Raw genomic sequence first — 255233 nt, forward strand, 5'->3', positions numbered from 1 at the left:
TACCTTCCATGGGCAACATCAAGTGGGAATGGAGGTTCCAGGCAAATGAGTTGAGTTCCCCAGAATAAAGAAGCTTCCTCTCTCCATCCTGGAGAAGTGCATTTCAAACTCCTCCCACTTTGGAAGCTTGGGTAATGAGATCACCTGAAGGAACCCAGCGTTCCCAGCGACCGGGTTTTTCTCTTTAGCTCAGACCACCAGGAAAACGTGACTCTGGCTCTTCTACAAGGGGAAAAAACAGTGTTAGATGTAACCTTTTGAACTCTGGAGGAATTCTTCTTCAGTATGAAAGTACTATGTGGAAGCCTTATTCTCAGTAGCCAAAAGTTCATTTTCTACTTTCTAGATCGTAGTTTTTTTTGATTTTCAGGAGCCTTAAAGTCCACACCCATCTTTGTCTTTATTTTGTAGCCAGTGTCTGACAACACATTTATTTCTTGGGCTTTCCTTTTTTTTTTTTCTAAACCCCCCTCTAAAGATTAGACTGCAGTCACATTAGTAAACAAAACAAACAAAAGCTTTCAAATAAGATGTGTTTCGAAAGCAACTAACTGGGACGCCTGAGTGGCTCAGTCCGTTAAGCGCCTGCCTTTGGCTCAGTTCATGATCTCAGGGTCCTGGGGTCAAGTCCGATGCCGGGCCCCTTGCTCAGCGGGGAAACTGCTTCCCCCTCTGCCTGCTGCTCCCCTGCTTGTGTTCATTCTGACTCTGACATATAAATAAATTACTTAAAAAAACAAAAGTAACGAACTTTGCCTCTTCTGAGTCCATGGTAATGAATGTGTATGAATATAAGTAGAAACTTTCTTGAAATAGGGAAGAAGAGTAGTCAAAATAAGGCAGACAGGGGTCCAAGCTTACTTCTTCCCTCCCCAGCAGTGTGACCTTGGGGAAGGCAGTAACTGTCTGAAGCTCAATTTCCTTCATCTGTAAAATGGGAATAATACCAGTATGTCTCTTAAGGGTCTGCCCTGAGGATTAAAGATGTGTGTCCCTGGCTTAGCCCCGTGCCACGCACCCTAGTGAGCCATGGAGAAACATTTGTTGATACTATTGTCATTTTTATGACTCTTCTTTTTTGTGTCTGTCAAAATCCACGTTGGAACACCAGAAGTTGACCTGACGATTAAACAGGATTAGTTGGAAGAGATCATGGAGAGTACTGAAAAATTAACGTTGCAGTATGATATTCTATAATGGCAACACAGAAAGATAAAAATCGGTAAAAGACACTTATTATGTAAATTAACTGAAATATATTTTAAAGTATTTTCTCTGTATTTTAATGTGTTTTTCTTTCTTCTTTTTTTTTTTTTAAAGATTTTATTTATTTATTTGACAGACAGAGATTACAAGTAGGCAGAGAGGCAGGCAGAGAGAGAGAGAGGAGGAAGCAGGCTCCTTGCCGAGCAGAGAGCCTGATACGGGACTCGATCCCAGGACCCTGAGATCATGACCTGAGCCGAAGGCAGAGGCCCCAACCCACTGAGCCACCCAGGTGCCCTTAATGTGTTTTTCTTATTGAAAAATACCTTTATATCTAGTAAAGAAATAAACCAAGGTTTGTAAGGTTTGTGAGAAAAAGCTAGTTTGCAACATTTAAAAAAATATTGTGGTGTAATGTACATAACAAAATTTATCATTTTATCCATTTTTAAGTGTATAGTTCTGTGGCTTTAGGCACATTCACAATGTTTCATAACCCACTGCCACCACCCGTTTCCAGAACTTTTTCAGCACTCCAAACAGAACCTCTGTGTCCATTATACAGTAATTCCCCTTTCTGCCTCCCCCCAGCCCTTGGTAATCTCTAATCTACTGTCTTTGTGAATTTGCTTATTCTAGGTAGCTCATATAAGTGGCATAATATAATATTTGTCTTTCTGTGTCTGGTTTATTTCCCTTACCATAATGTCCTCGAGGTTTGTCCCCATGAGAGCAGGTATCAGAACTTCATTCCTTTTCAAGGCTGAATAATACTCCATTTCATGGATGTAACCGTATTTTGTTTACCCATTCATTCTGGGATAACATTTGGGTTATTCCCACCTTTTGGCTATTGTGAATAATTCTATGAACATTGGTGTTCAATTTTTTTTAAAGACCCTTTTCATTCCTTTGGGTAGACACCTAAAATTGGAATTACTGGATCATACGCTAAATCTATGTTACTTTTTTAGAAACCGCCACATTGTTTTCCACAGTGGGTGCACCAATTTACATTCCTGCCAGCGGTCTCATGTTTGCTCATTTCTCCACATCTTTACCGACACTTGTTATTATGGTTTATGATAGCCATCCCTGTGGACATGAAGCGGTATATACTGTGGTTTTGATTAGCATTTCCTGATGATTAGTGATGCTGAGCATCTTTTCATGCGCTCATTGGTCATTTGTGATTCTTCCTTTAAGAAATGTCTGTCTGTTCAAGGGATGCCTGGGTGGCTTGGTGCAATAAACATTTGCCTTCAGCTCAGGTCATGATCCCAGGATCCTGGGATTGAGTCCCTGAGGCTCCTTGCTTAGCAAGTTGACATCTCCCTCTGCCTGCCACTTCCCTTGCTTATGCTCCCACGCACTCTCTCTCTCTGACAAGTAAAATCTTTAAAAAAAAAAAAAAAAGTCTGTTCAAGTCTTTGCCCATTTTTGAATTGGTCTGAGTTTTTGGTTTGTTTTTTGTAACATTAAAACGTTTTAAATAATTCACATGCTGGGGGGCAATGGGTTTGATATTTTAAAATACAGGGTGTGAAATTGAGGTGAAAAATAATTTTTTGGCTCTGAGGATGCTTTTTTTTTTTTTTTAAAGATTTTATTTATTTATTTGACAGAGAGAGATCACAAGTAGGCAGAGAGGCAGGCAGAGAGAGAGAGGAGGAAGCAGGCTCCCCGCTGAGCAGAGAGCCCGATGTGGGACTCGATCCCAGGACCCTGAGACCATGACCTGAGCAGAAGGCAGCGGCTTAACCCACTGAGCCACCCAGGCGCCCAAGATGCTTCTTTTTAAACACTCTCCAAACAAGAAGAGTGAAGTGGAATTCCTAAAGTAATCCCACTCATGTTAGACAAGAAAATGGACAAGTGATAGGAAAAAAACCAGCTCACTTTTTGTGGTTTCTGGGTGAGAAGAGAGGGCCACTCAGAACCAATGATCATCTGTGAAATAAGGAAGCAAAAATTCTTTAGTTACGGTCAGTTACAGTTTATGCCTAAGAAACAAAATCACCTGCTAGCCTGGGGGTGGGCGGGTCCTATGTGTCCTAGGCCCCATGACCTTGAGGCCACACTGCTGAGGAGAGGAGGGCCCTGACAATGTTTGTGACGATTTGGGGTCGCCAGAAGATGGAGACAACGGGGTGGGCACGTCTGGTAGTTTTTCCGAGGGAACCACGGACCCAAGGGCCGTGTAGCTGGACTGGCCTATTCAGGCCGTGTGATAAACAGCATCTTAGTTACTGAGCTAGTGGGTGTGAAATGCCGCCCCCCACCCCGCCCCCCGCGCTGCCATCACCGTGGGAGGTCTTCCATCATGTTTTAAAACCTTACTGTTTGACGATGAAACAATCATCAGGAGTCAAGCGCCCCCCCCCCCCCAGGCCGGCCGTACTTGCCACATCTGGGTACACTTTAGCAAAGGCACAGTGAGCACCTCTTCCCAGCTACCGGCCGGAGCAGGAGTTTGGAAACTGTTAATAGACGGACAGGCCTGGAGCAGCTAACTCCCTTCAGGATGCGGCTCCGCGGCCCTTTCTCCGGCCTCCAGGCCTCACCTGAGGTGATCTTGGCTCGGCGGGGTGTAATGCTTAGCCTGGACGCAGGAGGCCCAACGGAGCGTCCCGTCTCCCAGAATGGCCATGCCTGCGGCCTGCAGAGGCCGGACCTCACACCCCTTACTCATGCCTTTCCTGCTCAACATCTCAATCCAGTTCGTAACGTCTCAATATAGTTTTAAAACATCGACACCGGGGGCTCCTGGACGGCGAGCGGCGACCTTGGGGAAGTGAGAGGAGTTGGAGGGGCTCTGGGGCGCCGGGGGAGGAGCCCTCCCAGTCCTTAGCCGCTGGCTCCCTCCGCAAACAGAGCTCCAACGCCGCAGGTCACGGGCACTGAATTCAATCTAGGTGCGGCCGGCGCGCGGCCTGACCCCTAGCTTTCGTGTCCACACTCTAAGCTCGCCGCGTCGGGGCGCGGCGCAAGCCCAGGACCCCCACTCTCGGGCCCCCCAGGCCGCCGCGCGTTTCCGTCCCGCGAGGCCGGGAGCTCCCACCCAAAGCAAGGCTTTAAAAATAGCCGCGGCGAGATCCAGGCAACAGGAAGGAACATTTTTTTTTTTTTTTAATGTGTAAAAAATGTTTTGCTTCTTGTAGGGAACACACCGCTGCAAGTTCCAGCACACAGGGCCCCTCCCGCGCACCCACAGCCACCGCCGCCTCTCCGGCAAGGCGCGGGCACCGTCTCCCGGATCCGGATTTGGGGAGCGCAAGTGCCCCCTGTGGCCGGCCCGCGCCTGACCCCGCGGGCCTGAGAAGGCAGAAGCAGCCGGCGCGGGGCCCAGGAGGAAGTTGGAGCCGCGGGGCCGGGAAGGGGGCAGGTCGGCGCCGCGGGCCAGGCGGGGGCCCGATGGGGCCAGAGCCACCCCGGGGCGCTGCGCCCAGGCCGGCCTGGGCTCGCGTCCCCCCACGTGGCCGGCCGCCCGGGGCCCCACGTGGAAGGGGCGGAGGAGGAAGGGGAGCGGAGGGAGGGCCCGACTCCCGGCCGCTGTAGCAGGACCCCCGCCCCCGCCGCCGAGGCCCCAGCGCTTCGCTAGGGCCTCCCGGGCGGGGCCGGGCCAGGGAGTGCCCGCCGCGCCCGGCCCCCTCGCCCGCCAGCCGCGCCTGTGTGCACTTTCGCGGAGCCACTAATCCCCCGAGAGAGCCGATTTGTAGTGAGGAGTATCTGTAGGGGGCGAGGCCGGCCCATGTGGGGTTGTGTCATTGGTTTGCAAAGAAAGACCCCGCCTTTACCCAAAAAAAAAAAAAAAAAAAAGAGCGAGGAGTGAGCGAGCGGCGACCCTCACCTCGCCTCCCGCCTCGCTCCTGCGCAGCCGGCGGGCACCGAGCGTCGCGGCCAGCGCCGCTTCTTTCCCTTTCCCTTTCTCTCCGTTTTCCGCCTCCTTCCCCGGAGGAGAAAACAAATAAAGAAGAGCAAATAGCCGGGAGGCGCAAGGCATCCAGGACGCTCCCTCCCCCGATCCAAGTTGGAATTAGCATCCTCTTGCGGGTGAGCGCGGCGCGGGGCGAGTGCGGGCCGGAGACCCCCAGCGCAGCCCCCTCCCGGCGAGCGGGCGCGGGGCTGGGACCGGGGTGGGGAGGATCGGGAGCCGGGTGGGCGGAGGAAGGGGGTGGGGTGGGTGGGGAAGTAGGAAGAGGCTCGGCGGCGAGGGGAGGAGGAGGAAGGGAAGGGGAGGGGTAGGGTGGGGAGGGGAGGGGGGGAGGGGAGAGACCGGGAGAGGAGGGGAGGGGAGGGGAGGGCGGGAGGGGGAGGGGCGGGGAGCTGGAGAGATTAAGTTTTTGTGTGTGTGTCCCTGTGTGCGTGTGTCATTTTAAGGTGGCCCGGGAGCGGCCCAGAGGAGCCGGCGGCGGCCCGAGGAGCGAGGGACCGAGCCGGGAGCCATGCCGCGCTGAGGGGGGGCCGCACAGCCGCCGCCACCGCCACCGCCGCCGGGTGGGGTGGGAGGGGCGGGAGCCGCCGCCGCCGCCACCGCCTCCCGGGTGGGCGCCCTTCGCCGTGGACGCCGGCGGCCCGGGACGAGGTAAGAGGGGCCCCGGGGAAGGGCTGGGGCCGCTGCCGCCCCCGCCTCACCTGCGGCCGCGGGCTGGGGGCGCCGCGCCCGCGCCTCACTGCGCCACTCGGCAAGGGGGGGAGGAGGAGGGCGAAGGACACGGAGCCGGCATCCGAGGACATCTTTGGTCTGCGCCCCCGTGTCCCCGCTCGGCGCCCGGGGGTGGGAGCCGGCCTGGAGGTCCCTGCCTGCCGCCTCCCGCCGCCGATCGCGCCCGCCGGCTGCCGTTTGTGCCAGGATTTTTGTTGTTGTGATGAGAGTTGATGAATGCGAAGTAGGCGGTCACCTTCCTTCCCATCAGGATTGGCAAAAAAAAAAAAAAAAAAAAGAAAAAAGAAATCCCGAGCGCGGCGGCGTCCGGAGGGCAGCGGCGGCGGCGGCGTCTCGGCGACGGTTTCCTAGGCGCCCCCGGCTCCTGCTCCCCGAGGCCGGTGGGTGCGCGCGCGGGGGCCGCCCGCGACCCAGGCCGAGCGCGCGGCGCGCCGCGGGGACAATACGGCCGGATCCCCCGGGACTGGGAGTCCGAGCGCGCGGGGCCTTAGGCGTACGGGGCGGGGGCGGGGGGAGCGCGGGGGTCCGCTGGGAAACCGGGGCGCGCGCTGCTCAGGGCCCCCAGGGGAGCGGCCCCTGCTGGTCGGGGATCCCGCGCGGCGCCCCGGGAGCGCAAGTGAAAGAAGGGAAAGGAGGCGAAGTGGAACCCTTTTGTTTTGCCGGCCCCGCATTGTTGGCTCCTCCGGGCAGCCGGGCCACATCTGCCGCCGCCGCCACCACTGCCGCGCCGGGCTCGGCCCGCCAAAGTCGCAGCGGGGCGGGGGCCCGGGGCTGGCCGGGCGGCGGGCGCGGGCGGGGACCGAGCGGGCCGGGCATTTCCTCTGCCCGTCCGCGCTCCCGCGGGCACCACTTCCTCCTCGCCCGCCGCCGCCGCCACCGCGGCGAACCCGGTCTGCCCGCCTCCCCCTCCCGGGCTGCACTTTTCGGGTGGGGCGAACCGAAAAGAAAAAGTTTCGCAGGAGGGGCTGGCGAGGGCGCGCCCGGGGCGGCGGGGACCCGGCGCGCGGCGCAGCGACAGCCGGGCCGCCGCGGTCGCCTCTTTCTCCTCTTCCTCCGCGGCGCAGGACTGACCCGCGAGGCCGAGGGGAAGCGCCTTTCTTTCTCTCTCTCCCGCTCTGCCCAGCGCTCCGGGGCAAGTTGGGCAGAGGCGCGCGGGAGCCGGGGCGCGCCGGGGCCTTTCTCCGGCGGGAGGCCCCGCGGCGTAGCTGCTTCGCCCGCAGCCCACGCAGCGTCCTGGCGCTGGGAGGCCGCGGGCCCGGGAGCTCGGCGCGGTCACCGCCGGCCGCGGCGAGACACACACGCGCGCACACACCCTCCCGTGGCTCGCTCTCGGCCGCGGCGGATGGTCGCGGACCCTGAGTGTGCGTGTGCGCGCGGGTGTGTGGGGTGCCCCCCCTCCGGACCCCGAGTACTTTTTCCGGAGGCGGCCCCCCACAGCGGTTGGCTCCAGGGGTCCCCCTGTTTAGTATTTTATAGGGGGAAGGAGGAATTTTTCGTAGGAATCCCGCTCGCTCTGCGTTCTTGCGGTGGAGGCTGCTGGCAGTGGCCTACGTCGTCCTGCCGGGCTCACTTGCCCTATCCAGGGTAAACAGATCTTTCTGGGTTTTTTTCCACCTTTTTTTCTTTAAAGATTGGAGATCAGGTTAAGTTCTTAGAGAGTCAGATGTGAGTGGCTTGAAGGGTAGACAAGAGAATTGTATTCTATAAATATGCATTGGGAATTTAAAATGCTAAGTGCCTTATTTGCAATTCTGTTGGATATTCTAGAGACTGGTATATTTTTATCTGACATGGATAATTTGGAGGGGACGTATATTTTGGTTAGTTTACAAAGTGATTCTGCCTCCCGACTTTGGCGAAATGTATTAAACTCTCCGACTACTCTTTCAAAGAAGAGTCTCTACTAGGTGCTTGGGTTCAAAGACAGTTTTAAAATTACCTCGTGTTCAGTACCTAAGACTGCTGTTCCGCCTCTAGGGTTCTCACAGTGGAACTAGTTTTCTTGTACTTCGGAGAATTTCAGCGTTTGGAAAAAATGTTTAAATAAATCCTTTACGTTTTGAAGTACTGGTGCTTTCAAGGATCTTGTTTTTGTAATCATTTGATTTCAAAGAGTACTTCTTACAGCAATTATAAAGTGAGATTCAAAATGCTAATTAAATACTTTAAGTCAGAGCAGCTTTAATATTGAAACAATCAATCTTTCTTTCTTTCTTTCTTTCTTTCTTTCTTTCTTTCATAACAGGACTGTATCCTAGAGTTGAAACACTAAGAATCCTTTTGTCTGCCATCAGATCTCTGAACTGCTGTGACACTCTCCTGTAAAAACACACACACACAGACACACACACAAACCCCCCACAAAAAACCTGGTGCCCTTTTTATTGCCCCCAAAAGAAAAGTTAATGAGATGGTAGGTTTCAAGCAAAAAAGCAGGCCCTCCTTCTTGCAAAATATGCTTACAGTTGCCATTGAAGTTGTATGTTAACCGTGAATGCACTTGCCTTTAATGAAGCCGGTTTAATCGTTCACACTTGATCAAGTATAACAGGACCAAACAAAGGAAATAAGCCAGCATATTTCTGTATAGCGTTGAGGGGTTTAGTTTAAGTGTTGATGTCAGGTCACCCCCTCCCCCTACTGTGCCCCCAGTGCGAGGGAGTGAGGGTTGAAGGCTAAGGGAATTTATGGCGCTGATTGGTTTTTCTGTGCCCCAGGGGTAGGGGACCCCAGTTTGTCTCTGTAGAAAGCAGTTATGAGAGGGAATTTTAAAAAATCTTGGCTTTAGAGCTTGTTTTGAACCTGAGAATAGGATTTTTTGGTTTAATCCTTTTTCCTGCTTGGGAAGGTAAGGCTGGGGCGGGTGGGCATGTTGTCTCCCTCATTTCTGATTGTACCTTAATAAGGCTGAGTGGATGGAGGGTGTGTTGCTCTGCAGTTGGAGTTCCAAGCCCTGTGTTATTTACGACTTCACTTGGGATCTTTTGAAACTGGCCCTTGAAAGGGTGTTCTCCTGGGGGAAGGGCAGCGTGAATTACCTTTTCTTAACTGCTCTTTTTCCAAAAAACTTCTTTGTCCCTAAAATGTATTTCTCTGCTAGGCACAAGTTGCGACTTACTCTGGGACTTAGTCATCAACTCAAAGAAGAAATATTTGCAAAGTGTGTCTTCTTAAGGTTAGGAAAGTAAAAAAAGTTTCGCTACTTAAAAACAAACACTACTAGCATTGTAAAAAATACACCAGTGACATACTTTGTGAGATATTTTGGCCTTTTAAGACCCAGGGCACACCTGTTCCTGTCCCTGCAGGGTCGAGTTTGCTTTCCTTGGCATTGTTAATAAGGTCGTGTACACAGGATGAAACAGGAAAACTTGCTATCTGTATAATCATTAACTAGCCAATCAGTTATCCTTTCAGGGAATAATCGATAACTTTACTCTTGACTTTTAACACAACCACCCCCCCCCACCCCCCGTCCGCCAAAGAAATTGTCTGAGTCTGGCAAGTGTTTGAATTCAGAGAGTCGATGAAGCACGGCCCTAACAACAAACGAACAAAACTACAGATGATCCGGCAGCTTTTGCAGTGTTCAGCGTAGCTAGCTAGCCACAGGGTCAGTAAATGATGAGTGCATAAAATCAGAACTGAACAAGCAGTGCCCAGGGTTTGAAAAGGATATTGTTGGCAACTGTTTGAAATACTAAAGCAAAGGGAGCTCAGGATGGCTTGCAGCACTTGAAATCCTTGAGATTCGAGGATTAAAAACAACGAGGGCCTGCAAAGAAGGGCACACCCCTTCTTTGAGATCCAGCTCCACTGTGCCATTTACCAAAAGTCCTTTTCCTTCGTGAATCACTTTTGAATGCAAAGTTACACCCTCCGCATTTAACCGCTTTCCCTAAATGGAACAAATTTAAAGTGGAATGGCCATTCCCGTTGTCATTTTCTTTTCTTTTCTTTTCTTTTTTTTTTTTACCGCTGTCATTTCAATAGAGAAGGGCTGTCATCATGTCGTATGTGAGTGCAGCCTGGGTCCCTCTGTGAATAATCTTTCTATCAGTGACAAGCAGCAGGTTAAGTGTCCTGTGTCCCTGATAGACTTAGATTCATAAAGTGCATGATCAGGGGAGGGAATTTTATCTGTTGGGCAGGGCACAACTCAGGTAATCTTTCCAGTGGCTGACTGGTAATTCCATCACAGAGGCCGGAACACAGTGCTGCAGTAATTAAAAAATGGGAGTGCATTTTGCCTGACGCTTTGAAGAGAAGTACTTGTGCTTAGCAGAACCGTCTCGGTATAGTGAAATATCGGGGTGCCTTTTCTCCATGATCGTCTGTGCATCGCTAGCTTAGGAGTGCTCGCGTGGACTACTGAACAACTTCTAGGAGGCATATGAAAATGCTGGAATGGGCACATTCTGAGGCTACACTGCCTGGATAGATATCCATTTTCTCTTACAGCTGGCGAGCATGTCCGTGCAGCCGTTAAGGTTACAGCACACTGGGAAAGGAGGGAAAACTCAAGTCTTCTCCCCACGGATGAGCTCGAGAAGTTCATTTTTTCTTCAAGTCTATGTTTGACAGAATATGTATCAAAGACCTATAGAAAGGGTTTTTTTGTTTGTTTTATTTTATTTTATTTTAAGCCCCATCTCTGGATTTAGAAAATTATACTTACTCATTGCTAAAAACTTCAGAACCATTTTCAAGGTGTTCCGTGTTTCTTTTGATCATGATTTAATGGATGGCATCCAGAAGCCATCGGTGTGACTTGCGTGACACTCACAAATTATTGTTGGGGCAGATTCTACCGTGTGTGTTTAGTTCTCATTATCGATGTTTTAAAGCCTAGATTTATGGCTGCACTTGGGCATTCAGGACTTCTCCGGTGAAAAGAAGGACTTTGCACATTGTGCAAAAAAAAGGGGGGGGTGGGAGATTCACAAATGAATACAGAATGTACAGTAGGGAGAGAGCCAGGCCATTGTTTGTGTGGAATGTTGACAATGGGAGCCAAGGGGCAGTTTGGCCTTCATTCTTCCAACTGCTCCAGAACACAGAAACTTCGGGAGCTGCGGACGAGATGGGAACCAGAGGCAGACTGGCATACTCATCTGCCTTTTGCCTGGCATGGCAATGTGGGCCACTGGTCTACTCCTTTCCATAGTTTTCTTAGAAGGTGGTCTTTTTTGGACTGCTGGGGACCGTTGTGTGCTCTTCTCAGTAATCTGCTTTTTGGAGTAAAGATTCTCAAGGCAGAGAGAAGGGTTCTTCAAAAAGAAGTGTAAAAGGCAGACTCCTCCTGCCTCCCCGCCCCCCTCAAAACGCAATTTTAAAGAAATCCTATTCAACCTTTACCAGAAATTGAGGCATTTTAAGTCACAGGAAACTGTCATGTTTATTTTTATTATTCCTCATGTTGAAGTAGTTTTTAATCTGTAGTGTTGGGGAAAGTAGAGCTAAAGTGAGTATCTGTTGGGTTTTCCTGTTTGGTTGGACAGCTGCTGTCATTCCTGAAAACACTCCTATATGCACTTTTCCCCCCCCATGCACGGAGCCCTCCTGCTTCCACGTGGGAGCTGGGGTTCCAGAGCTCTGTTCCAGCTCCGCAGTTCAAGTGGCAGTTATTATTGTGGCCTTTCTCTTTTGTCCCTCTGCCCTAAGTGGAATCAGCATAGACATCGACTACCATTGGGGGCTGATGCTTGTTCTGATTTTATCGAGGTGCACTTGGTTGAGAACTTGGGGGCCAGGTGACCTTTCCCATCTCTATCAAGACGATCCCTCCTTGAGTCAGTGTTTTAGGGATGATCTGCTTTAACTGTTTCCATAACTAAATTTAACAGATGGTGGCCAAAAGTTGGCTTACTGTTCACAAAAATGCAGATAAAATGGTTGGGTTCTTATTTGTGGGGCAAGTGATGCTTTTGATTTTATGGGGAATTGTGATTCTATCCTAGATAATGACAGAGACTTCATTTTCCCCAGTGGTATTTAGAAGGATGTTAATCCCCAAGAGCTTTTGTTGTCTGAACTTGGTGGGCTGGTCTTTGGTGGTTGTTTTCTGGGAGTCCAAAAAAAGTCAGGGGAGGGGGGTGTTGTGGTTGTGAAGCTGAGGGAGGGCAATGCTTTTCATTCATTTGGCTCTTAAAGTCTTTCCCACTTGTAAAATGCAAAAAAAAAAAAAAGAAAAAAATGCACCTTCCTTTGTGTTGTTGCTTTAACCGCCTTCAGAAGCAACCTATTGATCAGCAGAAATGTGCTTTTTGCATTAAAATAAGCCCTTAATTACGACTTGAAAGACAGTGTTCCTGGCTTGAAGATTGATTGGAAATAGTGGCCATATTTCTGTCTCATTCCAGCCTACGTAGTGGCAGGCACGGGAAGGGCCTTTTTAAAAGACGTGTAACTTAGGTGGCCAGCGGGTCTCTCTGCAGCGTTGGGACTAGCCAAGGGGTTGTAAACTCACTGCTGTGCTCCAGCCAGGCCTGAAATCTGGCCTCCAGCAATCTGTCCAAGTCCAGGACAGACAAAAACTTCATTATGGAGTCAAGGAGTCCCAGGAAGTTTTTTGGGAAGGAACAGTAGACCAAGACCACAGAGGTCAACTCTTCTGGCCTAATGGCACACCCCCCCCCCCCCCAGTAAAAAGCCTTCCTAATGTTGAGGCCTCGCAGAGAGCCAGTAGCAAGGTGGAAAGGGCCCAATCAATGGGAAAGTGCTAGTAGTGTACCCGCCCCAGGTGTGTGGGCGGGGACAGAGGAACTGCAGGTGAAATTCTTTGGCTGTAGGGGGTGTGAGGCAGGGAAAAAGTTTGTGCAGCTTTCCTGTTGAATGAGCTCTGTCTGGGACTTGATTATTTCCCTGATGGATGTCTCTAGTGCAGTAGGCCTGGAAGCACAAAGTCACACTGTATCTTCTGCGTGTTCAGGCCCAGTGGGCCTGGGGAAGGGGTGGAGGCGGTGTCCCCAGGCTCTTCTGGGTGGTGCAGAGCCAGCCGTGGATTGCAGCTCCCAGGTTGAGCCAGACGTGAGCCAGCCTAGAGAGCTAGGCTAGAGAGAGCCCTCTAGAGCGCTTGACACCCTGTCCTGGAATGGTTGAGGGGACTGGGAATGTTCCCCCTGGAGGGGAACGGCCTCACTTGGTCACATGGGCTTGCTTTGCTGGGAGGGACGGAGCTGTGGTGACACCAGGGAAGCTTTGCTGGACAAGCTGCCAAGCCAGATGGTTGCAGGGGCTCCTAGCATGGGCTGAGCTTGGCTGACTGCTGTGTGAGGTGTGGATAGGTCAGACAAAGCTTTCCACACACCAGAGACCACCAGGGTAGCCCTCACTTGGGGACACTTGCCCAGTGAACTGTGTGGGGTTGGGGAGAAACGCTACATCTTCCCAATGGGGGTGACATATTTTCAAAGTTTTTTTCTGTCCCTTCCCCAGAGTTGGAACTGTGGTCTGTGGCGCTGGCCGATTGCTCCCTCCGCCCTTCAGGGACTCGATGGAGCAGGAGGCCCAGCGTGGATACCAAGTGGGAATGGTATTTCTACCGGAGCACTCAAGAGATGTACCTTATCCTTTTTCTCAGCGATTTCTGGTTATGAGCTAGAAGTCACTCTAGGAGGGCAGTGAATAGAGTATATTTTCCTGTACAGATACCAGTATGCACATATAAGTGCCTACAAGTAAAATCTTAGAATGTTTTTGATCTTAAAACCATTTCGCAGCCATTAATCTTCGCGAAGCTCCTGCGGGCTAGGTAAACAGCAATTGCTATTTTGCCCGACGCAGAAAGAGTGAAATCACCTCCCCCAACTCCTGGAGAGGCTGGTGTCCGCCTCTGGTTTCCGTAGCGCGCTGGGGTGCGGGGGCCCCGGGAAGCCCCACGGTCCGCCCTGAGGGACCACGGGGCGACTTCCGGTCTCCTGCTTGACCTTCGGATGCGGGGAGGGCGAAGTTGGGCCTGGGAGAAGCCTGGCCGCCGCACCTGGCCGGGCCCTACCTGGAGGGGGCGGGGTCTGGCCGCGCTTCCCCGCGCGCCGGGACTGCCGGGGTGCGCGGCCTTGCTGGGGGTGCTGAGGGGACAGGCGTCTGCGGCGCCCGGGGTGCGGGACCCTCTGACCTCTGGGGCCCGCGAACCCGCCGGCTCCCGCCCTCCCCTCCGGGCCCGGGAACCTCGGACCGGGTTACCTGGCGGCCCCGCCCCTCCCCCTCCAGGGCTCGCGTACCTGTGCCCCCCCCCACCTGACACCGCCGGAAGCGCCCCTCCCCCGGCGGTGTCCCTTTCACTTGTAAATAGCAGCCGTTTCTCGCCGGGGGGAAGTCATCTAGAGGTGATAGAAATGGCCCCTGCCCCCCCCCCACCCCCCCGGGCCCACTTCCTCCTTCCTGCGCAGGCATTTGTGCGGGGTCCGACCCCGGGCGGCGGGGTTCCGGCTGGACGAAGCCCACACCTGCGGAGACCTTCGCGGCCCTCCCGGTCCCGCGGCGGGACAGGGAAGGGACCGCCAGACGACTCAGGACTCAGGTGGGTCCCGAACCCGCCCCCGAGGCCCGGAGCTGAACCAGGTCTGGACAGTGCCCCAGTCACCCCACCCTGCAGCGGCCGTAGGCTCCTGAGACCCCAGCTTGGGGGTCGCCTTGTTCTTGTCTGGACCCCTCCATCCCCAGCCACCAAGGGGACAGGGAGTTCGGCTGATTCGGTCGGCAGAAACGCACAACTTGGGCGGCTTGGCATCCCGTCCCCTGGGCGGTGTCGCTGCCGCCGCTCCTCCTGCCACCTTCCAGCTGGGGTGTTTCACCGGTGCTAGCGATGGCGCCGTCCTAGTTGCTGCGGAAGCTGCGGCGGCTACCCAGGCCTCACTCCGCTGGTCACGCTGCGGGTCCTGATGGGCCTGTGGCTCCTGATGGCCTGTGGCTAAAGCCAGGATGGTCTTGGGCTTCTCCGCTTTGCACCCCTCTTCTCCCTGCTGGAAGAATTTCTGTGTGTTTGATTCTTCCTATCCTGGCCCACTTCATTTGAAACTCAATTCCACCCAGGCCTTTTAAGTACTACTGTTAGTTTTGTGAGGGTAACGTCTAACTACTGTTTATTGAGCATTTACTTAGTATCTTTATCACATGAACGTTTGGTGTATGTTGTATTTGATCTTCACAGTAAGGGGGGGGTGATGTCAGGCGCAGGAGGCACTGGGGTGACTTGCCTGTCACCCCCTGCCCCAACGGGCTGAGCTGGGATTCAAACCAGGCTGTTGGCAGTGGGGTTCCAGCAAGATTCCTTGGCAGAGGAGGAACTCCTGCGTTGGGAACCTGTCCCGTGACCCTGAGAGCAGAACAGAAGTGAGAATTGCAGGCTTACCCCAAATCTGGCATGTTCTCCCCAGGATTCAGATGGGCTTCTCAGAAACAAGTCTTTCTCGGGCCGGGTTGGTTTCCAGATCACATGGGGCCCTGAGAAGTTGGCTTGTTTTAATTTCCGTCTTCGATTAGTGATCTTTTGTTAGCATCTCACAATCTAACGCCAGGGAGGAATTTCTAGATAGTTTCCTGGACAAGGCCTGTTTTAAATTCCTTACAGTTTTTGGGTTAATGAACAGCATGGCTCCTGAGAGAAGCCTCGGGCAGGCTTAGCAGGCAGGGGCCCTCTTGGATGCACGGGGATAGTTCTGCCCCCCTGGATCCCAGACTCACTGTCCAGGCAGAGCACAGACATGCCGAAGGAGCTCAGTAGCCTGGCCTGGTGCTGTTGTTCCAGCCATGTTCCTTCATTTACCCTCAGATCCTCTCCGAGGTAGAAGTGATGGTGTTTCACCAGTGAAGAAACCAAGGGTCAGAAAGGTTAGAGTAACCAAGGGAGCCAGAAGTTTAGTTGGTTCCCAGTCCATCTCGAGCTGGTTTCTCTGTAATTGATTGAGACTTTGTGCTTTTAATTGCAACTTGGGTACAATTGGGGATGGCCAAATTAGACCCCTTCCGTGCTCTTGATCTCATTTCTCCCTTGCTTTCCACCTGGGTGTCTGATGCAACTACCTCCCACACACACACACACACACACACACACACACACACACACACACACACACACAGATTATGTGGATAGCTTTTACAGTGCTTAGGGTTTTTGGTGGTAAAATTGTATTTGGTGGTCAGAGTACCATTTTATCAGACTCAGATTTCGAAGTTTGTGGTCTAGGTTAGTGATCTCAGAGTTCTTCAAAGCTAGCCCCCCTGCTTGCTGGTGTGTGCCCCTTTCTTGGGGGGAGGCTGGAGGTGCTGGGTGGGGTGCTCCCTCCCCTCCCTCTGGCTGCCGCTCACTTTCCAACAGGATTCATGCTGCGCTTCTTCCAACAGGAGTTGCTTCCTGTGTTCTACATGGGGAGATCTGGGAGAGGGGACAGGGAAGGTGGGGAGGATTTCATCTAATTGGAAGAGTCTGTTTGCACCATTCCTGTAAAAACCGGCCAGAAATTTGATTCCGCTGGGTAAACCTCCTTTGGGTGGCTGCCCTGCGTTTGTGTTGGCCTTAGAAAGGAATTCGAAATCATACTCGGAACAAAAGCAGCAGCCTTCTTTTCAAAGAGTCTATCAGAGAACTGAAAGGGAAGGGCACGAAGTTGGGTGTGTCCTGAAATCTGGAGAGGAGCCTGCTTGGGTGATGAACTCACCTGAATGGCAGCTGCAGCTGGAGAAGGTGACGTGAGAGCTCTCCCTGACCTTGGCTTCCTTTAGGGTAAGGTCCCCACAAGGTGGAGATTTTCCTGAAAAACAGGCTTTCCTTCACTGACAAGATTACCTTCCCGCCCTGCCTTGCTGCTCTCCCTTTTGTGAACACGTGTGTGCTTGGGAAGTGCCTGCCGGCTTTGCTGGTGTCCAAGCATAACCCCCTCCCCTGCCATGGTTGGGGGGTGGGGGAGGGGGGGCTCCGCAGACACCCCATCTCACTCAGTCTTTGGGTTCTTCCTGCTCTGGAGGGCTGAGGGGAAAGGCCCTGAAGGGGGGGTGTCTTTTGGCCAGCTGGTCCCATCAGCCCCGGTGGGCTGGCTTGGCTCTAGCTTAGGTAATGATTGTATTCTTTCCGTTTTAAGACCCCCATGCAGGTTTCAGACAGGTCTCCATGCTGCTTCCGTCCCCACAGGAGAGGGGCTCGGGGCGGGGGGCGGACAGGAGAAGGGGGAAGCTTCTTTGGGCCACACCGCCTGGAGAGGGAACCGGGGCTCCGTCCCGAGGCGTCTCCACCTAGACGATCCCCCGATGTCCCTGGTTGGCCTCACCATGCAGGCTCTCCATGGGAGCCGGGGGTCGTGGGTGCCCACAGAACCCGCCTTTGGATCTGTGGTGTAGAAAATGTGTGTCCCTGTCCTGTTCCATGTTTTGGGGTTCCCTGGCTCTGTAGAAAGGCCCCTGAGCTTGGCATCCTGGCCCCTCCAGCAGGACACGGGCCATCTGATTAGTGTCCCACATGTCTGTGTTAGTGCCACACTGAGTACACCAGGTTTCCCAAGCCCTGATTTTTCTCTGCCTCAGCCCCTGTGCAGGTTCTGTTTCTTCTGCTGCTCTTCCAAGGTGTGGGTTGCTTTTCAGTCAGGGTGGAGGATTTTTCTTTCTTTCTTCTTTTTTTTTTAAACACACATCCTTTCTTCTCATTTCTCAACTAAGCCTGGGATTAAGACTGCGGCTTCAACTGACAAAAGCCAGGAGATTTCAGAATTAAAGTTGGAATTCTATCTGTAATGATGTCTTCCTGAGTATTTAAGGAGGACTTGGAACCGTGGGTAATTTTTTTTCCTTCCTGAACTGGCCAGATGTGCTCCGAGATGTGGGCAAAGGAAGCAGCTCCGCGTGACCGGAGTTTTCTTTGTGATGATTGTGACCTTGCCTTAGTGGAGTCCCCTGTGTCCCAGGGGCGCGAAAGGGAAGAGGCTTGTAGGGGCCGCTGGTCGGGTTGTTCTTACTGTGTGTTTCACACGGGCCCGAGAGCTTCGAAGCTGTGCCCCTCCCCAGCTCAGCGAAACCACTTGAAACGCACTTTGCAAGTATAACTCTAGTTCTTTAAAATGTTTCTCCACCAGAGAGATTAAAAAGTTGGGTTTTGTTTTGTTGTGTTGTGATTCCTTTCATCATCTGGAGCAGCTGTGGCGGGCCGAGGGCACCCAGAGGGTGCCGAGGCAGAGGGACGGTGGGAGGCCCGTCTGGGGCCCGTCTGTGTTCTCTTGTTGGGGGGGTGTCTTGCAAGATCCACTTTTTGGCCTCGCCTGGAGTGGGGAGTTTCGCAAGCGGGTGATCACTTGACAGGGCAGATCCAGAAGCTTTGCCCTGGGCCATCATCCGAGCAGCCCACCTGGGAAACTGGGGTGATCTGCCTGTGCACTTGGGTGAGGGAGAGGAGAGGTCGCACAGAAAGGTTGTGAATGTCACTCTTCCCAGACTGATGCCTGGGCCCAAGGAGAGTCGCCCCTGTCCTCAATACCCTAGCAGAGGCAACAAGATAAATATGGACTGACCAGCTGGGGAAGAGGCATCAGATGGGACAGACGGTTTGAGAAAGTGTATGTGGCAGAGGAGGCAGGGAAAGCTGCTTGCCTGCATTGGGGATTCAGGGCGGCCTCGGAGAGGACTTCATCTGAATCTAAAATGAGGGTCAGAATTTTCAACTACTTGGAACAGGCCTGACACATCATAGGTATTTGTTAAATTTTTTTAAAAATGCAAAATGCAGGCAAATAGATCAGCCTCTTCTGCCCGAGGTGCCGTGTGCCCGTTGGAACAGGTTTCCGTGTCCCTCACACCACCACAGTGGAGATCAGAGAATCCTGACCTTGGCAGTGAAAAGAGGGGTTCCCCTTGAGTGTTGGGGACAGGACAGAAGGCTCCCTGGGCTTTGAGATGGGGCTTGCTATGCACAGATGGTGGGCCAGGTCCTCCTCAGTGGGTTAAGCCGCTGCCTTCATCTCAGGTCATGATCTCAGGGTCCTGGGATGGAGTCCCACATCAGGCTCTCTGCTCAGTGGGGAGCCTGCTTCCTTCTCTCTCTCTGCCTGCCTCTCTGCCTACTTGTGATCTCTCTCTGTCAAATAAATAAATTAATTAATTAAAAAAAAAAAAAACCAGGGATATAGAGGTGGTGGCTGGTTAGGCTAGGGAGCAGCCCATCTTCTCGATTTCTGGGGCCTAGTGATAATCCGAAATTCATATTGTTTTTAGACTGGAATGTTACTCCGTATTAGGTCACTCTGAGACCTCATTTACTGAGAAATGCCCAGTAAACTATTTACTTTCTCTTTAAGACCTATTTTCCCTTACTTTGGAGAGAAGGAAGAAAGAGGAGTGTTGGGTGCTGCCTGCCTCTGCCTCAGGACGGCCCACGTCGGGGCTCCAGCTGCCGCTGCCCTGGACAGGTGGGGTCCCCTGGAGAGCCAGCCCCATGCTCCCCGCCCCTTCTCTACAGTTGATCAAACGCAGTGCAGGGACCCTGGCTGGCCACATCCCTAGGGGAACTTACGCCGAAGGCACTATGGCAGCCCCCTTTCCTGCCAGCTTTTGCCTTCACATGCTCCTGTCCCATCTCCAGGCCCCGAGCAGGCAGTCGGAGGGCTGGGGCCTGTCCCGGAGAATGGCTTGTGGGGGTTGCCCTCCCGGCACGTGGTGGCCCCTTGGCCAGCAGCAGCTCTGGTGATTGGCCTGGGCCCAGCTGGGTGGCCAGTTTGCTGCATGTGTTCCCGTCCCCGGCCCTGGAGATAGGAGGGAACTTGCTCATCTCCTCCCAGGACAGTCCTCCACTCAGGGGGACTGACAGGGTGCCCACTGGGGCCAGGCACTGTGTGGGTGTGTACATGACCACCCTGGGCAGAGCTCTCGCCCTGCATTTCCTGTTGGGCTACAGGTTCGAGTAGTAGGGTCCTGTGAGTATGAAATGACGAGGCAGGGGTGCCGGGGAGGGGGGGGTGGGCTGGAGGGGAGCTGTGTTCTAGAAGATGTCCTACTGGGGTCCATGGAAGGGACAGTTTGTTGCCTTCAGGGTGAGCTGCTCATTTCATGGACCAGCAATTTCTTTGGGCTCAGTTCATGCCTTGAAAAAAAATCTCCCTTGGAAAGCAAGATGATCCTTGAAAATGCCCTTGGGAGGCAGCTGGCACTGGAATGTGAGGGCATCTCTGGGGTCAGGGGCCAAAATGTCATATTTCCCCACTTGAAAATCCCAGGGAGAGGTGTACAGTGACTAAAGGCTGATACATGTGGGAAGGGCTCCGGTGTTAGCTGGCTGTCTTTCCTCATCGTCATTCTCGGTGATGGGGCTGGTGGTCTAAGAGGAGTGGGAACCATGGGTGGTACCTGGGGCTGCACTGGGTGGTCAGATACCAGGGACTAAGTCCCCTTCTGTCTCGGCCTTTTCCAAGCTACCTGCTACATGGCTTGCTACATCCCTCTAAAATACCACATTGGAGTTAGAGTCCCCGATCCAAAGGGTCCTTTGTGCCCTGCTGGGTCAGCGAGAGTGCCAGCACCCCTCTGCCCGCTCCTGCCCCAGGCCCTGCTCTGGCCTGGCCCACGAGTGGAGCCCACGGGTTCAGTGCGTGTATCAAGCGTAAGAAGCTGGCTGTGGGCTTGGTGGTTTTCCGCATGGGTGATTCTTGCTGTCCCCAGGGAGGGCCTCACCAGGTGGTTTGAGAGGGTGGCCTTGGGAGCAGGGCTTGTCCGGAGCCTCCGCTGGCCAGGAGTGGAGTCAGTCTCCTGGAGCTGCACCCCACCTGCTGTGGGAGGAGCTCCAGGTGGGGCCAGAACAGCTCTATTTTTAGCAAACTCCTCCCCGTGGCTCCTGGTGCAGCCGGCCCAGAACCTGCCAGCTGCATGCGCGACTGTCCTTCTCGAGCAACAAACCGCTCCCCAGCACACATCCATACTCTCGAGTCTAGTTATTGAACATTTGGCACGACAAATGATTGAAAGATTTTCCATGTCTTGAATAACCCCCTCCTCCTCAAAATCTGAATGAATAGATTTGGAAACGGGAATATGGATTTCTGCCTGAACTAGTCTGATTTTTTTTTTTTTTTTTTTTTTTTTTTTAGTTTAGGAGGGATTCTCCACCCCGTAGAACAGCACCAGGCTTTCCTGGGGATGGGAGGGAAATTCTGCGTGTGTCCGTTCACAGTGGAGCTGGATCTGTACTCAGATGCTCTTGCCACGGAACTTTCTGCTGACCAGACAGCGGTGTTCACCGAGGGGGCCTGGGCTGAGCGTCACAGCATGCTGGCAAGGGGGGAAGTTGGTTTTACAAATTAGATTTTAGTACAAGGTGAGTCACTTGAGGGAGGCACACTTTGGAAATCTGCACACACATGGCAAGGGTGGGTGTAGCAAGCCAGCACCGACAAGGTCAACGTCAGGCCTGTCCGCTTCGTTTCGCAAGTGAGCCATGAACCTCTGGTAGGAAACTCTTGTAAGCCGGCGGCGTTCCTTCCCTGTGTTTCCAAACACGGATTTGGGGACAACACCTTCTGTTTTTGAAGTGTACGTAAACACATTTTGTGGCAGACCTTTGTATCTTAATCAGTAGATTTATTAATTAGTAGGCTTCGCTGAGGCTGATAGCTTGTGTTTCCGCAGAGATCACAGCTTACCTTTATTCTGTGTTTAGAAACACTTTGTGAGACACAAAGTGTACTTTGTTTTGTTTTCTAGTAACAACCCTGACCTGAGGCAGTGAGGGGGTGGGGTTATCGCCCCCCACTTAGGGAGTCGGTGGAGGGGGTCTCACCAGCCACGTGGATGGGCTTCCAGTTCGAAAATGATGGAGCTGGTTCTGACCTGCCTCTTCTCTGCCCATACCAAGCTGTCTGAAGAGCAGCTTTGTATTCAGATAAGCCAATTTTTTTTAAGGATTTATTTATTTGAGAGAGTGTGTGCACGCGTGTCTGCACTCACACCTGCGCGTGAGTGGGGGGGGGAGAGGGAGAGGGACAAGCAGACTCCCCACTGATTTGGGAGCCCAAACTGGGGCTCGATCTGGGGACCCTAAGGTTATGACCTGAGCTGAAGGCAGAAGCTGACAGAGCAACGCCCCCAGGTGCCCCTCAGATAGCCCAATTCTGAGGATGAGGGTGTGTGTACAGATTGGAAGGCAGGGGTGGGGTGTGGGGAAGTCCATCTGGTTTGGAAGAATCTGGAGTCTTTGGCCTGAGTTCCAGGTGGTAGGGTCAAGGTGAGCTTGGGGGAGGGATATGCATGGTGTCCTCAGGTGAGTGATTTAAGGGGCCTCTTACTCCTTGATCTGAGGTTGTTAACTGTGGTCTTGAGGTTTTTTTGCCCTTTCTGGTTTGGGTAGCTGCTTTCTGGAGGAAGATTGGGATACCTTTTGACTTACAGACGAAGACATATACTGTGAGAGAAATTCCAGCCATTAACCTTAACCATGACCTGGCCAAGTGGCACAGGGACAGATGTCTGGGGTTATGACTCTTCTTGAGTATGAGAAGTTGACGTCTTCGGATGCTAGCAGTTTCTTTGGGGGCTGCTTTTGGACTTGGGTTAGGAATGAAATGACTTTATGATTTATGATGTTTATGAAGACTAGGGTACCTATCTGTTTTCATATAGAGATCTTAATAGAGATTAAATACAAAATAAAGAAGAACGCATGAACGAAGATATTCCCATAAGCAATATTGTAGTGTTAGGCGGTGTAATTATGTTTTGTACACTTCCCAATTAAGCAGTTATGCATTACTGGAAAAACCACCTTTAAGAGATTTAGGAAAGCTTTATAATTTTGTAGATCAAATAAAAACAGATGCATCATATTTTATGCATAAGGTTTAAAATTTTTACATTCTATGATAAAGTAACTCAGTGTGGATTGATTTGTGGAAATTGATGCAGTGACACTGAGATGCATTTGCTTTTTCTGAAAATGACCTGTTGAACAAAAATCTGCTTCTTCAGCAAATCGAGCTCCTGCTGTGCGCCAGCTTCCAGGCGAGAGCAAGGGGCGTTTATCCTGAACTTCAGCAACATAGTGGTGACCTTTCAAGAACTGGAATGGGCACAGGGGGCTTCTCCACGGCGTGGGTGGGCAGTAAGTGATGCGGACCTGCTGGAGGGATTGACACTCGCAGTGTTCTCTCCCCTGTGACAGTGGATGTGCTGTACAGAGGTTAAGAACATAACCTCAGGCGGGCCCTTGGGTCCGGGACACCTGCCCCCTGGTGAAGTTCTTCGGAAGTGACCCCACTTCCTTGTGCCCGAGGGTCTTCACGGTGGGGTGATAGGAGCTAAGGGAATCTGGGCGGGAGAAGTGAATGAATGCGTGGCAAGCCCTTGACCTACACCTTGAGGAAGATCTCCAGTGTGGGCATTACTGTTACTCCTACTAATTATTACTGATGTTATTATTATTACTGGTTTAGTAGTAGTTAATGTTGGAGTGCAGAGAATGAGGTGTGGGGGTGGGAAGGACCCTGTGTCTGAAGAGGCAAAGAGGGGGCCAGAGGGTTGTGGGGTGGCCCTGAGTTCAGATCACCACAGCCAGACATGGGTTTTTTTTTTTTTTTTTAAGATTTTCTGTACTTATTTGCATACATACGCGAGAGAGAGAGAGAGAGAGAGAGAGAGAGAGAGAGAGAGAAACAGACTCCCCGCTGAGCAGAAACCCCGATCTGGGGCTTGATACTCACCCTGAGATCATGACCTGAGCCGAAGGCAGATGCTTCACCGACCGAGCCACCCAGGGCTCCAAGACATGGCATTTTAGTGATGGCTGTGGGGCCTGGGGCACTGGACCCGCTGTGGCCTCGGTGGGCAACGTGGGGATTGGAGGAGCTGTCGGAAGAGTCTTTGGCGCTCAGACTGACTGGCCTGGCGGGTGGTGGTGCTTGGGCTGCGTGCCTGGTGGGTCGTGCGTGGGGGCTTCTGCTCAAGCCCTTGGGCTGCAGGGTGGCTCGGTTGTCCTCTTCAGCCAGCTCATTTCACACCAGAGCTTGACTGTCTGTGCATTCTGGGCTCCCGGACATGACCCTGTTACGTTCCTCTGCAGAGAAGTCCGGGTGCCAAGATAGGGCTGAAGGCTGTTTTGTCACGGTCACTTTATCCTCTGTGCCTCCCCCCGCCCCTGTTGGTCATCTTCAGGGACAGGCGTGGTGGTGATCCTCTGAAAAAGGGGCCAGCAAGTGAAGGCTCAAGTCTTGTCCTGGCTCTGCCCTCAGCTTGCTTGCTGTGTGACCTTGGGTGAACTCCAGCACTGCCCCTCTGTTTCTCCCTCAGTGGGAGTCCCTGAGTTCTTTGGATTGGGGCACACCTTGGGGTCTCTCCCTATGGGGACTCCTCTGGTTAGGGGGACCTCCAGGGGCTCTCGAGGGCTACTGACTGGCTCTTGCATGCGTGTCCCACACTTCCTTAGGATGACAGTGGCAGTCCTGAGCAAGGGTAGACCCAACCCCACTGGGGATCTTCCTGAAGGGAGCAGGGAGGGGCTGGGAGAGCCTGTCCATTCCTGACTGGACCGGATGCCTTTGCACTTAGATTCAAGGGACCTCCTCTGAGGATGGAGGAGACTTTGGGGATAAGGTCAGTCGAGGCACAGTGCTTGAGGGGGGGTCTCGGTTCTCCTTTCCCCCTTGGCGGCAGTGAAGTGTCTTCCCTGATAAGATTGTTCCAAAGCACCGCTGAGTTTCTTGGGGACACGGCCAGCGTGTGTGCAGCGGAGTCCTTCCTGCCCGTGTGGAGACCCTTCTGGGGGTGGGGATTGGGGCGGAGGTGATTTCCCCAGGGAGCTGGAGGTTGGGGTCACCGTTCTGGGACTGCAGTTGACTGCCCAGGGGAGGATGTCTATTTTATTACTTGTTTTGGTCTTTCGTGGGGGTGCACTTTGAGAACCTTTCACACAGGTGTGATTTTCCTGTGGTCAGTTTCACCCCTCCCACTTGCTGTTCTGCAAGTTTGGCCAAAGATGGGTACAGCACGTGGCTGCAGAACCAGTTCCAGCACCGAGGAAAGTTGTCCTGTGTTCACGGCTCCCCCCTGCCGGCCTGCCCCTGCCGGCCACGGAGGAAATTGCCCCTTTTTGTCAGTAGAAAGGCCAAGTCTCGAAAGTTGGGCGAGGTAGCTAGATGTGGCCCGTGAGGCACATCTTTGATGCCCAGGGGTCTTACTTGGCTCAAGGGGCTCTCCAGTCACAGCGGATAGACCTCCCTGAGGAGCAGGCACCAGTGCCATCCCAAGGATGTTCGAGACTCAGGCATTTGGCCCAGGCTGGATAAGGTGGACCCAGGGTCAGTCCCTGCAGTTGGAATCTTCTCTGCCCCAAGAAACCCCAAAGGTCTTCTTTTCTCTCCCCAGAGGGGTGAGTTCCAGACCCATACATATAGGCCAGGGTGCTTCTCAGGCCATTGTCCCCGGGACAGCTGCTCACCCTCCTCCACACAATGTCCTGCCAGCCCCTCTTGGAAGGTGCCCAGAGACGGGTGCTCCTCTGTCCACCCCGGCTGCCAGCTGCTGGCTCCAGGGCCAGAGGGATCAGGAGCGACCACCACGTCACTGCTGGCAGCTTTCTCCTTCCTCTTCCTTGGGGGAAGTGGCTTTGGAGCAGGCAGGCAGCGTACTTACTGGGTGCTGTGGCCATTCGTGTTCTGTGACTCCTGGGGGCATGGGGCAGTGGGAGACACGCGCGTCCCCTTTTGCCTTCTTGCAGTGGTTTGGGGGAGAGTCTGGAGGGGCTGGAGGACTTCCCTGTGGGAAGGTCAGCGGCTGCCAGATCCAGCGGTGGGCTGCCCGCTCAGCCTCCCAACCCCAGTACCTCTGCTCCAGGTAGGGTCAGGGTCTCTGAGGAGGGGTATTTAAAGAGGCAGTGGGGACATGCAGGAGAGCATGCCCCCGTCACACCACGTGGGGGGCCAAATCCACTGGCTCTCTCCATGGTATTTAATATTCTCCTATTTCCGTTCAGTTGGGAGGAATTTTATGAAATGAGTCTGGGAATTTTTTTAAATTGCTAGCTGAGGATTGCTACATTTATTGATTTTCCGGTTGCTGCTGGAAATGTCTTCAGTCTTGGTTTTTGCTTCCCCACTAGGGCCCCAGCACTTAGGGTGGGTGAGAGCATTTCTCCTGCTGGAGGAGCTCACGGTGCATCGTGTGTGTGTCTGTGAGTGTGTGTATGTGTGTTTTAGGAAGCCCTTTGATGCCTGCGAGCTCTGACTCAAACTGACCTTGGTCCTAGCCTGAAATTCACATCTAAGCATCCTTGGCCTCTGGGGGGTGGTTGTCTGTGGGCTGCCATCCAGTGAGTAGTTGGAGATGCAGACACATGCATATTGGACTTGGGGAGCTTCTCAGTACAAGGACACTGGAGCCTGGGGTTAGTGGCAGGAAGGTTGGCATCCCCTGTCCTGGGGGCTTCAGAGGACAGTGCTGTCCCAGGCTGGAGAGCCTGCAGGGCGTGGTTACAGTACAGTCTCCTGGGCACACCCTGCTGTGACAGCCTTGTAGCTGCGGTTCCCTGCCCCACCCTTGGGGAGGGGTGGGAAGACTTCACCTGCTCAGAGGCTGGAGTTTTATGGGAAAAGTTGAATGTCTGCAGGTAACAGAGAAAAGTGTTTGATGTTCTGAAGGGTGTCAGTAAGCCAGACGGCACCATCCATGGCAGTCCGAGCTCTCAGTGGGTCTTGGCCCGTGGCGGTGGCGTACAGCTGTGAGCGCACAGTAGGACGGCGGTTCCAGGCCGTCCCTCTCCCCTGCCGTGGGCTCCACGGCTGTGTCCACAGGGTAAATTCTAGGTGAGAAGCCACTCCCTTGGGTGGATCCTGCCATTCCAGCGGCCTGGGAGGGAAGGGAACGGGCAGCCGCTGTGCTTGGCCGGCGGGGTGAGCCCAGAGCTGCCCTGTACGCCCCGGCCCAGCTGGAGGACGGGAACATCCCGAGGTGTGCACGTTGTCAAATGACTGTTTCAAAGGGAGCCCGTTAAGAAAGGCCTTGGCGTGTGTTCGGGAATACTGAGAATACATTCCTCGGGTAGATAAGTAATGGGACAGCTGGGTTTTCTGGAGTACCGGGAGTGTACCGAGGAGGAGGATATAAAAATAAAGGTACTTGGTGCGTCCGTAGTAAGGGCAGCGAAATGCCGCTCACGGGCTGACTGTTCTCTGTGTGTTTGGCTCAGGGCAACTCGGTGGCTCGCTGGGACAAGGGTGTTCAGGGACGGCTGATGCGCGGGAACCACAGGGGGGCCGGACGCAAAAGTGCACCTCCGCAGAGCTGACCATCCGAGCGAGCCTGTGCACGGGCACGCCGGTGCGTTTGGGTTCCCCGAGTTGTACGTGCAGCTCACACCCGGGAGCTGTGAAGCTTCGAGGCTCTGGGAGCAGACGGGCGCGTCAGGGCCGTGCTCTCTGAGGGCAGTTTCCTTACCGTTTACATCTGGGGAGTGGTTTGCTGGTCTCTCTCTCTCTTTTTTTTTTTTTTTAAGCCTTTTGGCTTGGAGAAATTTTCCCTCCGGTTATGGTAATTTTCCTTTCCTAATATGTAAATTGATTACAGCAGCTCTTTCAAGTCTTGCTCATTTGATTATCCATGAACCTCCTTCTGCCTCTTATTTAAAACTTATTTTTAGCACAGTCCTTGAAACCTCAGTGTGAGACTGTCCATCTTCTGCTCTCTGAGCTGCCGAAGGTCGTTTTAATCAGCCCCATCCACCAGTTGCCTTGCGAGTCAGGCTACCGTGGGAGGGACAGGGCCGAGGGACAGGGCCTCCTGGATGAGCCTGGTCTGCTCGGAGTGCAAGCCTTCCGCTCCCGGCGGGACAGGGACAGGCGCACTTGACCGGACCAGTGGCCGCCCGGATCCGGGCAGCTCCATTGACGCCGGGGTTCTAGGGCGGGGAACAGACACACTGTTGTCACCAGCCAGCCCGCAGGTGGGCCAACCCCTGGCAACCTGCCATCAGTCTGAGCAGGACCTTGTGTCATTAGGTGTCTGTCTGCCGCCTGGCCAGGGGTGTGCTTTCGATGCACGCTGATTTACCAGGATCTGGGAAATCGGGGGTAGGGGAGAGTGTGTCTGCGTTCGGGGGTGCAGAGGTATCCCTCGGCCCATCCCCGGGGGCCGTCTCCACCGTGGATTTTCACAGGGCCGCCTTCGTCAGCCGCCAGTGACACCCGGGTGTTTTTTGGAGTGTCACCTCGATAAGAATAAAAATGGTTTTTTTGGTGCTTGATTGGATTTGTTTGCTAGAAGATTAGTACAAAAGCAGGAAGGAAAAAGAGTGTGTGGTGGAGGTGATTGCAGAGACGGGCAGAAGGTTATTTACGGGTTTCTGCTGACAGTCCTTGTTTAAAGGACTTCCCTGCGAGATTTATGAAGCCTTTCCAATTTATTGTCTTTCCAAGTAAGGTAAGCAAATAAATAGGTAATTCTCTTTTATTATAAACCTCGCCAATGTTAGATTAAAAATAAGAGGAAACTGGGCTCCGTTTTTCCAGCCCAGTGTGTTTTTGGAATTTGGAAAGCATCTTGGAAAGCCTTTTTGTTTTGTTTTTGGCCCAGGCACACTGTGCATTTAAAAGATAAAGTCTGACCCTTGATATGTCGTGTGTGTTGTTCACCATCCTTGAAGGGAACCAGCTGCTGGCTGCCTGGTGGGGGACGGGGGCTGGATGTTGAGCCAGGGGTCCCCAAGACCCTGATCTGGGTTGGGTCCCTGTGGCTGCGCCCAGAAGGGGGACCCACATCTCTTGAGGCCTGGATCATAGTCCTCCGTAAAACACAGAACCCGTTCTGATCAGACTGGAGCTTTTCTTCCTAGACCTTCATCTGTCACCTTGATTTCCCTGTCCCTTTTTCTTTTGAGACCCTTCTCTGAAATTCTTGGTGCTTTCCACGCGTTCGTGAAGTGTGATTTGGGCACCATTGGTGTGTGAAGGACCCAGTTGGGGAACTTAGGTTTTTAGGTAAGCAGGAACATACTATTTTGTAAAAAATAAACATCTCATCTTGGAGATGATGTCACTGCTGAAGATTTGGGCGGGGAGAGTTTGGTGACCTGGACCCTCCTAACCCTACCCCCCACCCCCAACCTCCGCCGACCCAGAGCCCGCTGGAAATCGCTCTGGCCTCTCTCAAGGCTACAGGCAGTACATCTGGGGAGACATCCTGTTAGCCTCTGGGGAGAACGTGTTGTATGTGTCTGTCCCTAGATGTCCATGGCTGAGTGGAGCCATTTTGGAGGGAGTCCTAGTTAGTGTTCGTAACAGACTGTGGGGTCCTCAATCTGTAGCCCCTGGCTTGCGGTGGGCGACGTCTCTGCGGGGTGGTTTCAGGAGTAAAATCGCACCCGAATAGGGGGTCTGGAAGGTGCTGAGAAGGGTCATCCCGAGAGAGTGGGCTATGTGGGGTGGCTTTGCTTTCCTTGTGGCCTCTTCCTTCTCTGGGCACACGGAGGAGAAGTGGACCTTTCCTCCTTCCAGGGCCCCTGAGCTGTTGGGGGGGGGCGAGGCACAAAGTGTGGCCGAGGCAGAGCCAGGCCTGGGGTCGGCAGCCTGATAAAGCCTCACGTGGGCCGGCCGCAGGGAGCGGATCTCCCCACCAGAGGACAGTGAGCAGGGTGGGGAGCCAGGCAGGGCTGGGGTGTGGGGGGGCGCAGGACCCAGGCTCCTGCCCACATGCACTGAGGTCAGGGAAGGCGTCTTGAAGGGAGTGGCCTGTGGACTGTGAGTTGCAGGTGGCGGTGAGGAGGGACTGCTGAGTTCCCTCCAGCTTGTCTGTCCCGGAGGCTGCCCTGCCCTCCACCTGGCCCCCTCCGGCCCCATCTTCCTCATCCCTGTCTGGACCTGACATCACCTGGGAGCTTTGACAGAAGGTCTGAGCCTAGCCCCCACCTTCAGGTTCCGAGTCCCTGGTCTTGGGGTGGGACCTGCCTTGGGTCGTTTGAAAAGCTCCCAGATGATTCTAATGGGCAGCCAGACAGAGAGCCACCGCCCAGCTTACCTGCCCTCAGCTGGGGCCGCTCGCCCCTCCCCTTTCTGCCCGTGGCCACAACGGCGGAGGGGGGAGGGGGCCGGGCCGAGATAGCCTTCCCGGGAACACAGCTTCTCAGACACGCATCTGATGTGACAGGTACACCTGTCCTGCAGGGACAGATGCCAGGGGACCCAGAGCCGCTCACCACCCAGTGTCAGAAGCGGGAGCCACCGGCCAGTTTCCCACCAACAGGTGAGGGTCTTTGGGGCTGTGCCATTTCCTCTGCAAGGCCCTCGTGGAGCCAGAGTGGGGTCAGGTTTGCGGACAGGTGGCCGTGAGCACGAAAGGGGGCAGGGGGGCGGGGGGAGGCCTAGCTGCTGGGATTCCAGCTGCCTCAGGGCCCCTCCTGCTTATAGGAAAGGAAAGCTGCGCCTCCTGCCTTCCGGGAGCGTCCAGATCTTCCTGCCCGGGTCAGTGGTCAGTGGGCAGGAAAGTGGGCTCCTGCCTCGGGAACAAAGCTGGAGGCAGGGCTCAGGCCGGTGGACCTCTCAGGGCTCCATCCCTGGGGGTGGGTGTGAGCCCCAGAAATGGCTCTAGCCAAAGGGATGGGGTGGGGAGGGATTTATATGCATTTTTTAGGAAAAGAACCCAACTATCAGTAGTTCTTGCAGGAGCCTGGGACCTAATGTTTAGAGCCCCTGCGTGGGGTTCTGTGTCGGTGGGGGTGGGGTGGGGAGATGTGGGACGGGAGGGGGAGGCAGCGAAGGTTGTGGGGTGGGTGCTGAAGGGGGAGCAGGGGAAGCCCTGAGGAGCTGCCAGGAATTGTCTGCTTGCAGGACACTGGGCTTTGGTTTTGGTGAAGGCCCTGGGGTGGGGGAGGGTTGAGGGGAACTGGGGCCCCCACAGAGCTGGAAGTGTGATTCCAGGACCAAGGAGAGGCTCTTCTAGCTGGGCTGAGTGGGTGGCCGTGTCCCATGGCCCCCTGTGGGATGTGATCTGGCTGCCTCCCCTTTATTAGGAAAGGGAAAGGGTTTGAGATTCTAATAATCCCAAGATCCTGGATGAAGCTCTGGTGTGGTGGGGCAGGGGCAGGGGCAGCCAGGGGGCTGGGCTGAGAGGACGCAGCTGGGGACCCCCCTTGGGCCACCTGGGTGGGGGGGAGGGGTGGCGGGAAGCGGAAGTCCGTGGGGATCTTGAAGCCTGATCGCATTTCACCGTATTCCTCCTGCCCTGCTGGCCTTTGCCGGGCAGGTCACGAGTGGCCTTCCACTGGGTGCTCTGGAGTTGAGCTCAGTTTGAATCTCTGCTTTTGCTGCCGTGGACTGTGGCACGAGGCTCCGAGCCCCCGTCTCCGGTCCGTGAGTCGGGCGTCCTGACCGTGACCCGCGGAGGGGCCGCCGGACTAGAGGACGTGATGGCTGTGAGGGCTGCAGCTGTGTGGGGCTGCCCGGCGGGGCTGCCTAGATCCTGTGGGCCCACAGCAAGTAGAAAACACCGTGCCTGTGGCTTTCAGATGCTTGTGTTTGTTCCTGCTGCCGACATGCGTTTCAAATCTGATCTTGTTTCGCGCTTAAAATCATACCAGTGAAGGTCTTAAATGCTTTTTATTTGCCTTTTTGGAACCAAACTTCACTGTCCACGCAAAAGAAAAAAACAGACACAAATGAACTCCTGTAATCTTGGGGCTACGGCCAGGAAGTCTCTGTCAGGCGCAGAATTCAGTTAATGTGTGGATTCCCACACGTTAGGTTCCAGGAGGAACACAGTAAGAAGCAGCCACTTTCTTGTCCACACGGAGCTCCCAGTCTGGAGAGATGGCTTTGCTTGTTTTTTTTTTTTTTTTTTTTTAAGGAAGCCCTTAGACTTCGGGGTACCTTTTTGTAAAAACAATTCTGAATTTGTTAACTGTCTGAGGTAAAAACGTCATTTCCAAAGACCAGTCCAGTCTTTTTTATGGTGGTTTGTAGTCGACAGTTGTGTTCAGATGTGTTCTAAGGACAGCCTACCAACCATGGCCCCTGTTTCCAGATGGAGAAGATGAAGGGTGAGGAAGGCTACCCAGATGCTCTCAGAAGAGCTGCCTCTGTGTGTGTCCATGCTACCCCCCACCCCTGCCCCGTCCCCTGCTCACTGCACTCTGGCACTATAGAAAGTGCTCGTGGAGTCACTGCTGAGGTTTAAGGCACACGGGATTCGGACACCGCGTAGAGGGTGGGCAGGCAGCTGAGTGGGGCCCTGGGGGAGTCTGGGCCCATCTGGGCCCGTGTCCCATTCGTATCCTCAGACACTTCCTGCACTTGGGGACCCTGCCGAGATGGATCGAGAGGCAAGAGCCTGCCTCTGGCCAAGAGGTTGACCAGAAATCTGTGCAGCGTCTTTTGACGGCTGGCCCACCTGCTGTACACACATTTGCACACGCCAGGCACCTGCTATCAGATTGAGCCATTTGGGCAGGATCCAGGGGGCTAGAGCTCCTCCACTGGCTTCCCTCACAGTCCAGGGAGCTGTATGTGGGCAGCGTGCCCAGGGCCAAGTTCAGACCCGCCTGCCGTAAGGGAACCCTTTGAAAGGAGTCATCCATTCTGATTTTTCTTTTGGGGCATCTGTCACTTGCTGAAAAGAGTTCACTCTCTGGGGCTGTCATTCAAAGCATCATTTTGTGCTGTACCATTAGAATTTTCAGAGTGTTTGCTGATTTGCGTTTATTGAAACTAAATTCATTAGGATGATGTGAAAATAGCGCTCAACTGTTTACCAGATCGGATCCTTGTTTTTGATGTTTCCGTACATCATCTGTTCTCACTCGAATGTTGCAGAATTGGTTGATAAAGTGTTATGCAGATGAAAATCCATATTTTAGTGGAGTGTTTTTTTTTTTTTTTAATTCAAGTGAGTTTATAAGAATATTCTATCCAAGGTGCTTGATTTGCCATTTGAAGCGGAGCCTGTATGGGTGTGAGGATACTGGAGGGCTGGAGGGTGGCTTGGTCTGGGAGAATTGGCAGATGGGCTGGGTCTCCACACAGGTGCAGGTGCTAAGTCAGGCTGGTTGGAACCCCCCCCCGCACCCCCCCGTAAGCTCTGGCAGGTTACCCAACCCAGCACAGGGGCTGGGGCCCCCAGTCTATGAGATGGTGATGTCTGTCCTCCTTCCTGGGTTGTTGGAAGACTTCAACAGAAACAACATTGTTATTTCCTTGGTGTTCACCGTTCTAACATCTCCCGGATTGAACAGTCACGAAATGGATTGTGTCCTTAGTTGAATGGACGGTATCTTTTCTTTCTTTCTTTCGTTTTTTTTTTTTTTTTTTTTTTTTTTTTTTTTTTCTTTCCTAGTGGTTTATGAAATAATGCTGGGTATCAGGTTTGATGGTATCTTAGACTTGATGAACATGAAAGCATTTCGCAAACTTGAAAGTGTTAGGGTTGGGCCTTTTCCAATAAAACTTAGAACTTTTTAAGTTGATCAGTGAAAGTCAAGCTGCGACCAGATTTCCACTTCGATGCTGTGGTTGCATGGCCCCAGGAAAATGGAAGAGCTGTGTTTCTAGAGTGGGCATCTCTTTTCAGGTCTGGTCCCATGGTCCAGTATCCTTGGATTCTAATGTTCACAGAACCAGAGGCCTGTATTGCTCCCCAAATAAGCCTGTCCTGAGGCCAACTTAGCAGGTGTGTGTAGAGGAGATGACCAGATGTCCACTGGAGTCCCACGCTTCCCTTCGCTGGTGGGGACTGAAGGCTGGGGTGGCTGCCTGGTGGCCACCTGGGCATCTCCCTGAAGGCCCAGGACCATACCTGCCAGTGGAGTCCTGGTCAAAATAGGTGTCCCGTCCCGGCAGAAGTAATTCAGAAACAAGTGTGCTTTACCCACTTTTTCGGTTTCTGCCTTGACTGTTTAGCAGATCGCCTAGCATCCTGAGTCCCTGTGAAGAGCTGCTGGTGGTCAGGAACACTGGTCCTTGTGTGACACGGAAATAAGCTCGTGTTGTGCTGAGCAAACCCTCGGATCTGGGTTGGTGGAAGCAGTGTGAACGTAACTGGTAACAGGTAACACCCTAGTTCAGGAAGTTGATGACCTTGATAGTTCATCCAAGCCAACCCTGCGTCACACTCTGCCTCTGTGAGAAGGTGGCTCCTTCTCCCGATCGCAGCCACCTCGTGTCCATTGACGGGCTTTGTCCTGGAGAGTCCCGTCTCCCACCCCATCTTGTTTGCTGTTGGGCTGGGGGGCCCTCCTGCTAGGCTGTGAGTCCCGGAGGGTGGGCATCCTTGCAAGGCTCCCTGCCTCACACCTGCCAGATGCCAGCTACCCCTGTGCTGTGGGATGCAGCCAGGTGGCCCTGAGAGTGGATGGTCAGTGTGTGGAGCGTTCCAGATGAAGTCTCTGGTGGTAAAACTGTAGCGGGGTCGTGGTATGGGTGGCAGCCATGAAAAGGTGCCTCTGACAGCTTCTGGGAATGGAATCCACTGGGGGGCCATCTGGAGTGTGGCTTGGCATTCAGAGCCTCGGCTCCCATGGGCTGCCCCCAGCAGGGGGCCTAGCATGGAGGTGATGCCAGCCCTCTGTCCGTCCGTCCCTCCCTCCGTCCCTCCATCCATCCTTCCATCCTTCCTTCCGTCCGTCCTTCCTTCCGTCCGTCCGTCCTTCCCTCCGTCCGTCCGTCTGTCCCTCCGTCCGTCTGTCCCTCCGTCCGTCCGTCCCTCCGTCCCTCTGTCCGTCCGTCCTTCCCTCCGTCCGTCCCTCTGTTCGTCCTTCCCTCCGTCCATCCTTCTTTCCTTTTTTAAAGATTTATTCATTTGAGATGGGGGTTGGGGGAGACCCTCAAGCAGAGTTCCTGCTGAGGCTGGAGCCCGAACATGACCTGAGCCAAAATGACCAGTTGGACCCCCAGCTGACTCCGGCCCCCCAGGCCTTCCCTGTCAGACCGGGAGCCTACCAGCTCTGCCCCAGCGGTCCCCTCTGGCCTGGAGCTGCACAGCCGGTGGAGGTTGCTCCTGCCTGGACTCCTTCCTCCCGTGTGTCCTCTGCAGGAGCCCGACCCGAATCTCCCTCTGACTCCCTTCCCCAGGAGTCTTGCGTAGCTCGTCTGTCTGGCCTTGTATGTGGAGGATCCACCCTCAACGCACATCAGACTTTGTAAAGTAGGTCAGAGGGATCGTGCCCAGGAATTTCTTCTAGTTTGGGCAGCAAGCCATGCTTCTCTCCCAGTGCAGCTTGCCTGACTCAAAATGCGGGGCCTGTGCTTGGGGATTCCAGGTGCAGCCCAAGTCCAATTCCATCAGGGTTCGGCTCCTTGCCCTTGCTTCACGGTTCCCGCCTCTCACACGTGCTTTTATTGTCCTTTGCCCGTCGTCCAGATGAAGCATCTGGAAGTACAGTGCAGGGGGCGGCCTTTGGAGGGTCTGCGCGCCCTGTTTCGCTCAGGAACTCACATGCATTTTCTAGGCTTAATCCTTTAAAAGCCTCTTGAGTGATACAAGAAGCTGGTATGTCAAGCCCACATGTGACCTGTCCTGGGGACACACCTTGAGACGGAGGAGTCCCGACTTTGACAGGACATGGCCCTTCCGACGGCTGGGTGACAGCAGGTGGCATTCACGAGTGTTCCAAATGGGCCCTGGTCATCGCTTGGCTCCTTGGGAGCTATTTATGCCCACAAGTGTGTGCCGCCCCCGAAGAGGCTTGGAGAAGGGACCCAAAACCCTGCCGGCTGCCCTTGGGCTTCCCCTTGCCTGCCTGGAGCCATAGGAACCCACACTACAGGGGCACGCCTTTGACCCTGTACTCAGACAGTGGCTCTTTTCCTGGGTGGGGGCCTCCGGGTTTATTAGCCCGCACTGGCACACAGTCCGAAGCAAGCCCCCAGCCTCGCCTTCTGGGACTCAGAAGTCTGCTTGTGGACTGCGTGGATGACTGCGTGACGTTATGTGGTTCCCACACTTGAATTTGGGTGGACGTTCTACCTGGGCTGCCCAGATTCCTGCTCTTGATGGGGAAATGGCCCCTGCCCCTCAGGGTTCCTGTGTGCCTCATTCCAGAGACAGGACTTTTGTGGACAGACCTGCATGAAAGGCTCCCCGAGTGGACACGATTCTGCTGTGAGCATGCGTGCCCACCCCAACCCGAGGGCTCAGATGCTCCCGCCCTCTGCCTAGCAGCGTGGCTTTTCCTTGGCTACATTTCTTGGCTGCCTTTCCGGATCCTGCTCACCTTTACCTGGGCGTGCATCTCCTTACCTGACAGGGACCTGCTTGTGGTTCTTCTTTGTTTTATTTATCTTTGAGGTGAAACATTGGGGGGGGCATGTGCTAAAAGGAAATTCATAGATCCCAAGGATGCCGATTGCTTCATTGGCAAATGCACACACCTGTGCCCTTTCGAGATCCAGAACATGGTGTTGCTCCAGAAATTTCCCTCCTGGCCCTTCCCAGGCAGTCCGCACTCCCGTCTCTCCGATCACCTCGGGCAACCCCAACCGCCCCCATGATTAATTTTGCTTGTTTGTGAAACCAATACGATGTAACATACATGTAATTCGTGTATATCATACCACATGTCCCTTTTTTGCAAAAGCCTTTTCTACAGCAACATAGTATTTTTGAGCTACTTGAATGTTTCATCTGGGGCAGTCACCTGCCCCTTCTTAGTGGCTGAGTGGGATTCCCTGGTGGGAATCTGCCACCCTGTTTGCTCATGTGCCTGTTTATGGATACTTGGGCTGTTTCCAGCTTTGGGCTCTCCTGACTAAAGCTGCTAGGGGTCGTTCTTGCACATGTCTTTTTATGGACCTACATTTTCATTTCTCTTGGGTAAATTCCTGGAAATGGGATTACTGGTCACAGAATAGGTACATTGTTTAGTTTTCTAAAGCAGTTATGAAATTTTATAACCCTACCTATCATGTAGGGAAATGGAGCTGTTTTTTAAGCTGTTTAACAGAAGGCCAGCCTTCTGCTGGAGGCTGGTGCAGTGGGTGGGGGGCATCCGCCTTGCCCTTGGCCCTTCCATTAACAAGATAGATGCAGAGTCTACCCCATTTGCACCGCTTGGGGTGGGCTGTGGGGTTCACTGCTCTGGAGAAAGTAGCTGTGCCGTCTGTGTTCAGAGGGGGCTGGCTTGTCTTGGCTTTCCCTGGATATTCGGAATGATCATTGATGGCCCCCCCTTGTGCTCTCCCTTGCCTTGTGGTCTCCCCTCCCTGCCAGATGGTGTGTTCTTCAATGAAGCGTGAGGGTCAAGGTCTTCTTTAGTTCCTGGTTCTTAACATCTGTGCCTACCTGTTGGCATTTCTGGATTCCCACACTTGATTTCTGGAACCCACTGATAATTCACGTAGTAACATATGCATTTTTAGTTATTTTCAGTGTGAAGATACTGGTTAAGGTGGTGGTCTGGACCCCTCCATGCAGATCTGCTCCCCTGTGAGCCGAGCACTGTAAAACCCAGCAATCTGTGTGTGTTGGCTTCTCGGGCGTTGGGGAAGCTTCTCCCAAGTTTCCCTGGGACCAGTACGTTTGAAGACCTGGTTTATAATAAAGGGGTACTAATGAGTCCTTGAGTGGATTCCAGTTACTTATTTATATCCTACCCATTTCGAGAAAGTACTTTGAGGACTCAGGAAAATAGACTCTGCTGTAAGAGGGGATGAAATTGGGGAAGGACCAGAGTTGATAAAAAATGCAAATACAACAAACATAAATTTCAGGACAGTTGGCCCATGAACAGCTCTCTGAGTTTAGGGAGAAAACTTGTGCCCTTGAGCTGATCACAGAGAAATGCTCTGGTACAGGGGATGGAGAGTTACCATCAACCAAAGTCGGGTAGCACAGGTCAGGCTGCAGCTTGTGCCTGGGTCCACTGGAAAATCACAAGCATGTAGAGGAACAGTTTAGAGGAAGCCGATCTGTGAGGAGCCCTCGTTCTAAGGTGGTCATTTAATTTGGAATGAAATTTAAAATGCTTCAAGGACAAGGCCAGTTGATATTGACCAGTTGAATTGGATGAGGTTCATGCTCTCTTCCAAAAACTCATTCTGCTGGCCTCTTGATAGATGTTTTAGAGATGATGGTTAGGAGTTTTAACTTCCTGCCCCGGGACTGGCATATAGGGGTAACGTGGGGATTACTCGCTGATCTGTCAGACAGAGAGGTGGACACATGTAGACGCTGGCCTGGTTAGAGTCCGGAACTCCCAAGTGGTAGGGCCGGGCCGTCATGGGGGTGAGCTGAGTTTGAGGGCGGGTGGGCAGGTGAGGTGCATGCGAGCTCCTGGGGGAGACTGGCCAAAGGAAATGGACTTGGGAGCATCCAAATGGGAATTCAGACGGAGGGGCCGTCTCTCCTTCCAGCGCTGGCCTTCTGTTCTTGTTCCTTGTTCAAACTCCTTGAAGGCAAGGTTAGGTTTCATTTATCTTCAAATCTGGCTCTCTTAATAGTACCTGCTTCTCAGTTGGTACAGGATCTGGGTGCATAGGGTAGAGAGTCAACGTATGGCGGGGAGGGGTATGTCTACCAGCCAGGGAGCTAGATGACAGCTGAAAAAGGGCTGTTAGTTTTGACCATCAGGAGTCCACACCAGCTTTTTTTAATGTGTGTGTGTATATATATATATAGTGTGTGTGTGTGAGTTTGTGAGAGAGAGAAAGAGGAGAATAAATTTATGGCAGTGGGGGAGGTGATAGGAAGGAAAGCTTGGCAGCAAGGCTCATAAAGGATTAGGGTTAGTGAAGCCCCAGACAGGACCGGCAGGAACTGGGCTGATCACTTCTGTGGGCAAGGCCTGGGGAGATGGGAACGACAGTGGTGTTAACTGGGAAGGCTCCTCTGAGGAGGAGGCTAGGGGAGCAGGAACCTTGCAGAAGGATCGGTGTAGCCAAAGGGTACAAAAACATTTTACTGAAAGACTGCCCCACTGAGCATTTCAGCCCATCCGTGTTTTCCATCTTCCCCGTTGGTGTCATGGGTCAGGTTGAAGAGTCTGGCCTCATGAGTCGTGTTTCTTGGCCCTTTTCCTCTCTGCCGTGGGGCTGGAGTTTGCTGCCCATTGAAGGGAGCTTTACCTGAGTCCAAAGAAAAGGAGAAAGCCCTTTTGCAGTAACTCTTCCTCTTCCACACTCTTGATTTCTGTCAAGCAATGGTCACTTGAGGATTGGGGATTGGCTTTAATGTTCGTGATCGCCTATTTTTAAGTGGAACTAAAACTTGAGTTAGGAAAAAAAGAACTTGAGTTAAAAGGTCTTGGTGTATGTGGGTGGCATTCCTCTCCCATACCTGTGAGAAGATGCTTTTCTGAGGGGCAAGGTGCCTTGCCACACACAGTTGGACAGGGCAGGAAGGTGCCACAGGAAGGATTCCTGGGTTTCGACCGTGGTTGTCAAGTGTGTCCGGTCCCCCTGGTTCTCTCCTCCCCCGCTGCACTGCAGTCTGTTTGGAAGGCTCCCTGGGCTTCTTGCTTACTGAACCCCGCCCCCGTCACCAGCAGCTTTCCCTTCCCAGAATGGAGGCACCTGTTGAGGTGTTGGGCTGATTGGTTTTCTGTTTGGCTTTCTGTTTGGCTGTTTCTTCTGATTGGTTTTCTGTTTGGCTTTCAAACCCTCTACCTTGATGCCTTCTTTTTTTTTTTTTTTTTTTTTTTTAATTTAAGATTTTATTTATTGTTTGGACAGAGAGTGAGAGAGGGAACATAAGCATGGGGGGTAGGAGAGGGAGACTAGGCTTCCTGCAGAGCAGGGAGCCCAGTGTGGGCTCCATCCCAGGACCTTGGGATCATAACCTGAGCTGAAGGCAGACGCCGGACAGCTGAGCCCCCCAGGGGCCTCTCCCTGGGTGCTTCCTATCCTCTTGCAGCATCGGCTATGGGGGCTTGACTTGCCCATGCCTCCTTGTATTTGGCTGACCTGCCAAGAGCTTCTGTGAGCTCTCTGCTCCTTCTGCTGTCATCCCTGTTGACTGCAAGATTATCTGGGTGTCAGGGTTCAACAGGGGGCATTTGCATCCCCTTTGGACACTTGGTATGCAACATGCTTGTTACCCACGCTGAAGTGACTTGAAGTCATTATTCCTTTTCTTTCTGAGCGTCTAGCTGTTTGCCAGGTACTGGGGAGACAGGGGTGAACCAGGCTTCATTTTACTTACGTTCCAGTGGAGATGCTGCTCACACTTGGCTTTTTACAAAAATGACACTTGCTACCTTACTAAAATAACGGAGACACGAGCCACGCTTGTCCCTTCAGAGTTCCACAGTTGATCTTAACGAGGGTTACAGTCTTTAACTTGAGGAGAGGAGGGCTCGAGTAGAATGCTTGTCTGTATCCTAACGTTTCAGAAGAAAGCTATATCTGTGCTCTATGTTTAAATATAGCACGGTGTTTGCTACTGAGTTGGAGAATAAGCAATTGGATATGTAGGTCATTGACTTGGGAGAATGAGTTCGGGGTTTTCTTTGCATCTGATTTAACACTGTTTTACAGTTGGGCTGTTGATGCCATGCCAAAATTGGGTAACACAGAGTTCAGCGACATATCTGGGAGGAAAACTGTAGGAATCACAGGAAGATACCTTTGCGCCCCCCCTTAAGGCTTTAGGGGCGAGACTTGGTGCTGGGCCCTGTGGTTTGCAGCCAGCCACGGGGCACTAACCTGAGTAGTATGGGGAGGGGAGTGGGCAGGGTGGGGGAGACAGGCCAGGGCCCAAGCAAGTCCATCAGGAATGGGGCACGGAGGCTAAACTTAATCAGGGTAAATGCCAGCAGTGTGTTTTAATACGTGCTTGATTCGGAGCGCACTGCTTGGGATTGCATATTTAAAAGGAAACCGCCATCCCCTTTCGAAGGTATGTGACATTTAAGAGATCTGTAGCCGAAGGTGGGTTTGACAGCTTCGAATTATATTTGAAAGAGTTTTTCTTTTAAGAACGAAAATGATTGCTTCTATTTTAAATGTCATCACAAAGACATAAACATGTTTAATCAAATTATATATTTAATTTGCGTCGAATGTAATTTTTATTTCCGTGGAGGAGTTACTGGTTATTTCCTTTGCAGCTTTGAAGCTGGGCAGTGTTGGGCGATTTGAAAACATTCAGCTTTTTGAGTTAGTGGCTATTTAAAGGTTTCTAGAAGCAGAAAAAAATAGCAGTATTATTGAAATCCTTCTCCGCTGTACTCTGTATCTAATGGTACATTTTGGGGAGAGGGAGATGTTTTTGTACTTTCTCCGGGAGACATTAAGGATAAACTCCCATTGAAAGAATTGAAAAAAACTATGGCCCCGAAGACAATAAAGGCAGAAACAGTAAAGACGCTCCCATAATTTGCTTCCTTGGGTTCTTTGAATCAGCAGGGAGTTACCCGCAAGCGGGAGGAGTGAGTATGCCAGCTCTCCTTAAAAGGGAGGCAACAGGGGATCTCTGGAGGACGGACAGAATGCCACAAAAGACCTTTAGATTGATACAGTGTGATCAGGTTTCGTCCTAGAAGACTGCTGGTAAAGCAGGACTGTCGCCGTGGGTCCACTCAGACAGGTGGCTCGGCTGACCCCGGTGATCTGCTGGGACACTTCAGTTCCAGAACTTTCTTTGAGTGAGCTGGGTGTTGGAAAGTGGCCAGCCCAGTGTATAGCCGAGTGTATCAGCCAGGGACAGTCTTGGCCTGTTCCAGCCTGCGGGCTGTAGTTTCGATTCAGCCAGGCTGGGTCAGTGAGGCCTGGATTTAGTTCCCCACCAGAATGCCCACTCGCCAGCACAGACCAGCTCCCAGGGCTAGATAAACCAGTGACTTTTGCCTGTTCCCAGGAAAGAATTCACATAACAAGGCATCTTTGCGGACTGTGGTGGAGAAGGTCAGGGTTCAGGGGCTGGAACCTCTGGCTCTTGAGAGGCAGGCTTGCTCGTGGGCCCTAGACAGTGTGTAAGTCCTGTTCCCAGTGTTGGCTCCTCGTGGCTCCTTTTTGTAAACAGGGCAGTCCACAAAAGAAAGGACTTACCCTATCTATGGTCAACATAAGCCCCACTAAACAAAACAAGACCAAAAAACCAGGACAAAGCTGGTTATTTTTGTAATTAAACTTATTTTGAAGTACTCCTCGGATCCCATTTAGTTTAATAATACCCTATCTAGTCTTCCCCAGTGTAACATCTTGCAAAATAATAGTAGCATTTAACACAACCAGGAAATTGATACCGATGGATCCCAGATAGCCTGTAGATTCCCCAGTGCTCACGTGTTCTTTCGGGGGTGGGTTTACTTCTATGTCATCGTCCACAAAGTGTTGGGTCCAGCGTTCCCTTCTGTGGTCAAGGTACAGAACAGTGCCGGGGCACCTGGGTGGCTCAGTCGTTAAGCGTCTGCCTTCGGCTCAGGTCATGATCTCAGGGTTCTGGGATCAAGCCCCACGTCGGGCTCCCTGCTGAGTGGGGCATCTGCTTTTCCCTCTCCCTCTCCTGCCTCTTGTGCTCAATCTCCATCTCTCACTCTGCCAAATAAATGAATTTCTTAAAAAAGAAAAATTTCAGAACAGTTCCATGGCCCCAAGGACCTCCCATGTTTTGTCCACTTACAGCCACACTCTGTCCCGGTGGCCAAGACCTGGCTTGCTCAGAGCACGTTCAAGGATTGGAGTGTCCTGCTTTCTTCTCAGTTTCTCACCCTGAGAACCACAAATCTGTTTTTTCATCTAATTTTGTCACATGAGGATGTTACATACACGGAGTCAGATAATGCGTGGCTTTTGGGGATTGAATTTTTTCGTGGCACGATTCCCTTGGAGGGTCATTCAACTTCCCACTGGTGTGTTCTCTTATTGATGAGGAATATTCCATCCCCAAGATTTCTGACCCAGTCTTAGACCAGAAATGGGTAAGAAGAAACCCATTGTGGGGTCCCGAGTGCTGAAGCCCCCGCCCATCTCCCCTCCACCCAGCTGCTTGATGTCCAGAGGAACTGGGCATCACCAGCCTCCCCTTTGTGTGCCCCCCCCACCCCGTGACCACCTCGCAGTGACACGTGAGTCACTTCTGCCGCATTGCCTTGGCTGGATCGGGTAACCCCAGAAGGAGCTGCCATCCCCCTGGGAGTTTTGTTCATCTGTGTTGAGTGCCTTTGCGTCGTGCTCGTTGGCTGCGGGATGTGAAGACACCCAACTTGGGGTCTCGGATCATGGAATATTGAGGTTTTATTTCCTTAGCAGTCACATGGTGATAATAGTGACATGTGGGGTTCAGACTTGATGCACAAAGGAGGGGAAGGCAGCATCCATGGGCTTTCGGGAGTCCACACCCCCCCCCGCCCCCCCGGGTGGCTTTGGCGTGCCTTCATGACTACTGTAAACACACATGTCCTGGGAACCTAATTCCAGAGGGACGCTGAGCAGCCATCCCTCCGGGAAGCCCAGGTGTACAGTGTTGTGCACACACAGGTGTGTGTGTGTGTGTACGTGTGTGTGTACACGGTCATCCTGTGAGAGAGGACAGCCCTGAGCAGTTACTGGCCTTGTGACCATCCGTGCTAAAAGGTGGTCTGTACTTTGAGAATTAATGAAACACAGCTGAGTAACGAGGTGTGTGTGAAGGGAGTTGGGGATTCCCAGGGTTATTTACCTGATACGTATGAATCAATAGGTGATATTTACATGCTCCTTAGGGACTTCTCTGTTCCTTTTCCTAGATGAGGCTATTGGGCCGGCCTTGCTGCTGGTTGTAGGTTGATCATGCACCTGGAAGGCACCTGCGCTGAAAAAAACCCCACCTGGCTCTTAGGATGGGGTCCTGCAGTTGGGGAAGGGACCCCTGGGCTAGGCTGGCATTTGGTTTTTCTCTCCTGACCCTGGATTCCTCTGGATTAAGAGGGTCTGGCATCTGGATCAGGGATCAGGGATCATGAGGCTGCGTAGTCTGAGCCGGGGTTGCAGGTGAAGAGGCTGTCTGGTCTGTTTCGGGGCTTTTGTGTTCTGCCGGTGTGTCGGGGCAGGGAGTGGAAAGGACCAAGGCAAGCTCCGTTTTGCCTTGGTCTCTGATGGGGCAGGGGATCTGGGTTTCGGTTTTTTTCTTCAAGAAGATCTTCTCTCACTCTGACTTATTCTTTTTTTTTTTTTTTTTTTTTTTTTTATGATTTGATTTATTAGAGAGAATGAGAGAGAGCATGAGAGGGGAGAGGTCAGAGGGAGAAGCAGACTCCCCCTGCCAAGCAGGGAGCCCGATGCGGGGCTCGATCTCAGGACTCCAGGATCATGACCTGAGCCGAAGGCAGTCGCTTAACCAACTGAGCCACCCAAACACCCCTAATTTATTCTATTTTTTTTTTTAAAGATTTTATTTATTTATTTGACAGAGAGAGAGATCACAAATAGGCAGAGAGACAGACAGAGAGAGAGATGAGGAGAAGCAGGCCCCCTGCTGAGCAGAGAGCCCCATGTGGGACTCGATCCCAGGCCCCTGGGATCATGACCTGAGCCGAAGGTAGAGGCTCAACCCACTGAGCCACCCAGGCGCCCCACCCCTAATTTATTCTTAAAAATAAAGCTTGTTGCTTCTAAAGGAAGTATACTCTGGATGCCCAAGTCAGTCCTCAGTTCGCCCTCTGGGGCCTCACTCGGGTCTGTATTGCAGAGTTTCCCCACGTGCGGTTCTCTGCCAAGCGCCCAACCTCGTACGTGGATTTTAAAGAGTAAAGTCTTCCCTCTGTTGCAGGTACCACAGCTGCTCCATTTGATGGCAGCGATGTTCTTCATTTTACACTTAAATCCTCTCTGAACCTTGAGGTTTGGGTATGAATAAGTTTGCTTTGAAATAAAAACGGAACCCAATTTCCTGTGGGGCTTTTTTTTTTTTCCTTCTTTACTTCCTTCTAGGAGTTTGGATTCTTGCATTTACACAGTCTTGTCGGTAAAGCAAGTATCCGTTAAATGATAGGGCTTCCTGGTGTGCCTTGCAGCCAGCCTGAGGGCTTCACCTGCCATGTCCCAGGAACCCCACAAACGAGGAACCGACGGTCACCCCCTGGGCTCAGTGGAGGAAGGTGTCCAGGACCGCACACAGCCTCCTGCCAAGGCTCTTGACTGTGGGTTGGAGTCCCAGTTCTCCAACATAAAAATCGGATTGTGTCCGTGCTGGTATGGCTGTGATTGGCTTCTATAGTACATAGAGAGTTGGGGTGAGGGCCCGAGGTGGGAGAGAGCAGGGGTTACCCGTCTGCCTAAATTTTACCCAGCTTTGCTGCCCTGCTCTGATTTCCGCGTGGAGCCAGTTGGTGGATTGTGTGGATGTTGAAAGCCGATCACTCTTCATGTAAGTCATTCTTGAGGGATTGAGGACTCTGCTCTCTGTCGTGTAGTACCTCCCGGTGCTTGTTCCTCTGCAGTCTGATCCATGGCCAGGAACTTGGCCAAGACTGCTGAGAAGTCTGCTCTGTTCCCTGCCGCTGGTGCGGTGTCGTTCTCCAGCAGCCCAGGAATGCATGGGGTGGCAAGCTCCCCATCGGGGCCCAGGGAATCACTGTTGGTGTCCCCACCGCCCCCCAATTCTTCCAGGTGGCTGGGCCACTGCAGTTCAAACTAGGCATCAGCATCCACCAGAGGGACACCGTGTTACAGATCGAACTTGCTCAGGGATGTGGCGGATACCTGACTTGCTTCAAACCCCCCCGAGGGAGCGGGCTGCAGTGACCTGGGGACCCCCCTTTTGTCCTCCCAGCTTCAGCTTCCTTCCTCCTGACGGAAGCGCCCACCGCGTCTTCACTGTGCATTTTCCAGATTGTGGGACGTCTGCTCTTTGTAGGGCATGGAGAAATATAGGCGAGTATGAAGAAAATTAAATGATTTTCATGATCTAAAAGACCTTTAAAAAACCATCTTTAATCTTAGCATAGAGAAAGAACCTTTGGATGTAATTTTTGTCTCTTATATAGAAGTATACATGCAGAAAATGAAAACCATTTAAGGAATATTTTAAAATTACAATTGGATTATTCTGCATTTTTCATATTTTTCCGCTTAACCTATAAGTATTTTTCCTATGTTAAGTATTTATTTTTTTCTAAAAGTATATAAGCTGTTGGTACAGGTCTTGTACTGTCAGATGCACAGGTACAGCAAATACAGGTTGTTTACCAGGAGTGAGACTTACCTAACTATGGAGGGGGCATCTTAGATGGTTTCTTATTTTATGTAAATGCTGGTCTCTCCTCTGACCCTACCTGGGGGTAGAGTGGGGTGAAGGATGAAATCTCACTTTCCAGAAAAGGAGCCCTGCCATTCCCACCGCTGTGTGTAGTGGTTTATCTCGCTGACCCTTCAGAGTTCCACCTTGTCTTCGGTTGATTTTATTTTAAAGACCATCAGCCTGCAGGTTTGATGTTGCGATGGGACCAAGCATCAGGAGACCCCTTCCTGCTTCCCACCGGACCCTTGTCACTTGGGGTTAGATGGGGTGCCTGTGGGAAAGGAGCTTAGATTCCTCTGTGGGGCTTGCCACTCTACCAGTGAGAACACCCGGGCCAGGGCCTGCCTTCCAGATGGCCGGGAAGGTTCCACCAGTTGGGATCTGCCCTCAGGGAGCCCGTCTCTGCTTGCCTTTCTGGCAGGTTCCAGGCCCTCTTACACAGAAGGCTGTGTGCCTCGGCCTGTAGGTTTCCTCTTCAGTTACCGTTCGGAACCGTGAAAAGCCAGCTCCAGGTGTCTGATTGGCCGTGTGGGATTATCCAAGGTCCTCCTGTGCTGGAAAGTGGGTCCTGGGACGTTCCACAGAGGCCTCCGAGGCGGGGCTTTCCTGAGAGCCAGGCTGATTTGGAGGGGGTCTCGGCCCCCTGCGAGAGGGATTCTGGTCTTTTCAGAGTTAACAAGGCAGCTTCATGGTGTCTTCTGACTTCTCCGACGGGCTTCTGTGAGCCGAGGGTCAGACAGCTCAGGCCAGCTGCCTTCCCTCCCTTGGCCAGCTGGGCAGTTTGGGGTGTGGGAACGCAGCTTGACTACACAAAATGACGTCATTGCGTGTGTGGGTTGATGCTTATGGATCTTTATTTTCCCCCCCAAAACCGTGGCCTCTGCCAGGCCTGAGCAGCCGCACCCATTGATCGATTGGCTTTCCGTGGTCATTTTTGCAGTTGTCCCCAGGCTTCCTGCCACCTGGCTGCCCGTGTCCTTGTTTATTTCCCCGGTGGACCCGCCGTTCGGGACGGGGCGTTCCCGCCACACCTGCCCAGCGCTACAAGGCTTCGCTCCCCTGGTCACCTGGCCTGTTTCAGATACGCGGGCTTCTAGGGCACAGAAGGAAAAATCTGGGAACAGAGCAGAGAAAGGGACAAATTAATTGACTACATCTGAGACAACACGGAGAAAATATCCTATTTTGTTTTCGTTAAAAAAATGGCAGCGTTCCAAGTCTCCCCTTACAGTTTTCCACTGGCTGCCCTTCTTGTGAAGACAAGGGCTCTAAAATCTTGGCTGTTGGGCCTTTACTTTCTTAAAACTTAAAACCAGCTGAACGTATTTAATATTACAAAATTTCCATAAACATTCGCCACAAAGACTGTGTATGTAAAGTTCCTGCCTGGAGGGCATTTTTCTTATTGAAGTTGAAACTCTGGGACATCGAGGGGATTATAACAAAGTGTTGATTTGACCCTAAGTGTCTCGATGCCAGTGTGGGCCGGAGAGGGACCTAGAAAGAATTAGCTTGCAGGATTGTCGGGGTGTTTTTTTCCTTCCCCTGAATAAAGGCTAATTGTTTCAAAGCTGATTAATATGGTTTATTTATTATTAGGCAGTCGTAAGTAGAACTGAGTCCTGGGGAGGCGTAACCTGGCTGGACTGGGGTGGCGGCATCTCCGATCGCATCGTGTCCCCTCTGTCCTGTCCGACGTGCACGGAACATTCTGCTTTCCGGGGGACATTGTCCTGCGCTTGCTCTTTACCCCATGTAATGGCCAAACCGGAATTCTGTACTGATCTGGGCGGGATGAGCTGGACTTTCCCAGGGAGAGTAGACAATTAAAGTCTGGGCGGCAGAGGGGTGGGGGGACGCCGTTCTGGGCCCCTGGGGCTTGCACACTGCAGTGTTGGCCTGGCATCCCGACACAGGGTAGGTCCCCCCCGGGGGCCCCCCGTGCTCCGAGGCGGAAGGCTGCAGCACTGGCACCCCACCCCTGCTGGCCCTCCAGCTCCCCACCTTGCTCCCCAGGCACATAGATCGCCTGGCTCTTCCCAGTCTGTGGGGGGACCCTGCTGCCCTCTCCATAGTCTTGTGGGTTGCTTTGTCCCACACATCGGCAGAGGGACCCTGAAGAGTGAGGGTCCTAGCTGGGGGTGGTAGGTCTCACCCTCCCAGTGGAGAGACCAGTCGAGGTGGCCAGAGTGTGAAGCGGGGGCTGGTACAGAGGACCAGGTGTGGACACAGAACCAACCGCCCTGCCCTTGTCGTTCTGGAACAGGGGCCCAGGGTGCTCGTGGCATGTGACCTCTGTGGGCGTGTGTCCGTCCGCCCGGCTGGGAGGACTTGTGATCCAGGCAGGTCCATTTTATGAGGCAGGAGTTTGGTTTTTCCATGAACTTTCAGGCTCCATGCCTGCCTGAGGCCTTTCCCTCTCTGTTGCCTTTGAACTTGAGATGTTAAGAGGACACACTGTGGATATCACGGAAAGCCCTGGCACCCCCTTTCCATGCCCTCACATCCCTCTTGTGGTCCCGTGACTAAGGGTCACTGCCCTCTCAGACTCATGCTCCCCAGCAGTGACAGAGGCCTGGGTGTCCAGCGGGAGGGGAGAACAGACTGAGACAGGTCTGCCTGGGGTTGAACCCACCGACCTTCAGGTCCTGATGGGCTCCCTGGGGATGTCACCCAAGGCCCTTGAGAGCTGGGGCGAGCTTTCTCTGAAGCTTTGGCTTGAGTTTCGTTTTTGTGGGCCAGTCTTGTGGGCTGGGTGCCCTACCCTGGGGCTCAGACGGGCAGCAGGATGGGGGGGTGCCTGGGGGCCGTGGAGAGGTGGGCAGGCCCCGGGGTGCCGACCTGTCCTGTTAGCATGGCTCTGTCGTCAGTGTGCTTAGGACAGGCACCCTCCAGAGAGCTCTGGTTGGCGGCATCTGTGTCAGAGGAGCACTGCCAAGAGGGAAGGCCGGGGTTCTAGATGCTTTCCCTGGTCTCCTGTTCCTTTTCTGAGCACAGCCTGGGCACAGGGTGCACTGAGGTGAGGGCCAGGCAGGATGGGGGCGTGTGGGGCTCAGGGACCCAGTTAGGAGTATCGCATGCCTGTGTCAAATGGGAACCATTTATCTCGGGATGTGGGCAGAGGTGAGTTTGGTTTGGAAGATGCTGATGACCATGACCTTGTCCCGGAGCCGAGTGCTGAATCGAATGATGTCTCGCGTTGGCCGAGTGGTTGACGGACACTGGCCCTGGGCTGGGCTTCCTTATCTCTTTGGAAGGCCCCTGTCCCTTGAAGCCGGTGGGGTCTTCTCCGTCTCCGGCTAGGGCAGAGGCTTAGGAAGCAGGCTGGTCATCCTCACCCACGGAGCCTGGGATTCTCCAGTGTGGTGTCCTGCCCGTGCTCCGTGCTCTTCCCCGTGGCCCTGCCCAGTGGCCCTTTAGTTGCCTAAGGGGTGATCTTGCTGGACTGCTTTCAGGTTTTCTGTTTAAGTGGTAATTGTTGACACCTGGGCCACCGGCTCTGTCCACATATGCCCTCGAGGGTCTTTTCCCTTCTAAGAATGGCCCAAGCTGAGCTGTGCTGTACCAGGGGACCATGACAGTGAGGGGGACAACGTGGGGAGGAGCTCCACTTCGATCCAGCAGGTAAAGCAGCCCCCACCGCTCATGGCGGGGCAGTAGGTGGGAGTCTTAAAGCCTGGATGGACCCACGTGTGAGTCAGCACAGAAGCCAGGTGGGGTTCAGACAGGCTCCAAGCGGTGGAGGGAGCCGGCGGGTCAGGTGAGAAGTAGCAGGAGAACTCAACGGAGCAAGTGCGAGTCGCTGGGCATTGTGTTCCGTGAGGGATGCCGCCGCAGCGGAGAGCGTGGGAAAGCCCAGGCAGAGCCTCCCGGGGGCCCTCCCCACCCTGCCGTCTGGGTGCTGGACAGCCTTCGGCGCCACGCGGGGCACGAGAGCCGTGGGGAAGGACGGTTGAAGTTTAGGCACGACAGGTCCTGCTAGAGTGAGCCAGGACAGACGCGTCAGTCCGCCCGCCAGCCCCCACCGCTTGGCCTTGCTCCGGTACATTGCGGATTTCCTTGGTGACCCTCTTACTCCATTTCAGGAAGGTGGTCTTACTCACTGTATACCTAACAGTGACTTTCATCTGCCTGGCTTCACTTGAGAAGGAACTAGAAATCTGGGAGGAGAAGATCCTTCTAGGCAAGGTGTCCTAAATGTTCTGTTTCCTGTCTGTTTCCTGTGTGTAGAAAGCCCCACGGGGGACACGGCGTGGCTGGCATTCCTCCAGGGTTTGGGTGCTGTGGCTTCTCCCCAGCACGGGCTCAGTGCTTGAGTGCATGCCCCTGGCTACCCCAAAATATGGGCGGAACACTCTTGCCAAATGCTGTTTAATAGCTTTACCCAGGTTGATGGTACAGGCCAAAAAAGGAAGCCTTTCTCTCTGGCCAGACATGGGAGCCGCCTGGCCTTCGCCCACTGTGGCCAGGACACTGGGTGGGACAGGCCTGCTCGGGCTCCTGAGTGAGCTTGTGAAGGAGCCGCGCTTCCGTGTCCCGGTGCTCCTGGGAGTTCTCCAGCCCTGGCGGGGCTTCACGGCCCTCCTGTCCGTGGTGCAGCCCTCAGGGATCTGCCGAAACAAGGGCTTGCGGAGTTCTGGCCTTTTCTGCGGCCCTAGTTTTTAAAGCACTTCTCACCACCTTCAAGTAACGGTGGGCGCTGGCTTTCAAGATTCTGGCAGGTTTCCAAGCCTTTTTGGTGTTCTTAATCTCCTCCGTAAGCCGACCCTCTTGGCTCGGCAGTCTGCAGGCTCTCCTGTCACCTCCTCTGTGAAGCCTTCTAAAGGGAACAGTTGTCCTTTTCCTATTGAATTAGTTTCAGTTGGAAGCATCATGTCAAAGTAAGGCTCTGTACCCACCAAGGCTAAGTGGGAATGTGTTAGTGTGTTTCTCCTTAAGCTTAGTTTAACTACAAGAAGTAACTTTGCACACCCTGTCAGTTTCACTTCCCCAATAACTTCCTTCCCTCCCTCCTTTCCAAAAGGGACCCCTTCCTATTACAGAACCGACCCTTGAACAGCATGAGGGTTAGGGAGCAAGTCAGAATCCTCGTAGAACTTCAGACTCCCCTACACCTTAACTTCCAGTAACCGGTGATTGACTAGAAGCCTTCACGACCATGTACACAGTGGATGGATGCGTTTTGCCTGTTACTTTGTATTAGAAGCTGTATTCTCAAAATGAAGCAAGCTAGAAAAAAAGAAATTGTTAAGAAAATCACCAGAGGGACGCCTGGGTGGCTCAGTGGGTTGAGCCGCTGCCTTCGGCTCAGGTCATGATCTCAGGGTCCTGGGATCGAGTCCCACATCGGGCTCTCTGCTCAGCAGGGAGCCTGCTTCCTCCTCTCTCTCTGCCTGCCTCTCTGCCTACTTGTGAGCTCTGTCTGTCAAATAAATAAATAAAATCTTTAAATATATATATATATAGGACGGAGGGAAGAGCATATTAGGAAACTCTAGCTTCCTAAGATTCAAATGGTTTGAAAAGTAGAGTGTAGTCAGGAAACTGGTTTCCGTAAATCATGCCCTTTTCAAAATATTAATCAACCACATGAATCCTGATTGATTATAAGACAGGCCCGGGAGTGGTCTGGGTTGGCTGCACCGGTTCATTTCCGGGACGCATACCTCTCCTTTCTCACGGGCCTTGAGAACTACTGCCTTGCAGTGTGGACAGTCTGGTTGCGTGGTAGGGGCAGTGTTGCAATCCTGTCTGTTCTTCATGGGAACGTCCTTGAAAAGGCCTTCGGACATGCTTGCACGGGTGCTTGCCTGTTCTGTCTGCCCCAGCAGCCCCTTCCCCACCTGCCCCTCCAACGACTCTGTGCCTAAAGGAAGTGGTTCAGATAAGTGATGACACCACAATAGATTTCCTCTTCATCCCTTATATAGTAGAAGAAATGTGAGTGCTGTTTAATGCATCACCTCCTTTCATAGTGCATTTGCCAAGAAAGTGCAATTTTATTGAACATTAGGATTGAATTCTTAACTGAGTAATCAATTTCAGTAGTAAGTTAAAATGCCTTCTATTAATGGACAACTGCAACCGTTAATCAGAGTTACAGCAGATTAACAGTTGTCAGCATTTATGCTAATAGCACTTATAAACCAGGGGCTCGTGAATTGCACTTCATACTTCCATATTTCTCCAACAGTTGGTAATACTTTCTGCTTGGAGGTATTGATTATGTTGTCCCTGTGCTGGCTACTTGGAGACGTAAAGAGATGTAAATGACATTTTCACGGTGATGACACAATATCACCTTCTGGTCTTGCACACTTGGCTCTGTGTCAGAATAGATGGAAAGGGTTCATTTGTTCTGGTGCTCTACTGTTTAATTTGATCTGGTGTGTGACTAAAGCAAGACAAATAGTATTTTTAATGAAACCATTTAATAACCTCTGGTAGCTTAGAATCGAACGCATTGGAAAAATGCAATTAAGGAATGGCTAGATGTAAACAACAGAGGGGAAGAAAAAAATCACTGCTCCGGAACCACTGACCCAATTCATTGTACTTTCAGACTTTCATCGCCTTAAATGGTTTTGAACCAATGAAGCTGGATTCCCTTCAAAAGACGGACAGTCCATCGTGTGAACTATAGTTTGTGGACAGATTTATACTGGTGAGTTACTGTAAAATATCTCCAGGTAAAAGCTCAGGTTTTTTTAAAACCCCTCTGGAATGCGTTTTCAATTAGTTGATGGCTATGGATTGCCAGCAGGCTCAGGGTGTTTCATTGGGATGTCTAATAACAGGATCCTATGGATTGTCTTTCAATTAATTGCATCTGGTATTTTCATTTATCAAAAGCAAAATACATGTAATTAACTCTGAAGCAATATAGTTCAGTGTAAAGTGATTGTTTCTGCTGTCGCTGCTGCTACAGAGATAAGTCAACGGAAATTATACTACTAGGAAACTCAAGGCAGAATGGAAGTCGTGTTTAGGACTTCTTGACGTATTAATTACAAAGAATAAAAATGAATTGGGGAGATAGTCTCATGCCACCCCAAGTGAAAAGGTAGACGGACGCCTTTAGAAAGAAAGCCGCTTGCTGATGAGCTTGGATTTTAAGAGCTGCCAGCCTCTAGGATGTCTTGAGCAGCAAACGATTTTTTTCTGGTGGCGTTGATTGGGGATGTGGGTGTGCTCCGAGGAGAGCATTCAATTTTGCCTGCACTCCCTCGGAGTGTGGCTGAGAAAATCCTCGATCGATGTAGTTCAATCCTTTACCCAGAGCAATGTTTGGAGGTCCAGAGTCTAGTCGCAACACGCCGCTTGCCATTTTTCACAAAACCCGCATCTTAACTCAAAGTCTCAAAATGGCAACTTCTCGGGAGTGATTGATGTTGACCCTGCTGGGAAAAAAATGTTTTCTCCTTGAGCTAACAGCATCGTTTAAAAGCAAGACAAAGAGCGTGAGAGCGAATTTTCTCAGTGTCCTTTCTGTCAAACCCCTGGGCATGTTGCCCGAAGTGTTGGATAGCGTGTAGCCTCTGGTTTGGAGATTGGGCAGGTGCACCCCTGTGGGCTTGGGCCCAGCTTTCTCGGACCTGGGCACCATTAGAGACCTGCGTGCTGTGTTCCTCTGTGAGCTCCAGTGGGCGGGAGACTGAGCACAGCCACAGCCCGACCCTAACCAGCAGACAGACTTGGGGCGCAGGGAGGGGTCTCACTGTGCATTCCCCCCGCCCCTCCCCATGGGGTAGGAGCAGTTGCAGATCCTGATGGAAAACTACCTGGGACCTCAGTCTCTTCTAGGGATTTGGAAGTCTTACGTGGGAATTCAGTAGTTGGGCTCTGATGGTCCCCGAAATCCCCTGCCTTTTTAAAGATTAAATTTGGTGTCATAGTCCCGAAGCTTCTCCTGGGAGTGACCCGAGAGGGCTTGACCTACCAAAGGCCACAATGGAGTATGTGGTTCAGAAAGGCGCCATGTTCTTGAAACAATTCTAGGAACCTTAGCACTGGGGAGGGCGGGAGACTAGAAATACTGAACATCCTTTGCGGGGAGATGGGTGTATTTATTAGTAAGTCACGATGGCTACGCTCAGCCATAGACCTTCAGTTTTGCCCTTAAAGACCAATATTAATTCTTTTCTTTCACGCATCCTTCTCAAAGAAACTTTCCTTGAAGACTCCATGTGCTGGAGTCTAATCCAGGTTCCTCAGGCAGAGAGATGTTTTTACAGAATCTTTGTGGACCTGCTGGTTTCAGTATTGGGTGCCGGGGCTGAAGATGGTTTCAGTGGCTCATGGCCATGGTGATGGCAAACCAGCAGACTCCCTCCCACAGGCATCCAGTTCTGTGTCCAGACACTGGTGGTGGCTTGTGTCCAGTACTTCACTGAAAGGTGCTTGAGGCTCACCGCTGGCCAGGGGAACATCTCCACTGGATATCCAGAACTGGAGAGTAATGCTTGGTACATTTTATAGAAACCACAGGATTGGAAAACTCTTCTCCGAAGTTAGGAATGTGAGAATTCATAGTAAAAGATGAAATAGATGAAATGGGCTTTAAAAAAAAAAAAAAATATATATATATATATATATATATATATATATGGTTGAGGAACCATGTTTTCACTGGACTCAACCTGATAATTGAACCATGCAGGCTCCATTTTTCGATTGTTTCGATCTCAGAGAAGAACGTTCACTTTCCAGAAATGCATCTGTATCAGAATGTGGTTACAACACGGCTCCTGAGAACAAATTTTTCCCCAGAACTGAAGCGCTCAGATACTTGGCCTGATACACTTGTTCCCACTTCTGTGTTTGGGGCATCATTTGGGTAAACAGCACCTTGGAGGAGCTCAAGGTGTTCGGGACCACCCCGGAGTCGTCCACAGTCAAAGCATTGCCATTGTGCCGGGAGGCCACTCTGTCTAGGACCAAACCCTGTTGGCCTGTAGCCCCCCGTGCCCCGCATCCTGTCAGGAAGTTCCCTTTGCCCCAACCACCCTCACAAGTACGGGGGGCTGGGGTTCCCACATGTCCCTGGACACGTGTGTTGGCTCTCAGAGCTCTTGTCTGTGGCTCGTCACTGTGTCCGATAGGTTGTACCCCTGTTTTTGGCAGCTGCTGAGTCTGGTTGATACACAACAGCCTAAGAGGGACAGCTGGCATTGGCGCCTGAGGAGGGACCCATGTGTTGATTTCAACTCGGTCACTCACCTGCTGAGGTCTCCAGTCTAGACAAATCTTGTTTAATGTGGGCAGAGGAGAAGGAAATAGATGTTTTGCACAAAACTCATGAAAAGCCACAGCTTCAGGATGGCAAACCTTCGAGGCTCTAGAACTGTTTCTACGGCCTTTCTGACCTTGGTATTTTTGAGGACATCCTCATTGAAGAGCGTCGTGTGCCTGTTACTCTAGACTTTATTATTTTGGTTTATAGCCTTTTTAAAAATAAATTTCACATGAAATAGTTGAGTTTTCTTCCTGCAAAGAGGCTCATTTTGTCATCATGAATGAATCATGACATGGAAGTTTACATTTTGGCGTTTTTTGGGTAGTTCCATTCTTCGTTCTGTATGTTGCTACTTGTTAAAATGGAAACCCCAAATGCCCTCTGGTTTGCTGGTTTCTCCTGGAACCAGAATCTGTTCTGCATCAGTTCAGATGGGCTGTTGTTGTTCTAGGACTGCTGTAGGACTGCTGTTACTGACAGTGATCGCAACAGAAGCGGTAGGAGGAAGCGCTTTTTTTGTTAACCGTCTGCAGATACGTGGAAGTGCAAATCGAAGCTCTCGGCCTTTATTCTGGAAAATGATGACGGGGTCGCACTGGCTGTGGTTTGGCCAGGACATGGCTGCGAATCCGGCTGCTCGCACCCTGAGAAGCTTGGGCACCAAGTTACTCTTACAGGTCGTAATAAGGATGTGCAAGCCCAGTCCACTTCACAAGCCCCCCCGTTGCACAAGGAAAGGTGGAAGCGAGGGGTCCCCAGGGCCCCCGTGATGTCTGTGCCTGCTGGGTGGGCGGGGAGAGCCTCACCCGGCCTTCCGTGGGTGCCAGGCTGAGCTGACCGTCGCAGTGCGGCTTGCGTGGGCCAGCAGGGTTCCACGGAGCCCTCTGCCTGGCCATTGGGGCCTCTGCCCTGTTTCTTCCAAGACAGATTTCTTTACCGATAAACAGAAGGGCAGTGTTGCCCTACTCTAGAAGCCGATAGCTACACCGTGGGGTGAGTGTGTTGGTCCTGGCTCCGTGGCCTCCAGGGTCCTCCTGAGCTCTTGGCGTGCACGAGGGATGTGGGATCGCGCTCCAGCTTTTCGGCCAGAGACAAGACTGCCAACATTGGAAACCATAAACCAGAGACAGACTCGCAGGACCTTCTCTCTGTGGCAGGGGGAATCTCTGGATGAGGAACAGTCAGGAGGCTGAGATGAGGGTGGGCGACGCTGGTGGGGCTTCAGCTCTGCAGAGACGGGAGGAGGCCCCAGCTGGGCTCTGGGTGCTTCGGTCTTGTTTGGATTTTATTTCCTGAGCCACAGATCCAAGCTCCCATGGGAGTCCTTCTCTGGGAGGTGTTGATTCAGCCTGTGTTCCTTCCTCCCGAGAATCTCCGAATCCTGCCGCGGCTTTGGCTGAGATCATCCAGCCAAGGCGCCCCCTTGTTCTTGTTCTCAAGAGTTCCTCTTTGTCCATGCTGTACGGGCCCAGCCTCCAGACTCGTCCTGGTGGGTTTGTTTTATGCTGTTGATGTTTGTCCGTGTCCCACTCCTCGAGACCATGGTCCTTGTCACAGCCGCTTAACCAGCCAGGGAGGCGCGGAATGGAACAGAGGGTTTTAAATTTTCACTCTGTCCTTCATGTGTCCGCAATAAGCAAGCCTGTTGGTACTTCCGGAATGCCAGTCCAGGCCGGGTCTCTGCCGAATTGCGCTCCTGCTGGTGGGCCCGGCTGGGGAATGGTGGTGCAGGTGGAGCTCCTGCGGGCAGGAGCTGCGGCCTTGTGCAGCGTCCACCCACGGGTCATGCTGGGAAACATGGACGTGTGGACCGTCTCCCTCTCCCGGAAAAGGGAGGAACTTGGCGGTCAGATCTCTTTGCTGGCACGTGGGACCTGTGAGATAACATTGCTGGAGACCCTGATTGTAGCCCAGGCTCAGGCTTCCCCTTGTCCTCTGCCCAAACACCGCAGTACCATTACAGGCTGTGCCAGCATCATCACAGGACGCCTTTACAGTTGGTGAGGACTCCTGGGGTCACTGCTCTCTGGTATGTTCCTAATGTCAAGTGTGCCATGAATCTGTCTTTCTCCCTTGCACTTGGTCCATGTGAAGTGGGGGCTGACCATGGATGGCTGCTTGCCCCCAAGGGTGTGGCCATGATGCACAGAGCCAGCTCCCGGAAGGCCAGCTGTCACGGTTGCCCAAACAAGCCCCCGATAGAGGTTGTCCTACCCCTGGCCCCCCCAGTGGCCTGGGGAACAGCAGCCCATGTTCTGGGACATGGGAGGTGATTGTCAGTGGACAGAGCCTTGTCCTTTTCCCCTGAGGCTTGAGGTGTGGGTGTTAGGAGAATAGGGAGGAGCAGGAGGTGATGCCTGAGGGTTAGGCCTCTGCTGGAGGAAGGAAATGGTACTTTGTTTACAGTTAACTACGTAATGAGGATTAGGTATGTTGGTAATAAGGATTATGTATGTTGGTATGTGCGTGGGCAAGCAAGTGATCTATCTCCAGGGAAAATGTTGGCAGCTCTGATCAGGCATTCTCAGAGTGATCAGCAGGAAAGGAAAAGGTAGTTTTATCCTGTGAATATTTTTGGGTAGGGCTTGTGTGTTGCCACTGTTAACTATGACTTCTAAAATGCCTAGACCAGGAACTTTCTTTGAGCCTGGTGGATTGTAAGCAATTCCTGTTGTTCCCCCATCAAGCTTTGTTAACGGAGGACACACGCCGCCTCCCTAGGTTCAAGTGTCATCTGGCATTACCTTAAATGTAGCCTCCCCTCCCTCTGCTGCAGATGCTAAAGAAATACTCCATGTACTGCCCATGTGACATGGGGAGAGCACTGGTATTTTCAGTCCTTCATCATCCAGTTTCTGGATCCACGTTTAAGCATTTTCTGAATCCCACCTTTGGGAAATTTCTGAGAATCCAGCTGTCCCCAGGTGGACGTGGGATCCCGTGCCTGTTTGCCTGGAGCTCCCAACTAGCTCCAGCAGAGCACATTTGCTTGGCTGACTGATTGATCATTGATCGATTCCTTTATTTTTGGCAAACTCGGTCACTCCCACCTGGCCCCAAGCTGTTAAAAATGAAGTCTTGGTTAACCGAGTGCATTTGCGATTCATTCTTTCCACATAGCAATTAAGATAATTCCCTTAGACTCGTACCAGTTAAGGATAAATAGGAGGTTTTTAAAGAAAATGCAATGTAATTCACTGGTTTTTGTGTGGGGGTCTGTGAGTAATCCATGAGGATATGTGCCACAAGTGGACCCCTGTGCAGGGCGGTGGAAGGAGCGCCTTCTTGGACTCGATCCTCAGAAGCAGCCCGACCAGTGACATTTATACATATTTCATTATGTGGGTTCTTTAGGCACAGGGAGCCAACAAATCAATTTCTCAGCAGTGTACTGTTTAAAAGAGAACCGGCACCAGCCTATGGGATAAGTTGGAGATGGCTGGTAAAATTAATTATATATGGCAAAAAGATAGAACATTATTATGGGGAACAGTTAACGTGCGGGGGGTGAAAACTTGAACCGTGCGTGAGGAGCAGTTCGGAGCATCTGATCCCGGTGTGTGTTTCTGTTTCTTCATAAATGTGCACTAACGATGGTGGCTCCCACAAAGGACCCCAGTCCCCAGCCCTGGTCTTTCTCCAGGAGGACAGGATCGGGTGTCCCCGCACCATCCCCTGATTGGATGCGTTTGAGGTGGGCTTTGATTTATGGGACCGTGTCGTGCTGCCTTTTCATAGGGGCGATTTGCAGAAAACAAGTCGTGGTGGTAAAGCGATCTGGTTCCTGTGCCTTGTAACCCAGCACCTTTTCTGTGGTCGCCTTCCCTCTTCCGGTTCAACTATACATTGTTTAACTCAAAGGAAACCTTTGTTGGCCTGGACTGGGTGTAACCTGCAACTCCTTGAAAAATTCAGCTGGAACACGGCAGGAGGGGCTATCGGTTTCCATCGGGCGCGGGGTGAGGCTGTTCAGATGGCTGGTGCTTTTGCTCCCTCTTCCCAGGGCAGCTTGGGATGAGGGCATGGCGGGTCAGGTTCTCGGGCGTGCCCTTCGGGTCCCCGCCAGGCCCGGCAGCTTCTGCAGGCCGAAAACTCGCGTCTGCCTTCCCATTTCAGAAATGCAAGACTGGGAGGTCTAGACTCCATCAAGCTGCCCTTGGCCTCTTGGTCTCCTCTGCATCTCCCTATATGATCGTCTGTGGGGACCAGCTCTGCTGGGTCCTCGCACGGATGAGTGCAGGAGGCGGCCCGTGGTGTGCTGTGAGCCCTTTTAGTCCTTCAGGGCAGCTTCTCCCTGGGATTTTACTCCCTGGTGATGCCACGCCTTGAGACTATCAGGTGAAATTGGATGATAAAGGTTAAGGAGCTTTGCTCTAAGTCCATGGAAACTTCCAGAGTGATAACCACCAGCAAGCTTCCTGAGGTAGAAACCATGCCCGCCGCTTCCATCACCTCCTTCATTTTTCTGTACCTGGTCCCCCTGTTCTGGGTTCCACAGGACTGTTCCTTGAATGAGTGGATCCCAGGCTGCGGTGGGGCTGGGGAAGGGTGGGGTGGCCGGGCCCAGGCAGGGGGCAGTAGCTTCAGAGTGTCTTCTGCAGTAGCAAGGCAGTAGCTTCAGAGTGTCTTCTGCAGACTGAAGGCAAACCAGCATGGTACAGTCCCTGTCTGGGGAGGGGGGGGGGAGATATATGTGTTCCTGAGCTTTCAGAGGCGGGAAGGCAAAGGCACTCCTGGCTTCCCCTTGATGCAGGGAGGGTGGCGAGTTTGAATTCTGGGTGGCTCACTGTCGCCTCATGGGCAAGGGCGCTTGCGGATCTGGCTACCGTGACCACATCTGAACAGGGACTGTGAGGATGGCGAGAAGGCCCAACGGGCTCCCAGAGCCTCATGGCCCCAGGTCCCTTGGGGCTGGAGGACAGATGGCCTGTGTATCAAATTCCTTCATGGACCCAGCGTGCTGGCTGCCTGCTTTGCCTGCCTTTGGCGATTTGGAAGCCGGCATTTCCTGCATGTGGAACTGACAAGCCCCAACCCCACATTTGTTGAAAACCTTAAGTTTGAGAGCCCTGGCTTTTCATAATTCAGTCGAAACTCCCTGCTACTTCCTAATTACAGCAGAAGATGACCTCTAAACCGCGAGGTAGGGTTGCAACTTCCTCCAGGAAGGAGGATTCGTATTGATTTGTACTCTGATCTCCCACGGGCTTAAGTGGCAGCACCGCAGAGGCCTGTTTAAGGCCGGAAAGCCTTCTGCCTGTGTGTTTAAACAGCGGATTGATGCAGCGTTCGGCTTGGCTGGGAAGCGGCCCAGCTCTTCAGCGTGGAATCCATCCCAGCAGCCGCTCCCTCCGGCAGCCCCACGGCTTTGGCACGTTTTCCGCGTGTTTGCACGGGGAAGGTAAAGAAAGGCTCCAGTTGCAGAGGCAAAAAGACTTGGCCCGGGCCCTGGGGATGGGTGGGGGGGCAGGGTCCTGAGGGCGGGGCCAGGAAATGCCTGTGGCGCAACCTGGGTTACCCCTGATGACGTTGACCTTGGGCAGATTGGAGCCTCCTGTGCTTAGTGCGTCAGGCTCCCCCTCTGTCAGATGGGGATGAACAGGAGTGGTTAATCTCAGGTTGGGTGTTCAGTGACGCCCTGGCTTAGCTGGTACCTGGCCCCTAGAAGGGGCTTCCTGAGGAGGACTACTGCTGTCCTCCATTATTAGCAGCTTCAGTAAATGAGCTGGCCACTCCTTTGGCTTGGGGGGCAGCCCTGGTGACCTGCCCACAGCCGACAACACACACCTGAGGTCAAGGTTACGTGAACATTGAGATGAAAGGGGGCTAGAATGCGAGACTTCCTGCTCAGGACAGTTCTGTTGTGGTTTCCTCCTGGGACTTTGGAAGTCTGGCATCCCCCCGCCCCCCAACCCCAGTCAACCTCACAGTGACCTTTCTTCATCAAGGGACAAAGGATGAATCTTTCTCACATATGCACATTGGATTTGAGTTCTGGCTTTTGTGAGGGCGATCTGACCTGAGCCACATGGAGCTGGGAGGTGCTGGAGTCAAGGTCCTGTGCCTGGATGTGACTGGCAACCTGGGGACCCATTTAGCAATGTGGTCTTTCACTGGGAACGCATCATCACTGTCTTATCAGTGGCCCGAGGTCCCTGTGCTTTTCCCAGATGACCAAACATTAAGTGTGAGGCCTACAGTGGGTCAGCCGTGGAGAGGGTCAGCACCCAGGACCGTGCAGGGACAGGCTGGTGGTCAGGGCTACTTTCCGCAAAAGTCTGTTCCTTTCAGGTCACTTGGTTTGGACTCCTGCGTTTTAAGGCAAAGTCTGAAAATGCAGATTTGTAGCAAACAATGTTAATGGATTCAGACTGTTTGAATTTCACACTGAATAATGGCTGGAATTATCAGAGCCGGGGGGCTTATCAGATCCTTGGATCGCTGTAATCTTTTCTCAAGATTCAATTGATAGCATGATGTAATATCACATTACTTTTATTAACAGTCCTGGTCATAAAAGAAACACACCTATTAGGATAGGAGAATTGAGTAAAAATAGTGGTAATAACAAGACAATTTGGAATATGTAATATATTCAGTAAATTTCAAAATGCCGCATCTCATTTGAAATGCAATGTTGTGCATGTAGATATTGAACGCAATACCTCTGTACCCTAGGGCTTCCTCTTTTCTACGTTAAAAATATTCTATTTAAATGCAGATTTTGATTTGCAATCTAGGAAGAACATTCGGGAAGTATGGGAAGAAGGACAACTCTGCACCTGTCACCAATTTCAGTTCCATATCCCTCTTGCTCTTAGGCTGCCTGTGCGTTTCTCCCTCCACCTCGCCTCCCCCCTGAAGGTGGTTTCTAAAGGCACAAGTAAGAAAAAGGCACAAAGTTTCAGAGGATGATCGTGTTGTTACACTTCGGTCTGTCCGAGAATTCTCGACTACCTGCACCCTCCCTGGCCAAGCTGAAGAAACACAAAGGCCCCCAGATTTCTTCACACAGGCAGGAGCCGAGAATTTCTCCCTCTAAACTGAGCTAATTGCCGCAGGAGGGGATGAATATGTTTCCTGGGAGTCTGTTAATACTTACCTGCATTTGTAGCACTGAAGCTGTTTTCATTTCAGATTCTGTTCCTGCTACTGTGTGTGTGTGTGTGTGCATGCGCACATGCACACGCAAGTATATTTATTTCTGTTGTTTTTCCACATAGAGTCTAAATACCTTCCCTGGAAAACCCACGAGACAGCCCTCTTGCTGGATGCGAATGTCGGGACGATGTTAGGGCTGCCCTTCTCAGCGCGGAAGTGACTTGTTTGATGTTGAGCTTCGGTTACCAAAGAAATGGATTTATAGCTTTTGACATTCTACTCTTAGAATTAATTAGGTGGCTAATCATTATAAATACCATTTACTTTTCCTGTTGTCTGCATTTAATAGAGCATCTTCTGCTATACGCACTTGTCAGTTTCAAACTGAGTGTTGTGTTTGGGCTTTTATGATCTGCCAAGGGAAAATGAAAGTAAATTCTTTATAATATGCTAATTGATCTATTTGGGAATTTTTAGATATAGACCACATCTGTGCTTGCCGGTAACACGGTTAATAGCTTCTGTTCCTCAACATAGGAGAAGGTTTTCACGGTCTGTATGTGACCTTGCTGAGACATCCTATGTCTGCCCCAGGGCTTTGTTGCTGTGGAATTGGGGGGAGGGGGGAACTTTTCCTAGTGCCTTGGAATTAGCCCCTGAGCTACAGCCCTGAGCCCCTATAGAATCTTGTTTTGGGGATGCCTCTGGCCAGAGAGGCTGGCTCTGGGAAGAATCCAGGATGGCTGGACCTGGTCTTGGCCCCCGTAAGCCTTGTCCAGCCTAGAACAGACTGGATTGATGGTTTCAGAGCAAGTGACAGTGGGGCTTGGGCACTCCTCAGAACGGTCTCTCCTCCTAGGTGGTCCTCTTAGGTGATGCTGCCTCACCTGGTTTTGCTTCCCCTCAGGCAGTGGTTTGGGTAACTCTAGAGCCTCCCCACTTTATTTCTTTATACACAAACTTGTTGGTGGTTTGTGGAGCCAAGAAGTCCCGACTTGGCCTGTTGGAGAGGAAGGAGCTGCACCCTTCTGTGCTGCCTGGAGGAGGAGGAGGAGTCTTCCTGCTTGGGGGCTGAGTTGGGGGAGGCAGGTTTTTTCCCCAGTGAAGCCCAAGTGTTGGGGCTTGTAGCTTATGTCGAAGGCTTTCCCTTGCTGTGGAAAGCAGAGTTGAAAGTGACTTTATTTGGAGGGCAGAGAGGCCCGGCAGTAACGACAACGGAAAAGGAAGCCTGGGGAGCTGAGTGTTCCACGCGTGCCGGTCACTCCCAAGCATGTGGCCTCGTCGGGTCCCATCTGTGTGGCTGGGCCTGTGAGGGTTGTGGAGGGAGCTGACCTTACTTATTCCTAGGATGTTAATGGATAATGGAGGTTAACTGACTTCTCTTGGGACGTGGAGGAGCAGATGTGGGATTTGAACCTGGGTCCAGGGTGGAGCTATACCCTAGCATGTTCTGTGCCATCACTGCCCCCTACCCACGGTGACCCCCCCCAGACAGCTCAGACATTGGGTATGGAAAGGTTTGAAACTGGATGTTCCTGATCAGCTATTGGTTTGATAACCATTCTGTCATCTCTGTACATCCCCAGGTTTGGGTACAAAGAAACCATCTCTAGGACGGGGCATCCCCCTGGCCTAAGTGCACACGGTCAGGTGAGCTTGATGAGTTTTGTTTCTTTTGTGGGGCTCAGTGCTCCTTTCCCCCCCCCAGACTAAGCTCACCTGCAGGGCTGGCCCCAGCTGAGGACAGGCCCCACGGACATGGCAGTAGCAAGGTCCCCAGGCTGGACCGGTGTCAGCCTGGAACCTCAAGCCTCCAGGTCCGTCTGTGTCTGTTCAGCAGAAGCACACCCCCAGCTGTCTCACCGGCACTGGGAGGGCGCAGCTGGGGTGTGGGCCAAGTCAGGGGAGAGGCTGAACAGGAGGCTCTTCTCGCCCCTCCCCCTGCCCCACTCACTCCCTGGCTTTCCTACCGGCTGTTAACACACGATTCCAACTAAATGACGTGTTAAGGGCCAACCCCATCCCACCGCTCTGCTCAGTGCTGTGTGGTCTCCCGTCACCGCGAAGCGTCCTTACCAGTGTAGGCGAGGATCAGGCTTTGCTTTTGGAGGGATCTGCCCAAGCTCCCATTGCCAGCACCTCCTTCCCCGCAGGCCAGTGACGATGGCTGAGAAGGTCTCGGTGCAGATTAATTTAAAGACCCTTGCATGGCGGGTCCTTTGGGTGGTGGTGGTTGACTGCTGCCCCTGCACTGTCATTTTTGGCCTCTTTTCCCTTTTGTCTGCACTTAGATCCTTAATCCCCACAAAGGGCCTGCTATCAGGTCCCATCCTTGAGTTGTCCGCACGTCCAACCTATTCTGTCTCTGGCTGGACTTGAACCCTGGAGTGCACATATGTCGGCACACCTGGGAATGTGGACCCCACAGGTGGCATGTATGCCCCAGGGGGTGCCTGCAGCTAGACGAGGTAAGAGAGTCCTTGGACCCCGTCCTCATCTGGGCGATTACCCTCGCTGCGTCTCGGAATCCGCTTTCACAAGTGCAGCCTCGCTCTAGCCTCCATGGTAGAGAGCTTGGTCTTAGACAAACAGCCATCCATCTTCGCTGTTGGCTGAAATGTTTATAGAAGTGGAGCTGGGGGATCATCACACTGCACTGCTGCCTTCTCCTTTCCTGCAGGTTGATGCGTGGGGGCATTTTAATTTGAGACGAGTAAATTTTGTAATTGGATTTAAAAGAGGAAAACGAGTTGTCCCAGTTTACACGTTACCTTTACCACGGGCAGCGGGGGCCACGCTCGTCAGGTATGGATCAGATTATTTTGTTATGCCAACATTAATATTGGGAGCACACACATAATCTAGAGTCAGCAGGCTCACCCACTACTATCTCATTAAATTTTCAGGCAAAAGCTGCAAAAATTAATTGGAGGCGTGTAATAGTTTAGAATGTGAGCCGGCTTATGGTAATATAAATTATATGAAGAGAAGACAGTTTTATATACTGAGAGAGAGAAAACTGGTTTACTTTAATGAGAAGAGGCAGAAATGTAGAGCTATTTTTTCATTACAGATGCACTCTAAAGTGTTTGGACTTCGTTGATGAATAGAGTTAATTCGCTGCTGTAGTCCCTATAATTCATGTTGCACAGTTTAATGACTTCTAGATAAAAACAGGATTGAAATGTTAATTTCTCTGAAGAAATTGGGGCACTCTTGTATATCAGGCTTTCCCCCCTATTAAACCACTAGTTAATTTCACCAAACAAGTCTCTTGGAGATATTTCATGCTACATAGACTTCTGTATTTTTTACCTGGGTTAGCTTCTTTCCTTTTTCCCTTCTTTTCCTTTTTTAAACCTTCATGTATATGACGAGAGGATTTTGTCAGACGGAACTGTGTCTGGTAACTTGACCGCCGCGTAGAGGAGTCTGTCCACATAGAGTTCAGTAAACAACCGTGTGCCTTAATCTAATGGCTTCATCTCGTGGCTAATAATTGTCTCTCTTGGTTCTGTAGTTGGCCTGTGGGTTTGGGCGTGCGATCTGTTGTCCCTGTGTTTGATTTGGGAAGTACGCAGTATTGATCAGTCACTACTGGATTCCTGAGGCTTCAGTCCCAATCACACAGGAAATTTTCATTACTCTAGTATTTTATTTCACATTTGTGTTTGCTTTTCCACTTTTCCTAACTGGGTGGTCCCCCCCCCCCCCAATAGAGCAGGTTCAAGTCTGGGTTTAGTGTCTTCCTCTTTAACCTACTCTCAGGAAAAACAAAACAAAACAAACTGAGCAGGAAATATTAACTGTAATGATGAAAAGTTAATTAATAGTGGTGCTGTGTAGTGAAGGAATATTCAAATGTTGTTACTTATTCCCGGATTATTTGTTGGGATAACCATGGTGTGGGGTTTTTGTTTCTACAATGAGGACAAAGAACAAAGTCACAAGTATTTACAAGGGGGAGGAAAGAAGTGACCCCCACCACCCTTCTCTGTTCTCCTGGTTCATCTCCGGGCGTGCTGTACAAAGGGCTTCCAGGAGAGACTCCAGGAGCACCAGGGTCCTGGGGACCTGACAAGACTGACTTGGAACTTCTAGGACCCTAGAAGGACCCTCCTTCCCCCACCTGGTTATCCTGACCATTGGGCCCAGAGAAGACTATGTCCTGAGAGTTGGGACATGGGACTGGTGGATGCTGGTTACTGAGCGGTTTTAGGGTCTTATCCATTGAACTTGGCTTTTCTGGGACCCTCCATCCCTCTCTGCCTTTGTCAGTTAGGAATGGTCTTACGTGGAGCGATTGGATACTTACTCTGAAATCTGTCTGTAGGCGTGCAGCTGGTATGAAGCAGTTGGGTGGCCTGGATGGGAATTGTAACGTGGACCGAGTGTGCACAGAGAACTGCCCCCCCCCCCCCGCCCCATGCCCATCCAGGCTACTTGCCTCCTCAGGTCGCCAGATGAACTCTGGGAGCCTCATGTCTGCATCAGCTACACTGGGCTGTGGGCCGGACTGGGTCTGATTTGTCTCCTGGCTGGGAACACGAGCACCGTGGTTACTGAGCTCTTCCTGGTGGGGGGGGGGGCTCACTCTTGTTCATCTTTTCTGCTCCCTTGATGCACTTAGTTGACCCCAGCTGTCCCTTTCACAGCCATGAAGTCTCTTCTGTCCCGCGTTGGTGATAGGCTAGTGTGTGTGTACTTGACTCCAGCTCATTTCTTAGCTTTCTCAGTCCTTTGAATTCCAGACGCTTTAATTTAGGATTCCCTTAAGGGAGTGTGTCAGCCTGGCTGTGCTGATGCTTTAGATCAGGTCATTCCTCATTGGAAGGCCATCCTGTGCTTTGTAGGAGCTTCTCAGCTCCCCTGGCCTCTGTCCACCCGCCCTTCTTGCCCCGTGTGACCACCAGAAATGAGTCCCGATGTCATGACATGTGCCTGGGGTGGCAAGTGCCCCCTGGTTGAGGTCACCACCCGAAGGGGCAGATGTTTGCTCCATGCCTGTTGTGTCGTGCCTGAGCCGCGTGGACGGAGCCTGCAGTGGCACTGATCTGTCTCCCCTAGCGCCCTGCCGGGCGGGTTCTACAGCCTTCCCGCAACACAAGCCTTCCGTACCTGGGCCCGCACGCGCGCCCCCCCCTCGATCCCATCCAGGGGGGCCGGGAGGCCGCGGCTTTGGCAGACGGAAGGGAACTGACATGGAGAGGTGGGCTCTTGCCTTTCCCTCAGCTCCATTAGACTCCACGGGCGTTCGTGACCGTGCCTCTGACGCACGTTCACGTGTCACCTGGTCACAGCTGCGTGCGGGGACGGCTTCCCTGCTCGTGTGCCGTGGAGGCTGGGCTGCTGAGAATCGGGCAAAGCCGCCCTCTCCGTCTGCACCGACTAAGCCTTATAGGCACGAGGCATAACTTACCGCCTGCTTTTCTCTGTTTCTTTAACTTTTAATTGAAACCATTTAGTTACCACCCCTGCTGCTAGGAATCTGGGGACAATTAGGAAAGTCCCATCTGTCCTTTGAACCACATTATATTGCCTTCTCTCTTGCTATCTCCAGAAGTCGGCGGATTTTAACGGCACTGTCTCTGTTTCCCACTGGATGGCTGCTCTCTCCCTTGAATGAGATACAGCAACTGTTTAATTCAATTATTTTCTGCAGTGCCGGCTTCGAGATGATTGAGTTGCATCAGAGGCCCGGACTTCCTGGTGCAAAGCCGTGCCTCCGCGCCGGCTGTAGGATTGTCAAGTTTTCCCGGAGAGTGAGGGGTGCACCCCGTCCCCACCCCCCAGCTTCCTGGCACAAGCCCCTGGTCACCATCTCAAAACATAGATTGGAAATGGCAGATGCCATGGGCTTTGCCAGTCTTTCCCCCAGGCAAGGAATTATCTGTCCGGTGCTATTAGGTCAGTGAATTCCTACCAGCTGTGGCTGCAAGAAGGGGGAGGGGGCAGGGCGGCCCGGGTGCCGGTCAGAAAGGCCATTTATAAATCTATAAATGTGCTACACGGCCCACTCTCCTGCTTTGCTATTTACTTTGAATTAAACAAAGTGTCATGAGGGGAGGTGTATCTTACAATGATTTTAACCAATTTGCTTCCTAATGTGGAAAATCTGCCTAAAATAGGACGTGCTGAAGTGGTTGTCCCATATACGGGAGGGGGGTTGACAGGCCCTCGGAGGGGGTGAGGAGGGGTGGTTGGGGGCATGTGCCTTTCTGGGGAGCATGGGGATACCGAGCCTGCCTTCTGTTTTCTTGGTGGGCCTGTGTTCTGGTGGGTGCACCACCCCCACCCCCATCCCTACCCCCCGGCTCCTAGGACATGGGCAGTGAAGACCTGTCTCCGAAACACGGGGGTGTCTTGAACCCTGTTAGAAGGACTCCGGTGCTTGCTGAGAAGGCAGGCCAGGGGATAGATGGCTCGGGTCCTGGCAGGCCGTCAGCTGCATGTAGGGCTGAGGGAAAGGCAGGAGCAGAGACACAGAGATACCCGGTCCCAGGGGTCCCCTGCCCCGGGTGCCGTTCCTGAACTGCCTGGCGGTCAGGCGGGGCTGGGCCATGCTGGACACTGCCTTTAAACAGCCACCTGTCTCTCCAGAAGGTGGACTGTGATCCTGGTGCTGCCACCAGCGCCCCTGGTGTGAGCATCTCACTGAAGGAAGTTCTCGTTGGAAACACGAGGTTTTTTTTAAGTGCGTTGGCTCATCTCGCAGGACATCACTGGGCTCTGGCGCTGGTAGGAAAAGCAGCAGTCTGTTCCCCCGTGGGCTTGTCCAGAGGCTGGGCACCTGTCCCTGGAGAGGCCGCCACCCCTGCTCCACTCCAAGGCCGTCCAGAGGCCTGACTCCACTACAGAACCAAACCCGGTAGACAGAGAGTGCCGTGCGCGCGTGTGCATCGGGGTGTCCCTGGGAGGAAGGTTAATAGGTTAGTGTCAGAGGAACGTGGAAACCAGCGTCAGTCCTTCCAAACTAGCACGCGTGCCCTTTGACCTAGTAATCTCCCTTCCCCACCTGGTGCCAAAAAAAGCTTTACTCCCTCAAGATGCTTTATCGTGGTGGTATTTAATGGCATAAAAGATACCTCAAGCATCCAACAGGGGGGAAAGTAGCTAATTCTTTAAAAAAACGATGCCTTCACAGTTTGAAATAACATAGATAGAAGGCTTGTCTCAGAGTAGAAAGATACAATATTGAATGTACATTTACAAATTAGAAAACCGTAGAAAATACTCATGTGAAACCTGATGAGTATTTCATAGTGGTTATCTTTAGTTGGTAGAATTTGGTGATTTTTTTTTTCCTCTTTTCCCCATTCCTCATCCCAGTGTTCTGTAATGAATATATGGCTTTTTTTTTTTTTTTTTTAATTTTTTAAAGCAGGGTAAAAAAAGTGCTGGTCATCTGTTTCCAGGGGGTCATATGCTTGGGGAGGAGGGGCAGTGCAGTGTGAGATTTATAAAGGTGGAGCCAACAGCCGACAGTCCTGCTCCCTGATTCTCAGGATGCCTTCCGTGTTCTTTCTCCTTGTATTTCTTAGAATATGCAGGCGTGTATGAACATACAGAGGGTTTGTGTTGTCTTTTTTTTTTTTTTTAAGATTTTATTTATTTGATAGAGAGAAATCACAAGTAGACGGAGAGGCAGACAGAGAGAGAGAGGGGAAGCAGGCTCCCTGCTGAGCAGAGAGCCCGATGCGGGACTCGACCCCAGGACCCTGAGATCATGACCTGAGCCGAAGGCAGCGGCTTAACCCACTGAGCCACCCAGGTGCCCCGGGTTTGTGTTGTCTTAACCAAGAAAGAATCCTGCCGTGCTTCTAGCCCCGTTTGATATGACAGGTCTCCGTCTGGCATTGCCCTCTGTCTGAGGGTATGTGTGCAGATGCAGGATTTTGTGGGCGGGGTCTGTGTACCTGTTAGGTGTTGGGTTTTTGTCAGTTGGCCCTACCCCTTTTTAAATTGTCTTTCATGCTAGCTGTGTGGCCTTGGGGAAATGGCTGACCCTCAGTGCCTGTTTTCCCATTAAACACAGGGCCAGCACTCCGGTTTTGTAGGCTTTTTAAGGAGCAGTGAGTGACTGCTTGTAAACAGGGTAAACCAGCACGTGCAGACCCCACTTCCTGTGTGTGTTGGTTTCACCCGTTGTTATTCACATCTTGGTGGGTTTTGTCACCACCAGTGTCCGTCTCCATCCCCTCCATGTTGGTAATCACAATTGTGAATTCTAATGCTTCAGCGTATCTTTTGGTTCATGTTGCATATTTTTTGCATTTAGCTGTCCTAGTACTTCATCCATCCATAGCCTAACCCTCCAATACATGCCTTTGAGGAATTTCTGTTTTTAAAGGAAAACTGTGTTCAGTTTGTACCCCCCCCCCCCAGCAGATGTTGTCTCTCTGTAGCATGGTTTGGGTTGGGTCTTCAAGGCCTCTGCATTGGAGGGGCCTCCTGGGATAGGTTCATTAATGAGGCTGTGACGCCCCCAGGGTCCCCCAGCAGAGCAAGTGCAGAGACAGGGCCCAGTGTTCATGGGGGCCCAGTGTTCATGCTGTGGGGGGGGGGGTTCTGATTTGCAGGGGGCTCATGAAAAGCAGACCAATGGGCCAAGATAATTATCCTCTGATTTGACCTCACCTAGTACGAGGTTCCCCTGAGCAGCCAGACTGCAAGTAGGGGTTTCTTTTCTTGACAGGGCATTTATTAAGTGCCTGCTGTATGTAGGGGTGGGCCTGGGACTCCGTGCAAGTCAGTCTGGGAGGCTGCCAGGCTCCAGGCTGCTTTGAGCCGCGTTCTTCACTGTTCTGTCTCCTGAGGTTCTTGGAGCTTCCATCTGCTCCCTCTGGGCATGGTGCACACACTTTGCACACTTTACACGGATCCGGGAGGGGGAAACCGACGAATCAGTGGCCAGAATAGTTTCAGGCCGTCTGTCGGTGGATGGCAGGCTCTGCATTGATGAAACTGTCATTTACTTACTCCCTGCTGGTGCTGGGCCCTCCCTGGGCCAGGCCCCTAGGCCTCCAGTTCACCGGTCCTCCACCGTGGTCAGCCTTTAAAGAATAATTTCACTGATTCTATTGGCATTTTTGGTACCCTGAATTGAATTTTTTTGCTTCAACCTCTGATTTGTCAGAAACTCGAAATGCTTAAAAACAAAAATCCCATTAGTATTATTTGTTTTCCTTTCCAGTACTCTGGTTTAAAAAAAAAAAAATCAATTTTTATTCTGGTTCTCAAGTTTGTTGTCAAGAGCAAATATTTTTAAAGTTAAAAAAAAAAAATGTTGTGCAGCATAGTATCAGGCTCAGAAATATTACATGTAGTTCCCTGCCTCTTTGAGGTTTCCATGATAAATTCGCTTTGTGGGAGCCCTTACTCCTGTTGTATTGAATGTTTGGGGAGGGCACTAGGGCCCCACTCTCCTGGCTGCACTACCAGCCTCACGTGTTAGCACACACCATCCCAGCCCAGAGTTAGAGGTGTATTTGAAAGCCTGTGAAACTAAAATGGCTTATGTGAGATTTTATCCCGTCTTGATCATTTTGCTTGGTGGAGCCGACCACGACCTCTAAGGTTCCCCCCTTCCAACTGAGGCTCCTTGTTTGGGACCTTTCTTGAAGGTAGATGGGCTTATCCAGCAGCAGGAAGTGGGAATTAGGATGGGTGCTGCCTGCTTCCTAATTTTTTGTGATTTTCAAGAAACTCATCATAGCTGGGCCTGGCAGAGGACACTTGATTTCTAGCCTTCGAAAACTGTAATGGCGCCTGGGTGGCTCAGTTGGTCAAGCAACTGCCTTCGGCTTGGGTCATGATCCTGGAGTCCCGGGATCGAGACCCACATCAGGTTCCGTGCTTAGCAGGGAGTCTGCTTTTCCCTCTGACCTCTCCTCTCACGCTCTCTCTCTCAAATAAATAAAGTCTTTTAAAAAAAAAAAAAACCCAAAACCAACAACTGTAATTTTGAGGGGAGAGACCCTTTTCAGATGCTTTGCCTCATTCTGTGCAGTTGAGAACGGAGTGGGCAGCAGAGACTGAGTCCTGAGGTTATCTGGGCGGTTTAGGCTCATTCCCGTGTGGCCTGATGAGCCGCGCTCCGACCTGGCCCGCTCCCGGAGCAGGTTGAGCGGCAGAGGAGGAGCTGAACTGGTTACCCCGGACACCGGACGGGTCTTTGCTGAGTGGCAAAGACACATGGTTGGCGTATTTTAACTCTTCCTTCTGGGTCCTGGATTTTAATCTGCCACCACTCACCGAGGCAAGCCCACCCTCCCCCTTTCCTTACCCATCCCCCCTTTTCGGTAACCCACCGCAGCAGCCCCACCTTCACCAACTTGCGGTTCCTTTGTTACTCCTCCTGACGGATGCTCCCCCGTCCTGGGAACTTCCTGAGCCCCGCGGCAGGTGCAGATCATGTTTGGACAGGAGTTCGTGCCGCCCGTCGGGCAGAAGGTGAACGGGCCGTGGGTTCAGTGAGCTCTGTAGCCTGCGTGAGGGCTCACGTTCCAGAGCCAGGGGTCAGCTGTGCTTCGACCTCTCGAGAGCCCCCAGAAGCCCAGTTGGGGGGGGGGGCCTCTGGGGGCCCGGGGCTGCTGAGTGGAGCACCATCTTGGCAAAGGAGGGAGGCAGGTCGTTCCAGGGGGCAGAACTGGGAGGGGAGATGGACGCACATAGTTCTCTTTAAACCTAAAGAATTTTAAGAATAACCCGATTTGCCCAACCGTGAGTCAGACCACCTGTGTCCTGGAGAGCTGCCCCACGGGCCGCCTGGCCTGGCCTGCAGGGCTCCTGCGAGGTGCGGGAGTCTGAGGGAAGCGGCCTGAGGTCTCCTGGACCCCAACCCCTCTGTTGTCTGAGACCTGCCTAGACGCGGGCTCTCCCTGGTGGGTCAGACAAACACTTCAGAGGAAAATAGGAGGATTGGATGCGGGGTGTCCGGCAGGGGCTGATACAGTTACGTCACGACGTGGCTTGGGCTCCTCTTGCAGACAGACGGCTGCTTTGTGGGCCCGACAGCACGGCCCCTGTCATGAATGGAGGCTCCATGGCTGGGGGTTTCTTATTTCTTTTGATCTGTGTTGGAAGGGCCCACGGGCCCTCACAGATGCTTCTGACCTCAAAAAGGAACTGCCTGGGCCCACCTTCTCGGGGTTGAGGTGAGGGCTGGCCCACCTGCTCTCATTAGACTCCGTCGTTCACTCATTGAAAAAGTGTGTGTGTGTGTGTGTGTGTGTGTGCGCGCGCGCGCACGCACGCGTGCACTCAGGGATGGGGGTGGCCAGCCGGGAGGACTAGGCCGAGGGAGTGGCTCCTGCAGAGCCCCCGGACCCCCCAGAGTCCCAGCCAGAGTGGCCGGGCTGCGGCCGGGGAAGCAGGGGCTGCGAGCCCTTGGCCGTCCTGCTGCCTCCTGCCTTTAACCATCAAGGCAATGGGAGCCATTTGAAGAGACTCAAGGACCGATGTGATAGGGTCAGATTTCAGCTCTAGAAAAAGAGCCCAGCCTAGTGCTTAGGTGTGTCTGCAAAACGGCTCAGAAAGGGGCAGCCAGAAACCAGGAGACCGCTGGGGGGACCCACGTAGTAGAGTTTCCTCTGTTGCCACTGTGGCCCAGCAGATCTGTGCTGTAGGTCGGGGAGGTAGCCGCTTTGAAGCCACCAGGAGCTGATGTGCACCCCGGAGTCCGTCGGAGGCTCTTGGCCCCGAGGTTTGGAGGGAGAGCTACCAGCTCTGCCTGGACTCTGAGATGAAATGGTCTCTGGTTATTGGGATCTTGAAAAGGTCGAAATCCTCCACCGAGCACTTTCTTGTCCCATCGGTGCACACGGGGGTAGCCCCCCCCTCGCCATATTGTCTCTGCCGTTGTCATTAGAGAGAGGCAGGCACATGTGGGAAGAGCCAGGCTCGGGCCGGAATGACTTCGTCTGCCATCTTTCCAGCAGCTGAAATCGCTGTCGGGGCAGCGTGGGAATCTTAGAGGAGCGAGCTTTCCCTGATATAATTATGCTGTTAGTAAAAATGTTGGCGCCTTTTCTCCACTTTCTCCCTTAGCCGCTAAAATAAAACTTTATCTTGGAGCTCGACAGCTGTTTGCAGTCTGCCTCGTGTTTGCTCCCGATGACTTGGCATCGCAGGCTGGGCAGTGGGGGTGGGGCTAGCAGGTCTTAGCTACCGTGGTCCGGGGGTTGGGGGGTGGGCTCCTGAGCAGAGACCCAGGATGCTGGAGCAGCTCCAGGCTGGGTTGTCTTTGCGTTTGCCCGGTGAGCTGTTGCTAAGGAGAGGGCTTTGTTTGCATAGAGCTGGGGGAATGTTCAAGGGAAGTGCACTTTGGCAAAGATTTGCTGACGTGGCGGAGGCAGAACTCTCCGGGCTGGTGTGTCCAGCACGGGCAGTAACAGGTGGAAAAGTCAGCACCTGCAGGGGTGTGCTGAGGGCAGCCTCGAGGAGATGTTTCTCGGGATCACGAGGCACCTTGGAAGGAAGAAACCCTGGTCTGGCAACAAGGCAAGGAAGGGAGGGGGGGTGACAGGTGGGAGGGGGGCGTGATGGGGCTGCTTCCTAGGTGGGGCCAGGGCCTGGCCTGGGTCTGCAGGAAGACAGAGGATGGCAGGGAGAGGGTAGTGGGCACTTTCGAGAACGTCATTGGCCAAGAAAATTCTGCATGGGCTGAGCCACTGTCAAGAATTTGTGCAGGTCTTGGGGCTGGGGAGGTGCCCTCAGGAACCACTCCCAGCAGTCTCCTTCCTTGGAGAGGAGAGGCTGTGGGGTCGGTGCCAACAGGACAGGAGGACCTCCACCAAGAGGGGGGTGGCCTACCTGGGGTGGGCAGTGGCCTCCAGAGCATCTTGCTCTCGGCCAAGTCTTACTCGCGAGTCCCCTTTCCTCGTGGATGCTGTGGGCTCCAAACAGAAGGATGGCTGGACTGGCCTCCCCTGTGGTGCCCTGGGCCAGGGGACCCGCAGAGAAAGGGTATGCTCACAAGTCACCTCTGGTGGGCTGGGCTCCTTGTTCAGTGCAGGATACAGGGCAGAGGACCTTGAGTGCCCTGTCGTCTTTTGCCACCCAAGTGGTGGTTTTGTTGGGGTGGGCTTGGTGAAGTGTGTCTTGTCGTCGTCTTCCGCACATGGGGAAACTGAGCTTCAGAGAGAAACTGAGAGGGAAACTGAGCTCTAGAGAGCTGGTCCTCACTCAAGGGTCAGAGCGTGAGGCCAGATGTGTGGCCTGTGACCACCTGCTGGCATCCCTGGCTCAGGACCCAGGGCTTCGCGGTGCAGCCAAAGTTCCCACCGGCACGTTGGGGAAACTCATTGGATCCCAAAGCTGCATTGTGAGGGTTTTCTGAGCAATGTGGCTGTGCTGTCTTCAGTTTGGGAAGGTATGTTGGGAATGTGTGCCAACACCCCTAGTCTTCCATCCCTGGATTTGGTGTCAGAGGGACACCTTTAGTTTCGGGGTAGGATAGTCATCCAGCCGTATTCAGTGCTACCTGTAGCTATCCAGTGAGCATCTAACGGTGTTCAGCTTCAAGTGGTGGGATGCAGAGATGATGGAGGGACCCCTGCCCTCTGGTAAGTCTTTACAGCAGAGATATCTCGTTCCTTCCCTCCCCCGTGTCCCAGGCAGACACCACCCTGTCTGGCTCAGGGGAAGGAACCCTCAGATCTGACTTTCTGGAAGCCCTGTCTTTGGAGAAATAGCTTTGGAGCCAGACTTTCTAGCAGCAAGAACCTGACGAGTGGAAGGTAATGCTGAAGCCGGCTGGCCTTGTCCCTTTGAAAACTGGTGAAGAATTGGGCTAGAGTGCCCAGAATTGCCTCGCCTAGCCACTGCTGTTTGGTCACAAGGAGGGAGAGGCACAATTAGCTGAAAATGTTACCTGAGGCAAGAGGTGTATAAAATTTTTAAAAGGATCAATTGAATAATGGAACACTGAGGTTAGTTACAGAAAACGTTTTTTGGGGAATCTACAGTCTTCTCTCTTCGCCGGAGAATGAGCATTTGGGCTGCGTTGGGGAGGGGGAGGCTGTCAGTTGCCTCTGAGGAACTTGGGAGTTTTAAAAGGTATGATTGCCCTGGACCTATGAGCTGATGCCCTGGGGAGAGAGGGAGACCCTTGGGCCACTGGTGGGGGAGGGCCTGCTCAGCTTTGGGACCTGAGTGCTACTGGCATTCCCTGGGGGCCCCGTGGAAATGTCGGCGGGAAGTGGTGTTTGAGCGGAGAGTTGGTGACGTCTTGAGTGTTCCATCCTCTGCATGCCCACTCTCTGTCCGGCCCACGCTCCAGCAGCCCGAAGGCCACGGCCTCCCATGCCACCTTCACGCCAGAGACGTGGCCCGGGGTTCAGCTGTTTCTCCGTCTGCGTGGGGGATGGGCCAGCTCCCAGCTCAGACCGAAGGAAGGGAGACGCTCAGGAGATGGGGAGCCCTTTCTGGCTAATGATGTCTTCAGGCCTTTCTCAGAACACCGCGGCTCATTTGGGGCTGCTGGACCCCAGTCTACAGATGGCAGAGCAAGGAGGCCTCTCTTGGCTTTGTGTTCACTCATCACCCAAACTGGGGGGTCCTGGTTCTCTGTCCGCACCTGTCCTTCTGCCTAAAGCCCCAGACGTGCTGCGAATCCTTCTTTATTTTTGGTAGTTTGTCTTCGACAGCAGTAAAATCACATCGCGGTGATTTAGGTCCTGTGGGGAAAACATTGATGTAAACTTTTTTTTTTTTTAAGATTTTATTTATTTATTAGACAGAGATCACAAGTAGGCAGAGAGGCAGGCAGAGAGAGGGGAAGCAGGCTCCCTGCTGAGCAGAGAGCTGGATGAGGGGCCCGATCCCAGGACCTTGGGATTATGACCTGAGCCAAAGGCAGAGGCTTAACCCACTGAGCCAGCCAGGCGGCGCCCCTGATGTAAACTTTTTATTGGATGTAATTTCCAGGCTTCCAGAAAAGTGGTAAGAATGGGTGTCCAAGAATTTCCAATTACCCATCCCCCAACCCCCCTGAATACTTTCCCACGTCTGCTGTGTTCTCTCACACAGACACACTGTCACTGGAGTTTTGGTTTTTTTTTTTGGTTTTTTCCCCCTAAACCCTATGAGAATGACTTGCAAATATGCAAACAGGGAAGTATTTAATGGTTTAAAAAAGTTTTTCCTAAGTATCAGCACAGGTGTCCGAATGGGGGAATTCCCGTGGGTAATCGTACTGTCTCGTTGCTAGATCTTGCCCGCTGTCCCAATAGCCTCTGTCATCGCCAGAGTGCCCCGTGTCCTTGGTCCTCTGCCCCTGGCGGCGCCATGCACCTGCCATCGTCCATGGAGAACCGACTAGTTAGTTTATAGACGGAGCCCTCCACGCGGGTTTGCTTCAGGTTTTCTCCTGATGAGATTCAAGCGATGCGCGCCTGGCAGGCGTTCTTGGCAGTGGGCACCTTTCCTCCATGCTTCCTGGTGGGGGCCCCAAGTGACGCCAGTCTCTCTCGCTGCTGGCTATGGGAACTTGACTCACTGGGTCTGCCCGCGTCTCTGTTTGCCGGGCCGTAATTAACGAGAGTGCGGGGGGGGGGGGGTGCTGGAAACCATGTAAAGGTGCTGCTGGTTTTAAAACTCTGCCACCCCCCGTCCTGACATCCGCTCCTAACTCTCGCCTGAGTCCGTCATTACCATGGCGGCCAGTTGGCCATTCCCCGTCTCCATCACTTCTGCCGCGCGCATTTGTTCATGCGTTTCCCACTGTTCACGAGAAGCTTCCCCTTTCCCTTGGTGTATCACATGCAAGTCTTTATGAAGACGCCAGGCCCTTCTTTCTTTCCGTGGGTTAGACCCCGTTACCGTCACTACACGCGTGGATACCCAGATTGCTGCTGCTTCGGCCAGCAGGTGCCTCTGCAGACTGGCTGCTCTGTCTTGTGCCTCTTGGACCTGTCTCTCTCATTGAGCATGCCCATCCTTAAGGGCCCAATCTCCTTTCCTTCCCCTAAGTCATCTTGTACGTCGTTCTGTGTATCTCCCTAATACCCCGTGTCTGGATATGGACCTGGGCGTCGCCAGTGTTGGGGATTTATCTGTGGGTGGGATACATTTGTGAATAGTCTTCACACAGAAGTGTGCTCCCATGTCCCAGAATCCGGAGGCCGTTGCTTTTGGCTTCTCCCTGGCCAGCAGAGCCTCCCCTATGTCGACCTTTGGGGCACGGCATGAGACCCAAGTCTGGCCTTTCCAGATGGCCCATGGCTAGGGTTCCCTCGATCCAGTAAATAATTTATGACTTCAGCTGCTATGGGCATGGATTTCTTCTTTTTCCCACTGTGGTTTTTTTGTTTTTTTTTTTTTTTTTTTTTTTTTTTTTAAATGTGTGCATCTGGAGACCTTTTTGGCATTGGAGAAGAGTTCATTTTAGGAAAGATCATAGGAGATCGAGTTTCTAATGAGGACAGTCAACATAGCACAGATGTCGGCTCCTGTGGTGTTAGCAGTGTTCCCAAGTCAACAGTGGTCAGTCCCTGTCCTTGCAGAGAGGTCGGGGGAGCAGGGACCAGGGGCAGGGAGGGAGCCAGTCACTTCCCCACACCAGCCCTGGCACAGATGTGCTGTTGGCTTGCCCGTCCCTGGTCAGAGAGTGGGGAGGCAGGTGCCGGGGGTGGGGGGGCACTTCTTGGTTGAGAGTGTAGGTGGATGTGTTCTATCTCCGAAGCCAACCAGCCTTGGGGTCTGTGGCGGGGGGATTTCTCTTTGGAAGTTTGACTGCTGTTCACATAAGTAGAGCTATGTAGAAACTTGATTTATCTGCTCCAAAAAATACAGGCCCCTTTGAGAAGTTAAGCAGAGTATAAAATGCCTTCATGGTAGTTAAATTCACACTCTGTTAAAATGATTCGTGTGCTTTGCAGTAAGCTGTGATATTAAATGCATAAGTACACAGCAGAGTTAACTTGGAAGAACATTATATTTGACAGGATCACTCAGACGCTCAGGTACAGTATCAGGGAAGCATTTAACCATGGTTATAGGAATTTCTGTCCCAAATATTGAAAATCAAAGGGAAGGACTAGAAGCAAGTACTTCTCCACGGAGTGCTTAATACTGGAAGTGGTTTCCATCACAGGATGGCCTGTGGTTTCTAAGTCGGTCTCCCTGCCCTCCGTCTGAGAAAATGCCTTGTCAATAAACTCCCCATTGAAATAGCTGTCCTAATTTTGGAACTGATTCTATTCAAATTAACGACCATTATAAATATTTTGGTCGTCTTTTGTCATGAGAATAAGTTTTCCTCTGGGAATGGGCCATTTGGTTCTTATTGGGACATTACAGGAGATTTAATAATTAATGGCATATGCTAGTATGGGGTCCGCCCTTCTGTTTGGAGCCAGGACTTGATCTGATTTTCTAAATATAATGGCCCGTTGCAAAATGGTCTTTCCCCATTGTTTCTTCAGATCTTACTGAAACCAGCCCACTCTTTTGTTTGTCTTCAGCTATCCGAGGAGGGTCTGAAGGGCACCATGTCCTTGACCCTGAAGGGCTGCACCCCAGGTTTGGAAGGGGGTCCAGCAGGCAGATCAGCTGATCAGTTAAGAATATTCTCCAGTGCTCCTCCTCCTAGATGTGGGAGGAGTGCCGTGTGCTGAGTGACGGCTGGCCGCACACGCTGCGGTGGCCAGTCCTGTGCACGCAGGTCCTCTGCCCACTAGCGACCAGGCCACCCAGCCAACCCCACCCCCAGCTTTCAAACTCCCTGTGGACGGCGGAGAAACTCAGACTCACCAAGGGCTAGGGCTTGGGGTGCTTTTTCCCCCAGTTTGTTGATTGGCCTAGAAGGAATGTTCTGGCCGTGATCCATGGTGGGGAAAACAGAGTTCGAGAGAAAAAGAACATTCTCATTGGGAGGGGTCAAATTAAGTTGTGGGGGAGACACCAGTCCCCCAGGGTATCTGAAGAAATGCTCCTGGGTTCTCCCTCCTGGATGAACACTAGTGCTGCCCCCAGGAGGAACGCACTGCCTGCCGCCTGTCCTGCCTTCATGTCTCCTGAGCACTTTCCCGGGTTCTTGGAATCGACCCTGCTAGAGCTCGTCAGGACCTGGCCAGGATAGGGTTAATGTAGTTGTGGAAGTGGGAAATGTCTTAGGGTGGCCACAGAACATCTAGCTCCGGGCAATGGGGTGTCCTCAGGAACACATCAGGGTTCTGCAAATAATTGATAAGACCTGGCCACGGGCAGACCAAGGACCACTCCCCCTCGTGCCCCTCCCCCCAAATCTTGGGCAGTATTTGGGTCCAATTATTATTGCAGTAAGAAATGATTTCTAGGGGCACCTGGGTGGCTCAGTCATTGGGCATCTGCCTTCAGCTCAGTTTGTGATCCCAGAGTCCTGGGATTGAGCTCCTTGGGCTCCTTGCTCGGCAGGAAGCCTGCTTCTCTCTCTCCCACTCCCCCTGCTCGTGTTTCCTCTCTCGCCGTGTCTCTGTCAAATAAATAAATAAAATATTGAAAGAAAGAGAGAGAAAAAGAAAAATGATTTCTAGAAGCTTCCTTGACTGCTCTTAATACCCAAGCCCACACGTGGCCTCCCACAAGGAAGCTTGTTTCTTTTTCTCTTGTGGGAGTTGTGCTGAGGTCTGAGCGTGTCTTCCCCTGTGGGCTGGGGAACACGTGGCATCAGGGCCGCCGTCCCTCTCACTGCAACCCATCCACTCCGGGCTGGCCCCTGGGTCCAGGTGTAGACTTGGCCCTGGAAACGGTCACTCAAGGAAACCTTGATGCCAAGTGTTGAGGACCCAGAAGAGGCTCCAGGTGGTGGCCCCCCTGGGACTGAGGGTGACCAGGGCGGGACACAGGGTGCAGAGGAATGGAAGCCTAGGATGTCTGCAGCGAGCCCAGGTCTCCTCCCGTTGGTCCCCGGAGAGCCGCCCTTGTCGGAAATCCTAAGCACAGAACTTGACTCCCCATGTGTCGCGGGACACACCTCAATTCTTCGAACCCTTCTGAAAATTCAGGGTGCCCACAGTGTTGCCCGCTGGGTCTTGTGAAGGGGACGAGGAACTGTCCTGCGGTCCCGTGGAGCTCGGAGCCCCCGGCAGGTGGTGCTTCCTACACCGGCTCCACGTCTGTCCCTCTCCTTTCCCACTGTCCTGCAGTCACCCGCGGGTGCCTCGGTATCCCCGCAGAGGCCAGAAACAACCAGTTCCAACCTCAACTCGGCCTGCACGTGCTGGAAACACTGGGTATACTTTACGCCCTCCAGCTCATTAACGTGCGTCTTGAAAATGTGGTTTTTCTTTATGCATAATAAACCTACGCTCAGAGCCTTTTCACCATTGATGGCTTGTTTTCCCCCTTACAATAGCTACATTTTGGTGGTAGCAGGGCCTGACACACACTTTATTTTTATTTAGCTTATAAAACCTTTGGGGTGAGTGCTCTGTAAACATTGAAGGCTTTCGTAGACTGCAACAGCCCTGGGTTGTGGGTTTTTGTTTTTTTTTTTTTTTTTTTTCTTTCCAAAATGGAGCCGTGACGCAGCTGGCCTCAGCCGCTGGGCTGACCTGTTATTCGTTCACTAGAGGAAGTAAAAGTTTGGGTGACATCACCGCGGGGTTATTTCTTGTTATTGTAATTAATGGAGCAGCAGGAAGCAGCAAGACCGATGATTCTTGGCAGAAGTGGCAGTTTAAAGGGGAACGGATGAAGAGAGGGTCTGGGAAGGAAGAAACCTTTCTGGACGGTTCTGACTCTCCTGGGAAGAAATCTGGAAATCCGTAGGCAGTTCCTGAGAAATGAGCAGCCTCTGGCCAGCGTGGATGCAAAACTCGTAACCCTGGCTACAGCCCCGTTTCTCTTTTTCCTCGCTGGCTCGAGGCAGGGCTGACCTGGCTGGCTTTCGGTTTGGGGAGGTTCCTCTGTGCCAGATGGGTCGTTGAGGTCCCATGGGCGGGAGGGCCTGTGGAGGTGAGCTCGTGCCCTGTGTGGTCAGGCTCTGCCTCTCCGCTCCAGGTGTTTCTTCTGCGGAGGTTTAGAAGGTGCTGGAAGGAGGGGTGAGTGGAGGGGCAAGGAAGGGCAAGGAAGGGCAGCGTGTCGAGTTCCCAGGAAGAGGAGCAGAGAGAGGGGTGGCCATCTGGCTCAGAACTGAGCCTTCCAGACCTTCCATACCAGGAAGAGGGGCCGACTCTCAGGCTGGGCGAAGCTGTTCTTGCTGGAACCCACGAGTGCTGCTCTCTGGACCGTGTTCCCCAGAGGCTACCCGCACACTGTGGGCCCTCAGGAGCGGGCATGGCATGGCCTGGCCTGTCATGTTGGAGTCTAGGACACACGTGCTCAGGTTCCTTGTAGGTCTGGGCTGGCGTGGGGGTGAGGGGGTGGGACGTGGCCCGGCAGTGGGTGCCGCCTCCAGTGTTGGGGGATGGGGACTAGAGGACGGGGGAGCTGGAGCTCGGAAGGAGGGAGTCGCTGGGATGAGGGCGCAGAGACTTGGACTGCTTTATCGTCTTTTAAAATTTTAATGAAAATCAGGCGCCTGGGTGGCTCAGTGGGTTAAAGCTTCTGCCTTCGGCTCAGGTCGTGATCCCAGCGTCCTGGGATCGAGTCCCGCGTCGGGCTCTCTGCTCAGCGGGGAGCCTGCTTCCTCCTCTCTCTGCCTACTTGTGATCTCTGTCTGTCAAATAAATAAATAAAAATCTTTACATAAATTTTTTAATGAAAATAGAATATACAGCCAGAACAGCGCACAGCACGATGAGTTCACGCAGCAAGTACGCTGTGGGTCCCCCCAGGGCAGGCTTGGACCCTCCCGCCCTCCATCCCCCTCCTCAAAGCTACAATTTGGACTTACCTTAGGTTACCTTTGCCTGTTTTTCACTTAAAAACGGAACCCTCCTGTTTGTGACTTTTGTGTCTGGCGCTGGGTGGAGTCATCTGTGTTCTGTGTGAACGTGGTTGAGTGTTTTCCACTGCTCTGTAATGTCCCGTTGTCTGGATCTGCTTCAGTTTGCCCATCCTCCTGCTGAAGAGCATTTGGGACTCCGTCACCTTGGACCACCCCCGGCTGAGAGGCATGTCCAGTTGGGGCAGCACCGCGAGTGTGGCTGTGACAGCCCACCTGGTGACGCCCCTGCCTGGGCTCCGAGCAGCCGACGGGGAAGAGCCACTGGCTGACAGACGCACGAGCCAGTCCGTACCTGAAAGGGCCAGGGCTGGGGGCTGTGCCCCTGCTTCGAGGAGTGGGAGTTCCCCGGAAGGGACAACTGCCGTGTTTCACTGTGCACATTCGGTTGGTCCTACTGCATGGGTGTCCAGAGGGCAGTGCTCACCGTGGGCTTTAGGCCACTTGCTGGGTCATTGTTAGCAAGACCCCAAATCGCCTCTGGCTGATGGTTTGTATGGATGGAGCCCCTTGTCTTCTTGGTGGTTCTGCCACGTTCCGCGCGGGAACACCATGTTTGGAGCGGAACCACGCGGCTCCACTGGCCTGTGGTGTGTTTGTGGGGTCCGCTGCTTCGGTCTGTGACAATTACAGCCTTAAAACTGCAAAACTCTTCCCTACGCCACCCTCCCCTCCCCCAAGAAGAGCAACTTTTGACTCTGAGTTACACAGAATATTATCTCAAGAAATTGTCTGGAAATAAAAAGAAATGGTGCCTTAAGCTTGTTCTTCTAGCTCTTGGTGTATTTCTCTAAGATTCAGAACTATGACGTGGCCCTCAGGCTTGAAAGGTCGCAACGTGAGGTTGGAAGGAAGCTTCTGGAAGCCCCTGGTTGTTTTCTAGGTGAGAAAACTAAAGCCTGAGGTGTGTGCCTTATTTTCAGGGATAGAAAAGCATCTAAACCATGAGGTACATGGATTTAAACTATTGGCCAAATGGCCCTTTTCCTTAAGATTCGTAGTGACCCGCCATGAGGGGAAATGTTTGGGGGGAGCTGTTACATTCCTAGCTCCCTTTTGCAGGATTCACAGGTGGCCCCTGTGAATCGAGGCTTGGTCTCCCAAATGGTGGACATGGCCTTAAGACCGTACCCCAGACACCAGCTCCCAGCTCCTTGCCCACTGTCCCATGACAGCGGACACAGGCTGACCCCAGGATGCTTACAGGCTCCAGAATCACCAGCAGAAGAGATGTCCTTTTCCTCAGTCTGGGACAAAGCAGGATCTCACAGACTGTATGAACAGTGCTGAACTTGTTTTCCAGTAACTATTGGAAAGAAAGCTCATCACCTCGGTGAAAAGTTTGGCAGAATAGTAGACGTCACTAGACCATTGACATTTAAAATACACGTGGATTTTTATGTAATGCATTTTAAGGCCAAATGATGATCAGGCCAAAATTTTCTGTAGCCTAAAAACAGTGATAATTAGGAGAAGGTCCCTTATTTCTAGCCGGGTGCCATCCTGGCCCAACATCCCCACCAGTCTCATGCCAAGGGCCTGTGGTTGGTGGTGCCTTGCACATCCATGGTCCTAAGAGGTTCTCAGACCCAAGGGGGCTCATTCCACCTTGTCCTGAGAGGTCCTGGCTGAAAGGACTAGACCAGACTTCTGCTTGGTGGGAAAGTCTGGTCCTTCTGGCTACATGTGAACTGAGCGTCAGGCATCAGTCTCCACGTTGCCTGCTAACTGTTGTCCTATGCCCTGGTGAAAAGGACTGGTGCCAGGGTCTCTGGCAGCTCTCCACCCAGGATTTTGCAGACAACCGCCCCCACCACCACCAACCCCGAGTCATGGGAATTGTGGAAGGCCTGGAGACATTTTTTACATTTGGGTGGGGGGTGCTGCTGGAATCTAATGGGCGGAGGCCAGGGACGCTGTGTAGCCCATGAGGCACAGATCAGTAACCACCCCCCCCAAAGAATTCCCCGGCCAAATGCCCACAGTGCCAGCCTTGAGGAAGCCTCAAGTAGCTCGTGGGGTCCTCAGCATCCTGGGGTATTGGACAAGTTTGAGGACTGGGGTCCAGGAGACTCCGGCTGGAATCCTGATCCCTCAGGCAGGTCCCTGAAAGCTCCAGAGGCTGTTTCTACATGTAAACCATGGGGGTGTGAGCACAGCCTCCAGCGCGGTACCCAGCTCTGGCTACACAGAGTTGACCTCAGCTCACCTCCATGTCCCCGCCACCTGAGGACCCCTGTGCCACAGCAGCAAGTGCAGAGGCTTAGCCCTTGTGTAGGACAAACCGCAGTGGATCTGTATTCTCAAAGAAACGTGATTTTTATTTTTCTTCTAGGAAAACCTACCTTAGCCATAATGTTGAGGAGCCAATGTATGGATCGAGGTAGCTGATTTACCACAGAAAATTGTTTGCCACATAAAATATGGTTCCTGATCCCATTAATAGGTTCATTTTATGTAAAGAGCCTGTCTGAAAGAGGTGTGGGAGCTGTTGAAGAATCAGATGCTTCTGAGCTGCTCCGTGGACACCACCAGCATAGAGGTTAGGAAGAAAAACTCACCAGGAAATTTACACGGTGGCCCCTGGAATCACAGAACCCGGAAGGAAGCCTCAGGATGGTTTCTGTGTCAGGGTTTGCATGTGAGGACTGGGCCAGCCCCTCTGGAACCGCCAGGGCTGCGTTCTCTTTCTGACGCAGTGTTCTCGGGCTCTGGAGGTGGGATCTCAGCTGCTTGCCATTCTGTCGTATCTCTCTAGTGCATCCGGCAGTCTAAGTAGTGGCTTAAGGAATGATTGCCAAAACTGTAATCAATGTTTTTGTTAATGATTTGGGGCCTTGCTTGTGAGATAATTAGCCCCAGAGCACATGTCCAGGAGGACCTACCGAATCCAGGACTGGCTTTTTTTTTTTTTTTTAAATTGATTTGCATTCTCAGACCCTGGAAGTCCAGGTGGGAGCGACCCCTGCCACCCAGTGGTCTGCTCTGTTGTGTCCCCTCCAGAGACATCCAGACAGTCACTTGGGGTACCAGCAGCTCCCTTTGGCAGCCGGAGGGGGTTGGAATGGGGGGACGGCTCTCCCTTACATACCACAAGGAGTGGAATTGGAAGGCTGGTGTGCAGTGGATTTGGAAATTCGTATCTGACTTTGCTTTAGACATCTTCCCAGCCCCCACCCCGGGCCAGTTGACTTCTGTCCTGGGGTCGCATATCTGGCCAGGCCTTGAGGAGGGTGGACATTTCAGGCCCCAGCCCACCACCCTCCGAGTGTGGAGGGGCGGTGCCTGTCCTGACCTCTTGTCTCCTGCCAAATGCGCCGACTTCTGCATCTGTATGCAGCCGACCGCTTTGGCTCGTCTTCCTCCGTAAACATTGCCAGACTCCGCTTCCTGCTCGCTCTCTGTGTTTCTGAAGGCACAGCATTTGGTAGACATCTTTGCAAAGGTGTGGTGTCTATCTGTTTGGGAAGCATTTGGCAGCGGGCTATCCATTTCTGGGTATCTACGAAGTAGATTTTTGCTAATTGTTTTGTTGTTGAAGGAAAAGTTATTGGAAAAATATTGGACTGTTCGCTCTGGTTTCGGAGATTTATCGTGTAATCTGTCACAGATTTTATTTGCCATTCTTTGCCTCCTGGCTCTAGTGAGCCTTGCTTCTCGAAAGAGCTCTTTAGAGCCTGGCTGCTGGCTCCGTCCTCGGCTCCCTGGCCGGCGGTCCTGGCCATTAGCTCTGTTTTAATTTGAGTCTCGTGAGTTTTTACTGCCCTATTTCTGGTCTTACTTCACTTCTGGGGTGGGTTCCCCCCTGCCTGGTTCCAAGAATCGGACTGCGACTCTTGAGCATGCTGGATTAATTTCCTGTTCCACATCAGCTCACGCTCACTGCACAAATGACCGATTTGTTCGCGGCCTTTACCACTTCCTCCGTCCGTGCTGTTCTGCGCTTAGATCCTTGTGTTTCCATTCATGCCCCGAAGCCTTGGTTGGCCCGCTCGTCTGGTGGCCGCCTTCAGCAAGCCCCCAGGTTTATGGAGGGCCCCTCACCCCAGGCCCCCTCACCTGGGCTTCATGAGCCTGACCGCTGCTGTGTGGCCTGTCCACCCCTCAGCGGAGGCGGGTGCCATCCTGGGCGTAGGCTGACGCAGGCCCAGGCCTACAGAAGCCTCTCGATGCTGATGGAAGATGGCTCAAACACAGAGCAAGGGGTGGGACCAGCCCCTTACCAGCATCAGGGGACCTGTTCTTTACGGGAACGCAGCTTTGGGAACAGCGGGTCGCGTTTACCCTAGCATTTACATTTTTTCCTTATATTTTACATTCACATTTTAGAACAGGTTTCAAATTACTAAAGAATTGAGAAGATAATACAAAGGTTCATTCTGGTATGCTCTGTACCCAGTTTTTATATTGCGTATATCCTCCATGAATATATTTGTTACAGTTAATGAATCAATATTATACCTTATTGTCCCCTAAAGTCCACATAGTTTTATTTAGAGAGGGTAACTTTCCATCATTCTGTGTTATGCAGTTCCTTCGTGTGTGTGCATGCGTGTGTGTGTGCGTGTGTGCGCGCGCACGCTGTAATAAAGGAGATACTCTGCCTCTGGTTTATATGCAGCTGGGCTGGGGGTTGTCAGAAGAAGGCAAGTGACAAAGGATTCTCTTCTGAGAACCTCTGTCAAAAAAGGGATTTGGTCCACAGAGTCTCCCATTTCCTGATTAAATAGCAAAACAAACAGAAAGGGACCATGTCCGGGCTTAGGAATTTTGTGCTGGAAAATAAACTTACCTAAATGGAAACTTTGAGCACGGGCATGCTGGGCAAAGCTCATTGTTCAGGGTGTTGTATAGATTAGACTTTCCCCATTCTGATTTCGGAGTTTAATGCCGCCCAGCACCTCGGTGTTGCTGCCGCGCAGTGTGGGTGTTGTCGGCAGAAGGGCCTGGATGGCTGGGAGCTGGTGGCTGGTCACGGCCCCACTGGGCTGGGAGGGCCTGATCCTGGGGCTGTTTTGTTGGGAGGACGGCAGGCACCTGCTCTGTCTGGACCCTTCGTGGCCATCCCTGCATTTCATTCTGGGGGCTGGTCTCCCTGATCAGGAGTTGGGGGATCAGAGAGACAGAATTGAGTTCTGTAGGGTCAAGCAGTGGGGTCCACAGGGGACCATAGGCCTCATGCAGAGGGAGACAGTGTTTTTGCTGGTGTTTGCCAAGGAGGGCCTGGATGTCGCAGGGACCACCAAAGCAGCCCCATTGGAGATGCCTGGGCCACGTGAGCCTGGCCTCCAAGGTGTGAGGGAGTTGGGGGTGCAGTAAACACCTTCTAAACCTTCCTAGTCCCACATTGCCTCTTCAGGGCCCAGCACTCGGGGTCCAACAGCAGCGGCTCAGAAACCCCTCTCTGTGGCAGCTGCTGGTAATAATCCAGCTCAGCCTCTGTGTGCGAGGAACCAGGACAGTAATCGGCCAGGGCGTCGACGCTATCAGGGCCTGTCCTCCGCATATCCCCAGTGCTGCCTGCAGGGGCATTACAGACCCTTCCGTGGCTTGGCTGCTCCCTGTGCTTCATGCTCCATGGAAACCTGTAGCCTGTCTTTTAGGAGGAAATACTCGGCTTTTCATCAGTCGCTAAACCTTAGTTATCCAAAACGTAGATAACATTTTCTTGGCGTCTTAGATTTTTACAACTTACTCTTTTGAGGGAAATGGGTTTAGGGTTATAATAAAGTGCAAAATAACTTCGCCTTTGGTATATGCTATTCCCTCTGTATATAACTGCTGTTCTTTTAGTGCAGATGAAATTTCAGATCCTTGAATTTGGGGACAGTGTCCTTCTGTGCTTTTTGTCTATATCCATCAGGGGCTCAGTGGACATTTGTGGACAGGACAGATTTGTCATCCACATGCCACAGGAGTGGCAGGATCCTGCCTCTGCCCTAAAGCTTTTCAGATCCCCTGCAGTTGGATGGATGGGAGCTGCTGCCATGTGATAGGACTGACCTTGAGACCGTCATCATCCTCATTTGGCTTTCTAGTTTCTTGTTGGACCCTCCAGCCTGGGGGAGGAGATACACCTGGTTGTTCGTAGTAGCAGGACTGATGCCTACGGAGGAAGTGGGCAGTGACGCATGCCAAGGAGTTTGGGGGCCCCAGCTGGGCACCAATCAGACCCTTCTGGGGTCTGTAACTCAGTGGCTCCCAGGGGCTGACCCTGCCCTTGGCGGCTAGAGGTGGGGCCCCAGAGCCTAGGGCCAGGGAAAGCAACTTGGCACCCCTCCCTGGAGCACATCGTGTTTTAGGACACGTACACCATCTTTTGGTAGCTACAAGGGGCTGAGTGTGGAAGTGGCAAGAAGTTTGAGAAATGGCACTTAGCGAAGCAATTCTTCTTTCTAAATAGATTGATTGGTTGACTTTAGAACACTTTCAGATGTACGGGTAAGCTGAGAAAGTAGCATGGACTTCCAGTTATTCTGTGCCCAGGTTCCCTGTTCCTAGCATTTTACATTCGCGTGGTACATCAGTTGCAATCAGTGAACCAATATTAACGTTATTGTCCACCTCTTACACAGATCATCCGATGCTTTTTTTTTTTTTTCTCCTGTCCCCGGATTCCCTCCAGATACCACATTACGTATACTCGGCCTGTCTGCACCAGTCCTTCGTGCCTTTGACATCTGCACACATTCGTGGGTTTTGTGGAGCCATCCCTCTGTTGGTCGCATGGTTTTCTCATGATTAAACCAGGTTATGGGTTACACGGAAGCCATCGTCTGTGGTCTCTAAGTGACGAAGGGCAAGACTCTTGCCAGCCCTGAGGAGTGGCCCCATTTCGTTGCTGGACCGAGGCTGTGAGGTTCTCTCCCTCAGACCTTGGCGTGGACTCACCCCTGCCCTGGGGCTGGGGACTCCGGGAGTCAGTGGGGCTGCTTATGTTCCGTTACTGCAGACGTCTCCGGGGGAGCTGGCAAGACCGTGGAGGCAAGTCCCTGCTTCTCCACCGCAGGCGCTGTCCCCAGGCACCACCAGCCTCCTCTGGGCGTTGTGCAGTCTCTTTGGGTCCCCCTGAGTTGTATTGTGAGCCGTTACTAAGGGTGACCGTATGCCGGACCCTTCTTATATTTTAGAAATCCTGGTAGTTCCTTTATGGATAAGGAACCAAGGTGTGGAGGGCTGAGGTGGCAGGTTGCACCGCGCTCCGGCTCAGTGGCCGAGCTGGAATTTTACATTCCGCGTCTGCGCTCCGTCCTCCCAGCACGCACGCGGCACTCAGACCTTGCATCGCGGGACAGAGGGATGCGGGCTGGGGACAGAAGCCGTGCGGCCCGAGATTGTCTGCATTTCCTGGCCGCTTTCTAGTGCCTGTCCATGCATCTGCCTCCCCTGTGAAAACTGCACCCCAAAGGCAGGGAGCCCTGCCTGCCCCTCCGTTCATCTCCTGATCCCACGCAGCACCGGGTGTGCACTGAGCAATTGGGAAGGCAGAGGAGCATTCTGGCCTGAAGGTTTTTATCCTGCGCTGTGGGTCCTGCCATCCAGTAGCTCGCTTGCCTCCAGAGCCTGACCTCACCTGCTGTGGTTCAGCTGTTGGCCGATGGCACGCTAGAGGGCAGCTCACTCCACACCGCTGGACAGCCCAGTGCTCAGAGTCAGGTGCATGACAGAACATCCCCCACTCCGTTTTGTTTCGTTTTTTTACAACCTTCTGTAACAAGCCGGGTGGGTCCAAACACCTAGAAGAGGGAAATGAACATCCCTGTTCTCAAATGGAGACTGAACGCTTGTTAACTGAGTCTTAGACCTTGGGAGGATTCGGTTTCCCTCGGGGCTGGCCAGATCCAGCCAGCCTGGCTGTGGACTCCTCCTCCAGCTGTCTCTGGGTCCCCCACTTAGTTCCCAGCTCAGAGACCCATAGAAGTAAAGCCGGGGTGAGGGCGGCTGGCTGCGCAGGGGTGTGGACTCACCGTTTCGCTGCTCCCACATCCTTGAACCAGATCCATGCCACCACCCTCTCCGCAGCCCTGCCCCACATCTCCCAGCCCCCAGGGGCATTCTGGAGAACAGTGACACCAGTGGCCTCGTGGCCGAGGTTCCTCTCCTGTCGTTTGCTGGAGTTACTTAATAGCCAGGCATAAGTTGAATTAAACTGTTGACCCTCCCCTGGGTTGTTAAAAAACTTAAAAAGAAAAGGTGTTCTTATGCCCGCAGAGAAGCGTATAAGCTCTGAATATATAGCATAGTGCGTTGTCATGCCAATGGGGCTCGTCGCCCTTACTGGGTTTTGAGCTCAGGCAGAGTCCCACAGTCGTGGGACTTCCCTTTGGGTTCTGATGCTGGCATGGCCTTTCTGGAAGGGTCAGAACCTTGAGTCTAAGAACATTCCAGATCCTAGCTCATGGTGGGGAGAGTGGCTTTCCATGTGAGTTTTCTTTGTGTTAACAGGAGCTGGATTCCCACCCCCACCCCCAGCCCCAGCCCCAGCAGCTAAACTGGTGAGCTCTCTGGGTGTTCTGTGAAGCCGCGTCCTGAGTGAACCACAGCTCACATGGAGGCTGGGTTCCTGTCCCAGCAGTGGGGACGGGCTAGCTGCGAATGCCGGTGCCGGACATTTGCTTGCCAGCTCAGGCTGCTTTCCGTTGGCCCTGAAGCCAGAGAACTTACCTGGGGGCGGTCCTTCAGATAATCATTGGAGAATGGCTCTGCTTCATTAAGGAGTAAAACTAGCGAGGTAGGGACACTCTGGTGAAACTCAAACCCGAAGTATGCAGAACTTGGCTAAGAAAGAAGAAGAGAACAAAACTGGCTTTGAACTAAGTAACCAAACCAGAAAGGTTTCGTTCTTCTGTCTTTCTGTGACCTTGACCGCAGACCTCAGGCTGCATCCCCACTTCCTCACTCCTGGGGCAGGGAGGGGTCCAAGGTGACAAAAGACACATTGGAGTGGCCGGAAATGAGGAGAAATCAGCCAGCTGGATATACTAATACCCTCTCTGGTTTTCAAGAAACTGGTTTCTGTCTTTTTGTTTCAGGTTCTCCGTTTACGTTGGGGTGCTCCTCCCTTGAGGGTTGGAGCTCTACCTTTTTTTGAAGATTTTGTTTATTTGGGAGAGAGAGGGAGCACACATGTGCATCCGCCTGAATGTGTAGTGTGGGGCGGGCCACAGGCAGAGGGAGCAAGAGATTCTCAAGCAGACTTCTCCGCTGAACACATGGTGGGGCTGGATCCCACCACCCTGAGATTGTGACCTGAGCCAAACCCAGCAGTCGAAACTGAAAGTCAGACACTCAGCCGCCTGAGCCACCCAGGTGCCCCTGAGCTCCCATGCTTTGAAGAAGGATCCGTGACCCTCCAGTGCTTACTTCGAGCATGGGGGTGGGGGGAGCGCTTCTCTCCCAAGCATGCCCCCAAAGTTGGTTTCCCTCCCAAAGCCTGAATTTGGGGAGTTTGGAAGAAGTACTTGCCTGTTCCCCTGATGGATAGACCGGAAGGAAACTTACCTGTCCGTGCCCCACCCATTGCAAGTTCAGCAAACACCAGCCCACCACTGTCCCAGCCACACAGGATGAGGGTCAGGAAAACCAAAGCAGCCAACTGAGCGGTGAGGATCCCAGGCAAAGTCTTCCGCTCGCACAAGGTGTCTTCTGCCCTTGAACGTGTGGCAGGGCCTGCCCTTGGTCGATAACGTGTGGCTTTCACAGAGTTGGGCTCCATCTAATTGCTGGACCATGCAAGTTGTTGATAAATTCATGGCTCTGGATGGAAATAAAAAAGCAGTCGACGGTGATTTTTTTTTTTTTTTAATGCATTTTAAATCACTGGGTTCCTACGGGGAGGTGGAGATGGATATTAAATTACAGCGAGCTCTAAAGTTTGGGGTGTCTGAGGGCAGCACTGCACAGTGATGCTATAGGAGTGGGGTGTGTGACTCTGCTGCAGGTGCACATCCCAGGGCCCCACCCCAGGCCAGGGTTAGGGACACTTTGTCCTCCACCCACTGTCCGGCCTTGAGAACTGGGGTGACAGACCTGGGGGCCTGCAGTGGGTCCGCGTGCTGCCTTGGTTTACTCGGGAAGTTTGTGCTCCATGAATGAATTTGCAGAACTTCCATTCCCAGTAAAGCTGTCACCGATGCCAAACATGGCAATAACTCAGGTGACAGACTTAAACCGCTATTGAGTTTGTGCCGTCCTCGAGTTGATAAATCGTAGAGCTTCATTTGGTAGGAATCAGCAATTTTATGTGGCAATTAATTGTTAACTCTTGGCGGGGAGCCAGAGGCCTAGAATTTCACCCTGGTTTTGTGCACGTCGAGAGGAGTGTGGTAGTTTTGCCGCAGCAAGAGCGGAGTGGGGAAGGCCCACAGGGGATGTGGGGGGTCTGGTGCTGGCTCGCACAGCCTGTCCTCTCTCGCTGCTTCCTCCCGGGCCAAAACCAGGCTGGGAACAGACGTTTGCACCCCATCGGCACGTGAAGAGCCTCGTGGGGTATGTGTAACGTGCAGACTTGTGGCCTCCGGATTAACAAATTCTCCGAGTTTTCTTTTCTTTTCTTTTCTTTTTTTTTTTTTTTTAAAGATTTTATTTATTTGACAGAGAGAGATCACAAGTAGGCAGAGAGGCAGGCAGAGAGAGAGAGGGAAGGAGGCTCCCCGCTGAGCAGAGAGCCCGACGTGGGACTCGATCCCAGGACCCTGGGATCATGACCTGAGCCGAAGGCAGCGGCTTAACCCACTGAGCCACCCAGGCCCCCCCGAGTTTTCTGAGTATGATGTTGTCCCCACTTTCCGGATCTCTTTGAAAGGAGGAGGAGGATGTGATCACTTGCTCATTGTTTTTTTCTTGCTTCAGCCACCATGGGTTTGTGCGGGGCCGGTGGTGGGCCCAGTGCTGCTATGGGAGGCCACCTTTGAGCCCCTGTCCTCCTTGTAGGGACCCCGGCCCATGGTGTGGGACCCCAGAACCATCACCTGAGCACAGCTGTGCTCATGCAGCCTCCCTCCGGGCCTCCCCGGGAAGCTGCAGGGGGCCCAGTGCTCCCCATCAGGGATGATGCCCCCTACAGCCCCCCGTGTATGGGGAGCCGGCCTCTGCCTGTGATGCCCGCGGCAGCTCTGCCGAGGAGAGGACACCGTCCCCATTTTACAGAAGGGGAGCTTAAAACACATACACACACACACACACTTCAAAATCTGCAAAAGCAGAGAAAACTGTGTCCTGAACGCCCACGTCGCCGTCAGCCAGCTCGGCCACTCAGCGACGGCCGCTCTCATTGCGTGTGCACCCCCCGCACGGCCCGCCGGGCTGTCCTAAAGCGAATCCTAGCCGTCATTTCGTTGCCTTGGTAAACACTGCGGTTTATATTCCTGAAAGATCAGGACTCCGTGTAGAAATATCATGCCTAAAGAAAGTGCAACAATTTGTGACCTTTATAAGCCACTCCGGTGCCCCCTCCCCACCCCGGTCCAGGGTGGCCTTTCTAATTCTCTAGAGGTGAGGGGTGTGGACTCGGGGCCTCAGCGGCCCCCTCCCCAACCTGCTTTGCAGACAGCATTACAAATGTACTCGGTCCTGTGCTTGCAATGAGCCCCCGCAGAGGTGCTGTCCCAGATGCTGGTGACTGTCCACACACACCACCGCCGTCGCCTTGAGTGGGTTTTGCTCTGCTCTGGGCCTCAGCTTTGTCATTCTGAGTTGGGGCCGATAGCCTGGCAGTGATGTGTGCAGGGACCCAGGTGGGCCCATCACGGCTCTCTGCCTCCCTGCCCCAACTTGGGGCCTCCCTGCTTGGCTCTTCAAGGCCTGTGCTCTGTCACCTGGTGGCCGAGTTCTGGGTCCTTCCAGTAAGGACTGGGTGTGTCATTTCCAGCAGAGCTGAAGACAGTGGTGGTTGGTGTCAAACCTTGCCTGTGCCTTGGAGCTGGCAGCGGGGAGGAGAAGGAAAGGCCCCCACACCCCACTTTCCCTCCTTCCTGAAGCAGAAACCACCCCAGGGACCGTGTGGGTGCCCCACCCCCGTGTGCAGAGGGAGAGCCTTCTCCCTGGCCCGCGTGGCCGCAGCAGCTGGGTCCACCAGAGGGGGCAGTTCCGCTGGAAGTCCTGTCGGGGAAATGTCGCTACAGTGCTTGGCTGGCCTAGCAGATAAAAATAAGATGTTTGCTTTAGCAATTTGCTTAGTCCTGAAAACATTCCTAGACAATGCCAGGGCCTTAGTTAGAAAATAGTCCGCTCAGCTCCCTGGGATGGTCCCAGGAAGGATGTTTTGAGTGAAAATAAAATGATACATACCACGGCTGTTCGCCTCCGCGGGAATCCCGCGAGAGCTCAGGATTGTCAGGGCCAAGGGGAATGTGGAGGAAATGGGGGCTGGCTGCAGGTCCCCTAGGGCACACCTCCTGGACAGGCCAGAAGTTTCTAGAACAGGGATGAAAGCCCCTACAGATGGGAGGCTGCACGTCCTTCCCCGTCCCCTTTCACCTTGGCACCCTGCCCGTGAGGGAGTGTCCTTACGAAGCCGCAGCCCAGGATGACCCTCGCAAGTCCGCAAGTCCGAGGTTGGGGTGGGGACCTCCTCTCCAGGGGGCCTGGCTCACACCGGGGGATCAGCCTTTTCATGACTGTGAGGAACTTCTTGATCCGTCCGCGCGCTCCTTTTGGCCTCCTGCCCTCCAACGTGCTGGCTCTGCCCCCACGGATGCACTCTGTCCCCCTCCTGCAGGACTGCCCTGCACATCACCACAGCCCGGATCGGCTCCGGAACTTGCCGTGCCAGGCCGTGAGCTCGGAGTTGCTCGCTCTCTAAGAACAAGGTTGCCGGTGAGCTGTGACATGCACACACGCACGCACGTACACGGTAGTGGGGAGTAAGAACGGGGCGTTTGCAGTTAAAAGCCACTTGTGACCTTTTTAAGAAAAAAAAAAAACACAACACAAAAGTGCTGGTATCCTTTGCAATGACTTCATTTATGACCCCTGCCTCGGAGTCCGGGTAGCTGGCGGGGTGCGGGGACAGCCCGTCTCATACACGCGGAGGCCCGCGTTGCCGAGGGCCGCCGCGGACTTGTTTTTCTTCGTGGACTCCCTTGGCAGTGTTTCGGGGGAGTATAAACATAGCACACGATGCCTTAAAAATAAGAGGCTGCGCGCTGCCACATATGTTCAGACCCTCCAGTCGCTCCCTCTGCAGGAGGATGACTTGGAAAAGTGGTTCACGGCGCCCGGCACATCGCGGCTCGGGGATTATGTGGACGAGACCTCCGTGCCTCTCTGGGTGACGGAGACAATCACGGGGTGCTGGCCCCCCGTGGGGTTCATCAGGGGAGGGCCTGGGGAAGCCCCTGTCTGTCCCGAACTCCATCTCACCCGCAGCAAAACGGGATCCACACGGGATCCTAGATGCGCCCTTTCCTGGCTCTGCCACCCTCCGGCTCCTGGGGAGCCCCGCCCGGGGCTGGCACCACCTTCTCTGACCCCTGGCAGTCCCTGCAGGCGGCAGGCAGGGCCCACTCCAGCCCTCGGAACGTCGCTCCCAAAGGCAGTGGTAGAAATGATGGGAGATGCTCTCTGCAGGCATCGGGCTTCATCCTGCTCCGGGTCCAGAAGGGCGATGCTGTCGGGGCAGGTCAGGGTGGCGTGTGTCGGGTACAGATGAAATTTTCTCTCCATCCTGTTGGGTTTTTTTTTTCTTACTTGTTTTTAAAAGATTTTAATTTATTTACTCTGAGAGCAACTAGAGGGAGGGGCAGAGAGTGGGGGAGAGAGAACCCCGACCAGACCCTGCAGAGCCCGATCCCACAACCCTGAAATCAAGAGTCGGATGCGCAACTGGCTGAGCCACCCAGGCGCCTCAAACCCTGCTATCTTTTGAAGTTACATGTTAGGTTTCTTCCCTATTTTTACTACAGTTGTCCCCAAAGCCGAAACGGGAGTTCAAATTCTTCACTTCTTCGATGAGAACACACGCGCCTTACTCTGCACCTAACAATGGCTGATTTTTCTCCTCCGTCAGCAACCCAAAACTCAGCAGAATGCTGCAACAACTTAGCACTTTCTCCTTACGCATGGACCTCTATTTTTTTTTTTTTTTAATTCCCCTTTGGGTCGCGAGCAACTGCATAGAGAAATTACTTACTATGGCATAGAGTTGTGTGTGTTTAATCTCTACATCCTACATTCAGTGTGGGGCTCCAACTCACAATCCTGAAATCCAGAGTCGCACGCTCCGCCGACTGGGCCAGCCAGAGATCCCCTGGAGTAAGTACAGGGTGTTTGGGGCCGGCTATATAAACCTCCTTGTGCCGTCCCTGGTGGTAAAGAAACCTTTTTAGGGTCCTAGAAGACCGATAGGCCTGGGGAAATGGAGTTAGGTAAACACAGAGTCTGTGGGCACGGGGCTGACTTGATTGTCCGATCTCCCTGTGTCTGCATTGTGTGGTTTCATGTTTTAACAAGGGGTAATTATGAAACACATTCACGCTTTGCTGTGCTAACTCGTCCGTCCTCGTGCTCGGTGGTTAGTAAGGAAAGGCAAAAATTAGCTGGGGCGGAGGTGGGCCTGGTCTTTGGGGCAAGGACGGGCGAACGGGATGGTGTGTGCAGGAGGCCTCCTGTGGACACGTGTCATGTGTGCAAATGCAAGTTCAAGTGCAGGAGTAGCGCTTGACTGCCGAAAGGGATGAACTTTCTGGGTCACCTCTTTGGAAGTTTCCTTGTGTCTGTGACTCTCGAACGTTGGACACCTCTGGGAAAAATGGAAACAGTAAATTCCTGGCCTCCTTCCAGCCTGATCTTGAGAAAGAGGCTCATTCTTTTGGACGAGGATGAAGCCAGGGACCCAGTTTTGGCCACTGCCTAGGGGTGGTTGAGTTCAGGGAATAGCCCAGAGTTTCGGCTCAACAGTCAGGACGTCTGTAAAGCTCTGTTAACTGTCCATAAGGAACAAACAGCATGAATTCCAGGCCTCCACGTTGTACGTGATTCCAAAGAGAAGCCCAAAGTGGGTCCCCAGTTTACAGAAGGCCCCAGGCCTGACTCCTGCAGTGGCCGCGCCAGCTTCCCCTGAGCCTGTCCACGGGGCTTGTGGACAGGAAGCGGGCCGGTCAGGCCCGGCTCCAGCTCTGTGACCTGTGTCAGATCCGTAACAAAGACCAGGCCAGCCTGTCGCCCGAGGGAACAGGATGGGCTCCTCGAAGAGGGATTAAAAGGTAAGTTGGATCGTGGACAAATCAGGCCAACAGGCTTAGGAGGCTGAGGTTTTGTCAACAAATGAACTTGGCTCTATTTTAAGCCATGTTATGTACCAGCACTTCCTGTTTTTCCAAAGAAACCTCTTGTTTTGGTTTTTGTAATGATGGATTTATTGAGACGCTTGCTGTTCAAGGGCCCCTGCGTTGTTTCCCAGCCAGAAAGTCGCACTGGAGATTCTGTGGTGGGGAGAGGCGACCCAGACCCACAGCAAGAGCATGATTTCCCCCCCAAATAGTTTAGCCTCGGTGGCTGGTCAGTGAAGGAACAAAGAACTAATTGCCAGTCAGGGTCCTGGACGGATTTCGTAGCTCAGAGTTTGGCCTCTGGTTTAGAGGGCGGCGGAGGCTGGTCAGAGGACAATTGAAAGGGGTTTTTTGTTGTTTCTCTGGGCTAAGTCGAGCCATGTGTGTGTCTCTTTCTAGGAGCACTGGCCTGGCCAATCAGGCCGGCGTAGATCCCACTCACTTCCTGCCAACCTTTCGACACCGACAGATGTGTTTTCTTACAAGTGTCACGAGGGCTCTCCGCTCGCTGACCTCACTGCATTTTAGTGGAGCCATTTTCCCAAGTTTGGTTTCTCAAATTCCTTTCACCCCATACTGAGTTCCCGTGTAAGAATCAGATCACCTCGCCTGCATTTTGTGCCCCTTTCCGTTCTGCTTCTTGGACCCGGCGGGGGGATCGCAGCCCACGCCGGGCCCCCTCAGCCTGAAGCCTCCGGTGCCCCGTGACCTGAGGGAAGTTGTGGCTTGAAGAAAAGGTCTAATGGAGACACACAAGCCAGGATTGCGACAACGACCCATCATGTCCCCGTGAGAGAGAACCTCCCAGGATCTCTAGGTGTTGCACGTGGACGTGTGCCATGACTGGGGCTCATCAAACACTGGGAGCCCATGGCTGTGACCGCGAGCTGGGTCCCTGGTCAGTGACGTCATGGCAGCTGTGTGACCTGGACAAGTCACTGCCCATGGCAGGGGTGGGAGGACCATGTCAGAGGTCCTAAACCCCTGAAAGTTTCTGAAGCGGACACCCTCATGCAAGAGCAGACGCAGGAGCTGTCCTGGAGGCCGGAAGGCGGTGTTGGTGTTCTAGCCTTTTCCTGGAACTCAAACACAGCAAGCACTGCTAGGAGACTAGTGAGTTACTGGGGCGCCCGGGTCTGACCCTTGATTTCTGCTTAGGTCGTGACCTCGGGGTCCTGAGCTTGAGCCCTGTGTCGGGCTCCTTCCTCGCCCTGCAGGGAGTCTGCTTGAGAGTCTCACCCCGTCCCCACTTCCCCTTCTGTCATGTGCTTTCGCACGTGCGCGCTCTAAAATAAATAAATCTTGAAAAAACAACAGACCAGCCAGTTACAGGAGGGGGTGAGTCTGGAGCCACAGGCCCTGACCCCTCAGGCCCTGATCTGGGCTTCCTCTGGGCTCACTCTTCTGAAAGCGTCTGGGCTGGAGGAACACCTGGGTTCGGTGATCACCTGCGACGTGGGGACTTGCCTGAGGTTAACCAGAGCAGGTTTGACAACTGAGGTGGTGCTGGGTATGTTTGCAGTGTAGACTGCAGAATTATTTCTCGACCTGAGCAGAGTGGAACTTGCCAGCGGGTGACGTCATGCCCGAAAGCACCTAGCGCAGCGCCTGTCGCACATGAAGCACCCTGCGAGTGTTGGCCCTTGCTGAAGTGCCAAACCTCCCAGGCACTCCGGGCTGGACAGTGCAAGCTCCTTGCTCCAAAGGCCGGGTGTGCTGGTACCTGGACGCTGTTTTCCTACTCAGTTTACAAACGGGCAGTCTTTGTTTCTGCGGATATTTCGGCAGACTGCATGTGGGCCCTCCCTCTGGGGTCTGGATAATTCCAGATTGGCCGGGGGCAGGGGCAGGTGTTAGTTGTGTTTTAGGGACGGTGGGTTTAGCTCAATGGCATGTAGCTGTCACACACATTTTCAGCCTGGCTTGTGTGGCCCAGGCTGGCTCCTGGGCTTCCAGACTCTTGCACCTGCATAGCTGCTGGGTGGGGAGTTTCTTGGGGACCCTGGGGGCTGAGCAGAAACAAGGTCTATAAAGGCTGGGAGTGACCCAGCATCCTTGGGTCTCTTGTTCTTCATCTGTGAAGGCAGCAGTTTGGATTTGGTAACTTCTCAAGTCTCAGAATATTCCAGAAATGCCATGGTTCCAAGAAAATATCAAGGCCCACACAAGTGTGTGACTGTGTGTGTATGAATGCACACGTGCACGTGCACACTTCTACACCACGGCCCCACTCCCTGCCTTTTTCTGCCCTTTGGGCTCTGGGTGAGGCTCGCTGATCATCTCCGAGCTCCCATCTGTCGTTCACGGTGCGGGAGTGGCCGGGTGTGCGCTCTGGCGCTCCGTGCAACCTGCCTTTCCTGTACCTGTGCTCTCCTCGGGCTGGGAGAGCTCAGCAGTAGCGAGGGCTGCAGGGGACCAGTTCTGAGCCCAGGAAAGCAGGAGCGCCTGTTTGTCCAGGGACGCGCCATGCCGAGGGTGGCCTCGAAGGCTGCATTCTCAGTGTGGGGCCAAGCCCCTGGTAGATCTTGTTTAGTGTCCCCAGATTTATAGGTGAGCATGACTCAGAGTGGAAACCCTGGGTCCCTCCATGAACTGTGTGCACACAGAATGCAGCCCACAAGCGTACTCGAGCATTAGCCATCTGGGGTAAGGGAACACCGCCACCGGCTCTCTGTTCTCCAGGCCTGTGGGCCTTGCCCACACGAGGAGGGCGTCGTGTACCCCGGAGCTCACAGAAGCAGGTAGATCACAGTCCTCGTTTCGGCGTGGGCAGCTGAGGAGTGACAGCCTCCTGGCGGCTTTCTCTGAGCATTCGCTGTCCTGTGGGTAGCACAGATCTGGTGCTGGTGCTCTACAAGGGCGTCATTGTTTTTTTGGTTTTTTTTATCTCTTCTGTTGGACTCCCGTATCCGTGACCACAGTGTGTTGGAAACTGTGCATTCTCAGCTTGGGGAGCAGAACACAGTTTAAAGGGAAGGTTAGGGCATTTTTCTGTTTGTGTCGCTCCCTGAAAACAGAGGTCTCTTTCAGGAGGCATGGGCTAGGGTATTAAAGGTATCAGAGGAGGGGTGGGTAGGCTGGCAGCCCACCCTCACCAGCCCAGCCCAGTCCATTCTGCTTGCCTGGCATCGCACCTGGGCCTGCTGTTGAGTTTGGGGGGCCCAGCACCTGTGGCCAGGATTCTTTTTTTTTTTTTTTTTTTTTTTTTTTTTTTTTTTTTTTTTTTTTAAAGATTTTATTCATCTATTTGTCAGAGAGAGAGTGAGTGAGAGCGAGCACAGGCAGACAGAGTGGAAGGAAGAGTCAGAGGGAGAAGCAGGCTCCCTGTGGAGCAAGGAGCCCGATGCGGGACCCGATCCCAGGACGCCGGGACCATGACCTGAGCCGTGTTGAGCCACCCAGGCGTCCCCAAAGCCAGGATTCTTGACGGGCCCCCCACCAAGGTGGTCCTGTGCTTCCCTGAGCATCACTGGTGCAAGGTCCGATGGGATGTCTTGGGCCAACCATCCCCAGTATCCTCAGTAGACGTGGATCAGTCTGCTCTGGCCACTGTAGCCAAGTGCCAGCTGCCGGGTGTGTGGTCACGTGGCTCTGGAGCCTGACTGTGTGAGCGCAGAATGTCAGCAGGGTTGGTTTCTAATGCAGGCTGGGAAGGAAGGACCTCTTCCAGGCCTTTTGTCTTGCTTGTAGATGGTCCTGTCCCCCCTGTGTCATCATATGCAGTCCCCGTGTCCAAATTTCCCGTTCTTAGATGGACTAGAGGGACTTAGAGGGACTCTGGCCCTATTGGACGAGGGTCCACCCCAATGACCTTAGTGTAACTAGATTATCTCTGTAAAGACTGTATCCCCCAAGTAAAGCCACATTCTGAGGTGCTGGGACATCTGACTTGAATGTCATTTTTGTGAGGGACGGTGCATAACTCAGTCCATATACCATGGCACTTACCCTGCGTGTGACCGAGGGCACTTAGCTGAAAATGTGTGTTAAGCTTTGGGGTGTTCTGATACCAACAGTGAGACCACAGATACGCAGTTTGGGCAGCAAGGAAGGGCATTTGAGAAGCTGCCTTCCCTTAGAATGACATCTTGTGCCATTTGCACATTTTGTTGGTCCGGGGACAGAACATCATGTCCTGATATCCCACCTTCTCCAAGCCTCGCTTCCTCTGCCTGTTCTTCTGCTGGCTGGGGCTCCAGAGCCTGCAGCGCCCCCCCAAAATCAGCTCAGAACGGAGTTCTCAATGGTGATCACCTTGTCAGGAGTTCTTTGATAGGGTTTCTTGTAAAATTAATATCTCTGGGCAGTAGCACAAGGGCGAGCTGTAATTGTCCATACAGGTGACTGTATGCACGTGACCTGTCCCGTGGTAGCCCTGTGTGTGAAGAACCCAGTTTATTAGGACAAGGGTTCACACCTCTGGAACGTTCTCATGGGGAATGTTGCCACCTGCTTCCCTTGTTCAAGCAACCTCTCTGCAGCCATCATTAGAAACGTTCTGGGCTATAATAAATGTAAGGATTGTATTGCTCACCCACCAAAGACTCGGAGAACAGAACTGGAGGTTCCCTGTTTTAACACCGGGAAAGTACTCCAGGAATATTCCATTACAGAAAAGCGGAAGGCGCTCTCTAGAGGCTCCCCTTCTTGAATTTGATCAGCAAAGATGAATCTGTGTGACGTGTGAGTGTCCTCCCCCATCTGACGGACAGCCAGCTGCCCTCCTTTGGTTGCCATCATGGATACAGACCCTCCCCACCCCGCTGGGCTTCCAGTCCTCCTCCCCACCCCCAACCTCCACATTGAAACCTTGTCAGACAAAATGAACAGTGGCCCAGGGTTTTATTTCATTTTGTTAAATAGCGACATCGAAGATGAAGATTTTCCTTTTTGTGACTCAGCTTGAAAAGATAAGGTCCGGGCAAAAAGCATTTCAGTCAGAAGACCTTCTGGAGTTAGGGATGTCTGATTTTCGGAACCTGCCGCCTGAGATGGGGCACCCTGTGAGCCCACAGATGCCCCCACGACGATAGCCAGTGGGTTTTCTCATAGGGAAATGTGGCGATGGGCTTCGGTTGTTTGTAAAGATCCATTGTCAGAAAACAAACCCACGACTCTGTCCCTGAGCTCTGAGTCAACTTTCCTGACTTCTGTCTTTGTGACTCCTCATTAGACTCTGCCCTGGCATGTGCCCTGAAGCACCGGCCCCTCCTTCCCGGACGCCGAGCACTTTCTCCCCAGGCTGGGCTGGCCCGGGCCGGGTTGCAGGGTTGCTCAGGAGTGTCTCTGGTTTGGTCCTCGACTGACTACTGTAACCCATTTGGCACCAGACTGGGCAGGCTGGAGCTCCCTGCTCCGTCAGGCAGGTGGGCCGGTTCAGAGTAAACTCCTCGAGCTGTTCCTCAGAGATCACCTTTCCAGACACCAGCTTCTTGGAAGCAAACAAGCCATCGTTTGGATGGCTAACTTCATCTCCAGTAGACCAACTCCATTCCGCTCTCCTGGCAGCCTTGGACCTGGTGAGCCATGCCTGGCAGCCTTCTTCTGTTTCTCCTGGGTTGTCTGGTGGCCCACATGCCATGCTGGGTCATCTCCCCAAAGGGGGCAGTACAGGACCATTGTGTCCAATGCAGAGAGCAAAGATGAGGGGACTCGTGGAACGCTCCCCAGAGAAGGCTGAGTTGGGGGTCAGGTGGGACACTGTGGCATCTCGGTGTGGGGTTCTTCAAAGACCTGGCCTGCCAAGTCGGGGCCAAGAGGCCGCTGTGCTGCCCAGTGGCGTCCTGTTGCATGCCAACGCTGGCTTTGAAATGGTGCTAGGAAAGGAGGCTGGTCTTGGGGAGCTGTGGATCGGAGGAGGCAAGTGCCTTACCCCTACTTCAGTGTCTGTGGATGAAGCCAGGCGCGCTCACTCACTCGCTCTGTCTCTCTCCCTCCCACAACCTGCACCACCCAGGTGCCCGCAAGTGTGGAGAAGGGAGCTGATTTACTGCATCCCTGTGTTGGCTTCTTAGAACCTGGTGGTCAGAGAAGACTGGGGAGGTCCGCGCGCTCTCTGCTGTGCTCACGGAAGGGGTTCGGGGAGAAGGCCCTGCCTCCAGGCCCCCACCCGCTGGTCAGAATTCACTCCCAGCTGTGGTTGGAAACATTCACTTTTTTCACCTCCCTCTCTCGGTTCATGTCTCCCGAAAAGTTGGCGTATTCTCAGGTCGTCTGTGGTTCACAACACACTGAGGCTGGGGGTCACGGAGAATTGCGCAGTTACCAGCTGACCAGGCGTGGGGAGCGCAGAGCCTCGTGGGGGGGCACCTTTGCTCCGTTCCCACCTCACCTTCCCTCCCCAGAAACGGCACCCCTGCCAAGTTTCTTTTATTTTTCATCACTGTGGCTCATTCCTCATTGATGTGTCCTTAAGCGAGGAGCATGGGCGTCATGGAAAACCCGTCCTTGAGGGGGGCTGTGCCCTTCCTGGATCAGGGGAGCCTCTGCTCCGTGACCCACGTCATCGGCTCACTCAGCCCCAAAGGGGCAAATCTCGGCCACCAGCCCAGGCCAAAGATGCGGGGGTGCGGGGGTGCCTGGGTTCCCTTTCCCGCAGCTGGTCATGTCATGGTCCTGAATCTAAACATATCCGTGGTTTTAAGTGTTCGTTTTGCATCGGAGATTGAGGGAAGATGCAGTGCGCCACCCTGAAAGCAGCTCGGGCCTTTCCTTCTGGAAGCATCTGGTTTCATTTTCTCCGGGTTCTTGGTAGAGTCCAAGTTGGGGTTGAAATGAACAAGGTGAGTCCCAGAGTCTCGTTGGGCTCTGGGGCCTGGGAAGGCCACGCCGGGCATGCAGTGCCCTCTGCCGGCCAAAGGGCCCCATCGCTGGCCTCCAGGCCTGCTCCTGGGAACGCTTAGCCTGAGAAGGTCCGCCCCACACCGGTGGTTTCCCAGGAGCTTTGCATAAGAGCCAAGCCTGCAGAGAGCATTCCCCTCACACAGGGATTCCAGACTGCTCACTGTCAAGAGACAAGCAGTCTGGGCTCTTCACAGAGGTAGCAAGACAGTGGTGTTCCCTGAGGAAGGCAGACACTCCAGGAGGGCAGCTGACAATTTGGGGCCTCCCACTGGCAAGAAATTAGGAGGCAGAGGTCTTCAAAATCTAATGTTAAGACTTTTTTTTTAAAGATCTTGGCGATTTGTTTGCGAACAAACTAATTCCTATAAAATGGTCCTTATTAGGCATTGAAATACAAGTGCAATTCATGTTAGAATAAGCAAATGATCCAAACTGCCTTAAAAGTGTTAAATCTTTCCTCTCCTCCCGTTCCTCCCCCATCCCACCCCGCATCCCTTAGACTATTTTAAAGTCGGTTTATTGGGGCATCTGGGTGGCTCAGTCGGTTCAGCATCTACCTTGGGCTCAGGCCGTGATCCCAGGGACCTGCTTGGCGGGGAGCCTACTACTTCCTCTCCCCCTACTCATGCTTGCTCTCGCTCAAATAAAAAAAAATTTTAAATTTTTTTTTAAATTTATGTTTTAAGTAATCTCTACACACAGTATAGGGCTCCAACCCCCAACCCCAGGATCAAGAGTCACGCGCTACTCCCCCTGAGCCAACCTGGCACCCTCTGTTGACTGTTTCTAAGTTCAGCACAGCGTCCCCTGGTGGCTCCTGCCTTGCATGCCCGCCAGGTCCCGGCCCTCAGTGGCTGTTCATTCTCCGTGCTTTTACTCTGCCCTGGACCACAGCAGGTGCAGACATCACCTTCAGGTGACCTTTGGGGCCCTGGAATAGCCACCCCAAAAGCCTCCCATTGCTCACAAGCCCTGCAGGGGCCAGGAGAACTTTCCGATGTCCCGAGGTTTCCTCTGTACGGTGTTCACGTCCGTTCACTCAGATCTACAGTAATTTCGTACTCTTGGTAGGTAACGAAAGAGGAATTACCTGGTCACGATGGAACTTGAGGCTGCTCCTCCCTTCACTCTGTCCTGGCAGACTTCTCCTCTCCAGGTCGGGACTGTCATGCCGGAGGAGGGAAGGGTCAGAAAACTGGGGAAGGAAGCATCCATCTGTTCCCATGATTCCTCGGTCTCAACACCATGGAAAAAAGGGGGTATTTTACATTTCTTTCATTAAATGAAAATTTGTTTATTACCCTTTATCTTTTTTGTTGTTTGCTTTTGTTTCTTAAAGACCATTTCATTATAAAAATGAATATTAATTTTTGCTGCATACTTGTAAGTGAAGTGCCTTGGAAATGTGTGGAAATCCTGAGTAGGGAAGAGCCTCGTTTCCTGCAGCACGGGGAAACCAGCACTCCGTTTTCATTATGACACAAAACAACCAGTCGGGAGAATCACGAAGCGGTGCTGTTCACATCCTCTGTTCTTGGTGATGGTTGCTAGCAAGTGAAAATACTGAGAATTCTTGAATTTCTGCATTTAACGCCGGGAAAGGAATGTCATGTACTAAGAATCGTAGACGGCGCAGGAGGGCTCACTTGGCGCTGTTGGCCCAGGAGCTGGTCTCAGCACAAGGGAGGCTTTGATATCCGCTCCTTCCTGGTGGTGGCCTCTAGCCTCACGGGACTGACGCCCTGCGCTGGGCTTCCTCGTGCTAGAAGTCTTGCTTTCTGGGTTGGTGACCTTACAGGCTGTCCACTCTTCACCTCTCTCCTTCCCTCAGAGCTCCAGCGAGTATTTTGCAGGGGGACTGGAAGGAAAGCCTTAAATTCCAGGCCCACAATTCTTAACCTCACATCCAAACTGTAGAAAGTTCTGGAACCTTTGATTCTTTGGTAACCCATTTTGGCAGCAGAGCTTTGACCGGGCCTGCACTGCTGAGGGTGGTCGCTGGGTCCTATAGTTCGTCCAGTAGGGTGAGCACATTCTTCTGTCCTGGTGCAGGAGTTTTAATGATTGATTTTGGGCTCTACCACAATACAGTGTAAGAACTCTGGCCTCTTAAAATCCAAACACATTTGACTTTGGAAGCTCACCTGGCCCCTGGGTGCTGGAGGAGTACAGTGGGTCTGTGCTAAAGGCACTTGACACTGGCCATGCACTTTGATTATCAGAGGGTGGGGCCCATGGAATGGATGGAGGGCGTGTGACCAGGGTGCCCTTGGCTTGGGCTACCGGGAGCTCCTGGGGAAAGGTGAGGAGCCTTACGAAATGGTGTACGGGTCTGGTCCAGGAGCCAGAGTGAGGCTTCACTTATGGAAGGGGCCTGCTGCTTACCTCTGTCTGGGATCAGGACTGGGAGTCCCCTCTGCACCTTATGCTAGGCCACTTGTCCAAACCATGGGGGTTTCCCCTTTCAAAAAAAAACCCTAAATACGCCCAGAAGTTCCTGAAGAAATAAGGAGCAGTAGCAGCTTTGAAACATTTACAAAACTGACTTCAGTGAGCTTATTTCCCACAACTGATCTTGCCCCAAAGCATCCTTTTCTTCCTTAAAATGCAGTTTTAATAATTTTGTTGTTCATTGTGCCGTGATGTCAGCCACTTCCTGAAGGCTAAGCCAGTGTTTTTCCCAGTGATCCTGACCCTGTCGCATATTTCTAAAAAAAAAAAAAAACAAACACAAAAAAACCCACAGGCCCTGTTCAGAAACTTCTACCCAGCTGTCTCCCCAAGAAAGGAATCTGTTGTTCCATTTCGGCTTCTGAAAATGCTGGAACAGGTCCTTTTGGGGGTAGCCTGAAGACCAGCGACTCTGCTGAGTCTCAGCAGAGTCAGAGTGTCCTGGACAGTTGGCCTTGGTGGGCCCGCAGTGTCAAGGCACTGAGTATGCTGACCTTGTGTGACACGGCAGGTGCCTGGCCTGCCGCCCTGCTGGGTCACTCACAGGTTGGCGAACAGGCCTGTGGTCCTTACTAGAGCCTTGTAGGGTGGGGTGAAGGGACCTGAGGAGGGGTGCCCTCGTCCCCTTAGGATCCCAGCTCGGAAGGGAGGGAGCCGTTGTTGTGCCCATGCTGCTGGGGGGCCCTGGGGGCCTTCTCTCCTTGCACTGGATCGTTTCAGCCTCTCAAGTGGGAACTAGCCCACTTGTGGGTATAACAGTGCGATAGATTGAGGACTCAGAGGGTTTACTCAGAATTGAGCGGCACCTGCTTAATTGTGATTCTGTTAGTTTGTCCGCACGTCACACAACTTGATCTCTCTTTATGAACGTGGTGTGTTTACATAGATTTCCTTAAAAAGAATTGAAGGTGATTGCCATGGTTTCAGAAGACTTTTCCTTTGGAAAGACATCAGTTACTTGGTGTGACTTCTTATCATCTGCCCAGTGTTTACGAAGACAAGGAATTAGAATAAAGAAACTGAGGGCATTTTTAAAATTTGGGATTTTATTAATGTAAATGAGCAAGGACTCGGGGTTTCTGTGCCTTGTGGAGTTTTGGTCCAGGCAGGCGGGCTTTTCATGGTCATATTTAGTAAAATCAGTCCCCCGGATTTTAGACCCCCTCAGTCGTTGGATGAGGGGAACAACCCATTTCTCCTGTACTCCCTTTGGGGTGTTTGTTTTGTGTTTGATGATGCGAGCGAGCAGTCGGAAGATGAAGCGTCCTTCCTGTTGGCCGCCCTGCTTCAGTCTCCAGTTTCTCTCGGAAACCCACGTGGAGCAAATATCCCACCCTTGCGGCTGCTTTCTGGTGGAGACCGGAACCTTAAGTATCTTTCCCACGCAGGCATCTTTCTCCTTCTGCAGTGAACCAGATTCCCTGACCCCAAACCTTTCAGCCCGGGATCACCCCTCTCATCTCACGCTCCTAGAAGGTCAGGTAGGGCCTTCTGGGGTGGTTTGCTCTGCAGTTCTGGGATCTCCGTTTTGGAGGAGAAGACAGTGCTGGTTTTTCTGTAAGATTTGGCATTGAGGATCCTCCTCCTGAAAAGACCTGACTTTCCTTCTGACCCTTTTCGAGTTCCACTGAGGTCACCCCCCCCCCCCCAGCCTCAGCTAGAGGGAACGTGGTCTACAGGTGGCTCCCGTGGGCAAGGAACGTAAAACATCCCTATTTTCTACAACCATGGAGCCTGCTTCCCCTTGGTCATCATGCAGGTGATTGTAGAATTTACAACTCCCTTGCGACAACACCACGATCATGGTTCAGAGTTGTACGGCTTGAGCCAAAGAGGGACAGTGGGACACCTCCCCCACCCCTTCTCCTCTTCTACGTGTACTCGATTTGTTGTTAAACACGGATCGTAGGGTCAGCCGATGATAGCAGTGATCAGTTCGGGGCCAGAAAAGGGCCTGATCTGTGAGTGAAGGCAGAGGGTGGCTTTCGCAGCAGGAGCTGTCCGGGAGCCCGGGGCCGGCATAGAGGCTGCGGGGTGCTGGCCGTCCCCGCGTGGACACCAGCGAGAGACGGTAGCTCGTGGTTTCGCTCTGAGAAGGGCCTGTCCCTGTCATGGGGAAGAGGGTTATGCTAATTAAGTCCTCATAAATAGCTTGTTCCCTGGGAGACCCAAGGAGGAAAATGTCACATTTCATACCTTCTTGCTTCAGAAGAGAGAACGGAGGGAACAGGGACGGGTCTCCACAGATCGGTGGTCACTGCCACAGGGTCCTGATCGGACTCTGCCTGGGGGCCTTGTGAGTCTGAATTCACTGTCTGCGTGGGTGGGTGCCACAGCCAGAGGGGCCAGCCACAGAGGGACAGCATAGAGCCAGCCCCCCACACACACACCCAGCCCCAAAAAATACCCAGTGGGAGTCCATGGCCATTTTTCTTTTTTTTTTTTTAAATAATAGGATGCAGACTATTTGTGTAAGCCGATGCCTGATCTTTCCTTTGATTGCATAATCGAGATTCTACTTATCAATTTTTCAGGACGCCATCTAATTATACAAATTAAAATTCAAAGGAAAGCAAAAAGAATGATTAGGCCTCACTTGGGGAATTGGAGGAGGAGGGTGTGAAAGCCAGCTTGCCTGGGATGATAATGCTGTCATTTTTCATCTCTAAGGCACTTCACAAATATTAACTAATTAATTCTCTCACCCCTCGGCTAACACGAGGCTCTGACTTTACGCCAGTGTGGCAGAGAGGGGCCACACTGCCGCTTGACCATCAGAACTCGGGACCCAAGCAGATGGAAATCGCCGGGGCCCGGGGCTGCCCCGTCGGTGTCTCAGGAACACCAGCGCTCACATTCGGGGAGAGGCCCTGCCATGCCCCTCTGTCTGGGACTCTTGGCCTCAGTTTGCTCGAGTTAGGCACCCCCTTGGCTCCTTTGTGTTGTTGCCTTTCCTAAAGTTCAGCAAAAGCAAAACCAGAATTTTCTAGAATGTGTCCATCACATCTGCACCAGGGACCTCCCAGGTGTTGACCTGCTTGCTTTCAGACAAGCATCAGTTCCTCCCTAGTCTGGTGTGGCCAGTGCAGGTTTGGGGAACTCCCCGGGTTTGGAGAGGGTGTCGTATGTTGCATTAATTATTTATGTGATTGGAAATTGTGCTTTTTCCCTAGCTCTTAAAAAAAAAAAATCGTGTAATTATTGCCATAAATCTTTGGGGTGCGTCTCGTTGCTGGGAAATTAGCCATTAACTACCAGGAAGTCTGCCTTCTCCTAGTCAGACCCGTATTCTGACCTTTGATAAAGTAAGTCCCAGCGTTTTGCATAATTGATGACGGCACGTGATCGTCATTATTAGCCCTGGAACCTCGCTTTCGTCTCCTGTCCCCCCGTCTCATTTGCCGGTTGACCAAGGACAACTTTCTCTGTGCATGTACATGTTGTTAAAATAAGACCACAGCCATGAGTCAAAAAGCTCGGACATTGTGGGTACAGACGGTGATTTGTGGCCTCAGTTGGTATGTTCCGTGAGCAGGAAGTGAGGGTCAGAGCCTTCCAGCCCCCTGCCCCCGCCTCCCTCCGTCCACAGACGAGCTGGGCAGCAGCCCAGCTCCGCATTCCTCAGGTGGCCTGTGGCTTTCCCTCCGGAGTCCCGCAGCCCTCGACCGAGACACGAGCCACCCCTCCTCAGCCTCCTTTCTGCCTGCAGGCGCGCTGGGACAGGCGTGGGCCCGGCCGCAGCTCCCCGGTGCCGAGGCCAGCAGCCCGGACCCTGCTGTCACGATACCATCTGTGGCTCCCTTGAGATGCCAGGGAGGCCCAGGAAGGTGGCAGTGGACACACTTGGCTTAAGTGGTTAGGTGGTATGTGGCTTCCTGCCCCATTCTCTTACAGTGGGGTCAGGGGCTCCCGTGCTGAGCAGTGGCTTTCCGGGGACTGGGCTGGGGGGAGTTTTGTAAACTGCTTGATGGAAGGCCTGGAGGGCACCTGTCCTGTCGCCCCAGCTGGGTGTCTGTATCTCAGTGCCAGTGGGCCTGGGACCTGCTCCCCTGATGGTCCAGCGTGGTCTGGCGTCTGCCTCTGCCTCTCGGGGCTCAGCACAGGACGGGCCCGGCGGGCCCCTGAGCTGGTGTCTGGCCTTGGAGAACAAATGACGAACAATTCAGGCTGTCGCAGTTGGTGTGGACAGCCCTGAAGCGAAAAGCAAGAGTTCTAGATGCTGTCTTCTGCTTGCAGAAACAAGTGACAATTGTCTTGGGCATGTGCTCCCTTCCTGACCCAGACGGAGGGTGGGAGCCCGGGACCGCGGACGAACAGCCTCCCTCTCCGGTGTTGGAGGAGAGTGAGCGCTGCCGGCAGGTGCCCGTGTAGGAAGTGGCAGTTCAGTCCCGAATGACCTGTTGTCCTTGCCCCAGGGTGTCCAGAGAGTAAGGATTCTTTTCTCCTTGTTTCAGGGTTCATAGTGGTGTAATGCCCGCAGACTCCTGCGCGTTCCCCTAAGTTCTTAGAGGACCGCTTTGCCTTTTGAATCAGAGAGTTGCAAAGTTCGATAAAGAATGGCCCTTGTGGATAAGCACAAAGTCAAGCGACAGCGATTGGACAGAATTTGTGAAGGTAAGAGCCAGCGTGATTGGCGGTTTGTCACCCGAGGTGCATAGCCCCACCCCCCTCTGACCCGCGGGGACCTGGTTTGTGGTTCGGACCGAAATCCATTACAGCCAGAAAGCCCCGGCCCGAGCACCCCGCGCCTGGGTCCTGGGCTGCGTGGTCAGCAGCCCTGCCCTGCGCGCAGGGGTGCCCGGCTCCCGGGGGAGGGGTGGGCGTAGGAGGATGGCCGGGGAGGGAGTGGCCCTGGGCCTGTTTCTTGCGCACACCCGGGTCACCCTGCAGATGGAGGACACCGTGTGAGAGGGCCACCTTTTTTCACTTTCTAAGGTTTCCGGACTTTTATCTGTTTCCGATTAAGATATTTACAGTGATGAATTCCAAGATATTCCTGAAGAGCCCAGTGTTGCCCCCTCATTATGTGTTCACATCCCTAGTATCTTTGAAAATGTCTGGAAGTGTTTTATTCATGAAAGGAAAAATAAACATAATTAAAATCTAATGGAAACCTGGGGACGAACCTCTGAGATGTTGATTAAACACCATCCCCTCCTAATTAGGGAGCAGTAAGAAAGCCAGAGCACGCGGCCCCGGGCGTGGGGTTGAGCGCTCCAGGCGGCCACGGCCACACTGCCCACTGGGTCAGCCCGGCCTGGTGATCGGTGACTTGGCAGCGGGTCTGTGATGGGGGCCATGGAGGGGAGCTCCCCCGCCGCACTGCCATGCGCTCACAGTCTGCTCGGCCCCCCAGCTGGCCACATGGGACTGTTGGCCCGGCCTCACGAGGTGGAGACATCAAAGATGTGTTGTACTGTGTGACTGTGTGTCTGGCAAGAGGTCTGTGGTCACTGGCCCCCTACAGCCCTGGGGTTCCCCTGCCATGTCGGGGGTTTGGGATTGAAAGGTTTTGATAAACAGAACAGAACTTTGAAACCTGCAGAAAGATCGATGAACTAGAACGGACACAGAGACTCCCTTCAACAACACTCACTAGTTGAGAACATTTGCTGTCACTTACTTTCCTATAGATGTACAGACAGCGATTGTGTGTGTGTGTGAGTGTGAATGATGGGCAGGCTTTCCAGAACCATTGAAAAGGAAGTTGTAGATACAGCCATTCCCTCTGAAGGATGACCTGTGGCATGTGTCTCCTTTTAAGACCTCTCCTGATGTAAACACAGCTCCATAAACTCCCCTACCCTGGGGACTGAACCTCGCTGCAGCATCTCTAATCCAGACTGCCTGTCCTCACTGTCCCGCACACCTGTTCCAGCTGCTTGGTTTGTGCAGAAACTCAGCAAGGGGACCGGTTAGTTGTCATGTCTCCTTGGTCCCCTTCGTCTGAACCTTTTTCCTTGGCCTTTTTGAGTTTCAGAAGCATGAACACTCCTTGAAGAGCTTGGACCAGCTGGTTGGTCACATCCCACCCTCTGGGTTCACCTGATTGTGTGGGGATTTCTTAAATTTAAATTTACCTTTGACCTCCAGTGGAGAGGTGCTTCGTTTTGGGTGACTGGGGCCTCTGTTTGGAAAACTTAGTGAATCAACTCTCCGAGGCTCATGGCGGAATGCCTGTGGTGCTGATTCTGACCCCTCTTCCCCAGGATCCCAGGATTTACCTAGATGTACACCATCGGGGTACATTGGAGAGCCGGTGGCCATTCCCCCTCTGTATCATTAGGGCTGTCAGCAAGGGCAAGACGACTGACAGCTCTTCAGACCCCACCCTCCCAAGCATGGGCCGCCAACCTCCCACCCACTTTTTATAACCGAAATGTCAGAATCTGCTTCATCCGTGAACGGCAGTCCTCAGCTGGTTGCGGCCACAATTTTTTAAAATTTCTTGGTAGGCGCCATCAAGACAGACTTGGGAGTTCTCTGTGTTCCTCGTAATCCCCGATCCCAGACATTGGCTTGCTGTCCCGTTGCGTGTCAGCTGTTGGAAGACGCTTTGTTGGTGACCCTCACATAGAGACCGACTCAGCATCTTCTTTGGGGTCCGGGACCGGCGGCGCTCCTTTCCCAGCTGAGACCAGTGAGACACAGAGCAGCCAGTGTGTGTGCGCAGGAGCCCAGGCAGTGTGCTGTTCCTTATCTGGCTTTTCCCTCCCATCAGTGCTGTGGATTCGGTTCTTTCTCCTTCCTGAAGGCCTCATGTGTCTGCACCCCTAGCTTTGGACTATCCCCAGGGTCTGTTCTATAAACCTGAACTAACTGCTTTTCAGTATTCTTCTAGAAAGTCCACCTAGCCCCGCAAGCTGTTGTCTCCTTCCCTCTGCCGGTGCTTCCTTCCCCCGCCCCCCAGGACTTCCTATAGCTCATTGTTTTTTATTTTTATGATTAAAAGCATGAAAGCTGCCTTGCTTTGTTGTAGCCACTCTGGGCTCCTAGGAACTTTATCATCTCGGCTCTTGGTCTCGGGAAACAAATCTCCAGAATTCTGTCCTTCCAGCTACCTTAAGACCCCAGGGCATACCCCGGCTGTGGGATCCCACACCAGACAGGCCCTCCTGGGTCCCTCTCCTCACAGCCCCTGCCCCCCCGGCCCCGAACACTTCTGCTCTAGCTGAGCCAGTCTGGAGAAATCTGGGCATCATCCCTGCACAGATGCTGCTTCCAGGATTCTTACCTGCCTTCCAAGGCCCAGCCTCTTCCTCCTGGAAACCTCAAGGTCTCCTCCTGAACCCCACTCCCCTGTGGCCACTCCTAGCCACTCTCCCCTGTGTGGCTCGACTCAAAGTCCAGGGAAGATGGGGTAGAGGGCAGGATCTGACTCGGCTGCACCTGTCAGCCCCCAGTCCCACCCCACCCCCACTCCCACCCCAGGATGTTTCTGTCGTGATCTAAGCACAGTGCAGAGCAAAGCTTAGCTTCTCACCAGCCAGTCTTTGGGACGCCATCCAAATCAGCTGGAATAATGGTCTTTTGAGCTGACTTAAAAGCCAGATTTTAACTTTTCTTTTTAAAGTGACCACTCTCTTCTGATGTTTATCATTTGTTCTCTGCTCTTTCAGATGCCTGGTATCAAACAGTCCTGGAGTGCTGTTGTGTAAGCACGGTGGAGCAGGGTGTGATAATGGGCACTGGTCAGGGCCAGGCTGCCATCCCCCCTTTTGGGTGTATAATTTAGGTCTTGGTTTCCCACACTGTTAAGTTTGTGGCAGAAGTGATACATTGCATTTGCGAATTACACCGTCCGAGTTTTGCTCTGTTGCTGCATCACGGCCGAGCTGGTACGACCTGCCCCAGACACCTGTCGGTCAGCTGGAGGGCTTTCTGTCACTCCGTGCCACACAAGTTGTCCAAAAAGCTTTTTTGGAAAGCATTTGCTGGGTTTGTAGAAGGGTGGTATACCAGAATGGCTTTGCTGATGACTTTTTGTCTGAACAGCTCATTGTGGGTTATGGTAGAACATCATTAAACACCATCCTTTCCTGTGGCTGTGGAGAATGTGATTTGGAAAAGGTAGATACTTCATTTTACTTTGTTTTGTTGAAATGTCTTACACATGTGGAAAATGGTCTTGGTGATGGTATCAGTTGAGCTGTGATGGGCATCCGCTTTATAACGTAACTCAGGACGGGACTCTCCCTAGCCAACAGGTCTTGCCTCCGGGATGTTCTCACGAGCACAGAGGTAAAAAGAGGTGAGAAGATGGGCTGCTTAAATGGACGTGGGAAAAAGAGAACCCAACGATATCTGTTGAACGCATGAGTAGTTACAAAATCTGGGAATCTTTCTGTGTCCATTTTGTCACCAAGGAAGACAAGAGGAGTCAGAAAATGTCGCAGGGGTGAGGTTAAAAGATGTTCCTCGAGTTAAACGCTCTTCTCAGGGGGATGAGCCTGTCACTGTGAGAGTCCATCTCCATGCAACGTTCCCCCAAGAAAGTTTATTCATGGTTCCAGAGTTTTCTTGAAGGAAAGAGGTCTCCAAGCCCCCACGTTTGCCAGATAGCTGATGTGGTCCAGGGAGGCATTGGGTCGACTGGGGGGGGGGGGTCTTCCCTCATCAGGGCTTCATGGCACAGCTCACAGCCACCAGAGCCCACAGAGCAAGACTGGCCAGGATTTCCCCGTAGGTATACCCGAGAGGAGTGGACAGTCCCAAGTCAAAATCGCTTTGTCTTTCATTCATACGCAATTTCGTTTTACCTGTTTTGGTCTTGAAAGCACTTAACAGCACTTTGTACAGAAACTGTGTTGACGCTGGCCATCTCTAGGTAGTCCACAATCGTTTCTAATAAATATCCTTAAATAGCCCCAAAATGTGGATTTTAAAAGGGGGATTCATAATGTTACTATACATTATAATTATATGTTTGGCTTAGGCAATTATGCATATTTCCAGTAATTATGTGATTAGCGATAATTACATTAGCTATGTAAATATACAATAGTCAACTAGACATGACTTTAAACTCCAAGCATAAATGAATATATTGCCACAATGAGCCCCATGTAAAGGACTGGTAAAGGAAGGGGGTGTGGTCAAGTGGAAGCTTAGTGGAAGTTACTTGCAAGGAATAGAAATCCACCTTTTCCCCTATCTGGTCCTCGCTCCTCTCCTGGGGAGCCCGGCAGTCTGTCAGCTAGGGATGGGGTTCCTAGAATTGCCCACCTTCAGGCAGGCCCCCAGGTTCTGCACATGAGAGTCAGGTTCAAGGTTCAGTGTTTGCTTCTCTCATGGGTAAAATGCAAACTTCAGCTTCTCTTTGCACTTGTCGGTGCCACCGAGTGGGCTCTCGCTGCAGCTGGCGGATTTGTTTTCACTCCCCCTGTTTACAGGAGCAGCGTGTCAGGGCCGCCCGCTTCCACCTGGGGTGTCGGGGTCTGCTGTGTTTAGCCAACGGCTGCTCCTTCTGCGCTCTCCCCAGCACAGTGGATCTTGCCCTCCCTCAGGCTGGCCGCACCCTGTCTCGGTCCTGTTTTGGCCTCAAACCTCCCGAGTGCCCGAGAGCCAGCTAGCTGGTCTCCCAGACTGCTTTGCTTTGAGGCATTTCATCTGGTCGTGGCACTTTGGAGGAAAGTGAGCCTTTCGGGCTCAGTCAGCACCTCACAGGAACCAGGCTTAGTCTCCTTCATCAGAGTAGATCCAAGGGCAGCAGAGCCATCAGAGACCTGCACACTGTGCCCCCCATGCAAATGTGGAGGATGTCCCTGGGCCTGGGTAGGTCCCAACACAGCTCAACTAATAACAGGTATTTGGGAGACCGTGAAACCAGAACCCCAGGATACACTTGGCTGCCAGCGCTTTGCACCATGACTCCTTTTTCAGAACTTACGAGGGACACACTGAAATGAGGCCCCTGCTTCTGACTGATTTATACTCGGGCCACCAAAACTGTGATTTTTTTATGAACATCCTGATGTTAGTGGGGCTCTTGCTCTAACCAAGCTCAGGGTCCCTGGCATGTCTCTGTCTCCAGGGAGCCCTCAGGTGCCCAGCTGGGTCCAGGCAAGAATTTGTCTCAGCACCGCCAGCTGGGCTATGAGGTCGTGGGAGGAGGGGGGCGGGTTCGGGCTAGCACGTGCGCCTGGTCACAGGGATCTCCATTCCTCCCTGTACCCCTTGCCATGTGACTCCCTCGTTGGGAGGGACTGGTCTCATTTCCCAGGTCCTGGTTGGAAAGGTGTGTGTACCAAGAGGGCCCTTCCCATGCACCCTGGAGTGGGTGAAGCAGGGTGGGGAGTCGATCTTTTCATCTCCTGCAGAAGGTCTTGGCAGCCCATCTCCTGACGGCCACCGGGGCCCGTGTGCTGACGCCATGCACGGCAGGCTGTGCCAGTCTGGGCTGTTGCCAGGCAACATTGGTGGGCGGGGCCCACTTAGCTCAGTGCCTGCTGTGCATGGACACTTGCAGGACCCTCGAAGATGGTGTCTGTGCTTCAGCATGGGCATGGGTTCAGAGGCCAGAGTAGTCATGGGTAGGGTCCCCCTGGTGACCACGTACACCTGTCATTTTTTCCCATCACCCGGTATGTGCCTTGAGGGCCTTAAGGACTGACTGTCCCCATCGCGTCCTGTGCCCTGTGCTGGCACACTGGTGTGTTCACTGTGTCAAAGGAACAAGCATGTGACAGAGAAAAGGGCATGTCAGGAAAAATAGGGCTCTGTCACCTTAAGTGAGAGACCATGGGCTGTCTCTAGCAATTGATGTATTCCCTGGATTATTTCGGTGGTGTTCTCCTCTTAATAGGTATCGATTTCTTTGGACTTAGGGACAAAGTGACAAAGAGGGAATTAAAGAAGGTTCCTGGAGGTAGGTTATTTGAGCTGGACCCTGGTGAATGGAAGTGATGAGGGCATCTCAAAGGTGAGAGGAAGGAATTCGAGAATATTCTGAACCCAGTGCAGGGGAAGGGACATAAAACACAGTGTGATGGAGTGAGGGGTGTCAGCGTTGGGGTTGGTTGGGGATTACCCGAGATTCTGATTCTGTGGGATTTTTTGCTGTTATTGGAGGTTTATTGTAGAAAAGAAGGAAGGAAGCAAGTGGTTGTCACTGAGCACCTGCCGGAGCAGACCTTGCGTGGGGAATTGTCGGCTTTTCCTGGTCGAATTTTGTCCTGTGGCTTTATGCCCAGACCCGCATCCCAGCCTGGGGTTCCAGCACACACCTCCCGCCCCCCACGCTCACCCCAAAAACATGCCCTAAAAGAGGAGCTGACTTTCTGCCCCATCACGAGTGGCAAACAAAGCTAATTCTCGTAATAACAGCTGTCATCGTATTTATGATCTAGTTAGGAAATCAAGTCAGGAGCAGTGTGCAAGCCTTTGCTTTCACTTTTCAAAGTGGCTACGTCTTCAGGGGTGCACTGGCTGGGACCGTTGGGAGGACGCTGCTCCGGAAGGCTTGGTTTGGTTCCAGGGTTGGTTACTGGGCTCCATGTCCGGCCTGGGGCGCCCTGATGGTCTAAAGCTTCCGTCTTCCTTTTTTATTTATTTATTTGACAGAGATCTCAAGCAGGCAGAGCAGCAGGCACAGAGAGATGGGAAAGCAGGCTCCCTGCTGAGCAGAGAGCCTGATGTGGGGCTCGATCCCAGGACCCTGGGATCATGACCTGAGCAGAGGCTTTAACCCACTGAGCCACCCCTTCAGCTTCTGTCTTTCTACTGAGAGATGGGAACACGCGCTCTGCTTCCCAGGATAGGCGTTGCTGTCCTTCCTTCCGTTGAAATGGTGTCCGGACGTTCTGATTTTCTCCTGGCATTTGTGAAAATGTAGATGCAGGCTGTCTTAAAACACTGCTACGACGTCCTGTCCGCTGTTTGACCGGTGCGCTTGGGTCCCCCAGCCCCTCTGATCGTGACGAGCCCAGTGAGCTCTTTGATCGAGGCACTGGGGGAGCAGAAAGGCAGGAAGCTGTTTCCAAACATAAATTCTAAAACACTCGACAGAAACAACCAACCAACACGGCCTATACACATTGAAAAGTAGGAAGCAGGATGTCCTAGGCCGATTTCTGGCGCTGGTTCTGCCAGAAAAGAGCGCGCAACCCACTAACCTCTGCAGTGTCCCCCAGGAGATGTCGCCTGTGGAAGGCAGAGGTGCGGGCGCTGCTGAGGCTCCGTCCAGGGATCCAGCCAGCACAGGGAAGCATCTCAGGGGCTCTCGTGTCCACTTTCGCTGGCGGAGCCTCCATGGTCTTGCGGCCTTGAGGGCCAGAAGACCAAGAGCTGGAAGGCCGGCCAGAAGCGCCGCAGAGCTGGGCCTGGCCGCCTCCCGAGAAGGAACCAGCGTTGGTGGCCACCAGGCGGGCGGGGAAACGACACAGCTGTCAAGGGACAGGCGGGCAGACCCAGCGCCCTTCACGTGAGCCCGGACTTCAGACCGCCCGCCTCCGCCCCGTCCTTGATATTTACGGAACCCGCTTCTGGGCGAGTGTGAGGCGTTCGGTCTCTCGTGCTTTTCGAGCAGTTTCCTAGGTCACCGTCGTGGTTAGAACGTGAAATGCTTGTTGGTGGTTTGCCCAAGCACTGCTCCGTGGAAGGGCGGGCGGGCTGGCTGGCTGGCTGGTTGTCCCCTCCTTGGTTTTCTTCCCTCTTTTTCTGGAACCTTCTAGATCCTCTCTCAGTGTTTTCTGGTCTGCCTTCCGCACAGGGACGTGAAGCATGGGCTCAGGGAGGTGCCGCCTGGAGCCCCGGGCTTGCCATCGGGTTACTCTGTTCCTGCAGCTTTCGCTTGGGTTCGTTTTATTGGCAAGAGAATGTAGCTTGTGTCTCTGGCAGTTTCCAGAAGATGGCTTTTTTACTCGATGCTGTTTTCTGTAGTGAAACTCTGCAGGATTAAAGAGTTAAGTCTGTGAGGCTCATTGCTCTTTCAGAAATTGGTCCCATCTTGCTTTATTTAGTCAACATGAGATTTTCAGAAAAGCGGCTCTCTCCAAAAGACGGCAGTGTGCTTTAAAAAACAGAGCTGCCGGAGTATTTAGGAAAGCGGGAGTCCAGTTCCAGGTGTTTTTACCTCACACAGGAAACATCTGTCATAATATTTGGCAGCTTGTGGAGCTGGGGCTGCATGAGTTTGGGTGGCTTCCAAGCACGATGTGTTGGGTGACGGAGGGAGACCCAGGCCGCCTCATTCTGGCGTTGGGGGGTGGCGCCCACCTGGCAGCTTCTCCCTGCACCGGCTGCCCCACGCCTGGCATGACCCCTTCCACTCCTTCTCAAAAACTCGTTCGTGGTTTCTTAGGAGCTGCGGGGTCCACCTTCTAGACAGTCCTGCTTCCGTTGGGGAACTTGAACTGTGAACGTGATGTGCGCAAGCCAGGCGGGTCTCCCGAGCCACCCCCGCTGCAGAGGTCCTGCCCAGGCAGCTCTCGGGGTCCCTCGCCTGCCTCTGAAGGGATGCGCCTGCATCACGAATGGGGCCCCTGAGCCCTAGAGCCACACGATGTTATGTTTTTTTTTCTTTTCCTTTTATAATTTATTTTTAAATTTTTTAAAATTTTTCTTTTTTTTTTTTTAGCATATAATGTATTCTTAGTCCCAGGGGTACAGGTCTGTGAATCACCAGGTTTACACAGTTCCCAGCATTCCCCATAGCACGCACCCTCCCTAACGTCCATCACCCCGCCACACCCCCCCACCCCCGGCAACCCTCAGTTTGTTTCGTGAGATTAAGAGCCTCTTTCGGTCCCGATCCCATCTCGTTTTATGTTTTCTTTATTATAAGATGGGGAGAACAGGAAATGGGTGGATGGGCTTCACCCAACCCCAGGCTTCGGGCAGTTTCTCTCCTCAGCTCTCGGCAGGGGTCCCCAGCTCCAGCAGCAGCCCCATGCGCTGAGTCCAAGTTCAGGAGTACTTTCTGATACTCAAGTAGTTAATTTTATAGGTGACCTCGTCAATACTTGGGAGTTTGGGAAACTCTTAAGCAAGTAATAGGATTACTGTGTTAAACAGGTTTCCTTTTCCAGCAGCGGGGCAGAGCCTACCCAGGGTCCGTGCAGGGGATTCTGGAATATAGAGCATTAGCTTTGGCTGAAGTTGGAGTTGGACCTGTGTCCCACACCCTGTGGGCCTGTATAGAGTCGCGTATGGGCAGAGCACCTAGAACGGCGCCTGCCTGGTACAGACATTGGCAGGTGTGGACATCCTCTGATAAGGAAACTGTAAGAAAGACAGGATACCAAAGATGCCTCGTTTCTGGTCACCTCTGCAGGATAAGGACTACGGTTGTCCATCCGCCCAGCCAGTGGGGGAGGAAAAGGTGACAGTGGGGTGTGGTCCTCCCTGAGAGGCCTAGCAGGCCCCTTTTGGCCCAAAACCCCAGGACCGGAAGGGGAAGAGGTGAGGAGGTAGAGGTGGGCAGAGGCGTCTCGAGCATATCTGGTTTTCGGTGTCTTCTCTGAGACACAGAGTGAGAGTGAGACATACTCTGAGGTGTGTCTCGCCCAACCCACAGGCTGTGTCCACACCAGCCTGTCCCTCCTTCTGAGAAGGGTCCCCGGTGCGGTGCCCCATCCTCCCTGGCCTGCTCCTTTCCAGAGGGAAGGATGCTTCAAGCTGCGCCCAGCGGAGGGGACAGCACGCACGAGGTGGGCTGGCCCAGCTGCACCCGGAGATGATCTGCCGTAACCAGATAGCGCTGTTTCCATTTGGTTCGGGCTCTGTAATGTGCGCCTGTCCTTTCTGGTGGATCTTCTAAAGGAACACGTCTTCCGGCTGCTGGTGAGACGCATAGATGCCATCTCGGTGTGGCCGGGCCTGTTTCCTCAGGCCCCTGCCCAGCCAGGCCTTTCAGCCCCTGGTGCCGACTGTGCCAACAGTAGAATTACGGAAATTGGCGCCAGCAGCTCCCTTTTCCACACAGAAACCCAGCGTTGGCACTGCGGCTTGTTAATTTTTTTTTTCCTTCCCATGCATCCCGGGAGGTGGAGGGGATTGGAGGGGGATTTAGGTCTCCTCTCCACCTGCCGGGGAGTTTTTCCAGATAACTTGAGGCTTTGTTGGTATTTTGGGGTCAGAAATGGGGGCGGCGGTGTTCGGGTAACAGCCTGCGTCCTGGGCTGGGCTGCTTCCCCACCAGTTCTCCAACAGTCAGTGGGTGGACACCGAGCTTGTCCCAGAGTTGAGTTCGTGTGTGCCTCAGGACGCAGGGAGATTGGGGGGGGCACTGCGCCCCTGAAACTGCCTTGCAGTACCGTGTACCTCCAGCTCCTGGAAACGGACTTGGACCTACTTTCCTCTCCCACAGTAAAATCTCAGTACTCGTTCAAAAAGCAATTTTTCTTTTAACAACTGGATTTTTAAGTGTAAGATTCTAACTGAATCCGGCGCTGAGAGATGCGGGTGAAGACACCATTCGTGGGTGTCAGGGCTGCAGGGAGGCTCATGATCTCGGTTTCAGATGTTCTCACCGGATCCCACAGTCGTGAGCTTTGGTTCCGGTGTGAGTTCGTGCCTCGGGGCTCCCCTCGGTCGGAGGAGCAGACCCTGCGACTTTGTCCACGGTGCTGCTTCTCGGACCCTTCGGGGTTCATGATTAGGAAGTGTCATAATGCTCCTGGTGGGGAGGTCTTTTATCTCGATTAAAAAACTGGTGCTGCTCGTGTTCCTGCACCCAGAGTCCCCAGTGAGGGATGCAGAAATCGTAATCCGTGGGCATACTGGAAAATCGCCTGCAGAATCTCAGAGCGGCCAGCCTGCTGGCATGCTGCTTCCCCGCGGACAGACGTAGAGGCAGGCTCACCTCCGTTGCCGCTGCTCCCCGGTTCTCCTTCGTAACGTGGGGGCTTAGTCGCTGACCTGTGGAGGCAGTCTTAAAATGGTGAATTCTAGATGACCCACAGAGGTGTTTTTTGGTTTGTTTATCCCTGGCAGCATGAAGGGATCTGTATTTTCCGATAATAAAGTAAAAAATGCGTTTGGACTTGAGTGATGTAACTCATTTGACCGGTAACCAGTCCTCGGAGCCAGATTTCGACGTCGCCCGGAGGATCCAGCGGCAGACCTGGCCCATTTCTCAGGGCGCCTCGTGTTCTAGAATGTGTGTGAGACTGCGCACCGCCCCTTTCTTATCCCGCCTGCCTGTTCCCATTTAATTTGTTCCTAGCCGGTGCAGTGGATTAACATTTCATCAGGGTGGATTAAGATCGAATCAGCATTAAAGCGGTCTTTTCCTGTTTTCCTTCTGTCACTTTTAGGTGATCGCGGGCAGGGGTGGGGGAGGCATCGGGAGGAGGGGGAGGCAGTGCTCATCCCAAAAGTACCCCGGTGAGGACCACGGAGATAAGCCAGAGCTTCCGTGTGAAAGTAATTGGCAGTTGCAGGTTGGCAGGCCTGGCTGGAGCCCTCTGCCGTGTTCCTCCATCTAACGAGATGTCACATGGAACAAAAGCTTTAGGGGTTTTATTTAGCTCCTAATCCCCACGCTGAGAGAGCTGAGGTCCATGTGAGCTCACCCCCTGGAAGGGAGGGGGGCCGGCAAGCCTGGCGCAGCCTCCTTTCTGGGACTGGAGCTGCCGCTGGGGAGTGAGGCGAAGTTACCGTGAGTGTTGTGTTTTGTCTACTGTTTCGGAGGATTAATAATTCAGACCGTGCTTTGAAATAGAAAACCCCCAGTAGGTCTTTCCTGGCCGTCTGGGAAGGGCTAGAAGGCAGCGGGCCTGTTGGGATGCGTGTAACCGAAGATTAACAGAGACCGGCGTCCTGCCCTGCCTCGGCCTCCGTCCCTCCTTCCCGATGCCGGTCCCCAGCCGCCAGGTCCACATCGGCCGCTCCCAGAGCTGGGATGCCGCCGGCTGGTACGAGGGCCCCTGGGACGTGGCCGAGGCCCCAGCGAGGAGCAGTTCCGTGGCGGACGGCGCGGCTGCAGGACCCTGGTACGAGCCACGGGGCGCCGCCGAGCCCTACGTCTACCGGGAGGCCTTCTTCAACTCTGTTGCTGGAGGGAAGAGCCCAGTCACCGACTTCACCTTCTATGACAGCAGACAGGCGGTGATGTCTGGGCGAGGTGGCCTGCTGCCGCGGGATCACTACGGCGACGCGGCAGGAGCCGCTCGGGCACCCAGGGAGGCTCGCCACCCCCGTGACCCGGGACTCGGCCGGTCGCTGCCTGGTTACAGCGTGACAGGCGGCAGGATGTCATGGGATCCGGTGCCAGGCCGAGTCCCTGCCCTGCAGGAGGCCGGCCACCTGTACCAGGACCCCGCGGGCAAAGGGGTGGCTCAGGGGCAGCGGACGCAGAGCCGGGCCCCGTCGCCCACGCGGTGTGGGGGGGAGCTGGCCGACGGCAGGTATGCCCCGGAGGTCCCCACCCACCTTGCCAGCCAGCTCTACAATGACACCGGCGAGAGGCCTGTGGATTCTGTCCCCGCCAGGCAGGCAGCCCCTACCTGCCTGGTCGTGGACCCCGCCGCAGCCAGCGCCTCTGACGGCGGCACGGGGGTGGCCCCAGGAGCGCTGCACCGTGGCTACGGGCCTGCCCGGGGTGGGGACCCCTCCAGGATGGCCGATGAGAACTATGAGGCGGACCCGTCCTCCTTCCAGGGGGTCGGGGGCAGGAGGAGCGCGCTGCCCGAGTTCCTGGCGCTCCTGCGGGCAGAGGGGGTGGCGGAGGCCACGCTGGTGGCTCTGCTGCAGCAGGGCTTCGACTCACCGGCCGTCCTGGCCACCATGGAGGACACAGACATCAAGTGCGTCGCACCCAACCTGGGCCAGGCCCGAGTGTTGAGCCGCCTGGCTGGTACCTGCAGGACCGAGATGCAGCTGCGCCGGCAGGGCCGGGGGGCGCCCTCCCCCCGGGTGCGCTCCAGCAGCTTCAGCCACCGCGGCGAGCTCCACGGTGACCTGTCTACGCTGGGCGCCTCGGCCTTGCAGCCTCAGCCTGCGGGACCCCTGCAGGCGGGGCACCTGGCTCGCCGCCCCTCCAGCGCACCGTCCCAGCACCTCCTGGAGGCGGCAGCTGCCTACTCTGCCCCTGGAGTGGGCACCCAGGCCCCCCACTTCCCCTCCAGCTCTGGGTACAGCTCTCCCACCCCCTGCGCCCTGACGGCCCGGCTGGGCCCCACATACCCCCCGCAGGCCGGGGTGGCCTTAACTCACCCGGGCCCCGCTGCCCCCCTTCACCCGGGCCCCAGAACCGCGTACTCCACAGCGTACACGGTGCCCATGGAGCTGCTGAAGCGGGAGCGCAGCGTGGCCGCGTCTCCCCTGCCCAGCCCCCACGGCAGCCCCCAGCTCCTGCGGAAGCCCAGTGTCCCTGTGGAGCTGTCCCCACTGCCGCCAGCCAGCCAGAGCCTCCACACGCCTCAGCCGCCCTACCAGAAGGTGGCCCGGCGGACGGGGGCCCCCATCATCGTGTCCACCATGCTTGCTCCGGAGCCAAGTAATGAACCCTCCCTGCCCTTCCTCGCCGGGGACGGTGGTGAGGGGTGGTGCGGGCGGAGATGTGAGCACGGGACTGTGGGTCCTCCCATTTTTGTTGCTCTCCTGCCACGCCTGGGGAGACCAGACCCTACACCCAGGTGCACGCATCTGCTCCCATGCGGCCAGCTAGCCGAGGGGGACGGGTACTCTTGAGTGAGACGGGTTTACGGTTCAGGCTGACCCACAGGAACAGTGGCACGGCCTTCCCGTTCTTGGGTTCGGCCCCAGGTCCGTAAGTGACACTCTCTGTGCTGATGCGACACAAGTGTGTTTCTGGGAAAAACCCAGAAGCCACTCAGAACAGAATGAAGCCCTCGGCTCACGGGGGTGGCCTTCTCTCCATCTCACACCTTCGGTGGCTCTGGGGAAGGTGGGGGTATCTGTGCAGGGCCTCCCACAAATTGGGTGACCCTCACTTGCCATGAGGAGTGTACTGTGGCGTGGAGACGCACCTGTGAATGTCCTGTGCGCAGTATCTGAGGTAGGAAGCACCGGAGAGTTCAAACCGGGTGTGTTTTCCTGGCCTGTGTGTTACCCAAAGCAAGATGACGACATCCCTTAGAACACCCTGTTTCAAAGACAGATGTCGTCTCGTTTTGGAAAACGCAGTTGGGGGATTCTGTTTACTTGCAGGGAACGATACATTTTCAAGTTGAAGACGGAAAGCGCTGTCCTCGGTGGTTCTCTTCAAAGACCGGAGACACGTGTAATTTATTAGATGTGTTTCCTTGGGTTTTGTGGATGAGATTCCCGGTGGACGTTCTCTGAACACCACTCCACCTTGTGTTTTCGCCGCAGACCCGTTACTGGTGATTCATGCTCCACATCAGGTGTTTCTTCTTGCCACCCCTTTTTAGAAAACTGAATCCCATTCAAATGAATTTTTTTTCTGAATAACTCAAGTCCTCAGGTGGAGGGACTGGTGTTTAAAATAAGACGTACCGGTTTGAAAATGCCCCCATCAGCTGTGGGAACCTGATCCTGAAAACCTGAGGGGCTGGGTTGGCTCTCGTGTCCCTTCTGGAGCGGGGGACAGTGACCTCGCGGCTAGCGGAGGCTGAAACGGCTCCTGTGGCTTTTAAGTTTGATGATACAATATATTTGACTTTTTTCTTCCCCCTCTCCCTCTAATCAACGTGTGGCAGGAGAAATTCAGATGGGCTCGCGGAGAACGTATGCACCTTCTCCCTCGCAAACATTCCTTCTTTGCAACCAACTAATTTGCATGGCGATGACATTTGTTGCTGCAGTAATTTCATCTGATAATGGCCGGGCTTGCAAAGCGGATCTGAAAACATATTCCTTAATTATGTGTTGCTAAGCAACGGGAGGGTTTGGTCATAATCACAGAAAGATTATCTCCTCATTGAAGTCCTGGAAAGGTTTTGCTGAAGGAGGACCTGTAAAATTGCCTTATTTTCTTCTTTCTTCTGTTTATCTTGCGCTGTCTTCTAACAGAAACATTCCCCGTTATTTGGGCGAGGGGTCGGGGGATATTATTTAAGTTGTTTGGAGTAGGATCGTTAACACACTGTTTTGCAGACCAAAGGATATTGATTTTTTGTTTCATTTCTGTGGCAGCCAGCCAGTGGCAAGGAAGCCTGCAGTCGGAAGTCTGCCAGCAAATAAATTTCTCTGTCAGATGATCTGTCCCGGAGCGGTCGTTCTCCTCCTAGATCCTTCTGCTACATTCAGTGTGTCTTTACGACCCTCCCCTGAACATGGTGTGTCAGGGACCCGGGCAGGAAATGGGCTTCTCCTGGGCAGAACTGGCATTGTTGGGGGACAGCCTTCACAGTGTCCACGGCCAGATTCGGATCTCTTGGTTCCTACTGCCAAGCCCCAGTGGTCGCTTTGCCCCCGAGAGGACAGCATGCACACTTAAGGGAAGCACTCCAGCCCTAAAGTCTGGGAACCCAGCATTCCCATGGAGCAGCCCCAGCTAGCCTGTGCGGCCAGGCTGAGCAGGGGGTGGCCGTCCTCAGATCCGGCTTTGGCCGCTGTGGCCATTGACTGCACAGCCAGCACGAGTAAATGTTCATTTTGGTCTTCTCCTAACCCAAAAGGTTTCCCTCTGATCCGGAGAGACAGGGAATGCTCGGGAAGGCGACTCTCTTCACTGTCTTGGGGGAGGCAGTCTGTAGGTTCCCAGTGGGCTGTGTGTTTGGTTCTAAGTGCCTGGTTTGACTTAGACATGCTTTGCGTGTTCTAACACCTCCTTGCTTTCTTCAGTCTGTGAACTACCTGCTTCACCGTGGTTGGCTTTGGGGGTGGGGTAATGGACTCTTTGCTAGTCTGTGGAGCAGGCACTCCGGGGCGCCAGCCCCATGTGATGGGGTATTAGTGCACGTCAGACCTGGACGAGCCTTGGCATCTGGTGGGTCTGCTGTCACGTATACGCTGACCGGGTTGACAGTGGCCCAAGCTGCAGACCCCCAGCTCTGGCTGCCGCCCAGCATCATCCCCTCCCCCACATCACAAGGTGTCACGCAGCCCTCTCTGCGACCGTGCATCGGGGCGCATCCTGCCAGCAGCGGCGCTGCGGCCACAGTCGGGTTTCTGTCTCCCCCAGAGACTGCAGGGCACGCCGCCCACAGAGGGCTCTCCGAGAGCACCGCCAGCGCTCACAGACTCCCACGAGCAATGCGGTGTGGCCCTCACGGCCTGAGGGTTTGTCTCCTTCCAGGCATGTGACCGCGTGCAGTTGGATTTGTTAAGTGTTGTGACCCCCATCTAGTGCCAGGGCCGCTGCCCAAGGGCACATCCAAGGTCTGTTGGCGCCAGGGCCATGGGGAGACGGGTGGTCGCCACCGTGTTCCGGGTCGCCAGAGCTGGTCACGTGTGTGTTTGATGCAGTGCCGACACGCGGTGTGGGCCCCTGGCCTCCTGGCTGGGAAGGCCGCGGGAGCAAAGGCTAGTTTCAGAATCCGAATAGAGGGTTGGGTGCGTGCACACTTGGGGATCCCTTCCCTGTCCTTGGCTTTCTTGGAGGGACCCTCTGCACGCGACGGGCGGTGCTGGTAGGACGGAGGGGCAAGGCGCAGGGCTGGAGAGGGAGGACTCTCAAACCGCGAGGCAGGAGGGCGGCCACCACTAGACCCCAGAGGCTTCCAGAGCCAGCGGGTCACACCCATCCCCTACCTATATATAGGTAGAGCCAGCCTGGTAGGGCGTGGGATGGGGATCTGGGGACCGTGCCCCTGAGCTGGCACTGCGGGGAATCGGGGTGATGAGATCAGCCCCTTCTGCCAAAGAGCCTTACTTTGGCAAGATCTCACAGTCTGACTAAAGAGACGTGTAGGGCAAATAGGGCAATACCTAGGCCCCCCGACATGGAGCACAGACTTGAGTAAGGCCGCCTGGGAGCTTGGTTCTGGCTAATTGATTCTTCAGGTGTGTGTGGGCCCCAGGTCAGCTGTGTGACGCCCATAGCGTGTAACACCGAGTCTGGTCTTGGGATGCTGTGCCACCTGGGGTATCGTCATCGGATGTGAGGCGCTGCCTTCTGAAACAAGGGACACGCACAGGCCCTCCGGGAGCCTGGGGTGGTCTGCGGACTTGGTGTGTGCCGGAGGGAAAGGCAGGGCTGAGCACAAACCCCAGAGCAGCCATCAGACGGCAGGCATCGTGGGCAGTCCCAGGGCGAGGACGCGGCCCCCGCAGCATGAGGGTGCCAAGACCTGTGCACAAGAGTCACCACCGGAATGTCCCGGCTCTGCTCGGTAACTTCCCGGGGCATCTCTGGGGGTTTTTTTTCTGGCAGAGGGATTTGCACCTTTGTGGCCGAGGAACTCCAGCCTGAGGGAGCAGGAAGGGGGCTCGTCTGAGGCTGCTTAGCCGAACTCCTCCCTCTTCCCTACAGTGCCCTTCCTCACACATCAAGCCTCGCGGGGAGCCGTGCGCTTCAGAGCTGCTGACAGCCCTTCCTTTCCCAGCAAGGAAAACACGGGAAACGTATCCCGTGCCCATAAGATGAATGGGCCAGCTCTCGTCTTGCTTTCACACTCGATCCATCTCTCAGGGCAGCCCCGGTGCACAATCAAGTGGGACTCCTCGGTTCCTGTTTCTCCCTTGCACGGTGGCCCCCTCAGCAGTCATCTGCTCCTGGTCTCAGCATTCAAGATCCCCTGCCAGGGCCCCCATGAGCCCCACCCTCTGTTGGAGGTCACTGGACTCACCTGTCACCCCTGCCCTTCACTGACCCTGTTTTCCCGGAGTGGGAATGGTCATCTCCTACCTGTCCTTGTCTGGGAGAATTTGGACCCTGGTCATTTTCTCCTCACCGGACTAACCTCGGAGCCGGAACTTGATATCGCCCCTTGTTCTTGTAGCTGTTTTCACTGGACAGAGTCTGTGTTTCTCGGTTCTGCTGGGTTCCTAGAGAAACCATGCATGCCAGGGAACAGGACTTCAGCCCCGGAACAGAAGGTAGTTGAACACGGGGTGTGTGTCTTGGTGAACATATTGGGTTCTCTTTCTACTCCCCTTGTCTGTCAAAGGAAGGTGGGAACTGAACCTGCCTTGTGGGCATGGGGGGGGGGGGACACAGCCTGCGTAGGAAGTAACTTGAATGTTGAGATCATTAGACCTGCGTGGCCTTGGCTGGAGCCTGGGCCTGCTTCAGGAATGGTGCTTTGCTCGTCGTCTTAGTTTCTTGGTCACTTAGGAGGCTGGACGCAGGGCTCTGGGCCGAGGGGTGCTGCAGAGCTCCGAGGCCAGGCCTGTCCCCCAGCTCCGGGTTTCTCAGGAGCCTCCTCTGACCTTCCAACTGTGACCTGGTGCTTCTGTCTGTGGAGGACCACATCCAAGTGGACTGTGGTTGGGCAGCCTGGAGAAGAACCTGCCGCTGGCTGCTCTAGAATGCGAGGGCCATGCCACCAGGCCTGGGTCCTGTGCAAGATTAGTGGGCCTTTCACAAAACCGGGTGTTTGGGAATTTTTGTCACCTTCTGTGCAGTGTGCCCTCCAGCCCGCACAGTGATGGCTCAGACCCCCTCCACGGGGGGGAAGGGGGGTTGTCAGTGATCGTTCAAGGAGTGTGGCCTGGGAATTTGGTTTTGACTAACTCCACTCCTCTGCCTCGCGGGGCAGGAAGCCCGTACCCCTATGGGTAAAGTGGGCTCCCTCGGTCTTCTTGGAGGGCTTACGGGGTCACCACGGGGTTTCTCCCTGGAGTACAGGACACAGAAGGTGGTTACTGCGGCCAGTCCTGGCTATGCTTTTCTCGGAGTTAGTCTGAAGGAGCTGGCTCGTGTTCTCACAGGGAGGGGGTGCAGCCTCGTCGACCCTGGGACTGGCCACGTCTGCCTGAGCTCCTGTCGCCAGATCTTGTTTCGTGTGGCCTGAGCAGGGGCCATCCAGGAAGTTGCCCGGGACAGGTCGTGCCCTCTCTCTCTAGATGGGCGTTCTGTCTTCCTGTTGGAGAAAGATGGGGCCTCGCCCACACTCACGGGGTCCCGCCTTCGGGGAGGGACCTGGCAGGCTTGGCTTTGGCTTCCAGAGAATAGTTTGTGTTTTTCTATCTCTTCCCCCAGGGATGCCTGCCTCCCCAAAATCTTTAAAAGAGGTGGCAGTCCCAACCACCCCACAGCGTGGGCCAAATTTTTCTGGAGGATTTCCAGAGTTGGGGCACAGGGGACTGAGCTGAATGCACAGTGTGGGTGAGTATTGGTAGGATCATCTGCCCAAGAAAAGGGGACGCTGACTGAGCCTTTACCGTGGTACTTTCTCACCTGACCTTTATTCTTTAACTGTGTTATATTTAACACGTGACAGTGTTTAAGGTGTACACCATGCTGTTTTGATTGATTTGTGTACGGCAACACGATTGCGGACGAGGCAGCATCCATTGTGTTACGTAACTATCATCTGACATCGTCTGTGTTCATTACCCTGCACATCGGGTCTCTAGATGACACGTGTCCCCCGTTGGCATCCTGAAGCACTGTCCCTCTTGGGCATGGCTCCGCCACCATTCCTTGGTATCAGCCAGTTCACTCTAGTTTTTACAGATTCACCCTTTTTAGATTCTATGTACAGGTGACGTTGTACGTACATGTCTTTCTCTGTCCGATCTCTCCGGCATAGTGTGATGTGTTCACGGCCCCACCCGTGTTTTTGCAAATGGGAGACTGTCTTACTTCCTCATGGCTGAGTAATACTTGTACGTCTACATCTTCCCTTCTTTAGCCATTCATCTGTTGATGGGTGTTGGGGTTGTTCCCAGATCTTGGCTGTTGGGAGGAATGCTTTGATAACCACAAGGGTGTGTAGATCTGTTGAGATCCTGTGTTCATTTCCTTTGCATATATACCCAGAAGTGGAATGGCTGGTTGTATGATAGATCTTCTTTTAGTTTTTTTGAAGAACATCCATACTGTTTTCCACGGTGGTTGGACCAACTGACATTCCCATTAACAGTGACTGTGATTTCCTTTTTTTTTTTTTTTAAGATTTTATTTATTTATTTGACAGAGAGAGATCACAAGTAGGCAGAGAGCAGGCAGAGAGAGAGGAAGAAGCAGGCTCCCTGCTGGGCAGAGACCCCGATGCGGGGCTCGATCCCAGGATCCCAAGATCATGACCTGGGAGAAGGCAGAGGCTCAACCCACGGAGCCACCCAGGTGCCCCAGCACCTATTGTCTCTTGTCTTCTTGATGATGCCATTCTAACAGGTGTGAGTTGGTATCTCATGGAGGTGTTGATTGCATTTCCCTGATGAGTAGTGGTACTGAACGTCTTTCCGTGTATCCCTTACCATTCCGATCCCCTACGTGTCCTTTGCCCTACACTGTAGTTCTCTAACTTCCATTTGGCTTCATCAATCTCAGGGCTCACTCGACCTGGGTCTCACATGGCGCATGCAGCCAGGAGCAGACAAGAAGTCCTCACTAGCTTTTGTATAAGATACGTGCTTTGCAAGTACTGTCTTCCATTTTGGGGCTGTCTTTTCATGTTCTTGGTACTGTCTTTGAAAGACAGGTTTTGACTTAATTTCGTTGAAGCTCAGTTTATGTACCTGTTTACTTCTCTTGCCTTGTACTTTGGTATCATAATCCAAGGTCATAAAAACACATGCCTATGTTTACTTTCTTAAGAGTTTGACCATGTTCACTCTAACATTACGTGTTTGAACCATTTTGAGTCCAGTTCGCACATGGGTGTGAGGTAGGGGTCCAGCACATTCTTCTGCATCTGGCGGTCCCGTCGTTTCAGGACCCATTTGCTCTTGCTTTCAGGGGAGCCGAGCTAGGGGAGGGAGCCCAGGCCGGGCAGTGCTGGAACCTCATACTGTATGTACTGCATCTGGCAATGAATCATCCAAAGAAAATAGACATTTTTAAAAGAAAACCAACATATATTAAAAGGGAAGACTTTCAGACATTTGGAGCTAATTTCTTGTCCCCAAGATATGAAGCAAGAATTTTTTTTTTTTTTTTAAAGATTTATTTGACAGAGATCTCAAGTAGACAGAGAGGTAGGCAGAGAGAGAGGGGGAAGTAGGGTCCCAACTGAGCAGAGAGTCCAATATGGGGCTCGATCTCAGGACCCTGGGATCATGACCTGAGTGGAAGGCAGAGGCTTTAATAAACCACTTGAGCCACCCAGGCCAGGCGCCCCTGAAGCAGGAATTCTAAAGCTGTTTCATAGGAGCCTAGCTGGTACATAGGTGTTTTTGGTTTTTTTGTTTGTTTGTTTCTTAAGATTTATGAAATAGAAATAATGCATGTCGTCTGTAATTGATCAGCCAGTGTTAGCCTAAATGTAATCAAACTGTTGCTGTTGGGTGTTTTCCCCATTTTGGTGCTGGCTTGCACAAAGAACTTTTTAGTTGCTTTTCGTGTAAAGGAAAAAAACAAGTCTGTTCACTTTTTCTTGCTCCCTCCATTGCTCAAGGAACAGGAAGGTACACTGCAGTTAAATTTAGCCAAATAGCGGTACGCAGTGTATGAATAAAACAACTTTTTTGGCAAATTGTTAGGAGAGCATAAAATCAAACCTGTAAACGCCCATCCCCACTGAGAAGGTGGGCGGCTCTGGGGACATGTTCTCCTGAGAGCAGTTGAGAATTGATCCCAGGAAGGGTTTGCCAAGTGTGAGTGGAACAACTTGTTGTTTAAGCAAGGTTGCTGTGGGAGGATGCATCCTGGGAGGCTGAGTTTGTGGGAAGAAATGAAGGTTCCTGACGGGAACTCTGACTGCTGGGTCCCAGGTGCGGGTACCTAGACAGCTGGGGGGGCGGTGGGGGGGGGGCTGTCTTCCCAGCACTGACAATATGAAAACGTCGCTTCCACAGGACTGCGGGTCTGGGGTAGGGGGTGAATGGGGCGGTGCTTTACCAGCATCGAGAGAATCCAAGTCTGAATCAGTCCCGTAAGTAATAGTGTGATGGTCATGGTTCTGGAGCATGTGAATTCCCGAGAAGGCTCTGAGTAATTCCCTATGAAGATGGCAGTCTTGGGGCACCTGGGTGGCTCAGTGGGTTAAAGCCTCTGCCTTCAGCTCAGGTCATGGTCTCAGGGTCCTGGGATTGAGCCCCGCATCAGGCTCTCTGCTCTGCCTGCCTCTCTGCCTGCCTCTCTGCCTACTTATGATCTCTGTCTGTCAAATAAATAAATAAAATCTTTAAAAAAAAAAAAGATGGTAGTCTTGAGGCTTAGAGAGGTTAATACTCTTCCCCAGGTCACACAGCAGGGCCAGGACTTGAAACCAGCCTGTCTGATTTCAGACACGTGACTGGCCACTGTGCCATGAGGAGCCACCGAGCACAGGGCTTCGGGGTCACGTGGGATTCAGCAGTGGTATTGAGCGGGGCATGGAGACCTGCCCAGGCCAGAAGCTGAGGTCTGTGTCCGCAAGAACAGTAGAGGGGGTGATTCCAGAGGAGTCCCATGGTGCTCCGAGGCTCATTTCCGCAAGTGTGACATCGGGGTGACGGGCTCCACTCGTCCCCAGAGACCCGAGTGAGGAGCATGTCACACCATGCACTAGCCCAGGCTTTGCTCCTGGCCAGACCCACTGCTCTGTGGCAGAGCCAAATCTCCTTCCTCCTACAGTGCTGCCTTTCAGGAGAGCCAAGGGAAGGAATTCTTCTGTCTTCAATGGAGTGTAAATGTTCTTTTGTCCTAAGAGGATTAAGCCTGGCTCTGGGAAATGGCTCTAAAACAGGACAGAGTTGAGTAGAGGGACAGGCAAGCATGTAAGGGAATTGGAAGCTGGGTGGGCGACCAGAAGGCAGAGCTTTCCCCGCGGTCTTATGCACAAGGAGGGGCCTGTCTCTCCGGGCTTCCCACCAACCCTAGTGAAGAGGGAAAGAAGATCATTCACAGTCCGCCCCTTGCAAAATGTCCTTCCCACCTGTCCAGAGAACCCACACTGGCTCCAGACGCGCCGCTGGCATTCTTATGTTCCCGCCACATCATGTCCCAGCCTGTCTCTCTCCGTTCAAGGGCTCTGGACTCGTGACCGCATCCTGTGCATTGTCTTCTAATTTTTATAAAACGTTATAGTTAAAATTTTCAGTGGGCCTCACCCGGTCACGACTGCTAAGCTCCCATGTGCAGGTTTGGGGCCGGGGGAGGGGGGCGCGGTGCAGGGGCTGCTGCTGTTCTGCAGCTGACCTCTGATTCCCTCTCCAGGCTGCCTGCCTCTTCCCGGCCGGCCGCAGCGGGCATGGCCAAGGCCAAGGGGATGTGGCCATTTTCCTCAGTTGAAGGGGGCTGTGCCTGGAGAGGTGGCCACTGTTGCCAGCCACACACAAAGCGTGGGCCTGGCCGCGCTCCCTCGTACGGTCAGCTCAAAGCTGACCTCTCATGAGCTGACCTCTCAACCTAACCAACTTCCCCACTGGGGGTTTCTCTATTAGGTGCTTTTTATTTGATGGAATAAATATGACTTTGTGATGGGTTCTCGTGTTTCCCCGTGAACTGGGCTTTGAGCCTGGAGCACTTTAGAAGTCATTAGGCTTTAAGAAAAAAAAGTTATTGAGTTATTGAGTGGGGAGGGGAGACCCCACCAGCTGTTGTGCTTGGGAAAATCAGCTCCCGGGCCACTCCAGGGCCTGAGGGCGGCCTGCCCGATGCCCATAGCAAGGCTCAAGGCTGTTAAAGGGTCTTTAGAATCACTTCCCCTTTTGGTTTTAGGGCCGCAGGAAACCAAAGTCGGCTGAAAGCCTTGGGCTTCTTCCCTCCCCCATCCTGGCCTTGGTGGCTGTCATAGCTAAGAAACGGGGCACTGCTGTGTTTTCATGGGCTCAGGGCCTGCGCAGTATGGTCAGAAGAGGAACCCCTGGGTCCGCCAGGCTCTTCCAGGGGCCTTTCAGGAGGAAAGCACAGTGTCTGCTCCTCAGGGGCACCGAAGGAGTCGGGCAGGAGCCGGCAACCGCCGTGGTGAGCAGGAAACCCCAGGGCGGCCGGCTCGTGGGGGCAGCCCGAGCTCCAAGCCAGCTGTGGCCGCAGCAGGACCAGGGGGTGAGGCGAGCCCGTGGGGGCTGTGCCGTTCATGGCTTTTCTGCGTTCATGGGTCACCTGAGCACCTTCCTTGCTGCTTCCTGTTCTTTGGAAAGAAAGGCCCCTCCAGGCACCAAAAGGCAATGTGGGGTGTCCTCAGCCTGGTCGGGGGCCCAGCCCTCCGGGGGCTTCCCTCCCCTGTTGTATCCCCATCCCTGACTTGCCATGTTCCAGACCATTCTGCCCCCCTCCTCATCCATCCCCTGTGCATCCCCTAAACTGCCATAGCCCCCTGCTGGGTGCAAGGCCCTGTAAGTGCTCCCGGGAGGAGCGGCTGGGGCAGGAGAGTTCTGCAGCGCCCTGTCAGCCCACGTGAGCTGCTGACACACACCGACGGCACACAGACCAGCAAGTGGGCGTGCAAAGCTTGCCTCTGCCAGACTCTTCTGGCAACCGTCCCTTCTTTTCTCATCTTTATTTCATTTTATTTTTCTCAAACATCCCCTTCTGTTGTTGCCATGGGCACATTTTTAGAACTTGAGAAGTGCTCGCATGAAACACACACCACGGGCAGGTAGGGCCTTTTCCGGGAGTCCTGGAGGGACAGCTCTTCCCTTCTCGCCCCTCCCCAGGGCTGGCGCAGGATGCCCAGGAAGGCCCCGGGGCTAGGCCCGCATCACACAGCCCCACGTTCTGGTGGCCGGGAGCTCGGTCAGACAGGAGCATGGTTTCCGATGTCTGACCACTCAGGAAAAGGCTGTGTAGCGGAGAACTGCCTCCGTGTGCCTGGCTTCTTGGAGCCTTTGAGGTGACGGCTGGTGTTTGCACTACACGAACCCCAGCAGCTCCCTCCCTCTCTGGGACGTGGCTCTCCTGGAGGCAAAGCCCACGTCCTAGGGAAGCAGTGACCTTGTGAGTGCCGCGTGGGTTGTTTGCCGTTTTGCATCGGTCGCACCACTTGTGAGAGCGGTTTCACACTTGGCCGACTTGTCCGGGCCCGTCAGGGAGCGGAGTGAGACCAGAGCCCCAGCGCAGGGGTGGGAGAAGGCGAGCGAGGAGGGTTCTCAGGGGCCTCTCTGCGGCGCCGCTCCAGGCTCAGGGAGGTTGCCCAGCGCTCCTGCCAAAGGATGTGGGACACCCCCCCCCCCAGGCTAATTGAAAGCCCCAGGAAACAGACATATGGTAAATGGTAAACACCCTCCACACTCAGTAGTTTCTAGGAAAAATAGTTGGTGTGGGGAGCTCTGGGCGGCGAATACTCGCTTTTCCCTCCTCCATCCTCGGTCGATGAGTCCTGATGACTTGGTCGTCTCCCCAGTTACAGTTGAGAAGGGGCAGAACTGTGTTGTCTCCCCCCACACACACAACCTGCCCCCCGATCTGTCCAAGGCGGGTGGTGACTGGCTGTGAGAGACCCAGCACTCTGAACAGCCGTGTCAGCCACTGGCTCCTGCGCTGGTCGAAGCTCGCTCCCAGGGCCTTGGGGGAGGCACTTCCTCCGTCCGAGCCTGCACCTCTGGGACCTGTGTGGGAGGTCCCCAGTAGGTTGCTTCCTGTCCTGATGGTCTTGGAAATCATGTGTTGGGGGAGTGGCGATGTTAATGCTTTCAGGGGCAGAGGTCAAAAGCCAAGGCTGCCATTTCCGGGACTAGGATGTATGTTGGCCCATGATTGTATGCTTGGTCTTAGGGCACTGAGAGTGGCCTGAGGGATAGGGACCAGGAGCTTGCAGCGTGCTCACCATTCTCTGGTGTTCTGACAGGTGAATGCATCCTTTTAGTCTCCATGGTTCTGAGGCTCTAGGGCCAACCAGCAGAAAGACGGACTTGGGTGGGCTGCAGAAGAGGCCCCAGCTTGGAAGGTAGCAAAGAGAGGGAGGTGTGGTTCTTCTTCTGGTGCCACAAGATCATGTTGGAAGACACTTACTGAGATTCATCTCTTGAGCCACAAAATCCAGACCCGCCCCAAAAGGAAGGGTCCGTCCCTGCTGTGACAAACCCCAGATCAGGATTCTTGATTTGGTGGCTGTGTGTAATTGACAAATGGCCAGTGTTGCTGTGGAGAGAGGAACTTGAAGGCCTGCCCATCTCCTGAGCTGGGATTACCTGTCTCATCAGACTAGATGACGCCTGGGCCAGGGGTCTGTGGCTCTGTCCAGTGCCCAAGGCATGCTGGGAAGTTTGGGAGGTGAATTTTGACCTTGTCCTTGAACATGGGTGTCCTCGGCTGTTCCCAAGCCCAGTGTCCGCCCAGGCCACGTCCCTCCTCCCCTCCTCCCTCCTCGCGTGCTCCAGGACCACCTTTTGGGGAGATCCAGAACAGGAATCACATTTCACCACAGTCAGAAGCAGAGCCTGGGGGCACCGGGTGGCTCAGTGGGTTAAAGCCTCTGCCTTCTGCTCAGGTCATGATATCAGGGTCCTGGGATCGAGCCCCGCATCGGGTTCTCTGCTCAGCAGGGAGCCTGCTTCCCCCTCTCTCTCTGCCTGCTTCTCTGCCTACTTGTGATCTCTGTCTGTCAAATACATAAATAAAATCTTTAAAAAAAAAAGAAAGAAAGAAAGAAAGAAAAACGGGAAGCAAAGCCTGGCTTCGTAGGCTGCTTTGCTGTGAAAATGTGTCCCACAGCAGCCAGCTTGGTTTTCCATCTTGTCCCTGTGGCCCTGAGCCAGTCGAACCTCAGTCCTCTGAGCCTGTCCCTTCCCCGTGACCTTGGGGGAAGTACTTCCTCCTCTGTGTGTTTCAGCCGGTCAGGCAGGAGGTGCTCAGGGCTGGTGCTCAGCCCACCCCAGTGAAAAGCACCTGTTTCAGGAGCTTCTTCGGGGCAGAGGGATTCACCAGAAACACGAGGCCCCCTGGAGACTGGTGAGGATCATGGGCATAAACACTCCAAGCCAGGAGCCACTCTGGGAAGGGTGCGTACAGGTGGCTGGTCAACCCCCACCGGGCCACGTGTGACTATCCAAGGGGCTGATTGCAAGCAAGTCATCAATGGTTCTTGGTTTTGTTTTGAGGCTCTGCTGGAGAAAGCAGTTTCTGACCCTTTTCTCCGTTTAGGGTCTGCAGTGTGGTGTGGACACTGTATAGTTCATCAGACTGGTGACTCAGTTTCCCTGGGTGCTCTGAGGAACCAGTTAAAGCAGCAACAAATGCTTGTCTTTCTGGAGGTACAGAAGTTCTCCTTTTCTCTGAACAGGGTGTTGTAGACACCCACTTCTAATCCTGAATTGGGCACGCACATGTGCACTGGTTTGGCCGCGATCGCCCAGTAAGCCTCGGTGGGGAGAAGGCAGTGGCCAAGGCTCCTGGGAGCCTCCCGCTTGGCCGGCTTTCTGTCCAGCTGTTACCTGAGCTGCAGAGGGGGTGGCCTGAAACCATCTCACTGCGAGGGCCACGACTCATTAAGATCCACCTTTTATTTAAGAAGCTGATCTCCTTATCCCGTGGCCATCTCTCAAGCTTACTTCAGAGAACACTAAAATCAGAGCCAAGGAGTGACTTGAAACCCGGTTGGTCTGTGGGACACAGCCAGCCCTGTGAGCGGTTGCCTTGGAGTTGCCTTGGGGTGGGGTGCTATCACCCCCAGCATCCCGGCCGACCTGTGCCCGTCGGCCCGGTGATGGGTACGATGTGGCGGTTATGAGTGTGTTCGTGGCCCCGTGGAAGATCAGTGTCTCGGGATCTGACTGCCCCCGAGGTGCTGTGCTCCCAGAGCACGGTGTCTGCTCAGAGTCACCCTCCTACCTAGTCAAGCTTCTCATCCCCAGGGGCACTTGGGGCAGCACCTAGAGGGGCTGAGGGTCTTCACGGGATGGCACGGCCATTGCCATGTTCTTTTCCTTTTTATTGCCCAGTGGCTGTTGTGTTCCTGACTCCTGCAGTTTTTCCAGCACTGGCCTGGGGCTAGCCCTTGCTCAGGGTTGAGTTAAGTAATTTTCTGCCATGCAAGGTCCTTGATGGCCTGGTGCAGGGAAACTGTGGAGCTCGGGGCCGCTGGGCTGGTGCTCTGCCCGCAGGCCTCTGCTCGCCCACCAGGCACCTCCTGCGGCCTGGCGCCATCTGGGTTCCCAGCGTCCGTGGAGCAAAAGGTTGAACAACTTCCTTCCAGACCGGGGAGCGACCTGATGATGCAAGGCTCCTAGGGCCCTGGCCGTAAGGCTTAGTTAGCATCAGGTGGAGGTTCTGGGGTGTGCCGAGGGAGGAGTCCAAGAGCTGGGGGCTCCTCCAGATAGTGAGGAGACAGGGGTGCTGTTTCAAAGGCCATGGGAGGGTCTCCACTCCCAGTGGCGGCCTCAGGGCAGGGTGGGGGGAGCTCGGAGTCTCCCGTAGGGTGGAGCAGCCTGGCCCTCAGGGGCGCCTGTGATTATGAATCCTGTGACTGACATGCCCACAGCTCAGCCCTGCTTGGGGCGCCAACCCTGCACACGTCTCCTCGGCCTTACACAGACATGATCCATCCTGGTGACACTTGGGGACCAGCTTCCCCGAGGCTTCTGCAGCATCGGCGTGGGTCGTGTCCATGCTGCTGTCTTTATCAGGTCGCAGGTGCAAGTGCGTGCACGCGCGTGCACACACACACCCGATGGGACAGTCTGCAGTGCCCCCCGCGCACCCTTGCTGGCTCCAGTGTGAGTGTGGATGGCCCGATGCCCTTGCCTTGGACTTTACATGTCCATTCTGCTATGGGACGTTGTTTAGAGCAAAGTTCGAGGCCAGTCTGTTTCCGGGCCGGGGAAGTATCCCAGCTCGGGAGGGCAAGGTCATGTTGGGAGAGGGCTGCCTTCCACATGGAAGGCGGGTGACCCAGCCAGTCATGAAGGTTGACGGAAGCGACAAACCACGGTCCCCACTGTAGAGCCCAGCAGAGCAGAGGGCAGTCCTGAAGTGATGGAGGAGGTCACGGGACCCCTGGTCACAGGCCTGGCGGGGGTGGCATAGGAGGTCCCACTGCACACTGAGGCACTGAGGCCTGAGCCTGGGCCGCGGGCCTGTCCCACTGCACACTGAGGCCTGAGCCTGGGCCGCGGGCCTGTCCCACTGCACACTGAGGCCTGAGCCTGGGCCGCGGGCCTGTCCCACTGCACACTGAGGCACTGAGGTCTGAGCCTGGGCCGCGGGCCTGCCCTCCCTCCTTCTGGGGCCTCCGTCCATCTCCCGGCTCCCTTCTGACCTTCACCTTCCTTTTCCGGTTTCGAGAGGGGATCGGGCTCACTCAAGAGTGGCAGACACACGTCCCCCCAACCTTGCACGGGCACTCACTGGGGCATCATGACCAACAGGGACTCGGAGGCTAAAAGGGCTGAGATCCGTTAGTGAGGTCTGCCGTGGGTGCAGAAAAGGCACGCGTGTGTTTGCGTCCCTGCGGCGGGTGTGCTGTCCTTCCTTCTCTTAGGGGCTGACGCACCTCCGCGGTGCCTAAGGGCGGCTCCCTTCCAGCCTGAGCTGCATTTTTGAGGTGTGCTCCTCTAATCTCTGTGCTAGAAAAGTTGGCCCTCCCACAGTTGGCCCTGATTAAAACCCACTTTGTGTTCCCGGTTGTGAAGCCACCCAGGGAAAAGCTGTTTACTCCACTAGCCGATTCCCGGTGCCTTTGGAGCTGCTGAGGGGAGCGGGTGCCCAGAACCATGCCCGCCCCGCGTGCCAGAGCCCGTCGGAGAGGAGTGAGGCCAGACCCCACTCTGGGGAGTCCGCGTCGGAGAGGCGCTGCTGCCAAGCGGGGTGGGAGCTGCGAGCTGCTATTGGTCTCCGGAACCGACCCAACTTAGGTGTCGGCTGGGACACGTGCTGTGTGTGGGATGTGCACCTGCTCTCGGCCCTTGACCCTTAGACTGAGAGCGTCCGTTCCTCCACCATCACCTCCAGCCAGGCCAAGCCAGCCTCCCCCGTCAGAACCGTCCAGCTGTAAGACGAGACCGCCCGAGAAAAAATCGAGTTCTCCATTCGCGGTGGGGGACACATACGTGTGTGTGTCAAGTTCTCCACATGATCCCGTGGTCTGGGCAGGGTGGCCACCGAGAAACGCGTGTTTGCCTGAGGAGAACACAGACAGCGACGTGGACCCAGAGATGAGGTTTCTAAGAGGAGCTGTGTTTTTTAAGCCCGAAAACAGTGCCATGCTTACCAACACACATTCTGTTACAGTCGTGGCCTTGAAGACTCACCCTCGTCTTGCTCATGTTCCTTCTCATGAAAGGCAAGGGTGGCTGCCGTGGGCATGGGTGCCCAGGCCTCCGGACACAGGGACAGTTACTGTGCCTTTGCCGGCTTAACAGACCCACCTTCTGAACAAGCAGGATAGTTTTGGCTGAGACCCCGTGGCTGACTGTGTAGGACCATTTTTACTACGTGGATAAACCATATTTACAAGCAAGGAAGACCTCTCTCCTGGACATGAGGCTTCTGGAACCCCGTGCACTGGGGTAGAGGCTGGGACCCCCACCCAACACAGCCATGTCTGCAGGTCGAATGCCAAATGTTGGATGCAGGTGTATTTACGACCCGAGGTCAGCGTCAGCTCCCCAGTTTGACCGAAGTCATGAGCTTCAGCTCCAGACTGTGGAAATGCAGGTCTGCAAAATTGGCCCTTTATCAGGCCTTTGATCTGAGTCTGTGTCTGGCCTTCTGGAAATCGGGACTGCTGAGCCCAGCGAGGAGGGTTGGTTGGTGCAGGGGTGCGGGAAGTGACTTTGGTTGAGGGGCACCTGCATTTAAACTTTTTTTTTTTTTTTAAGATTTTATTTGTCAGAGAGAGAGAGAACACAGGCAGGCAGAGTGGCAGGCAGAGGCAGAGAGAGAAGCAGGCTCCCCACTGAGCAAGGAGCCCGATGCGGGACTTGATTCCAGGAGCCTGGGATCATGACCTGAGCCGAAGGCAGCGGCTTGACCCACTGAGCCACCCAGGCGTCCCGAGGAGCACCTGCATCTGAGGGGAGGCCGTTCATGGGTGCGGGGACACCAGGATCGGATCCCCATGAAGCGGTCATGGCTGGGGAGGCTCCAAATGCAGACCTGAGTGTCCTTTCCCACCCGTGAGGATGGGAGCCCCACGTGCTGCCCTCTGCTTTCCAAACCGCCTTGCGGGTTCTGGGAACTGAGGATCCATTCGATGGGCTCTGGGGTCTCTGGCTAAGCATGTCACACGGTGCATTTTATCTCCGATCTTTCTCAGGGCTCCGTGGATCTCGTGGTTCTTTCCAGGTGCTCATTCCAGTGTCCACTGCCCGAACAGCTGGTGCTGGCCCTGCGAGGCCTGGCCTGTGTTTTTTGGCCCCGGAGCAGCAGAGAAGGCCTTGGTGCAAATCCATGCTGCTTGTGGCAGGTCTTCCACCCCCCAACCCATCGTCAAAGCGTACTTGGCCAGTTCCTTGGCCAGGCGAGCAGGGGGTGACCCCGCACCGGTGGAGCGGTCACTTGTGACTGTCATTCTGGCCGACCCAGCACAGATGTTGGAGGGCTGCGGTCTGGGGATGGTCAGCAAGATCCGGTCAGTTGTCAGGCCTCTGCCTGCTGGCCAAACATGTTTACTGGGGCCACTTCGCTCTGGGCTAAAACGGCTTCGTTTCTGAAATCTTGAAACAGCAAAATCAAAAAAGCCTCCGGGTTGACAAGCAACAGAGATCAACTCAGATCTTCAAAACCGAGGCAGAGTTCTGTTGGGAGCGCATCCGTGGCATCTCACACAATGTCTGGAAAGGCAGAAAATGGGTCTCGGACCCCACAAGGTGATGTCGTTGTGGGGTATCGTTTTCCTCCTCACTCACTCTGCTTAGGGAAACCTGTCCCGTTCAGCCAGCTGCAGCCCACTCAGACTGTGTCGTCTGGCAAAGAAGCAGCTCCTGGGAAACCTGCTATTCAGATAAGGTGGCTTTGAGGTTGGTTGACCAAAGAGCTGCCAGGGTCCTCCCTGGGGACCTCCCTTTCCTCCTTCCGGATCCATGGGGCCCACGGACTTGTTTTGCCCTGGACCATCAGCCACTTGTTGCAGAACGCCAGCAACACGGCCTGGTGCCATCTGTGTTTTCCACTGAATGTGTCTGATTTCACCACGTCTCACGTGCAGCTGCAGCTGTAGGTAACACCGGGCCCAAGGACAGCCGTCAGAGCTGGCCTAGAGCTGGGGCACCGGTCCCTGATGGGGAGCACATCTCTGCTTGTGCAGAGGCGAGCCTGAAACCAGCAAGTAATTGACACCAGGGGAGCCAGCGTTGCCCTGCAGAGTTAATGCTGGACAAGTTGTTGAAAGGAATGTGCTGATAGGGGTTTTGTGTGTGTGTGTGTGTATGTGTGATGTGTCTAACGGCACTGGAATTATTCTGAAATAGAAGGCGAGATTGCAGAAAGGGAGTAGTCGCTTTGATTCGGGAGCCACCAGGACCCCCGGCTCCTCATCAGATATTTCCTCGGGCTCTGTTGGGTCCCTGGGACTGTGTGAGGTGGCTGGTGGTTTTCCTCGGTGTGGCCCATGGTTATGCTTGGCTCTGTCTCCCTGGCCATAAAATGGGAAGAAGAGTAACACAGTGGGCTTCTGAATGTCAGTCTTGGGGTTTGAGCCATGTCTGGTGATTGCTACTCTAGCTTTTGGGCACAGCCCTCCATTTTTAGTTCATTCTCATTAAAGATTCATCATGCCCTGGCTTTCCTCCCCAAGTTTCTCTAGATTCCCCTGGCTGCAGAGGAGATGGGGCACTCCCCCCAGGCCCCCCATTTCCCATAGTCCCTTGAAAGGTTATCTTCAGTAACACATCAGTTGCATCCTAGTAGACAAAAAATGACTCCAGTTGTTAGAAGCACTGAGAGATGCGTCGGTTAACGTGAGGCAAGATGGAAAATCTGCTGACAGCTTCACCTGGCTGGCATTTCCAAGGCTCTTGTGGGAACCTCTGCCCCAACTTCTGTGAGGCTGTAGCGACAACAGGTGCTGTGTGGGGTGTGGCTTGAATTTCGCTGGGTTCTCCGGTGTGCAGGTAGATGGGAGCTTCGCGCTAGCATGGCACGGTCCTTTTGTCCATAGAATGAACTTCAGCAATGCCTTGGCTAAGCTTTCTCTCATCCTCTGTACTGGGGTTTCGTGCAGCCCCTATACCTCGTGCCGACACACGGGAGTCTTGCCCGTTCCCACCACGCATGCAGCCACCCCCCGCTCAGCATCCATCCCCAGCACAACCCCGTGGGCCTCTCCCTTGCCATCTTTCCCATACAGGGCTTACAGCCCATACCTGAGCCCGGGGCCTCATCTGGGAGCCCCTGGCTCTTGGACAAGCCTCAGCTGCATTCTGCCTGCCCAGCCTGAATGAGGGCAAAGGGTGCATCTCGCCCAAGAGGAGGCGACCCAAGCCAGGGAGGGGGGGCGATCGCTAGGCAACCTGGAGCTTGTTGCCCAGGTAACGGGATCCATGCACTGATGCTGTGGACGGACATTTCTGTGATGAGGCCCCTCAGCCTCTCCAGATGTCTTGGATGGCTCTAGAAGCCTGCCTTGTGCCTGCCCGTCAATTTCCTCTGTGGCTGCTTTTTAATTAACAACTTGGATTTCTTACCATGATCACGAACTCCGTGAACGCGGTCTGATGAACACCCTTGCCGGCACCTCTGGAGTCCGGTCAGGGTGTTCTGCACCCTGTGGGAGGAGTAGCCTGGGACAGGCCGGTGAATCTGGCCCATAGTCCAAGACCATCAGTCCCGTGGGAGTCCGACCTGGGCTTGGCAGCAGCTGTGGGAAGTGAAAGAACCTGATGGAAGAATCCTTTCAGGATTTGGTCAAAATCTCACCCTTTTCTTGGCCAAAAGGAAGGGCAGAGGTAGGACCTTTAAATGTGTGCACATCAAGTTCACACGAGCTGCGCCCCCCACTTCAGCTGCTTATTCCAGGGGCCACTTCCCGTGCTGTGCCCCGGGGTCCTCCTTCTACTAAAGGGGCTAGGGATGAGACGAGAGGCTGTAGGCCACCATGCGAATTACTGCCCCTCACTGCCCTCTGCAGAGTTGGGGGTAAAAGCTGGTCTCCAGGGGTCCTGATTCACAATGGCACCCTTGGTCTTTGGGGAAACCTCCATTCGTACACACCCACCTTGACCTCTTGTGGAGCCCGCCTGCCAGTTAGGCCAAGAAGAACACTAGCCAAGGGCTTATCAGTCCCCCAGCAAACAGCTTTGGTGCCCCAACCCCCACCTGCCGTGGGGGACAGAGGCTGGTGAGGATATGGGGGAGGGGAGCCCCCGTTTTCCCACCAGTACAGAGGACGTGGGGGCTCAGCTTCACGTGGATGTCCTGCTTCGGGGCCCCAGGCTCTGGGTTAGGCGGTAGTTTGGTTACCACTCAGGCTCGGAGGGACTGATCCCTCGCGAGTCCCAGCTTGGGACTAGAGGAAGACACTCCCATGGGGTGCGGGAGCCACGACCTGTCCATCTGGTTTCATTTTGTACCCCCTCATGTTTGTTTGGAAGGTGTTGGAGTGGTAAGGGTTTGGGGGGAGCCCCTGCGGGTCCGGCTGGTGCTGGGAGCAGGTGTGTTGGAAACAGATGTCCTTGGCCCGAGTTCCACGGGCTGCACGGTGGTTCCTGTTCGCTGTACTTGACATTGCTCACGAAGACCCAGGTCTCCCTCAGACATCCACCCAGGCAGACCCAGCAGACAGATGTTCCCCCGCCGTGGTCTATGAGCCAGGGGAGCCCAGGTGGCTTTGTGGGTTTGTGGTCCACCCAGGGAGTCGGGAGGAAGCCCTGGGGTCCAGCAGACCTGATGGATGTGGGTACAGGGGTGCCCTGTCCCCCAGTGTGGGACAGGCCACTGTGCCCGCCTACCCCGTCACCCTCCCGTCCTCACAGGTATCCGCCCCCAGATCATGAACGGCCCCCTGCACCCCCGCCCCCTGGTGGCGCTGCTCGATGGCAGAGACTGCACCGTGGAGATGCCCATTCTGAAGGACCTGGCCACCGTGGCCTTCTGTGACGCACAGTCCACTCAGGAGATCCACGAGAAGGTGGGCCCCACCCCCACCCCAAACGCCACCTCCCTGTCCGCCCTCCCCCTCCGCTGTCACCCACGGTCCCCGGCAGCCAAAGCACAGCCCCAGGCCACTCAACCTGGGGAGCGATCACACCCGCGCTGCCCCCTCTGCGGGGGGTGCCAAGTCGGGGTGGGGGGGGTGGGGCTCCAGCCTTGCTCTGCTCGCCCCGCCTCAGGTTCTCAATGAAGCTGTCGGCGCCATGATGTACCACACCATCACCCTCACCAGGGAGGACCTGGAGAAGTTCAAGGCCCTGAGAGTAATCGTGCGGATAGGCAGCGGCTACGACAATGTTGACATCAAGGCCGCCGGCGAGCTCGGTGAGTGCGTGGGGCCGGGAGCAGCTGTTCAGAGGGAGCCTTGTTGGGCGCCCCCACCCCCCACCCTGAAAACACGGGCGGGAGCGCACCTGCCGGACCCCAGGACCCCACCCGGCGCCAGCACTGGCTGGGCCAGGCTGTCTCACGTGGGAAGGACAGAAGCCAGATGAGCCAGGGGCCTGTCCTTGCGGTGGGGACCCCGTGAGTGGCCACAGGCCAGCGCTGGCTGGTTGGGACCCATCACCCGGAAAGGCCAGAGCTGGGCGCACAGCGCGGGGCTCAGAAATGGGGTGTCGGGCGTTCCTGGTCTCGAGTCCTGGCAGAGAGCTGTCCACCCAGAAACCTGCTCGGGTCGGCGCCGATGCGGGTGAAGTGGAGCCCGGCACCTCCCGCTCAGCCCTTGTCAGACAGGGCAGGGTCTCCACAGAAAAGCAGGGGCAGCAGGTGGACCCCCACAGGCAGGTTCCCAGAGGTGGGGCCGCGGCCCTCTGCGTGGTCCCCGTCCTGTCCCAGCCGCTGCCGTGGGCTCTGCGTGTGAGGAGAGTTCACGGAGCGTGGACAGCAAGTGGCCCTCGGCTGGCCTGCTCGCCTTGCGAGGGTCCAGGGTCCTCCCATATCGGCTCCTCTGCTCATGTCCTTGTCACGTTTGCGATGTGCCGGATCCACGCCCGGGTGCTTGGGCCTGTGCTCCACCCACGTCCAGGGGCACCCGAAGTCCTGGGGCCACTGGCAGATGTCTAAGAACTCAGGCCTCTGCGGTCCGACAAGCTGTGGCCGTGCTGACACCCCGGCGGCCCTGTGGGTCTTGTCCGTCCCCACCCCTCTGAGGACGCAATGGATCCCAGCATCAAGCGCTTATGGCCTCCGCTTCTTCCTCCTTCGTCCTGGCCTGGGGTTTTGAGTGAAGTTGCCTGGTGTCCTCAAGTGGTTCGTTCCCCCACTTGAATTGGGGGTGGGAGCTGGGGAGAGGGAGCCTGGCCGGTGTCGAGTCTCGTGCTTCTTCATGGTGGCGCTCAGGGGCTCTGAGCCTGGAATATGGCAGTGGGGTCACCCCATAGGTGAACCCCAAAGGAAGAGGCAAGAGGTGGTCGTTCCCCAACAGATGCCTTTTTCCCCGCCCCCATCCTGGAAGTGGGGGCGCTGTGTGGCAAGGGGCTTGGAAGATCTTCCCTACACCAAAGCGAAAAGGGGTGGCATCAGAATCCAGACTCGTTATGGGGCCTGAGGGAAGCGACGGCTTCCTGTGTTGGCCCTGAGCGCTTGCTTCTGGCCTCGGGGTGCCCCTGAGCCCGCCTTGGTTGCAACAAAGAAACTTGGGTGATAGGAGTCCTCAGAAGCACTTCTAGCATTCCCTCAAATTTTCCATCTTTCCCGGGCGCCAACAAGAATGTTTTTGTTTGGAAACAAATGTTCTTTGTGCTCTTTGTAGAGCTGCCATCCCGAGTTCAGACAGCGACGGAGAATATCGTTGAACCCACAGAGCGGGGGCGGGGGGTCCTCAGACCTGCTTCCCTGCACCCGCCCCGCCGTCCGCGTGTCCGCCCCTCGCCGCCCAGGCTCGGGTGAGGTGGTGGCGTGGAGTTCCCTTGCTGGGAAGCAGCTGCTGCTTTCCAGGGCGACATGGCAGGTCTCCTGAGCGAAACGTGCAGTCCCTCCACGTGCACATGCTCCCCACGCAGCCGGCCTGGGCCAGGGGGGCACCTTGTTTTCCTACAACCAAAGGTGCCCCGCTCCCCCGGCCACACGGCTGCCCTCGACAAGGGGGCCCGGGTGGAGGAGACCGTGTTCCTGGGGCCCTGCAGTTCGGAGCAGCGGGCAAGGATGTTGGCTGTGGGGTTTCCATTGATCCTGGTGCGTGTGGAATTTGGAGAAGGGACATGGGCCTCTGTCCTGTCTCCAGATTGCACTGCACACAGCACTCTGTCCCCAGACTTGTGCAAATGAGGACAGTGGCTGTTACGTGCTGCTGGTGTCTGGGGCCTGCAGTGTGGCCTTCGAGGGAGGACGCTCCCTTCTCAGTGCTCGCGGGAGCCTTTGCAGGAAGACCGTGGGCCGGACTGGAGGCTCAGAGTGGAGAGCGGGGCGAGCTCAGGAAACAGCTGTGTCCCCTGCCCGGAGCAGTTAGAGGGATTCAGCCCATCTGCAGGGGATCCCCAAGAACCGGGAGCAGGGGGAGCTGGGAGGTTGCTGGAGGCCTCTGAGCTTGTGAGCCTCTCTCGGGCTCCTTTATCTGGCTTCCACTTCAGCAGCGGGGACAGCAAAGAGTGAAACTGTTGATGGAAAAAGCAGCTCAGCCACTGGGCTCGGGCCTTGGGGTGAGACGGCTGTGACTCTTGCCCTACAGATGGTAGAAGCTTCTCACCTTGGCCTTTGGAGGTGCCCTGACCTGAAGAATGGTTTAGAAATCATCAGGGCTTTGGGGGTGTCAGAGGAAGGTGCCCATTGCCCTTGGGGCAGGACGGTCCCTCCTGGTGCCCACAGCCTCTCCTCCAGTTTTTGGTCTCTGCAGCCAAGGAGCGACATGTCAGAGTTCAAGGGTGCAGGCTGAGCTGTTGCCTCCTGTGCCCTTCCAGGGAGTGGGCAGGTGCGGTGCTCTGTGTCACATGGACCCGCACGGGGACCCCCTCCTCCGGCACATCCCCTCCAGTCTCGGCTCCCGGGGCGTAGCTGGTCCCAGGCCCAGGTGGTTGCCTGGGCAGTGGCCAAGGGTCCACACTCTGCTCCTTCACTGTCGGGGCCCTCTTGCTGGGCTCCGGCCACACCACCTCAGGTTCCTCAGAGGGCTGGAAAACATCATGGCAAACGATTTCCATGAGCCCTGGCTTCTGGTGCAGTCCAAGTTCTAAGCTTGCCTGTTTCATATGGAGTGGCCTCCTTTGTGGCTGTTGGCAGAACAGACTTCTAGCTCGTGGAAATTTCGGCAGCCTAGATCTCAGTCACGTTGTCCCTCCAGCAGGTGGCTGGGGCCAGATGGGACCAGGTGGGACACTCATGCGGGTTTTCACTCTCCGAGCTGTCTGTCCCCCTCAGGGCATCACTGAGACCCTGGACCTCAGGGCCGCCCGCGTGGAGAGGTCACACAGATGCTAGAATGGGGTGCTCAGCACAGGGAGTCCTGTGGTCCTCTCTTCCCTCCCGTGGAGTCGCAGTGGCTCCGGTGCTCTTGTCCCCACTGGCGGGCTTGAGAAGGAAGAGGAAGGCAGGGCTGCCTTCTTGGGGACCCTGCCCCGTGTGCTCCTGGGGTCTCAAACCTGGGATTCACAGGCGGTTTTCTGAGCTGGTCTGACAGGCTGCCTGGATACCTGTGTCCCCCAGAAAGCTGCTTGTCTGGCAGACTTTGCATTCTTCCCCAAACACCCTTAACCGAGGAAGGTCAGTGCCTAGCTCTGCCGGCCTGAGCCGTGGCCTGGGGCTGAATTCAGGAATCGGCTCTGTCCTGGCCGGGCCTGGGGCCCACGTTGAGGGGGACGTGCTTTTTCAAAACAAGTATTAACATTTCATCCCACGGGAAGGAGTCAGGTCAGCTCTCACGAGGGGCTCTGCGGCTCGGCTCCTGCTGCTCCACGGCGGACACGGGCAGGTTTCCAGCCTCTGGGCTGCTCGCCCCTTCCAGCTGCCCACCGCTCGCTTCCCAGAAGCACCAGGTGTAGGAGCAGAGGGCAGGCGGGATATGGGCTGAGTGCGGGTCGGGGGCTGCGGCAGGGCTGGAACGGGTGTGGGGGCTGGAGGCCTCTGAGCATCGGAGCCTGACCTGCCGGCAGCTGAGGGGCCAGCTCCACCTCCCCGGCCCTCAGCTGGGCGCATGGTGTGCCCTGGAGCTCCCCCTTCGCCGAGGGTCCTCACGCGGGGCCTGGCCCTGTCGTCTCCAGGCATCGCCGTGTGCAACATCCCGTCGGCGGCCGTGGAGGAGACAGCGGACTCCACCATCTGCCACATTCTCAACCTGTACCGGCGGAACACGTGGCTGTACCAGGCGCTGCGGGAAGGCACACGGGTCCAGAGCGTCGAGCAGATCCGGGAAGTGGCCTCGGGAGCGGCGCGCATCCGCGGGGAGACGCTGGGCCTCATCGGCTTCGGTAGGTACCGCTGCCCAGCCCCCAGCCCTCTCCGGCCAGCCCCAGGAGCTGGGTCTTCAGGGCTGGGCAGGGAGCGGGCAGCGCGGGGGGTGGTCTCCGGCTGGGCGACGGGTAAGGCCGTGTGCCCGCAGATGGCCCTGGGCAGGGGCTGCTGGAGGTGCCCTGGAGAGAAACCAGCAGGCTTGGGGCTTGAAGGGGAGCTGGTGGCTGAGCCTAGACCTGGGCCATGAGCAAGGCCCAGCCCCTGGAGGCCCTCAGATGCCAGGCCAGGGTGGCAGCAGGGAGTCCCTGAATGATTCTGAGCCGGAAGGTGCCGCGGTCCGGCCGTCCGCTTAGAAAGCTCGGGATGGAGGCAGGGAAAGGTCTCCCAGGAGTCCGCTGGTGGCCCTGTGAGCATCTTGCACGGGTCCCCAAGGACAAGGTGAGCTGTGACAGGAAGCAGCCTGATGACCTGGTGCTGACAACACGGGGGCTCCAGTGGGCCACACTGCACGCAGGGGCCCTTGCTTTTCTGCAGAAGCTCAGCCCCGCTGCTCGGCCATTCTGTGACCTTGAGGAAACTCGCTGACCTTTCTGCCTCAGTGTCGCAGTCTGTACATCAGGAAGGGCTTGAGCCCGGGACTGCCCCTCAGGATTCAGAGGGGTCAGGAGAAGCACGTGGGGTGGGTCGCAGGTCCTTCGCAGGCTGTCACTCGACCCTGCGTTCAGCGCTCTGTTTCCCGAAAACCAAGGGTCAGGGCCCCTGGAGTGGGAGCTGGGTTTCTTCGGGGCGCGTGCACCTCACTCCCCAGGGTGAGTTAAAGACCCCAGGTGTCAGGGTGACCTCGCTCATGAAGGCGATCTTGCACAGGGTTTACGAAGGAGTCCTCACTTGAGGGGCCGCGCAGAGGAAAGGCGGAGGCGCCGTGGGAGGGCCGCAGCGCCCTCTGCTGGCCCCGCTGGGCCTCCCGTTGCTCTGCGCGGGGCTCCAGGGGACCGTTCTCAGGACGGCGCCGGCCTTCCGACACCCCGCGTGGCTGAGCCTTCGCCGGCTTTTGCCGGACTCCGATGGGAAGGGGCCTGGCCGGAGGCTGCCCGGTGCCTCCCCCGAGGACAGTCACTTGCTGGAGGCTTCGTCCGCTGAGAGGCCGCAGCGGCAGGATGCGGAGTGGGGGGCGGCCCGGCCCGAGCGTGGCCCCAGCGGGGGCTGGAGGGGGGATGGGGCTCGGGCACAGCCAGCCCGGCCACCGGGTACATGCAGACTTTTTTTTTTTTTTTTTTTTCAGGCCAAGCCAGTTGGCTTCTGCCAGGCTCAGTTTTTGCAAGTTAGTAGCAGAGTTAAGTCACTGGGTGTCGGAGAAACTTAGGAACGCCTCCTGGCTAACGGGACGCCCGCGAGATGAGGGCTGGGGACTAAGGAAGAGCAAAGGCTGGAAAAGCACGCGGGGCCCCCGCCGGAGAGCCCCGGCTCCAGGCCGAGTGGGGGGGGCGGGGTCGCATGCCCCGTACCTCGGGGACGTCGGGGGGCTGTGGAGGTCGCCCGCGCCGTTCCTCCCCTGCCGTGCCCGCCTCCGGGCTGGCGTGTGCGGCTGCGGGCCCTGGGGGTGAGCGGGCTCTGGTGCCCCCGCGGCGGGCCTCCCGCCCAGGCTGCCCTGCGCCGCCCGACGGGAGCCCAGCAGGAGCGGGAGACAGTCCGCCCCCATGTTGCCCTCACGTGGGCTTCCTGTTCGGGCAGCGACACCTGCCCTGCGTCGTCCTCCTTCCCCTGCGCCACTGCGCGGTGGCTTCATCCGAAGACGGATTGTGTGTGCTTCCCGGAGGAGGCCGCTGCGGCCGAAACAGCTCTGGGAGGCAGGAGGCGCTGGCTCTGGGGTTTCATGGGGTTCCGTGGGTTTGTGCAAAGGACGACCCCTGGGAGTCAGGGAGGCTGTTGGGTGGTGTGGGTTACTGACCCGCTGGAGGGGGCCTGGGGCTCCCCGCACAGGTCAGAACCAGCCGACACACCCGAGAAGTAGCTGCCCAGTGAGTCCGGTGCCTCTCTGCGCTCAGGACCCTCCGCAGGGGTCTGTTTTGACCACTCCCACCCCACCCCCGCCTTCATGAGCAGACCCAGTGCTAATGGGCAAGTGACTGTTCTCTGTCACTGCCCCCGCTGTCTGGGGAAAGGAAGCTTGGCTTAAGGCTGCTGTGGACCCAGGAACATCAGGGAGAGCGAAATCTGGGTGGGAGACTACAGGAATGGCTGGCGCTGGGGGAGGGACACATGGCATTCACCAGAACATTCTCTCTAGCTGTGCTGACGTTTGAAAATGTCCATCGTGGGCACCTGAACACACACGCCCCCCAGCGCAGACAGCGGGCCCCTGCACAGGTCACCCAGGAAGCCGAGGAGACATGCGGGCCGAGCGCGTCCCCAGGCTTCAGTTACGCCGCTCCCCCGGCTGGCGGTCGTGCTGCCGGCGGGGACAGCTCAAGCCCCCACGTGGCATCCGGAGCGCTGAGCAGTGGCCGGCGGGACAGTGGACTCGCTCACCTGGATGCTTGCTCTCTCCGCACAGGTCGCACGGGGCAGGCGGTTGCTGTTCGAGCCAAGGCCTTTGGATTCAGCGTCATCTTTTATGACCCCTACTTGCAGGATGGGGTCGAGCGGTCCCTGGGCGTGCAGAGGGTCTACACCCTGCAGGACTTACTGTATCAGAGTGACTGCGTCTCCTTGCACTGTAATCTCAACGAGCATAACCACCACCTCATCAATGACTTTACTATAAAGCAGGTAACGGACATAGATACCCTTAGCCCCTGGAGACTTCCATCAAAGCAGAAGGGGGTGGGGCGGGAAGTAGTCCATGGACACCTGCGTGAAAAGGAAAGACCATCCCCCAGGACGTCAGTGAGGGGCCAGATGAGGCCCCAGCACGGGATGGGCCACCTGGAGCTGGGCCAGACAGGGGCTGGCCCAGGACCCAGCAGGGACCTGTCTCAGTCGGGTTTGGCCTCCCAAGAAGCAATAGGCAGGTGACCGGTCCTTAGGGTGCGCTCTGAGGATACAGAGAAACTGATCCAGCTGTCCCCAACACCTCGCAGTCCCCTTCTGCCCAACCTGCTGCACACACACCCAACAGCCAAACCAGCCAGAGTCCTCCGGCCACGGCTTCTGTCAGCCTCGGGCAGGTGCCTTCCAGCGTGGTGGCGTCTGACGGCCTTCCTTTCGTCCCGCAGATGAGGCAAGGGGCGTTCCTCGTGAATGCGGCCCGCGGCGGGCTGGTGGATGAGAAGGCCTTAGCCCAAGCCCTCAAGGAAGGCAGGATACGAGGGGCAGCCCTCGACGTGCACGAATCGGAGCCTTTCAGGTGGGTGCGCCGGGCTTCCGGCCTCGCGCGGTGACCCCGGGGCCTGCTGCTGCCCTGAGCGCCCCCCACACTGGGACTGTGGGGCACGTCCCCAGAGCAAGGGCCCCCGGGGAGGAAGCTGGAGACCGTCTGACGGCCTCTCTTCTGAGGACGGTGCTGTACTTTGCGTGAGTGTAAAAGCTCCAGAGGGCCCCGTGGGGGGGGGGGGGGTCAGAAAGTGTCTCAAAGGAAGAACCGTGTGGAAGTCTGGAGCGACTGTGCACTCTGCTGACACGTGCGCCCTGCCGGTCCTCCGGGGAGCCTTTCTCCTGACACCTGCTTTAGCAGTTCCGATCAGTACGTTCTTTTTTTTTTTTAAGATTTTATTTATTTATTTGACAGACAGATCACAAGTAGGCGGAGAGGCAGGCAGAGAGAGAGGAGGCAGCAGGCTCCCCGCTGAGCAGAGAGCCCGATGCGGGACTCGATCCCAGGACCCTGGGATCATAACCCGAGCTGAAAGCAGAGGCTTTAACCCACTGAGCCACCCAGGCGCCCCGATCAGTACGTTCTTAAATTCTCAGCCTTTAGGAAACGTACTACCCCCCGTTCCTCCATGCAGGCAAACTGGCCAGTAGGCTGCTTGGCCCGAGCTCTTCTCTTGGTGAATGGGGTAGGGCGCGACAGTCTTCTCATTTGCTGTTTGTGTGCATTTACCTAGCTTTGCTCAGGGTCCTTTGAAAGACGCACCGAATCTCATCTGTACGCCCCACACAGCTTGGTACAGTGAGCAAGCCTCGCTGGAGATGCGGGAGGCGGCGGCCACCGAGATCCGCCGGGCAATCACAGGTGAGCCCCGGAGCCCTGCGGCTCAGCCACCCCAGGCCTGATAAGGCGGGCTGGGGGTTAGAGAGGCCTGCTGCTAAGGGCACAGGAGGTTTTAGGGATCAAGTCGATGACATGTGGAAGGAACTGGGCCCAGTTAATCCAGGCTTTGCACTCGATTTCAGAGGAAACGGGTTCCTTTTGCACCAGTCAGCATTAAACATGCAAACTGTGGAGGGAGTTGGGAATGGGGGGCAGGGGCTCCTTTCTGTTCCAGAAGGGTGGAGTGGGCGGGAGTGAAGAGCTCAGGACTCAGGCCCCACGACTTCACCTTTTCTGAAAATTAAAGGGCTGGCCCTCATTCTGGAGTGGAAGACTCTACACTCGGGTTTCCATAGTTCAAACATTATAGGGGGTTCCCCCAGCAGCAACTACTGTGGTCTCTAACTCCCTGTGACCTTAAAAAAATACATCTGGTAATTTTAATCATCATATTCCAGGTCGCATCCCAGAAAGCTTAAGAAACTGTGTGAACAAGGAATTCTTTGTCACAACAGCTCCCTGGTCAGTAATAGATCAGCAAGCAATCCATCCAGAGCTCAACGGCGCCACATACAGGTGAGGAGTGGAATGGCACTGACCTCGGCTGGAGCCCCCTTGCCCCCCTACTCTGGGGAGAGTGGGGCGGCGAGGCGGAAACCACCGCAGACAGCTCCCTGCATGGAGTCTGTGCAGTCCTCACATTTTTTCCGATGCCCAGTTTCTGTGGAGCAAACACCATTCTCCGGATACAACCTAGAATTGGGGTTCCTATTTATGAAAGGAGTGGGAACGGGCATGCATTCCCCCAAAGGCTCTGAACACTGGGGGGAATGACTGGTGCATTCCAAGCCACTTCAAAGGCAGAGGGCTTCTGGGTGAGAAGGTACCAGAAAGATTTTCGGGGGAAGGGCTTGTTGATGAATCTGTTTTCTAATTTGAATTCTTCTGGCCCAGAGCCCACATAGCCCCTGGAAGGGAGCAAGGTTTCACTGGTGATAGTTCCCCATGGTTCAGTCCCCCCACCATGGCTGGGCTCACAGGGAAATCAGTGTTCTGCTTTTATAAAAGAGCTGCAGCCTTGAATTCCAGAAGGAAACTTCTGTCTTGCTTACTGTAGCCCACGGTTGCCCGGTCCCTGGTGGTATTCACTTACCGGGCTGGAGCTTTCTCCCCTGGGGCCCAGCCTTGGCACTGTGCGGTGTGTCTCGGCTCTAGCTGTTGCCTCACATCGCCCGCTGTGAACCGCTGCTCTAACCATGGGGCCGGGGAGGTGTAACTAGCGTAGGGAGGACCCCTAGGTGAAGGCTCTCCTCCTGGGTCTCGTGTTTTTCTCTGCGTTTCAGTTTGCCGTGTTCTGTTAATGTCCCACCCCTATCATTGCTTGAACCTGCCTCTGCCCCAGGGTCATGTTCCTTATTGTTGGCAGCCTGTCCTTTAAAGGCCACATTTTACTTCTTCCCTTTGCCAGACCGAGACTCCCCGGCCCCATGAAATACAACATATGCTTAAGGCCTGTAGCTCCCCCAAGTCGCAGAGGGTCCCTGATTTCTGACCAGCCAGTGAGCGGCTGTGTCAGGCCGTAGGTTGGGAAGCCATGGGTCAAGGATTTGAGAATGTTGAGGATCCGTCTTTTAATTCTGAAGCACCTGCCTCCTAAGTCTGTTTTATCCTAGGAATGTTTCAGTACACTGACTCGAATTTGTGTTAAGAACCACATGTTCTGTGGGAGGCTTAATGCCTCGTGTCCTTGCACACACAGCAGCTTGTGTGCCCGCGATGGAAGAGGAGTGTGCGCTGGCTCCCCTCTGCCCCTGCTGCCGCGTCCCGTTTCCCACCTCTGGTCACGAGAGCATGCGGCAAGGTCGCCTAGGGAGCCCCATTTGGTATCAGAGTACTTCATCCTGTCTGTCGGGAAATCACTAGAAGTATTGACATAATTAATGAATGCTAAGGCACTCAGACAACTTGGGAAGTGTTTTTTTTTTTTGGTACCAGACATTTCTCAAATGCAATACAGGGTCTATGGACAGAATTAACACAGGCTATTCCCATTGTGTGAAGAGCAAAAGTCTTTGGCAGTGTTTTGATAGGACTATCGATTTTGTTGAATTAAGCATCATCGTTTTGTTTTTCATGTAGATTTCTCCTTACTTTGCCAGTAAAGTGACTAATCTATTTTTTAAAACAGTAGGCAGAGCCAAGAGCTCGGCTCCTCCCTGCTCCCGACCTAACTGGCCCTTTCTCTGTGTGCTCCTCAGATACCCGCCAGGCATCGTCGGGGTGGCCCCGGGCGGACTTCCTGCAGCCATGGAGGGCATCATCCCCGGCGGCATCCCGGTGACTCACAACCTCCCCACAGTGGCACACCCTTCCCAAGCTCCCTCTCCCAACCAGCCGACAAAACATGGGGACAATAGAGAGCATCCCAACGAGCAATAGCAGAGAATGACGAGCGGTCATCACAGAAAAACCTGGGACCAAGAGACAGTGAAAACTAGATGAACTAAGGAAAGGACTTGGACCGTCTTTTTAACGGATTCCGGACATACGCATCATGCACGCTGCAGTGTTCGAGCAAGAAGCCGAGGTGTGGGAAGGCTGGAGCCGCCGTCTGGTGACGCGAGCGCTGAGAGACTAGGACGTGATTTATTAACGACCAACTTCTGTTATTGTGTGTTACGTTCTTCATCTGTGCATCCAATCACAAAGAATAAATAGATCCTTTTCCTTTATCAGCCCCTTGGGCACAGCAGGTCCTGAACACCTTGCTCTAGAATGTTGCATCAGGAGTTCCAAACGTCAAAATAAAGAAATACTAAGAGGAAATCCCCCTCCTGTGACTCCAGTCCCTTCAGTCCATGGGCGCTGGTGACCTCTTTTGCAGAGAGGAAGATTAAATTACTACAGAGAATGGGGAGAAAACTGTGCCCGTTAGACCGCCGCGAGCGTACAAGCTCCTGTACAGAAGTCTCTCCCCCATCTGAACTGCATACTGAGCGGGCGAGTTGGTTGTGAATTCAGTAATACCCTCTTGATGATGCAAAAAAAAGGAAAAAAAAGAAAAAGTATGAAGTTTCACAAGCTGTTTGTACTCAAATATATTTTCTCAGTTTCAGATCCTCAGCTATTTTATTGAGTGGAAAGTCTTGAGCTGAAAGAGTTCAAGAAAAATAATGTTGCATTTCCTTATGTCTCAGGAAACACTTTTTATGGTAACTTGTCAGATTGTCTATGAACAAACCCACTTTTTTAGACATTGATAAATCTTCTTTTCTTCACGTGATATTTTATACAAGAACACTTCAGGTGTGTTACTAGATGTGACTGATTTTAACAAATCCTATTAGATTTGTATCAACTAGTTACATGTTATATTCATAGTCTTTTGTGAATCATCGCCTTTTTGTTTAAAAGATGGCCTATTTTGAGCCTTTGTATAGGTACATTCCTGTTTTTGTGACAAAAAAAAAAAAAAAAAAAAAAAAAAAAAAAATCCTTTAAAACTGTCCCAAACAGAAAAATAATGGCTATCGGAAGTGTTTTGTTTTAGTGTGAGTTACCGCTACTGTGTCTGTTTATTGTAAGGTGGACATTTAGCGTTCAGTGCAGTTTTCAATAAAAAGTAATAAAAATTTGTAAAGTTCTGAAATTCAAGTACATCTCACCCAGGTAAAAATTCTCTACAGGAGATGTTTTAAAGGCAACTGTATCCTCTATTAGCCAGTTTTCAACTCGTGTTCCTTCTGGGTTCAAAGACGAACACTTTCCCATCTGCCCCTTCTATAACCAGATTCGGGAGCGCTGGTGATTACCTGTGATAGCTAAAAGGAGAAATAAGAAAACCGCCCACTGTGGCCATCATTATCAAATTGGGACATCCTCAAGATGAAATAGTGGGTTGGAACTATGTCGATCCAAGAAACAAAATTGGTCAAGTTAGAGAGTTTTGATTTTAATTTACCCAAAAGCAAAATTACCTGGCTCAAGCATTAATGCAGGAAGGGAAGTGAATCTCAAAATTCTTTTAAATGATATTTACAAAGAAATGTTGCAAAATAATTAACATCATCCATTTCCATGTTAAGAACTTTTAAGTTGATGTAAAGGATTTTCCTTCATGAATAGCATTAAACTCCTTCACACTAGTGGTATCCACACGTATCAAGCCATCCATCAGGTCCAATGCCAGGTACCCAACTCCCTATCACTTTCTCCCTCCCCCTTCCCATGAAGAAAGGAGAGGGGAGGGCTGTGATGGGGTCGGTCCTCAAACATCGACCTCCTCACTCATTTGAAGGTGGTGGTCCTATCCCAACCCTCCCAGAAAAATTACAGTAAAACAACCTCCTGTGGATAGAGACAGAGCACATGGTTACTGATTGACCCATCACTCCAGTTAACGGAACAGGAGCTGAACATCCTTGTCACTTGTAACCAGGATGTTCTCAATGAGGGCATGACAGCAAATGCACAAAAAGGAGATTCCCCAACTGCCTAAAGAAAGCAGTGTTCCCATAACACAGATGAAGTCTGAAACACGGTGAGCCTAGAATCAAAAACAAAAAAGCCAGTTCAAATCCATGGTACACCTAGGTTTTGTTTAATTAGAACAGAAAACACCACACTGTATTCTCCCTAAAAAAGAACCATAAAGTTAAATCCATACAGGTAAGGTATTACTGTCCAGAGTCAACCAAGACCTCATCTTGGAGAAAAGGACTGTGTACTCTATCTCGGGACAACAAATATGGCTGTTTAATAGTTCAAGAGCTTAACATAGCATTGATTCACCAACATTTTGGCCATTAGCAGCCAATCTGCTATGAAAACCATTTAGAGCCCCATCCCTGTCTGGAGCCTAGGAAATGCAATGCTCTACCTTTCCCACAGGGAAGAATGCTGTACCCCTTAAACTAGGTGTGGTCAGGTTCACTGATCATAAATAAATAAATAAAGAGGCACCTGGGGGAAACCCCACTCGGCAGACCACCACACACAGGCTAACTACTGTGCTTTCTGGACAGCATTGACTGCGGTGTAGACCATAGTGACTAGATGCTTCTCTCAAACGTCTCTTTGGCTTCTTCAATTGGGAGGGTAGTTTTGCTTAACAGCAACTACAATAGGATCTGTGCCCACTAAAAAATTCTTCCAATGTATGGAGAAAAATTTATAGAGATGCTATGCTTAGTCAGAACGATAGCCTTCTAAAAACTTAATTACTGACCAAAACAAAAGCCAACCAGAGTCAATTTGTAGGGAAACCTAGCCACTTAGAACAGTAACATTTACCATTATTACACCAAAACTCATTTCTATGGAATCAAGAGAAGTTTCCTGCAAGTTTTAGCGCACAGCGCAAGTGATCCTTTCATCTTGGACTCCCTCTGCACTGCTCGGAGAGGGGAGCAGGAACTAAAGACAGGACATCTCATGGGTGCTTTTCTCTCTTTAGTTTTCCAGCATCGAGTCAGAGGTTGCGCACATTTAAAACACCACCTAAACAGAACTTAGAAGAAAACAAGAAGCAAATATTTAAAGGTTTTTCACAGCCTTTTCATCAAAGGGAAGAAACTGCATGCATGTGTGTGCGCACGGGGCTGCTTTCCAAACTCCTTGCCACATCAAGAATCTACAAAGTGCTTATCAGGACACTAAGTCTTTTGTGTGTTCCTGAGATAGGTCTGAAATTTTTACCCAGTACTGAACATATACCTGAAGTGGTCAAATAATACTTTTTATAAAAAGATTTCTATCTAAGATTATAGTTTAAACTTTTAAATAAGAATGGCCACAATTAACCAACATGCAAAAATTCTCAGACTACTCTGAGAAATTCATTTTACAATGCATTTCCACCTTACTGCATTTTTCAATCTTTATTCTATGCTTAACTGTTCCCACTTAGCCCGAGCAAAGGCATGCCTTTCTAACACGATTTGCTTAAAGCAGAGCTGATGATAAATAAAGCAAGAATCCAAAGAGCCTCTGCACGGCCATTTGGGAGAAGAACATTGTCAACCGAATCAAGTGCGCAAATCTCCCGCAGTTCATCTAGTGACAAGCGGGCCCATTCCCCCAGGCCCTTCCCTAACTTGGATCCAGGGAGTGACGACTCCCCGAGAGACTGCCACCCAGACTCTGGGAGAACTACCCTCATTTTGAGGGCACTCTTCCAAACAAATAAATACCTAAATACTGAAAAGGGGTGTACAGAAGCTTAAAAAAAAAGACGAAATGATAGAAACCAAAACCCTTTCTGAAACAAGGGAATGACGTGTGTGTGAAGTCCGCTCACACAATCCTACTCTCCTTGCAGTTTGTTCCTTGAAGATTTGACTTCGTTTTATTGGGCACAACAGGAACTAAATTAAAATAAAAGCTTATTTTTATTTTTATATTTGGCTGTGGATAATTTGTACAAAAAGTCTCCAAATCTTTAATGAGCTCTAATGAGACTCAACGTAAAGTGGATCTCTTAAGATGGAAGTAGAAAGCCAGGTTCTACTTCAAAAAGAGTATCTCAAAGGAACAAAGAGTCATCTGCCATGTGCTTTCGGAGGTGCCCGTGCAGGGAAAAAACTTCTCAGTAATACGAAGATGCTGGTACAACCTGTCCTATTACACAACTTCTTACACAACCACATGCGTTACATTTATAGACAGATTTACAATTTGAAAGGAAAAAAGTTCTGTCTTAATAAAATTAAGGGGGGGAGGGTTTCTTTTTCCTTTTTTTTTTTTTTTTTAAACAAACTGTAGTCCAAACAAAGTTCTGTCTCCTCACACAGCAGATGCGTCATCTCCATGGGTGTGGATTAGAAAAGCCCTTCTGGGCAGATCCTGCCAGATCTGGTTCCTTCCATGCCTTGCGCTCTGCTTGGAGCGTGCACCACACCAGCTTTGGGGTCACCACAGAGCTGATACCCTGGTCTTTTGCTCTTTGATTTTTTTTTTTTTTTCATTCATCTTCATCATCTTCATCTTCCTCTCCATCTGACAGGGACGTACAAGGCCGGATCTGTCGGTAGCGGTCAAGCCATTTCTCCACCATCTGCGTGACCAAGGGGTGGTTCCGCCGCCGAGAACTCTTCTGCATGGCTACCAGCACACCCCCTTCGGTCACACAGCAGTCCAGCCACTCCCGGAGCAGTTTCTCTTGCTGCTCCTCGTTACCTAGCTTTTAGAGGAATGCAAAGAAAAGGGGAAAGAATACCACAGATCAGAGACCTGCTGGGAGTTTGATGAGAACACAGCTGACAGGATTACTAATGAAAAGGTCCAAGCAACAAACTTTTCACATAGTTTCAGCCTCTCATCAATTTTATGATAAAACCCAGTCTCCTATGGTTAAATAGAAAAATGTCTATGGGAAAATTCAAAGGAAAATCTCATGGGGGGAGAAACCACCTACTAATGGGTTAATTTGTTTGAAAGAACAGGAAAAACCAAGTGTTACCTAATAAACTGATCTTGGCCACGAAAAGGCTAGAAAAAAGTCTCAGCTTCAAACACATGACAAGGTAAGTTTATTCAGTAAACTATTTACAGAATGAAGTTATAAAAATTATGTTCTACTAATTCATGTCTTGATGGTAGAAGTTTTATGATTTCTAGTATATTAAATAAAAGCCCAGTAATTTTTTAAGAATATGGGTTTTCGAAGAGTGTTCTTTCTCCACAGCCTCACTGCCCCCTGCCTGGTCTACACCTCCCTCGCCCCTGCCCCCACCACTGCTCCAGGCATCTTGTCTGGAGTCTCCACAACAAGCAGCCAGTGCTCCTCTACTGAACAAACTGGCCACAGGCTTCCCAGCTTGCCCAACGTCTAAAACAAGCTTTCAAAGGCTGCTGGCAAGCCCTCTGCCACCGCGGAGCCCCTCAGCCCCGTTTCCCCACAAACCACAGGGAGATCGTGCAGTACCCTCTCCCCCCAGCTCTCTTCCCCCACGGGCTGCTAGACTCTCTCCTCCCGCAGAGCTCATTTCAGGAGTCACTGCCTCAGACGCCTCCCATCACGGCCCGACAGCCATCACGAGTCCCCTGCCCCCCAAGCCCCATCTTTCCAGTCTTCTCCTCAGCACCCCTCCCTGCCTCGGGGCAGGGGCTGTCCTCTTACGGTCCCTGCGGCATGTGCACCCCACGACCTACACAGCAACTCGGGAAAAGGGACGTGCCACGGTCTGAAGGACCGTGTCCACAGGACAAGCCGAGTGCCGGCGCCAGACACAGCAGTGGGGCTGGCTGTGCGGAGAAGGCCACGGTGGCAGCAAGGACACGGCGGCGGCCAGGTCCAGGTCCAGGCAGCAGGACTATTTCAGGAGGTTCACAGGAGCGCCCGCCTCTTACCTCCTGGGCAGAAAGAAAGTGCACGTGGAGTAACTTCCTCTCGCTGTCCACCAGAGGCAGAAACGTGACGGTGACGTCGTCATCGGTGTTCAGGTTAGCACCGGCACCTCGGTTGCCGTATCCGTCATTCTCCATGGCAACCAAAGCAGAGAAGTGGCCCCTCGTATAGCCTAGAGCGATGGGACTTTTCCAACAAAAACTCTGTTCCCACAACAAAGGCAAATAAACACCTGGAGGGAGGAGAGAAAACCCACGGGGTCATGAGGATCTAGCTGCAGGCCGCATGGGGAGTGACAAGAGACTTCAAAAATACCCTTGAACATGGGACACCTGGGTGGCTCAGTGGGTTAAGCAGCTGTCTTTGGCTCAGGTGATGATCCCAGCATCCTGGGATCGAGTCCCGCATCGGGCTCCTTGCTCAGCAGGGAGCCTGCTTCTCCCTCTGCCTCTGCCTGCCTCTCTGTCTGCCTGTGCTCACTCTCAATCTCTCTCTCTCTATGACAAATAAATAAAATCTAAAAAAATTAAAAATACCCTTGAACATGGCTTACCTTGAAACCGAGTATATCCTAAAGTTTCTCCCCGGAAACTTTTATAATATTTTACTCCATAAACTATGATTGGTCGTCGAAGAATATGTGCAAGTACAAAAATGTGTGTCTGTTCCAAACTCGCTCCAGGCTGTATGGAATGAAATACAGAAAGCAATTTCACTTTAAAACATTTATTTCTGCCCTGGAAAACAACTGTGCAAAACACAATGCTGTTCCCCCCTTCAGTACACTAGACCAATGCTTTTATTAGTAGTAATTACTGTCAAGCTAAAGAAGAGTATGATTCTTCAAACAGCAACATCCAATGAAATAATAAAAGAAATCTGCAAGTTCTATGCAGACAAGATCGTTCGCTATCCAATCTCAAGAACCCAATGGATTTGGTTAAACAGTGATCCCAGGAACAAGAGATTCAGATAGCAAGGGACACTGGAGTCATTCATTGGACTCCTTGTTAAGTCACCTGTTAGATCAAGACCCTAGTAAAAAGAGGAGCTGTTATTTCTTACAAACATAAACAGCAAGAATACTGAACGGGTCTATCACCCCTCTATAATGATTGTGACAACCCATTTTTAGGACGTACATGTCACAGGTGTAAAATAGTCACTGTGACAGAAGGTACTTCACTTCGAGTAAATAATGGTGCTTTCCGCAAAGAACAGGGATGGTTTGCTGTGTGTATATTTGAACGTTACAGCCCAGTATACTGACCATGCTTCACGGAATAAAACTAGTATGAAAGCTAGAGTCTAAAAGGAACAACCCTTACACGATTCATTTTTCTAAAAGTTCATTCCCAGGTAAATTTTAAAGAAATCCTTCCACCTGCCGGCCATGGCACCTTGCCCTTGGCACACATTACATGGACAGAGAGCCTCACACTCATCACCACTTCACCCTCCGGGCCCAAAAGCAAAGCATCAGTGCCCACCACCTCAGCGATCTCGGTTCAGTGCCCTCTAGGACACAGAATAGGAGCTAACCAGTAGATAGATAAACAGGCATAAAGCCACTTTGCTAAGAGGACAATATAAATGAAGAACAATCTGAAAAAAGTATATAAAAGCGCTTGGAATCATCACAGTGCAACTTTCATTCTGACAATTTCTAATCACTTAATGTAAGAAACATGTTACTGCTCTGTCCTGTGGTGCAGATTTGCCTCTGGTCATATAGTCGACAGACAGCAGTCATGGCCAGAACCAAAGTCACCTGATGCCGAATCAAGCACTCTTTCATGTACACTCCAATGCCTCCAACATAGTTCACGCATGTAAATCCAGGGGTTCAGAGCATGTAGCCTACTATTCTCACAGAGGCAACATGTCTCAAAGCATTCTTACCTGACTAGCAAGAGAGAGTATAAATGCCCAGTCTTCTTGCCACTGTTCCTCTCTCAAGGAAAAATGTAAACCAAAGCTCTGAGAATACCATGATTCCCAATCTTTCCAACGTGTGTAAAACCTGAAAAAGTAAGACAGTAAAACATAAGCCTTCGATAAACGCTGCTATCATTTATTTACTGTGGTCGGTAAGCAATTCGAGTAAAGAGATCAGCAACTGTATTAATTTTACCCAGTCTGCACTAAAACTTTCACATTAAAAATACCTACCTTCTGCTAGCAGACATCATTTAACACAATCTCACACACAATTTCATTCACCACCCAAGTTTTCAACCAAAACACTAATGATAAGAACAATCAATTTCAAATGTCTACTATTGGTTGACAAGTTCAAAAACAAAAACAAACAAACCAAAAAAAACCAACAACAACAAAACCCCAAAACATTCAAAATCACCCGAAATACTGGATACAATCAAAAGACACTACAATTTTCACATTACTGTTTTGTCACTGTATAAACAATGGACTAGAAATAGCCCATGTGTTCACAAGTAGAGGATCAAAACCACTTCCACAGCAAGGCCCTAATTCTCAATTCTGTGACAGCTCAGAGAAATGAGGAAACTATCAAAGAGAAATCTGAAACTAGCAGAGGTTGGCTTGTAAGGTTTAAGGAAAGATGCAGTCAGTCTCCAGACATCAAAGTGCAAGGTCCATCAGCAAGTGATACAAGAGCTGCAGCAGGTTTTCCAGATCTCGCTGAAGATCACGAATGCAGAGAGCTACACTGAACAACGAATTTTCAATGTAGGTGAAAGTGTCTTCTACTGGAAGATGATGCCATCTGGGACTGTCCACAGCCAGAGAGAAGTCAGTGCAGGCTTCAAAGGACAATCTGACTCCCTTATTAAGGAGCTCATGCAGCTGGACAATTTAAGCTGAAGCCAGTGCTCACTGACCATTCCAAAAGGACCCTTAAAAATGCTAAATGCACTCTCCTCTATAGAAGAACAACAAAGCCTGGATGACAGCACATCCACTTTGAGTGTAATTTGCTAAATATTTTATATATTTATATATATGTAATTTGCTAAAGATTTTAAATGCCTAATGCTTACCCCTCAGGTAAATAAAAAAACTTTCAAATTATGACTGACAGTCATAAGACATAATGACAGACAGACATATGACAGACAGCACTGATAGTTCACCTGATCACCCAAGATGGAGACAGACAGCCAGAATGTTTTCATGCCTGCTAACACAACACTCACTCTGCAGCCCATGATCAAGGAGTAATTTCACCCTTCAGGTCATTATTCCAAGTAAGCCCACAGCTAGCTGCCACACACACGGATTCCACAGAGGGATCTGGGCAAAGAAACAGAAAACCTTCTGGAAAGGATTCACCATTCTGGATGCAACTAAGAACATTTATGATTCATGGAAAGAAGTCAAAATAATATCTACAGGCGTCTGGAAAAAGCAGATTCTAACCCTCACAGATGACTTGGAGGGGTTCAAGACCTGAGTGAAGAAGTCACCACAGCTATGGTGGGAATAACAACAGAGCCAGAATGAGAAGCAGCGCGTCGAGATGGGATTGAAGCGCTGTGATCTCACGACAGAACTTGAACAGATGAGGACTTGCTTGGGATGGACGAGCAGAGAGTGATTTTTTGCAACGGACTCTAATCCTGGTGAAGATGCTGTGAGGCTGGTGAAATGCCAGCAAAGGCTTGAGACGGTCACATAAACTTGACTGGTGCAGCAGCAGCAGGATTTCAGAGGACGGACTCCGATGCTGAAAGGAATTCTGACTGGGTAAAATGCCATCAAACACATACATCACATGCTACAGAGAAATCATCTGTGAAGAGTCAACTGATGCAGCAAACTTTGCTGTCATCTTATTTTAAGAAACTGCCACAATCCCCTGATCCGCCAGCAGTCATCAATGTTGAGGCAAGACCCTCCACCAGCAAAAAGATTACGACTCACTGAAAGCTCAGATAATGGCTAGGGTCTCCTACCAATCAACTATTTTTAAAATTAAGGCATGTATAGTTTATTAAGACTTCATGTTGCACACTTGACTACAGACTACACTTTCATACGCACTGGGAAGCCAAAGTTTCCTTCGTTTCACTTTACTACAATATCACTTTACTGCAGTGGTCTGAAACGGAACCCACACTATCTCCGAGGTATGCCTGTGTGCATGATACATGCAATCACGTCACCATCATGGCTTGCCAGCCAGAGAGCTTTTTAATGTTTTTAAGGTGACCTCAAATTCTTCCTGTCTTACATTATGCTTTGATCTATACTTTAGCTCTCAAAAAAGAGAGGCTACTGCTTCCATTTACACTCACTGATACTTAGTATGTACTTAGTCTGGGTCAGGCTATTGGAAGCACCAGATCTTCCACAATGAAACACAACAAAATCTCTATTCTCATGGAGTTTAAGTTCTAATGGACTTCACATAACCCCTCAATACAGACCAAAAAATTCACAAGTGCTGAAAAATTACACAGAGGCACTAGGGGCACAGTGTTTTTTGGAGTAAGGCCATTATCATTATTGCGTAAGCATTCAATTAAGTGTAAAAGGAAGAAAACACATTTTAATTAACTCAGCTTCTTTCAGCCTCAATTTTTCTCATTTATGATAACAGAGATAATGTATATACAGAACCAAGAAAACACTGTAAGTCAAGACCAGTCATATACTTGGTTGGATGCTGGGTAAAAAATATACATATATATACACACACACACACACAGGATCCCCCGCTATCTGAAAGATTGCTTCGTACCCCTTCACCTTTACTAAAGACCTATCTTGGCACCTGTTTTTGCTAGCCAAAAAGAAACCCGATGAGGATTGTCACTTCTACAAGATGGTAACCGCACTCTGCTTTACTCCATTTCAGCTAACAAAAGGATTCCCAGGAATGCTCTACTTTCAAATAGCAGGGAAAACGGTCTACACAAAGGACATTTCTGAGATAACTAAAAGATGTGTATCCTGGATAACAGTTCTTGCTGATTTTCTCAGATGTGGTAATAAGGACTCGCTTAGGTAAGAGACTATCCTTGTTCTTCAATGATATAGAGAGATACTGTCAGGGGAAAAGCATCATGGGGACTTAAACCAAATGGCAAAGGGAGGTGTTTACATATGTAGAGATGAAGCATATGTGGAGGTACAGATTAACAACTAGGCAGGAAATATTGGGGTCCGTTGCACAGATACATATATTTTTTTTTTAATGTAAATCTTTTTTTTTTAAAGATTTTTTATTTATTTATTTGACGGAGAGAGATGACAAGCAGGCAGAGAGGCAGGCAGAGAGAGGGGAGGAAGCAGGCTCCCTGCCGAGCAGAGAGCCTGATGCGGGGCTCGATCCCAGGACCCTGGGATCATGACCTGAGCCGAAGGCAGCGGCCCAACTCACTGAGCCACCCAGGCGCCCCCATATATATTTTTTTAACTTTACTGTGGATTTCAAAATTTGCAAGGTAAAATGTGGTCTGAAGATTATGTGCCTCAGGAAGAAAAGAAATCTCGTAATACAATGCTAACAATCTTAAATTTCAACATAAACATGAATTCATAATACTTAAAAATATGAGCAAAGACCTATTTAACTTAAAATGTTTCTACTTAAAAGCTTAGCAAAATCTATCAAAATGTTTAAAGCGTCTTAATGTGCAAAACACCAAAGTTTTCCCTCCAGCTTCCACAGAAAACATAAGAGGCAAAAAGTATCCCAACACACACACACACACACACACACAAAGTATCCCAACACTAGGGAAATGATGCAGCAAGAGCACGTGGTTTTCCACAGGGAAGGACAGCCGCTCACCAATGTGAACAGTCATGCAGGCTGTCATGCAGGGCTTTCCGAAGCACCGAGTCCTTGTCGTAAATGCCCCAGGTAGCCTGGAGCACGGAATCAAGCAAGCAGTCTCCTGCAGTCCGGTTCCAAAGTGCATACAGCCGACTGTCCAAGCGCGTAGCCAACTCCAAAGACCAGTTTATAATTGGGGATTCTTCTTCTAACTCTATATAAGGAATTTAAGTAACATGTTCATTTTCATGCAATTTAGGACTATTCACTGGAAGAAAGAACCCATTCTCTAGATGTTAAGCTGATGTTCATTTACTATTAAACAACTAAATAAATCTGATCAAGTGGAATACAAACCTTCCAAGTAGTTGAAACATCTGTGGCCCTAGAATAATTTTCTCAACTTTTTTTTTTTTTTTAAAGACTTTAGTTATTTGACACAGAGAGAGAAACCACAGCAGACAGAGGGGGAAGCGGGGGCGGGGTGGGGAGCAGGCTCCCCACCAAGCAGAGAGCCCAGTCTCTCTGGGGCTCAATGCCAGGACCCTGGGATCATGACCTGAGCCGAAGGCAGAGGCTTTAACCTCCTGAGCCACCCAGGTGCCCCAATTTTCTCAACTTTTAAGTTCTTTACTATTTGCTGAGAATGCTTAACACGGAAATAGACACATTCTAGAACAGGTAGTAAAAAACCAAGGCTTAAAAACTTTTATACCCTTATTCCACCACAATTAAGAGCCATGAATGAGCATTCTTAAAATTTTATTCCAGTTTTATCAAGATATAATGAACAGAATGAGCATTTTTAACAGTACTATGTGACACTGCTCCTAAGGACTTTACATTTTCAATTAAAGTAAAAATAAAACAAGTCAACCATACACTGAACTGCTCTAAGCCTTAAAAAGCAAAGAGTGTATGGATATTGAACTAAATCACATTAATTCCACACTTACCTTTTTGAACATCTCTATCAAGCACCTCATCAAATAGTTTTTCCTGGACTGTTGAAGGCAAGTCTTCAATATCTACAAAGAAAAAAACAGACTTAGAAGATTTTCTTATGTCTCATAACTTAACAAATTTGATATAAGGATCTAATAGTGACTTCCTCTAAAATAGTTCTCTTGCTGGGACAGCTAGGTGGTTCAGTCCAACTCTTGGCTTCAGCTCAGGTCATGATTCCAGGGTTGTGAGATCAAGCCTCACACTGGGTGCTGGGCACAGAGTCTGCTTGAGATTCTACCCCCTTCCACTGCCCACTACTTATGTGCTCTCTCAAATAAATAAAAAAAATTTTTTTTTAAAAAGTCCTTCCTTGCAGTGAAGACTGTCAAGTGGCTTTTTGTAAAAAAAAAAACAATATGCACGTATAATGTGTGTGCATGAATGGAACATGAAAGATTTCCTTTCTATACTTCACTAGCAAAACTGGTAACTAAAAACAATAAAAAGAGTATTTGGACCGATAATTACATGTAACTATTATCAAAAAGATAAGAGATAATACTGTTGGCAAGGATGTGGGGAAAGGGATCCCTTGTGCACAGGTAGTGGAATGTAAGCTGGTGCAGCCACCATGGAAAACAATATGGAAGTTCCTCAAAATGTCAGAAGTTTCACAATCCAGCAATCCCACATCTGCGCATACCTCCAAAGGAAATGAAAACAGGATAATGAAGAGGTACTAAACTCCTATGTGTGTTGCAGCATTACTCACAACAGCCCAGATCTAGACAATGGATGATCTAAGATGGGTGAGGCTCCACTTCCTCATGTCACAACTGAGGGTTGCTGGGGGGAGGGGGTTGGGAGAGGGTGGTGGGGTTATGGACATTGGGGAGGGTATGTGTTTTGGTGAGTGCTGTGAAGTGTGTAAACCTGGTGATTCACAGACCTGTACCCCTGGGGATAAAAATATATGATATGTTTATAAAAAAATAATAATAAATTGAAAAAAGAAAAGAAAAGCTGGGGGAGGCTGTAAAATGGAGTGTTACTCAGCCAGGTGAAAGAAAGAAATCCTGCCATTTGCAACAACCCGGGTGAACACTGAGGGCATTAGGCTAAGTGGAATTAGCCAGAGAAAAACAAATTAAATACTGCATGGTAACACTTCCATAAGGGCTCTTTAAAAAAAAAAAAAAAAAAAAAAACAAACAAAACCATACACACAAAAAACCCTCATAAAAACAGGGTAGAAAAGAGGTTGCATGGGGGGTGGGAGGTAGTGAAGAAAAGAGAGATTGATAAAAGGGTACCAAAACACCTAAGCTATAAAATGAATAAGGCTGAACACCTAACGTCAAAATCATGGATAAATTTGCTAGCAGAGTGAAACTTTTATGTTCTCACCAAAACAGATAAATAAACCAAATATGTAAGACAATGGGTGTGTTAATTAACTAGATGGAGGAAACCCTTTCACAATGTATGAGCCAAAGGCAGCGGCTTAACCACTGAGCCACCCAGGAGCCCCAAATTAGATCTTTAAAAAAAAGGAAAAAAATTGGGGTGCCTGGGTGGCTGAGTGGGTTAAAAGCCTCTGCCTTCAGCTCAGGTCATGATCCCAGGGTCCTGGGATCGAGCCCCGCATCCAGCTCTCTGCTCCACAGGGAACCAGCTTCCTCCTCTCTCTCTCTCTCTCTCTCTCTCTCTCTGCCTACTTGTGATTTCTCTCTGTCAAAGAAATAAATAAAATCTTTGAAAGAAAGAAAAAACCTTAGTTATTATCTCCCTACCATTTGTAAACGTCCTTGTTCATGTCAATATAAAAGCTCAAGACACTCAGAACCAAGTTGGAAGCTTTATTTTAGAAACTTCTGGTATATATAATGAGTGAAGAACATACTGACACTGCAAAAGAATGCCAGTATCTTTGATTCAAATAATGACTCCACCCATCAAAAGCCAGAGTTCTAATCCTATCTGTTAATATCAATAACCAATACCCACATAATTTTAAAATAGGTATGAAAAAGGAAAAAAGAGTACACTGATATCATAAACTAAACCTGAAGGGAAAAATAAACGCGTAAAACAGATTTTTTAAAATATCTAAGGCCCACACAGAAATCAGTTATATCAGCTGCTATCTTCCTACCAGATCCAAAGCATAAATTTACAAGAAGCCCTTGTACTGGTCACTTCTGGGTAGTCAAATAATTTAAAATGCACATATAGTAGCTTAAGTTACCTGCTTTCTAACAGAAACAATTTCACTCACACATTTAAAAAAAAAAAAAGGAATCATAATAGAGTGAAAATTTCTTTTCACATTGAAATTTGGAGTTACCTGCTGGCAACGTAAATGTTACAAGGTCAGTTAGAAAATAGCAAGCAAAATCCCCCTTTCTCTGATGAAGAGAGGCAGCTATCTCTCGCCGGATCTGCTCTGTCAGTTCAGGACACACCATTGCTGGAATACATTTTGCTGCTTGTTGAGACACCTTAAATACAAAAGAAACTTTCCTCTGCATCTCATTTATCATTAACAAAAGCAGAAAACAACAGTATTTAAGAGAAATTACCAAACCTTCCCAGTAACTCAGGGTGGTGTTTAATTTTAAAACAGATAAGGGATTAACTCCTCACCAGTGGAAATATGTTTCGGTACAACTTTGCAGGAAAATAGCCAAAAAATGCTTTACCTTCTGACTCAGGAAATTCACTTCTTAGGAATTTATCCCAAGGAAATATATAAAGAATTAGATTAAAACATGATGTAAAATGGTAGTGTTCGCAAAGGTTCATCCTAGGACAGGGAGGGAGGACAGAAAACCACCTGAGACTAAGCATCATGCCCACAATAAAAGCATTCTTTAAAAAACAAACAAAAAAAAAACTACACACAGGAAATTTCAGCTCATGGAGAAAGATGAAAAGTACAAACACTCTTCTGCTGGGTTAAGAATACCTCAAGTACCCTGACGTAGAATAAAGAAAGCATGGTATTTTTAAAGGGTTAGTTTTCCACTGACCTCAAATCCCTCCCCATTGGTTATAACTCTGAATATTTAAAGAAGTAATCGGCTTCTCTCCAAGTGTAGAACAGACAACAAACCTTCGAAGTACAGCCGGCCGGACAGGAATGAAATGGGAGCAGTGCCGTGCTAGTGAGCACTAAGACAGAGAACTTCTAAGTAAGAGCATGGCTAGAACTTTCCTTTTCTCTTTAATGATGGACAGCAACAAATGACGCAAAGATATTTTACATTTAAGCTGTATTCCTTTCATGGAGTTTAAGATATCTGCATATGAAGAATTTTGAAATCAAAGGTGAGCATCTGCTGGAGAAGAAATGAGTCTGGTGTGAACCCCGGGTGAGTCAGCTCTGCTTTCTGCTGTCACTAGAGACTGCAGCCACCAAACCTGGACACCGTTCCCTATCCTTCATATCTAGCCTCTTCAACCTTATGACTCTCAACCATCTCCTTAGGTTACTAATTCTTACCGTAGGGCACATGAACTTGGGAAGGACCTGTGAATCTGAATGGGAATTTTCATTAGATTTAAATCCTTCCGGGGCGCCTGGGTGGCTCAGATGGTTAAGCATCTGCCTTCAGCTCAGGTCGTGATCTCTGGGCCCTTGGGATGGGGTGGGGTGGGGCTCCTGGCACAGAAGCGAGTCCGCTTCTCCCTCTCCCTCTCCCCCTGCGCCCAAGTTCATTCTCTCTCAGTCTCTCTCTCTCTCTCTCAGTATCTGTCTCAAACGAATAAATAAAATCTTTTTTTTTTAATTTAAATACTTCATTTTCACTAGCCTCCTGTCTATATTTAAAATGCATTCTCTTATATATCACAAATCTAATATTCTAAAAACTATCATTTCAATATAACTGATTTCTGCAATCTTACTTTTATCTTAGGCATTTAAAAAATAGTATTATGAAAAGGAGTCCATAGGTTCCGCCACATTACCAACAGAGTCCACAATCTAAAATCCAATTAAGGGGCACCTGGGTGGCTCAGTGGGTTAAGCTTCTGTCTCTGGCTTGGGTCATGATCCCGGGGTCCTGGGATAGAGCCCCTGCATCGGAATCTCTGCTCAGCAGGGAGCCTGCTTCCCCCACGCCTCTCTCTGCCTGCCCCTCTGCCTACTTGTGATCTCTGTCTGTCAAATAAATGACTAAAACCTTTAAAATAATAATAATAATAAAATCCAATTAAAACCGCAGCCCCAGACACATATCCCATAATATAAATGTTCTTCTGGTCTCATCCCAAAAGTACCTGGGCTCCCTCTGCCAGCACATCCCTTATCCAATCTCCCTACTGGCCCCTTCAGTTCTGTCCTCTGGAGCACCCATCTCCACTGAGATGACATTCCACAACCAATTTTGTTCTTACCCTGGAAATCTACCCCACTCCCACCTCTCCCACAGTTGGTCTAGGTGTTCCAGAGAATATGGGGGAAATGATGGGATGTTACTTCCTAAGTTTGGTTCCGTCTAGAAGACCCTGAAGCTTCCATCTGGATGACTTTCCTATGCCTTCTGTCCGTCAGATCACTTCTGGTGAAACCTGCCCTCTGGAGGGGCCCATGTGACCAGGATTTGAAGCTTCCCGCCACCAGTCATGCAAGTATCCCTGGATCCAGATCCTCCCACCTGTCAAGCCTTCTGACACCTGCAGCTCAGACAATGTGGCTGTAAGCTCATGAGACCTTGTGCCAAAACTGCTCAGCAGAGGAGCTCCTCAATTCCCTACACTCAGAAACTGTTCGTTGTCTAAATGGAGGTGCTAAATGAAGGTGACCTGTTTAGGCAGTAAATATTAAGTACCATGGGGTTCTATTGCCCTCTCACTGTTAGTCCCCAGATGCTCTTAGGAGGTCAGTGACTTGTAACAGTCCCGAACTTTCTCACAGCCCTCCACCAGGCTGAGAGGGGTCCAGGAATCCCCCAAAGGACTTGAGCCTTGATTCACAGCTGCCCTCTCTATCCTGTCTCCTGCCACCACCATCAACTACAGCTCTACACACTTGCTCTGCCAATACAACAACGCAAATAGAGCCAGACCTCAAGTCCTACAGAAACTACCTCTAATTGTTCCATCCCCTGGCTCCAGAACTCTGGTCCTTTTTTAATCACATTGCTGCTTTTCAAACAGTCCCTTTTTCTATTACAGTAAACCTGCCCCTTGTTTTCACCATTACTATCCCCTAAGCCCTTCCGTTTCCCTTTTTGGTGCCTCTGGGGTCACTGGATTCTTATCCAACTGAACTACGGCTAGCCATTTCAATCATGTTTTCAGGTAACCTTCATATTCCTTAATCCCTCCCAGTGCTTTCTATATAATGGTTCCCAATATTGGCAAATTTGAATATGCAATATGCGTATGCGTACCACAGAAGCAATTTACTGAGAAAATCTGAATCCACAACTGATCTGACAAGTTTAGCATGAGTTTATAAAGGGAGTAAAAGAAATCTGAAACATTTAAGAACAGTTTAGGAAAACATTACATCAAAAACGAAAATTAATGAACACATTTCCTTCATATAAAATGTTTAACCAAAATGTCATACTGACCTCTGTTAGCAGTATTGCTAGCATATCCTGCCTCTGAAAACGTATAGCCAGATGTACAAGAGTATAGCCAACATCAAAAGCAGAAGGACGGTTTAGCAAACGCACTTCGTCTGCAGTGAGCTGACGGGCAATGTCTCCTCCTGATGACTTGTACGCTTCTATAGCAGCTAAATCACCTTCTACAACCCCTAGAACAAGGAGCAAGATAGAAAAAAGTTTATTTCTATTTTTCTTCAAAAAGCATAAATCTGTTACATTCACTCTAAACCCTTTTAAGTGTTTCTCCAGGATTTCTGGATCCCAGGACAACATTTAAGTGTCCTAAAGAATATTAAGGAAAACTAGTGTATTCCTCTCCCTTTAATTTCTTTCTAGAACTAGAACTACCTATTTAGGTACTTACCTTCACATCAGCACTGGCTCCATGCTCGAGGCTGAGAGGAATCGTTAGATTTTATCAACTGGACCAAAGATCAGCAATCCTGATATGAGAAACCAAATTTTAGGGGCACCTGGGTGGCTCAGTGAGTTAAGCCTCTGCATTCCACTCAGGTCATGATCTCAGGATCCTGGGATTAAGCCCCACATTGGGCTCTCCGCTCAGCAGGGAGCCTGCTTCCCCCACCCCATCTGTCTGCTTCTCTGCCTACTTGTGACTTCTCTGTCAAATAAATAAATAAAATCTTTAAAAAAAAAAACCTTTACAGAAGACACTAAACCTCTACTCTGGTCCTGACTACAGAAACCAAGGAGACAGGGATGTGCTTCCTGTCGGCTTTGGGCTCTCTTGCCTTTTAAACCTGCATTTTTTAAGCTGAATCAAAACAAATGCTGAGCCTTCCATACTACTGTTTAGCTATGAAATAATTCAGAGCAACTAAAACCATTTTCAGGAGTGCCTGGGTGGCTCATTGGGTTAAAGCCTCTGCCTTCGGATCAGGTCACAATCCCAGGGTCCTGGGATCGAGCCCCACATTGGGCTCTCTGCTCGGCGGGAGGCCTGCTTCCTCCTCTCTCTCTGCCTGCCTCTCTGCCTACTTGTGATCTCTGCCTGTCAAATAAATAAATAAAATCTTTAAAAAAAAATTTTTTTTCAATATAAGTTAAAGTTAGTAAGATTTTGATTTCAGAACCTCTCAAAGCTGAATCTTCCTTATACTCATTAAGTATTACTATAGTAAATACTTGAACCAGGTGAGTTAGAAGAAAAAATATGCTAAAATAAAACATTACAAACTAGTTGGGGGTAGAGAGACAAAACAAGTATCACTTTTTCCAAATCCATAAAGAACTTTTTGTTCCCACTAAACCATGTTACTAAACTTAACACAAATTAGTATTAGGTGAAGACAGTACTCCTATTTACTGAGCAGTACAGTACACACCTATGAATAAATACCCTTGGCAAAGTACAATGGTGTAGGTAAGCTTCAAATTTAACCACAAATAGTGTTTTACACAAACACACACACACACACCCCAAGACTGAAGGACCATATAATTTTTTTTTTAAAGATTTTGTCTATTGACAGAGAGAGAGAGAGAGATCACAAGAGGCAGAGAGGCAGGCAGAGAGAGGGGGGGAAGCAGGCTTCCTGCTGAGCAGAGAGCCTGATTGGAGGCTCCATCCCAGGACCCTGAGATCATGACCTGAGTGGAAGGCAGAGGCTTAACCAACTGAGCCACCCAGGTGCCCCAGGACCATATAATTTTAAGTGTCCTAACTTCTATCAAGAAAAATTTGTTGGGTAAAATGCTGATACCAGCTAAAAATATTCTTACTGTATTTTTTAAAAATTCACTTCTTAATGCCATCTTAAATTAGAAATCAAAGAAATAAGAGCTATTCCTTGGAGTCTAACAGATTGTACAATGCAACAATTCCTCCCAGTTATTAAAAATAACAAAACTTTAAAATAATTCCCATATTCCTAAATGCCCATGATCTGCAAAGCACTGTCTATGCTAGGCAATGTGAGAAACACAAATAGGAACAACAGGATTCCTATCCTCCAAACAGTCCTTTCTCATCACATTTACGGGCTATAAAAGGCCAGCTTCAAAGTTTTCAGACTCTGTAGTCGAAGATGCTTTCTGCAAATCTAGACCCACTCCCCAAAAAAGGATACCCTGCCGCCGACACAGACCTTTTTCAGGTGAAGAAATCCATGATATCAAATGAGAACAACTTCTTACAGGAACTTTTCTTTTCATGGCCACATAGGTTAATACTTCTTCAATATAAATGCCTAAGTACAGCTGTCACTCCCATTCCCAATATACAAAACGGCTTTAAAACAATCTTAGGAGGCCCAGTGCCCTGAATAAGTCATCAGGGCTAAAATGTGATACGACTGGCAGGAATCTTCTCCAAAGGGCAAGCCTTAAGAATAGAAACAGAGGGGGACGCCTGGGTGGCTCAGTTGGTTGAGCAGCTGCCTTTGGCTCAGGTCATGATCCCAGCATCCTGGGATCGAGTCCCACATCGGGCTCCTTGCTCGGCGGGGAGCCTGCTTCTCCCTCTGCCTCTGCCTGCCATTCTGTCTGCCTGTGCTCGCTCTCTCTCCCACGCTCTCTCTCTCTGATAAATAAATAAAATCTTTAAAAAAAAAAAAAAAAAGAATAGAAACAGAGGAACCTCCATGCTGTGCTGAGCGAAGTCAGTCAATCAGAGAAAGACAATTCTCATACGATCTCCCTGATATAAGGAATTTCAGAGGCAGAGTGGGAGGCTTGTGGGGTAGGGAAGGAAAAAATTAAACAAGATGCAAGATGGGATCGGGAGGGAGATAAACCATAAGAGACTCTTAATTTCTCGAAACAAACTGAGAGTTGCTGGGAGGAGGCGGGTAGGGTTGGGTTATGGACATTGGGGAGGGTATGTGCTATGGTGAGTGCTCCGGGATGTGTAAGCCTGATGATTCACAGACCTGTACCCCTGGGGCAAATAATACAATATATGTTAATAAAAATAATAAAACACACACACACACAGGAATAGACACAGAAAGTCCTACTTGAAATAAAAACAATCTATGGTTAGAGTCAAGTACACAAAGAACTCTAAAATTTCTGCTTGTTTTAATGAACAGATGAGAATAACCAAAGAGAGCTCATAATTTTATGAATAATCTAATGCAGTTCTTCTCTTTAGAACCAAATATGCCCCACTGTTTCCTTCCATGTGTATGTATTTCCATACAGAAGCGACTACTTTTCATATCAGTCTTATCAAAGCTGTCACTATTTCTGGGTGCCTTCAGTATCACTGCACCTTTTACAGTTTATTATTTATAAAACATATATTTATAAAATTTCTTTATGACATAAGAAAAGCCACCTAAGGGCCAAAATGACTAATCAATTTACCTGAGAACACACACAAGAACCACTGCACAGAACATGGATACATCTGTGTACCTATATGGGCATGAGCACCCACATGCATGCACACACCTTCTTTTGTTTCCCAAAGACAAAGATGACTGCCAACCAACTTCTAAAATCAGTCTTCACTATTTTTAGCTAACTCACCATACAGCTGATGTTGGGAAGAATCTCATCTTAGAAATTATTGCTTAGGAATTCATTTCCTCTGTCATGTTTGTGAGGGATTTCTGTCATTAGAAACTAACTAACATAATGAGATGAACGGACTAGAGAGTCTGTGCTCTATTCTTTATAGCATAAAATCCTCCAAATCTTCTAGAACATGAAAAACACAAACATAAATATAGGCACAAAGTAGTATTTTAGAGAAAAAGATTTCATCATCTAACGTTTTGGGAATATAGGATTCCATTCTTTTCATTAACTATAATTAAGAACTTAGTTTTAGTTACCAGTGAGTTTTCAGCTACAAAGTACATTATTACAAGTTTCATGAGACTGTCACTGAATGGTCCAAACATTCAGTCTGTCTTTATGACACCTTGTTCAAAGACAGCTATTGATTAAAGTTTCCACAGTTTCTTAACAGATGGGCCTTCACTGTAAACGGCATATTTAAAAGGATGTGGCCGGGGCACCTGGGTGGCTCAGTGGTTTGGGCTGCTGCCTTCGGCTCGGGTCATGATCTCGGGGTCCTGGGATCGAGCCCCGCATCGGGCTCTCTGCTCTGCAGGAAGCCTGCTTCTCTCTCTCTCTCTGCCTGCCTCTGCCTACTTGTGATCTCTGTCTGTCAAATAAATAAATAAAATCTTTAAAATAAATAAATAAATAAAATAAAAGGATGTGGCCCATACTCAGGTAAGATAAAGTTTTAGCTACTAAACATTTTCTACTGAGGGGACAAAGTTTAAGATTATACGCAAAGCAACTTACAAAAATGTCTTTTTGGAGATATTCACATAATATTTTTACCTCTTATATCAGGGGATAAAGGAAAGAAGGAAGAGGGGAGAAGAGTTGGTAGGGAGGAAAAGACAGCAAAATAAACGCAGGGGTAAAATCTCACTTTCTGCAATAATGACCAAGAAAAAGCAGAACCGTTCCAAGGGAAGAGGTGCTGTATACATGCCTCCTAGTTACTGACCTCTTGCACTCCCTCCAAGAGAGTAACTGAAGGATCTTTCTCTTAATATGTTTTCTGAAAATTTAACAAATGTCTATTACACGTTCTGTCCCTTCTTCTTCCGTGCTATGAAGGCAAATTAAAAGGACAGCTGAAGGCACTCTGAGAAGATTGACTTTATAAAACTAACCTACAGTCTCATCATACATTCGAAACTGACCGAATGAAACAAACACACAACCAAGTAGGCAGCGGTGCATAACACACTTCTAAACCCATTAATACCTAAGGGTAAATGAAAGTTACTACATCTTGCAAAATATAAAGTTTAAAAAAAACAACTCATATTGTTCTAGAAGCTGGGCCAGGAATACAATTTAACATATTTTGAAGCCACAGGTCACAACTCACTGGGGACTTCACAGCTACTATGGAACTCCGTTGGTTAGAATATGGAGCTGGCTCATAGATGTTTAGAAAATAGACTTATTTTTTTCCCCCATATATGGCACAGTTTTCAAAGTTTCGCCTTATTTTCTTTTATAACATAAGATCATAATGGTAACTAACTTTGAAAAGAATGCCAAATGGTAAAAAAAAAGCCAGGACTTACCTGAGCCCCCATGGGCCAGCTCAACACTACCCTGGAGTTCTATGGTAGCTGTGACATCACAGCATGCTTTATGCTGTGGGGTCAGGGTGGACTTGGAGTCAGCTGGCACAACTGCAGGAGCCCTTAAAAAGAAAAGTTAGTTTTAAGTGGTAATGTTCACAATGTGCTTTACCATGGTCAGTAGAAAGATGCAGATGCGGTGGCTACAATGTCTGGAATGCTGTCTTCTACCCAGAGTTTAAGTCACTTAGGTGCTTTCACATATTTAAAGAAGGAAAAATAAAAGGAAAAAAAAACCCTGTACCACCCAGTAATACTTTTTCTTTCCACCCCTAACCATTTGGATATAGTCGATCATGAATTGGCTTAGATATTCATATTCACAACTAATTCCTTTAATAGTCAAACATGAGCTGCTTTTCGTAAAATGCCCTCAATATTTTTTAAGTGTATCTTCAAGTCAGCACAAGCTCAGGAGCAATCCCAGGAATAGTGAGCAGCCCAGACCACCTCCGAGAAGCTTTATTCACATAATAACCAATCGCAGCAAGTGAAAATGAACCACTTCTAGTTCTAGAATAGTGCTATAGAACAATAACCTTTTCAAAAACTGAGATGAAAATCACAAATTGGAAATAAATTCTTTAATATACACTATATCCAGATGAGCTCCTATTCAATTCGGCCAATAAACTCACTCCGTTATAAAAACATTCTCTACAGAATAAAAGATTCAATGACTGAGAAGTCAAAATAATCTCTAACTAAGGCCTTCAACGACTCTATTATTTATCATGACAAACTATGCCAAATTTAATTCATACTCTGGCGCTCTTACATCTTTACAGCTCTGATTAGACTCTTAACAACCCAACTGCTGCAGAAGTATAAATCCCCAAAGTCATGAAAAAATACCTGACTCGACAGATACCTTCAAGAGAAAGAAGATCTCGCCATATAGGAAGAATTACTGCTGAGAGCACCATGGAAGGACTTAAAGAACAGGTCACAAAGTTATCTTTGGGAAGGGGATGAGAGATGAGGGCCAGCGTGAACAGTTAAAGGAACGTGAGTTCGAATTACAAAAGTCACTGAAAATACTGGCCAAAGAGTCAACTGAAAAGATAATTAGGGTTCTTAAAAACCTAGGCTTCCAGTTATATAAAACACTATATGTCAAAACCACATTCACCACTGAAAAATCAAGTCCCAAAAGTTTTCCGACTACAAGTAAAAATTTTGCATACAACCGGGCCATGTTATCCTGGCTGCATCTGAAACCAAATTTTAGATTTTTAGAATTACACTATTTTAGATAGGCCCGAAGGAACTACTGAATAGTCTAGCCCACTCTCTTTCACACGTCATGAAAGAGTTTATAAAAGGAAAGACTCTTATGGACATATAATATTATACTGTTCATAGTTATGTCCATGTAACTCTTCTTCTAGCCAGAGATAGAATCAAGACAGAATCATCACATTGGAAGAGATGTTAAAAAGTTACTTAGTCCAAAAAAAAAAAAAGTTCCTTAGTCCGTCTTAATAAGGCTCCCGGGTAGAAGCACAAAACTACAAAGTTCCTATGATTTGCCACCGCAAGAGTAAGTTCCAGTTTCAGTGAATACCCATGGCCACATGAGTATCCATGTTAAGTGGAGTGGTAGATTTTCCTCAAAAGTTTCAGGCCCACATATCCAACAACCCATTAGAGAGTCCCACTACATCCTGTCTAAAATTGAACTTTCACGTCTCCTGTGTTTAGGAGAAATGATCCAACCCAAGTGTCCAAACCAAAACCCTGGACATCTTTCTTAACTCCTCTTCCCTTAGTCTCCATATCAACTTTGCCAAGTTTTGTCAATCCTGCCTTTTAAGTCTCTCTCAAATACATCCCCCATCCCATCTCCACTGCCTCTATTCTACCAGGTCAAGGCTGCACTCTCCCTCACTAAAATTACTCTAATGTTCTCTTTCCAGTGGGCAGCTTGCCTCAAGTGCTGCTCCATTCCAATCTAGTCTCCAAACTGACCACAGTGATCTTTCTAAACCACAAATCTGATTAAGGTGGTCTCCGTCTAAACGTTTACCACTGTCCTTATGTTAAGAGCTAAACCCCTCAACGAGGTCCACAGACCTTGAAAGGTCCAGCATCACCCCGCTGCATCACCCTGCGGCATCACCCCGCGGCACTACTCCGGAGCTCCCACACTACACCTCAACCCTGCTTAACTCCATCAGTTGTTCTCTTGACTCTAAGTGGTCTTAACACATGCAATTCCTTCAGATCAAAACACTCTTCCCTATTCTCTTTAAGGTTTTGGCTTCGATGTCACTTCCTCCTGAAACCCCTCTCCAGATCCTCTAGCACCTTATCCTTCCTCTACTAAGCTCATCACGCTCTACTGACTTACTAAATTTTATCTTCCTCTATCAGAGCACAAGCTCCCTGAAAGCCATGACTTCTTTCACAGTGCTTGGGAAAACACTCCATGAATATCTAAGTGTGAAAATAAATGGACCAACAAAGAAAAGGTAAAAAGTCAGTCCATTCTGAAGGGTGAAACAGAACAAACATTTGCCTTATCAGATCTTTAAATACATAATAAAGCCATAATTACTTAAACAAAAGTATGATACTGATGTAAAAAATAAACAAAATAGCCTCAAAACAAATGTAGAATCATCCTATGTATAACAGAACCACCCAAATGGTATGGGGAAATAATTATCTAATAAATCATATTAATGGAATTTAGGAAAATATTTTAATTCTTAGTTCAATCTGAAAGACTGAGTAAAACAACAAGGATAAAGCATCATTAACATAATTCTCCCCACACTCCCCACAAAAAAAGCGGGGAGGGGGGAATTTGCAAATCCCGTTGCAAATATGACTGATGCAAGTTTTTAGTGTTAAGTGTTTATATTTAGACTTCATATAACTTGCTATAAAAATAAAAGGAAAATGGGCAGAAGACATAAATCAACAATTCACAGGGAAAAATACAAATGACTAGGCAAGATAGTATGCTTCCCTTACTAACTAATCCTAGCAAAGACCCAGCCACAACGTCACTCTGACCCTGCTGATGGGTTACAATCTGGGCAGTTCTTCCAGGCAGCTATTCACCAATATGCATATGTTCGTATCATCTGATCATGTAATTCCATTTCGTCGAACCTAAGAAAATAGTTCGGAATGCTGACAATTTTGCTCAGCAAAACACAATCAGAATAAAAAATGTTCAAATAACCCAAAGGTGGGCGCCTGGGGGGCTCAGTTGGTTGAGCAACTGCCTTCAGCTCAGGTCACGGTCCTGGAGCCCCGGGATCGAGTCCCGCTTCGGGCTCCCAGCTCCGTGGGGAGTCTGCTTCTCCCCCTGACCTTCTCACCTCTCATGTTCTCTCTCACTGTCTCTCTCTCAAATAAATAAATAAAATCTTTAAAAAAAAAAAATAACCCAAAGGCTAAGGGGCAAGTTAAAGTATAGCAACTTAAATGTCCTATTACACACTCATTTTTTAAAAGATTTAACTTTTTTTAGATCAAAACATTGTGATTACTTCAGAATATAATGTTCAACAAAAGAAGTACAACTTCAATTACCTAAAAATAAATGTAAAAAATCTGAAAATACACAATAACATGACAGATTTCCTCTAAACACGGATGCTTTACACTATTGTTTTTTCACGGCTTTTCTTATCTCTGAAATATTCTACAATGAGCATGCTCTGCTTTTATTATTTAAAAATGAACCAAACTCTCATATACTGTTTTAAGAAGTCAGTACATAATGTCTAAACTTGACGAAACAAGAAGACTGGTGTGTCCTTCCAGAGATGAACAAAATATGGTAGGTACATACAGTATTATTCAGCCTTAAAAAGGAAGCAAGTTCTCACATGTGCTGCGACATGAATAAAGTCTAGAAACATTACACCAAATTAAACAAGAGAGTCACAAAAGAACACCATGTGATTCCACTTATGCAAGGTACCAAGAACAGTCAAATGCACAGTAGCAGAAACTAAAGTGACGGCTGCTGGGGGCTGGAGGGAGAGGGAGAGGGCAATCTCTTGTTCACGGATACAAAGTTCAGTTCTGCAAAATGAAAAAAGTTCCAGAAATGGATGGCGGTGATGGCTGCAGGATATGAACGTACTTAACGCCACTGAACTGTACATTTAAAAATGGTTAAGATGGTGGGGCACCTGCTTGGTGCAGTCAGTTACTTGTCGACTCTTGGTTTTGGCTCAGGTGGTGATTTCAGGGTCCTGAAACTGAGCCCCATGTCCAGGTCCATGCTTAGGGGGAGTTGGCTTGAGATTCTCTCTCCCTCTCCCAGCCCCTTCCACTGTGCTCTAAAATAAATAAATAAATCTTCTTAAATAGTTTGGATGGCAAATTTTGTCACATGTATTTTACCACATTTAAAGTTTTTTTTTTTAAAGTTTATTTATTTATTTGACAGAAAAAGATCACAAGTAGGCAGAGAGACAGGCGGTGGGGAAACAGGATCCTTGCCAAGCAGGGAGCCCGATGCAGGGCTCGATCCCAGGACCCTGAGATCATGACCTGAGCCAAAGGCAGAGGCTTTAACCACTGAGGCACCCAGGTGCCCCCACATTTAAAGTTTTAAAAAAGAAAAAAAAAACATGACACGAAGACATAATTCAGACATATCAGAGGTGCTGCTTTAAACAGTATCACTTCTGTAGTATTTCTCCCTCCCCCCCCAAAAAAAGCTAAAACATTTTAATCTAATAATTTAATCTAATAATTTCCATATTGAGTGTCATTCTGTGAAAAAACTGCCTGGACTCTGCAAATGTTTATCTCATGAAAGAGTAAATAAAAAAACAACCAAAAACCATCTGAGGCACTGTTTAGAAATGAGGGGCCTAATAAGAGAACACTAATAGAGAAGATGTCCAGCCCTTGATTGGGGTTGCAGCAAAATCTATTAGTGAAACTGAGTATGGACTCTCAATATTAAATTTTCTGATAATCATATTATATAGTTTGCAGGGAAAATGTCTTTGTTTCAAGGACATACATGCTGAACTATATAGGGGCAAATGTCAAGACATCTGCAATTACCTCGCAAATTGTTCAGGAAATACAGAAAGAGAGTCAATGTGGCAAAGTATCAACAACTGGAAAATCTAGGTCAAAGGCATATAATATAGATAATACTTGTAACTTTTCTGCAGGTTTTGAGATTTCTCAGAATAGCGGCGCCTGGGTGGCTCAGTCGTTAAGTGTCTGCCTTCGGCTCAGGTCATGATCCTGGGGTCCTGGGATAGAGCCCCACATAGGGCTCCCTGCTCAGCTCTCCCTCTCCCTCTCCCCCCGGCTTGTGTTCCTTCTCTCACTGTCTCTGTCAAATAAATAAATACATCTTTAAAAAAAAAAAAAAAGATCGAAATTTCTCAGAATAAAAGGTTAATGGGGGGAAAAGTTGTCTCTGCACAGCAGGACTGGGAGTGAAAAAAAGAATAATGGTTTTTCTTTCCTTTAATAAGTGTTTTAAATTAAAGTGATTTAACAGTAAAGTTCACTGGAGACTAAACACATCTTTTTTTATTCAGTATTTAAGCAATACACTTGGATTTTATAACTCAATGTGTTCATTTAATACAATGTTTTTTAAAAATGAAAGCCTTTACTAAATCAACAATGCATATTTAAATATCAGTACCACAGAATCAAGAATCACCTGCCAGACTCCCTTTTTCAGCATAAGGAGGCACATTATTAGTTGGCGGGCCAGTGTAATCAATCATTTCTAAAAGACAGCAATTCCATCTCAGACCAGAGGCAACCAGAAGTACGCCACAGAGGCTCTATTTCTGCCATTCCCACCCATTTGCCTTAAGAGACACACTCATTCCTGGAAACTTCCTTCTCATCCCAGCTGTCAGGAAGCACCTTCAAAAGCCAGAATGAACTGGCCAGGAGAAAGTATGTGAATGTTCCTTACTGATTACAATCTTTAGTACATTGTTGAGAACTATCATGATTTTCTTAAAAATCATTTAACACAAAGTTTTATTTTATATCCAGAGTTCCAATCACAAGAGAAAATCCTTAGAAACTTGAAGAAAAGACAAAAGCTGTCTGTAGAGCTACTCCATTCACAGTGCTAAAAATAATTCTATTACCTATAATATCAACTACCTTGGAGAGGAAGGAGACCCACAAGTCTGAACGTGTGTGGAGTGAAAAGACCCCTCGGTTCTGACAGCTACACACACACATATGCGCACATAAGAGTACCACCAGAGAGTTAACCAAGGACATACAAGGCATTGCCCGCACTCTTGCAGCGCACTTTCCTTTTATGGATGCACTGCCAAAGACCGGCGGCAGGAGTCTGCATGTATTTTGGATTCTATTAAAAGCTTTCAATAGGATATTTTAACAAACCATTTTTATTTCTTAATGGTTTTTTTTTTTAATGTGATGCTTTTAAATGTCAAAGACTATTAAGACCCAAGGCCTTTTTTCAGTTTCTACTGGTATTAAGGAAAAAAAGCAAAGTATTAAGGGAAAAAGAACTCTAACTCAAAAGATTATCTTTCAGTAAAACACTCAGCCTGGTACCAATACAAAATCAAGTTCATACTCAAAACAGCTCATTAGCATCCTGGTATAAATCCAGCACTTTAAAAATACCATAATGTAAATCTATCAGAACAGTGAACTCTTTTACTAGCTCCCTCTCTGAACTCCCAGAAGATGATCTCTAAAAATTACACATTAGAACAAAGATCTGCTACTGGGCTACCAACTGGGCTACCAACTCGGAAGTGATGGTGGACGCGAAGCAGATCCACAGGACTGGGAGAATGACTGTCCAAACACCTACGGTCCACCAAACTGAAAACAGGCAAACACAGGCTAAGCTAAGCAAAGCAAAGTAAATACTATAGAAGTATTTTATTAAAAATCATCCAAGTTCAAATAACATGACCTAACCACAGAATGCCCAGAACTATTAGCAAGTGACAGACTATCTTGGGACTCAACAATCAGTTTTCATGCAGGTGTATTCAGTTAGGTGACTTGGAAAAAGGGCAAGACTGAAAACAGTATTCACAGGCATCAAACATTATTCCAAAGTTCCTGTAACAGTACTCCTTTCAAACACAGAGCAAAAGCAAAAAAAGAAAACTAACTAAAAAAGAAAAACTCACTGTGAGTAAGAAATATATACTTGATCTTCATCTACTGTTCCTGGCACATAGCTGCTAAAACGCCTGCAATTTCCTGAAGTAAGATCCCTAGGGGCATCTTTTGATGTAATATTTAGTTTTGTTCCCAGTTCCTGAAATAGTTCCAGAGAGATAAAGGGAAAACCGAATGTCTTTTGCTATTCATAAAACAAGCCCCTTTTTCTACTTCTGAGCTTATGTTAATGAGGTGACTTCAGGAAAACCCAAAGGATAGGGGCTGGTTGCCAAGAGAACCAACCTTGGGATTGCAGGGTTGGAACGTTCAGCCCCATTCCACTCCTATCTCAAGGGAGAGAAGAGCAGCAGGAGGATGAATTAATCACCTGTGGCCAATGATCTGATTGATCTTACCTGTGTAATTACGCCTCGGTAAAAATCCTTGAACTACGGGGGTTGGAGAACTTCCAAGCTGCTGAACATGTAGAGGTACGAGGAGAGTGGCAGCCAACAGGACACAGAAAGGCGCCTCCCTTGTCCTCTGCATGTCTTCCATCTAGTTCTTGAGTTCTAGCCTTTTATAACAAACTAGTCATCTAGTAAGCAAAAGGTTTTCCTGAGTTCTCTGAGCAATTCTACCAAACTAACTAAACCCAAGCCAGGGTTATGGAAACCTGTGATTTATAACCAGTAGATCAGAAGCATATGTGACACCCTGAACTTGCTATTTGTGTTAAAAAAAAAAAAAAAAGTTGTATTAATTTCCTATTGCTGCTCTAACAAATTACTACAAATTTAGTGGCTTAAAAACTTTTCAAATCTTTTATCTTAAAATCTGGACAAGACCAAACATTCCACATAGCTCTCAGTAGCTGAAGCCCAAGGTGTGCTCCTTGGGGATCGTCTAGGGGAGCCTTGCCTTTTCCAGCTTATAGAGGCTGCCAGCATTCCTCAGCTCAAGGCCCTACACCACTAAGACCTCTGCTGCTCCACTGCCATTTCTCCTTCTGTGACACAGGTTCTCCTGTCTCTCTCCTGTTTATAAGGACCCTTATGATTGTGCTAGGCCCGCCTACCCAGACAGATAACAGGAGATCATCTCTCCATTTGTTGGGCCTTAATTTAACTACACCTGCAAGATACCTTTTGGCACGTATAGTAGCATATTCATATACTCTGGGGATTAGAATTTAAATGTCTTGGGGGGCAGGAAGGCATTTTTCTGCTTGTTACACTATATCAATCAGTCATGTAAATCAGAAAAGTGGAAAGGGGGTGGGTAGACTGAAAGCAAGCAGTAGTGGGCACCTAGAAAATACAACTTTAGACACGTAACTCCACTCCCTAATGGCTAATATTTTGCAAGGTATTTCATGTTTTATGCCTTCAGGTAAGTCATCAGTAAGGTATCGCTCTGCAGCAAATTAATTTTAAAAGCTAAAGAACACCAAACTAGATAATAAAAGCGTCTTCCATGTCTTTCCTTATAATAATTTCCATGCCCTCGGTTTCTTCTAAAGTTAAAAAATCAGACACAAAGACATCTTAATTAAATAGGTAAAATCGCCATTGTATCTTACGTCAAGGATTTCCAACTGTTTTGTTCTGATGTGGTGCTTTTCTTGTTACACATCACCTTATCACCATTCCAGTTCATAGTACTACCATCTCTCAAAAACTAATCATATAGGACTTTTTCTTCTGTTGAAGTTAATACAATTTTGTGTGGATTACTGCACAACACTCATGTGACCAGACACATTATATCTCTAAACTAAATAATACAGACACCATAAAAAAATTACCTTAGAACATTACATTTTGCAACACATTTGTTTTCCCAGAAAAAGAAAAACACTACAACCTTAATAGAAGTGAACTATTATTTCCTTGAGAAAAACCATCCATATCCATAATTCTTAATAATGATAGCAAAATAGAGTATTTTTAAATGTAATAAGCCTATACCTTGCTAATTTTTCATAAAATGACAAAAGTAAAAAAAATTAAAAATTAAAAAATACAAGGAAAACAAGAGTATCAGTGAAAGCAAACAAACACATTCTGACATGTGTAGCACTATATACATTAGAGGGGTTTCTGCAGTTGCATCTGGCACTCCGGAGTGGCTATGTAAGGCATGGTACACAGGCAAGGGACCAAAATACAACTGGCATCAGGACAGAAAATAACAGCCACAAATACTGATTTTCTACACAGATAGGAGAAAAGGGGAAATATTTGATCAAACAGAACTATCTTTGCAGACAACCTGAAAGAAAAAGTCAATTCTAACATTTTCTATGTTTTAAGAATCACAGTTACGGGGCACGTGGATGGCTCAGCTGGTTAAGGGTCTGCCTTCGGCTCAGATCAATGATCTCGGAGTCCTGGGATCGAGCCCGGCACTCGGCTCCCTGCTTCTCCCTCTCCTCCCTGCTCATGCTCTCTGTTGCTATCTGTTTCTCTTTCTCAAATAAAGAACTAAAATCATAAAAAAGAAAAAGAAAAGAAATCATTTAAGTTTTTAGACCCATCAAAATTTTGCTCAGGAATACCCCGGACTATAATCATCATAATTCCGTTTCAGCTCGTTCACTGGTAAGGAAATCGTGACTTAACCAGTGATTCTCAACAGGGGACACAAGTGCATGCTTCAGGTCACCCCAAAGCCTGGGAACAACAGGGAGACTTGACTGACACACACATTTTCTATAATGCCACTGCCCCATAAAATCCAGTTTCAACCCTACACTACTTTACCCCTCCACCTTCACCACCACTCTGACCCCCCATCTCAAATCCTTCCCATCTTCATTAGCAGGGTCACTGGACAAGCTAAACGTAAGAAAGACAGAGCTGTTGCTGTAGACAGGAGACAAAGCGCCAAACCGCACCAACAGCTCCAAGGACGACTGACTATAAAAAGTGTCCCCGTAAAATGTGCATTTGCTTTAGGACTTCAGGCACAGCATACACATGACTTTTTTCTTTACATCATATATTCACCAAACTGTCAGATATTCATCAGTGAAAGCAGGAAGACAGAGAAATGTAAGGTAAAGAAATCTGACTTCAGACCGTTCATATCCACAGACTGCCTAGTGATAAACTAGGGCCTGCCTCTTCTCAGAAGACTCTGTTGTACCAACTTCCTATCTTTTCCTGATAGGGAAAAGTCAAATGGCTCCCACAGGGTCAAGCCCCAGGAATAGTCTGCAAAGTAAAAAATACAGAAAGCTAGGAAGAAAGTAAAAAATCTAGAAATTCAGAAAAGCAGCAGAAAGGTCTATTTGTCCAGATGCCAGTTTCGACAAGGGCGTATTCACTGAATGATTTAACAAATGCCTGAATGTCTGCTACATGTCAAACACTGTTTTAAGTACCAGGATATAGCTGTGAAGGAAACAAAATTCCTGCCACTCACAAAGCTTAAATTCTAAGGAAGAAAGAGACAAATAAAAAAGTGGCGAGTGTTGTGAAGACCATTAAAACTGGGGGAAGGGGATGAGGACAGGGCTGGAACTGTACGTACAGCAGTCAGGGAAGCCTCACCAAGAAGGCAGCGACTACGAAAAGAATTTTAAGCAACTAATAAATGAGCTGATCGTGCAATCCAGAAAGGAGCAATCCAGGCAGAGCAAACTGCAAGTATCAAGGCCTGAGGTTGATTTGTAGAGAAGAAAGGTGACCAGAGTGGCTAAAGTGAATGAGTGAAGTGGAGAGCAACAGACAGGTGGGAGAAGAAATGTGTTGGGGGGGGAAGGAAGGTGCAGAATACAGCTGTGGGGCCTAGACCGTCTTTGAGGGACTCTGGCTCTTACTCTGAGCAACACAGGCGATCACTGAAGAGTTAGTTCGAGCAGAGTTTTAGAAGAATATCTCCTATGGGGAGAACAATTTGTAAAAGAGAAAAAGGACAGAAGGGATTATGGAAGTGCAGACCCTGTATGTATTTCAAAGGTAGAGCCAGTAAGTTTTTCTCACAGGTAGGAAAGGCATAAGAGAAAAAGGAGAAGCAAGGATGACCGAGGCCTTGGGCACAGCCGGTAGAACGATAAACCAGCCATCGAGGGAGAAGGGAACTACGAAAAAATAGGTTTAAGGGGCAGACCAGTTCAGTTTCAGCTTCGATAAGTTGGAAAGAAGTTGGAAATACTAGCTATTCAAGGCAAAATGTGGTATATACAACTGGATACACAAGTCCAGAGTTCAGGAAGACAGAAAGCTATCACCACAGATTTAATTTGGGATTCTTACGTGACCCAGTACCTTTTCGAGGGATCAACTTGGGTCACAAATTAAAATGTTCTTCTAAAGGGCAACTGATTCAATACAATAGCAGAACTAAAATGGTGTGTTAGGTAGTAGCGCCCTGTTCTCTAGGGGCATTATCTATCCAGCCGGACAGGCAGTCTATGATTAGCACCAACATGACCTCCCAGAAAACACCTGGCACCAAACTGCACACATTCCAGAGACAACTGCACATTTAAATTCACACCTCTGTCTTTACCATCCCAGTTCCTACTCCCAGATTCCACTTTCACTGATGTCAGATCTTGGCATCGCTGTCCCCAATGTCCGCTCACTATATAAGATAGTAATAACGACTTAGGTGGAAATTATACCCAAAAGTCATGTAAAAAAGAAACTTGCTCAATACTGCTGGCACTTTGGTTTACTTGCCTTCTTAACAACTGAACTCTCCTTAATTCTATCTTAACCAACTACAAGGTTGAGACTTTTTCCAATTTCACAGGGGTTAAGTCTCTCACATTTTATACTTAGTATGAATTTTATACTCAGTAAATACTTTATACTTAGTGTATATACTTCAGAGATTTTTTTTTTTTTTACGCGCTACCAAGGGAACCACAGAGATGATTTTCTTAAATGCCTAACATGGACAAGCCATAATATACCACATCTAATGAAACCTGGAGAACATAAAAGAGGCAGAAAAAGGGAGGTAAAGATTAATGTTCAGTACATGTGAGCTTCTGTTAAACACAAGGTAAACAAAAAAAAAATTTTTTTACACATATTTCAGTGATGTTTACAAATCAAGAAAGCACTACCCAATAAACACACAGTCATAATTTCTGGTACAACAGTTCAGAACCATATTGTATAGTAAAGTTAAAAGTATTTGTTGATAGGGAAAACAGAATGCACATTACTAAAAACTAAATACAATTAATACTTAGCCCTAAGAACCTAGAAACTCTGGAGTGGGTGGGAATAGGGACCTAATAACAAACCATTTGGTAAATGAAATAAGATCAAACACAATACTGGACCTGCTGGCATAAGTTTTTTGTTCCACTTTAAAATGAAATCACAGCCATCAAAATGCAAAGAGGTATAAAGATGATTATCCCAAAAGAAATAAGGGTATGTGGAAAGAAATAAAAGGTAGCAGCAAAATGAGAGTCATCATAAAGAAGTAACAGCCACACAGACAAAGTTATATTGATTTGTCTAATCTGTGTTTCAAGAGAAAATATTTCAAAGCAGAATTACTTATCCTGAGATACACTAACTTGAAGAAGGAACCTCTGGTTTCTAAAGGATTCTAAGACCCCAACATAAATTAATAATCATCACAATGTACTTCACTTCCATCTGTAAACTTACATGTACTATAAAACAACCTTGTACTAAATGTATGCATAGTCTATTACCACCTGCAAAAACGATTTAAGAGTTTCCAAATGGCATTCAGGTAATTTAAAGACAATCTACCTAGATACAAAAGGTCACATAAGATTCCATTTATATGGAATATCCAGTATAGGTAAATCCAGAGAGACAGAAAGCAGACATGATTGCCAGGGACTTGGGAGAGGAGGGGAGGTAGAGGTTTACAGGGTTTCCTTTTGGGATGATGAAAATGTTTTAGCACCAGACAGGTGGTAGCTGCACAACACTGTGAATGCTCTAAATGCCACTGATTTGTTCACTTTCAAAATGGTGAATTTTATGTTACCGGTCGACTTTGGCCTCAATAAAATAAATACAATGTATCTCCTTAAAAAAAAAAAAAGGAAAATTATGCCATATACGGTACCCCAACTTGGAGGGGGAAAATAATCTATGGGATGAAATGGAAAAACACAGATAATCTAAAATGGGTCAGTGTGCTCTCATCGGTAGTCCTCAAACAGAAGAAAATTGGAACTAAGAGTTACTAAGTGCCTATTGTGTTTGGGTGTTCAGAAAGACTCACCTTCTGGGACATTCTTTTTACCAGAACAAAACTAAAATAAAAAACTCAGATTTCTTGAAATCTACGCTTAGGACTTACAAGTTCATATAGTTACATCTTCTGTTCTTGGAGCTATATTCAGGAGGGTAAACAAAAGAAATTCACACCTGTAAAAAACATACACATACAGCTAAGCTATATTTAAGGCTTAGCTATTGTTCCACACAATATTTAACTTTAGTCACTCCAAATAATCCTTTACAAAAATTTTCTCTACAAAACACAATGTCAGGGGTGCCTGGGTGGCTCAGTAGGTTAAAGCCTCTGCCTTCAGGCTTAGGTCGTCGTGATCCCGGGATCCTGGGATCCTGGGATGGAGCCTCACATGGGCTCTCTGCTCAGCGGGGAACCTGCTTCCCTCTTTGTCTCTGCCTGCCTCTCTGCCTACTTGTGATCTCTGTCAAATAAATAAATAAATAAAATCTTTAAAAAAAAAAAAAAAAACAGAATGTCAAAGCAAGCACCACCCAAAATATCCCCGGTGGGGATAATTAAACCCCATTAAATTATCAAAAATTATGATAATTTAAATCATAAAACTCAAAAAGCTAACCTACTCAAAAGAAACAAAAAAGCACAGGGTGTCCAATAACTGCTTTTGTGAATTACATCACAAATATTTAATTCACAAGGTTGTTTAAACTAGAGAAAACCCTGCTCTCCAACATGTCCTGGTCCTTCAACAGGTCTGAACCAGTAACTTGGGATCAATATCCAAAATTTCTTTAGGAAGTACTAAAACCACAATACACACACACATCATGATTTGAACTGTGGGAACCAGCTGGCTATGTGAAATCAGTTTTATAAAATTTGCCAGTATTAACTACATGACATTCATGTTAAATTAACATCAGTATTTTCAAGGTCAATGTTATGTTTGTTCAACTTCTTGGAGTCACATTTTTGTGATATTTTTAACATCTGACTAAAGCTTCTGTCATCACAAGATGCTCACACTGTTTACAAACACTCCGAAGCAGCAGCTGGTGTTCCTCAGTCACATCTTGTTAAAATAAACAGAGCAGCAGTTTCAAACTCCAGGTATATTTTTCTCCTATTGATGTATAAAAAAAACCTTACTTAAGAAGTTTTTCTCCTTAATGATGGAAAGACACACAATGAAATGGAGGCGATTTAGGATCAAGTTATAACAAGATCACAAATACAGATTATTATGGACAGTGGGAGTACAGCTATCATGCTGAATGACCTAAATCCTAAATAATATTGATACTGTTTATGTCTTCCATGTCATTCTTAATACCTATTACCATCCCTTTCAAAAAATGTAGAAACTTACCCACACAAGCATTGAGGAATAGCCAATCGGTCTTTTTCATCCTGTTTTTAATTTGTTTTAGTTTTTTAAAGTCCACTTCAAGTTCCTCCTTGCTGCCAACAGCACCAGCCAATTCAATCCTCTGAAAATCCATTTTCATTTCCGAGTCCCGTTTTGTAGTGGGGGGTGACCTTCTTTGGCTATTCCCACTGCTGCAGCTTCCCCTCCACCGAGCTCGGTCTTGCTCATTTATTATTGAAGAAGCCTCTTCAGTCTCTGCCAACTCTATTGCTTCAATATTATTAGGTCTGGGATGGTCACAAACAACACATTTCTTAGCCTTGGCCCAGTTTTCATACGTGCAAATAGAACAAGTCCAGTGCTGGGTCCTTGTGTTCGGTTTATTTCTATCATTGTATTCCTCACAAGGATCAACAGAAAAAGCAACTGGTCTTGAACCAGATCCTGAGGATTGAGGAGATTCTGTGGGACTCCTGGTCCTACGCTGGGATAAGCACTGGGTACATCTGATTGCTCTTGGCCAGTTCAAATAGGTACACATGTGGCATGACCATTTATTTGCATTTTCCATGCTGTATGAAGACTTAACCCTGGGTCTTGCGCTAGAGTCTGGACATATCAAAGGACTACTTCCTCCTTCGGTGCTGGAAGGATCCCAATCTCTACCAACATCGCTTGAACCACTTTTAAATGGATCTTCTGTGATAATTGTTCCACTTGGTCTTTGGGCGCGACACATAGTACACTTGATCGCAGATGGCCAGTTTTCATACGTACAATATTCACAAGCCCACTTAATTCCACGTTCTGACATTGTGCTCTTCTTGAAGTGAGTTATGTCAGGCAGGAAGCTATAAATAATTAGGACATAGTTATTAAAACAATAACTACATAATTCCATCTCTGTGCCCCAAAAGTACCCTTCAACTTACAAAATATAAATCTCACAAAAGCAGCCTGTGAGATTTAGCAATGAACTATCCTTACTTTTCCAATTTCCATTAGAGACACCAGAGATAAGTTTCCAAAGAAAAATCTTAGACCTCAGGGATTTAATGAAATTGTACTTTAGAATGCAAAAGGGATAAGCAGAAGATAAAGGGAGGTTTGTTCTAAGAGGGAAGCAAGTTAAAACAGAGAAGCCACTAACAGATGTTTAATTTAAGCCAGGTCATCACCATCGATTTAGAAGAGTAACCAACAGTTAAGATTCAAAGAGAAGAGAAAGAACACAAACCACATAACTTAAACATGTAACCATTCTCAAATTATGAACAACAGAGATTCTTATGCTATCTAGGTACAGCATCCTTATGCTTGATTCACTGAAGAATTCAGAAGATCAAACAAAGTCAACTCTATCATTTTTGCTAAAGGAAGAAAAAGCAGCTTAAAAGTGCTACTTATCCACTGCTCTTATTAATAATAAGCACAGGCAGAAAAGAAAAATGTTGAAGAGTAATCCTTACAATCAGAAAAGGAACACTATGAAATACAGATCAAGTTCCTTGATAGCCTAACACCCTTCAAAATCTAGTTAACTCTGAAGCACAAAAAAATAAAAACTATACATCATCTACTGGGACAATAAAATCAACAGAATGTCCCTAAGATAACTATTAGCATACTCATGCCAATAGAATTTTGAATACTCATACTCAAAATATTCAGTATTTAAAATACACTCAAAATTCAATTCATACTAAAAACCTATATTCAATATTTTAAAAGGTTCATAGGATTCTACACTGGGCTTATTACTAACTACACTAAAATGAAGACTTCATGATTTAATGCCAACTAATTTATGAAGTAACTTCCACAGCAAATTTAATAATTACTTTTTATTTCTTTTCAGCAGAACGGTATTCATTGTTTTTGCACCACACCCAGTGCTCCATGCAATCTGTGCCCTCTCTAATACCCACCACCTGGTTCCCCCAACCTCCCACTCCCCCGCCCCTTCAAAACCCTCAGACTGTTTTTCAGAGTCCATAGTCTCATGGTTCACCTCCCCTTCCAATTTCCCTCAACTCCCTTCTCCTCTCCATCTCCCTTTGTCCTCCATGCTATTTGTTATGCTCCACAAATAAGTGAAACCATATGATAATTGACTCTCTCTGCTTGACTTATTTCACTCAGCATAATCTCTTCCAGTCCCGTCCATGTTGCTACAAAAGTTGGGTATTCATCCTTTTTGATGGAGGCATAATACTCCATAGTGTATATGGACCAATGAATATATGTCCGTTGTGTATATTCGTCCGTTGAAGGGCATCTTGGTTCTTTCCACAGTTTGGTGACCGTGGCCATTGCTGCTATAAACATTGGGGTACAGACGGTCCTTCTTTTCACTACATGTGTATCTTTGGGGTAAATACCCAGTAGTGCAATTGCAGGGTCATAGGGAAGCTCTATTTTTAATTTCTTGCGGAATTTCCACACTGTTTTAATGGCTGCCACTAAAGCGTGACTCTTCATTTACTTATATCCCTTCTCAACTAAATATCATCCTGCCACATATTTTTAACAAGAAAAGTAAAAAATCCTAAGCAGAGTAACAGAAGCTTTTGCCTCCCTTTCTCAGGGATTTTTCTGACCTGAAAAGCTTAATCTTTCACTTTGTATGTGTTTATTACTGTGTCTCTGTTTGCCAAGTCCTCACCCCATTTATAGTGTGAACTCCATTAAGAGGACAAATTCACTACAAGAAAGGCTATAATTTATTAGCTAAAATAAAAATCACACTTACTAAGGTTTTAGTTTCCATGCTATAACCTCCACCTTGCACATGGTTAGAATAAAAGTATGACTTATAAATCAGACCAAAGACAAGATTCAGTCTTCATGCTGGCTCAAGATTCTGACTTCCTCAGGAGACACTGGCAGAGCGTGCTAAGTAGTTCTGTCTGACTGTGAATAGCTAGTCCTGTAAAGGAAACCAAAACTGAGTTTCACTTGAAGCCTGCTATTTTATCCAGTATTTATTTTTTAAAAAGCCTTTATTTTAATCCTACTCATTTATTTTAATAATGAACTGTATTTAGCATTGTAATTTAATAAATTAAATTTATTTAGCAACAAAATTAGCTAACTCATTGTGCTGGTCAGTCAAATAGACATGGGAAAGACATTTTTCTCTAAAGCCTTAGCCGTGTGTGTATGTGAACTAATGGAATCCCTAATATTCACTGAGTCGTGCTAAATCAGTTCCTACCCATACTACTTGTTATTACTGAAGAGAGAAAGGATGTAAACTAAGCAGAAAAGCAAAAAATAAATACTGCTTGTATTTAGCCTGAAGTCTTTTTCTCCTTCAGCAACTGTATTTTCCCCCTAACCCAGGTTATTTATATTTATATTGCTTAGATTTTGAAATTTAGCTTGTACACAAAGATTACATACGCTCCAAAAGCAGTCCAAAAGTGTGCGAAAGAGCAAGAAACTATAATCATACAGTTCATATTTCATATTCACTAGGCAGTTTCTTCCTTTAGTTTCTCAGGAATGAACTATAAATAAGTTGCTTGTGCTACTGGAAAAAAAAAACATGGTCAAGTAGAAACTTATCATGACAAGAACAAATGACATAATGAATATATATACAGGGCTACTATACGTAATTTCAGTATTTCATTCAAAATATTCACATTCAGAATTTCATGCCTGCTTCACTAAGTCTTAGTTTGATATGTTTATAGGCTCAACTGAACAGCTTGTAAATTTACATGATCTTAGCTCACCTTCATGGAACTAATGTGCCAGCACAGCGTGTTTAAATGTCCACATCTGACCAAAAAAAACAAAAAACTGTCATAAAAAATAGAGTCACTGTCATATATGCCTGGTAAGTAGCCTCCCTCTTCAAAAATCCAGGTAACTAAGCAATACCAAAACCATGCTCCAAAGTTTTAAGGCAAGTGAATTATATTAAATAATGATGTATACAGTGTCAACTCTATGGGAAATTGAGGCTTTGGAGAAATACCGTTTTTTAGTAACTGAAAACTAAAACTCACTGGAGAGGATTATCTGAGAGAGCCATTTACATCTGCTGTAATCAGTAAGTGGAATCAAAGAGTAAAGATGACTTTGGCTCAACTATATGATTTTGCATTACTAACAACAAATTAACACTAAGTACTTCTTTTCTTCCAGATGTCAAAAATCCCCCAAAAAACATAAAATTATTTTTAATAGCAACCAGCTCTGAGAATTAATACTGTACAGCAAAATAAAACTGTTACAAAATATCTTTCATGTTAACATAGTCATATATCCAAGTAAATTTAATTTGCAAGTCTAATTCTATCCAAATTATATCCAATGAATTATACTTGCATTAATTGGTGCAATAAAAAGCAAAAACAAAATCTGCACAATCTGGACCCACACAACTTCTACTCTTCAAACAAATATTCCTTGGTTCGAATGCCACACCAACAATTCTCATCCTATGGATCAAAGAATCCATGAATCCATTCGTGCATCAAGCTCTACCTGCAGACAGACTGAATAATGTCTCCAACTATATCAATCAGTCTTAAACTGACAATTGCTTTTGAGTATATACTTCCCAGCTGAAATAATAATAAAAGCCCAAGTATTATGAGTATACAGACTAATGATCAGGGGAAAAGAGAAGCTATCAATTAAACATTTTTTATATTGTCATGCTTAATAATGAATTAATTAGCTCATATTAGTGAAGCATTACCAAACACTGTTGAAGAACCAGATCCCTATTAAAGGAAATTCCTCAAAAATCATAGCTACCCTACAAATTCTCCCAAGCACCTACTAAAACCCTATGGAAAAAAACGGGAGAAGTGAAATAATCCTCATCATGTATAAACTCCTTAAGAAAGAAACAGGTTGCCAGGGTGGCTCAATTGCTTAAGCATGTGCCTACAGATCAGGTCATGATCTCAGTGTCCTGGGATCAAGCCCCAGGTCAGCCTACCCTGCTCAATGGGGAGTCTGCTTCTCCCTGTCCCCCTCCTCCTGCTATGTATGCTCTATCAAATAAATAAATCTTTAAAAAAAATAAGAAAAGAAACAGAGAAGCCCCCTTGCCAGTTAGTTTCAAATGGTAAGTCATCCAAATGAAGGACTAATAGCAGTCTTTAAGGTTTTGTATTAGCCTTATTATTTTTTTTTTTAAGATTTATTTATTTATTTGACAGAGAGAGAGATCACAAGTAGGCAGCGAGGCAGGCAGAGAGAGAAAGGAAGGGAAGCAGGCTCCCTGCTGAGCAGAGAGCCCGACACGGGACTCAATCCCAGGACCCTGAGATCATGACCTGAGCCGAAGGCAGCGGCTTAACCCACTGAGCCACCCAGGCGCCCCTATATTAGCCTTATTAAATATAAGTCTCTACTCAGTATATAAACACTAACTCATTAATATAAATTGTTGATATAAATACTAATTAACATAAATCTATGGAAATTTATAAATGCTCAGAAAGCATCTTAGCAGAACAGAGATGCAAGTTAAAACTAGGTTATTCCAAGCATGCTGAATTTTCAGGTTCTGTTACAATATCACATGATAATTCTGAACTGTAATACTGACATATAAAAAGTACTATTTAACTCTTTAAACCAAAACTCCCACACCGTCATTCCCCTCTTTTCTCTTCCGCATCTTTCTACATCACTGTCCTTCCTCACAACAGTCAACAGAAAAAAACAACTGGCCTTGAGCAAGATCCTGAAGACTGATGATACAGTGAACCCTTTCTCCATAAAGCTGACCTCATTTCAGGGCTCCAATAATTTATCACATCCTACTTAAACCTCTTCTCTTCCTCTCACAGCAAACCCTTAACCCTGATTTCTCCTATATCCATTAAGGACACCATGAGGACCTCTGCACCCAGCACAGAATGGCAGAATCCTCTTGAATTCTGCCCTTCCCCCGACCAGGGTCTCTCTAGTGGTTTCTGTCCAATCAGTTCCTTTCTTCCCATTTCCCACTGCCATCAACCCTTCTCAGTTCAGGTCAGAACTACTGTAATAACCTTCTAAGTATCTTCCCTTTCTAAATCCACCCTTCCTGTAATCCACAGCTTACTGTTACCAGAAAAATCCTAATAGCAAAGCACTCTTTCCTAAGCAATTCCACAGCAGTAAGAACTCCCAACTCCTTCCCATAGTCACACACACAACCCACCTCACAGACTCACTCCCCAACACTTCACACATACCCTAGCCTCATGCAATTACTACCCCCAACCCGCCCCAGTGGTACATGAAGGCACTACCTTTACAAACCCAAGCATAACAGACACACGTGCCCAACCTGTGGCAAATCCCACCCCTTCTTCAAAGCTCAGTTCAAGTCTCCTCTCTCTTAGGAGTGTTTTCCAAATCACTTCAAGTATACCAAACCACCACACTTCCACTAGCATCTGGCACTGACTGTATTCCCTACTGGTACTAGTTTCCAGAATACTGATTTGTGTGTGTTGTCTTCCCTGTATTATTCCCTCCCTCAGTTTTCAATCAGGTAGCCAAGCTTTCAAAAACTGTGGGTCAGGGATGCCTGGGTAGTACAGTCCATTAAGGGGCAGACTCTTGGTTTTGGCTCAGGTCATGATCTCAGGGTCGTGGGATCAAGTCCCACATCGGACTAAGCTCCACAAGCAGCATGAAGGCTGCTTAAGTTTCTCTCCCTCTCCCTCTGCCCCTCAATATCCTCCCCACCCATGCTTGCTCAGCACACATGTATACATTCTAATAAATAATTTTTAAAAAACAAACTGTGGCATGGAGGGCATCAAGTGGCATGAAATGCGGACCAGCCCTGTGTTTAGTAAAGTCCACAGAACAGACCATACTGAGTGTACTGAAAAGAGACGGGAAAAATTTCAGGCACAAAGAAATTTTAGGGGCTGGGATCCACTCCTGCGGCAAGACCTCAGCAGACAATTTCCACCACCAACAACTAGGTGTATCAGAGCCCAGGCACTCATGAGCGGGTTAACTATTCAAGTCCTGCGATATAAAGGATACAAGTCCTTTGGGTCCTGTAAAGGTCATAAAAACTTTTGCAATCACTAAATACCTTCTGAAAGTGCTAAATCTATGTGAAATTTTGTAAAAAGTAATCAAGAATCAGATCTCAAGGGATGCCTGGGTGGCTCAGTTGGTTAAGCGTCTGCCTTCAGCTCAGGTCATGAGCCCAGGATTCTGGGATCAAGCCCCTGTCAGGCTCCCTGCTCAGCGGGGAGCCTGCCTCCCCCTCTCCCTCTGTGCCTCCCCCTCTTCCTCTGTGGCTCCCCCTCTCCCTCTGCGGCTCCCCCTGCTTGTGCTCTGTTAAATAATAAAATCTTTAAATAAATTTAAAAATTATACAGAATATTCCCATGGCATATCTAGATTGAGAACTATTACAAAATCTTTAAAAAGTTGAGCAACAAGACCTTAAAAAATTATTTATAAGGGGCACCTGGGTAGCTCAGTCAGTTAAATGTCCAACTCTTGATTTTGGCCCAGGTCATGATCTCAGGGTTCTGAGATTGAGCCCCACTTGGGAAAGACTCTCTCCCTCTCCGTCTGCCCCTCTCTCTTAAAAAGAAAAAAAGTAAAAAAGTTATTTATAAAACAAAATATACTAAATTTAGCATCTAACACTGAGTGAGGAAAAAAAACAACTTGGAAATAGTCACTATGGTTCTCAACTATAAAATACCTTAAGGGTTTTTTTGTTTTGTTTTGTTTTTATTTTGGAGGCAATCCCTGAGACAGAAAATATTACTAAAGCCAGCCTGTAGGCATCTGGGTGGCATAATGAGTTAAGCGTCAGATTTCAGGTCAGATCATGAGATAAGCTTGAGATTCTCTCTCCCTCAAATAAATAAATCTTAAAAAACAAAAAACAAAAAACCAACCTGATTTCCCTTAAACTAATAAACTAATCCAAATTACTAAAGAAACCACAGTATATTGTGAACAGCACCTATACATAGTCTGTTTTAAAGGAAAGACTGCAACATAGCAAGTAAATCAATTTTCTCTTAGAGCCTCAACTCTCACATCTGTTAAAAAAAAAAAATGAATTAAGATAATCTCGAGAATCTCCATCCCATATACTAAACTGTAACTATCAAAGCATCTCAATATTCTTCAATGTAAAGATTCACTTTAAAATCTTGTTCATTGAATTTGTTTTGCAAATAAATACTCTATTTCCAGAAATAATGAAACATTTTCCTAACTTTTCCCTGCTCCATTTGTTACAAGTTCTGGTAGCAAGCCCAATTTATTTTTTTTTAAAGATTTTATTTATTTATTTGACAGACAGAGATCACAAGTAGGCAGAGAGGCCGGCAGAGAGTGAGAGGAGGAAGCAGGCTCCCCACTGAGCAAAGAGCCGTATGTGGGGCTCGATCCCAGGACCCTGGGATCATGACCCGAGCCGAAAGCAGAGGCTTTAACCCACTGAGCCACCCAGGCACCCCAGCAAGCCCAATTTTTAAAATACATACTAATATCAAGGTAACAATCACTTAATAGATGTAAGCAGCATTAAAAACTTATTTTTAAAATAAAGCTATTAAACAGTCATATACCATACCATCTATGAATTACTTGTGCCAAATAATAATAGTTATCAAACCTGAGTAAGATCAAGCTTCCAGATCTAATTACCAGTTTGCAGGATTATAGGGGATAGACAGAACTGATTCCACGGAGATGCAATCAGCAAACTCCTGTGTGTGGGGAGGGTGTGCATTAAAACTTAAATACATGTTAAAAATTAACCTCAACACTGATATGATATTAAGAAATTATTGAAATTTTAAGGTGTGATTAACAGTGCGGTACCTATGCTCTTTAAAAAGACCTTTTCAGGGCACTTGGGTGGCTAAGTCGGTTAACCGTCTGCCTTCAGCTTAGGTCTCAAGATGGAGTCCCACATCAGACTTCCCACTCTGCTTTTTCCCTCTGACCCTCCCCCTTCCATTGCTTTCTCTCTCTCTCTAATAAACAAATAAATAAAATCTTTTTTTTTTTTTTTTTAAGTCCTTTTCAGGGTGCCTAGTGGCTCAGTGAGTTGAATTTGGATCAGGTCAAGATCTCAGGTTTATGAGATCAAGCCCTACATCCAGCTCAGCAGGGAGCATGGAGCCTGTTTAAGGTTCTCAGTCGCTCTGCCAGCCTCTCACCCACCTTCCTTTCTTAAAAAAAAAAAAGTCCTTTACTCTTACTGAAAATATTTACATTGCTGTAAAATGTCTGGAATTTGCTTTAAAATACTCCCCTGGGAGGAAGCAAGAGGAACATAAATGAAACAAGATCAGCCATGTATTAGTACCTGGGTGACAAGAGTATGAGAATTCATTTTCCTAGCCTCTCTCTATGTATGTGTGTATGCATGTTTGAAGCTGTTCATAATGAAAAGTTTTATTTTTCATTATTTTTCATCATTTTCAAATCTATTACAAAAGTAACAAATGCTGTTCAAGACTGAGAATTAAGGCTCAGACTATTAGAAAAAGAGCAGGAGGGGCATCTGGGTGTTGCAATCAGTTAAGGAAGGGACTCTTGGTTTCAGCTCCAGCTGTGATCTCATGGTCCTGGGAAGGAGCCTCAAGTCAGTCTCTGTGCTCAGCAGGTAGCCTGTTTAAGATTCTCTCTCTCCCTCTGCCCCTCCCCGCCCCCATGCTCATGCTTTCTCTCTAAAATAAGTAAATAAAATCTTAAAAAAAAAAAAAAAAAAAAAAAGAGAGCAAGGAAAGAAGTAGTACACTGCATAATATTCAGACTGCTACTCAAATGTTTGCCAGGGGCCTGTGACAGTCTACAAACTGTTTACTGGTCTATAGAGAAAATGAGAGTAAGCATTTTCAAACTTCTGTGGTAATTTTACAGAATTTTATGACTGTTGAGTCTAATAATAAATATTTGTGTTTGAGAAGCAATGTTTAAAACATTTGTAAAACTTACAAATACAGCTTCTTTCTAATAACTTGCAGGTACAGTTCATAAAATAGAAAAAATCTCTCAAAATATGAACCAAAATCTATTTCAATGTAAACTTGCACAGGTGAATGTCACCCTTCAGAAAACGAAGTTAAAAAGTGATTTTTAAAAAAAGGCCTTTTCAATGTCTCTCATGAACAGAGACACAAAAATCCTCAACAAAACAAACCTCAATTCCAACAATGTATAAAAAGAATTATACATCACAAGCAAGTGGGGTTTATCCCAGATATCCAAGGCTAGTTCAATTGTTCAAAAAAATCAATTAATGTAATCCTTCATATCAACATACTAAAAAAGAAGAAAAAAAAAAAACACACACAAGATCACACAAATACATGCAGAAAAGGCATTTAACAAAATCCAACAAGCCCATTAGAATGGCCAAATCCATGAAGCAGGGGGTAAACTCTCAGCAAATTAGAAATACAGGGGAACTTCCTCAACATGGTAAAGAGCATATATAAAAAACCCACAGCTAACATCATATATAATGGTGAAAAACCAGAAACTTTCCTATTAAGATCAGTAATAAGAGAAAAATGTTTCCTCTCACCATTCTTTTTAACAACAAATTAGAAATTCTAGCTAATGCTGTAGGAGAAAATTAAAAGTACACAAATTGCAAAGAAAAACTGTCTTTATTGACAGATAGGAACGTCTATGTAGACAACCCCCCAAAATCAACAAAATGGCACCTAGAGCTAATAAAGTGATTATAACAAGGGAGTAGGATAAAAGGTTAATATACAAAATCAACTGCTTTCCTATAATAACACAATGAACAAATGGAATTTGAGATTAAAAACATTATCACCATTTACATTACCACCCCCAAAATTTAAATACTTGGGTATAACTCTAACAAAACACATACAAGACCTATATGAGAAAAACTATAAAACTCTGATGAAAAATAATCAAACAGGAACTAAGTAAGTGGATTATTATTCCATGTTCATGGAATGGCAGACTCAAACAGTCAAAATCTCTCTTCTTCCCAACATGATCAAGAAATTCAATGCAATCCCAATCAAAATTCTGTGGGTATCAACAAAGCAATTCTAAGTTTATATAATTTCCAGAATAACCAACAAGTAGTGAAGAAAGAAAAAGTCTGAGAACTGATCCCCCTAGCTTCAAAACTTACTATAAAGCTACAGTAATCAAGACAGTGTGTTATTGGCAAAAGAACAGACAAATAAGCGAATGAGATAGAACAGAGCCCAGAAACAGACCCACAAATATAGTCACCTGATCATCGACAAAGGAGTAAAGGCAATACAATGGAGAAAAGATGTCTTTTTCCAAAGAAAAGAAAAAAAAAGGCACTGGAACAACGAGACATCCACACGCAAAGAATTTACGCACAGACATCACATCCTTCACAAAAATTCACTCAAAATGAGTAACAGACCTAAATGTAAAATGAAGAACCATAAAATTCCTAGAAGATAAAATAAAAGGATATCTAGATAACCTTAGCTATGGCAATGATTTTTTAGATAAAATACCATGAAAGAAATACTTCCTGAAGTATTTGTTACAATTTAAAACTTCCACTCTGCAAAATACAGTCAAGGGAATGAAAAGATAAAGCCAAAAATAGGATAAAATATTTGCAAAAGCCCTATCTGCTACAGGATTTTTATTCAAAATATACAAAGAACTCTTGAAACTCAACAGTAACAAACAATCCAATTAAAACATGGGCAAAAGACCTAAACAGACAAACCTCACCAAGGAAGACCTACAGATGGCCAATAAGCACATGAAAAAATGCTCAACATCCTATGTCAATAGGAAAATGCAAATTAAAACAACAATTAGATACCACTACACACCTATTATAGAATGGCCAAAATCCAGAACACTGACAACACAAAATGCTAGCAAGGACATAAAGTAACAAGACCTCTCATTCATTACTGACAGGAATGCAAAATGGTACAGCCACTTACAAAGAGTGACAGTTTCTTCATACAACCCAAGAACTGTGCACCTTGGTTATCTACCCAAAGTCGTTGAAAACTTACGTCCACAGAAGTCTGCATACGGATGTTATTCGTAAATGCCAAAACTTGCAAGCACCTTCAGTAGGTGTGACACATGATCTAAAGTGAATGGATAAACTGTGGTAAAATGAAATACTACTCAGGGACGCCTAGGTGGCTCAGCCAGTTAAACATCAGCCTTTAGCTCAGGTCAGGATCCAAGAGTTCAGGGATGGAGTCCCACATCGGGCTCCCCGCTCAGCCAACTCTCCCTCTGCCTGCTGCTCTCCTCGCTTGTGCTCTAACAAATAAATAAATATTTAAAAAAAGAAAGAAAGAAATACTATTCAGTACTAAAAACAAGTGAGGGATCAAGCCATAAAAAGACACAGAGAACCCTTAAATGCCTATTACTAAGTGGAAGAAGCCAATATGAAATGGCTATATACTGTGAGATTCCAATTACATGATATTCTAGAAAAACCAAAACTAACGAGTCAGTGAAAAGATCAGTGGTTGCCAGAGCAGAGAGGATTTTTAGGATTGTGAAAATATGCTGTAGGACACTATAATGGTATATACTTGTACATCCTATGGGTTTTGACACATACAGTATGGCGATATGAAAAGTGAACTTTAAATGATGGAATCTGCTGATAATGATTTGTCATGGCAGATTCATCAATTGTAAACAAATGAACCACTTTGCTGATTAATATTGGGGGAGGCTATGCCTGTGTTGGGGCAAGGGATATAAAAGAACTCCTTATACTTTCTGCTCAATTTTACTATTAACCTAAACTGCTCTAAAAATAAAGTCTATTTTTTAAAATCTGCTCCTTAATTTTTTTGTCACTAATACACTGGAAACTCTTCCCCAAAAAAAAAAAAAAAAAAAAAAAAAAAAAAAAAAAAAAAAAAATCAGCTCTCAAAGAATGATAGAGAGTTTTAAAAAGACCACAGTAACTTTTGGGTTGAACCTAAAGCTGCTCTAAAACATAAAACCAAATCTGAAATAAAGTCACACCTAAAAAATTTTAAAAAAAAGACAGAAATTACTACAAAGAGCTCCTACTGACCAAATTTGGATCAACTTGAGCATCACCATAAACAGTAACAACAAAGTTTTTTTTATTTTTTTAGATTTTACTAATTTTTTTAGAGGACATAAAGAGAGAACAAGCAGGGGAGGAGAAGCAGAGGTTGAGGGACAGGGAGAGGGGAAAGAATCTCAAGCACACTCCACACTGAGCACCGTCAACCAGATTCGGGGCTTGATCCCAGAACCTTGGCATCACCACCTGAGCTGAAACCAAGGGTCATGCACTTGACAAACTGAGCCATCCAGGCGCCCCAACAATAAAGATTTTAAAACACTGACTAAAATAAAAATTTGTAAGTTTACATAGACATTGATAAACACACAAACAAGTAAATGAGAAAGCTCCTCCTTGCAATAAAAATCCAACTAATAAATGCAAAAAGGGTAACTGAATTCGAAAATCACTATTTGCACGCACCTGGGTGGCTCAGTCGGTCAAGTGTCTGCCTTCACCTCAGATCCCGAGGCCAGAGTCCTGGGATAGAGTCCCAGGTCAGGCTCCAGGGAACCTGCTTCTCCCTCTGCTGGCAGCTCCCCTTGCTTGTGTGCTCTAACAAATAAAATCTTTTTTTTTTTTAATGGCAGACTCCAACACATAGTCTGAAATTTTCTTTTGCCTTTATAAAGATCATTAACGGAGTAAGTGCCAAGTTTAAGTAAGATTTGTAGAATCTTGGGGCACCTGGCTGGCTCAGCTGGTAGAGCATGCAACCTGACAGGTCTTCAAGCATCTACTCGGTCACTGAAACACAAATACACACGCACTTCAAGAATATCCTACAGGGGCACGTGGGTGACTCAGTGGGTTAAGCCTCTGCCTTCAGCTCTGGTCATGATCTCAGGGTCCTGGGACTGAGCCCTGGGTCAGGCTCTCTCCGCACAGTGGGGAGTCTGCTTCCCCCTCTCTCTGCCTGCTTCTCTACTTGTGATCTCTGTCGAATAAATAAATAAAAATCTTAAAAAAAAAAAATCCTACATTTTCCTTTAGTAATTTCCAGTGCCTTCCACCAAAGTGTTAAGGTGAAATCTACTTTAATCTACTATGGGAAGATCAGTTCCATCTCTTGATATTTGTACTCATTTCTCCCATATACAGGAAAATGTACTGCACTTCTTAGACGCAAATTCAAGTCCCTCTCCACTTCTTATTGAATCTCAGATATTGGCCAAATGAATAAGACCCAAGGGTCCATTGAAATACATTATGATAATGCCATACCTGACTTTAAGTAGGTACTAAAACCAATAACCTCAAGATCCATATCCCATAATTAATATTACCAACAACTGCCATCTTGAAATAACACCACCTTAAATTATGTATGGACCTTTAGGCCACAAAACACTTACATTACTTCCCTTAATCCTAAAAACCGTCAGGTATTCACCCCTAAGATACCTAGAATCTCCCTGAGCTACAAGTATATTCATTTTAATGACAAGGAATCCAGGGCACTAGGAAAAGTAAAAATGACTTGCCCAGGGTCACAAAGCTTTAGGAAGTAAACCCCAAATTCTGACTCCGGTTTTTTCTCATTAGTCTATCACAACCTTCCAGGATTACAAAAACATTTCCCTAGAATAAAACATGAATATTAGGTGACATGACAGGCTGACTATAGTCACTGTCTCTAGCTACCACAAGGCACTGATACTACCTCCAAAATAAATCCCAAAATTTTGATTTTCCTCCAGAATCCCCTACCACAGCCCTAGTCCCAGCCATCAACTCTCCTGTGGATTACTGCAAAGCCTCCCCACTATTCTTACTGCTTCCTACCCTATCCACCACCCATACACAGAAACCACAGGGATTCTTTAGAAAATGTAAACAAGATCACAACACAAGGATTTAAAGCCTCTAATGGCTTCTGATCCACTCTGAATAAAATTAAAATTTACCAGCCTTTCTTGAAAATCTCTACATAAAATTGGAGTTCTGTTCCCTTTTACCAGCAAGCTTGATCGCATGTTAAGAGTTTTGTATCTGAAATCTCTTCTGCCTAGAATGCTCTATCCCCAGACTTGCATGTGGTCAGCTGTGGTCACTGAGATCTAGGTTTTAACACCACCTCCACTCAAAGATTTTCCCGGACCACTCAGTCACATCCACCACGTGACCCGGCTTGCATTATCTGCAGGGCACTTATCACTAGTTGGTTGGTTTTCCTTGTCTGCTCCTAGATTGCCTCTCCATAGAGGAATGTAAATACAAGTCTTGTTCACCTGGGTATCCCAACATCCAGTATGGCTGCTTTTTTAAGGTGAGTAGGTCATTACTAAATGTTTTAATTCAGTAACAGTTCTATATAATCTACTTTTTTAAAATCCTAAATTTCAGAACACACAGTAGGTGCCCAAAAATTAATCTGCTAGATGAATTTCTATAAAAATAATGCCTTCAGATTTTCAACTTAATAAATATCCCCCACATATCCCACCATACACACAAAGGGAGACAGACGAAGTGGGGAGACAGAATTCTCTCTTCCTATCTGTGAGGATGAGCCATACGGAAGAGGGTCACTCCACCTTTCTTTGGGCGGTCACTCCACCAGACCCACAGTACAAGCTCCGGGGAAAGTGAGACAAGGACTAGACAGGAGTATCTTTCCAACCTCATCCACATGCTTAGCTATCCTGAAGCCTCTGCTGGTCCTTAAGCAAGGCATGTAATTCTCAATCTCCATGCCCTCACACACAGGTTTGCTTCTGCACAGGATGCTTGCCCCTTCCCACGCACCACGGTTTCAGAAACCTACCACTTCTGCAAGGACCAGCTTAAATGTTTCCATCTCTGTAAAGCCCTTCCTGACCCAAACCCAACCTGTGCTAACTTAGTCACTTCTTTACCACTTCATACTACTTAGTTTTGTGAATTATGATTTCCTTCCAATGACTGCCTATGAAAAATTTACCTTTATGTCTCTATAAACAATGTCAACTCTGCAAGTCACTTACTCATCATTTAGGCAATAAAAAACAATGAAATATTCTACTAGTATTTACTGACTAATAGCATTTTTTGGGTAGCACTTCAAAAAAAAATTAGGCAAAAATTAGTTCTGCAAATTACTGCAGTTCCCATGTGAAAACAAACTTTAGTCTTACAAAACACCAAAAAATGAGTTTTTATAATAAAAATTTATAATAACATATTACCCACCCTGACCAAAAAAAGCAAAGGATTTAGAAGTATGTTTGTTAAAAACCACAGAAATGATGTCCTCCCTTCAGAATTCCAATCAAAGTGAATTGCTGCCACTTAACAGAGTTAACCATGTGACCCAGCAATTCTATTCCCAGGTATCTACCCAAGAGAATTGAAAACTTAGATCCACCCAGACACTTGTACACAGTTATTCAGAGCGGCCTACTTCAAAATAGCCAAAAAGTAGAAACAACCTGAATGTCATCAATCAATGAATGGATAAGCATAAACAAAATGTGGTGTGTCCATACAATATTAATTATTCAGCCATAAAAAAGTACCAATACATTTTAGCCACAACATGAATAAAGCTAAAACATTATGCTAAGTGAATGAAGCCAGACACATATTTATTATATGATTCCACTCATACAAAATGTAGAGAACAGGCAAAACCATAGTGACAGAAAGATTAGTGGTTCCCAGACACTGGGGCAAAAGAGGGAATGACTGGATGATGGGTACAGTTTTGGGGGTGATAAAATGTTCTGGATAGTGGTGATGGTTACACAACTTTGTGAATACACTAAAAACCAATGAATTATATACTTCCTTAAAAGGGTGAATTTCAGGGCACCTGGGTGGCTGAGCTGGTTAAGTGTCTCCCTTCAGGTCAAGTCATGATCCCAGGGTCCTTGGATCAAGTCCCATGGGGGGTTCCCTGCTCATCTGGGAGCCTGCTTCTCCCTCTCCCTTTGCCCCTCCCCCTACTCATACATATACTCTCTGTCTCAAACAAATAAAATCTTTTAAAAAAAAAAAGGACTTTCATGGCATATGAAATAAACTTCAATCAAACTGTTACTTTAAAATTAAGGAAAAAATGGAAAATATGCAACTGATTCCCACAAACTTTATGTATTCAAGTATTTTTTTTATGTGCGTGAATTCAAGCCACATAAAATTCTGACTTACCAAATGGTGAAAAACCAAAATTATGTTGTACTGGTTAAGGAGAGAGTGAGACAGCCTACCCTTAATACAGGAACTATAAAAAAAAGGAAATTCATTTTTTCATTACTGAAAAGTTAAATTCACTAGGCAGCTGAAAAATTATCAACTTTATATTCAATTTACGTGACCAACATCCTTTTTAAAATTCAAACTTTTGTCTCTTGTCAAAAATTTCATCTTAACCAAAATACCACCCTCCCAGAAAGCAAAGAATGCTTACTGATACAGATTTCTCAACTAGTAAAATTACTGGTATCAACTCCAGGGAAGTGCCTTTTACAAATGCAAATAGCCTAAGTAAAAATTCTTAGTATGTCTGGAAAGGTCCTAAACAGACTAATTTCAGCTTCGATTATGCTAAAATGGTTGTTCTGACGCTTAAAAAAACGTCTTTATGTAAACTACTTTCTTAAAAAAAAAAATCCATCAATTACAAGGAAAAAATATTTTGATGAACTGGACAAAGAGGCCAAGTTCCCACATATATGCAATGGATAAATCAAGATTGTTTACTGCTAAGAGACTAGGTATCCATAAAATACCAAGCCTCCTACTCACTAACGCAACAGAAACATATACACCTATTTTCCAAATACACCAGCACCCACCCATGTACTATATAATTACAGGTTATCCTTGGTGTACAAAAATACTACGGACAGGCTTGTTTGTGTTTTCTTCCAACAGCGTTGACAGGTAGCAGTGAATCACACATTCTCCTGTGTCTCGTCTGCCTCATGATCAATGACACACGCTGCCAACATCTGAGGTTAAGGATGCAAACTGAGACTACAGATTATTTTCTCCTTCTCATGATGCTAAATGTTACCTGTATATAAATATGGGACGACCTCCCTTAGTGTCACTGGTGCGAAACGCAAACCGCAAAGCAAGTAACTGCGAGAGACTCAAATCTGAAGGAAACTACAGAACTGCAGTACTTACTGTAATTTGAATAATACATGACTACCAAATTGTTGAGCGCAGGCTCCAGGAAGAAAACCAAACTAGTAATAGAAATAAACATACTGACCCCCCCAAAAAAAATTTTAAGAGAGAGACATAACTTCAAGTATTTTATTTCACAAATCATCAAAATTCCAGAAACCCTACTACTCAGAAGACTACAAACAGCATATCCTAGAACACATCTATAACAAAAAATATTTTGTCAAACCATGTATCCGTATTTCAGTGCTGAATATACTGTTCGCACAGAAAAAGAATTCACACCCATTTCTCAGAGGTCTAATTGGGGAGCATAATAAAAACATAAAAAGAGGGGCACTTGGGTGGCTCAGCTGGTTAAGTGACTGCCTTCGGCTTGGGTTCCCTGTTCACCTGTTCAGTGGACAGCCTGCTTCTCCTCCCTCTCGCCCCCCATGCTTTCCCTCTGGCCTTCTCTCTCTCAAATAAATAAAATCTTTAAAAAAAAAAAAAAAAGATATATTGAAATCCAGCCTAGCATATGCTAAGAAAAAAAAGAGTCCCACACAGAAAAAGAAGTGAATAGATCCCTCGAGGTTGTGATCAGAAAGGCTTCTCAAGAGACAGGACTCAACTGGGCCCAAAGTAAAGGGAGTATCCATGAATACAGGGGAAGACGGTTTCAAACAGGAAAGAAAAAAAAAAAAGCCACAAAGAAAAGCCAAGAGGAGGGACTCCACAGCAGCAAAAAACAAGTTAGTTTGGCTAGACCTAAGGATCCATGAAGGGAAGAAACAGGAGTTAAGACTGAAGTGGATCAGGTCCAGATTACAAAGAAACTTGAACACCACATCAAGAAGCTTACAACTTACTTCGCATGTAATGAGCATTACGGAAGTTTTTAATGTTGTGATGTGAGGGGATGAGAGTGTTAAAATGTTAAGATATTATTTACCCAAAGCATAAGCAAGCACAAATATTCCAAATGAGACTGCATATCACTGGGAGAAAATGTGTTCAAAACCCAGGCCTAACAGTTTATTACTGGGAAGAAGGGAGACAGCAGCAATACTCAAATAATAAAACTTTCGCAAGTTAAATAAAAACCTAAGCACTCCACTTCTCCAACTCCCATTTAAAGTTTCCAGTTATTATAAAAGCAATAGAAGTGTAAAGCACATTGAAGAGCCTTCACTGAACAATTACACATAGGAGGCAATTTACCCCGAATATTGTACAACCGGATCCTGAGTTCCAGAACTGTGTTACCCTCAGCCCTTAAATGTGGTGTGCCATAAACCTTAATCCCCGCACAGAGGGGGATTAAGGCCCTAGGTTGAAAATACACCACCAAAAATGAGTTCATCCTATTAACCCAAGCACATTTCAAGAGTAAATAGGAGTGTCTCAAAGCTCTGAAGCATTAGTAGGTGTTGAAACATCAACAGAAATAAAAATCCCTCATGACATTCAACTATCCTCCCCAAAGATTAAAATGTGTCAGTACCGTCCTTTTAGTTTCCCTAATAGCCCAATAAAACCAGTGTCAAGAAATTTTAGTATAAGTGAACGCATTTCTTAAGATCCAAAAATCAGGAGGGAGCAAGGTTCTAAATTTCTTCAGAATTACCTCATTTAATTAATAACCACCAGGAGACGAAGATTCGGCTTTATTTTTCACACAATTTATGTGACTTTCCCAAGGCCCTTGGCACAAACCAAGATCAAAATTCTTTATGGTTTCCCCTGGCATAAGATTTGTACACTGAGTCATCCATGTTTGATCAAAACACGGGTACCCTTGAGGTCGCACAAGTGATAAAGTCAACTAAAAAAGAGACCACAGAGAGAACTACTCATTACAGAAGGTTTTCAAGACTTCAGGGTTTCTCAACTGTATTCCTAAAACAATATTCTTGAATGTTACATTTATTGACAACCAAACTGTGGGCAAACAGACCAAAATGCTGAGCAGAGAGAATGGCGCTTAACCTGACAGTCTACGGAGTTCATGGAAAAGACGACTCGATCGACGCGAACTCAAAATTCTCAGCCAGAGAGTTTCAAAACACCGGTGCACCTCAAAGATAATGGGCCGGTTCAAACTTCCCCGGTGAACCCACACTGCCCGTCCCTGGTGCCTAACACAAGTATTCACTACAGTCCTTTTGTCTGTGAAATAACCCAAACCAAACCCCAGCGTTGAAAAGAAAGATACTTGCACTGAACGATCATTACGACGAGCGAGGGGCAGCCAGTTCTTCCCCCAGTCCCAGCTCCTCCTCCCCAGCCCACCCTCGTCGCCCACCGCCTCTATTTTCTTAGAAATGGCACCAGCCGGAGGCCACCTCGGGAGGCGGAGAGGAAGCGGCCAAAGGGCCGCAATCCAAGTTTGGAGACCAGCACCAACTTGTGGAGATGGAAGCAAGTATTACGGCCTATTGCAGAGCAGGAGCGAAGCCCCACTCACCCGCCCGCGGGGGGCAGGAAAAGAAGTTGGGGGGCGGGAGGGGGAATGCGGCGGAAGAGAGGTGGCAGGGCGGGCAGCGCGTCCAGCCGCGGCTCAGCGATGCTCGGTAAACAAGCTCGGCGGACCCACCCTCCCACAGCCCCGGGCCCGTCGCCGCACCGAGAAAGCCCACGATGGGAGCGCGGCCGCGGCCCACCCGGCCCCCTCGCCTCGCGTTGCCTCCCCTCGCCCGCGACGCCGCCCCAGGGGGCGCGGGCGGGCGGCCCCGGAGAGCCGGCGGCCTGGGCGCCGCCAGGGAGCGAGGGGCCGAGCAGGCCGCAGAGGGGGCCGCGAGGGCCTGCAGTGGGGCGCCCTACTGTGGCCCGGTTACCTGGCGGCGGCGGCTCCTCCAGCTCCTGCTCCTTCTCCCCGTCCGAGGCTCAGCGCCCGGAGGCGGCGGCGGCGGCGGCGGCGGCGACTCCCCGAGCAGCCCGCGGCGACGAGCCGAGCCCGGCCCCTCTCCGCCTCCCTCCGTGCCGCCACCCGTCCCGCTGCTGCCGCCTCCGCCCTCTCCCCTCAGTCAGGACATGGTCTCCGCGGGCCCGCGCGCAGCTCCGGACTACCGGGCGGGGTTGGGGGGGAGAGGGAGCAGAGGGGCAGAGAGCAGGCGCGGAGGCGGGGGCCGCTTCGGGGGAAGAGCGGGGAGAGTGGTGGGGGGATCGGCCTCAGGCGCTGCGGCTCCTAATGGCGTCGGCGAGGGGCCCCGGAGCCAAATAAACCCCACGGCAAGCAGCACAACGTCAAGGCGGGACCCCGCCGCTCGCCGCCCTGTCATTGGCCCGGAGGTCGCCAGCAGCGCAGCCAATGGGCGGCCGCCTCTTTCCGGGCGCAGGAGGCGGGCTGCGGAGTGGTGACGTCATGCCGGCGCCCGGCCCCGATTGTGAGGCTGCGGCCGGTCGGGCTGCGGGCCCTCGGTGCCGTGCGGGCCGCGCGGAGAGGCGAAGGGGCGGCACGACGTGCGCGGAGCAGGGGGGGCCGCCGCCGGCGCGCCCGGGGCGGTCGCTCGGCTGGCCGGCTCCCATTGCTCTGTCCGTGCGGCCGATTCGCCCCACTTCCCAGCCCACCCCCGGGTCTCAGGTCTACCGGGTTACTCAGTGACAGATTCTCGCTCTAATACAAACCTCCTCGAGGTTTACCTCCTCGCTCTGATACACACTCTGCAAGACATCGGGAAAGATCGATGTTTAGGGGTTTACCGATGTATTTTTTGCGATGTCTATTTTTTACGTAAACCCTACCTTCGGGGCGTATATCCATTTCTACGTGTGTGTCTGTCTGTAATATGTATGTTACATACGCAACATTACGATGTGCGCAAACATGATGGAGCCGTGCAGTTCTATGCCAGCTCCACCTCAAAAAAAATTTTTTTTAAGTCTAAGCCATGGAGACTTTGCTTTCCCCTCTCTTCTGCGATCTCCTACCTCTCTCAGGGTTGCCTTCTCTGTAGCATGGAGATGACCTTTTCTGTAAATAGTAAATTAAGACAGAGGATAAATTACAACCCTGGAAGTACTTCCCAGAGCCCACATCTCAAACAGAATATGTTCTCGGGTGATGTATTTTGTGTAGTTCTTCTTTTACTTTATTTTTTTTTTTAAGATTTTATTTATTTGACAGAGATCACAAGTAGGCAGAGACACAGGCAGAGAGGAGGAAGCAGGCCCCCTGCTGAGCAGAGAGCCTGATGTGGCCTCGATCCCAGGACCCTGAGATCATGACCTGAGCCGAAGGCAGAGGATTAACCCACTGAGCCACCCAGGCGCCCCTTCTTTTACTTTAAATATAGCCAAATAGATAAGTCATTTAGCCTTGTGCTTAAAGCCCGTTTGTCCAATTTTTCCAGCTAGAGAGCTTGGTATTTCTTAGTTAGTGGGACTTCGCCTTGAGTTTTTCACACTTCAAAATTGTATTTCAAGAATTTGGAAGACCATAAAGTGCAACAACTCTTGAAAAGTCGTAGACCGCTTTAAGTTACCTGTGGAAGAACTGTAGCACTGTGATGGGCTTTACCAGTGGTATTGGACACTTCAGCTTCAACAGGAAAAATTACTGAGCATTTAACTGGATTTGGGAAACTGGGAGACTTCTTTTGGTAAAACTACTCGCGGTATTATTCTCATGAAAAGTTAAGGATATGTGTATAGCCTTACTATAGCCACTGAATAATACCTTGTAGACCTACCCCTCACCAACAACCTTCTTCACAGCCATTCCCGTGACAGAGATTTTCAAGAATCTCGTATTCCCAGAACATTATTTGGTCAAGGACTTGTCAATAAATTGAGTTTAAACCGCAAGAGTCATTTGCGTACAAAACTTAACACTTAATCTCAAACATAATTAACACAACTGTAGATTAAACACCACATTACTATGTAAGAACAAATGGTTCAACCAACATTTCACTTTGAAAGTATTTTAAGAGCTTCTGAGTACCTCCAGCTTCCCCTTCCTGCACCTCAGCTGCAAACCACCTCACCTCGGAGTCCATGAGAACAGCAGAATGCAGTGGTTTTGTTTAGTTTGAGTTGTAGTTGATTTTGTTAAAGGGATATAGTTGGGGTAAGGCTTTATGAACTCTTCACTCAAGTTAGCAAACATGAAGTAAGCACCATGTGCCAGAGAACAAGAAGTACACAAAGATGAGTAAGATATATTCTGCGTTTGAAAGACTACAGCATAGGAAAGAGAGCAAGACAAAAATAGCCACAATTATAATATGAGGTGGAATGTGCTAAGTAAATTCAAATGAAAATTACCTTGTAATTGAGAGGAAGAGCAAATCCAAAAATGACTCTATGTTAAAGCTAGGGGAAAAAATATGTGCTATTTTTAAAAAATAGTTCTTTTTCTTAGAACTCTTAAACTAAAATGTAGGGACAGTATAGTTTTGTTGACCATTAGTTTGTTTTGGCTTTGGGGTATTTCCCAAAAACTTGTAGAAAATGAAATTTCCATTTTAGTTATTGTGAAGGTCTTGGATTCCAAATGATGCATCTGTACTTAATTCCTTTACTAGTTCAAAGCCATGGAAAGGTTTTGAGCAAGAAAATGCCAGTACTGGAGCTATATAACCTGGAACGTCTGTGGGACAAACTAGGGTAGAACTAGAAGCAGGGACAGAGATCCAATTAAAAGACGAGAACCCCAAACCAAAGTAGCTGTTAGAATGGAAAGGGGGGGGGCAGACATGAAATAAGGTGGCAGGAGAAGGGTCAGCGTTTGCCAGTGTCTGAATCTGAAGCAAAAGAATCCAAAGTCTGAGAACTCTGGCTGATATGAAACACAGGAGAGGAACTAAAGAAGAGATCAGGTATGTCCAGCTCCTGGGCTCAGGAGGAAATGTGTAGCAAGCAGGGGAAATGCTGGTCTGAAATGTGATAGGCCAGAGCTGGAGATAAGCAGATAAACATCGGGAGCTTATCGATGTAGAAGTGACCCCTAAAGGTGCAGGAATAGGAAACAAGATCTCTGAAGGAAGAGGAAAGACTGGTCAGAAAAACAGATTTAAAAGAAAAGAAAAAAGATATTCTCAAAGCCAAAGCAGCAGCAATTCTCAAGAACATGATAATAAACAATGTCTGATTCTAGAGACTTCAGAGAAAAGGTCACTGGGTTTGACCAACAAGAGGCTTAGTGACCTTCTGGAGAACCATTCTCAGTGGCATGGTGGAGAAAGAAGGCAGATTTCAAAAGCTGAAGGCATGTGTGGGCATTGAAGCAGTGATTATAGGCTACCAGTCCGAGATGTTTGCCAATGCAAAGAAGGCAGGAGATATAATAATAATAGACACAGGGAGTAACAAGAATAAGGGAAAGGTTTTGTTTTCTTTTACGTATTTTTTTTTTAAAGAATGAGCATATCTGTGTACTTTTGTAAACAGAAGAGAGAAGGTGAAGAAAGAAAAAAGTGATTCCAATCCAATAGGGAGGTAACCCAGAACATAGTGCTTTGTCTGGACAAGCAGAAGGGCCCTTTCTTTCTCAGAAACAAAAGGAAAGGAAGACGTGAGAAAACAGTAGTGGAGGGAGATTCTGATCGGAGAGAGGTGACAGCACTGACTCCATACTCTTTCTCCTCCTGCTGGCAGCAGGCGCAGGTCACCTGCTCAGGGCTGGACTGGGAAGCTGGAGGAGAACCGACGGATGTCGGGGCAAAGGTTGTGAGGAAGCAAACCAAGAAGAGTAGAGAAAGAAAAACAACAAGGAACCACTTTCTCCGACAAGGTTGAGAAGCCCAGACCTCAGAGGTCACCTAAGGGAGATGACACTTCCAAATAAGGAAAATGAAAGGCACTCTGCTGAACGGAGGGACAGCAGGTCTAGTTTGCTTCGAGTTCTATGCTCCTATTTATAAAACCTCTAAAGCAGGTTTTATAAAATTGGTGAATTTCCCTAAAAAGAAATGCTAGAAGGATTGATTGTTACAAGAACAGATTCTCAGCCATGTTGCAGAAAATGTCAGTTGCATAAACTGCAAAGTATATTCCATTTACTATATGTGGTCAACATGATTCCTCAGTTTAAAAAAAAAAAAATCTCTTTACAGTAGAAAATGCAGTATAATGGTGCTGTCCGATCCATTTTTATGCAATAAATGACACTGTTTTGAGGAATACGGGATTATAGGATTATCCTGTGACTGTCCTGGACACCAACCACAAATCTGACTGGGATAAAATCTCTCACGAAAGGGCCAGGTATGTGTGTAAGGCATCAAACAGAATACCGCTCACTTGATTTAACCAAGTCCTGGCCAGGCTGGGTCTTGACTCGTCTCCATGGGTGAGAATTTAGGCTCATAGAAACAAGATCACTCTACATCTAGATAAAGAAATTTTCATAAACATCACCTAGGTATCCTTGTATAAGTTAGACTCACTGAGTTATGAGAGAATTGAAGTTGTATGGAGTCTTTGTAAGAAGTCTGGAGACATCAGATATCTGAAAGGACTTCCCTTGTTTTTCTCTCTGGATCTAGAAAAGTTTTGTAAGAGACAACAATGTGAGGGTGGAAAGAATGTGAACTTTGGAGTCAAACAGAGCAGAGTTTAAATTCTGCTCTGCTGTGTAGCTGTCCTGAGTCCCCATTCTCTCCTCTGAGAAATCCAGAGTTACTCTGGCAGTTAATCAGAGGGTCGATGAGATTAGAGGCAAAAATTCCTAGCAATAATCATAAGCATTGGACAAATGTCTTTTTCCCCCTTTGTGTTTTACTTATTTCAGATAACAGCTATGGAGGAATCATGCCATGTCAGGCTTGTGCTGTGTGCTGGTCTCAGCACCAAGGGGCTAACGGGTGGGGGGAAGAGGGGGAGAATTTCTTCACCTGGGGTCCCCGTGCCCCGTAGGGGCTGTAACCATGGATGGGAAGAAGAGACATCTTCATTTCCACTAACATTTAACCAAAATGAAGAAGTCACATTAATTATCAACGTAAGTCAACAAACCACAGTAATGTTAACAAACCTGTGGCTTTGGCGCCAACAGAAATCACAGATTTCTTAGAACACATTATAACTGCAGATGGCTCAAAATACACTTTATTCCCACCACAACTGTAAAACCATGGTGGCCATTAGACCTGGGGCTAGCTTTTTATTTAATGTGTTATTTTAAAAGTGCTTAATGTTATAGTTTTTTTAAGTATTTGATAACAAGGAAACCAATTAAGTTGTAATAGAGTTACCTCATTTATTTTATGCATTTAAGAAATTATTCTGAGGGGCGCCTGGGTGGCTCAGTGGTTAAGCCGCTGCCTTCGGCTTGGGTCATGATCCCAGGGTCCTGGAATTGAGCCCCGCATCGGGCTCTCTGCTCAGAGGGGAGCCTGCTTCCTCCTCTCTCTCTCTGCCTGCCTCTCTGCCTACTTACGATCTGTGTCTGTCAAATAAATAAATAAAATCTTAAAAAAAAAAAAAAAGAAATTATTCTGATACGGACATGACTTTTTTTTAAAAAAAGGTTGAGACCCACCTCTAGTTAGGGAAGTTTGAATTTTCTCCATTTCTCAGGACAAAGGCAAACTCCAAACAAAATAATCAAATTATTTATGTTCCAAAATAGGACACAGACTAAGCAAACCATGCCATTCCCTTGGAAAGTACAAATGCAAAAAGGGAAGACTGTGTTTTGCAGGTAAGTATAATGAGCTCAGCAAGGAGAGAAGGGGAGGCAGAGCATAGTGGGGAACAGGATGGATGGGATGGGTCCACTGAGGAAACTGAAAAAGAGAAAAGCAGGACTGATATCTGGTCAACCTTAAATGTGCCTGAACTCTAACCTCTTGTGAAGCATTTTTGCTCAGTTTATAGTTTTTATAAACAAACCTCTTCCCATTCAGTGCTGACAAGTTAATGCTACCACCAGCACACTTAAAATACACACACATACACACAGCTGAAATAAACATACTGATCTAGGGTCTAATACTTTCTTACATGTCTTACTATATATATGCTCATGAAAGGGAGGCCTGGCTGGCTCAGTCGGTTAAGCGGCTGCCTTCAGCTCAGGTCATGATCCCAGCATCTGGGGATCGAGTCCCACATCGGGCTCTTTGCTCTGCAGGGAGCCTGCTTCTCCCTCTGCCTCTACCCGTCTCTCTGCCTGCCTGTACTCTCTCTATCTCTCTGACAAACAAATAAATAAAATCTTAAAAAAATATAATGCTCATGAAATTGAAACGATTTTGCCTCCTTGCCAAACACTAAAGTGATAAATCATCTGAAGAGTGAGGAATGACACGGTATTTTTCATTCCTCTCCTTCCATTCATTTCAGAGACCACAGTCTAAAAATATTTCAAAATATTTGAAAGCATTCATGATGCCATTCAAGTATTTCCTAAATACTTGGTGATTCAAGCAAATGGTCTCATTGGCTTAAAAAACAATAGGTAAATTCAAATTGTGGACCAAAGGGAATAGTCAGTATCATAGCTTCACGGCTAGGAGGAAACCATAAAGTTCACAATATTTGGTTATCTTCAATGTATTCATAGTAGCTATAAATTTACAATATATAAGCTACATATTTAAAAAGGGGCCGGTCAGACAGAAAGGTAGTTTTAGGACCAATACAAAAAGTATTCAGTTGTTCCATGTAGGAGTAAAACATGAATCTATAACTAAGGGAATCACTGGCTGGTATCCATATATTACCTGGAGTTTTAACAGCTTTCACAACGAATAAAAAGTATCATCTCTGTATGTGAGTTATTTTGACCCTGTGGGGCACCTGGCTGAGCATGTGACTCTTGATCTCAGCGTCATGAGTTTGAGCCCCACATTAGGCATAGATCTTACTTAATAATTATTTATAGATATTTTGACTGTTTGATTCACAGTTAAATCCAGAGTACTGAGAATGATTCTTGGCACATAAAGGTGCTCAAGAAATATTTATTGAATGAATTAAATTTGCTTTCTTTCTTTTATACTTCAGGATATTTCCAACCATCATTCTTCTAGTTCCAAAATCTAATGCATTGAAATTCCATTCAAGAACTCAGAATAGTTTGATATTTCCCTTTGATTCCTTTTTTTTTTTTTTTTGGTTTGTAATTTATATAGCTTATGCAGTATCTTTTGCAAAATTTTAACTGTCAAACCTTATAAATGAATGCAGATGAAAATTATATCTAACACTTTCACTTTTACACTTAACCACCTTTAAAAAAACAAGATTTAGTTTATGAAATTTGTCCAGGATGTAGTGAGCTTCAAAAGATCCATAGATGCCTTGAAATTTCATAAGAAAATCCTCTGAGGTGAACCATGAGAGACTATGGACTCTGAAAAACAATCTGAGGGGTTTGAAGGGGCGAGGGGTGGGAGGTTGGGGAACCAGGTGGTGGGTATTAGAGAGGGCACGGATTGCATGGGGCACTGGGTGTGGTGAAAAAAATAATGAATATTATGCTGAAAACAAAAAATTAAAAAAGAAAAGAAAAAAAATCCTCTGACTTTCTGAATGGCCTATGCAGTTCCAGAGGGAGGGTCTATAAGTTTTCACCAATTCTCTAAAGGCATTCATGACACAAAAAAAGGTTAAAAAACAGAGGTTTAGGCTATGTTTTATAATTTTTTAGGCAACAATAATAACCTGTATCTTTAAAGTTTTTAAATTTTCTCTTTTTTTAAAGGGATTTATTAGTTTGCGAGAGAGAGGGAATGCAAGCACAAGCGAGGAAAGGGGTAGAGGGAGAGAGAGAATCTCCAGACGGCGCCCTGCTGGGCACGGAGCCTGATGTTGGACTTGATCTCAAGACCCTGAGATCATGACCTGAGCAGAAATCAAGAGTAGGACACTCAATCAACTGAGCCACCCAGGTGCCCCTAGGATATTTAAATTTTCATAGCACTTTACCATCCATCATCCTATTCTATCCTTATTAGTTTTGACAGATAAGTATTATTTCCAGTGATTAAACGGAAAGCCAAGGGCCAGAAAGGTTACAAGACTCTCTTTTTAGGAATTAGAACACAAGCTCCAGAAGTTATAACCCAGTAACCCTTCCCCAGAATTTTTCCTCGACAAAGCTGGGACCCAGAAAACACATTGCTTACCAAGGTTTTCATAAAATGTGTGGATTAAAACTAAATATCAGTGCCTTCTCCATTCTGAGATTACTTTTTTCAAGAAGCAGTTCTTGCAAATAGAATTTGCCAGAAGGATGAGAGATTAGTGACCTCATTGCATTTGTGAGACCAGAGTCTTCCCAATTGGGGGGAAAATGAGAAATAGCACAAGCACCAAAGCTGAAACCAAACTCATTCAGTGACGCACTGAGTGAATCTGAGTGCTCAAACTGAGTGACTTTCTCACGCAACCTTTCGGGATGGGTCCTTAGCATCAGCTCCACAGCACTTTGTTTCAGGAGCCTTGCCCAAGTCCCCTTGAAGTGTTAGTTAGGGTCAGCAGGCAGGACAGTAATGGGGAACAAAGCAAGGCAATAAGAGAGTGAGCTGGAGTGCACATGCCTGCAGGGTAGGTGGGTCTGGGAAAGAAGACGCTGATCTTAGAGCCCACTCAGTACTACACACATCGGCCCCGGATCACAGTGGTAAGACCACCACTCACAAGGGTCTGGGAGCTCTGGCAGGATGTCAGCAACCCGCCTTGAGACCTCGTTGAATTGTACAACTACCTTGCAGAACTACATCCTTCCTCTTTACGTTCTTGTGAAAATGTAAACAATTTCAACTCTAGTGGTAAAAACAAAAAAACAGCAGGAGAAACTTAAATCGTCCAAGGCCTTGCTTTCAATCTTATTCATGTTGAAAATATTTTCTCCAAACAAGTCATAGCCAAATGACTATTATCCCAGGCTTAGGGTTGTCATCAGGAAACTCGCCTATCCGTGTCCCAGGCAGAAACAGCATGCTCCACTGGGAAAATCGAAATTCTTTACAAACGTGTGGGCGAGGTTGAAGAAAACAAACAAGGATGGTGAAACAGCCCTGAGCCACCACTAAATCCTGGGGAGGAAGCCCTTGTAGGGAGGCCCACCTGGCAGGAACCTTCCTAGGGTAACATAGCCACGGTCAACCTGCAGCCCAGCAGGAACCAGCCAGAGTAAACATCCTGGTGTCTCTCTCCTCCCTTCAGTGTCTGGATAGGGCCTCCCACTGGCCAGACCAAATCAGTGGCCATAAAGCCAGGGAGCCATTGACATAGCCCTCACAGTCCAGTCTGCCCCAGGGGCACAGAGCAAGTGGATCTGGAGGGACAAATAAAAGTTCTCCAGCCAACAGACACTATAGCAGAAGACATGCAAAAGAACGGACATTTCCTGGGGTGCCTGGCTGGCTCAGTCATTCGGTTTTTAGTTCCGACTCAGGTCATGATCTCAGTATCGATCATGGGATTAAGCCCCGCGTCGGGCTCTGCACTCAGCGTGGAGTCTGCTTCAGATTCTCCCTCTCCCTCCAGCTCACTACCCACCCCCCAAAATAAATAGATAAAATCTTAAAAACAGAAAAAGAATGCATATTTCTAGAACTTCACTTGGAGGCAAAAACTATCGCTATTTTGCCTAAGCAAAGACTTTCCCACCCAAAGACAATGTATTTTGAAAACTTCTGAATTTTCCCTTTGTTACTTCAGCATGATTTCATGCTATAAAAAAGAATTCCATTAATCCATTCTAGAGCTGAAACTCAGGAAAGACGGATGTCAGAGGTGGTACAAACACATTGCAGTAAAATAATGGACAGTCACCGGGAACAGTCTTCCTAAAGCAGTAGGAAAAAGTTTAAGTCCACAAAGGTTATCTCTCCAGCACCATCTCTTCAGACTAAAAAGATTTACCACCAAAGGTAAGATTTGGGGTGCCTGGGTGGCTCAGTCGGTTGGGCATCTGCCTTCGGCTCAGGTGGTAATCCCAGGGTCCTGGGATCAAGCCCTACCTTGGGCTCCCTCCTCTGCGAATAGTCTGCTTTTCCCTCTCCCTCTGCTGCTCCCCGAGCTCATGCTTTCTCTCTGTCAAATAAATAAATAAAATCTTAAAAAAAAAGCTAAGATTTGTTGGGGCCTCCACTGAAGTTGATGCCTGTCGTCCTCATATATTAAGCAATTGAACTATATTTCCACAGTTGGCGGATATAAGAGACTTTCCTTTTATGATTTTGTCTTATGGAATAGGTCTGAGTCTGTCTGCAGGATTTCCATCCCTGAAATCAGGATTAGAGATGAAGAATCTTTTATTATGTAGAAAAGAATTATGTGAAGAAGCCAGCTCTAACTCAGAGATAACTATATTTTAATAAGGCAGAGAAATTCATAAAGGACATGTAGATTTGTGCTAACATAATACTCCTGGAAGCTTCGCTCATCAGAAGGAAAAACCCCCCACGAAGAAAACATTAGCAATTTAATCACCAGGTTACCCTGCACAACAGATACCTGATAACATAGTGGCCCACGGTCATTGTAACTGAAGCATGACGTTTTTCTTGTGTTGCTATGTTGAGACACAATGTCTGTCACCATGCGAAAGAAAGAAAATCAGTCTTTTAGAGGTAGGTATACTCTTGCTCAAGAACTGAGAAACAGGGCACCTGAGTGGCTCAGTCAGTTAAACATCTGCCTTTTGCTCAGGTCACGATCCCGGGGGTTCTGGGATCCAGCCCTACATAGGGCTCCCTGCTCAGTGGAGAGCCTGCTTCTTCCTTTCCCACTCCTCCTGCCTGTGTTCCCTCTCTTGCTGTGTTTTCCTCTATCAAATAAATAAATAAAATCTTATTTATAAATGAATCATTCATTCATTCATTCATTCATCAAATGAATGAATGAATGAATGAATGACGCCTGGGTGACTCCATGGGTTAAGTGTCTGCCTTTGGCTCAGGTCATTATCCGAGAGTCCTCTGCCACTCCCCTTCCTCCTTCTCCGCTCCCTCCCTTATAAACAGATAAAATCTTTTAAAAAAAGAAAGAGTTGAGAAATAGACCACTTAAAAAAAAATACATTCGCTTTCCATCAGAAAGCCTCACTTACTTGTAGAAGATTGCCTGACCAGGTGCCCTACTGTGGCAGGAGTCAACAAGAGAAAAGAGCTTTTTTGTTGGGGATTAGTTTCCACAGGAGAAGAAAACAAAAGGTAAGATGTCCATTCAGAAACACTTTTGTTGGGACCTCAGACCTAGAACTTAAATTAATACCGTTGTAATCAGCCCATTATTATTTCCTTTCTCAAATGCATGTTTAAAAAATTATTTTGTCCTGTAAAATACAAAGTTCTATTTAACTACAGTGAAATCCTCTTTTATTTGACTGTACAACGCCAAAGCAGGCGAAATGGTAGACTACTTAAGTTGACATACACAAAAGCAGTAAAGATGACAGAATCTACATTCCCCACTGGAATTTCTCATCTGAATTTTAAAAAGCTAGAATGAGAACATTTTAAAATATAGTTTCTCTTGGCCCTAGGAGTTAGGTGTTGATTTATTTTCCTGAGATTTATAGCCCTTATACTTGAAAAGAAAAACGAGGGTGGAGATTGTGGCAGACATTGTTAGGGACTCTTTCCAACACCCGTTCTCCTTCCTCTCTGGAACAACAGAGCACAAGTTTCTAATGAAACTGTTACTCGGCTAATGCTTTTCCTGTATTTCCAAGTCTTTATTGTAGATAGGTGGGGCCATGTTATTAAGTTCTAGCCTATAGTGAGGTTGTGTGTGTGTGTGTGTGTGTGTGTGTGTGTGTGATGAGGGATTTGATGGCAATTTCCCTCAAAAGAAAGGAAACAGGCCATTCAGCTCACCCGATCTTCCTTCTTGGAGTGTGGATGTGATGGCAGGAGCTCCTATGACTGTCCTGAACTAAGAGGCGATTTTGAGGATGGTAGAGCAGAAATATAGTTCATGCATGGTCTGCCTTCCACCAGACATCTCTTACATGGGAAAGAAACATCCGTCTTTATTGAAGGCACTGTTATTTGGGGATTTTCTTTTTCAAACAACCTGACAGATTGTCTACTTCCTGATGTGGAAGAATTGCTCTTGTTCCTTTTCCTGCAACCTTACATTTTTATTATCTAACACTCTGTTTCTTTTTGGGGAAGAAACCCTAGTGAGCAGCTGAAAGAAGGAAGGGGAAAAGATCATTGCAAAAAATGTTTAATGCTCAGAAGATGCCAGAGATAACTTTCCCAAGTCTCCAAAAATATGACAATAAATGAAGTGTCTGTTTCAAGGAGAACTGAATTCATAAACATTACAGTTTAAAAAAAAAAAAAAAGAGGGGGATTCTAACCAGAATATTTTTTATATGACATTTTCAAAGCTTAAAATAACTTCTAACTAAAATTGAATCTTACGCGGGCAGATTTTAACCGAACAGTTTGTGCCATTGCACACTACTCACAACTCCTTGTAATCCGGATGGAGCCCTGGGGAGGATGACAAGGAAGGTGACACTAAGGACAGCTGTGGTGCCTCATGTCCCCTCCTTCTCCTCAGCTTCTTGCTCAGACGTCACTTTCCCAAACCCCAACACTGAAAATCTTAACTCGCCCTTTTTCCATCAGCATCACCCCCTGACACTTTCTCTCCCCCTTCCTTGCTTCCATTTTTCTTGTTAGTACTTACCACCTCCACACCTGGGGTCTAAAGCAAGTTTGGTTGCTGCCTTGAATTTCTGAATTAATTTTATCTCTGCATTTGTGTTTTACGCGTGAGATCTGGTGGGTCAGTGGAGTACGGTCCTGGATTCACTCACCGGCTAACCTCCCTCCACCTCTTCCCACCCCCAGGATAGGTGCTCCGTTGCCCTAACCCCCGATCCAAGTACTGAGCACCTCTGCCTTTGATCTTGGTGGGATCCTGGGTGCAGGCACCCAAAGAATCAGGTAAGTCACATACGCCCTGTGTGCCAAGTCACCGGGCAAGACCCCCGGCAACTATGGGGTTTGGCATTCACCCCACAAAAATCCCCAAGTCCAAGAGAACGTGACACGAAATAGGAAATAAAGGAAGCTGTGAGGGGTGGAGAGAAAGAAATCATGGGTGAATAAGGAATTCCTTTTGAATGAGGAACCTGCGTTTTCACATCGCACTGGGCCTTGCAAGTGACACAGCTGGCTGTACCTAGCACCGAAGAGAAAGGGGCCAGGGAACAGACTCCGCAGGGTGTCCTGCCAAGCCTACCTAGTCCAGCGGCAGAACATCCCTTAGGGGCCGTCCTCCGCACGCTGTCCCTGTCTGCCAGTAGGTGCCGAGCGCAGGATGCACAGAGCCCCCAGGCTTTTTCCAGTTCTGGTCAGTGAGTCGGGGGGCAGCCTCTCCTGCATCCATGGGTCAGCTTCACCCTGATGCTGTTTTGGACCAAGCTCTGTCCAGATGTGAATGTGTGGAGGCGGTGCTGTGCCAGGAAAGGTTTAAAACCCAGCTCTCCAGGAGTGGGAGCCTTGATTTGCAGGATTTGCTGGCTGTCGCACCCTAAATGTCTGCACAGGGCTGATTCCGGGCTACCCATAGTTGAAAACCAGTTCACAAAATTCTTGGAAACTTAACAATTAATTGACTCTCATCAGCCAGCGCAGGCTGCTGCCCCTTCCTGCTTGGAGGGGAAAGGACAGAGAACTCGCTGTGATTGTGCCTATAATCTGGAACAACATGGCAGATAATTCACAAGAAACAAACAAACCAACCAACCCCAAAGGACCAGCAAATGAGAAAGATCCTCAAAGTGATTATGAAAACACAAATAAAACAGAAGAGTATATTACTTTTTAAAAATCAGAGATAAAAACACTAAATCTCTGGGCGCCTGGGTGGCTCAGTGGTTAAGCCGCTGCCTTTGGCTCAGGTCATGATCTCAGGGTCCTGGGATCGAGTCCCGCATCGGGCTCTCTGCTCAGCGGGGAGCCTGCTTCCTCCTCTCTCTCTCTCTGCCTGCCTCTCTGCCTACTTGTGATTTCTCTCTGTCAAATAAATGGATAAAATCTTTAAAAAAAAAAAAACACTAAATCTCATGGCGGGGGGTAGATACATGACTGGAAAGCGTATAAATGCGTATCAAGCTAGCAGCTCCTCTTCTAGGTTTGTTCAGGGAAACCCCCCCACGCTGCGAGGATGTTCACCCCACAACATCACAGAGGGCACCCTGCCCCATCACCCAACTTCAACAATTATCAACTCGTGGCCAGTCTTATTCCAGTTTTATCCCCGTCTGCTTCCCCCCTACCCATGTGATTTTGAAGTAAATCCCAGACAGTGTATCATTTCATCCATAAATATTTCTGCATCCCTGAATTAAAGACAGACACCTGAACAGGCTTTTGCTGTTTATGCAGGAAAGAAATTCCAGCAGAGTGATCCGGGAAGGGTGGATAAAACGGCGAAGATAATTTTCTGAGCACTCGGAAGTTTGGTTAACTCAAGAGAAATGTTTCAAGAACATTCCCTGAGGAAATTGTCCCTGTTCCCTACCAGACACAGCAGGCTGAAGGGACAACCTTCTGGTGCTTGGCAGATTTGGAGGTCAAATAGAATCTGTGCTAGGTAATCAGCTTAGTGGATAATACACTAAGAACTAACGTTTGCGTGATACTTCCAAACTTCCGGTGTCAGGGGTTATGTCCTGTTTTCATAATGTCTCCCTTGAATAATACACTTTATTGTCACTCTTTGAAAATAGGTACCTGATTAGTTATACTCAGTCAATAAAAATACCAAATGTAGGGGTGCCTGGGTGGCTCAGTGGGTTAAAGCCTCTGCCTTTAGCTCAGGTCATAATTCCAGGGTCTTGGGATTGAGCCCCGCACTGGGCTCTCTGCTTAGCAGGGAGCCTGCTTCCTCTTCTCTCTCTGCCTGCCTCTCTGCCTGCTTGTGATCTCTGCCTGTCAAATAAATAAATAAATAAAATCTTTAATTTAAAAAAAACTTTAATATTAAAAAAATGTTTTAAATACCAAATGTAAAAATGACCACGTGAGAGGTCTTTAAAATGGCAGTGACCTTTGATTGCTAAATTCATTCCCACCTCTAAACTTTTGTCTTGATGTAATACTTCATACTTGAAAAAGTTACACTAATAACAGTGACCTTCCAGATTGTTTATCAACATAAATCAAAAGAATCCCTCTTTCCAGGGCACCTGGGTGACTCAGAGGGTTAAGCCTCTGCCTTAGGCTCAGGTCATGGTCTCAGGGTCCTGGGATCGAGCCCCACATCGGGCTCTCTGCTCGGTAGGGAGCCTGCTTCTCCCTCTCTCTCTCTCTCTGCCTCTCTGCCTACTTGTGATCTCTCTCTCTGTGTCAAATAAATAAATAAAACCTTTAACAAAAAAAAAAAAGAATCCCTCTTTCCAAGTTGCTGTTTTGTTCTGTGATTTGTGGAAGAAGCTTCAGAATTTTGTTTTAACCCAAAAATGATTAGGCCAAAGGATGAAAAGGAGAAAAGGAAAAATGAGACAGTTTCTCACGTTAAGTGATGCTGTATCAAAACCTTAGTAAACTGTTCTATATTTAGTTTCTGATTAAGTGCTAGAAAACTCCCAGAATACATCAGAGAACACCATCTCCCCGTGGAACATGGTTTCGTAATTCCTACACACTACACATAATCCTCAAAACCATCTCCTTACTCACTGTCACTTGGTACAAATCATTACTGACTCATTAGATCTTAAGCAGCAAGCAGCCGGTGGGTAGGGAAGAAAGAAAGAAAGTGCAAAAGCACTGTGGTTATCCTGAAAACGCAAGGATCTGCTTAGCTTTCAGTAGTAGTAAGTCCACAGCTTGCCCTAAAGCCTGTGCTACCGTCAGACTGAGCGTCCACCCAGAGCGACGGCAGACGTGCAATGAAATGGCAGGATGGGACACCGTTAGAGGAGGAATGTCAGCTCCAGGAGCAAAAGAGACAGAGCTGCTGCGTCCCTATCTATGGAGCAAGAGCCATCCTCCTCAGTGGAGCTCTCCCCATCCCAATCCTTAAGCAACGCTGTACCTTCCCTCTCTATAATCTGCAACTCTTGCCCATCTTCTATAAGCCCCTAAACATTGTCTTTATTGACAATGTTTTTGACTTCAAAACTTTATTATGGCATTTACAGCCAGGGTGAAATCACATATTTTGTGGAAACAAATGCTTATCATTCACTGGGGCGGGGGAGGTCTGGAGAGGATGGAGAATGCTCCCAACACATTGACCCTGCCTTCAAGGTTTTTGTCCAGCAGCAGGAAAAGTGGGATGGTCCAGACTGGGGCTCTGGGGTCACCCACCTATAATACCATATAATATCTATAATACCATCATGATATTGAGCCAGACATTGCATCAATCAGCCTCTGTTCACCAATCTGTAAAATGGGAACAATAATATACCCAAATGAAGAACGGGTGTCACCCCAACCTTAGAAGCATGACGGAGAGGGCAAACACAGGACTGAGCATCACAGAAGCGTCTACAGTTCCTCCTCAAGCCCAGATGCCACCTCCAGCTCCTTCCTCACCCACGGCCAACCAGGGACTTCTCCCTGGGCCTCTTTTATAAAATAAGTGAGTTAGAGGAGATCAAATTCACATCTGGGTGTAAAATTCTAGTAACTTCTCCTGAAATGACTGACCCATTGTCCCCTGTTTTTACAAGACAATATTGCAGATCCTGGGGAATGTGAAAGTCTGATCAGGTAACAGAGCCCCCACTTCTGTACATTAAATTCACATGTGGGGATCCCCTTAAAGAGCTCTGCAATGAACGAACCCAGAAGGGGCTGCCGGATCCCCTGATTTAAAAAAAAAAATGTTTGTTTTTATAGAGCCAAGGAAAGACGACCTTCCTTTCACTCGGCAAGAAAGGATATTTATAGGGCTTTGCCTTGATCTCTCAAAGTCCATATCCTTGCATTTGTGCATGGAATGGACAGCCCTCCCTAAGAACTTAAACTGGGCAAACTCATGTATCTGTTAACCTTTATTTGTACCATATTTGACTATTTACAAAGCATTTTCACAACCATTAGCTCCCACCAGAGCCAATTCATGCTGAATCTATAACGTTTTCCAGGGGTGTCTGGGTGGCTCAGTCATTAAGTGTCTGCCTTCTGCTCAGGTCATGATTTGTGGGTCCTGGGATCAAGCCCAGCAGTGGGCTCAGTGGGAAGCCTGCTTCTCCCTCTCCCACTCCCCCTGCTTATGTTCCCTCTCTCACTGTGTCTGTCTCTGTCAAATAAATAAATAAAATCTTAAAAACAAAAACAAAAACAAAACAAAACAAGAAACCTTTTCCAGAAATCCTAACTATTCCGGAGAATGTAGGTATATCCAACCCATCAACACTGAGGCACCTCGGCTGGGGCTCCCACCCACCAAAAGACTATCATGGCAATTTTTGAGAATGTATTTTTTCCAAGTACGGTGTTGAGTCTTTTGAATGTGCATAAGATGACATATTTTGTGGCGTTTAATTTGTATGTTTTTCACATTTAACATCTTTGAATTCACGATGCATCTCACAACACAGCCTTAGCTTTCTGTCCTAATTCTGTGTCCTGGGTTCAGTAGTGTCCCCCAGAAATTTATGTCCATCTGGAACCTTGGAATGTGACCTTATTTGGAAACAGGGTCTTTGGAGATGCAGTCAGTTATGATGAAGTCATGTAGTTTTGGGGGGGTGGGACATCTGATACCACGATGACTGGTGTTCTTAGAAGGACAGGAACACACAGAGACACAGGGAAGAAGTCCATATGATAATGGAGGCAGAGATAGAGGTGACGTGTCTGCAAGCCAATGAGCACCAAAACTTGCCAGCTCCCAACAGAAGCTGGGAAGAGACGAAAGATGCTCCCCTAGATTCTTCAGAGGAAGCATGGCCCTGCCAACACCTTGATTTTTGAACTTAGCCTCCAGAACTGTGAGAGAATGCCTTTCTGCTGTCTTAAGCTAGTCAGTGTTTGGTACTTTGTTAGGAAAGTCCTCAGAAGTTAATACACCCTACAGAGTGTGTACATGTATGTGTGTATGCACACACATACACAAGATGTGCGTGGGTTTGGTTTTCATTTCCCTTTCCTCACTCACATGGAAAGGATGAAGAGAATTACTATCTCCTGAGCTGCCAAGCTCACACTGTGCTCTCTGGTCTCCCCGAGGCCAGCTCACGGATTCCGACAGTCTCCCCCGACCCCTGCCCCGGCCCTGCCATCAGTACCCATTTCCAGAGGAGGACCTGAGCACGGGGAGGCTGAGCTGGGCTCAACCACTAGATCCTGGTAAGGAGAAAGTCACGGATTTTGGAATGAAAAGCACAGACCAGGCAGCCATAATGTCAGTCTTCTGCTCGGTACAGAAGAAACAGTGTCACGGGAACTTTCCTTAAACTCAGTGTGTTGAGTGTTCTGAATTTGTCTTTAAAGGATAAACTTTTGCCTTCTCTGTCTGCCCTACAGTCTACAGAAGAGTCGAGCGTCTAGGGAACAGTAACGATGGTAATAACCCTCCTTGGAGCAGAGCTTTGGCTGGGATTCTGGGAGAATCTCAAGAGGCCAACACCCCCCGGGCTTCCCTTCCTGACAAGTCCCTAGAGCCCCAGGTCCTCTGAAACTGAGTCTTCTCTCCTCAGCCAGGGTACCCCTCCCCCCTCCCGCTCCCCCCAATCCCGGGGCTGCCCTGCTGGTCTTAGGGTTCAGCAGGCAGAATGTATTGCTATTTGCATGTGGTTCCTTTTCAGGGAAGGAGGGACAGACAGAAGGAAGAAAGAGAGGACGGGAGGGCCCAGCACAGGACCTGGAACCTAGGAGCTTCTATCACCCCACAGGTCATAACCAGAAACATCCGCATCCAGGACATATGTGTCAGGCCTCAGAAAAATGCTTCTGCACAATTCCTGGCTGCTGTCCTTGAACAGAAGGTAGCTAAGCCTGATCACCTTGGAGATCTGTGGTTGCAACATTGGAGACAGACACGATTTCCAAAGAGCAGAAGGGATTTAGCCAAGGAAAAAGACTGAGAAAGGGAAGAGAAAGACAGATTGGTCAATTTGTTAGATCTTCAAGCAGCATAACTACAACAGAATCTTGCAAAGAGAAGCATCATTTCCCAGTAGTCCTAGATGCCTTTTTGTCCCTGTTCCTTCGTGTCCTAATTCAGGATAGGAAGGTGTTCGCAGATGAACACAGTCTTCACCGGAGTCGCTCATGGTGGCCAAGGAACACCGTGCCGTCTCATACCATTCATGTCTTTCTGACAAGTGTTCATAAGTACCTCTCAACGTCATCTCGTGAAGCACAATGCCAGATATTAACTGGAGTCTGCGGATCTAGATATTGAAGAGATGGGGAAAATTGCAGTATAAATGATAGCAGTTTTTAGGGTGTGATTCAACATGCTGCAATCTTTGCTGCAGTAGAGAGAACTTGTCACAAGTAATCTGATGTAAGCTTGATTCTGACACATGAACTGCACCGCTCATTTCTGAATCTAACTATTGCTCTAATAATTCTACTGACAATTTCAGTTGCTATGGCTTCACCAGGGTGAAGTTTCTCCAAATTGAAATTTAAAGAATTTTTTTTTAATTTGAGAGAGAGAGAAAGCGAGAGCGCACACATGCCTGAGAACTCAATGGGGGAGGGGCAGAGGGTAAAGCCAAACCGCCCAGCCTGGTTTGGCGCTTGATCCCAGAACCCCAAGATCATGACCTGAGCCAAAGGCAGATACTCAGCTGACTACCACCACCCAGGTGCCCCTCCAAATTGAAATTTAAATTAAAAAAAGAAGAAAAAAAACTACCCAAGAACTACAATGACTCCAAGTTGTCTAAATTAGTACTACTACTAATAGAACACAAAGTACCTGAAAATTTTGCCTAGAACAATATAATGACTTTGCTGCAATATAGAAAAGAAAAATAAACATAGCAGCACAAAGATAGAATAATTTATGAATTTTATCTCTATCACCCATACACACATCACTGGCCCATTAACAAAGTGCCAAGACATTTACAATAATAATTCAAGTCAGCTTCTTTGATATTTTTGCCAACTTTCTCCAAGTAAAAGCCAAGTCTTTATAAATAGAAATGTTTTGTCATTTTGTCATTATGAAGACACACTTGTTGAGACAGGAGGGTAGAGCATATTTTTATGTATCAGTTGGGAGACTTGTCAATGACTTTTAAACATTTGGACACATGGCATGTGGGCTTCCACTCCCACTCCTGTCCTGGGCCTTGCTGGGGGTGGGGAAGGCCGGGCTGGGGGCCTCCAGTTTCGGCACATACACGCAGGAATGGTGGACGGCTCCATTATCGATCATGGGAGCTCTGATGCATCTCCAAGCAGGGGGTTGGCGGGGGAGCCCTTCAGCCAAAGAGCTCTGAGAAAAGCCCATCTAGGGGGCACGGTAAGTAGAAGCTACTCCCCAGACGATGCGTTTCTTGTGCACATCCTTCTCCTCCCTCTGGGTCATTGTACAAGTCAATCCAAGGCCCCAGCTACTGGCTCTAGGTCTTAAGAGAGGGTAGGACCAGGAGTTGGCCGATACGGCTGCCCCGAGCTAGGATGAGCCTCCTGGAGTGGCTGTAAGTGGTACAATACTGGAGGAGCTAAAGTGGGGTGAGCCCACAGGAGTGCTCTCGAGGCACTGCCCAAACCCGATGCTCGGAGGACCTGAGCTTCCCTCCAAGCCCCAGAAGCATGAATAAGGGTGTATCACGGGGGTTGGGGGTGCATAAGAGTAGACCTAAAGGCAGAGGCTCCAGAACAGACCCTAATACCTGATGCAGAACTGAGGCCACCTACTCCGGGACAGCAGCATGAGACGGGATCCTGGAAGGTCCCGCCCACTCCACACAGGCGAGGCGTCTCATTCAACCATGTTGGCTAGGGGTGACTAGACATGGCCACCGAGCGTCCCTCCTTCCCTGGGCCATGTCCTGAGAGGGCATGAGGGTTCCTGCTGTACGTCTCTAACAAATGCATCTACACCCTATGCCACGTGGTCGTCCCGTGGCTGAGGGGTGAATTCATGGTGGAAGATCTGGAGCCCCGGCACTCCCTTCCTGAGGCGGCATCCATCTCCCCCGACCAGGGGTCGGTTCTGTGCCCCCGCAGAGAGGGGAGCGTGTTGGGCACGGCTGACCCTGGGGTCAAGAAGCTGCCGCTCAGGGAAGCTGCCGAGGGGAAGACAACACGCTAAGCCGGTGGTGGTGAGTCTTTGGAGATTTCTAGTCCGCAGCCCCGAATCCCAAGGGACTTTCCAGCCTCGGCAGGGTAGGCAAGGCCGGCATCTGGCAGCTGTGAGCTCAGCATCCTTTGCTCGCAGGGGTTCTCTGGCCGTTTTCACAACTGACTGAAGCTCGGTCGGTTGTCAGAGTCAAGAGGCTGATCAAACTTGGGTTTGAAGTGCCCGAGAGCCACGAAATCACCCTCGGGTGTCCCCGAGCAGCTTCCATCGGCCCAGAACCCAAACCCACACGGAACACTCCATCCTCTCTCCCAGAAACTGCAGCGTGTCAGCATTTCCAGGCCATTTGCAGCACCATGGCAACCCACACACGACACACAGCAGAGTCTGGAGAAGCCAGACCGTGAGCCTGGGGCCCAACGCGAGAGACTGAGCTGCGCCATGTAGACAAGAGACTCATTCACTGAGGGGACCCGAATTAAGAATTTAAGACAAGAGGACTTGATAAATCCTTGACTTGATGACAATTTTTCCTCACGTAATCTAGAAGAGGAAACAAACCTGTGTGTCTGGTTTCATTCTGACCAACCGGAGGGACAGAGGAGGGGCAGGGAAGAAGCGGGGTCACTGCAGAGCGCCCAAAGATGCGAGGCCCTCACCAGGCGTTTTTCCTGGGCTCTTAAGAAAGCAGCTCACGGGCTCCTGGGTGGCTCAGTCAGTGACCCCGGGGTCCTGGGATCAAGCCCCTTGTCTGGCTCCTGGCTCAGCAGGGAGTCGGCTTCTCCCTCTTCCTGTGCCGCTCCTCCTGCTCATACTCTCGTGCGCATGCTCTCTCTCTCTCTCTCTTTTTCTCTCTTTTTCAAATGAATAAATAAAAATCTTTAAAAAAGGAAAAAAAGAAAGCAGCTCTCAAAAGATGTAGAGGAGAGCTGCATGTCTCAAGGGCCTGGAAAATCCTGGCTCGGCTCCTACATCACTCCCGTGATGAATGGTGGAGTCCAACAGCAACAAGGCCACACAAGGACTTGGCCAGGGGACAGCAGCCGCCTGCAAGAAAGGGACCTGGGAGCTCAGAGGGCTTGTGCCAAGGCCCTGTAGGCCAGACCTTCACAGTCTCGGGTTCACACTGGGCAGAGAAACACAGCAGCCCGACGCCCAGCTCCCAGCTGGGAGAACACTGCACACCCCAGACCATCTCTCCTCCTTGGTCCTGGGCGGTTCGTGCCTTTCCCCAGAGGCTGCGGCTGCCGCCACCTTCGTGGTCACTACCACCACTTAGTCGCCTTGAGCTTGTGTGTCCCTCCAGGCTGTGGTTCTTGAGACTCTAGCCCCTGCTGTTATCACAGTTGAGGAGCCCAAAGGTTACAAAGGGTTTTGCTGAGACCTTTGTTTCTAGCTTCTCCTAAGGCCGCAAGCAGAGGAGTCTGTCATGCCGAGAAGGAGAAGAGTGACAGAGGCGTGCATGGAGGAGACCCCAGGCGGATTAGAACCACCACGGCGGGGGCTCCTGGGTGGCTCAGTCAGTTAAGCGTCTGCCTTTGGCTCAGGGGGTGCTCTCAGGGTTCTGGGATCAAGCTCTCCTCAGTGAGGACTCTGCTTCTGCCTCTCCCCGGCTTGTGCTCTCTCTTAGATAAATAAATAAAATCGTTTTCTTGTTGTTTTTTTTTAAAGATTTTATTTATTTATTTGACAGACAGAGAGAGAAATCGCAGTAGGCAGAGAGGCAGGCAGAGAGAGAGGGGAAGTAGGCTCTCCGCCGAGCAGAGAGCCCAATGCGGGACTCGATCCCAAGACCCCGAGATCATGACCTGAGCTGAAGGCAGAGGCTCAACCCACTGAGCCACCCAGGCGCCCAATAAAATCGTTTTTTAAAAAATAACCGCCATGATTATGCTTTCCAAGATTTCAGAGAAATGGATCTACACCCTATGCCACGTGGTCGTCATGGAGTGAGCACACTCGTGACCCACCCCTAGACCCTCCACCTCTGATTCAGCTTCACCAGGTTCCTTCGTTTGTCGTTTGTCCCTGGATGGTCTCTCTAGTCAGTCTCTACCAGCTGATGATACTCTGGACCATTTACCTGGCTTTCCGCTGTAACATTCTCCCACAGCCCACCCAACCCTGGCCTTTCAAGGAGAAAATCAAATAAAAGGAATCCTCATTTCTAGGGTGCCTGGGGGGCTCAGTCTGGCTCTTGGTTTCAGCTCAGGTCATGATCCAAGTTGGGTCAGGGAATCAACCCCCGTGTCGGGCAGGGAATCTGCTTCTCTCTCTCTCTCTCTCTCTCTCTCTCGCTTCCTCTGTCCTTCCCCATGCTCATACTCTTTTTCTTGAATAAATAAATGAATAAAATCTCAAAAAAACAAAAAAGACTTATTTCTTACGGAAGATCTAGAAACTACAGAAAAAAAAATAAAGAATACAAATTACCTACATACCCCAAACCAAGAGAGAATCACCAATGACATTGTAAGGAATTTCCAAAAATGTATGATTTGAGGGTACCATTACTGGACTTGGTGTGTGTATGTTTATGTATACATGTATACATTCTGGTGTTTGTTTACTCACATTTTTCATCTCTACATATGTGTGTATATGGGCCTACAAATTCTTTTTTTTTTTTTTTAAGTAAGCTCTACACCATAGTGGGGCTCAAACGCACACCCCTGAGAGCAAAAGTCACATGCTGTACTGACTAAGCCAGCCAGACGCCACAATACTTTGTAAACATTTTACTAAATAACTACGTGAGATTCTGTTTTAGGAGTATACCAGCAGTCAGCCACTCCCCTACTGCTGGACATTTAGGTTGCTTCTGAATTTGACTTTTCATAGGAAGAAACAGCTTCGAAGGTCTTCTACAATGCTCATGCTTCAACATACCCAAGAGCGTGATTCCAAAATACACGCTGTTCCCAGTTCCTCCACGAAAGAGGGGGAGTAGCTCATTCCATTGCCTCTAACTTAGATCAACGTTTTACCAAAGATCAAGGTCACCAGGCCTCAAAAGTGGGCACTGTGCAATTCCTCCTTTACAGCCAGACTCAAACGTAGGCAGCCCTCTGGGCTGCGCTGCTCTACCCTGTCCCCTGGTATAAAGAAACCTGGGACTGTCATTCTTGTGGTTGTTGGATGGCATGGACATGAAGTCGGTTCAACCTTGTCTTGCCGCACCACGCACCTGACCATGTGGAAGCTATATCTATAGATTAGGCATGAGAGCGAAGAGACCTTTGACCCCAGGACTGTCCCTGTCCCCCAAGATTGGGGCAGGGAAAAGGGAAGGACAGAGCGAAAATATATTTTTACTTTTGTATTGTTCTCTTTCAGCAGTTTAATGCCCTCTCTCCAGCAGATGTCTAAATGTGGACTCCTGTTCTCTTGGGGTACATTGGGGGGTATGTGGCGGGGGCAGGGGTTCGAGACCCACCCGTTCATCCAACCCTACCCTTGACATCACACAGGTCCTGGATGCAGGTGAGGCACGGTCATGCTGGACTCTCCTAATGCCCTGGCCCCTGCCCCTCTCTTTTAGGGGTACAGTTGGCACAATCGGACCCTCCCAAGAGCTTTTCTGAGTTTATCGCTCGTACCCCCCCGGGAGATCTGTGCAATTCTGCAGACACTAGAGGGCTGAGCTGGAAGCCCCTCTTATGGCAAGCACCCCACTGCCTAGGGTGGTCCTGTCAGTTGGTTCGAGAAGGGGAGGAAGTGGGGAGACCACAGCACCCGCTGCCCCCAGGCCAACAGCCCTTCCCAGCCCATCCTCATGGCTGCAGCTTGCAGAACCAGCTGGCACCGCCCCTCTCCCTCTCTGCTGTTGCTTCTCTGCGATGAGCCCCATTCCTTTCTCTGGAATGGGGACACTTGTCACTCACTGACCTCTCTTCCTAGACAGAAGTAGTTACGTAAGCAAATGAGATCACGTTTCAATCAGCTGCTGAAAATCATTTGCACTCATTGCAGAAAGAAGCTTTGTTTTATTGTCATCATCAAGGTTGTTTTCATAGCTGGATAAATAAAACAGAGGAAAGCACCTCCTGAAATGGAGATTCCACGTAAGTTTCTACGACTCCATGGTCACCAGCCCCAGAATTCTGTTCTCAGAAGCAGGGCCATGGAAGGAGCCAAGTGAGCAGAGAGGAGCAGGAGACCCCAGCCACAGGTCTAGCTGGACTGGGAGGGCTGGCTGGAAGTGACCAAGGAGCTTTGTGCCAGGACTTTCTGGAAGCGGGTTGCAGGGGCAGGTGGAAGAGCTTTGGCCGCGCAGAAGCCTCACCAAGTAGACACGGCTCAGGCCAGTGCACAGCGTGTGCTCAAGAAAGTTTCGAGTCCCACATTAAATTCAGACAAGAGAAATTTCAGTACCGTAGGCTGCTTCCAAGAAATTTTGTGCAGTCACTATGAAGACAAAACAAGGCTTTTCCCCAACAGTCTTAAAATGAATTCTGAAGCAAGAACATGAGAAATTCAGTAATGTTGGGGATAATATTTCATAGCTCAGAGGGCCAACTTTATATTTAAAAATGCTGCTAGGTCTCTGGAAAACACGAGTGCATCAATGAAAACATTGTAAGAATAGGAGAGGATTCAGGATATAATTTCATTTAGTTCTTTATGAAGTAAAAAATAGCAGGAGGACTTCTGGGTTGAACTGATGGATTGAACACATGCATCTACGTTCACATCCCCCTGAAATCTCCAATAAACGGATTGAACAAAGAATCAAGCGAACAAAAATAGAAACTAATAAGGAAAAAGGGAACAGGGAAGGGAAACAGTGACCACATTTTCAAAGCTGGACATCAAGCTGCCCCTGACAGGAAACCCAAGAAAGCCAGTTCCTACCCAACAGTGAGAACAGCTGAGAGCCCTTGGTTTATATGTGGAACCTTGAATAGACATTGTAATGGGCAATACCAGGGACTTCTGGATGTAGAGGAAAGGGGCTGTGCTGAAGTGAGGGCTGGCTGGAAACTCTTTGGTAATCACATGGACTCCTAGATGCCCTCCCTGATCTACGTGGCTGCATGACAGCCCCACCCTCGGCACCATCTTAGTAAAACAGGACCCAAACCAGGGGGTGGCAGGAACACTCGAAGATGTGAGTGACATACCAAATGCACATGAAGGTTGAGTACAGAGAGCCTTGCCGCCTCTTGGATTCCTAGATGGCTGGCATCCAGGCTGTCCCTCTCCACAGAACGATTGTGTCCTGAGGAACCTGGCTAGTCATAAGAAAACATCTCAGGTCATGGGCAACAGGAGTGCTCCCAGGAAGTGGTGCCCCGGTCATCCTAGGGAAGAGTGTGAAGACAAGTTCCACCCACATACACCGAGTGTCCAATAGGTTTTTGAGTTCCCACTTCATGATCAAGGATATATCTGAGAAAACCTATTATCTAGGAAACCCAAGAGAAACAGAAAAAAAGAACTTGGTGGAAATGAAAACGGTGTAGAGAAAAGAAAATTAAAAGAAAAAGCTATCAGTGAGAGATAATAGAAGCTATTACATCATGAAAGACTAAGGCACTATGAAAAAGTTATAGCCAGAGAACCACATCTCTGAAAAACATGAGTGCATCAATAAAAACTCGACAGAGTTCTAGCAGTGCATTAAGCCAAGAAAAACAGAAAGGCATAAAGATCAAAAAGGAAGAAATAAAACAATATTTGTAGACAAAATGATTATACGTAATCATAAGGAATCTATAAAAATATTATAATCGGGGCACCTGGGTGGCTCAGTGGGTTAAAGCCTCTGCTTTCGGCTCAGGTCATGATCCCAGGGTCCTGGGATCGAGCCCCGCATTGGGCTCTCTGCTCAGCAGGGAGCCTGCTTCCTCCGCTCTCTCTCTGCCTGCTTCTCTGCCTGCTTGTGATCTCTGTCTGTCAAATAAATAAATAAAAATAATAAATTAAAAAAATAAATATTATAATCAATGAATTTAAAAAAGAATACAAGGTCAGTACACAAAAATAACTGTATTTCTATACAACAGTTCTATACAACAGAAATACAATAATTGTATTTCTATACAGTTTATAAAAATAAATTGTTTAAAATTTTAATATAGAAAAAAGGGCAAAAGATCGCTATAGATAACCTCAACAAGGATAGTACACAGATGGCAAATAACCAAGTGAAAAGACACTCAAAGTTATGCCTCACTAGGGATTTGCAAATTCACATGACTGCACACCCAACAGCATGGACAACATCCAGAATGCGGACCCCTCCAAATGCTGGTAAGGATGTGGAGCAACAGGAACTCTCATTCACCGTTCATGGGAAAGCAAAAGGGATAGCCACTTAGGAAGACATTTCTTACAAAACTGAACATGCTTTTACTGTGTGGTCCCACACTCACATTCCTTGATATTTACCCAAAGGAGGTGAAAATTTCAAAAAAAGTTGCACACAGATAGTTATAGTGGCATCATTCATAATTGCCCAAACCCATAAGCAACCAAGATGCTCTTCAATAAATAAATGAATAAACCATGGCCCATCCAGACAATGGGCTAACCAGCCATGGAAAGACACAGAGGAACTTTAAATGCATATGACGAAGGGAAAAAAAAACAATCTGACAAGGCTACATGCTATATGATTCCAACTACAGGACATCCTGGGAAAGGTCAAACTATGGAGACAGTAAAGAAATCAGTTCATTAAGCCAAGTTGCCAGGGATTGAGGTGGGAGGGTACAAATGAACAGAGGACACACGGGAATGTGTGGGCAGTAAAAGGACTCTGAGGATACTATAAAGATACCAACCCAAAGAATACACAACACCAAGAGTGAAGCCTAACATAAAATATGAACTTGGTTGGTTCATCGATTGCAACAAATGTTCCACACTGCTCCAGGGATGCTGATGCAGAGGAAGGCTGGGTGGGGAGGAAGGGTTGGGATGGAGATACATAAGAATCTCTCTGTACTTTCTGCTCAATTTCTCTGTGAAACTAAGACTGCTCCAAAAAATAAAGTCTATTTGGGGCACTTGGCTGGCTCAGTTGGAAGAGCATGTGATTCTTGATCCTGAGGTCATGAGTTCAAGCCCTACGTTGGATGTAGAGATTACGTAGTAAAACATTTAAAAATAAATAAATAAGGTCTATTAATTTTTAAAAAATACCATATTGTGTTTTGTTTAGGGAGTCCTTTCCCCACTTAGAATGTTCTCATCAGGGGCATCCGGCTGGCCCAGTTGGAAGAGCATGGGACTCTTGATATCAAGGTTGTGAGTTCAAGCCCTACGTTGGATGTAGAGATTACGTAAATAATTTTTTAAAAAAGAATATCCTCTTCTAATATTTTTATGGTTTTGATTTTTACATCTTCATCTTTCAGGAATTTATTTCAGTTAATAGAAATGAAAACTGTCATTCTGTCAAGGGAGGGGAACAGGACAGGAGATCGACTGATAAATGGCAGAAGGGAATTCACTGGAATGGTGGAATGTATACATCTTATTCGGTGGTGGTAACATGAATATATATCTTTGTTGAAGTTTATCAGCTGTGTAGTTTTTTTTTAAGATATATGCACTCCATGCTTATTAAGTTTTTTATTTTAATTCCATTAGTTAATATAGTGTTATATTAGTTTCAAGCGTACGATGTAGTGGCTCCACACATCACCCTGTGCTCATTATGACAGGGTGAGCATAACCTCTTTAAAATCCCATAACCTCTTTAAATGCCCATCCCACTCTGGTAAACATCAGATTGTTCTCTGTCATTAAAAGTGTATTCCTTGCTTTGACACACTCTCATTTTTTTGCTTTTGCTTATTTTGTTTCTTGAATTCTACATATGAGTGAAATCAGATGGTATTTATCATTCTCTGACTTATTTTGCTTAGCATTATACTCTCTAGTTCCACTCATGTCACTGAAAATGGTAAGATTTCATTCTTTTTTATGGTTGAACAATATTCCATTGTATATATACACATCTTCTTTATCCATTCATCAGTCAATAGACACTGGGCTGCTTCCATATCTTGGCTATCATAAATAATGCTGCTATAAACATAGGGATGGATATATCCCTTTGAATTAGTACTTTTGTATTCTTTGGGTAAATACCCAGTACTGTAATGTGATCACAAGGATCTTTTCATGAGTTTATTGACCATCTGTATGTCATCTTTGGAAAAATGTCTGTTTGTATCTTCTGCTCGTTTTTAACCGGGCTATTTGTTTTTTGAGTGTTGAGTCTTCTAAGTTCTTTACATATTTTGGATACTAGCCCTTTATTGGATAGGTCATCTGCAAATATTCTCTCCTATTCTGTAGGCTGCCTTTTAGTTTTGTTGATTGTTTCCTTTGCTGTGCGGAGAGTATTTTGTTGTAATTCCAATAGTTTTTTTTTTTTTTTTTGTCGTTTCCCTGGCTCAAGCTGTACGTTTTTAAATCTATGTATTTTATTTTATGTAAATTATACTTCTGCATGCATTAAAGTAGCTTACTAGAAGATTTAGAAAGTAAAATTAAAAAAATTTCTCCAGAAAATAAAAGAACAAAGAAATTTTAAAATAGTCAAAAAAGGATTCGAAAATCAGAGGACAGTCCAGGGTACACTACTTACAAATAATATGAATTACCCCAAAAAGAGAACCAAGATTATAAAGGGAATATGAACATCAAATAATCTTAGAAAATATCCCAGAAAGCCTTCTATATACACGCTGTAAATCATGACTCTTGGGAGCCTGGGTGGCTCAGTGGGTTAAGCCGCTGCCTTCAGCTCAGGTCATGATCTCAGGATCCTGGGATCGAGTCCCGCATCGGGCTCTCTGCTCAGCAGGGAGCCTGCTTCCTCCTCTCTCTCTCTCTACCTGCCTCTCTGCCTACTTGTGATCTCTCTCTCTGTCAAATAAATGAATAAAATCTTTAAAAAAAAAATCATGACTCTTTATTTAACCTCCCTATTTGGGGATCATTGCCAATGTCAGTATATAAAGACCCATCTCACTATAGCCACAAGATATTCATTACAGGGTAGCTCATAATGACTTAACCAGTCCCCTAACAACTGACATTCATGCAGCTTCTAATCTTTTGACATTTTTAAATTTTTAAATTTTTAAAAATTTATTTGACACAGAGAGAGCACAAGCAGGGGGAGCAGCAGAGGGAGCGGCAGGCTCCCCGTTGAGCAGGGAGCCCCAATTGTGGGGCTCAATCCCAAGACTCTGGGATCCTGACCTGAGCTGAAAGTGGATGCTTAATCAACTGAACCACCCAGGCGCCCCTAATCTTTTGACATTTTAAGTAATATTGCTAATATCATCTTCACACATTCATCATTTTCCATGTGAGAGTATATCTCTAGGAAAAATCCTGGAAGTTAAATTGCTCAGTCCAAGGAAATATGCATTTTAGTTTTAATCTAATTTGGCCAGACTCCCTCGCCCAGCCCATGCAGGTAGCACCATTACAGTCCCGCCCTGGGATGAGCCCCCTTTCCCTCAATCTCAGTAATGCACGGTATCAGTAACCTTTTTCATCCTTGTCAGCATCATTGGTGAAAAACACAATCTCTCGTTATATTTTAGTTCTCTTTTCTCAAATTGAAGTTTTTAAAAGGTGTTCTGGGGGGTGCCTGATTGGCTCTGTCAGTTAAGCTCCCGACTCTTGATTTCTGCTGAGGTCATGATCACTCAGGGTTGTGAGATCAAGCCCTCCATCAGGCTCCACGCTGTGCATGGAGCCTGCTTAAGATTCTCTCTCGCCTTCTCCCTCTGGCCTTCCCCTCTCTCTCTCTCTCTCTCAAATAAATAAATAAATAAATAAATAAATAAGGGGAGAAGGTGTTTTTGTGTTGAGTATCTGGGAATGACATGAGCAACAAAACAAGTAATATTGGATTATAAGGCAAAGGATAAAATATCCATGAGTCCATGTGGATACCAACTATTAGCTGTGTAAGTAAGTCAATGTGAGAGAAGTGACAACTCTTTCTTACAGAAGAATTCCAACTAATCAATTTAGAAGGAATGGGGGATGGCAATAGGAGATCACATTAAAACATCACAGTAAGGGGCACCTCTGTGCCTCGGTCGATTAAGACTGCCTTCAGTTCAGGTCATGATCTCAGGGTCCTGAGATTGAGCCCCACATCGGGCTCTCTATTCAGCAGGGAGCCTGCTTCTCCCTCTGCCTCTGCCACTCCCGCCTGCTTGTGTGCTCTCTTTCTCTGCCAAATAAATAAAATCTTTTAAGAAAAAAACATCACAATAATGACTGTTGTAGGAAAATTCATTGATGGATGCTAAAATTAATGGATAGAAGTTAAAAAACAAACAGGATTTTTGCATAATCTCAAAAATATCTCACCCAAAAGATTTCAGCATTTCAAAGGGAAAAATTGTAGAGAAGCCCAGCAGGCACCACTTCAACCAAGTGATCAGGGTTGACGTACCAAAATCATGTATTCTTGATGATACACTGAGAAGGGTACCTTACCCTATGTGTCCTTCCCAACAAAACACAAGCTCAAACCAATCACAAGAAAACGCCAGACAAATGAACAGTGAGGGGTATTCTCCAGAATATTTGATCAGTACTCTAAGAGTGCCAAGGCATGAAAGTCAAGGAAAGACAGAAGACCCGTCACAGATGGGGAGAGACTAAGCAGACAGAGAAATGCAGTCCCTTACTGGATCCTGGACCACAAAAAGGACATGCATGGGAAAACTGATAAACTATGAATGAATTCTGTACTGTAATTAATAGTATTATATGGAGGTTAATCTCTTAGTTTTGATAGTTGTGCTCTGACTTCATAAGATGTTGATATTAGAAGAAGCTGGAGGAAAGATACAGGGAGACTATATTATCTTTGCAACTCTTCTGCAGGTATACAGTGGTTTCAAAATAAGAGGTTTTTTTTTTAAGCTGTTTTTCCCTTTCTGCTCATACACACTCCTTTTTAAATTTTATTTTCTGCCTTTTACATAAGGATTTTTAGGAATTCTTTCTTACATTAGGGAAAACAGGTTTTGCCATATGTACTACAAATACTTCTTCCCAGTCATTTGTCTTTGATTTTGTTTCTGTTAACTTTTAAAGCAAAAGCTTATTTCATTTGTACTCAAATTGATTAGCCCTTCCTTTCTATGTCATGTCTAGAAAGTTATTTACCCATTTGGAAACTTTTCTTCTAATATTTTTATGCTTTCCTTTTCCCCATGTAAACTTTTCTTCCTCCTAGAATTTAGTTTGGGATATTTTTTCAAAAATGGCTACCTAGTTGTTATTTTATTTTTTTTCAATATTTCCACTAAATTATCTACCTTTTTCTCAGTGGTCTTAAAGCCTGCCTATATTCTATACTGATTTGTTTATTTTTAATTTTTTTAACAAGGTAGTCTCTGTGCCCAACATGGGGCTTGAAACTCATGACCCCAAGATCAAGAGTCCCATATTCTACCAACTGAGCCAGCCAGCTGCCCCTATATGTTTTTCTAATTAAACAAACTGCTTCTGAGATTTACAGAAGTAAATACTCAAAAAGAGCCAAGGAGACTCCGAGAAGGAAATATGATGAGGACAGTACTAACCCAACCAGATAGGAAAGTGCATTTTTATAAATATTTTATTTATTTGTCAGAGAGGGAGAGAGAGGGCACAAAAGTGCATTTTAAAGCTACTAGTAATTCTAAAGATTTGTTTAGTAGACCATGAGCCTGTGGACTGCGAGGACTGATTCATCTCTGCATATAGCACAGTCCTGGCAAGAATAGGGAACTGACAAATGTTTTCTGAATGAGTAACTGACTGCGTAGACAGGTTGAGAGAGGTCAAAGCAACTACGCTGTTGGGAACCTATTGTGTTTCCAGTGCTTTACATTTGCTTTGTTTTTTACCTCCATTTTCGATCCCAGTTTACCCTGAACAGCAGCTGAGCCAGGTACTCAGCTGGTGGTGAGGGATGGAGCTAAGATATGGCTTTCACAGACAGTCTACAAAGCTGCCCAGGACCTTGGGGCCCACTTGTCCCCATGCCAGGCTGTAAGGGCTCCAGGTCCCAGTCCCCATGCAGGAAGGGTCAGGGTGGGTGATGGTCTGCCATCAGGGCTTTCCTGAGCCACCACCCAGGGAAAGGTGGAGAAGGAGGGGATTTTGCAGAAAGGAAAGCCAGGGTCAGAGTGAAGAGTGCCCAAGGATGCTGTGGCCAGAGAGGCAAGGTCTGAAGGCTTCAGTGGGAGAGAACGGCAGGAGGGGAGGGAGGCCATACTGCTCTCTGGGGATTGTCAAACACTTTCCCACACATTAGCTTTTTGATCTCATAACCACCCCATGAAGAAAGCAGATAATTATCCCCATTTCATAGGTGCAAAGACTGCAGCTCTGGAAGAAAGAGCTTCAGCAACCCATCATGTCATAGCAAGTGTCTGAATGTTCTTTTTTTTTTTTTTTTAAGATTTTATTTATTTATTTATTTATTAGGGAGAGAGAGAGAGCATGGCAGAGGGAGAGGGAGAAGCACTGACATGGGTCTCCATCTCAGGACCCTGAGATCATGACCTGAGCCGAAGGCAGATACTTAACCAGCTGAGCCACCCAGGTGTCCCTGTCCTTCCTTTTAAGGCTGAATAATATTCCAGGACATGGCTGGACCACATTTTGTTTATCCCTTCCTTTGTCAATAGATACTTGATTTGCTTCTACCTTTCAGCTGCTGTGAATAATGCTGCTGTGAACACAAATGTGCAAGTATCCCCTTGAGACTCTGCTTTCAAATTTTTTGGAAGAAGTAGAATTACTGGATCACGTGTTGATTCCATGTTCAAGTTTTGGACAAACTTTAGTTTGTTGGTCTGTGGTCACAGAGCAGAAAAGTTCCATTTGAAGGCAAAGTCCTTACTCAGCCAGGATCTTCACAACTGTTGGAGAGGGCGTACGTGTTCTGAACATCATGGCGGACATTACCGCGGACTTCAACTGCATTAATTGGAGACCCACAGCTAACGAAGAAGTTAAACTAGTGCTTCAGTAGCTGACTAACCAGGTTAATAGTGGTCAAGCCAGGACTCTCTGACCCCAAGGATCCCTGGAGCTTTAATCAAAGACTAAATGGAAATGTGTGAGCATATTAGCAGTGACTGTGTTTAGGAGGAACCTAGAAGTGATTTTTTCCCTGCCTTTTAAAATTTTTTAAAGTATTCACTAAAATTCATATATATGTATTGCTTTTATCGTGGAAAGAAATTAAAACAATCCTATTATCTGTAAGACATTGGAAATACAATTTTTCAACTCTTCTACTAGCTCTGTATTCCACCACAGTTCAGTCGATGTAGCTGTTAACTTATGAGTTATAGCACATTTGCTTCATTTTCTAATGTCCTAAAGGAAATGTTCTCACATTTATTTAGTAGTTTTTAAAAGCTTCATTTATCAAAATGACATGTTTATAATAAAATTATAAACACTCCAAGAATGTGGAAATTATCCAAAATTCCACACCCAGACAGAACCTCTGGTGAATTTTAGTGAATACTTCTGGTTTGCACAAATCCATTTTTTAATTGATTTTATCTCTTAGTTGTGTTTTAAATGGGTTATATATATTTATAAGGTTTAAAATCAAGCTTCAAAATGTGCAAAAGGAGACGCAGAGGAAAGAGCATCTTCCTTAACAATGGATCACTGAATCTGTAGATATGCGTTGTTCCTTGGAAGGGGACCGCAGTCCGGGCTTGGCAGGTACTCTAACTGATTTCACCTGAGCCGGTTGAAGGACGCTCTGCTGAATTAGATTCATTCTCTCCAAGCTACGAAATCACACACCACATGCAGATGAGTATCCTCTCCGAGATATGCCATCACGGCCTCTGCTTTTGAGCTCACCTGGATGAGACCCATTTCCTGCCCATACCGGCACCTCTTGGTTTCAACAAACCAGGCCTCATGGATCTCCGTGAAATGCCATTTTTTGCAGGACCTAGATATCTGCTTTCCAAATTAGCTCTGCATTTGAGAACCAAGTTGGCAAGAAAGAGAAAGGTCACCTTTACACATTGAAGGCTTCTCTCTTTTGCAACGTCCTGCCTTCCCATGTGGCTGAGGCCCTTCTGGCATGGCCAGCGAGCCCCACCCCTGACAGTCACGAAGTCCACTTGTATCCTGCAAGCTCATGATAAATGGATGGGAAGAAAAATCCAGTCGGGGCTGGGTGTGTCTGAAACTATCCAAGCATCTAGCACATTAGAAACGATGTTTTTTGGAGTGTTGCCTCCCCTTGTTCAAAAGGGCAATCACTGGCATGTGATGGTGTCGCTTGCCTTCTTTGTTTTTCGAGCTGATTCTCCACCACCCCCAGAAGCAGCAATCTGGTCTGTCTCCTTAGATAAATATTTCTCCTTTTCTTCCTCAAGGGCACATGTATCCACACACATTTGAAGTCGGGGCCACTCCTCTATCCTGCACTGACTATGGTTTGGAAAGACCAAATAAGAAAAAAGAATAACATGTACCTCAAAGATTGCTTGAGCTTCCTGGAGCTGAGAGAAAGGCTGAAGAGACCTTGGCCTATCAAACAAGGTCCCCTGTGTGGCCAGCATGGGACAGGTGCCCCGCCAAGTCCGTGGGTGGGGCTGAGGCTGGGGATGGAGCTAAGTGGGGAGCCGGCAGCCACCATCTCCCCGTGTCCACACGCATAATGCGCCTCACATTTCCCATCCACACAGGGGGCGTTTTCTAGAGCCATCTCTCCCCGAATCACAGGGGGAAAGACAGCAGGCGGCAGCCTGGCCCATTTCGGAAGGAAGTGGATATTCAGGGAATTCATCATTGTTGGTCACAATGTCCAAGACTGCACAGGAAGGCAGTAAACCATCCCGGTCCGGGGGCGTCCAGGCTCAGGGAAGGGAGAGCAGCTGCTTTGGGGAAGACCATTTTCCAGCTGGAGTCACCTTGCATCTCTCAAAATGGCCCCGTGACCTTGACTGAATGACGGAGTGGCTAAAGCCACAGCCTGGCTGCCGAGTTCTGGTCCTGGCTCCACCACTGAGAAGTCCTGTGCCCTCCGTTCAAGCCAGTGACATCTCTCAGTGTCCTTAGCAGTGTCTCACTGCTCAGTAGCAGTGGCGCCTAGCGGTAGCGGTTGTACCTAGGTGGTAGTGGGGCCTAGTCCTCCTGAGGGCTAGCGGAGAAGCAGGTGCCTCACCTCCTAGAGGGCTTGACGGCTGTTCACTAGGGTTACTCCCCTGAGCACACCATGCAGGGACCAGCCAGACCTGCTGTAATTACAAGAAACCAGGGAGGGAAGCCACTAGAAGTCTTAGGTCGGATGTGCTGACAGACGGAGACTTTGCTCCTCCTGCTCCAGACGCAGGATGTCAGGGCTAGGCCGAGGCCCTGAGCCCGGCTGCCCTTCAGGAGACACTGAGTTTACAGGGCTGCGGACCGCGCCGCTCTGCAGGTGGCCAGCCTCGGGGAGGACAGTGCAGGACAGCTCAGGGAATGGAGGCAGGGGTGCGGTGGGGAGGGGCCTGTCCAAGGGCCTGCGTGCAGTCGGTGGACAAGCTGGGCCGGCCCCGTTTTCTGTCCTTGGGCCCCCACCATCTTTCCTCTCCGGCCAGGGTCCCTGCAGCCAGGAGGCCCCTCGGGAAAAACCGAGGAGGATGCCAAATGTCCTTCAAAGTTGTTTGTTGTTTTTTTAAACCCCAGCAGATAGAAAGTTGCATTTTCTGCTCACATACTTCCTCTCATCTAAAGGCAAGCAAACTTCAGGGTTTCAGACACAGCTGGATCCAGCCAGGACCTTCACTGGCCGCACGCACAGACAATCCACCGGCTGGTGGGCTGAGCTGAAACCTTTTTAATTTAGAGGATTGTTTCCCTGCAACTCAGGAAGACGCGTGCTCAGCTCCACTTTAGAATTCGCTCTTTTCAGGAGGATGAATATCCGTCTGTTGTTTTGAAAGGGAACATATGGGCGTCAAATGACCATCATTTTCCTTTAATGGCAAACATGTGTTGATGAATATGGAAACGTCCAGAGGTGAGGCTGGTGGAGCTTGGCTGTTGCTGGGCTGGATTTCTTTGAAAGAGCCTTTGCACCAGATGGCGTTTGGGCTGCCAGAGACTAAAGCTTGGAGGAAAAGGT

At 49.5% G+C, this 255233-nt stretch overlaps 2 protein-coding genes and 1 long non-coding RNA gene across 11 annotated transcripts; 1 reads left to right on the forward strand and 2 right to left on the reverse strand.

Annotated features, from left to right (window-relative positions):
* Positions 1-5669: 5669 nt before the first annotated feature.
* CTBP2 (C-terminal binding protein 2) lies at positions 5670-159886 on the forward strand. Of its 6 annotated transcripts, none has more exons than XM_045069021.1 (11): positions 5670-5791; positions 52524-52625; positions 112184-112343; positions 147480-147634; positions 147837-147981; positions 151851-152057; positions 154595-154809; positions 155256-155386; positions 156087-156214; positions 156691-156808; positions 158491-159886. In XM_045069021.1, the coding sequence occupies exons 3-11, from the start codon at positions 112286-112288 to the stop codon at positions 158669-158671; spliced, it is 1338 nt and encodes a 445-aa protein (XP_044924956.1). In that variant the 5' UTR covers positions 5670-5791; positions 52524-52625; positions 112184-112285; the 3' UTR covers positions 158672-159886. The 6 variants fall into 6 exon arrangements, with proteins under 6 accessions (XP_044924956.1, XP_044924958.1, XP_044924955.1 ...); XM_045069020.1 differs by lacking the exon at positions 5670-5791 and adding an exon at positions 6165-6252; XM_045069022.1 differs by lacking the exon at positions 5670-5791 and adding an exon at positions 33834-33856.
* A 277-nt stretch (positions 159887-160163) lies between these two features.
* Positions 160164-218209, reverse strand: ZRANB1 (zinc finger RANBP2-type containing 1). Of its 4 annotated transcripts, none has more exons than XM_045069018.1 (10): positions 217786-218209; positions 196764-197614; positions 176883-177070; positions 173645-173798; positions 171306-171377; positions 170365-170563; positions 166482-166602; positions 165133-165262; positions 164582-164811; positions 160164-163412 (listed from the first exon to the last, which is right to left on the reverse strand). In XM_045069018.1, exons 2-10 carry the CDS (start codon positions 197575-197577, stop codon positions 163194-163196), a joined length of 2127 nt encoding a protein of 708 aa, XP_044924953.1. In that variant the 5' UTR covers positions 197578-197614; positions 217786-218209; the 3' UTR covers positions 160164-163193. The 4 variants fall into 4 exon arrangements, with proteins under 4 accessions (XP_044924953.1, XP_004751801.2, XP_044924954.1 ...); XM_004751744.3 differs by lacking the exon at positions 217786-218209 and adding an exon at positions 199516-199735; XM_013055714.2 differs by lacking the exon at positions 217786-218209 and adding an exon at positions 199516-199730 and having other exon boundaries at positions 163257-163408.
* A 9995-nt stretch (positions 218210-228204) lies between these two features.
* On the reverse strand, positions 228205-229007 carry LOC123388648. The gene is made up of 2 exons (XR_006603109.1): positions 228960-229007; positions 228205-228441 (listed from the first exon to the last, which is right to left on the reverse strand). It is a non-coding gene; the product is annotated as an uncharacterized LOC123388648 (long non-coding RNA).
* Between the last annotated feature and the right edge of the window lie 26226 nt (positions 229008-255233).

The sequence above is a fragment of the Mustela putorius genome, unplaced genomic scaffold (genome assembly GCF_011764305.1).
Source record: "Mustela putorius furo isolate JIRA1106 unplaced genomic scaffold, ASM1176430v1.1 tig00003909_pilon_pilon_pilon, whole genome shotgun sequence".
NCBI lineage: Eukaryota > Metazoa > Chordata > Mammalia > Carnivora > Mustelidae > Mustela > Mustela putorius.

Excerpts from the sequence above, each read along its gene's own strand:
- CTBP2 (XM_004751741.3), top strand. The coding sequence starts at position 124,524 with ATGCCGGTCCCCAGCCGCCAGGTCCACATCGGCCGCTCCCAGAGCTGG. Across the intron at positions 147,635-147,836 it reads CTCAGGAGATCCACGAGAAG|GTTCTCAATGAAGCTGTCGG; the intron begins GTGGGCCCCACC and ends GCCCCGCCTCAG. Across the intron at positions 154,810-155,255 it reads ATGACTTTACTATAAAGCAG|ATGAGGCAAGGGGCGTTCCT; the intron begins GTAACGGACATA and ends TTCGTCCCGCAG.
- ZRANB1 (XM_004751744.3), bottom strand. The coding sequence starts at position 199,556 with ATGTGCAAGGTGGAGGTTATAGCATGGAAACTAAAACCTTA. Across the intron at positions 173,799-176,882 it reads TAGCAATACTGCTAACAGAG|GTGTCTCAACAAGCAGCAAA; the intron begins GTCAGTATGACA and ends TTTGTATTTAAG. Across the intron at positions 166,603-170,364 it reads CTGCATGACTGTTCACATTG|GTTTTACACACGTTGGAAAG; the intron begins GTGAGCGGCTGT and ends TTACTTTTTCAG.